The 288,358-nt window shown below is 37.7% G+C and overlaps 4 protein-coding genes across 7 annotated transcripts; 3 read left to right on the plus strand and 1 right to left on the minus strand.

Annotated features, from left to right (window-relative positions):
- Window positions 1-17,920: 17,920 nt before the first annotated feature.
- itfg2 (integrin alpha FG-GAP repeat containing 2) lies at window positions 17,921-107,738 on the minus strand. Its single transcript, XM_028805592.2, has 12 exons — window positions 107,504-107,738; window positions 106,727-106,822; window positions 100,541-100,582; window positions 99,675-99,849; window positions 94,494-94,633; window positions 78,648-78,784; window positions 78,380-78,474; window positions 76,716-76,769; window positions 61,458-61,549; window positions 42,184-42,301; window positions 23,834-24,007; window positions 17,921-18,049 (listed from the first exon to the last, which is right to left on the minus strand). The coding sequence occupies exons 1-12, from the start codon at window positions 107,597-107,599 to the stop codon at window positions 17,979-17,981; spliced, it is 1,290 nt and encodes a 429-aa protein (XP_028661425.1). The 5' UTR covers window positions 107,600-107,738; the 3' UTR covers window positions 17,921-17,978.
- Window positions 107,739-142,218: 34,480 nt separating this feature from the next.
- Window positions 142,219-163,155, plus strand: pex26 (peroxisomal biogenesis factor 26). 2 transcript variants are annotated; one of them, XM_028805613.2, is made up of 7 exons: window positions 142,219-142,457; window positions 144,087-144,262; window positions 144,967-145,213; window positions 145,479-145,628; window positions 153,911-154,224; window positions 156,514-156,660; window positions 163,015-163,155. In XM_028805613.2, the coding sequence occupies exons 3-7, from the start codon at window positions 144,990-144,992 to the stop codon at window positions 163,116-163,118; spliced, it is 939 nt and encodes a 312-aa protein (XP_028661446.1). In that variant the 5' UTR covers window positions 142,219-142,457; window positions 144,087-144,262; window positions 144,967-144,989; the 3' UTR covers window positions 163,119-163,155. The 2 variants fall into 2 exon arrangements, with proteins under 2 accessions (XP_028661446.1, XP_028661455.1); XM_028805622.2 differs by lacking the exon at window positions 144,087-144,262.
- Window positions 163,156-176,339: 13,184 nt separating this feature from the next.
- On the plus strand, window positions 176,340-228,729 carry usp18 (ubiquitin specific peptidase 18). Of its 3 annotated transcripts, none has more exons than XM_028805632.1 (11): window positions 176,340-176,637; window positions 185,075-185,179; window positions 194,288-194,384; window positions 197,695-197,840; window positions 202,454-202,533; window positions 207,008-207,142; window positions 207,639-207,734; window positions 212,296-212,466; window positions 215,728-215,853; window positions 222,582-222,640; window positions 228,195-228,729. In XM_028805632.1, exons 2-11 carry the CDS (start codon window positions 185,098-185,100, stop codon window positions 228,238-228,240), a joined length of 1,038 nt encoding a protein of 345 aa, XP_028661465.1. In that variant the 5' UTR covers window positions 176,340-176,637; window positions 185,075-185,097; the 3' UTR covers window positions 228,241-228,729. The 3 variants fall into 3 exon arrangements, with proteins under 3 accessions (XP_028661465.1, XP_028661473.1, XP_051785549.1); XM_028805640.1 differs by having other exon boundaries at window positions 228,198-228,729; XM_051929589.1 differs by lacking the exons at window positions 222,582-222,640; window positions 228,195-228,729 and adding an exon at window positions 215,405-215,481 and having other exon boundaries at window positions 215,728-215,855.
- A 19,434-nt stretch (window positions 228,730-248,163) lies between these two features.
- Window positions 248,164-277,257, plus strand: LOC114654839 (cystine/glutamate transporter-like). Its single transcript, XM_051923785.1, has 10 exons — window positions 248,164-248,180; window positions 251,998-252,113; window positions 258,375-258,500; window positions 261,531-261,630; window positions 265,622-265,772; window positions 270,575-270,678; window positions 272,714-272,810; window positions 273,160-273,309; window positions 275,628-275,805; window positions 277,116-277,257. The coding sequence occupies exons 1-10, from the start codon at window positions 248,164-248,166 to the stop codon at window positions 277,178-277,180; spliced, it is 1,104 nt and encodes a 367-aa protein (XP_051779745.1). The 3' UTR covers window positions 277,181-277,257.
- The last annotated feature ends 11,101 nt before the right edge of the window (window positions 277,258-288,358 follow it).

Below are 288,358 nucleotides of genomic sequence, written 5' to 3' on the forward strand. Positions count from 1 at the left end.
TACCAAACTCATTTATACATCAGCTACAAGAGATATGAATATTGAAAATAACTCTGAGAAATGGATTTAGTACATGTGAATTGTTGTACAAAAGATAATATGAAATCAAGAAAAATACTTTTACAATTTAGCAAACTGTAACACACAGCACATCGGTGCAAATTCATGTTCAACCCCATCATTTAAAAGTTAGTCAGCGAGCTGTGAACTACAACTTAGCAGCCTTTCACGAGTGCCTCTTCAGAGTTTTTTTTGTCTGTCCATGTTTCCTAAATTGCATATGCATTTGGAGGACTTGTGCTAAGACTGCTGGATCACTTCAGAGGTTTTGGAAACCCAAGAGCGCTGGTTTCTTGTACCATTTCCACTTTTGGCAAGTGTGCATTTTCACCCAATGTTTTTGTCATCTCATATCTAAAAAGTTTGTATATTCAGCTCATTGTCACCTTATTTTTGTAAGAGTGATCGCTCCCTTTGATAGCCCTTGTTTATTATCCATGATTTGTCCTGCCTTGCTCTCTGTTGCCTTGTACTGGACTAATCATGTTGAGAAAATGGTGGATCGATGGATGGATGGCACAATTGTGAATTAGTATAAACATTTTCCTAAACAAAGCATTCAGAAAAGAAGGACACTAGTCATGGAAGGCACCGAGAGGAGTTTGGCAAAGTAGTCTTCCATAAGAGATGGGGAGGTTTGAATCTGCTCAACACAAATGTTGAAATTTGGTTCGTCAGCCAGGTTATTATTAACAACAAATGAAGACTGGACATAAACAAGCAGATAAAACTCAATGTACAGTTGCAGATTACAAACATCAAGTTGTTCTGAAAATCAATTTTAATCAGATTAAACTGTACACACAACAGCAATTATTGCACATCTATGATTCGTAGTAAAAGGACATTGTTGAAAAATGCTTCTCTCAGACTCTGACTATACCCATAGGAAAAATCAAAAAAGAGATCTCCTTAATATCTTTTTGGTTTCTCCTAGACAACAATGAGATCAGAAAGAAATAAAATGGAGGCATGTTCTTTTGTTGCATGCTTCATAGATATTTCTCCTGAGAAAAAGTAATGCAGTAGTCTCACAAGTGTCTCCTTCTGAGTTTCAGTAGAAATCTCAGCAAAGTCATAAGAAGGGGCTCAGATTTTCCAAGTAGTGTGTTGACATTTTATTTTGCAATTTGCAAGTTTTTGCATTGTGTGCTCAGTAATAGAATAGAATAGAAAAGAAAACCTTTATTGTCATTGTACCAGTAGAATGAAATTGTAAATATGACTAAGCAGAAGATGATATGCATTAAAGTACTAAGATTCATTTTTTAAAGATTCATGGTACACTGGGGGAAAGATTTGGAAGTAACACATAGTTACTTACTCATCTTCCTTGTCTAGATGCAGACCTCTAGAGCTCAGTGTTTCAGGAGCTTTGCTGAACAACTAATAGGATTACATATTTTTGTCATACGATTTACGCAGTACAAACTCTGAGAAGAGTCTGGATGCAGCTGGCAGCACTAAACGACTGTCGGATTTCACTACACACTTCCTGGGAGACATTGATGGCATTATTCTCAAATAAGATAACCCACCTATAGCCCTGACCTTAACCATAGTGTAATGATGTTTTATGAGAATGACTTAGAATGTATGCTTTGAAATAAATTGAAAAGCACAGAAAACTGAGTGTGTCATGCAAAAGAACTGATGTGTAATGTAAAGCCCATTAAATGACATTGGATGTGTGCAGTTTCATCGGCTTGCTAACAGAGCACAGCTCTTAAGGTTTGTAGGTAGAATCTATTGTTCTTTTCACTAGGAAAATTCTCATTCCAAAAGAAGACCAGTGACCCTGCCTCTTTTTCCTTTCTGGTCCAGTTAGCATAGAAGTTTGAAGGTATAGGGAATCGTCATCATTTACACGAGCATCAACAGGTAGGAAAGATCTCTTTGCTCTGTCAGATGTATAAAAATCTACTAAATTCTTTTCTTGATTTCAATTGCCACCTTTTGACGTTCTGGCTAATAAACATGACATTCATTTTGGAGCCCCAAACCTTTGCCATCTCCTCCTGGGTTTTTATTATTACAGAATGCCAGTCAAACACACTTGTTAATGTTTTCATTTTTGTTTTTAATCATTGTGAACTTTTATTTTTCATATTATTGGGCTTACAACAGTTTGGCAACATTTTTTGACTCTGATTTCCGTGTTTTGATTTTGATTTGGTGAAAGTGCAGTTTGATTTGTATGTGTGTATTTTGACTTTATTTCATTTTCTGGTCCATCTCTTTCAAAATACCTTTTCCCCATTTGAATCAGTATAGCACTTGCATGTGAAGTGTCATTTTTTATCTTAAATAAATTGATCTCTAAATCATATTTTACAAAGACTAACAAAAAAAGTCATGTTTTTCCATGTATGTTGAGGCTTTTGTAACGAAACCATTCTGCAACTAAATAGTCTGTAAACCAATACAGCTGGGTAAAATGATCATTGTCTTTAAAGCATTACATAGCACGTGGACCTTGGCATGAGTGTGTTGTGCAACTGACAATTATATTTTCCAGAAATGGCATCTGACACTCAGGAGAAGCCATAAAAATGTGGGATACAGGCTGTTTGATAATTCCCAGAATAAATAGAATTATCAACCTCAGTAGAGCATTATGATACCAGCAACATATGTTTGTGACCAGGAAAAATGAAAAAGTAAACAAGATCATACAGATCAATGATAGATGTGACTCAGTAATTTATTGGACAAGTTTCAGTTTACAAGCCGATTCTCACTTTGAGCAAACTCAAAATGACAGCTCAGGAGAATTGTATTTTACCCGCAATTATGGAATTTCCCCAAATTCATGTCAGTTTATTTTCCTCGGTTTTCAAAACAAGGATTCCTGTTGTATATTTTTGTTTAATTAATCTCGACAGAGTTGACATCAGCCAGCACACTGTGAGCTTTACTGTCAGTCACACAGATGACACTTTGGAGTCCAGCTGGCTGTGAGATGGGACTAACAGGAACTCTTCACTAGTTGCTATAGCAACAGGCCAAGAAAGCATGCCTGCTGTAGATTGGGGATAGAAGTGCCTGCCCTTAATTTACTTCCTTAAACAAAAGCTAACATCTTCGGTGAAGGAGAAGATGGAGAAAATGTAAAGAGTTCAAGAACATCTGCTCCAATGTTTCACTTAGACCACAATGCTATGCTCTTTTTCATGCTTAAAGACAACTGGATTCCAGAGGTTTTGCACTTTTTATAGTTCACGGTGACACAAAAGCCTGTTTAAAGCTGTTCAGATGATGAAGGCGTTGATGTTTGTATTAGAATTTCAGTCACAGGAATGAATGGTTAAATGTAATTTGAAAGTGAAAAAGTGCTAAATCCCCAGGGTTTTCTGATTTACAGTATATCTGCTTTCACACTAGCACTCCAAGTAGGTTGTAACTTGCTTTTTACATCACCTACATTCCTACATTACATTTTACAAAGCTAAGCAGAGAAGTAGACTCCTTACTAGCAGAATGCATTTATGATCCATTTCAAATATAATTGAACAATGAATTTTAAAGAGGTCATTAGCAAATTGATATCCACACATTTTAGATGTATTACAAGAACATGATGTTATTTAGCGACCATACAGAAAGTCTTCTGGGGCTGATTTGAAGGAGATACAGGGGAGAAATTTGGAGGTTGAATATGCCTGTCCAATTTCTCTCTAGCCAGGAAGTCAATTGTGGTAGAAATTAAATTATTAATTAAAGAAAGAAACTTATCCTCTACAAGGACAAGCTTGGTTAAACCTCTTTGAGTCAGAAACCAGGCAGGAAAAGGCTTATCCATTGCATCTTTAATTTACTCTTCAGCAAATGCCAAAGAGGAGCATTTTATCACAGCAGTCTGTTACAGAATGATCCAAAAAGTAAGGGCAGAGGTCTGTTTTATAAACAACTGAATTTACAACAGTGCTGATTAATGCATACACATCTCCTGACATTCACTCTGTTTGGTTCGTTGGCTTACACATTCATCCTGGTACATCCTTGTCTTTGTTATTCACTTGGCTTAGACTTAGTTTCCTGATATGTCTAAACAGGTTTCTGATATTATAATTCTTTAAACTATTTCTTAAGATGACTGCTATGTTACTCTAAAGCTGTTATCTCACACAATAGTTCAACAGTATAACAGTAACCTCGCTTTTTTTTTTTTTGGTGTGCTGGGGTGGCAGCATTAAGAAGAAGGACGCCTCACGCCTGGACAAACTGGTGAGGAAAGCAGGCTCTATTGTAGGCATGGAGGTGGACAGTTTGACATCCGTGGCAGAGCGACGGGCACTGAGAAGGCTCCTGTCAATTATGGAGAATCCACTGCATCCACTAAACAGTGTCATTTCCAGACAGAGGAGCAGTTTCAGCGACAGACTGCTGTCACTGTCCTGCTCCACTGACAGACTGAGGAGATCATTCCTCCCCCAAACAATGCGACTCTTCAATTGCACCCGGGGGGGTAAACGTTAACATTATTCAAAGTTATTGTCTGTTTTTACCTGCATTTTTATTTTTTAATTTAATATTGTTTTTTGTATCAGTATGTTGCTGCTGGAGTATGTGAATTTCCCCTTGGGATTAATAAAGTATCTATTTTCCTGACCCCCACCCCACCTTTTCCTGTTCCCAGAATTTAAAAGAACCTGTATCACACCATTAAAAGACAAAGTGTGCATTGCCCATTTTATTAGACATTTAGTGGCACGCAAGGCCTGTTAAGACAGCAGATTTAACAAGAATGTAGAAATCCAGCTGTAGACCCCAATTGTACTGGGGTAAACACTGCAGTGAATGGCTGTACTGCAGCTCTACCAACACTTTGGCCAGCTCTTTACTTCATCTGATAACAAAGGTGTAAATCAGACCTGAACTGACACCTCTGCAGAGAATCCTTCAGACAAAAAGGAGCCCAAATGGACATTCATCTTAGGCTTTTAACTACAAAATAAATTCTAGCTGGATGTGACAGACAAAATTAGGCACCTATAAACAGGCTGTGGATCTATAAGATGCATTTATTTCATGCAATCTCTTTTGGGAGCTAAAAGTCGATGATCTCTTCTTTTTTGGGGGGCTGAAAACTGAGGAGTCACTCTCATTGGGGTTAGAAGAAACCCACTTTCTGTGCACCGAAAAAGCTCACAAACTTTTTTGGTCTGGAAGCTACTCTCCTTAGAGCTAGATGCCCTGAACTAGCTCTAAAATCACCCCTGCCAATCCAAGCTGTGTGCCAGTGACTTAGTCCAGTCGGAGAAGACTGGGGAGCACCCTTAATTTCAAGAAGGGCACTCCAGTGCCTGCTCTCATGTGCCAGAGAGAGTAATGCTTTTCCTTATTACGTTGCAGAGCACACAGCAAAGAGCCTAACAGTGAGCTCAGGAAGTTGATATTACACCACACCACAAACAAAGAACCATGTAACAAAAACCATGAGTGTGCTCCAACATCTCATAAAAGTATTTACCTGTGCCAAGATAAATTAGAACTGTAAAACAGCCAGTAAACAGCCAGCTTCTTCTGTGTTATATGTTTGTCTGTTTCGTCTATCTTGCATCTTGACTTCTATGCTCATATATATGTTGGTATATCTGCAGTTATCATATTTCCATAATCCATGTGTTTATCAATATATTGTATTATTCTGTTTCTTAAAATAAGTGTGCTTCAGTACTTTAATTGAAGTTTAATGACCAGAAGCCACTCCTAGAGAAAGTTAAGGAAAATAATGTGGGAGGGTTATCAAATTATTTAAAGGATGAAAAAAATACTAAAACCAAAATTAGCAGTATTTGCTGTATATTTAGAAATTAAAGCCAGAAAAATGAATCATATGCAAAAAGGAAGCACATACATTTTCATTTTGGAAAGCAATTTCATTTTACTGGCTTTTAAAGCATTAGAGACCATAAGCAGTTGAGATGAAAGCTCAGAGTAAGTAACAGCTACTTTATTATTAGCCTTTTAGCACATGCAGGTGTACAGGACTTCTTATTTAGAAGTGTTAATTGGCATTCTCACTATGAGGTTGGGTGCCTCTATCTTGTGAAGAGCAATGTGTCTAAAAGTAATTCAGGGAGGCCTCTGGGAAATTAACATTTTTTTAAAAGACCTTTGTATTTATAAAGTAAACTGCTAAAATACATAATACTACAGCAGAAATGTCATTCTATGACAATAAGTCCCAAGTGTTACACTGAAGGGAAACCAATTCTCCATCAGCGTATTACACTGGCTTTCTCTTAGTGATTCTTAGTGGTGCCGGCTGACCCAAAGACATAACAGCAAGAATGGTATTATTAAACTCAAGTTAGACCACAATATTTTATACAGGTGCAGGTGGACTCTTGATAGTTGTGTAAAACTTCAAAGAAATGGCCAAAATAAGATTTTGAAGGGTGTAGTGGCATTGCACAGTTGATTTTTGTGTGGTATATGGTGGGGGTGGCATACTAGTAAGGGAAAGTCCAGTCAACACTGAAGCCAGGAAGCATTTCTTTACTCAAAAAGTTGGAGGAATCTAGAACAAAATACTAAGACATGTAGTTCAAATTGACAACTATTAAGAAGTATCTGGATGAGACACTGGGACAGCTTAACAAACAAGCTTGATGGACTGAATGATCTCCTCTGGTTTGTCATTTTTTTATGTTTTTATGTATTTACACTGCTTTTATGCAGCATGAATACAGTACAGTATATGCATGATTTCCTTTTTGTAGATTTTAAGGGGAAAAGAAAAGCACACAATACTTGGAAACAAAATGTACTATTTTGGGTTGGTAGCTTATACTATACAAAATGCTTTAAATAAAAGTTTTGTTTAGCCCCAGAGGTATGCAGACTACATAAACTACATACTGCTATTGGCATCATTGCTGTTGAAACATCTAAGATCTGCTGGGCCTTGTTCATGCCCTTGGCCAAATCTTCAGTTGTTGTTGTAAAGCCATTTTCATTGCAAGTTTTTAGTAATCTGAGACACCTTCAGCTCTAATTTACACAGGTTATTTTCAAACAGACAGCACCCAGATATACAGTCTAATTCCAGTTTCTCACCCTTTGAAACTTTTGTCTTACTTCCACTTTTGTTTTCCCTGTCAATTAATCATATTCTTGTCTGTTGATTTTCTTTTTCATTTAATTGATCAAACTTTAACCTATTAAGCTAGCACCTCATTTCTGCCTTTGCTGACAAAAGTCATCCGTGTCTATTTTCATCAAAAGCATTTCCCAGAGGAGAAGTATTGGGACAGTGACCAAGAAGGAGAAGACCCAGGTGGATGATGCAAGTATACAACAACATGACAAGGTCAATATTGCATAGTAAGATAGCTGTAGTAACTCTTTTAAAATACAGGCATAATGAAAGATACTGAAAAGACTCAATAATCTCATTGCACCATAAAACATTGTCACTTTTGATTATCAAAGGAAGACAAGATAGCGAAGGAAACAACAGTGTTGGTATTTAGGAAACCTAACCTATTTTATGACTATAGGAAAATTTTACAAATAGAGGAGATAACTGTTTGTATGAAGCATTTTCAGTAAGTTATTTGCTGTAATGTTTCATCCAGCTATTTTTAAAACATCGTTATATTATAGTTTACCAAAAAGAAGTAAACTGAGAATGATGGAGAAAGCTGGGAGAAAAAAATGTCAAGAAAACTAGCAAGCAAAATCAGTACTTAGGATCCATTCTGTCTTTTGTCAAAACAACAGTTTATTTCTTGTATAGCCAAAATCACACAAGGAATGTCCGAATGGGCTTTAGCAGGCCCTATTTTTTGACCCCCTAGTCTTGACTTCCCTAAAAAGACAAGAAAAAAGAACTCCCAAAATAAAAAAAAAACACCTTGTAGGGAAAAAAAATGGAAGAAATCTTAGGATAAGGCAATTCAGAGGGAGAAAACCTATCAAATCTATCCAAAAACCACAAATCTCAGTCAAAGCCAGAAAAATGGTTTCTAATATAAATAATGAGCACAACAAATGAACACACAAAAATTTCTTTGGATTTATCCTCAAACTCTCATGAGAAAAAGTTGTCATAGATGTCTTTTTAACTAGTTGCATCAATTACGTCAGATGCTGTGACCTTCAGAAGCAACAGGGAGTGCATTAAGAATGGGATTTACAAAATAGACACACACAAGGAAACGAAGACTGCTTTGGAAAAAGACGCAAAATTTTTGTAATTACCTAAAACCAAGTAAGAAATCATTGTCAGAATTGAATTTTGTCGCTGCAAATGCATAAAAAGGCAAACAATGTGTAGAAAAATGTTTGCAAAATTAACTATGATAATCATAACGTAACCACCACCACTCTGCAATAAAAATGAACTGCAATTAATAATCATACCACATTAACTACTTCACAGCAACTACAGTTTATGACTCAAATATTTGTTGTAGATTCCAGTGTCCCTTTCTGGTTTTCCATCTTAAAATTACACTACAGGTTAAATGTTTTAGAGCACCTCAGTTCTTCCAGTTTTTCTTCAAATTTAATCAGTTGAAATGCAATGAATGATCTAAAATGGTGAAAAGGTAGGTAGTAAACTGTCAAAGGTTTAAATATAAAGTTTAGGTTAGCAAAACCTGAAGAAAAAAAAGGGAATTTTGTAATAATACAAATGGGCCTTCTTCAGGGAGTGACTAAAAGATTGCAAGCCTTGGAAGTTGCAGCAAACAATTTGCATAGATGTCCCAACTTCTGCTGATATACTTCAAAACCCCCTGTCTATCTTAAAGCAGAGTTGAAAGAAGCTGTGTTACTACACCTTCTGAAGTACTACAATTACACTGTAGAAAGGTGTAAATTCCACTGATAATGGCATGAAAATGGCAATTAACACATGAAACAAGACAGAGAATTATTGCCCTTAGAAGTGTAGGCCTTTCATTTTGAGAAATGGCCACTTTAAAAAAATCAAAAATTTGAAAAATGATTGTACACATTCAAATCAGCAAAATTACAGGGGTACCCAAATTTTTGCACAGCCAGTTTTTCACATTTCATTTAATTTCATATAACTAAATAATGCTTCACTAAAAATCTATGTTCGGAAAACACCCCAGTACTCTTATGTTCCTAGGAAATGAAAGACATCCCACTATTATCTTTTTAGTTGAAAGTAAATTATTATTCAGGCTGAGAGGGGTTCCCAATGACTGTATATGACTGTAGTGTATTTATAGGGCTCTTAAAAGTTTCATTATTGCTTTAGAAATTTAGCAGTTCAACTAAAGCACCCTAATATGTTTGAATTAGTAGGCATTGCTATTATTACAAGTGTGCAGCACCAGGAGCCAGTGGTTAGCAGTGTTGTCTCTGAGCTCGAGATTCCTGGGGTCAGATCTAACTATTCTCTTTGTGTCTTTGTATGTTTTGTTTTCTCCCACACTTCAGAGACATATATGTGAGGTTGTTAACATGCCTTTTGAAGGACTCTTGCCATGTTCAAGTGTGGTTCCTCCCATACAACCCTGTTAGAACAGGCTCTGCCCCCCCTCAACCTTGAACCCAATTAAGTAACTTTGGTAATGGATGAATATTACTATCACTAACTTATCTGATGACACTAATCTTTCCTATAAACATAAATATAAGATTGATTGAGCAATCTAAACCACTGATCATTTTTCAAAAGCATTACTTTTAATATTAAAAAGTGTGGCCTGCAGGAGCCAAACCCAATGCAGCAACATACATTTATTATTTCATTGGGAAACTCTCTTCCTTTCATTTCCCACCTACTCAGCATGGTGCAAAAGCACAACAATCACTTTCTTCTCCTTGTCTCTGTCTTTCTCTTTCCTTCCACCTCTACTCCTTCTGCAGCAAGCTTTGTCTACTTCCTCCCAACTCTGGCTCTCAGAGCAGTGGCAGTGGGCTTCTTTTATCCTGCACCTGGGAGTACTTCCGGTGGTCCATTAGTGTGGTCTGGAAGCAGTTCCGGGTAAGTCGGGGAGCCCGACAAAGTAAGGATCCGCAGTTCCTGCAGCACCCCCTGTGGGAGTCTGAGGCACTGCTGCAGCCCAGGTGAGCTGCCATCTAGCGCTCTGGGGGAGATATTGCCCTCTATGAGTTCTCTCCTCCAGTCCTTCCATTACACAGGCATCCTGACTGGATAAGGGCCTTGGCTGTCCGTCACAACAGTCAAGAAAAAGTAAACTTGTTGGACGATGTTAATTTCTGCTTTTTCAGGGAAATCACATATTTAATAAATACAAATTTCAATGTCCTGAAGTATGGACAGTGACCTTATTCATGTCCCAGGGTACATTACATAATTAAATGTAACTATCACACAATTATATGATTATGAAGATTTTCTTAAGAAGTAATTCTTCTATTTTAAACATTTAGATGAAATTAGATCTCAAAATTGTAGGTTTATGCATAATATATTCTATGTCAAGGCCAAACAGTATAAATGAAAATAAATAGGTTCAATTGTTTACTGTATTTAGAAAATGTAAGAAATATGAGAAAAATGCATATAGTTCAGGATTATAACAGCAGTATCAGGTTGGAAATAATAATAAAACAGCAAAATACAATGTATTTAGAATAATTATTTCCAAAATATGAAAATGTATTTCATTTAAAATACACAATTTGGTTTTAATACTCTCTGATCACTTTGGTCCATCCATTTGTTATATTTACAGGAAAGTTAGAAGAAAGTATTTGTGTACTGTATAATGCCCTTTTTTCCAGGCAAGCTCCTATTTTGAATTTGCATAATTTACAGTATCTCTCCTGCTCACAGCAAAGCACTCAAAAGTTCTATAATGAATGCTTGCATTCCCTGTTTTAGATCATTTGTTTCCTGTAGACACCTGAAACTACACACTCGTTTGCCACTACAACTGCAATTTCCATTTCAAATGTGAAAGGAAAAAAACAGGCTTACAATAAAATCACTGAGATTGAACATACTGTAATTACAATTTGCTAATAGACACTTATTGTAAAAACACAAGATCAGCTGATGACCGATTTGACACTTATGTTAGAGAAGCCACAGACAGGGAATGACAAACGTTTGGCACAAAAAATGAAAAAGAAAAAAAAAGAATTAAGTGATAATGGATCTTAATTGCTGACAAAAATGAAAGCCTTCAAACTTATTAAGATTTCTATCAGTCATTGTAACAGGTTCCTTTCTACATTTACTCACATGAGCAACTACATGAATGAATCGGTTCTTTATACATAATACATAAACTGTGGCTTTATTTGTAGGATGCCGAGTGACTAAATGAATCCAGGTTAGCATGAAAACAAAAGGAACTTGGGGAAATATCTTATGCAACATTAATCCACAAGACATTTCTCCAAACATATTATCTGTAAGACTGTTTTGAACTGAATGAGAATATGGATAATATAGGTCTCGTTTTTGCCAAAAGATGTTTCAAAAACATGTGTCTTCTGGATTGAAGATGCTGTTATTTCATAAAACACTGTATGGCTGAATGAAACAACAAGAAGTGGATTATAGTAAAATACTATGTGGCATTATCTGTACTTTCTACTCATGCCAGGCCACACATCTCTTACACCTGTTGAACTTAGCCAGTCGGGGGTATGGCATACTGTGCACTGTGCCAAACAGACCCCAAAATGATCAATCTAAATTATCACATGACCCATCAGACAATTATTAAACTAACCTAAAGGAGTCCAAAGGCCCTGATGTCTACTGTTCTCAGTAGGCTTTGCAGTACAAGCGTTCTTAAAGCATTTGAGAGACACACTTCAAATTTCTGACTCAGTTTACGTGTACACAGATGCTTCTCAGTGTCCCAAATGCTTGTGTTACACAGTTCTGAGGACTAGGCTTCTATCACAATATTGTCCTCTTGTAGGGACATCTGCTTTCAATTGGTTTATTGACATTTAAGAAGCCAAAATAAAATGTCATCACATTCTGGTTAAACTCAGAATTATCTAAATGTACTGTAGTATCCCAGTTAGTAATGTATGCTAATACTTTTAATTACTATAACCTGGATTTTAAAATAATTTTGTTTCTATTAAAATAAGTAAATTGTCTAAATAAAATGTTCCTGAATTCATCGGTCCTAGACAACCATTGTGTTTTACCTAAGTAACTGTTAATCAGTAGACTGCTGTCTTTTTTTATTAATTTTTATCTTCTCTAAAAATCTTATTTTCTTGCTTCATTGAAGAAATACCAAATTGAAGTGTAGCAAACATTTCCATGATTATTAAATGTTATGATGTAAGTCTCTTTTGTCCTTAAAAAATCTGTTAGAAAAATCAACTTGAGCATGAAAAAACATTCAAGGGGGGTCATGGTGAGGATGCCCGGTCACATGCATCAATGTTTTCTGTTAGTAAATTAAAACTCTAAAGAAACCTGATTTAATACATTATATACTGTAATCAAGGAAACAATCAATTTACAAGAATTTCTTAAAAACAAAATCATTGCGGAGAATCTCAAATACTGAAAGCTGCAATGCCAACATACTGATCATCCATTTTCTTTACCAGCTTAAAACAACAAAACTTCTACATTTTTCAAAACGATAATCTAAAATTGAGGTTTTGTTTCTAACTCTATGTACTTATTGAAGTGAATACTTTATTTAAAGGTTGGTGTCGTGTTCTCCACACTCCAGAGACAAATCCAGTATTCCATTTGAAGTGGGAAGCTGGAATTTCCAAGTTCCTAGTCAGAATTTTCAACTGGAATGCTCCCTTTATGTTAGATTTCTAACTCAGAAACTCAGAGCTCCTCTGATAAGTCCGAGTTTCCCCAACTTCATACCATGATGTCAATCCAAAATGACGAAGTACACCACAAAATTTAGTGAAAGCTGTAGAATTATACAGTGATCCCCCGCCTACCCCGGAAGTTACGTTCCAGACCCATTACCGATAGGTGAAAATCCGCAATATAGAAAGACCATATAAATAAACATTTTTTTTTTAGTTTAAGCCTTAAAATACCCCTCCCACATGCTTTAAACACATGTAAACCTATTAAAACACACTTTGTAAACACATATGATATGTGGATGTCGAGCTAAGGATATGAGTAACATCTCTCTATTATTAAAGAAAATCTTGGCAGGGAGACCAGGGAGACAAGGCGTGATCTTCTCAGAAGACAATCTGACATCCCGTGAGGGATATTTTAACGACACGCAAGACAAGGCAGTGAGACAGAAGGACAGCTGCTGTACAGGCTTTTAAATGATCGACTCACAGAGTGACAAGCAGAACAGGCATCTTGGCATAAGCAACACAAAGCCAGTAGCTGATCCGTTCACTTCTGCTTAGCGTGCATTCAGCTCCCCCCTTCACAACGCGAGCGGAAGTGACGTGAAGTGGCAGGAGCATAGTGTGCTTCCGGGGGGGTTGAGCGAAGCGATTGAGACCTGATCATCTCGGAGAGACACTTTGATGACACGCAAAACTAGACATTACAACCTTAGGAAGCAAAACCCGTGAGATGGTGACTTTTGCACATCATGCCCTACTTACAAACAATTTAAAACAAGTTCACTGACATCAAACCTAGCAGTTGTTGGAATGCTTTTGGCAGACAATCTTCAGGTGCTCCCAGCTCTTAAAACAACAACAAGCAGAACATGCAGCTTGCCAGCAGCAGCTGCAGCAAGCCAGCAGATGATCCGAGCACTTCTCCTTAGTGTGAGTTCAGCCCTCACGCCACCCATAACACCCCCCCCCCCCAGAAAGCTAACGGCAGAGACGCGAAGTGGCAAAAGGACAGCTACTGTAAAGGCTTTTAAGTGATTGACGCAAAGCGTGACAAGTAGAACACACAGCTGGCCAGCAGCAACAGGAAGACAGCAGCTGAACCGATCGCATCTCTTTAACATGCGTTTACACCCCCATTCACAATGCGAGCAGCATTATAAGTCCCATGAGAAAGAGATTTAACCACGCCCGGGGCAGGAAATAAAGGATAAATATTGTTTTTACAAAAGTTTTAAAGTAAAAACGAAAATAATGCATATATAACAATTCCCATGAAAATAACAATCTCTTTAAATTGTTTATCTGGTAAACCAAACCCGGGGGTGGGCGGAGCCCCTAGTAATAATAATAATAATAATAAATCCGCAATATAGCGGGGGATCACTGTACTGTTTATTAGAACTTCTGTCTGTTTGCATCTCATTAAATCAGTCATATACAAACAGTACTGTCCAACTTCTATCCGTGGATGTGCTGCTTCAGTGTTTTCAAGTACATTATTCTCATTTAAAGCAGCCAAGAATTAATTATTCTCCTATTTTTGACAAGGAACCATGCACTTAAATGTTTTCTTTTAAAATATCACTGAGCGCCAAAAGAAAAGAAATTTGTAGACCTTAATCAGTGTAATGTCTTTAGTTGTTTACCGATATCTTACACTTTGCTTTCATTTCTTTTTGAGGACAGCAGGGCCTATTGACCTCTAGTGACATCTAAAACTAAGGTCAATTTAGTAAAATGCCTAAAGCAGACCATAATCATGACCGAGGACAGCACTGGAGGACTCATCGACCTGCACAGCATTTGAGTCTAATATTCAGAAGAATGGAAGAATTCCATTCCAGAAAGCTCAGGGTAAGAGAAGATTGTAATAATAATAACAATAAAACATTTCTGTGGAATACTGAACCTGAAATGGTTATCTATGGGGAAATATATAATTATCATATTTTCTGTAAATGATTTTCATTTTAAGTGGGAAAACAAAACGACAATTAACATATCAGTTGGGAAATGAGTGCTACAGGGGAATGTAGCTGAATATTAAATTCCAGTAGATAATTTATTACAATCGGTTTAACTAGGTAAAATTATTTTCGTGACTAATTAAAATATTAAATGGGAAACTGTGCAGCAAATGACAACTTTACAGCAATATTCTTAGTGGGGTTTTTGCTTTTACTTTAAAATAATACACAAGTTCAACAGCTAAGCATATCCTCAATTAAGTAAGACTTGAAATCTAAATATGCAATAGAGGTAACAAGAAAAGCCTTAATGACTTGTAACAAATTATCTCGACATAGCATATCAAATTACCAGAAAAACAAATTCTCTGTGCATGTCAAAAAATGGGCAGATTTCACTTTAAACTGACTCACTTTACCACTGAGAAAATGTAACAGAGTTGATCAATTTAGGTACAAATTGATGAAAATGTGCCAGCAACATCCTTATGTAAAAAATTATTAAAGATTGGCAAATGCTGCCAATATTTAAAATTCAGTATTTTAATATTTAAGTAAAAACGATTAATATTTTAAAATTTCTTTTACAATAACTTCCATTAGCAAATATGGTTAAAGAAAATTTTGCCCAATGGTTTAATAAAGCTTTAACATAATAGACAGGCTTGTGGTGGTATCCTAAACCATTTCCATAATTGTTATTCATCCATAAAACTGCCCTGTTCTTTATAGAAGCCCATCAGCATCTTTGAGTTGCCACTTACTATCATCTTAAAAGTACAAAACCCCTTACTTCTACAATTGCTTGTATACTTATGGAAAAAAGATATGCAACATTCATTGTTGGTCTGCGGTTTCAACCTTCATTACTGAAATAATAATTGACAAATGAAAACAATAGGGAAAGCACAACAAAAGCACCACAAAGACAATAACTACCATAATCATCAACAGAAGTCATGTTTTAATCCTTTAGTAGCTTATTTGATCATCGCTTTAAAATCCAACTGTCTGTGACACCTCTGCTGCAAACATCGAAATGGACATGTGAATGTGCAATTGTACGATATTACTCCATTCCTGCAGAGGGGTATGACAAACTTGCTTGACAATGGCAGACAGTGGGACACATTTCCAGATGTAATCCAAAGTATCCAAAAGGTTAAGGTCAAAAGAGATGGTAGGTTGTAGTACAATATACAGTCACATTGCTTTGTAACTCTGACTAAATTAAGTAGTAGAACACGCAGACCTCCAATCCTCTGAGAAAAGGGAACTGAAATGTAATTCACCATTATAATGATAAAATTAAGTATAAATTTATCAACATCACCATGTTCTAGGGGAGTATATATATTGCCTGCAATGGATAGTAAAGATAAGGAGTGTTTGATACTGAATACTTCTGTGATCTTCAAATAAAAGGGAAAGGAAAAAGTACTCAGAGGCAGTGTAATGTGTGAGTCCAAAACGAAACAAATGTTTTATGTAAAATAAAAAAACAAAAAGAGAACGGAAATCACAAAGATCAAACAGAGCATGAATATGACGAAACATTAAACCAAAAGCCTGAGATACTGAGTATTATAACAGACTTGGGTCTTGTGTAAATGGGGTAGTATAGGGCATTGCCAATAATAGTATTCATTAATGACATAAAAGTCATTTAAAGTTGATTCATCGAAAGTAGGTCTAAGTTTGAATAAAGGTTTACCAACCCAACAAATAAAAGTAAAAAATAATAAATTAAAAGAAATCATTTTTACTCACTGAAATGTGCTGTCTGCTGTTGGTGTGTTTGTATTACACTATAAAAAAGAGCCTCTGCATGAACTATAGAGGAAACTCGGGTTTACTCTGTTGTTCCATTGCATCTTAGGTCTATTACATTTGCGTTTTTTTCTTTTCTTTTAAATTCCGTCAGTATTTTATTAATTCAAAAAATGGTTAATTCTGGTTTTTAATTTGTATTGGCAAGTTAATGGTGACATGCAGGTGGACAACAGTGTTGGCTTTTTCAAAAATGGTCTGTTGTTGGTAGGCAATGAACTGTTTTATGCATTTGGTTTCCTGCTACGCAGTGTTAGCAGCTGTTGTTTTTCTTCATGTCATTGCTTCATTTGTGCTTGTTGTGTTGTAGCACACTGTGGTAAGCGGCTATGCATATACTGTAAGGTCAGACACGCCATTGCCTCTCTGCCAGCTGAGAGAGGTACTTGAAACACAATTTCAGTACTATTGTCCTAAGATCACCCAAGTCATGGGCCATATTGTGTGTGTCACAGCAAAAGCTTGGTCAATTGAGACCAAGATTCAAGCTTCAATGACCAAGAGTGTGTGAACTTTTGTGTGACAGACATACAAGCCTTACAATTTCATATACAGTAATCCCTCGCTATATCGCGTTTCGACTTTCGCGACTTCATTCTATCGCGGATTTTTCGCTGGTTCGTGGGTTTCAGTGGACAATGGGTCTTTTAATTTCTGATACATGCTTACTCAGTTGGTTTGCCCAGTTGATTTCATACAAGGGACGCTATTGCCGGATGGCTGAGAAGCTACCCAATCAGAGCACGTATTACGTATTAAATAAAACTCCTCAAATATATTGTGATTGTTTAAAGGTAACAGAAGGCTTGGAGTTCTAGGGACATTACAGTCCACTGCAGGGAGCACTATCCTGGAGTACCTGGTGCACAAACAATTTCCCCAGCTCTGGAAGTAAATCTAGATGTGGTTTGCAGTAACCATGACATAATGTTTAAAGCTGCCATGACCTCACTATCTGTCTGATAAAGAATAGATGAGTCAGGATGAGGGTCGGACTGGCAGATGAAAATGAGACCAGATAAGGGGGAGAAAGGTGTAAGGTAATAGAAAAAAGTCATTGTTCACACTCAGAGGTGTTTCTTGTGACAAATACTCCATCTGACACTAAATGTTTTTATGAAAATCTCAAAGGATGGAACGTTTTTGTAAAGCACCTGTATAAGTGAAGTATAACAACTTGAATAAAGGCATAAATAATGCAAACTACTAATGTTATAAATGTGCATGTAGTCTTAGTGGATATTGAAAATGACACTGGAAAAATCTTATTTACATAACACACTATAGACAATGAAATACTTATTTTATTATAAAAAGGAAAGATTACGGTTCCTGTTGGTGTATTCACTCTTTATATGCACCTCCATAAAGCAGCTCATGTATCATATTCTTAACTGTAGTACTGTCCCCTGGGTCTGAAAAAAATAATGAAGAAAATTTAAATATGCCAGATGTTCTGTAATAATTAGTATCACTATTAAATATCATGACTAAATTAACATTGCAATTGAGGTACTTTTAACTACATTGGTAAAGCTAGCTTGCCTACAGAAATACAATCCACAGTAGAATAAAGACATCTGTTTTAGAGGCTATATTGTATTTCTTTCCAGCAATGACTGGCTTCAAAAATAAATCATTAACAGTGAATTAGTATTAAGATATCTTTACATATCCAGTCATAAACTGAAGATTACAAATACAACACAACACTTCTATCCATAAATATACTAAGACAAAAATTAAAAGTGTGTTTATCCTCAGTGTATGTAACTTATGTGATATCCTTGTAGCTCCTACAATCAAGAATGCTAGAACTTTAAATGGCAAACTGATAAACTGGGTAAAGGTCACTACTACTTTTGTAAACTCATAATCTGTTCTATTCAGGACTGGAACATGCAATCTCCTTATAGGAGACTATACAATAAACATTAAAAAAAACATTTGGTGGACTCTTTTCATAATCTTAAAAAATTAATTTAAATGAGTAAATATCAGGATGGTAACCTATACAATAAGGCCATGAAATTAGCCAAAAAATAAGGTTCAAATATTCAAATTAAAATAAGTAAATATCTGAATATATTCCAACTTAGGTTGATAATTCTGGGTGCTACATGTACATTTGAACGTGTTTTTTTATACTTTAATATTATAGTGACAGCCACACCAGCCACAACAAGAACCAACCAACCAAGAACCTCCACAAAAACATAAAATCCTAGCATTACACAGGCAACGGTTATTTACACATAACAGCCATCAAAATCCCAAGTAGCTGCACTCTTTAAACAGGACACGTCTACACTGTCATCTTGTTTTCAGCCTAATACTGACCACTAGGTGCACAAGTGTTAAGCCTCTAGGCCTGTTGGGCACAAAAACACTATCCTTTAATCACTGTCACACAATTTTCCAGCAAAATAATAATAATAATAATATAGCAAAGCATGGTGCTCATAAGAATTTAAGCTACTTTTTGTGGCTGCTTTTATAGCTTGCTGTCCTGAAAAGGATCAAAAGAAATGAGGGTCAGTTAGCAAGTCAGGGTCTGACACAACCTGCTGACTTTTTTGTTTCCTTTAGAGATGCAGCAAAATTGTATTAAACGTCATAATATGTTTAATTATACCTCAATGTTTTAGGCATTATGTATCAAACCAGCAGTCACATAAGATGCAGATTAACTTTGGGACGCAGCGTTTTGGCTGATATTGACAAGGCTCTGTAACAGAGTTAGTTTTCTGTTTTAAAGGTGTCTGTCTGTAAGTTTTGACTGACTGACTGGCTATATTCAAATAGCAATGTTTAATATGATAGCCCTACTATACAGTTGTAACTAGGACTGCCACAAATGATTATTCTGTAATCAATCTACTTTATTGATTAATCAATTAATCTAATCACTAATATTGATCAAATAATTCAAGTAGGCATACAAATGTGTGTTGTGTTTAAATATTTAATAATTTTATATAGAGAGTTTGAAAATATCAGGATACAGAAAATACACAAATAAAATAACTACAACAAGAAGACAAATAAGTCAAAAATTTCTTAAAGTAAAAAATATTTTTTATTAATAATTGACCACTTAACATAACTTGATGTCAGGATTGCAAGTTGAAACAAGACCAAATAATTAGATTTTGGTTTCTTTTAGATTTAAGTGATACAATATATCCATTCTAATACTCATTTTACACATATTTTTTAAAAATGTGCCTTAAATTACTGATGCTGTTCATAGACATCATGAATATGGCTGCTAGGCATAAATGGTATAAAGCAGCTTAACAATATTTGCAAAGTACAAATCACACAAACTGAAATCATATTGTAGGAGATAGTCTTCTCTTAAAGAGATACGGGTTTCCTAAGTTAAAACCACTATTCTACACTGTTTCAGCCACGCAACATCGAATGATTATACAGTAAAACTTTCAGTAACAGTTACTTTTTAGACTGCCAATGTTGGTACAGCTTTGCACTTTATTCTTAAAAATGCAATGTCTGCAAATGCAAGCATGTTTTTTTAAACTCCCATTGCTTGTTATTGCCATCATCACATTTAAACATTTATTATTTATAAAATCAATGAAGAGCAGGGATGACAATAAATGCATTAATCCATTTGTTCATTTTAAATTGTTGTTGTTAGTCAGCAATTTTTCATGTTTTCAAAAGCAACCTATTAGATATCTTAATCAGCAGGTTACCTCACACAATAATTGTGCATTAATAATCCATCAAACATTCTGTGCAAAAGGTTCTGTGCAACACACAAATAAGTTCACTCAGAACAGATAATTTGCTAAAAAATTTACTCTTTTTAAATGTTTCAGACATAAGAGATGAAGTTAAGTGGGAAAAAGCCTTTACACTGAAGAACTGAAGTATTAATCTTCTAGGACAGGGGTAGGCAACGTCGGTCCTGGTGAGCCGCAGTGGCTACAGGTTTTCATTCCAACCCAATTGCTTAATTAGAAACCAATCCTTGCCAATCTCAGACCTTATTTAATTTTATGGCTTGTTAGTCTGTGCAATGTAAGGGTCTTATATCGTAGATTTTTTTCCTTTCCAAGGATATCATCCAAATGATATGAAGCCTAAAACAGATCATTTTCAGTCTGTCACATTTTTCTATTAAGTGTTTTATTAAATCAAACAGTGCATGATGAACACACACAGATGTAATTGGAAAAAAGCTAGCTGGAGAACTGATGGCTGCTTTGTCTTTTACATCTTATTGCTAATAAGGAGCAATTAAAACACTGAATGCAGCAGTATAAGATTGAAATAAGCAATTAAGGTTGGAGAACCTTAACAAGCGAGACCACTAAAATGAAGCATCAAAATGTCACTTAAGCAATATGTGCTTCATCAGCAATAATTGAGTTCTCGTTAAGGAACTGGGTTGGAACAAAAACCTGCACATACTGCGGCTCACCAAGGGCCTCATGTATAACGCCGTGCGTAGAACTCACACTATAACATGGCGTAAGCACAAAAGCGGGATTGTGCGTACGCACAGAAAAATCCAGATGCAGGAATCTGTGCGCACGCATACTTTCACATTCTTCCACTACATAAATCCCGATCAGCGTGAAAAGTAACGCACGTGCACGCGCCTTCTGTCCCTCCCCAACTCCTCCCAGAATTACGCCTCTTTCAATATGCAAATCAATATAAATAGCCTTCTGTGAAAAGACAATGGGAAAAGCACAGGGGAAAATATAAGAATTTCAGCGAATACCAAGTGGAGGCAAAGGAAAAACGTACTATTTGTTGGTTTAAACAGTGGTATAATCAACAAAAGAAAGTTGATCGAGTGACAGAGTGTCGGAAAAACTCGAAAGATCAAATTCACAAAGTCGCACAGTGCCCGAAATAAAAAAGAAATCACATATCAAAGTCGCTGTGAAAAGGCGAGTCGTAGCCCACCGTCTGAGTGTCATATGAAAGCGTATTAGGGTACAAACAAAAAACATAGGCACACAGTGGGAAAAAAGCACGAAATGTCAACTTTAATCTCGAAATTTCCACTTTAATCACGTAGTTTATTTTGCCATTAAAGTAGAACATCATAAACTTCATCTTAAAATCGTTTATTTTACTAGTTTACTAGTAGCATGTTAAATGCTTTTTTCTGTGTTTGATCTTCTATGTGCTCTGTGTGTGTGAATCACTACGTGCTTCCGTTCCTTCTCTTTCTCCGACAGGACACAGAATGCATTACATTCGAGATATTACAGCTCTCTGAATAATTAAAATACTGAGATGTATACGTGATATCATTTTCATGATGATAGGAATGAAAGCATGTTATTAAACATGGGAACACGGTGGTGCAGTGATTGTTCATATCTCACGCAAGAGGCTTGCTGCACCATGTGCGACCTTCGATGAAATAATTTATTACAGAAGTACTGTCTCTTTCAAACGTACTAACCTCCAATTCCTGTCCATACTTTTCTTTCTCCAATCGCCACACAATCACCTCTGTAATAGACGTTAAGCCATTTGTAAGCTTAGAACGCTGATTCTTCAAAACTTTTAAGGAACATTGAAATATCTTCGTAGTACATGTTTAATTATTCTACAGTATTCGTCTATCCTTCCAGTGTCGCGTCAGCACCAGCAAGAATGCAGCGCAAGGCAGGATCTATCCTTGAACCAACTATACGCTGCGGCACCGTGTCCTCACATGTTTAATTATTAACAATACAGATTATTTAAATGAAGTTAAAGTTTTATCTGTATACTATAAGCAACATATTTTGCTGCATTTCATCTTAAAAATGATATTGTCATCATACGCGCTTTATAAAGTAGCGCAGGTTGTGCAATATTAGAACTGTAGTGCAAGTTTACAGTGAGGTGATTGAGTGCGTTTATAGTTCTTGGGATGAAACTGTTTCTGAAACGCGAGGTCCGTACAGGAAAGGCTTTGACGCTTTTTGCCGTGGTTGAGGTAGTGTGTACTTGAAACTATATATCGATAATTCTCTTTCCGATCATCTGCTGCTGTGATTCACACTCAGATACAGTGATATAAATACTCCGAGTGGTGCAGTGAGAGTAATATGGAAAAAGATGATCCGAAATGGCAACCCTTAACGGGAGCAGCAAAAAGAAGAACAAGATGCAGTGAGCGTAACAACGCTAAAGCAGTTATGGTATTTGGAATACTATGGCTATTCCCTGGCCCATTATATTGTTACAGGTTAATTACAATCAGATGCATTAAATTTATGAACGATATGCGGTTAATTTCAGTGTATTTGACAAAGCCGCCGCCGTGGATGTGGATCTAAGAAGAGTAACCATACAGGAACAGTAGTACTGCTTTGACGCTGGGTGCCGCCAGTCTGCAAAACCGAGCGGAGAAATTGCGTACGCCAAGGCATGAGTTACCGTGGAAATGTGCGTGGCTTTACGGCAAGTTTAGGTTTTATACATCGCGATTTGAGCGTGGAAAGGTTCGTACGCAACATTTCTGTGCGTACGCACCGTTTATACATGAGGCCCCAGGACCGACGTTGCCTACCCCTGTTCTAGGACAATCCTTTTAGTGAGATGATGGCAGCGGGACGGTCATCAATTTGTCTGCACCAACTTATGAGGGAAAGTGGGATGAGCCCACAGCCATTATACATAAGACATGCATAGCGTTTTTAATTTTAAAACCAGGATTTTGCTGAGCTGCACGGTCTTTAATTTTGGCAATCTAAACTACAGTAGAAATTGTTTCTCAAGTTAACCAGCTTCAGCACATTAAAAATACCACTGATGAACAGTTAAGTATACTCAATTAACAACCATTTTCTCAGATTTTCGGGTGAAATACTACCACACAGATGAAAATTTTGCCTGATATTTGTAGGAACCTTCTTCTGCTGAATGTAATGTAGCTACCACCACAATTAGCTTACTCAAAAAACAGTACAGAGAGTTGCCGAAAAGCAAAAAATAACTAAACATATTGTGTGGAACATGCTATGTAAAAATAATATGTTTTAAATAATCGTAGATTATTTAGGCAGAAATTACTTCCATTCCCTCATTGAAACAGCATATACCTGAACTAAATTACTCAAAACATCAAACTTGGGCTTATAGACACATGCAGGGAAATAACTAAGTGTTGAGTATTACTTGTTATGCCAAAGAAGTATGAAGCTTCATACACATACCCAAGTGAAGCTTGCCAAGAAGTTTTCTAAACTCTTCCTTCTCATCCAGAACCTTCAATAAGTTGGTCGACTCCATTCTTTCAAGTTCAACTCGCCAGTAAACATATATCTTGTGGTTGAAGCTCACATACACTAAGCAGGGACTATTTCGTCCATCCTTGCAAGCATATTGACCTAAAGCAGAAGAAATACATAGTTTACAGCTCTGTGGACAAAACAAGGTTAAACACTTAATCTGAAGGCCAAATAATAAACAATTCCATTTGACCTTTATGAAAGACAAATTTAATTTCAAGTTGTGGTGGATTCAGGATTATTCAAACCTGATAAAAGATTAGGGCAGTGACCATTTTTTATAAAATATTTTGATCTTCTCCATATCTATACCAAATGCAGAACTAGCTAGACTGAATAGTGTGTACACCACTTCTAAAATCAATGTTTCCCATCTACATACTGTGCATTCACTTTTGCAGATATTTTTTGGCCTGGTACACCTCACCCACCCTCTGTTCACTCTCCTTCCATTTGAAAAACAGCCTAACCAAGACCAGATATTCCAAATTTCATCAAAATTACTCTTCTGTAAGGTTTGATATGCATCAACGTAATATCTTGTCCTTAGACATCATATATAATTTGTTGATGACATCTAAAAGCATTACTAGTGTTAAACTGATCGTTACAAATTGTTTGAGAATGATAATTACTGTCGTCTTTATATTGCTTGTTTGTATCAATGTTTTATTTGTATATGTTTCACAAAATCATAAACCTACAATTGATGTTGCTTTGGCAACATCACGTTTAATTTCTTATATACAAGTAATGCCTTGAAGAATAATTAAGACCCTTGAACAATTCTCTAATTTTACTGAATAACAAATCCTACAATAAAGTTTGATTTAAACTTGATTTTCTGTGACATTTTTATTTCAAAAAACTGAAATCTATATATATAATTCACTAAGCCGCCGCCAGAGCAAGCAAGACCCCCATGAAAGCACGCAGGATAAGCAAGACACCCATGAAAGCATGCAGGAAGGGGCGTGGATTCACTAAGCCGCCGTTAAGCTGCTGCCAGAGCAAGCAAGACACCCATGAAAGCACGCAGGAAGGGGCGTGGATTCACTAAGCCGCCGACAAGTAAGACACCCATGGCACATGCAGGAAGGAGCCACGCCCACCAACTCTAAGACCATTGGATACGACGATAACTCGCAGAGCCACGCCCAGCAACTCGGACGCGACGCCTTGGAAAAAACGCCGTCATTTATGTTGGTCTGTGCTAGAGTACACATGGACCTCTGAGCCACGTTGACTTTTCGGTTACGACGCACGACCACGTGCACCATCGCAAACTGTTTTACACGCTACATACAGCACTTCGCATCTGCGACAAACATTCGCGAACACATTATCCCCGCCCATGACCAGGCGGTGTGTATGCTTTGAGAACGAGGGTGGACGCGGCAGGACCATCTAAAAAGAGGCTGTGTATCGATATATATAATTCACTAAGCCGCCGCCAGAGCAAGCAAGACACCCATGAAAGCACGCAGCGCTTTGAAAGCAGTCAACTCACAAAGCCCAGCCCACCAACTCACGCCCACCAACTCGAGCACGCGTCTACCCAGGCATTCACGGTGCCTGCTCATGTGCCCAGATGGAACAACTCACTTTCGTCTCTGCTACAGTACACATGCACCACTGAGCCACGTTGACTTTTCATTATTCTTTTCAGTTTCAGCTGCATTTCCATATATAATCCACCAAGTTGTCCGACCGTGGGATACAAACGACAGAGCACCGCCCAAGAACTCAAACCGCTAGAGAGACACGCCCACCAACTCTAAGAGCACCAACTCTAATACGCCTGCCCGCCTGACTGTTACCAGCATTCACCGCAATGTACTGGAGTGTAAAACCATCACAACTATCAGACGCTGTCTATATCTAAGAAGATATATAGATACTCATTATTCCCTGGCACGCATCCACCCACGCTCTCAAGGCATTCACAGTGCCTGCTCATCTGCTCGAACGCAACAACTCGCCACACACAAATCTTGCTTAATTTGACTCAACACGGGAAACCTCACCCTGCCCGGACACGGAGAGGATTGACAGATTGATAGCTCTTTCTCGATTCTATGCGTGGTGTTGCATGGCCATACTTAGTTGGTGGAGCGATTAGTCTGGTTAATTCCGAAAATGAATAAGACTCCCTCCTGCTTAAAAGTTACGCGATCGCCAAGCGGTAGGCGTCCAACTTCTTAGAGGGACAAGTGGCTTTCAGCCATGTGAGATTGAGCATTAACAGGTATGTGATGTCCGGTACTGCACGCGCGCTACACTGAATGGATCAACGTGTGTCTACCCGGCGCCGACAGGCGTGGGTAAGCCATTGAACCCCATTCGTAATGGGCACCGGGGCTTGCAATTGTTCCCCACGAACGAGGAATACCCAGTGAGTGCAGGTCATACGCTCCCTCTGAATATGTCTCCCTGCCCTGTGTACGCACCGCCCCCCACACACTACCATGGTCGGGTGACTTGGTGGATTATATATAGAAAAGCAGCCGGAACCGCAAAGAACGATGAAAGGACAACGTGGCTCAGAGGTGCACAGACGACAGCGACTCAAGTGAGGAGTTGGGGCCAGAAAGTCTTTCATAGGCTGCAACAAAATGATGAAAGAACGGGCACATTTTTTTCACACAAGCTGGGTCGGTGGGTGTTAGTTAATTAGTTACTCGAAGGATTTCAATATTTAATATGCACAAGCGGTAACACTGCAAAAGCAGCCCAAACCTGAAAAGATGGCTGGCAAAAAGTGGCCGACAAATTAAACACGTGTGCATTGTACTTACTGAAAGCAGCGTTACGGATTTTGCAAATGTTCATTTTTTTTCCCTCTGCTTAAAAAACATTAAAAAAGCGTTGTCATTATGCGGCGTATACTACGCCGCGGGTTGGTATGCAGCGTGTAAAACAGTTTGTTTGTCGCGGATAATTTGCCTTTTACTTTAACACGAAGACAATTTCCTGTTAGATTTGCCTTTGCAATGACAATTAATAAGGCACAGGGCCAAACTTTCAAAAAGATATGCATGTATCTACCAAAACCAGTGTTCAGTCACGGACAGTTGTTCCATCTTTTCATTCACTTACTGGTATGCCTGCAGGAACACGTGCAGCGAGTGAGCGAGCGAGCGACACACACACACACACATACAGGCGCGCACGAGAGAGAGCGAGCGCTGGATGCATAAGAATAATAATACTTCATTACATTGATATACCGGTGTTTTCAGTATTCAAAGCGCTATCCACACAGGGAGGAACCGGGAAGCGAACCCAAAATCTTCCACAGTCTCCTTACTGCAAAGCAGCAACACTACCACTGCGCTACAAGGCAGAGAAGGCAGTTAAAGAATGCACCGGGCTCGATTTTGTTTTCACTTCTGTTTGGACAACTGTGTCTTTCAGGAAGTGTTCACCCATCAATACATAATTATGCGGCGTATGCTATGCCGTGGGTTGGCTAGTTCAAAATAATTGTTTTTCCTTTTTTAAGAAGTACTCATATATTATAAAAAAACTCTAATAAATGGAAAAAATAAATATGCTGATTGATTAACTATTTATGTTTTAGAAGTTTACATGGGTGAAAAGCACTTGCTTAATTAACACACAATGCCCTTTTCAATTGGTATCTCCTATTAAAAATAGAGAATTCGTTAAGGTACAAAATAGGAAAATTAGATGACTGGTCAAGGCATTGAATATTCTTACAAGGCACTTTACATACAAGTATATTTTTTGTGTCTATTACATGACATTTGTCTTGCTTTTATGTTGCATTATTCATACATATATTTGCAATTTAAATGGAAGCACTTAATAAAATTGAAATGAAATGATGTACAATAAGTATAGCTACTAAATATAAATACTCTGTTATTAATGCATTTAGTAGACATTGAAACCCATATATCAGTATTATTTAAACCATTTGAGGATTTTATTTAAAACCATCTCTAATATCACAAGTCTTCACCAATTAAAATTCAAACAAATTTGTTTTGTGAGCTACATTATACAGCAAACACACATTATTGTAGCATGTCAGATGTGAACAGCATGGCACAGTACATGTCGAATGAGTGAATTCAATATATGGTTTTCGCAATAAGTTTATAAATTGAATATTTGAAAAACAGTGTTAGGACTTCCACTAAACAGCACAAAAATGCCACATAATGATAAAAAAATTTAAAACATTTAAATTAACTAACATTTTGGTACTATATGACTGCTGCGGGACCAAATTAAACAATAATTATCAAAAAGTAAAAAACCATATCCAAAACTGCAGCACTTCAATGCACCCAGGACAAGGGTCTGTATTGCTAAGTTGTTGTTTTGAGACGGCCCTGTGCTTAAATAATTTGGGACACACATTTTTGCATATCTCCCCGATCAGACTTAAAATCATTCCTAATGCATTAATGGTAGTACTTGGAATACTACCAGATGGATTTAAAGTGCTCTATAAGAAAATGACTTTAATGTTCTATTCCAGACTCCCAACACATAGACTAATTTTACTCAAGTGGAAGAATTCCAATCCACTTTGTATAACTTAGTGGGGAAGTGATGCACTATCCATCCATCCATTTTCCAACCCGCTGAATCCGAACACAGGGTCACGGAGGTCTGCTGGAGCCAATCCCAGCCAACACAGAGCACAAGGCAGGAAACAATCCTGGGCAGGGTGCCAACCCACCGCAGGACACACACCCACACACCAAGCACACACTAGGGCCAATTTAGAATCGCCAATCCACCTAACCTGCATGTCTTTGGACTGTGGGAGGAAACCGGAGCACCCGGAGGAAACCCACGCAGACACGGGGAGAACATGCAAACTCCACGCAGGGAGGACCCGGGAAGCGAACCCAGGTCCCCAGATCACCCAACTGCGAGGCAGCAGCGCTACCCACTGCGCCACCGTGGTGATGCACTATATTATCTTAAATTAGCCTCTTTAAGAGGATCTGCTCAAAATGTTTTCAGCTGTGTCCACATTATTTAGCCTTGACCACTCTCCTCCACACCGCTTGCCTAAACATTACTCCTACTGTGCACATCCTCTCTCCGTACCACCCCATGACACTCTCAGTGCTGCTAACTCGCCCTTCAATGCAGTTGCAGTTATAATGGCAAGAGAGAAAAGCAAATTATCTATTCAAGAATGTTGAATTCTAGACAGCGATAGAAAACAGCGACAAGAGTTGATAATCAACGTCGAAAAAAAGAAAATGAACAAAAAGCTGCATATAATAAAAATCAAGAACAAAGATAATCATCCAATAAACAAGAAAGAGAAAAATAAATAAAACAATATGCGAAAAGAAATGCAAAATAGCAATGTTTATAGAATATAAGTTAGAGGACAAAGTGATTCATTATATTGTTTTTGACAAGGCGTTACTGTAATTTCATTTTTATTTTACTTTTATAAAGTTTTACTTTTTTACTTTTAACTATATTTTATTTTTCATTGTTTTTTAAAACAGTTGTGAAATGCTGAAGTAACTGATTTTCTGTCTATAATAACTAGGGACCAAACCGTCTTCCTCCCATGCCCAGCATACTCTTCTATATACCACCTCTTTCAACACAATCGCTTACTCTAACGGAGGGGCGCCCCAACGCCCTTCAAGCGGCTAGGCTAAGAGATAGTGGGCACGCAGCAACCGCCCCCAGGGGTTGGCGAGCAAAGCGACTGAGCTATAGTCTGTTATCTTTTTAAGTGTCACGCCTCGCTGGTAAATATACTACTTAGTTATTTTTTGGAAAAAAGTTTTAAAAGGTGTCATACAGTCTTGTGTACTAAACAATTTGATCTGTATATTTGTGTTCAATTTGGTAGAAACTGGATGACACTTTTGTTGTGGCTACTTCTGTTTTTGTCAGTGAGATTCATTATGAACATTTGCTATAAAATTCCTTTTCTTCTTCAGGATAAATAATTGCTTTTGTTTAAAAAAGTTAATTTAAAGTAATACCTTAAAAACCTGAAACAAATTAAATGAATTTTCTCAAAATAATGTCCCTAGCATTACTGAATCTACAATGATGCTTCAAGGAGGATTGAGGTTCTGCTCCTTATATTGTCTCAGATAACTTTAACAGACAAATGTGAATATTTTTTAATAATAAAATAATTAGTATTTTTTTTTTAAAATTTAGAGATACTAATTAACCAAACACACCATAAAAAAAACAGAATACCTAGAGCAAAACAGCACAAGCCTGTTAAGAACATCTATACTCCACACCAGGGACCTGTAAGTCTGCAGTCTTGTTGGCCAAGTCATATGATTAGGAATTCAGGGTATTAGCTTTTTTTGCAGCTACATTTGATTAATTTCTTGATTGATTTACAACATCTGTATCTCTGTTTATATGCGGACATACGTTTATCTAGTAAAATGCTATTTTATAGTCCCGTTATATGGCATTCTTTTATCAATTGTCATTGTTGTTTTATGAGATTGTATTGTTGTTTTTGTGCATAACTCTTGTATTAATTCCGAGCCATTTTTTCAAAGATGTAACACCTGCTGCAAACTGTTTTATTGTCCAAGCTGTCCACTAAATATGTTCAAACAAGCAAAAATATCTGAACTATGAAAGTATATGAATGTTCACTTAAGAAATGCAACATCTTCAAAGGTATTCCGATTGTGTGTGTGTGTATGTTTTGGATAATGTGCATTTTGTCAGCAACTGGGTGACTCACATCTATCTGCAGAGCAGATACACATTTTCACTGCCCTATGTGCAATTTAACAAAAATCAGGAGGCAGAATATGATACAACACTTGAGATCATGTGAAGGAGTTTCAGTTGTACTGGCCTATGTGCATGCAAGATTATGTTATGGATCTTTTACAGTTTATGTGTTCTGTAGTACATTGGCAAGGCTATGTTGATGTGACCATTATTTTCTTCAAGGTGTTAGTATGATGTGCTGCCCATTTCAACAACAGAGGTGTTACAATTCACTGCCCATTTAACTTGATGTGTTGCTACTTTTTATAATTTAAAGACTCCTTGCTGGAAAAATGCAAATAGCAATTCGCAAAGTGTGCCAATTTCAATACATACATCTAATCATGGAAACTGCTTTAAAGCAAACCCAAAACATTTTTGTAGGTACACATGGCACATTTCTGCTCAAAAATATAAGTCCAGTGACACATATATACAGTATTACACGTCACAGAAATCAAATTTTATGCGCACTTTAAGGAGTGTTTCACAGTGGTGCAAGAGCCATGTGGAACATTTTTTTCCTGATGATGTTGTACTGCCCTTTATCTCAGAGATGGATGAAGAGGATGCTGTAGAGGCTAAAGATGATCCACGTGAAGAAGGGAGAAAAGAAAAACTGGGCCCTTTCTTGTTTTTGGAAGACATGCATCTCTTTAACATTTTTATTAACATACATAATTTCTACTTATTCATCCAGATAGCACTTTAAAGAATTAGGACGGTTTTCTTATGTAGAGTTTAGTTTCAATTTTGTGTTGTAATGTGTAATTATAGACATGCAGAAGAATGGAAAAAATAAGACCAGGTTTTTGAGTTCTTGACTATCTTCCAAATGAAGAAAATATGTGACAACTAATTCAGATGGGTTTGAATTGCCTTGAAATTCTGTTCCTCTGCTATATGTTTTTTATGTTAATTTAAGGACAATTTAATTGAACATGCCATGTAGCCGTTGTTAATGTAAGCGGTAACAGGAGCTTATAGCATTCACTGGAACTGATCCTAAAGTCCAAATATATAGGTGTCAAGTTTGTGAGTTGCAAATTTCACAAAATGAAAAAGTATAAAAACACATTAACAAAACACTTTTTTCAATTAAAAAATTAGCAAGATTAAGCTGCAAACATTTCTGGAGTTAGATGCTCTTGAATAAATACAGTCAGCCTCCACTATACAACATATCAAGTAAAAATAATGATAAGTTAACTTGAACTTGAGGGTCTGCAGACAAACACAATTAGGTGCAGCTGAGGGTTTAGTAGTTGTACTTGAGCCATTGAAAATGTGATATCTTGCTTGTAGTGTAAACTGCAATTGCAAATTTTAATGTCTGCAATAAGACAGAGCAGACAATAAAACAGTTTGCAACAAACAGTGCCTCTTTGGAGGAATGGCTCACAATTAATACAAGAATGAAGCACATGCAACAAAAATGAGAACATTATCTCATAACATTATGACAATTAAAAAAAAAGAATGCACATGCAGTGAGATTCAGAAACAGGATTTTACTGGATACATGTATGTGCGCATGTAAAGGCAGATTTTGTAAATTAACAAATAAATAAATAAATTGCAGTTGCATAAAGCCTAATATCCTTAATCCCTAATCGTATGACTTTAACTGTAGACAGATTGTACCGCTATGGAAACCTACTTAACAAACATCTTAGAGTGTGTGTGTATTTAAGCAGTTAATATGTAAAAGTACACTCAAGTTAAATATACTGAAATATTTTCAAGACAATGTACACAATTTAATATCTAAAAATACACAGTCATGTTCTGAGATTATTCCTGGCATGCAATCTCAAAATTTAACCCATCCGTTCATCTGTTTTCTCTACCTGCTCATTTAGAGCAGGGTCATGGTGAAGCTGGTTGTTATTGTTATTGTTCAGCAGAGAGCTGAGGAGACTTCGTGCCAGCAAAGCAGCGGGTCCAGATGGAGTATCGCCACGACTGCTGAAGGTCTGTGCATCGGAGCTGGGGGGTCCTCTACAGCGCATCTTCAACCTGAGCCTGGAACAGGGGAGAGTCCCGAGGCTTTGGAAAACATCTTGTATCACCCCAGTCCCAAAGGTATCACGTCCTAGTGAGCTGAATGACTTTCGGCCTGTTGCTCTGACATCACATGTGATGAAGACCATGGAGAGGCTGCTGCTTCACCACCTTAGGCCACAGGTTCAACACGCCCTTGACCCTCTGCAGTTTGCATATCAGGAGAAGGTGGGAGCGGAAGACGCCATCATCTATATGCTACACCGATCCCTCTCTCACTTGGACAGAGGCAGTGGTGCTGTAAGAATTATGTTTCTAGACTTCTCTAGCGCCTTCAACACCATCCAACCTCTGCTCCTTAGGGACAAGCTGACAGAGATGGGATTAGATTCATACCTGGTGGCATGGATCGTGGACTATCTTAAAGACAGACCTCAGTATGTGCGTCTTGGGAACTGCACGTCTGACATTGTGGTCAGCAACACAGGAGCGCCACAAGGGACTGTACTTTCTCCGGTCTTGTTCAGCCTATATACATCGGACTTCCAATACAACTCGGAGTCCTGCCACGTGCAAAAGTTCGCTGATGACACTGCTATCGTGGGCTGTATCAGGAATGGGCTGGAGGAGGAGTATAGGGACCTAATCAATGACTTTGTTAAATGGTCCGACTCAAACCACCTACACCTGAACACCAGCAAAACCAAGGAGCTGGTGGTGGATTTTAGGAGGCCCAGACCCCTCATAGACCCAGTGATCATCAAAGGTGACTGTGTGCAGATGGTGCAGACCTATAAATATCTGGGAGTGCAGCTGGATGATAAATTAGACTGGACTGCCAATACTGATGCGCTGTGCAAGAAAGGACAAAGCCGGTTATACTTCCTTAGAAGGCTGGCTTCCTTCAACATCTGCAATAAGATGCTGCAGATGTTCTATCAAACAGTTGTGGCGAGCGCCCTCTTCTACGCAGTGGTGTGCTGGGGAGGCAGCATTAAGAGGAAAGACGCCTCATGCCTGGACAAACTGATGAGGAAGGCAGGCTCTATTGTTGGCATGGAGCTGGACAGTTTAACATCTGTGGCAGAGAGAAGGGCGCTCAGCAGGCTCCTATCAATTATGGAGAATCCACTGCATCCACTAAACAGGATCATCTCCAGACAGAAGAGCAGCTTCAGCGACAGACTGCTGTCACTGTCCTGCTCCACAGACAGATTGAGGAGATCGTTCCTCCCCCAAACTATGCGACTCTTTAATTCCACCAGGGGGGGTAAACGTTAACATTCAACATTATACAAAGTTATTGTCTGTTTTTTTCACCTGTATTATTATCATTCTTTAATTTAATATTATTTATTGTATCAGTATGCTGCTGCTGAAGAATGTGAATTTCCCATTGGGATTAATAAAGTATGTATCTATCTATCTATCTATCTATCTATCTATCTATCTATCTATCTATCTATCTATCTATCTATCTATCTATCTATATCAGCAAGAACTGTTTGCAAGACCACTGGAGGTTTAAATACATACACATACACACAAACACACACAGGGAGAAAACATGCAAGGTTCACACAGGGAGCACTCGGGACTCTGACCCTTTGTTATGTAGCAGCAGCAGCGCTACCCACTGTGCTACCATGCCACAGTAAGTCAAAGTTAAAGTGAACTTTATTGTCATCTCAGCCATATACAAGTATACAGATAGACGAAATTGCGAAGCTCAGGGTCCACAGTGTAACAACATGACATCCAAATAATAAATTAAAAATAGAATTAAAATTTAAATTTAAATTTAAAATTTAAAATTAAAACACAAACAAGACAAGACATTGTGCAAAGACAAGACAAAGAAGTAGCAGCAATATTGATGTGTAAGATATGTAATATAATAAATAATAGACATAGATAATACAGAAATTATCAGTGTATGATAATAGTTGTTAAAGACATGTGTAAACAATGACAGGTCAGAATGTTTCACAGCAGAAGGATAACAAGAGTGTCAAAATACTAAAAGGTCAGTATGACATTTTCAGTTCTTCTCTACCTGCACACTCGTCTTTGCAGGACAGTGGCTTGCATGTATAAAAGGTCTGTTTTTAGAGTTGGTTGAGGCTGTGTGGAAGGTCCCAGGGGGCAGCCTGGTGTTAAGGAGTCTAACAGCTTGGGGGTAAAAACTCTCCTGCAGCCTGGCAGATCTGGCTTTGATGCTGCAGTATCTTCTCTTGGATGGCAGAAGTGTGAAAAGTCCATGTGAGGGGTGTAAGGAGTCCTGCACAATACTGCAGGCCTTGCCGACACTGTGTTTGTAAAATATGTCCTGTAGTGAAGGGAGAGGCACCCCAATAATGTTCTCTGCTGTCTTCATTATCTTTTGCAGGCGCTTGCGGTCGGATATGTTGCAGTTGCCATACCAGACAGTGATGCAGCTGGTCAGAACACTCTCAATGGTGCCTCTGTAGAACATGGTGAGGATGGAAGGGGGAAGACTTGCTCGCTTCAGCTGCCTCAGGAAGTGTAGTCTCTGCTGGGCTTTCTTGATTAGTGATGAGGTGTTATGTGTCCACGTAAAATCCTGTTATGTGCACACCAAGGAACTTGGTACTCCTAACAGTCTCCACATCTAAACCGTTGATGCTGAGTGGGATGTGGGCAGGACGTGATTTTCTGAAGTCCACGATTATCTCTTTTGTCTTGTCGACATTGAGAGATAGATTGTTGTCTTCACACCATGCAGACAGCCGTTCCACTTCATCTCTGTATGCTGTTTCATCATCCCTGCTTATCAGTCCCAGCACCGTTGTATCATCCGCAAACTTGATGATGTGGTTGGTGTTGTGCGTGGCTGAGCAGTCGTGAGTCAGCAGGGTGAACAGCAGTGGACTAAGCACGCAGCCCTGCGGTGCTCCAATGCTCAGTGTGATGATGCTGGAAGTGTTGCAGCCCATCCGAACTGACTGGAGCCTCTCTGTCAAGAAGTCCAGGATCCAATTGCAGAGGGTGGTGTTCAGGCCCAACGTGCTCAGTTTTACAACCAACTTTTGAGGAATGATTGTGTTGAAGGTGGAGCTAAAGTCTATGAATAGCATCCTGATATATGTGTCTTTTTTATCCAGATGCGTCAGGGAGAGGTGAAGGGCAGAGCATATGGCATCCTCAGTTGACCTGTTTGAGTGGTATGCAAACTGAAGTGGGTCAAGAGAGGCAGGGAGATTAGTCTTTATGTATGACATGACTAACCTTTCGAAGCACTTCATTATGATTGGCATGAGTGCAACTGGTCGGTAGTCATTCAGGCATGTCACTGATGACTTCTTCGCCACTGGTATGATCGTGGTCGACTTGAAGCATGCTGGGACTGACGACTGGCTCAGAGATGTGTTGCAGATGTCTGTGAGGACACCAGCCAGTTGACTGGCACATTCTTTGAGCACACGACCAAATATGTTGTCAGGTCCTGCAGCCTTGCGTGGATTGACTCTGGATAGAGTCCTCTTCACGTCAGTTATGGAGAGACAGAGTACCTGGTCAGTGGAGGGAGGTGTTGCTTTTCTCGCAGGCTCTTTGTTCTGCTCCTCAAACCGTGCGAAGAAGTTGTTCAGCTCATCCAGAAGGGAGGCATCACCATCGCTGCTGTGTGGGTTGGGCTTGTAGTTTGTAATTGTCTGAACGCCCTGCCACATACAACGTGTGTCTCTGGTGCTGCTGAATTGTTTGTTGATCCTCTGCGCGTATGCCCACTTAGCTCTCCTTATAGCGCGAGACAGGTTGGCTCTGGTCATCCTGAGGACGGCCTTGTCTTCAGATCTGAAGGCTGCATTTCTTATCTTGAGCAGCTTGTGCACTTCTCTTGTCATCCAGGGCTTTTGGTTGACTCTTGTAGTAACATCCTTGGTAACAGTAACATCCGCTATGCATTTGGAGATGTAGCCAGTCACAGAGTCTGTGTACTCCTCCAGATTGATGGAGTCACCATTCATAGCAACCTCTCTGAAAATGTCCCAGTCTGTCAATTCGAAGCAGTCTTGGAGAGCTGAAACAGCACCATCCTGCCACACTCTGATGCTCTTGTGAGCTGGTTTAGTGTGCTTCAGCAGGGTCTTGTATGCAGGGACCATAAAAATGCTGATATGATCTGAACAGCCGAGGTGGGGGTGGGGTAGGTCCTTGTAGGTGTCAGGAGCGCTCGTGTAAACATTGTCCAGACAGCTTCCCCCTCTAGTAGCAAAGTTCACATTCTGGAAGAATTTTGGGAGAAATGACTTCAAGTTGGCATGATTGAAGTCTCTAGCAATAATGAAAAATGCCTCAGGGTGCGTCGTTTGCAGTTTGCTGATGATCTTGTAGAGTTCCGCTAGCGCCTGGTTAGCATTTGCGCTAGGCGGGAGGTAGACTGCAACCACCAGCACGCAACTGTATTCCCTCGGCAGGTAGAAAGGCCGATACCTTACTGATAAAACCTTTATCAGCGGGGAGCAGTGTCGTGCAACTGAGGCAGCGTTTGTACACCACTCTCTGTTCACATAAACACACAGTCCCCCTCCGCGGGTCTTACAGGACAAAGAGGCGTCTCTGTCCGCTCGGAAGATGGTCAGTCCATCTAACTGGATGGCCGAGTCTGCAATGTTTTCCTGGAGCCATGTCTCAGTGAAAATAAAGATGCAACAGTCTCTCATTTCCCACTGCTTGGCCCGGTGCAGCTTTATATAATCCAGCTTGTTGTCCAGCGATCGGACGTTCACAAGCAGAATAGACGGTATCGCAGGTCTGGTTGGGTTAATTTTTAGCCTTGTGCTAACACCTCCGCGTTTACCTTGTTTCTGCTTCCGATCGCTGTGCTTGCGTTTTCGCCAGCTCAGCTTCTCAGGCTGCCGAAGTAAGCAAAGGCTGCGGAGCGTCTCTGTCACCTCACTGGATATTTCGGCGCAGTTTCTTGAGCAGGATTTGCCACTCGTAAATGTATGTCTGCGTACTACTATCACTTAAATCTACTTTTTTTACTTATACTAGTTGACAAAGACAAACAAAGATTAACACTAAACACCGCAGACTTGGGAGTTCTGTAAGCTGCAGCCTGCATCTGGCCGCCATACTGCATACTATACTTTTTGCATTAGACAATGTCGATATGTTTGTAACATGCAATCTAAAAATGTTTAGCAAATGTTGTAATGAAATCTTAAAAAAAAAAACAAATGGCATACATGTGTATGACTCTTGGGTTAAATATGTTGTGATAATTTCCTTGGCAAAATGCCACAGGCTTGCATGCATTCTACAAAGGATCGAGCAACAAAACCATGCAATAAAAAATGAATGCCGTTTATGGGCACTGAACATCAACCTCACTTCCATATTTTTACCTTGGAAGGTGAACCTTCCAAACGTACATTACTTCCACCTCTAGTCACGAGCCTCTGAATAACATCACAGGGTCCTGTGACTGGAGCAGTCACAAAGAGGTTTACCACTGGAGGTCTGCAGCCAGACCCTTTTCTGTTTTCTTGAACAAGGTTTTTATCTTTGATGTGTTAGGTTTCAAAATGACATAAGCTACCCATTTCTTATTATTTGTTTCATTTTAAGGGATATACTGTGGATCACTTAAAAAAACTCCATACTACATCTTATCTGCGATCCTTAAATTCAGATTTCAAGTCTATAGTTGATTAGTTTTAAAGAACTAATTTTGACTCACTTTTATGAAAATAAACTGTTGGCAAGGACAAGAATTTTGCTCATAGAAACTTCACATAAACCAATTGTTCTGATCCTATTAATCATTAGTTGGTTTATCTCGACTAGCTTCTTGTGGAATTTCAAATAATCTTCAAACCTCTTACAATGAACTATTGCACTGTTTGTAGCAAAACTCTAGCATAATTATGTACGCTGCTCACACTAGAGGCAGTTCCAAAACATTGTTATGAAACTTCCGCTTTGTGGTTCCTACTCTCTGGAACTCTCTTCCTGGTAAAATATATCAGGTTTTGTGTGTCTTCAACAGTGCTGATTGGTGAAATTCATCAATGCATTTTTTGCAGAGAATATGTTGTATTTGCTGGTGACATTGTTTCCAGAATGTTGTTAAGGAAATCTGGTGTGCGGCTGGCTTAGACGAACATTTTTTCCCCAGTGGCCCAGGATGCTTTGCAAGGCCAGTGTGACATTACAGGGATGTAGTAGCCATGCAAAAAACTTTCATGTATGCATTCTGTAATACTGGTGCCAATCTGCTTCACACATGCATACATGAGTACTCTAGCTGGATTTCCCATATGCATGCGTTTAAAAAAAAAAAAAAAATCGCAATATTTTCTTTTGAGAGATACATGAGCTGACCATAATGAGAAATTAGGAGTACTGCAGCCAGATATATAACACTGATCTCTGTGGGCTGGTAGCACAGTACAACATGGCTAATTTGCATACATAATCAGCCATGTGCCACCAACCATGAGTCAAAACAAGCCTTGGCGGAGTCCTCCTCCTCCCCCTCTGGAGAATGAGACCCCATAAAATAATAATAATAACGAAAAATATATTATTATTTGCAAGACATTTCTTTCTTTTTGAGGGAAGGCTAAAGTGAGAAACATTTGCACAGATGCATGGGAAACAAAAAAAAAAACATTCCAGCTGTGCCCAGAACCACAAACAATGGAACAAACCAGTCTCTTGCTGCTGCCTCATGGCAGCCAATATGTTTCCCAATAATGAAACTCTGTGAGCACAATGATTTATATTTCAATTACTAATTACTAGTTTGTGGCCATTTGTGGTATTTGTTCTGTCTGTGTCTTTTGTTGTTTGAGGCACAGTGGTGCAGGAGTTAGCATTGCTTCCTCACAGTTCAAGTCACGTGTTTGGCCACAATAACCAGTACACCATAAGTAGAAGACATTGTACTAGCACTCAAGGACACTTAAAAAAACCATTGCACCTTTAAATTCCACTCAAAACTATTTCACTTCCTTCTTCCTCATTGACCTCGATGCATTTTGTGGAGTTTGGCAAAGCTGAAGTTCCCATACATTTCTGTGATTTCACTGAACTCACAAGAAAGTGAACACCATATTTACTTACATTATATACATTATTACTAATCTTCAAGTTCATGCAGAAACTGAAAACCCAATTGTTCTCTCTGTTTTTTAAATTTCTGACCCTCAATTTACAGTTTTGAATGACTCTCCTTTACATTGTGAAAATTTCTCAGTTTACTCCATGCTATAATTCTGTCTATTTTCACATGCTCTTCTTCATAATTTTCTATTAATTCTGTTGTTTGATATTAATAACACTTATTGTTAAATTTCTCGTGCATACTTTTTATATTAACCTGGTGTTGTACTGATACTTTATCATCTTGTTTGGTCTATAAAGCACCTTGTGACAGTTTGTGATTAATGTTTCCACTCATGCTTGAAAAAAACATTGATTGAATGGTTGACTGAATGACTGGAAAGTGGCATTGATTAGTAACGATCTATAAGAAAACACCAGTTGGTTCTGTGAGATCTGCAGATATATCTGTAACAAACATGTGACTATCTATACATGAGTTTAAAAAGCTAGTCAAGGTTAGGAAGCTCACAAAGTAAAAAAAAAATCAATTCCAGGAACAGACTATAAAAAGACTCAAAAGTTAATTGGTGAAATAAATCAGCTCTAGTGGAAACTAACTTCGGTGTAATCAGAGGGACCTTCTTGTTGGCAAGCAGCTGTAGATGCTAACAACAAGGGAAAGGACTACAGCACAAAGCTTCAGATAGCCCTTATGCTTAACATAGAACTTTTGTATTATATCCAGTATATAGTATTATGCAACTGTCTTTTGTTTAATATCGATTTCCCTAGATCATTTTTACTTCAAGTCTTGCTCATTATCTGATGATAGCAGGATGTACTGGTTAAGATAATTCATCACTCTACATAGTGCGAGCACAATACAACAGCAGTACACAACAGTACTGCATAATTTAAATGCTCAAAATGTACACAAACTAAATGATTTTAATTAAAAAAACATGACAACAAGGTGGCTAAGTGGGTGTATTCATACTATTAAACATTTGGATAGTGTATTTATTATAATGGAATTATTTAGTTTCAGGATTCAAAGTCTGAATCAGGGCCTCTGTAATAAATGGCTTCACTAGTTAGTTTAAGTTGCAAAAATCTTCACTCAACCTGTCCTGATATAAAATGATTCTTTGAATAAAATAGGAAACTGAACCACTGAAAGAATGAATGATAGTTAAAAAGATGAACTATTAGCAACAGGGTTGTAGCATTTTAGTTTAAAAAACTAGAAAACCAAGTTTCCAGTGCTGTCATACCACAACATACTGTATGCTATTTTAGCACAAGTACGTTTCTTCATATATTATTTGTATGATGCATGAGTGTTAATGTGGGTGAGTTGGTCATCATCATAAGTGATTTCACACTATTCCACCAGTGTAGATTGTTATCCACTATTTAAAAACACATTTAAATGAAACTGCATTAAAATAAGTTTAAATGACAACTTAATGGCTACTGACACTACACTTTGAAGAGGTAAGTGGTCTGTGAGCTGTAGGTAATTATTAAAAATGTGAACAAATCAACAAGATATACTATAAACAGTCCAGTCTGTGATTTCTGCTTGCACCCACACAAGTTCTCACACTATTATTTTGTGCAGAGGAGCCATGTGACATGGTAAGTCTTTTGAGAAGTCAATCAATGGGTATTAGCCTAAGGGGTATTCCTGGTTTTTCTTCATTTTAAATGAAGTCAAAGCATCTTCTATTAATATAAACCTCTTATTTTCTCAATATGTTAAAAAAAGTTTTAGCACTTAGTATTTAAAATTTACAGTTGCATCAGAACTAACACTGTCTGTGGCAAAATGGCAACAATTTACAACAAATACATTTTATATTTTTTGTCCAAACTAGTGAAGGTAGAATTTCTTTATTGTGTAATATGAATTACTGAAGGGGTAATACTTTAAGTATACTTTATATTTATAGTGATACATTTTAGAAATGTTATATCTTGTTCTGTAGCTTTAAACTGAAGGTGTGAGAAATTGAGCCTGGATTGGTCAGTTGGGAAGGACTAATTTGATCATCACTAATAAAGATCTGCCAGTAGTTCTGCTAATTCTGCTGCAGTGTGATTAAACTCTTCCCACAGAAAATGCTCTTATTTACTTTTCCTAAAAAATAAGGCAACTAAGCTAATTTAAATATGAATTTTCTTTAAATTTTTTTGATAATGTTTCAATTTTTATTTTAAACCATTTACATTGACATAATTTGCTTTACTAGGTTAAGATAAAAAAAGTTCCTATAATTCCCTTTAAGGGAATTATAAAGTGCATTCTTTCCAAAATTCAGTATCATAAACACTCATTTAATATAAGATTTCACGTGTTCAATGAGAAAAAAAGTTCTTCAAAAGAAAATGTTAAACAGGTTGGTTCTATTTTACTATACCTGCACAAAAAGCATTCACATTCTCATCAAACTGGAACCTGACAACCATACGGTTATGGTCAATTATATAAGTCTGTCCATCCCAAGCACAGGCCACCACCTCTTCACATCCATCTCCCTATAACATATGATGGCAAGATAAAAAAGAAGAAACAGTTAAATTTGCCACGATACATTGTACAAAATAAGTACCAAAGAATTCTCAAACCTGCTTAATCTAATTTTGGGTTATGGGGACCAGAGCTTACCTTAACAGCACTGGGTATGAGGTGGGAAAAAACCCTGGACAGCGTGCCAGTTCATATCAGAGCCCATTCATATGCATACCCATACCAACAATTACATCAATTAACCCAAACAAAAGATCATTGCAAATATGGGAAGAAAAAGTTGGATTACACAAAGGAAAGCCCACCTAGACATTGGGAAAATTTGCTCTACAGGGACCATAGCCAATATAAATACAGGGTAACACTATTTATATAAAAAGCATACTCATCTAAACCTTTACTTTCAAAATTATTTTTCATGCCAGTCCTTGAAACAATTTCTGTTTACTGCTAGAGAAAGAGAAATATTATATTTTGTACAATAGATTGGGGTTCTTGTGAAGCAATTCACACAACTTCCCTGCCTTCTGTTGCAGTTGCTCCACAAAGGTTTATTGTGTTAGTATTTAATATTTTATTTATATATGGTTTCACTGTTGCTTTTTTCTTGCATTTTACTCTGGAATAAACCAAGTACATACATCATTTTTCATACCAGCTTCTTCCAGTACTGAGTCACAGGGTGGACATAATGCCCTTCCTGGCAGCCCTGGGCACAGGGCAGAAATCAGCCCTGGACAGGGCCCTAGAGCTAGTCAAACACACATACATCTAAATCATTCACACAAAGGCCAATATAGTGTCCAGTCAACCTAAACAGCACATTTTTGACATGTAAGTTGAAAACTGTCATAATCAACAAAACAAAGTGGAACAGTGATATCTGATCGATAAGCAATGTTCAGGAGTCTGCGTGTGAAACTGCAAGCAGCAGCACCTTTGCATAATACAAGTACATTCAATCGAAGAGTGGTCCCCTGTGAAAGTCTGTATGGCGTAACAACTGATCAAAGGGGAGAGAGAATCCCCATGTAAATCTGTGATCAGTGTGGCACGATACAAGTAGATTTAATCAAAGAGAGGTCCCCCGTGAAACTCTGCATGGTGCGATTCAGTGACATTTGATCTAACGGGTGGGGGAACCATGTGAAATTGAGAGTGGTGCATCGCAATATAAGTACAGTGGATTGAACTGCAATATGCAGTGAAAGTTTGCAGTCAAGGGGTTCAACATGGAGTCCCCATGTGAAATGGACTGTGGGTATGTCACAGAAACTCTACGTAGAAAACAGAAGAGCACTGTGTAGAAAACTAACATAGGGAGAACATGCAACAGACAGCCTTTGGGAATGATGATTAAACACATAACGCTTGAATTGTAAAACTGCATGCCATAATTCTTAAAATATATACTACTAGCCAACCCGCGACGTAACATACGCCGCATAATTATGTATTGATGGGTGAACACTTGCTGAACGACACAGTTGTCCAAATGGGGTGGGTTTGTGGATACCAGTGTGAGTGAATGAAAAGATGGACCTCTGGAGAGAGCAACATACAAATTTCCATGACTGAAAGCGGGATCGTCTGTGACAATGGAGGCCACGCTGGTGAAAGTTACTTCCCAGCCCCCCCCCTCCCTCTCTCAGCAGCAGGCGAACCTCCCCAGCCCCCCCTCTCTCAGCAGCACGCGAGCCTCCCCAGCCCCCCCTCTCTCTCTCAGCAGCACCCGAGCCTCTCCAGCCCCCCCTCTCTCTCTCTCTCAGCAGCACACGAACTTCCCCAGCCCCCTCCTCTCTCTCTCAGCAGCACCCGAGCCTCTCCAGCCCCCCCCTCTCTCTCTCTCTCTCTCTCAGCAGCACCTGAGCCCCCTCCCCCTGTCCCTCTCTCAGCAGCACGGGAGCCTCCCCAGCCCCCCCCCCTCTCAGCAGCACGCGAGCCTCCCCAGCCCCCCCCCCTCTCTCTCTCTCTCTCAGCAGCACCCGAGCCCCCTCCCCCTGTCCCTCTCTCAGCAGCACGGGAGCCTCCCCAGCCCCCCCCCTCTCTCAGCAGCATGCGAGCCTCCCCAGCCCCCCCCTCTCTCTCAGCAGCACCCGAGCCTCCCCAGCCCCCCCTCTCTCTCAGCAGCACCTGAGCCTCCCCAGCCCCCCCCCTCTCTCTCTCAGCAGCAGGCGAGCCCCCTCTCCCTCTCAGCAGCACACGGGTCTCCCCAGCCCCCCTCTCTCAGCAGCACGAGAGCCTCCCCAGCCCCCCCTCTCTCTCTCTCTCTCAGCAGCACCCAAGCCTCCCCAGCCCCCCTCTCCCTCTCTCTCTCTCTCAGCAGCACGCAAGCCTCCTCAGCCCCCCCCCCTCTCTCTCTCTCTCAGCAGCACGCGAGCCTCCCCAGCCCCCCCCTCTCAGCAGCACGTGAGCCTCCCCAGCCCCCCCTCTCCCTCTCTCAGCAGTGAGCCTCCCCAGCCTCCCCCCTCTCTCTCTCTCAGCAGCACGCAAGCCTCCCCAGCCCCCCCCTCTCTCTCTCTCTCTCTCAGCAGCACGCAAGCCTCCCCAGCCCCCCTCTCTCAGCAGCACGTGAGCCCCCTCCCCCTCTCTCAGGAGCACTCGAGCCTCCCCAGCCCCCCCCCTCTCTCTCAGCAGCACGCAAGCCTCCTCAGCCCCCCCCCTCTCTCTCTCAGCAGCACGCAAGCCTCCCCAGCCCCCCCTCTCCCTCTCTCAGCAGCACGCAAGCCTCCCCAGCCCCCCCCTCTCTCTCTCAGCAGCACGCAAGCCTCCCCAGCCCCCCCCCCCTCTCTCTCTCTCAGCAGCACGCAAGCCTCCCCAGCCCCCCTCTCTCAGCAGCACGTGAGCCCTCTCCCCCTCTCCCTCTCTCAGGAGCACTCAAGCCTCCCCAGCCCCCCCCCCTCTCTCTCTCAGCAGCACGTGAGCCCCCTCCCCTTCTGTCTCTCAGAAGCACGTGAGCCCTCTCTCTCTGTAACATTGCAGCAGTTGTATAAACACTTTTTTTTAAAATGAGTTTTAAGCACAGGGGGGAAAAAAAGGAACATTTCAACAAATCCGAACTTTATTTAAAAGCCAAGCAAGATAGTAACATTGCAGGAGTTCAACATTTTTAATCAGGCGACTGACAGTAGTGGAGTCAGGCACAGAGAAGGTCAGCTGCAGAGAGAGCGTCTTGACTGTTGCAGGGCGGTGAAGCAGGTGAGACGCTAATGAAAAAGAGGCACAGGGTTTATTGGTTTTTAAAGACTGCTTCATTGTGTTTTAACCTCAGTTTTAAAGGATTGCGCAGCTCTCTCTGTCGCGCTGCCTGTGTGTGCGTGGCTCTCTGTCGGGCTGCCTGTGTGTGCCTCTGTCTCTCTCTGGTGCTGCCTCTGTGTGAACCAAGGTTCCACTGAGGTTGACTAATGAAAAGTCAACGTGGGTCAGAGCTGTATGTACACTGTGGCACAGACAAACAGCAATGACGGCACGTTTTCGGAGGCGTCGCGTCCGACTTGGTGGGCGTGGCTCTGTGAGTTGTCGTCGTATCCAATGGGCTTAGAGTTGGTGGGCGTGGCTCCTTCCTGCGTGCGCCATGGGTGTCTTACTTGTCGGCAGCTGAGTGAATCCACGCCCCCTTCCGGCGTGCTTTCCATGGTTGTCTTGCCTTAGTGAATTATATATATAGATGAGTAATACATTCAAGTCAAGCGTAGCCTCGAGTCCTTCAGAAAATGCATCATTCTCAATAGAGTCAAAACTCTGATCAGAATCTGACTCAAGGTCTTAATATTCTGTATCACTAACATTGTGTAACCTTCCTAGGACTTCCTCAACTGTATATTTTCTTTTTAAAAGAAGAGGACATTTCCCTAGTACAAAATTCAAGCCTTATTGTGGGTCAACCAAACAATCCCCATGCACTCTATCAGAAGTGTAATGGTGTGTAAAGATGAGCTGTCGAACACACAATACATTTCCTGCCTTTCACACACAGCTTTAAGGTACAAGTAATTTGAATGACCAATCACAGACACCTTTACATCATTGGAATGCTCTGAACTTCGGCTATACAGTGGTAATGGACCTTTTCACTGTATGTAGCTCGATGTACGTGGGATTTTTGATTAAAGCAAGTTCACTCAGCTGTGATGTGCTACTTACCTTGGGATATATGAGTGCAAATCACACATTTTACTGATGGAAGCAGACAACATGGAAAAAAGATTTACTTAAAAGAAGACACACTTAGGTATGTAAACATACACATTGCTTGTGACTGACCTATGGTTTTGTTGCAAAATACACAAACAAATTTGAAATATGGCTGGACATCTCATGCATACTTGGCTACACACTGCAGTATTAACCTCCTTGGTGTTAACCCCAAGCATGCCTCAGGTATGGAATTCTATGTAATTATGGTTAAGCCTGAGTCATACTCGGGGAAATGTGTAATAACTTTACAGTTTAAACCAGAGTATCTGGCACTGGTTTTCAAACTTGGAGGTGCGGCCCCCCTGGGAGTCCACCAGGCTTCATTTGCGGGGCCACAGCACCCCTGGCATGGTTGATGTGTAAAAAAAAAAAATTCCAGTTTTTAAGACTTTAAATTGCCTCCTGTAGTTTTTTTTAAATAAACATAACAGAAAGTGTTCAGCAATTGATGCATGAAGAAAGTCCTGTGTCAGTGCAGTTATAAACTAATGCTACAGGTCTCAACCTGTGCTAGTACGTAATCAGTTGTCAGGACATATGCGTGGAAACACAAAAAAAAGTGGGGGATGAGGAAGTAGGCCTTAAAAAAGACCATTAGCCACATAGTGGCCCAAACCCAAGTCTCCATGTTAGGCCGCATTTTAGTTCTATTGCTCTGTCTGTCTGCACACCTGTCTCACTCATTCGATCTCTTTCTCTTACACCATGCCCACTGCTTGTTAGTTGTGAGGCTTACAATATTTTGGTGCAGATCTGTGGTGCATTTGAGCCTTGACACTCTTTTTGATACTATGAACAGGCAACATCATAACACACTGTACCTAAGAAAACAAAATTGGACTGTCTGAATGATTATAGACCAGTGGATGCACTCCTACAAGTACTAGGGGGTCCACATCAATGATGGTTTAACTGGTCTTGTAAAACAGAGGAACTACATAAGAAAGGGCAGAACAAGCAATTTTTCTTAGAATGCTGTGTTCCTTTAATGTGGGTACTGACATCAACATGTCTTGAAACAGTAAAACATCCCCATACCATCACACTACCATCAGCATGTTTTACAGTAGATGTATTCTTCCTGTTGGGCTGTATTAGCTTTATGCCAGAGACAGTGGGACCCTGTGTAATCCCAAGAGTTCAACTTTTGACTCGTTTGTCTGTAGGTTATTATTCCAAAAGGCTTTGGAATCATCCAGGTGCATTTTTGCAAATGTGGGATGAGCACTGATGTTATCCTTGGATAGCAGAGGTTTCTGCCTTACTACTTTCCCATAAATCCCATTTTTACCTAGTCTCTTTCTTATTAAGAATGAATAAACTAAGCTGAGGCTAGAGAGGCTTGCAGTTCTTTTTGACATTCTTTTGTTATCCTCGGTGACTTCTTGAATGTGTCATTGCTGTGCCCTTAGAGTAACTTTGGCTGGCTAGCCTTTCTTAGGAAGATTTATTACACTTTCAAATGCTTTCCATTTGGACATAATGGTTCTCCCAGAACCTTAGAAATGACTTTGTAACTCTTTCTTAACACTAGAATTCCTACAGCCTACAAAAAAACTAATCCAGTGCCACCTTAAATTCCTTCGCACCTCACCATTAGCGTCTTTTGTTTTGTAATTGTGTCGATCAGGTCAAGCAGCAAGCTATCCCATCCCCTCACCACTGCAGCTCAACACAGGCAAAAAGTTCTCTCAGCTCAAGACTGTTCATCTCAGTGTGAGGTGCCTGAAGTTATATAGGGTAAATAATACAGTATATCGTTATTTGGAACACATGCATTTCATGTGTGTTCCCTGTCTACAATGATCTGGGTAAGTACAGTAGGATGAAAGGAAATGCAAGGCAAGAAATGTTGAAAACATACCTGAAACAGTAACGTTTTTTATGTTATAGTCTAATGACAAAATATCCAAATATCAAATAAAACACTTTTACAAAAGGTACATGTATAACAAAACAAGTGCTCATTTATTACAGAATAAAAACGAAGAAAAAGAAATCGGATTAGGGACAGATGCTGACATGACCGCTTGAGTGGTGTAGCAGTAAAAACTGACAATTCATAATCAAGAGGTTGCCAGTTCTATTCCAGGCACTTCCCAGAATTACCGTTTTCAGTAGTGAGATGCTCTTATTGTTACTATTATACAATAAAAACACACATTTGATTTGAGTCTGTAATAGCTGGTGTAAATTTATGGTACTTGTAAAGGTTAGCGTTTTTTTTTTATTCAGTTTTTTTCTCTCAGTCACGTTCACACTCCCCCCGATCTGACACTACTGTTTTCAAATAAAGACGTGCTATAACAGAGGTGAACTTAGATGAGGATGATGGTTTTACATTGGAGAAAGAAAACAAAAGCCCTTCCCGCAAGAAACGTCCAGTCACACATAACAGCAATGTAGCTGCACCAGGCGTAAAGGTGAACGATGGCACCATTTGGATGCTGCAACAGGATGGGCGTCATCCTGCCAGTCAGTTTGCCCCACACCTGTCCTTCAACGAAACAGCACGGCTTACAGAGCTTGCCAAGGTATCATGCAAAGTTCCGTTTGTGATTATGTTTTGTGATGGTCTTTATATGAAAAACATTTATATGTTACTTATGTAAAAGCCAGATTGAATGTTATTTATCTATTAACCTTGATTTATTTACTTTACTTCCTATAGTGTAAAGTCACAAGTAGACTGTAGAGCGTCCAGTGTTTGATCGACATGAGCAGCAATTTAGAAACTGTATTAGATGTTTACTCTGGTTCCCTTTATGTAATATTACATGTTGTCTAAAGATCTGAAGCCATTCATTGCGACAAAAATACAAAAATACAGAATGTCATATTTTTCTAAATTAAAAATTTTAATATGTGTAAGAAATATAGAAAATACATTGAACTTTGTGTATTACAACAAGAAAATCTACAGTTCTTTTGATAATGCTGATAAATTTCTGAAGGCATGGGACCTTTGCTTTTTGTAATTTTTATAAAATGAGAATAATAATGGCATACTAAAATATCATGATCTATGGCAAGGCAAAAAAGAATTAGCAAACAATAAAAAAATCTAATTACTTTCAGCCAGTCTAGCTTAAAATGATTTTTTGATTAGATTCTTCCATAAAGATGATACAAATGCTTGAAAGGGGAATATTTGGTTGCTAATTGCATCTCTCAGTACTGTAGTATTCACTCCACAAACTTTACAACTTAAAATGTCATAGAGGAAATTTGGGATTCCAAAATAAATAAATGAATGCTTTTCTTGAGAACATAAGAATAAAAAAATAATATATCATTCAAGTAATTTGAGAATCTGAAATTAATAAATTAATGATTTTTTGAAAACATTCAATTAAAAAAACAATGCTACAGACTTACAAAACAGATCTAGTGTGGTTTCCATGTACTATTAAACAAAGTAGCAGCTGCTAGTGCAAATGTGACTTGTAACTAGAGATGTGGCGCTGTCTGGTTAAGTTTCTACTTGCTGCTATAAATACCTTTAATAGACAGTACTATTGCAAAATTTAAAAAATAGCATTACCTGGTAAACAAAATGTGCCACTGCATATAGCACACTAAAAGCTGTAAGTCTTCCAAAGTCAAAAGAACATACATTATAAGGATGCATTTACAGTTTAATAATAAATCAGATTTAATGCTTGATTTAATGCTTTTCACACACAATACAACAGTAATTTAAAAGAATGGAAAAGATTCAGTATGGGCAAACAGTATACCGAAGAGGAATATGACAGCTGATGAAGGAGTTAAAAAGTTCTAAATTATCCATTATCTGTTTCATAACTGCTTATTCCATATCATTCTGAAACTGCGTTTAACAATATCATTATCACATGTCATTCATGCATTGGGTCAGTATGATGAAAAGTCAATTACAAATCAAGCAAACTGCATTTTTGGCAAAACTTTTAAAAAATGGCGATATCTTGCAGAAATAATTTTTTATAACTTTCAAACCCAAACATGCTCTGCCCATTTTAATAACCTTTAAAGCATATTTTATGATCTGAGAAAAATAAAGAAGTAAAAAAAAACTAATTAATTTACACATCTGAAAATGTACACCACTGATAAGTGCAAAAAACTGATTTTTTTTGTATGGGGCTCCAATATTAATCTTTCGGTCTATATTTTTGTCATTAGATCGGATCCTATGATAACTCCATTTTAGATGTTAAGAAGATTTTGCCAAACACTCTAATATGATGGAATCAGCAAAGAAGTCTTAACTGAAAGGTGCTTCATATATATCACTGATTGTCTCGAAAAGTGAAATTTAGCATGCAAAAGCAGAGGCATATATTACATTATAGCTGTTGCAGCTGGAACTGAGATTAGTTAGGGTTAGTTTATAACTCTTGTGGTGGACTATTGGGGCCCTTACCCAGCCAGAATGCCCTGATTATGGAAGTACCGGGGGAGATAATGTTTTCAAGACTGTTTCTACCCCAGACCAACAGAGGGCCTTGGTTTCCAGGGGGGGCCATGGGCCGTGAGCATAGAAGCTCAACCACCACCGCTACCGCTAGGGGGCGCCTGGACTTTTACAGGACCCTATTTGGCAGCATTTCCGCCACACCCGAGAAGTAATTAATTAATGTTGTAAAAACTGAGAACAATACCACAGTGTTAATACAGAGGGAAAAAAACACCAAGATTAAAATTGGATTTGAGCAGCACCTGCAGCCAGAACAGAAACGAAAAAATACAGGAATTAGTCCAACACCCATTTCGATTTAAAAAACAATTTTACAGGTCTTTAGTGAAAAGGAACTACACATTTAGTGTTTTCAGATCAAGAATGACTTGCAGATTATTCTGACACTACAGTTTTCATTAATAAATCAATATTTTAAACCTGTTTTATCCAGGATGGTTTTGTAGAAAGATGCCAGGGAGAAGGGAGAGACTCTTTTCAGCAAAAATCATATTTATGTTTTTCCATACTTTTCTGTAGAGAAAAGCCAAGCAAAATGACACCTTTTATTGGCTAACTAAAAAGATTACAATATGCAAGCTTTCGAGGCAACTCAGGCCCCTTCTTCAAGCAAGATGTAATCATTACATCTTGCCTGAAGAAGGGGCCTGAGTTGCCTCGAAAGCTTGCATATTGTAATCTTTTTAGTTAGCCAATAAAAGGTGTCATTTTGCTTGGCTTTTCTCTACATTCATAATGGCTAACATGGTACAACACCCTAGTACTACACATACTTTTCTGTGATAACTACTGAACAGAGGGTTACAAATACTTATATTATGCAAATATTACATGCAGCAGGTATAAGATATGGCATGGTTTTCACTGTCAAATTCAGCATGCTTCACGAAGGCACACATACATTTCATTCCTCTGAATTGAAATGGATTGAAACAAAGAATGTAGTAGTCACTGGATATTAATCTATCACAAGGAGACTGTAAAAAAAAACAACATTGCTAAAGGCAAAAATGTTTTTAAGTAATATATATCATCAACATAAGTAACATGCTTTGTATTTGTAATTTCAGTGTTCTGAAGTGCAGAGAAATGTAAATACTTAAACTTTTTTCATCATCTATTTGTGTGCTATTTGTTCTAATTATCCCGTTTTTATATATATATAATATATATATATATATTTTTTTCTTTTCTTTTAACTTACTTGCTTAGCTTCATCCCAAAACACTTCTGATGATAGTAATTTGTGCTACCTAACTTTAACTGCGGAGAAGAAAGAGGAAAAACAGAATTTAAATGTTTATGAGTAAAGTATGTTTTAAGTCCAAGCAATACATTAACATAAATGCTTATGAGTGTTTGACCTTAGCCTAGTTTAGAGATGCAAGAATGGGATGGGATTAGGGTGGAGGGAGGGTAAGAAAGCAAGGATCACACCTCTTTAACATTGTCATATTGTAACTATAATATTTTACATTATTGTTTGCAGCAGTTGAAAATGTAGATGTTTGCAAAAAATAAAAGCTCTAAAGAGGTATTTTTTCTTCTTCCGTTTTGGAAGATGAATTTTAAAAATGCAAAGTTCATTTAATATTGATTCTACATTAAAGTTTGTAAGTTGGTAGTTGAAAAAGTTTTAGGGAAAAATAATAAAGACAGTGCTTCCTTCAATAATATCATTGGTTAAATTAGATTAATTGGTTAAATACAGACATCGATTGTCAAACCTCAAAAGACAGTTTGATGTGGTATATCATCCTTCAGCATCTGTGCTTCTATAGATCTTGACATCTCTGGAATCACTCAATAGAATGGAATAGGAGTCTCATTAATGTATAGGGTAACCTTGCAAATAATACCTGTGCTTGTATCAGGTTACTATATCACAGAAGCCGTTTTTTGGGTACACTATATAAATTTCAATTACATCACATTATAGCACAGAAGCCCACAGCGCTGTACAATATTAGCAATGCTTTTACAACTGCTATCAATTTGCTCTTCATCTTCAGAAATAACTGGACATAAAAGGAATTATTATACAAGAAATGGAACAAAACGTACTGTTCTATGTGGACAATATGGTTCTCTTTGTTACTTAGCCAGAGTCATAACTACCAGTTGTATTAGTTTACAGAACCTCAGGATTCAACATTTTTTTTAATAAAAGTGTGCTCTTTCCAGTTAACTCTATCACTTGATATACAGTAGACCCCTGCAAATACGTGGTTCAGGGTTCACGGCCTCAGTCGTTCGTGGATTTTTCCTTAGAACCTAACTAATAATTGTTAGCAGAAACCGCAAATATCCTTCGCAATTTTTTAAGGCTTTTTTCGTGGCAATACTGCACTATAGAGAGAACAGGAAGTAACTATAGAGGAAAACGCGGCTTGGGATGGTGAAAGTAGCCAATAGAATTTGAAACTGTAACTCCCAGCAGTCCCTGCAGTGGCTCTGATTGGTCTTCTGCTGAGGGTGCAGAGGCTGTTGGGGTCAAAGGATGTCAGCGTGGCTTTTAAAAGGGGGACGGTGACCAAAAGAAAAAAAAAGTTTTTGTAATTTGTGTTTCAAGTTCCTGTGTCTCTGCCTGCCTTCTGTTGGGTTACCTGTACTTATTCGTTTTGTCCTGGATCGTTTCGTGGTTGGGGTCTGGATTGTCTGCCGTCTGCCTGTGTACATGAGGACTGTAAGTGGATTCAATGCTATCCTGCGAAGAAAGGAGCGCTCCTGAACCTGTCCACCCGTCTTCACCATTTCAGGAACTAGCAGTAGGACTATCTTTACATTCCCATTCAACATGCGGATCTCGGGACTATCTGTCTTCATCATTACGTTTCATCAGTTGCCGCTTTTCATAGACTTTACTATGTGTGTTTTGTTCGTGCTTTGTTTTATTTAATGTACAGTATAATCGCCGTAATGGGAACAGGGGTGGTATCGTTGTTTTCATTACATGCTTTATTTGCTGTTTAATTACCAATTTGCTTTGTTTTTGTCTCTGCTTGTGAGTGTGTGCGGGTTGGGTCAAGGCTGGGTGCATCCCTGGAATCTCCACCATAAAAATAAATAAATCTCTGTCTTCTCGAAGGTGTGAATCATAGCGCACTGGACCACTACAGCGTTATTCATTTCTCCTTGCTGCTGATTGACTGCTGCCCTGTGAGCATCTCCAGCTGAGTGTTCTCGTGTTTTCCATTTTGTTCTTCTTAATCCTTAAACCGCTGCAACCGGCTATAGTCGTTTCCCAGTGCCATTTGCCAGCACGTAGGAGCCGAGTATATTCGGCGACGTACATTCATTGAACGCCACAACTGGCTATTGTCGATTCCCAGTGCAATTTAACAGCATGCCGGAGCTGATCAGTCAGTGCCGTACATTCGTTGAGCAGCCAGCTCATGACCACTGCCAGCCCCTGCAGCCTCACTGTCTCTGGGATTGAGCTACTGCACTAGACTAGCCTGCCAGCATCAGCGTTTACCTCTGTGTACTTGCGTGCAGCCTGTTCAAGTGCAGTTGGCTCTGTGATTTACTGAATTTCATCAATGGCGTCAGTTGCATCTTGTACATATTGTTCCAGTAGTTTTTTTAAATAGTTTTTACAGTTCATTGGCAGTGTGTAAAATGATCAGTGTTGCAGTAGTTGTGATGCTCTTTGCATGAAAAAAAAATGTGTTCCATTAAAATTTCACTTTTTCTTTGTGAATTGTGATGCTTACTTAAAAAGTGCAGCAAAAAAGTATTTGGCGTCCAGGGATGCATTAACCCCCAAGTATGTGGCAGTTTAAGGGTTAAAGCCCCAAGATGCCGTCGAAATGCCCTGTACTTTCTAAGGCTTCTGGCAATGAAAATGCGCATGCATGAATTACAATACATATAGTGGTAACATCGGTATTTTACATTCTAGCACTGCGGGTGAGATATCAGTACAGTATACGGGTTTACCTTTACATTCTTTTTTTAGGTAATGTATTAAGCTGACCCCCCATGACCCTGTAGTTAGGATATAGCGGGTTGGATAATGGATGGATGGATGGATGTATTAAGCTGAGGTTGAAATGAAATTAAAGTGTTTTGGGAGCATATTTAGGGTTTAAACTATAAAAATAGGCATTTTTTAACCACATCCATAATTTGAGGTTTTTCACAATTCGCGGGTGCTCTAGGAACGTAACCCCTGCGAACTTCAAGGGTGTACTGTATTACAGTATTTGAGACTTCAAAGTCATATTCAAAAGGAAATTCAAAGATCTTTTTAAATTCAATTTTTGCCACATGATAGACAGCACAGAAGATGTTAACAGGTAACAGGCAATCCTTCAGCTTTATTTAGCTGAGAGAATAATTATTGCAAAAATGAATAACCTCCCAAAATTCTTATTTCTTTTATAGTATTCCCAGATATACTAACAAATCCCTTTTCAAAAAAGTTCATCTTAATCAAAAGCTGTTTTAAACGAGAGGAAAAAAGGCCATGTATTAAAACAATGACACTAGAAAGATCAAAAGTAGACAATGGCATAGCATTACGTGACTTCTGGTTACAGTAATGGGTTGTGAATATTTGTACTTTGATACAGCTGAAGTTCAACCCCAAATCAGAAAAGGTTGGGGCAGTATGGAAAATGCAAATAAAAAAGCAGTGATTCTTGAATTCAAATTGACTTTTATTTCACTGCAGACAGTATGAACCCAAGATATTTCATGTTTTGTAGGTCAGCCTCATTTCATTTGTTAATATAATGTACATCCAATGCTGCATTTCAGGCATGCAACACATTCCAAAAAAGTTGGGACAGTAAAGCATTCACCACTTTGTAATGTCGCCATTCCTTTTCTTAACACTTAAAAGCCTTTTTGGCACTAAGGATCAAAGCAATGAAGTATTTCAGGTGTTATTTTGTCCCATTCTTCTAGCAAACACATCTTAAGGTGTTCACCAGTACGGGGCTGTCATTGTTCCATTTTTTGTTTCACAATTATTTTTTTATTTGTGTGGAATAGTCTAGAGTTTTTTTTAGAATTTTGAAAAAATATATAAAAATTATTTAAAGTAAATCTGTCATGCTTCTGTCTTTGTTTATGTTTTACTACCAGTCATTTAATTTATACAAGGAATTGTTTAATAATAGGACTTTTTTCAAATAGTTTTAGATAGGATTTGAAGGGTCAACTGTAATTTAATGTACTTTAACCCTATTTTGAAATGCTACACTGATTGTATGTTTGATTTGACTATATTTCATATTTTGTAATGTAATTTTATGACATTGCCTGTCTGATTACTTGGTTATAACTCTGTTATAGTAAAACATATATTTTTAAACAAAATAAAATAATATTCATACATAAAAAGTACTTATAGAAGGAAGAAGTGTCCAGTTATGCATGGAAACACTGTTACTAAGAAAGTGTAACAGTGTATTGTTTAATGTCAGGCTTAATGTTGAGAAACCCAATTAAACATGTTGATACTAAGTGCAATGTCAAAAAAGAGCAGAGAGTATATAAAGGAATACTTTCTCTGTTTTGATATACTTCAATATGTAAAGGGCTGGAAAACAAAACTACTAACTACAGTGGAACATTGCTATTGAATTTGTGGTGTAAGTGTGTTACATGCCGTACTTATATCAACAAGATCTCACCTGACAACTAAACTGACTCTTCTCTTCCAAGTGGACATGAGTTTATTGTTAGTTCCTTTCATTTGAATCATGTTACGCTATGAAATTAAATTTTTTAAGTTATATAACACATTACTGAGATGGACTAACAATTATGAAATTGCTGTTATATGAGTAAATGCAGCTGTATGACCAGAGAGATCAAAGTCTGAACTTCAGGGAGCATGGATGCAGTTGCCCAAACAATACAAAATGAAAAGTGGTTAAATGTTTTCTAATATTTTGTAAAGACTTTTGTATGGAATGAACAAAACAGTGATAATAACTACACAATATATACTGTATAGCCAAAGGAGCAAGAAAAAGGGTGGGCAGCAAAATAAGAAAACAAGCATAAACAGAGTATGTACAACCTAGGAAGAATACAGCAGCTTTACCATTATTTAGTCCTTTCTTGTGGTCGTATCTATTATAAGTTCACTGCACTTATCTATACTGAGTATAGTGAAATACTTACTTGCACATGCCAACCAACAACAAATTTGAAGTACTGAGAATAGGTTTCTACAGGAAGTAAAATTACTATAAAAATATCCGCCACACCTTATGACTTTTCTACACTCTACTGTGTAATTTTCATTTCTATTGTTCTGTCATAAACATTTACCCGGGATAATGCACAGTATGGAGGCTTCTTGATGTCAGATCCAAACTAACAAAGAACTTACCTTAACTGTAACATGTTGTAACCACCCAAACTGCTTGCAATTTTGGAAGTTATAGATATCGATATTTCATCAATATTATATACTATTGTGTGCATAAATTAAAAGAATGATTTCTATCTTTATTGAATACAAGTTTTCTGCTAACCATTGTTTGATTATTAGTATGTTGCTGTTTTTCTCCAGATTAACATAATCTGATCATTCAGTTCAGAAAGAAGCATGCAGTTTTAAATGCTGCTTATTGAACATTCACTCTCTTGGCACTAAAGCTGTTTTGGTAAATGATATTATATTAAGTACAAAATCTGATCTGTGTCTTGTCACTGAAACCTGGCTTAGTAAATGTGACACTGTCCCCCTAGCTGAGTCGTCCCCAGATGGCTACTCGTTCCTTCATAAGTCTAGAGATTTTGGTCAAGGAGGAGGCCTTGGAATAATTCATTGTAACAAAATGCAAATCACTTCTAAAAATTTAGGCAACTTTACATCCTTTGAGGCATTCATTTTAAATATTAAAACAGATTCCAACACAATTATAGTGCTAGTCTACAGACCACCAGAGCCGTATTCATTGTTCATGACTGAATTTAGCAACCTTCTATCTGATTTGGCTATAAATTATGATCATGTAGTACTGATGGGGGATTTTAATGTACACATTGATGTGGAAACTGACACTTTTAGCAAATGTTTTACTTATTTGTTAAATTCAGTAGGATTTTGTCAGATTGTCAAAGGTCCAACTCATAATCATAACCACACATTAGATTTAATTATAACTTACAAAGTTGAAATTCAAAATTTAAATATCACTCCATTAAATGAAGTTATTTACGATCACTATTTACTTACATTTGATTTAGTCCTGCCCTTGTCAACACACTCTCACATGAAAACAAAGACAGTGCGACATCTAGATTGTAACTCTGCTTCAAAATTTATAGATACTTTGAGTAAGTCAAGTGTAATTGTGGAAAACAATTTAGATCAGCTAACATCATATTATAATGTGACCTTGAGAGATGCTCCGGACACAGTGGCTCCCCTTAAAACAAAAGTGATCAAAGCACATAGAAACTCTCCCTGGTTTAATGAAAACACTCGAGCTCTTAAATTAGAGTGTCGAAAACTGGAGCGCAGATGGAGAACAACAAAGCTACATGTCTTTCAAATTGCATGGGCAGAGAGTGTTAATAAATATAAAAAAGCCCTCTTTAAAGCTCGCTCAGAATACTATTCTACATTAATAGATAACAATAATAAAAATCCTCGGGTACTGTTTAGAACAGTGGCTAAATTAACAAATGGAAATTCAGATCAACAGTGCAAAATGCCAACAGATATTAGCAGTACAGACTTTATGAACTTCTTCAATGAGAAAATTAAAAATATAAGATCCCAGATCTCTGCATCACACTACAAACCAAATACTAACTTAGCAGACCCTGTCTCACATTGCATTCATCACTTTAGCAATTTTAATCCTGTATCTGAGCAGGAAGTCTTAACTTTAATTTCTAAAATGAAGCCCACTACTTAGTGCCAACAAAACTAGTAAAAAGTGTAATGAATGTTCTTGCAGCGCCTATTCTAAACATTATCAGTAGTTCATTATTGCATGGCACAGTACCTGATGCACTAAAAGTGTCAGTCATTAAACCATTACTTAAAAAGTCAGACCTAGACCCACACATACTAAATAATTATAGGCCTATTTCAAATCTACCGTTTCTCTCTAAAATACTAGAAAAAGTAGTCGCCAATCAGCTTCAGTCACACCTTACACATTACAATTTATTTGACAAATTCCAGTCTGGTTTTCGCACTGGTCATAGTACAGAAACGGCACTAACACGGGTTGTAAACGACATTCTGATATCCTCTGATGAAGGAAAGTCCACTGTAATTATGTTGTTGGGCTTAAGTGCAGCATTTGACACCATCGACCATTCTATTTTACTACACAGGCTAGAAAATGATGTTGGGCTTACAGGCACCGTGCTCGCTTGGTTTAGTTCTTATTTATCAAATCGATTCCAATATGTACAGAAATGTGCTGACAGTACTCCATCATTATACACAGAAGTTCAATATGGTGTCCTGCAGGGCTCAGTACTGGGACCTTTACTGTTTTCACTTTACATGCTTCCACTGGGATCTATCATTAGGAAACATAATGTTAACTTTCACTCGTATTCAGATGACACCCAGTTATACCTTTCATTTAAATCAGATGAAGTTTCTCCGATGTTGTCTTTAATTAGTTGTGTTAGCGAATTAAAGGAGTGGTTGAATGAGAACTACTTGTCTTTAAATACAGATAAAACAGAGATGTTAATTGTTGGAGGGAATGACGTTGATCATAACAATATTTTGTCATCATTTAACTCAGTTGGAATCCCAATTAATTTTACTGAATCAGCCCGCAATCTAGGAGTTATCTTTGACTCTAGCATGTCATTTAAAGCACATATTACAAAGTTGTCCAAAACATGCTTCTTCCATCTTAAAAATGTTAGGAAATTAAGGAGCTTTCGAAATAAACAGGATTCTAAGAAATTAATTCATACATTTATCTCTAGTAGGATTGACTACTGCAATGCAGTGTTCACTGGATGTTCAAACTGTTCTTTATACAGCCTCCAGTTAATACAAAATGCGGCTGCAAGAATTATTACAAGAACAAGAAAATACGAACACATAACTCCAGTTCTTAAATCCTTACACTGGCTCCCGGTTAAGTTTAGGGCAGATTTCAAAATCCTTCTTTTAACATATAAAGCATTAAATGGCCGAGGTCCGGCTTACTTGTCTGAACTTATCATGACTTACAAACCAGAGCGCACATTAAGATCTCAAGATGCTGGTCTGCTTATGGTTCCAAGGATTAATAAAATAACAATGGGAGGTCGAGATTTTAGTTACAGGGCCCCTAAACTGTGGAATGGTCTGCCTGCTACTATAAGAGATGCCCCTTCGGTCTCAGCTTTTAAATCCTGGCTGAAGACTCACTACTTCAGTTTAGCATAACCCGACTAGAGCTGCTGATTAACTGTACAGACTGCATCTCTGTTGTTAATCATTAGCACTAAAGCATAAGTAACATGATAGTTAGAATTGGATACTAACCCTCACCTATTCGGTTTTTTTTCTCGGTACTCAAATGTGGCACTGGGTGCCACGGCCCACCTGCCAAGTTGTTTTGCCTGCCTAAGGTAAAGTCATCCCTGATGGAAGATCGCAGGAATCATGAGAAAGAGGGGTCCTTTCATCGGATTGGCTGGCCCAACACTGTTTCAGCCATGGAATGGCCAAATGGGGGAGGCAGCTTGATGGATGAGGTCTCCAAGAGTCTAAAATTATCCAAATCTTATTATGTGATATCATCTACTGTTAAATTCTGCTCCGTACTTCTAAAAATTTTTTATTTTTTATTGAGGATTTGTTCTGTTCTGTGTATTGTATTGTATTGACCCCCTTCTTTTGACACCCACTCCACACCCAACCTACCTGGAAAGGGGTCTCTCTTTGAACTGCCTTTCCCAAGGTTTCTTCCATTTTTACCTACTAGGTTTTTTTGCGAGTTTTTCCTTGCCTTCTTAGAGAGTCAAGGCTGGGGGGCTGTCAAGAGGCAGGGCTTGTTAAACCCCATTGCGGCACTTCCTGTGTGATTTTGGGCTATACAAAAATAAAATGTATTGTATTGTATTGTATTGATTTTATTAATTTATTCAGTCCAGTTCAGGGTTGTTGAAGCAGGAGCTGGTCCAGACAGTAACGTGTGCAAGGTAGAAACTCACAGCACACAGGATCCTAATCCTTTATATATTACACGTAATCACATACACACTAACACTTTTTCCTTTATTTAATCCCTTCAACACAGCATGATAGAGCTCGAAGTTTCAGGTGCTGTCCCACTTGCAGGGTTTGAGTAAAGTATGTGTGCTCTGTCTTATAGTGAACCCACTGCTTGTGTATTCTCTCATCATTGAAAAATACAGAGCAAAGTATAACTCATTACTCATAAAACTAGTTGGAGCAGAGTTGGTTCATTCATTCAGACAGACAGACAGACGGACATACATAAATATGACAGCATAGGCCATTGTCTAAAGCAATCTAATGAATTAAGCATAATAATTAAACTCACTGTGACATCAAGTTTCTGAAGTGCAAAGAGCTGGTGATCCACTTGAAATGACCAGAGCAGTTGGTCAAAGCTGTCCATTAACTTTAGTGTACCTGGAAGAAGAAATTAATTTTAGTAACAATCAGAACTCTATAATAAATTCTGGGCAGGTCTATATTTTTGTTAAAAAGCATATTAAATTTATATATATATATATATATATATATATATATATATATATACATTTACACCAGTAAAGGTGTACTGCAGAATAATGTGCAGTGAATACACTTGACTTGAGCATTCATAGTTTTCCTACTCTTTCTCTGTACATTTAGCATTTGTTTGTTCAGAGGTTGATGCGCTTGCTGCTTCCTGAGCAGCTCTTCTTTTCTCCACCGTAGCAAGAATGATTTAAGGTATGAAGAGGTAGGGGAACTGACAATGAGAACGGCGCATGCACGGCTTGCCGAGAGTTGATTCTACAATAAAACAAAATAAAAATAAAAAGAGGAATAACCTTGGAGGTCAATTATCACCCCGAAAGCAGATAGTAGACGTCACATAGTATATGTGTACCAAATTTCAGGTCAATAGTTCAAACGGTTTGCGAGCTACAGGTGATTTAAAATCCTGGACAGACAAACGAACAGCCACGGTAGTGTATTAAATATAAAGATATTTATATATATATATATATATATACTGTGTATATATATATACTGTGTATATATATATATATATATATATATATATATATATATATATATATATATATATATATATATATATATATATACTGTGTGTATATATATATATATATATATATATATATATATATATATATATATATATATATATATTCTGTGTATATATATATATATATATATATATATATATATATATATATATTCAGTATATATATACTGAAGTAAGTTAATCAATTCATTCATTCATTCGTTCATTCATTCATTCCAAAACCCCCTTAATCCGATTCAGGGTCACCAGGCAGTTCAATCACCACTGAATGCAAGGCCCGTAACATGCATCAGTCCATTGCCAGGCTCACTCTCTCCCTCCCACTCTTCTGTCTCTCATAAACACACACAGCCACAGGATCTGAAGTATAAAAATGCTTCTGATTGTGTAAATAATAATAATTCTGGCGCAGTGGTAGTGCTGCTGCTTTGCAGGAAGGAGACTGTGGAAGATTGTGGGTTCACTTCCCGGTTCCTCCCTGTGTGGATAGCGCTTTGAGTACTGAGAAAAGCGCTATATAAATGTAATGAATTATTATTATTATTAATATTTGCATTGCGCTTTTCAAATGCAAAGTGTGCCCAAAGGAAACACCTTTAGCTTGGGCCATGTCTACTGCCTAGAGAAAACTGCAGAGAGAGACTTTATTTTAATAAAGGACTGAAAATAATAATGTAATGTAACCTACACGATCACATGCAAGGGATTATCATTCACAAAATATACATCGCAAGGCATATAAAAACAACATAGCACATACTAAACTTACTGAGTGCTTTGCAGATAAACTTAAAGCACAAACACTGAGTATGACTGCTAATAAAATCTACATCTCAATCATTACAGACTGTGGAACTGGAGCTTCTGGGATAATGTGCATACTGCAGGCATATTTGCTCTGGTGTAGCTTAGAACAGTCTTGTTGGACTTGTAGGCTTATTCAGGGAATACTAAACACAATAAAATCTAAATTTAATAATACAGACCAGCATAACTGATGGCAGGATAAAATCCAGGTTTAATATGGGTGCATCAAATGGAGAAGGTGCACTTTTATGCATGCATCAAGTGGAGAAGGTGAACTTCTAAGAGGAGAGATAGGAGAACATGTACTTTCATTTAACTATAGTGATGCAGAGGTTATTCAGGCTAAGAGGATATTACTCAGATTGCTCGTCAAAGGACATTTTGTAGACATAACTTATAGGAGTTTGTGTGAGGTCATCCTGACAAAACAGCCTTATTATACAGATTTCAGGAATATTTTGTATTTAAGTGAGAGTACTCTTGTGCTACTGAAATTACTTGCAAAATGTGAATGAAACTTTTCTGAACCAAACAGTATAAAATCAAATCTGCACAATTCACCTAATGTCTCAACATTGGAGGATTTGATCGAGATCACCACAGAAAGCCTTTCAGATGACTCAGCTCAAATAAGAGGAAACTAATATTTTGCTGGTGGGTGTACTGGCTCAGGATCTAAGTAGACACTCAGTTTGTAACTGTATATAATTTTGATGTTAAACAAAAAAAGTACACAATTTTTTAACAAAAGACCAATCGGCATTCAAAAGTCATCCCCAGTGGAGAAGTGCAAGAATCAGTTAATAGAAGTGGTGAAGAAGTCTACAGGCGCAGAACAGAAGACACATTAAATCTTTTTTGATGTTACTATGGATAATAGCAGCTGTACTATCTATTGAAGATGTGTTGAAATCTAACTAATCACTGTAGACCTTGGTGTTAACCTTTGCAGTGCATCATACAATGCATACAGTATGTCTTTGTTATATGCCATTTCGTATGGGATTCACAAAATCACTACAGTACTTATGTTTGTTATGTGCCATATATTGGAATGACAAATGCAATGCATATGCCATCTTTTGGAACAACAGAGACACAGCAACCAGGTGGACACACATACAGACACACAGACACTTATCGTTTTATTAAGGTGGATTTTTTCTGTAATTTGGTGACTAAAAAAGTCATTAGGCTCCTAAATGTTTCTATTTAGGAGTCAGTTGCTCTCAAGTACATTTTTTAGTTTGGAGCCCTGTTATTGCTGAAAGCAACACCAAGGCTTTACAGGTTAACATTAACCTTACAAAAAAGCTGATGTTCATCAACATGGAACATTGAGTAGGAAAATGGGCTTAAATAAATGTTCCTTAAAAGAAGGGAGGCCAGAGATATTTTGAGAGAAAGGGAAAGATAAATACAAGAGTTTTACTTTACTATGGATACAGAGAAAAATCTAAAATTACATACCTTTCATTTTTCAGATTTTATTAAGCTGAGAACTCAAAATGCATTTATCATTATGTATAGTTTAATTATAACTGATTTGAATATGAATTATTTTCCAAATCCATTTATTCCAATACAAGTTTGCTTGGAACAGGACCAATCCCAAAAGCATCATGCACAAAGCAGAAACCAAAACCACTCCTAATAACAGCTCACTAAAGTACAAACTCATGCATACACATTATAGTCTTCAGCCAGCTTAACCTGCAAATCACTGTGTTGTGGGACAAATCTGGACTAGAGAAAACATACATAGTGTAAATATTCCAGCCCGGATCACAGACAGATGCTAAGGACACAAGTACCAAAGCACGCCTGATTTTATTTATACAGTTCCAACAAGCACCAACACACTTTACTTTTCTCCATATCATTTCTTCTTTATCTCTCTCTTTCTTTCTGTCTCTTCCACTCTCCCTCCTGCAAGCTTCATTCTCCTCCTGCTGACTCTGGCTCCCAGAGTAGTGTCTGCTGGCCCCTTATATAGGGGACCCAGAAGTGCTCCAGATGTTTGGTGATGTGCTTCCGGCAGCACATCCGGGTGTGGCAGAAGAGCTGCTCTCCAGGGCTCAGAAGTAATTGTAGCACCCCCTGACAGAGCCTGCGGATCCCAACAGGGCTGTACCAAACTCCAACTTCCATGAAGCCCTGCGGGAGTCCGAGGCACCACTGCAACCCAAGGAGGCTGCCATCTAATATTCCGGGGGAGGTAATGCTCTGGCTACACTTGCTCCCCCAGTGCTCCCATCATGGAGGCATCCCAGCCGGGAAAGGGCCCCAGCTGTCCGCCACAATAGGAATGTTGTGAAGATTGTAGAGCTGCCACAAAGACAGTGTCTGGGTTAGTGTTCAAACGAACAAATCTGAAACAGTATACAAAACAGCAAACAGATAGCCCCCCTACTGCTACGTGCTTATAATTTACAGTTGATGTGAAGGTTGAAATCAAGTGAAAACAAGATAGACCTTTAATAATTTGATTTGATTTACGCTTTTACAAGTTGAAATTTCAATTAAGATGAGCAGATATTTATCAGACCCTGTATTTACTTCTTGCAAGTAAATAAAACCAATATTTGAAAACTAAACCAAATAGAGTTTTGGGCATACAGTACTGCTTAGATTATTTTAAATGTAGGTTATAAATCCAAAAAGAAAGCATGGTTTATGCTTGACAAACAGTCAAATACTTCTAAGCACCACTTATCTTGTATAATTTGAATTCAATACTTGTCTTTTTCACACATTTCTTTTTAAACCTTTTTATTCTTATTATGCATTTTTTATCTTTACTTTTCTTGTATTTTTGTTAAACTCCTTTTCTTTAGCTTAATAATTATCCTTTCAAAGCAGTCTGAAGCAGCCAAAAAGGTCCTCATTTCCGCACTCAGCAACTGCTAATGAAGCTCTTAATTATGACTTTTTGTGTGTTTTTCTTATGCAGGGCTATAACAGAAAAAGATAAAAGAAAAAAGCATACAAGGGGGTCCTTAAAGCTATATAAAAGGTGACTGACCCTCTCAGAAGGAGAAAATTGGGGGGTATGCACAAGTTTAAATAGCCATAGCCTGCTCTTCTACATTGGATCCCTCTTCTAAGAAAAAGGACTAACTAATGACTCCCTACTGATAAGCAGCAAAAGCAAAACTGAGCATTCTACATGAAAAGAATCATAAATATGGTAAAAGGTTTTGAAAAAAGTATTTAGTTGAACTTGAAAGCAGATTTTATGACATTAAGAATATTCTTTAGTAGAAATATACTTCTGGTAGCCAAATATGTATAGTAAATATAAAATCATAAAAGTATACTGAATAATAGACAGTCTTGGCAATAAAGACATTATAATAATACAAAAAAAGGAACCAGACCCTTTAATTTAGTTTACTCATATAATCAAAATAATCAGCAACATAAGTTGATGAAAATAGTACTGTGAATAAAAAAGACCTTTCATGCAAAGCTGAGAGAGTATAATTCTGTTCTTGTGAAACAGTACTGATAGTGGTGTTTTTAGGCAACTTGCTATCTTGTGCCTGTGGAATTTTTGCAATGTGTTTTGTATTATTAAACACTTAACATCGAGGTAACAACTCTTCTGTAATATCTTATATAATATAAGTGGCCTGCCATGGCACTTTAATACACTAATACAAGTTTTCACAGTTCACAATGAAGTTTTTAAATCCAAAAAACTAATGTAAATGGATTGATCTCATGCTTCACTTACACATAACTAAAAAAAATTGCATACCCCAATCAATTAGCCAAATCAGACAAATATTATTATAATGCAAATTCATTCTTTACCTCACAAATGCTTTCATTCATAAGTGGTGGTGTCAGAGAGCATTTCTTCTATTGCTGTGACACAATCCAATGCCGCAAGAGGAGGACCTCCTCAAGAGGCTAGGACAAGCCAGGTTCTTGACCACTGTTGACATGATGAAGGGGTACTGGCAAGTTCCTTTAACAGACTCCTCAAAGATTAAAACTGCATTTAGCAGCCCTAGCAATCACTGCTAGTTTTGTGTCCTTCCATTTGGGTTACATGGGACATCCACGATCTTCCAGCATCTGGTGGATAAAGTGCTCTGTCCTCATAACTCCTATAGTGCTCCTATACCTGGATGACGTAGTCATGGAAGGAACACTTGCGTCAGGTCCAAGTTGTATTACGGAGACTAGCAGAAGCTGGTCTTCGGATTAACCCTAGAAATGTTTCTTTGGGTTAAAAGAAGATAAGAAGATAAATATTTAGACTACCTAGTGAGCTGCGGTATGGTAAGGCCACAGTGTTCCAAAATAGATGCCATATTGAAATGGCCCAGTCCGAAGACCAAGGGGCAAGTCCAAGCCTTTCTCGGCTTAGCGGGGTACTACTGCCGGATGGTACCCCATTTTTCTGAGACAGCAACTCCCTTTTCTTATCTTACAAAGAAGAGAGCCCGAACAATGTGGTATGGAATAATAATGCAGAAGCCACATTTTGTGACCAAAAACAAGCCCTTATCTCGGTACCGATCTTAATGGCTCCTAACTTTTGTTTGCCTTTTATCCTCCAGATGGACACTTTGGACCCAGGTCTTGGTTCCGTACTGAGCCAAAGCGTCAATGAGCTGAAAACTGTTGGAATGGGAAACCAGGTATGCAGCAGTGGAACAGGAGGGCTTGGAATTTAAATGGGCAATTACTCGGCTGAGGTATTACCTCTTGGGCCGCGAGTTCAGGATTCCCTGGCCAGTATTCAAATTCTTGTTTGATTTCCATTTTATATATTTTTATTCTTTTGTTTATGTTAATATTGCTTGTGTTTATTATTTACATTATTCTGCTTTTTGCTTATTCCTGCTTTTTATATTCCCTGCATATAAAAGGCTTTGTTATCTGCCTTGTGCAATGTCAGTTGTTCCCCAACAGACAGGACCACCTGCTCATCACCAACTGAGATGGTTCTCAGCCCAATGAAGCCAATGGTTTCCCACAGTTCCTGGCATTTCATTTAAACATGCTAGGGAGTCGGTGAGTCTTTATTGTGTATTTTGCTTGTGTTTATTGTTATTTTTGGATTTTTAACATGCTCTATTTGTTCAATATCACCACTGGATTCTGGTATTGGGACTTTACTTGCATCAGATTGCCTTATTACTTTAGACAATTCTTTTCGCCTTTTTTGCTCTATAGAGCTTGCTTATGTCATAGAGCATTTTTGTAGAATAAATACTTTTTATTTTATTAAGAACCTGAGTCTGACCTTTTACCTTCATAGGCTTTGACAGTACACCCCCCTCTAATGGGCTTTTCTGAAAACTGCAAGACTCTTTGGTGGTTTTAACTCCTCATTTGTAACATAGTACAATAGTCATTACTTTAGTAAAACATTTTTAACATTTCATTTTCTTGCACATGGTCTATAAAACTCTAATGACAAAAATAGCCTAACATACTGAAACTCCAACCTTCAACACCAATGAGTAAGTAGTACCACTGACAAAGAGACAGATGGCAGCTCACCAAAACACAGTGGACTATTGCATGAGAGCAACAGGTTCCACTTTGTAATCAGGAAGAAAACCCCTTCTGCTAGAATACAATATCACTTCCAAAAAGCACAACTGGGCACTATTGCACAATAATTTAATAAGAGTATCTAGAATTAAAATACAAAACGAACAATTAAGGCTGTTGTATCAAAAACAAATAACAAATATTAAAAATCAAACATCAAGAATTAAAACTTAGGTAAAGCTGCAAATAGTAAGCTAGCATCAGACTGGTCCAGAACAAATATACAAGCAAAACTGTCTAGTAAATTAAAAAATACAAAGGTGTATTACATGTCACCAAGAAAAAGGAAAAGAAAAACACATTGGAGTTAAATACTTGTCAAATTTGGCCTAGCCAAACTGGTAAAAGTACATTTTTTTTCTCTTTTAACCTTTTTAGTTGAGGTTTATCATGAATGACTTCTTCTTAAATGCTATTTGTGTAAGGCTCTGTCTTTGAATGGCTTACTGAAAAATAATAGACACTTTTCTCATCACTGGTTCTACTTGTATGTAGGAACATGTAGGTTCTATGTTTACTCAAGCAAAGTTTAATTTCAAACCTGTTGCAAAGCAAATACAATGTGTTGATTCCATGTCATGTCATGCTGTATAATATTACAATCATGTTTAACGCGCAACTACCTCATCACTTTAACTTAACACAGAGTTGACTACTATGAGATAAGACAACCATCTACAGCACAGCTGGCTTGGAAGCTTGTTTGTCTACTTTGTGGAAAAACTGGATTTTATGCAAATGAAAGCTGACTCACAACGTGAAGAGATAGGAGGAAAGTTCAGCGACGCTCAAAGAAGACACATTTAGCAAGTTGTGGTCTATTGCCAAGTGCTACGGCTGTGAGCATAGTTGGTTTAGCACAACTGACCCAGTAAAAATGGTATTTAATATGTAGTTCCCCATTTAATCTGCAACCTTGCAGCAAACGGTAATGTTGGGACTACAATTCTCATCACCAGTGTGTTGACTTGTCACAAAGTTTAAATAAAAGTATCAACAAACATGGCTTGTCATCTAAGGCAGGAACTAATGCATTTTTTTTTCAGTCACTTTATGGAAACAATTTCATTATTTCTTAGTGTCTGTCTTTTTGTCCTATATTAGATTGTGTTTAGACATGTTGCATTTAGAAAAGACACTTTTCCCCCTGTTTTATCTATTAACTTTTCTGAGAAATGTATTGACAAAACCAGTGTATGCAGTGTTGCCAGACCCTTAAGGATCTTCCTTTCTTTCCTACTAAACCCCCTCAAAATACAAAAAAAAAACTTCAAAAAACTCCCAAATCCAAAAACCTGTTTTTAGTAAGCAATTCCAGAATTCACACAAAACATAAAGTACAGTATTTAAAAGGAAAATCATCTGTTTTGCAAATCACCTATTGTGATTTATTTTTATTTATTGAATTTATTAAAAACATGTAACATTCCATACAATCAAGTCAAACTTAACAAAATTAAATTCAATTCAACAACCACCCACGAGAAAGAGAGGAAGGCCAACAGCCAGAGTAAAACATTTGAGAGTAGTAAAGAGAGAAAGTCTTTCTCCCCAATAAAAATGCTTATTCTAAAATTTTATTGATTAGATTCTACAAGGTTTTAAATAAGTTTTGAACAGATCCTCTAAGTGAGAGTTCAATTTTTTCCGATTTCAAATAGTATATAACATCAGTTACCCACTGACTTAAAAGAAGTGGGATTGTTCCAGGTGAGCAAGATAAGTCTAAGTACTAGTAGTGACATAAAGGCAATTATAGTTTCCGTTTGTCCTTCTCCACTTTAAGCCCATCTGGAAGTATACCAAACACATTAAAAACTGTGTAAGTTCGAGAGGGTGGAAAATGGTTATCATGTAGAGGTGTCACTCTCTAACTTGTGAAATAGTACGGCCCGGACACAGACAGGCAGACCCATTTAAAGCAATCACCCCACGTTTATTCACACTATTATATACAATCCTAAGTGCACCGCCACCAAACCCCCACAGTCTCCCAAAGTCCCGGCTTCTCCAACAGCCGTCTCTCTCAGTCCCGGCTTCTTCCTCAGCCATCACTCTTTTCTCTCTCTTTTTCTCACCAGGTCTCTCCTTGCCGCCTCCTCTCCGACCTCGTCCTTCTCCTCACCCGACTCCAGCTTTGATTGAACGGAGGCGGCCCCTTAAATAGGCAGGCGGCTGATGACCACACCCGGCCACCTGCCACAAACTCTATTGCAGACCAAGCTAGTATGTGTTCATCTATTTGTGTCAATGTCCAGGTTTTTATAACTTACATGTAATTAAATTGAAAATTAGGTAGAGCCATGCTGCCTTCTGAATTAGGTCATTGTAGGATTACCCTTTGGATGCATGGATATTTCGAATTCCAAATAAATTAGGTTATTATTGAATCTAATTTCTTAAAAATAGATTTGTTAATGTACATGGGGATGTTCTGAAACAGAAACAGAAGCTTAGGGACGATATTCAACTTGATAGTGTTAATTCCCAGTGCTAAATTAAGATGGAGGGTAGACCATCAATACATGTCTTATTTAATTTTGTCCATGCAAACACCACAATTTTGTTGAAAAAGAGCCTTATATTTACTTGTGATGTTTACCCCTACATATTTAAACTGATCTGCAATGATAAAAGGGAAGTTGTCTATTGTTGTTTGCTAGAGAATTCACTGGAAAAAGCAGTCCAGACATCTTTTGAAATTCTGCTAGTACAGTTAGGGCTGCAGGCACAGAATTTTATGGGTCTGATATATACAGTACCATATAATTTGAATATAGTGATATTTTCTGTTCAAATCCTTCTCTGAATATCCCCTTTATCTCTGATGCATTTCAAATGCATGGTGACTGCAAATAGCAGTGATGACAAGGGATATCCTTGTCTAGTACCGTATTTTAGTTTGAAGTAATCTGAAATGATGTTGTTAATACAAACTGAAGCTTCTGGACTGGTATACAGTAGTTTGATCCATGAATATATGTTTGGGCCAAACCCAGGTTTATGCAAAGTGAACAGGTAATCCCATTCAACCATGTCAAATGCTTTTTCTGCATCCAAAGATATAAGATCTCCGGAGTATTAGACTTTATGGGTGAAAATATTATATTAAAGAGGCGTTGAAGATTGGAAGTCAAATGTCTACCTTTAATAAATCTGGTTTGGTCTTGTGATATTACTAAAGGGAGCACTTTCTAAATTCTGCTAGGATTGGTCTGTATGATGCACACTGTAATAAGTCCTTTTTTTTTTTTAGGGAAAACAGTAATTAATGCTTGGTGAAAAGTTTGAGATAGAATGTTATGACTTCTAGAAATGTTGCTAAATAAAAGGGGAGCTAACTTAATTGATTTTCTGTTATAAAATTCAGCAGGGTAGCCATCACGACCTGGGGCTTTCCCACTCTGAAGTGAGTTTATAGTGTTTAGTAATTGAGGACTGATCATTTATGTTAGGTAGAATGCCTAGAGGGGGCTGTGCAGTCTCATGGCCTGGAACCCCTGCAGATTTTATTTTTTTTCTCCAGCTGTCTGGAGTTTTTTTGTTTTTGTTCTGTCCTCCCTGGCCATCGGACCTTACTTTTATTCTATGCTAATTAGTGTTCTCTTATTTTAATTCTTACTTGTCTTTTTTCTCTTTCTTCATCATGTAAAGCACTTTGAGCTACATTATTTGTATGAAAATGTGCTATATAAATAAATGTTGTTGTTGTTGATAATGTCAGAAGTTTATCCAATACCTCTGTGCTGAGATCTAGCTGTGGTATCCATAATGTATCAAAAGACACATTAGATTGTGTCTTGTATTTTTTAAACTGAGTAGTATATAAGGATTTATAGTAGTCTTGAAATGTGTGCATTATATTTTAATGGCCAATGATTCTATCTCCGTCTGTGTTGGTGATTACTGATATTGCATTGTGAACTTCCTGCTTGTGGATTTGTTGCGTTAAGTTCTTATTAGCCTTTTTCTTTTTGTTGTTAAAAGGTTGAGTTCTGATTGCAAAGCCTGTCTTTTCCTAAAAAGTGCCTACATAACCTACAAAGTAAGATTTGGATAACCAGACAGTGGCAACGAGATGCATTTGGTGTGTACTTCATTTACTGAGCACTCCATATGTTACAATAAATCTGACATAAATTATTTTTTTTAAATCAGTGCACATGTTTGCATTTTTGAAAAAGCCAACAATGTTGTCAACCTGCATATTATCCTTAAGTTCATGATACAAATCAACAATAAGAATTGAGCATTTTTTGAAGTTAAAAAAACAAAAAAAAAAAAAAAAAACAAAAATGAAATAAAAAGAAAAAAAGAAATACATTAACCTTGATGGAACACAGTGTAGCATGATTGTTTTATATCTGATTTCGACAACCTTTTACATAACATGATAGAAAGACAGCAGGACAGTGGTTTAAGTTAGTAAAAGTAATTAGTAACTTTTATTTATTTGTTGGTAGACATTACTCAAACCCAGAGTATATTGAGGTAGTACTAATTTTAGGCTTTAATGCCAATACACAGTTCAGATTTTAGCAGTTTTTAATTTTTAAATAAATTGACTTTAAATCATCTTTACCCTGTACCACTATTGCTGATGTTCTGCTACTGAATTCTGCTGCAATCCCTTCCACAACAACTGTATATACTTTCTGTGGTCCATGCTGTACATAGATCACCATAGTATTTTTCTTAACCTGTTGCTTTCCATACAATGCTTAAAATGTTAAATTAATTGCATTCAACATCTAAATGCTCAATTTGTAAACATCTTTACCGCTTGTAATAAGTAAAACAAGATTCAGTCATAAAGCCAAATAATAATAAAAAATATCAATAATAATAATAATAATAATAATACTATAATACTGCATTCCCCTTTCATGAACAAACGACTGGTGGCAAACTTGAAAACAAATTCTTGTGTGAACAAAGTAAAAATCCACATCTGAAACTGAGTTTAGTTCAGTTCACTTGCTACCATTAAATGATATATATAGTACACATTGCAAGGTTAGGACTTGCACTTTGCTCTGCTTTCACTTACCATTGTTACCCATTTTGTAAGGTTATTTCGGGTTTATTTTAATTATTTTATTTTTAATTCCCCACTTTCTCTCAGTTAAACTGCAGTTCCCATACAATAGCCCTGTTTCATTTGTGTACTCCTTTTGAACTAAACCCTTCAAAACTTTGTAACCGTACAAGATTACAGATCAAAGTGTTATATTCAATTATGATTTAAGTTACAATTTTTACAGAATGTGCTACAGGGTGAAATTATATATACAGTTAGGTCCATAAATATTTGGACAGAGACAACTTTTTTCTAATTTTGGTTCTGTACATTACCACAATGAATTTTAAATGAAACAACTCAGATGCAGTTGAAGTGCAGACTTTCAGCTTTAATTCAGTGGGGTGAACAAAACGATTGCATAAAAATGTGAGGCAAGTAAAGCATTTTTTTAACACAATCCCTTCATTTCAGGGGCTCAAAAGTAATTGGACAAATTAAATAACGAAATAAAATGTTCATTTCTAATACTTGGTTGAAAACCCTTTGCTGGCAATGACAGTCTGAAGTCTTGAACTCATGGACATCACCAGATGCTGGGTTTCCTCCTTTTTAATGCTCTGCCAGGCATTTACTGCAGCGGCTTTCAGTTGCTGTTTGTTTGTGGGCCTTTCTGTCTGAAGTTTAGTCTTCAACAAGTGAAATGCATGCTCAATTGGGTTAAGATTAGGTGACTGACTTGGCCATTCAAGAATTTTCCACTTCTTTGCTTTAATAAACTCCTGGGTTGCTTTGGCTGAATGTTTTGGGGGGGTCATTGTCCATCTGTATCATGAAACGCCGCCCAATCAATTTGACTGCATTTAGCTGGATTTGAGCAGACAGTATGTCTCTGAACACCTCAGAATTCATTCGGCTACTTCTGTCCTGTGTCACATCATCAATAAACATGAGTGTCCCAGTGCCACTGGCAGCCATGCACGCCCAAGCCATCACACTGCCTCCACCGTTTTACAGATGATGTTTTATGCTTTGGATAATGAGCTGTTCCACGCCTTCTCCATACTTTTTTCTTGCCATCATTCTGGTACAGGTTGATCTTGGTTTCATCTGTCCAAAGAATGTTTTTCCAGAATTGTGCTGGCCTTTTTAGATGTTCTTTAGCAAAGTCCAATCTAGCCTTTCTATTCTTGAGGCTTATGAGTGGCTTGCACCTTGCAGTGCGCCCTCTGTATTTACTTTCATGCAGTCTTCTCTTTGTGGTACACTTAGATATCAATATGCCTAACCCCCAGAGAGTGTTGTTCACTTGGTTGGCTGTTGTGAAGGGGTTTCTCTTCACCATGGAAATGATTCTGCGATCATCCACCACTGTTGTCTTCCGTGGACGTCCAGGTCTTTTTGCGTTGTTCTGTTCACCAGTGCTTGCTTTCTTTCTCAGGATGTACCAAACTGTAGATTTTGCCACTCGTAATATTGTAGCAATTTCTCGGATGGGTTTTTTCTGTTTTCGCAGCTTAAGGATGGCTTCTTTCACCTGCATGGAGAGTTCCTTTGACTACATGTTGTCTGTTCACAGCAAAATCTTCCACATACAAGCACCACACCTCAGATCAACTCCAGGCCTTTTATCTGCTTAATTGATAATGACATAACGATGGACTTGCCCACACCTGCCCATGAAAAAGCCTTTGAGTCAATTGTCCAATTACTTTTGAGCCTCTGAAATAAAGGGATTGTGTTAAAAAATGCTTTAGTTGCCTCACATTTTTATGCAATCGTTTTTTGTTCACTCCAGTGAAATAAAACTGAAAGTCTGCACTTCAGCTGCATCTGAGTTGTTTCATTTAAAATTCATTGTGGTAATGTACAGAACCAAAATTAGAAAAAAGTTGTCTCTGTCCAAATATTTATGGACCTAACTGTTTACCTAAAATTCCCATTATTCAATAAATTACCTGTTTGAATTCAAAAGAATACATTTTCATGTAAAATTGTGTTTTCCAATGACCATCAACAAAAGCCAAGGTTAGTCAGGAATTGATCTACAGCAGGAATGTTTTACTCATGAGAAATTGTATGTAGCATGTTTAAGAGTAAGGTACTCCAGTGAACTAATAATTTTAGCCACTGGTAAAACAAAAACTACAAATATTGTATACAGAAAAGTACTCAGTTACATATTATTTCTGATACATCCAATAAACTGATAGCACTATAACAGAGGTCCATTGTTTTGTACTATTCTGCATTGCCTTTTATTCCTAGTTAAGACTTTTTTGCTCTTTGGCTTATATGTTATGTAGCTGATCTAATCATCAAACTAAATCCAGGCGACCAGCCTTGCCAGCATCTACATAGGTATTGCTACAGAAATCTTAATATGCTACATTTTTTTCCCAAAAACATACCTTTGCCTTTAAATGCAATAAATATATATGGAGAAAGCATGTGCGTGTATATGTTTATAGACTGTTACAAAAACAAAATAAATTTACCGTGGTTCCTTAAATATGGAAGAATTGGGTTTAAATGAGGAATTGAAAAAGGAAAGATTTGGCTACTAATGAAGCAGCACAATGTAGTGCTTATATTTTTTTCAAAAAAACTGGTCTATTACTCAATAGCAGCCACCTGTAAATGTGCAGCGTAGTATATAATTTAAATCAAGTTCTGAACAAAACATATTTATCTACATATGCTATGCTGCACTGTCTTTAGCAGGAAGTGTGGCCTATCAGCATGTGCATTTGGCTGTAAACTGCTTCAATTTATTCAGTTGCATTTGTGTCAGCTGAATTCCTAGATGCCCTCTGGTGGTGAATACAAATCATACAAAAATGTTTTAAAAGCAAAAGCTCTACTGGTGAGAGAGGGAGTTTAAATGTCAAACATACAACCAAATGTTGTTCTTTGAAGCATGGTCTGATCTTATTTTTTGTAACACAATGTAAAATTCTATTTATCATTAGCCATTTCACAGAAGTTGCATCTTCAAAAAGATTTTCATTAGGTGTAATAATTGCCCGATAGACTTTTTGTCGTACAAACATTTTACTGATGAAAAACAAGCGTACAAATAAAACAATACCTTGTAATATATTCCTTTTACTCACCATCAAGTGTACATAGTGCAAATAGGCCACATTTGGTGGATTCTTCTGTAGGTCCTAAAAAAAATATTCATGTGAATAACAATGAAATCAATATGAGTACCACAGTGGGATAGTGTTAATGTTGTTGCTTTACAGCAACAGGGACCACAGTTAAATTCCTTTCTTAGCAGACTTTGCACATTCACATCGTGTGTTAGCATGAGGTTTCTCTCAGTGTTTACAGTTTACTCTTGCTCCCCAAATATTTGTATATGAATTTAACTCATCCAGTATGATTGAGCATGAGTGAGCTCTTACTGGCATATCATTCAGACCTTGCTCCTGTTGTTTACCACATGTTGCTAGAACAGTGTGTTCTGTAAATGGATGTACCTTTAGAGATGCTGTATATTTCTCATCTGAATGTAAAAAATAATAAAAGTATAAAAATGAACTTCTGCTGAAAATGTATTGAGACTTGAAATTAAAATTAGCTGCGTGCATACTGTATCTGTTAATACGTAGTATACAGCGTAGCTACTAATAATATCATGATAGAATCATTTTGTTCTGTTATAATTATATTGTTAAAATGATCTTAAACATAAAGCTCAAAGCATGGTACTTAATCAGACTTAATGATAAATCAGAGAGTGCGCTCGGTTGTGTCTTGTTCAGTGTTCAGTCTAACAAATTTTTAGAGGTACTAAAACATATTAACATTGGAAAACAAATGATTGGACTAGAGAGTATTTCAAATTATGAATATGCACTTTAGAAAGATAGCTGTAAAAATAACATTAACAATGTTATATATTATGTATATATGCTTTATGGAGTCCAAGCCTTTCATTAATGTGCATTTTAATCAATATTCCATTTTTGTCTGCAGTATTACACTGCTTTTTATTTATTTTGGGGTTGATATATTTCATATATAAAATCATAACCATTAATAAAAATATTAACACTGAATATATTACACAAAACAAATTATTTTGTGGAAACCAGAATACTAGATGTACACTAGAAAATTAGGATTACAAATTCATATTATATGACATGCATTTTAAAACCTAAAATTACTTTAAAGAATATATGAATATGCCTTTCACCTTTATGACACACATACAGTACACATACAGAATCATGCAACCATATTTACAAAGTTTTGAATGCATAGTGAACCACTAGTGAACCATCTGTTGTGGTGGTATTATTACCAGTTATAAGGTGAGTAAATTGTATGGACATATCATTCATATTAGGTAAAGAACGGCACCATACTCTTTCTTGACTCTAAAAAATCTAAATCACCTCTTTTGAACCAGGCAAGCAAAATTAGTGCAAATTTTGATAACAAACTGGGTTCACTCTAGGTATTAGTCTGCCACTGTCTGGCAGAGACCTACTGACTCTGAGTTAGTTGGGGCTTTGTAATATGAACAATGAATTTTCCTATATAAAGTAAAGGCAGACTCTGGACAGCTACAAGAGATTTTTTCTTGAAACAGGGAAATTACCCATGTACAACATGATATATCAGACAAAATTAAAGAATAAAAGATATCATATCAAAAACAAAAGTCTTCGTACATGTGATTTGTTTTTCATATCGTCTGCCAGCTATATATGAGTACAACTGATATAAAGTTAAATCAAAATTAGTAAAAAAGTTATCATACCTCTCTTGATGCTTCCAATGAGATGTGTGGAAACATTTTTGTTATGTATACGTCCTGATGTCAAACGCATATTTACATCTCCTGTGGAGCTTTCACTGTGCAAAAAAAAAATAAGATTATTTTTGTAGGTGTTTTTGTAACATGCCACCAATGTTTCTTTAAGCAAAGTTCAACTATTCTAAGTATCCTTATAAAAGAGCTGCATAACTATGGCATAGATACAAAATAATAACTTTTAAAATAGATGGGCTCATCTCTGTCTCTTTACCTGACTGAAGCTCCATTAGTTTGGCTGTCGAAAGTTGAGATCCATGTGCACCTCAGTATTGCATAGCCACAGCCAGGCTGTGATACCATTAGTTGAGGACTTCCATCAGGGCCAGGGTTTACAGATAGGCTATCTACCTACATAAAAATGTAAAACACTTAATCTGATTCATTAAGAACATTTTCAAAAACATCTGTTCATGTAATGGTAGACTACAAAGAAAATATTAAAAATCCACTTCAAAATATACCTCATCCAAGTCAGTAAGTGACAAATTACATTTTAACAACAAAAACTGCTTCTTTCTACCACAAGAATGAAATGACAACCGTTGGGGAAGAAATCATTACATAAAACTACAGTATGATGCATCTTATCACGCAGGTCAAATTTACCTCCATTTTGTGTACTGTCTATCTATGACTCATTTTTATAACAATGGGTTAGTGCAGCACATACATAAGCTCTACATTTGTCTCATTGGTTGGGTTGATATTTTGACTACTGACTAGTTAAACTGTGGCTGTTTCCTATAGGCATGGTACACTTACTATTTTTTACTATAGTAGGCCCTAAAATATAAAAATTAGTAAGTTTGCTGTTCGAAAAAAAAAACTTAATAAACAGTAACTACACAAATAATTTTGTTCTCAAAATTAACTCATATTAATCAGAATTTTATTTGTACTGCATATTAATATTTTCTATAAAGGATAAATAATTCAAAGTACTTTGTAATACAAAACAGTTTTAATACACACTTGCCTAGGCATATTAAATTATTCTGGTTAGCTTACTGTAACAGAAACAACTAAATAAACGGTGACGCACTAATCAGTCAACAGCACTGATTAGGTTTTTTTTTTTTTTTTATTTTGCTCCACATCACAATGCAAATTAGACTGCCACTTTGATTGGTTCCGTCAATAATGCTGTCTGTAAAATGATATGAAGATTTAAAATAAGACATTATTGATTTTCTTACTATTTATTCAGCCAACTGCATAAGAACATCCGTTTATTTACATTGTTCATTCAAGGGATGTTCTTTTTTTATTAACAACATATCCAGATACAGAAAGCAAACATTTGCAAGGGACCATGTCAGGTCAGGTCAGGTCAGGCTTTGGAACATGCACTGGTATAGTGTGTTGCCGCACCCACCACATGACGAAACTGCTCGGGATCCGGGTTGGCAAACTCCCCAGGCAGACACACGGTCCAGTCTCACCCTCCGGAAATGGTGCTCTCTCTGCCGCAGCCAGGTGTTATGTGGGCGTCCCCTATGCCTGGTCCAGCTACTCAGGTCCTCAACAATGAGGATCCTGCGAGCTGGATCATCCTTGGGGAATCGCACCACATGACCGTAGTGCCATAACTGATGCTTCCTCACAATGCAGGTAATGTGCCTCATTCGGGACTCCATGAGCAACCGCTCATTTGACACAAAGTCAAACCAGCAGTACCTAAGGATTCTCTGAAGAGACACAGTACCAAAGGATTCCAGTCTTCATCTCAGGTCACTGGATAGCGTCCATGTCTCGACCATATAGCAAGACAGGAAGCACCAGAACTCTAAACACTTGGACCTTCATCCTTCTGCATAGCTATTGAGAGCACCACACACCCCTTTCCAGTGACCTCATGACCCCCCCATACTCTCCCAATCCATCTACTGACTTCATAGGAACAGTCACCAAAGACTTGAATGTCACTGCCGAGGTAAGTAAACCTCTCAACAAGCTTGACACTCCTTCCACAGACAGACACTCTGCTGATGTCTTGGTTTTTATCCAGGACACTTGCAACTCCAGACACTCAGACTCCCATAAAAAAACATTAAAAAAATTATTTAATATAGTTAGTTATAACATGTGATGCTATTAATTACTTTTACATGACTCTTCTTTCTAATAGAGGTATGAAACCCACACCTGTAATTAAAAAAATACATTTCCTTGAATAAAGAGAAAAAAATCATTACTACTTCATTCTAGGTCAAAATTACAACATAAAGCAGGATTCCATACTATTTATTTTGTCATGAAGCTTTTAGTGCTTCTTATTAGCCTTTGTTAGTTCAGTAATGCTGTAGTATCGGGTACATTAGAATACAAGTGTGTTTTAAATTTATACGTATGTAGTGGTAAACTGCTTCTCAATTAAGAAAATAAGAATACATTGTTAAATCCTTCACGTACTATGAAGTAAATAACATCCACCCCCATTTTCTAGCCTCAACGCAAGCTCAGAAGATATGTGCTATGACTATGAGCCACTGTGCCACCAGATCCACTGTTTCAAAGTATCAATAGCAAATAACTAAAACAAAAACTTATTAAACACTCCCTCCACAGACAGACACACTGCTGATGTCTGTGCCCAAGATGTCATTAAGGGCCTGGATCTTGGTTTTTATCCAGGACACTCGCAAGCCCAGACACTCAGACTCCCAGACATAAAAAAAAAAATATGTAATATAGTTAGTTACAACATGTGATGCTTAAATTAAAACTAAACAAATACTTTGTTGCTTTATATTTCTGCATTGCACACAACACACTCTTCTCTGTTTGGCTCCAACATTTTTACAAGCTTTTTAAAGTGTGTTTTTGTGGCTTTACCAAAGTATGCCAGTTGTGGATTACAAAGGGCACTTTGACTGGCATGGGAAGAAAAGACATGGAAGTCAGGAGACTCATGAGCAAGTCCACAAGAGTTTAAACTCACTTCTGAAAAGGAATGCATGCACACATAACAGGGAACTCGGAGACTAGGTCCTTTATCATCGGAGACTGGGGTAAGATTATAAAAGCATTATGAGAATTCAGTATAGGGTCAGTCAAAGGTGAAAAAAGCATATGCAGTTCAGGTAGTCAGTGAGAGTATTATAGATGTGAGCACGCTTTGCCGACAAGAAGGGCTGGAATTCCTTTGTAGTTGTGACTAAAATTAACGCATTTAGGGATTGTGTTAAAGGTGATTAATCAGCAACTCTAAAAATTACGCATCACAAAATTTAAAAATGCTTTTTGAATATTTCATGGATTTTAGATTTTGATACACATGTACGAGATAGAAAGATCAACATAATAATAATAATAAATTTATGTGTACAGTGTGTGGTGGGCCACCGGGTCCCCTGCCCGGCTGGGATGCCCCTTCTGCTTATGTTCCGGGGGAGCAGCCATGGACTACTCAGTACCTCCCCCGGGATGCTTGGTGGCAGCCTCCCTGGTTGACGATGATATCTCAGTTTTCCCGCAGGGTTTCATGGGAGATGGAGTTCTCCCCAACCCTGTGGGGACCTGGGATGGCTGCCAGGGGGCGTGGCAGAGATCGTTAAGCCCAGCTGGTCTAATCATCGGCCCCACCTGGAAGTGAGATTGGGAACAGGTCAGCAAGCACCAGGAGCACTTCTGGGAGGGCCATAAAAGGAGCCAGCAACCACCAATCAGGGCCGGAATCGGGAGGAAGAGGACGCGGTTGCCTGGAAGGAGTGTTGGTGGTGCCAGAGGAATAGTGTGGTCTGTGACTAAAAGTGTTTTGGGAACTGTGTTGGGACTGTGGGATAGGGGGAAGGCATGCCCCATGGCTGAAGAAAAATAAAAGATTTCTGTTCCTTTGACACATGCCTCTGTGTAAGTCTGTGCCGGTTCGGGCGCTATACAGCCCAATACCACGTGGCTAGAAAAAATATATGAAACCTTTTGCAGTTGCCAGGTTTTCTGTATTACTTATTTATAAAATGAGATCTGATCTTCAGCTAAGTCACACAAACAATTATAATTTTCATGTCTTTATTGAAAAGACCCATCAAACATTCACAGTATGCTGTGGAAAATGTAAGAAAAACCTTGGATTTAATAACTGATCAAGCTTCCTTTGGCAGCAATAATTACTGACAAGCAATTCCAGTAGCTGCAGATCAGACCTGCAACAATGGTCATTGGACCATTCAGTTCTTCTGTATTCTTAGAATGTCTGGTATGAATGGCTTCTTTGAGGTCATTCCACAGCATCTCTGTTTAGTTAAGGTCTGGCCTCTGACTAGGCCACTCCAAAAGGTGGACACTCCTTTTCTAAAGCCATTCTGTGGTAGATATACTTCAGTATTTACAAGTACTGTATTGCCCTGCTACATCACCCAACTTCTACTAAGCTTCAGCTGGTGGATATCCGCAATGATATTATCCTGTTTGATGCCGTGATAAACTTGGAAATTCCTTTGCACCTTGATGATAGCAAGCTGTCCTGACTCCACGGCAGCAAAGCAGTCCCAATCATGATGCTCTATCCACCATATTTCATTATTAGAATGATGTTTTCATGTCGATATGCTGTGCCTTTTTTACACCATATGTACTTGGGTGTACTCTTCCCAAACATTTTAACCTTAATTACATCAGTCCACAAAACACGTTGCCATTAGGGTTATGGAGTGTCAAGGTGGTCTTTGGCAATTTTCAGGAATAGAGCAATATTTTTTGGACAGCAGCAGCTTTCCCCTTGGTGGAAACCATGCCTGTTCAATGTTTTGCATATTGTAGGCACATGAATAGAGATGTTAACCTGTTCCAATGACTCTTTTCAGACTTTTAGCTATTACTCTAGGGTTCAAGGGTTCTTTTTTACCTCCTTGAGCATTCAGCATTTTGACTTTCAAGTCACCTTGGCCGGATGACCACCTCTATAGAGAGTAGCCATAGTTCTAAATCATCTCCATTTATACAAAATGTGTCAAATTAAAGAATATCTAAACTCTTTGAAATTACTTTGTAACACTTTCCAGCTTTATGAAAATCAACAATTCTTGATCATGGATCATCTGAGATTGTTTATTGCAAGGCATACTTCACATTATCAAATGCATCAAATGGTTCTTATGAATAACAAACTCAAAATGTCACTCTTTTTTATAGGTAAAAGTAGTTTTAAACCACACCTCCAATCGTTTCATTGGTTTGACTCCTGGTTTGCCAACTCCTGATTCCACTTAGCTTTTGTTTATGTCATTAGCTTAGGTGATTACAGTACATCCATCCATCCATCCATCCTCTTCCGCTTATCCGAGGTCGGGTCGCAGGGGCAGCAGCTTGAGCAGAGATACCCAGACTTCCCTCTCCCTCGCCACTTCTTCTAGCTCATTCAGGAGAATCCCGAGGCGTTCCCAGGCCAGCCGGGAGACATAGTCCTTCCTGCGTGTCCTGGGTCTTCCCCAGGGCCTCCTCCCAATTAGACGTGCCCGGAACACCTCACCAGGGAGGCGTCCAGGAGGCATCCTGATCAGATGCCCGAGCCACCTCATCTGACTCTTCTCGATGCGGAGGAGCAGCAGCTCTACTCTGAGCCCCTCCCGGATGACTGAGCTTCTCACTCTATCTTTATGGGAGAGCCCAGACACCCTGCGGAGGAAACTCATTTCAGCCGCTTGTATTCGCGATCTCGTTCTTTCGGTCACTACCCATAGCTCATGACCATAGGTGAGGGTAGGAACATAGATCGACTGGTAAATTGAGAGCTTTGCCTTACGGCTCAGCTCCTTTTTCACCACGACAGACTGATGCAGAGCCCGCATCACTGCAGACGCCGCACCGATCCGCCTGTCAATCTCACGCTCCATTCTTCCCTCACTCGTGAGGACCATGGTCTCGGATTTGGAGGTGCTGATTCCCATCCCAGCCGCTTCACACTCAACTGTGAACAGATCCAGAGAGAGCTGAAGATCACGACTTGATGAAGCAAACAGGACAACATCATCTACAAAAAGCAGTGACCCATTACATTACAGCACATACTTTTTTTAATCTACACTGTGAATGTTTGAATGAAGTATTCAATATGTACAAAACAATTCTATAATTCGTACATTATCCGTTAAATCAGACAGTTCTTGGTCATTATTGTGACTTAGATAATGGTCAGACCACACTTTAAGACAAATTTATACATAAATGTAGTTATTCCCAAAGGCAAAACATTCTTTTTCTTGCCACTGTATGTGGTCTATATACAGTATATTCATTGTATATATTGTGGACAACCAGGTGGGGCACACTGCCGCCCAAACCTGACACAGACAAAAGCAGAGGGATTATTAGTACAAGCACACACTTTTATTTTTCTTCTTTCCTCATGGGAAACGCCTTCCCCCATTTCTCACAAGTACAACACAGTCCAGCACAGTCACAACACAATACAAATTTCTCTTCTTCTTTCTCTCTCTATTTCTCCTCCACTTCACCTGGCAAACTTCCTCATTGTCCTCCCGACTCTGGCTCTCCAAGTAGTGTCTGCTAGGTCCTTTTATACGGCACCAGGAATTGCTTCAAGTGCTTGTTGATGCATTTCCGGCAGCACTTCCGGGTGTGGCGAACAGCTGCACTCCAGGGTTCAGCAGTAGCTGCAGCACCCACTGACAGCGCCCACGGAACCCAACAGGGCTGCTCCAAACTTCAGCTCTCCTGGAGCCCTGTGGGAGTCTGAGGCACCGTTGCAACCCCAAGGGACTGCCATCTAGCGCTCTGGGGAGGTAATGCTCTGGATATGCTCCCTTCCCCGGTCCTTCCAGCATGGAGGTGTAGAGTAGGACACTATATATATATTTAAACATCTCCGCAAGGGGGAGCAAAGGTGTGTACACCTGATAAGACCCAGTTAGGGTGAAACATGTGTTGTGTGCTCTTTGGCAGGTACTGTATCACATATCTATGATCTGCTTCTTGCAACTGAGAAGACGTGGCGAATGTTTGCCGACTGGCTGACCGACCATAAGCATTACCAATTAGGTAACCATCCAAATAATGAGATTGTGATTTAGACCTATGAATATAATACTTCAATCTTCACCCTGTCAAAAAAGCAAACCAGCCGCCGTGGCGCAACATCAGAGGCTTCACCTCAGGTGCTGACATCCCAGATTTGATTTGTGCAAGGGGAAACAAAGCTACAAACGCCTGATGAACCCCAATTAGGGTGAAACATACATATATATATATATATATATATACATACACATATCTATATACACACATATATATATATATATATATATATATATATATATATATATATATATATATATATATATATACATATACATACACATACACATATACATTTACACATATATATATATATATAAAAATATCAAGTGAATATTTTAAAACTCCTCCACTAGTAACACTTGCCGTACGTTGACAAATCTAACACAGGGGTATTCAACTCCAGCCCTGGAGGTACGCAGTGGGTGCAGGTTTTCATTCCAACTAGTTTTAGAATTAGAAACCAAGCCTAGCAGATAACAAAACTTGGTATTTTATTATATGACATGTTAGTGCTTTCATTCTTCCAAGACAAATCTTTAACACGTTATACATTTTTCCTTTTTTGAGGACACTATCCACGTTTTTTGTGGTCCAGAACAGATTTCTACCTCTTGGCCTTTCCCTTCCCTCTCATCTATTTCAAAATATTGTATTAACACAGATACTTCATGAAACATATACTCAGGTTTAAATGGAAGCACATCATCTAGAGAGCTGTAGTGGTTCCCTTGTCGTTTGCACCACATTATGGATGGTTAAGAAAACAGGCAACTATTAAAACGTTAGTGCAGCCGTTTTATAACAAAAATGAGCAATTAAGGTTTCTGAATTGTAACAAATGAGATAAAAAACGAAGCCTACCACCCTATTGCTTTGGTGGTAAAACTGCTGTGCTACCCATCTAAGACAGGCTGAAATTTACAGTGCATCCGGAAAGTATTCACAGCGCATCACTTTTTCCGCATTTTGTTATGTTACAGCCTTATTCCAAAATGGATTAAATTCATTTTTTTCCTCAGAATTCTACACACAACACCCCATAATGACAACGTGAAAAAGGTTTACTTGAGATTTTTGCAATTTTATTAAAAATAAAAAAATTGAGAAAGCACATGTACATAAGTATTCACAGCCTTTGCCATGAAGCTCAAAATTGAGCTCAGGTGCATCCTGTTTCCCCTGATCATCCTTGAGATGTTTCTGCAGCTTAATTGGAGTCCACCTGTGGTAAATGCAGTTGATTGGACAAGATTTGGAAAGGCACACACCTGTCTATATAAGGTCCCACAGTTGACAGTTCATGTCAGAGCACAAACAAAGCATGAAGTCAAAGGAATTGTCTGTAGACCTCCAAGACAGGATTGTCTCGAGGCACAAATCTGGGGAAAGTTACAGAAAAATCTCTGCTGCTTTGAAGGTCCCAGTGAGCACAGTGGCCTCCATCATCTGTAAGTGGAAGAAGTTCGAAACCACCAGGACTCTTCCTAGAGCTGGCCGGCCATCTAAACTGAGCGATCGGGGGAGAAGGGCCTTATTCAGGGAGGTGACCAAGAACCCGATGGTCACTCTGTCAAAGCTCCAGAGATCCTCTGTGGAGAGAGGAGAGCCTTCCAGAAGGACAACCATCTCTGCAGCAATCCACCAATCAGGCCTGTATGGTAGAGTGGCCAGATGGAAGACACTCCTTAGTAAAAGGCACATGGCAGCCTGCCTGGAGTTTGCCAAAAGGCACCTGAAGGACTCTCAGACCATGAGAAAGAAAATTCTCTGGTCTGATGAGACAAAGATTGAACTCTTTGGTGTGAATGCCAGACGTCACGTTTGGAGGAAACCAGGCACCTCTCATCACCAGGCCAATACCATCTCTACAGTGAAGTTCAAAAAGAGTTGAGGCTGTAATTCCTGCCAAAGGTGCATCGACAAAGTATTGAGCAAAGGCTGTGAATACTTATGTACATGTGATTTCTCAGTTTTTTTACTTTTAATAAATTTGCAAAAACCTCAAGTAAACTTTTTTCACATTGTCATTATGGGGTGTTGTGTGTAGAATTCTCAGGAAAAAAATGAATTTAATCCATTTTGGAATAAGGCTGTAACATAACAAAATGTGAAAAAAGTGATGCGCTGTGAATACTTTCCAGATGCACTGTATATACATATTATATATCTATATATATAATTCACTAAGCTGCCGACAAGTAGCCACCCATGGAAAGCACGAACCGAGAAGTAGCCACCCATGGAAAGCATGCAAGACAGCCACGCCCACCAACCCTAAGACCATTTGGATACGACGACAACTCGCAGAGCCACGCACACCAACTCGGATGCAGCAACTCACAACACTGGGCGTCATTCACGTTCGTCTCTGCTAGACTCCACATGCACCTCTGAGCCACGTTGACTTTTCATTAGTCAACCTCAGTGGAACCTCGGTTCACACAGAGGCAGCGTGAGAGAGAGCCGCGCACACACGCAGGCAGCGCCAGAGAGAGACAGAGACATACACACAGGCCGTGCGAGAGAGAGAGCCGCGCACACACACAGGCAGCGCCAGAGAGAGACAGAGGCACACAGTTAGCCCGAGAGAGAGAGCCGCGCACACACAGGCAGCGCGAGAGAGAGCCGCGCACACACACAGGCAGCGCCAGAGAGAGACAGAGGCACACACACAGGCAGCGCCAGAGAGAGAGCCGCGCACACACACAGGCAGCGCCAGAGAGAGACAGAGGCACACAGGCAGCCTGAGAGAGAGAGCCACGCACACACAGGCAGCGCCAGAGAGAGACAGAGGCACACACACAGGCAGCGCCAGACAGAGACAGAGACACACACACAGGCAGTGTGAGACAGAGCCGGGCACACACACAGGCAGCGCCAGAGAGAGACAGAGGCACATACACAGGCAGCGCCAGAGAGAGAGCCGTGCGCACACACACAGGCAGCGCCAGAGAGAGACAGACACACACACACACACACACACACACACAGGCAGCCTGAGAGAGAGAGCCGTGCACACACACAGGCAGCGCCAGAGAGAGACAGAGGCAAACACACAGGCAGTGCGAGACAGAGAGCCGCGCACACACACAGGAAGTGCGAGAGAGAGAGCCGCGCACACACACAGGCAGCGCGAAAGAGACAGCCGTGCAAAAACACAGGCAGCGCCAGAGAGAGACAGAGGCACACACACAGGCAGCGCGAGAGAGAGACAGACGTACACACACAGGCAGCACGAGAGAGAGGGGTCTGGATTCATAAGGTAGGAAGGCAGTTAAAGAATGCACTGGGCTTGATTTTGTTTTCAATTCTGTTTACAGCGATTGATTCGTAGTGTGTATTGTTGCAATGTTACTTTTCTTGGTGGTTTATTTAATGACGGGCTTTTTCAAATGTTCATTTTTTTCCCTGTGCTTAAAACTCATTAAAAAAAAGTGTTTTTAGCCAGCGGTTGGTAGCGCTATAGCGCAAACTATTGCAGTGTTAGTTTTCTCTGTTGTTCAAGGTTTTCTCAGTGTTATTCAATGTTTTTACATTTAGTTTACTATTACGCTGTGCATTCTATAGTTTAATTAACTATATTTGTGCTTAAAAACTTAAAATATATATTTACATACTGTTCGTACAGTCTGGAACTGATTAATTGTATTTACATACAATCCTATGGGAGAAATTGCTTCGGTTCATGACCAAATCGGTTTACGACCAGAGTTTTGGAACGAATTATGGTTGTGAACCAAGGTTCCACTGTATTCTTTTCGGTTATGACGCACGACCGTGTCCACCATCGCAAACTGTTTTACACGCCATGGTCTTAGAGTTGGTGGGCGGGTCTCCGTGAGTTTGTCTTGCGAGCGGGCACATGATCAGGCGGTGTGTATGCTTCGAGAACGAGGGTGGATGCGGCAGGACTATCTAAGAAGAGGCATGTTTGTCACAGATGTGAATCGCTGTATGCGGCGTGTAAAACAGTTTGTTTGTCGCGGATGTGAATCGCTGTATGCAGCGTGTAAAACAGTTTCCGAGGGGTATCCCATGGTCTTAGAGTTGGTGGGCGGGTCTCTGTCAGTTGCTCTTGCGACCGGGCACATGACCAGGCAGTGTGTATGCTTCGAGAGCGAGGGTGGACGTGCCAGCACCATCTAAGAAGAATCATATTTGTCGCGGATGTGAATCGCTGTATGCAGCGTGTAAAACAATTTGTTTGTCGCGGATGTGAATCTCTGTATGCAGCGTGTAAAACGCTGTATTGTATGTTGCCCTCTCCAGAGTTACATCTTTTCATTCATCTACAGTCGTATCCTCAAAACCAACCCCATTTGGACAACTGTGTCTTTCAGGAAGTGTTCACCCATCAATACATAATTATGCGGCGTAGCATACGCCGCGGGTTGGCTAATATATATATATTATATAGTATATACACACACATTGTCTCACACATGAGCATGGGAGGCAGCTAAAGGGCTCAAATGAAGATAATTATATGCCAAACCAGTGGAAGGCAGAGTGCACAGTTCTTTTCTCTTTTTCATCGGCACACCGATCACTGGAAATTTGGCCAGGTTTCAATGATGTGACTTCCGGTTCCAGGGCCCAATGACTTTACTTCCGGTTCTGACATCAAAGACATCACTTCCAGTTCCTGCCCCAATGACATCACTTCCCATGCCTGACTTTAAAACTACCATGTTTGCCTGTCTGTTTGTTGACATACATGTGTGTGACATACATATACAAATATATACACACATACATATATAGTAATTCGGGATTTTGCAAAAGACATTGTTGAAGATTACTCAGCTGCCGCACTCTCGATTAGCAATATTTAATTTGCTGTGTCAAGTCAGTCTGTGCATTACCCTCCCTTATGGGTGTATGTTGCTTTAAATGACAGGTGTTGCCTTTTGGTACCTGAGGATTAATGACAGCAGAAAATAAAAGAAGTTACTCCTTCTCTCTTTTTCATTGAACCAGTTCTGTAAACCTTTGCAAACTGACTTTAATGGGAACTAGGGGTTAAGAGTTACCAGGTGAGGTCTAAATGTGTTAACATTAACAGGATAAAGAGGCACAAAGGGTCATAAGAATAATGCAGAACAGATAATGTCTGTCTTTTTGGGTGTTACACAGGCTTATTCAAACTGGGTACAGATCAGGGTTTTAGTTGCATGGAGTAGTGCACCAGCTAAGAAGAACAAATGAAACACTGCAAAAAGGAGACATTTATCATTTTCATAATGTTGAAAAAATGAGGATGCTTCACATGTCACAGTGGGTCAGTCAGTCATGCAAAGGTATCACTGGACCACGTACACAAAAAGATTTATGTCGCCTGTCAGACACCCTAAGAAGCTGCTGCCACACTGGAACAACAAGCCTCTTGTTTAAGGTCATCTTTGTTAATAAACAAAAGAAATTGTTTTATTTTGTCTTTACCCATAATATTGATTGGTCTATGCTAGCAATAATTTAATTGTCACTTTCACAGCTGATGAAAGGACATAACTCGAAATAGCACAGATGATGCTGACATCCAACAACCATCCTCTTTGCTAATTTCTTTTAGACATGTCTACTATTAATGTTGTAAAAAGTGTACAGCTAGGCTCTAAGTCAATAACAGAATGAAAGAGAAACTCTTTCAGAGGTTATACTTGATGCCATACTGAACAGTTATTTCTGTTAGGCACTACCAAGGTACTTTCAGTACCTCTATTGGTCTTCTCCCCTTGTTTAGTCAACATTCTAACCATCTGAGCAAACACACTACTAGATAATGATAACTGCATAGCTCAATACCATCTTTTACCAAATTATCCAAAAATAATGCTCTGGTCAGGTGAAAGAATTGTAAAGTCAATCAACTTTGGCTCAAAGTACTCTGATGAAATGTTGCTACCAAGAGCAAGCACATGGAGATTGCTACAGAAAATTAACTTAATAGATCAAGTAAGCCATTCCTATCAATTACACCCCTTCAAATATTTCTCTAGATTATTCTCCATTGGTAGTGCAGAGCCAGTAAGTGGTAGACCTTCAATAACTCAAATCACTATCCCAGTGCCTAAAAAAGCTAATTAATATGAACTATTGTTCGAATATATGCAAACCAAAAGTCAAATCACACTTCTTTGATATTCCATCAATCCAAACCAGAAATCTAGTGCAACCAACCGGATCTTGAGAGTATCCCTGGATCTAGTCAGGACCTCCCCAATGAGGCAGCTTCAGAGCAGGAGATAAGACTATTGATCAATAAGCCTATTGTGTGCAAAAAGAGGTGACTAAGAATCTGATGAGTACTCCATCACTGTAACACTTCACTGATCTGAACTTTTACTTTCCTAAGTAAAAGATACATGGAAGCCCACTTAAGTTTATACAATTGTACCTAAAGGATATTGAGACTGTAAGAAACAAGATGCTTTAGTCTGACAAAACCAAGATTAGCATCATGCCTGGAGAAAAAAAGGCACCGCAATGTCATCTCAACAGTGAAGCATGGTGGTGGCAGCATCATGCAGTGGGATGGTTTTTTAGTAACATGAACAGGTGTGATGGTGTGGGTTAGCTCCTTTGCTCCCACTACCATTTTGGGAGTCTCTTGAACCTGACACTGTCAGTACCGTAACTGAGATGAGCTTGGCAGATGAGGACAAAACACACATAAAGCAAGGGGATGGTGAAAATTGCTCAATTACTTTTATTAAAACAAACAACAGTGTTGTAAAAGTGCAGTGCTCAAAATGTTCCATAAATAAATAAACCATAAAAGAAGTGAAAGTGGAGGTTAGAAAAACACCAATAAACTTTCAATTAAAATCAGAGGTTAAAACTCAGACAGGAAACTTCTTTAAAAACACATAGACTTGGTGCCCTTTTAAAACCGACTCCTCCTTTTCTTATCCCTTCCCGGATCCTGCAGACCAAGGAGAAGTCTACCAGCAGATGCAGACAACCTTTTGCCCTGGCTCGTGTCCCTGTCACCACTTCCTCTGCGTCTCCAGGCAAACCCTGAGCCCTGTTCTGCTCGTACCGCTACTCCGTTTGTCGGCTCCTCCTGGCACAAGCTCCCTGCACTCCCACCTCTGCCAGTCCGTCAGCTCTTCCCAGCGAGAGCACATTCCTGAGCATAAAAGGTCGTTCCTGCTACTAGGTCACTCAGCAGGAGTGACTGTTCAGTCCCCTACTGAGTGTTGGCCACACATGCTCCATCCTGGGGCTCCATACCCATCCATCAGCTTCCTTTCCTCGCATTTGCTTCCTCTCACACTCCTGCCTCTCTTCTTCTCACTTTAATCTCCATTTTTTTTCCTTTAGTTTGTTCCTTTCTCTTGCACCCGTGCTTCCCTTTTTAAACGCAGGGACATGGCACAGCTGCAGCAATCAGCAGCTCCCAGTGTCAATTATGGTTACGAGCGATCCTGTACCTGTGTACTAAGTGCAGGACCATCCACTCCCGGGAACCACTCTCGCCATGCTACCACGCCCCATCCTGAAGACGCGAGTCTAGCAATTGTTTATTTAAAATGACAATCAGCCACAGACCTCACTTTACCACAACAGGAAGACTAGACAGAGGTGATGGAAAGCAGAACAAAGTAGAGATATCCTCAATTAAAAACTGCTCAAGGGCACTCTGGATGTCAGACTCAGCCAAAGCTTACAACAGGATAACGATCCTAAGCACAAGGGAAAGACAACACAGGAATGGCTTACAGACAGCTCTGGGAATGTCCTTGAGTTGTCTAGCCAGAACAGACTTGAACCCAATCAAACTTTTCTAGAATGATATGAAAATAGCTGTCCACTGATGGTTTCCATCCAGCCTAACAGATCTTGAGAAGATTTGCAAATCCAAGTGTACGAAGCTTATTGTGTCATATCGAAAAAAGACTGCTGGCTGGAATTGCTGCCAAAGACAACTCAACAATGTACTGAGTAAAGATTCTGAATAATTGTGTCAATGTGATATTTCAGTTCTTCATTTTAATAAATTGGCAAAAATTGCTAAAATCCTATTTTCACTTTGTCAATGATGATCAATATAATGGAATGCAAATTTCAAGCGTTATAGCAAAGGTTCTGAATATTTGAGGCAATGTGATATTTCAGTTTTTTATTTTTAATACAGTTTCAAAAAAATCTAAAATCCTTATTTCACTTTGTAATTCAGGTGTACTGTTGCTTGATGTGGGAGAAAAATTAATTGGAATGATTTTGGCACAACACTGAAATCGCAAAATGTGAAAAAAGTACTTTCTGAATCCACTGTACATTTACTTCAGTACTTAAAAGGGCAGTTTTACTTGCCACTAAGTCATTACTTTAGGTAACTCTCTTTTACTTGGCAACATTTCAAATCTGTTATCTAAGCAGAGATTACACTATTCTGTGACTTTTAACTAAAAGATCTTATTGTAAGTTTACAAAATTTAGTTATTATTACATTTGACTATATTATCTACATCCTATCTCAGTAAACTTCAGGATGCTCAGTCTAGTACACTAATGTTGGCAGTCTGGCTTTGCCCTCATGTAACTTTTGTTCCATGGGTAATATATGCTTCACTCATATTGCACAGATATTTCAAAAAGACCTTCATAAAGGTGTTAGAACACTTTTGTTGATATTCATTCCTTTTCCTTATTTTATGTGCAATAATGTTATTTTAGACTTTATAGGTATTTATTTTCATTTGATCTTGTATTCATCTCTATGTAGTACTGCTTTATTAGACTATAAATAAACTTATTATTAAAAACATTTATTCATTTTCTCATCTCTAGAGTCATGGGTATTAGCATTAATAAGTGAAAAAAATATATATTGTTCAACTTAATGTAAGTTTACTGCCACTTGTTTCACTTATTTCCAAATTCTTCACTATAATAATATGCTGTAACGAGCAAGAAACATTCATATTTTTCTCACTAAAACAGGGAAGACATTCTGGCAACATTTAATAAGTAAAAAGAAGTCAATATTACCAAGGTAAAGAAACTAACATACCTGTCCCTCAAGAAGCCACTTCTTTAGTAGAACTAGTTGACCAGAACCAAGTTCAGTACTATCTAGGGATTCCTCCCAGCGGAAAGCCCGTACAACCCGGTCAGTGTAACCAACTACTAGTTCATTCCTCCCATCACCATCTGTGAAATACAAAAAGGTAGCATTGTAGTTTAGTCTAGGAGATGTGTGTGCAGAATAAAGTGGTAGATTTTCAGTTTTGACATTGTTTATTATAATTAGTCTGGGTTATTGTGCATGAGAAAGTCTTTAATTGCTAGATAGTTTTGTGTTTGGATTTAATGATTATCCATCCATCCATTATCCAACCTTACTAAATCAGAAAATATAGCATTTAACAATAAACAATGGCTACATTTATGTTTATGCAATTTTTGCATAAAATGTAACCTAACTAAATGAATATATATTCATAAAAGTTATTGGATTTAAATTGCTTAATTGTTCAGGTCTATAAAAGTTTACTTAAAATTTTGTAAGTGGTCAGATACACAAATAATGATGTGGAGACAAAGGCTTTACTGCACTACATGTGAAGCGGTGCATAATATCAAAAGTTTGCTAGCAGGAGAAGTGCCACCAGATTTGTACATTTTAGAAGAGGCTCCACAAAAAACCTATAGGAGAGAAAGAAAGCTACACTGGGAGAGCAGAGGCTACAGAGGGGCCAACAAGCACTGCATAAGTGCAGTGTGCCCAGGAGGGCATTAGGGAGAAGCACCTGCCTAAGTGTATGAGAAAGACAGACAAGGGCTGAAGCATGCAATGCTTTCCCAAAATGTTAAAAGGCAGGTATCCAAAAAAGTGGACATATTTGTTATGGGGGTGGTGTTCAACAGCCATTTAGGCAGGTCCTTAGTATCTAAGGGTTGTTGTCTGTTTATTTTTGTGTGTATAAAACTGAACAGGCTCTTAAAAAAGGTCTAGTGAAGATTTATGAGAAGTTGGAGAACAAAGCTTGACCAACAGACCCAAATGACCACATCAAAACTGGTAAATGTAAAGGAATTGCTTGTTTTTTTGATATCCTATTCAGAAAAAATTTTTTGTCACATTAGCTGTGTATGGCTTTACCTATCTGGTCAATGCCACATGCTCAATGTGTATCTTTAAATTTAATTTATTATTCTACTGTTACTAAGTAACAGTTGAGATCAATTCAGACCATTTTGAACTCTTCTTTATTAACACAATTATTTATTAATGTTTTCTATAAAAGCATACTTGTATGCATTGCTGATATTGTTGTGACCATATTTATTTCTGCAAGGCTTTATCGCTAAATCCTTTTAAGCAGCATTTGATTAAATACAGATGGAATGATACTTTATCATGATCTTTAAATATAATTTGTTTAAATTCAAGGTTCAGTTAAAACTACACAGGCTTTGAAGTACAGTTATTGAATTTGTATTGAATCATTTTATGTATCTGGTTAATGTTATCTGATGTTCGCTAAAGAGTAGATTCTTATCCTGGCAGCAACAGGGACAAGGCACATTATTAATAAATGTGAGATTAAAATTAACTGAAGCAGAAAAATATGAAATGGATGAATAAAATGAAACATAATGCAATTGAAAGAAGTTCATATAGGCATTAATTACTAATTGTCTTCTTCAAAACAATATTTTTAGATTTAAAGCTTTATTACACGTCATGTTATATTTTTCCAGATTTGCTTCAATTCACAGTATTAATGGAAGATGTTTAAAGAAATATACTGGAGTTTTTACTGCACATAAAACACAATGTAGAAATTGTTTGCCATACTGCATATATGAGAATCATTTTAATCTATAAATACTACATAGCTTGCTAAAATGATCTTCTCATTTAAAAAAAAATAATTTAAATAGACATTTCACCTGTAAAATTGAGGAAACCTGGAACACTGTTAACTAAATGATTCTTCACCACCCTCACATGTCTATTCACTGCAACTGCAAGTTATTTGGAATGTGCTATGTAGTGTAAACTACTACAGAAATGTATTTTTTTTCATTTCAGTGCAACATATAGATTTCCTAGTTTTTTTGAGGAGGGCAATATCTAAGAAAGGCTTAAAATAAAATATATTCTCTTAATGTTTTAATCTTTCTCCTAATTTTTTTTTGTGGTAGATCAATCTGTATTGTTTTGCTTTAAGATAATGAGGAATGATAAGTTTTGAGCCTTAATAAAAGAAACACCAATAAGTTTTATTTTTGAATCTAATCTCCAATAAAACTACATTTTTTATAACATTCACAGCATAACAATGTCAATGTCCCATACAAACAAAATGCTTGTGCTGCCATTTTTGTAGATGACTTGCCATCTTCATCATTGAAAAGCCATGTCCTAGGGAGGTTGCCCCCTATATTGTGGAAACCAAAATGAGCTTTATGTTGAACGGTTATGGGGCTTTTAAGGTGCTACAACTTCAGTATCATAAAAAAACTGTGTACATGAACTTGCTGGCACAGGTTTAGACCACAACCAAATTTAATGACTCATTTCTTGATTGTGGTATATGAAGAGGACTAGTCCTGGTACACTTTGTCTAGATGAGAATGAATCCCCAAAGATGTATTCTTCTATAAGGTAATAAAATCAGTGACAACATGACACTTGATTTTATGGTTTTGGACATCCTTGTTGACTTAAGCAGGGAACTACAAATGCTAGAAACTTGTAAAGCACGTTATTTTAGAAGAAAATGGCTAATTTTTGGCCACTTACAAAATCTTTGCTGTAAATCTTAAGCTCACAACATCCTGATCACCCTACATATTTATGATTATGCCTTTTACCATGCCAAAATGTTCACTCTTTCCTCTCTTGAACCAGTTGCAAATGTCTGATTAATGCTGTATGCAAATGCACATGGTAGTGAAATACTGTCATCTTTTTGATAGGGGACTTTAACCATAGCATCATGAAATCTGACCTACCTAAATACCATTAACTGATTAGCTGCCCAGCATGGGAGGCAAGAACCCTTGATCACTTTTACACTACTATAAATAAGTGTTTTGCCATTTCTCCACAGCAACCCTTCACAACTCGGACCTCTCCATGATTGTACTTATTTCAATCAAAAAGTGGAAACTGGAGAAGCATAAACAATTCAAGACCACCTGCTTTTAGTAGACGCATGAAGTTACTGGACAGTTGAGGGACTGCTTTGACTGTATAGACTGGTAGGCAATAGAAAGTGGATGTAGCAGTAAGGATGAATCATAGTTTGATGCTCCCTGCAAAGTTTCACCAACTTGAAAGAGAAAAACTCCCAGGTCTTTCCCTCCACCACCTTGTTGAATCAAGTAATTACTGATTATAGGGAAGTGTCTTTGACATTGTGGCAATGAAACCCCTGAAAGTTTCGTTCTGGCCCATCTCGGGTCTATAAATGATTTGTTCTTTAAACCCCTATAGTTGGCTTGCAGACCAAACAGCTTATTTGAAGATGTGGTTAATTGGTGCCCAATTACATTTTTAAATATCTCAATTCTCCCAATGCTTTTGTTATGATCTTGTTTGTGGATTTCAGTTTAATCTTCACTTTAGTCCCAAAATTGCTCAACAGCCAGCTAATTAGACTAGTTGTGCCCCCTAATGTTTGTGAGTGGATCACTAGCTTTCTGCTGGTAGCCTGCTAGGCCATAGGCTACTGATCGTAGTTCTAAGTTGGACTGGGTGAGCCTCTTCTGGTGTGGTCAGTGAAGCCCCTCACCAGCATTGTGGCTATATTTTAGATGTCTCAACCTCATTTTGTCATGTCAGTGACACCAATTAACAACAGTAACCTTCCACCTGCCTTTGTAACATCAGGTTACAGCAAATGGTTCATTCTGACAAGGATATCACTGATTAGTCAGCTTCCATCAATAATACTTTGTTCATTGCCAGGATGAAGAATAGAGCGAGGAAGATTGATGTCAATTCTACTCACCAGTATAACCATTTATTACTTTCTTGTATATGTAGTAAAAAGAAAATATAGTAGTCACGAAAAAATTTGACCTTGACATTTTGATGAATTTCCAAGTTTCATGCACTCCTGAACACGTTTTGCCGATTTTTGCAATTATAACTTTGTGTGTGTGTGTGAGTGCATGTGTGTGTACAGAAACTTGAGAACATTTTGAAGCTAGATAAATTAAACCTGCCATTTGGGTGTTAAATCAAAATGTTACTTTTCTATCATTTTTTGGGCAACATACGTCAACTGGAAGTGATATTTTACCTGAAGACATTTCAAAATTTGTTAAATAAACTGGTACATAGTTTAAATAAGCAATTTATTGAAATTTTGTATAATAGTTTTTAATGTGAAATTGCATTATAAGAAGAGAAAAATAATTGAAATTTTATATCGTCGTTAGTTAGGGTAAGAAACACATAGATATAGAATTTCACTTTAATCGGATAACCGGAAATGATATCTTAACAGGTATCAGCATTATTACATATGCATTACTACCATTATATATATATATAGACATAGATAATTAAAATTTTGAATGATCATTACTTATCATTAGATATAAAAATTTGACCTTGATCAGGTGACTGGAAGTGGTATATTATTGACCACAAAAAACAATCAGATTTGAAATTTCAGTTTGATCGGGTTACCGGAAGTAGTTCTTTGCTATATGAACTGCATTATAAACAAAGATAAGTGATTGAAATTTTGTAAGAATTACATAGATATGAATTTTCATTATAATAGGACAACCGGAGTAGAAAACAATCCTGATTTTATATGCTTTACAAAAGACTGGCAAACTGACACTCATCAATGCCTTTAACAAAATAACTAACTATAGTTTGTATACGAAAGTATACTGTATACCCCATTTTTTGATACCCATTGTATGTGCAACCTACCTGGAAGGGGGTCTCTCTCTGAATTGCCTTTCCCAAGATTTCTTTCATTTGTTTTCCCTACATGCATTTTTTGGAGTTTTTTCTTGTCTTCTTAAGGAGTCATGGCTGGGGGGCTCTCAAAAAACTAGGCCTGTTAAGGCCCATTGAGGCATTGCTCATGTGATTTTGGACTATACAAGAAATAAACTATTGTTGTTGCTGTTGTACTGTTACAAATATAATGAATACAAAAAGCCTTTGTTAAAGCTCCTTGGCCATTCTATGCATGTTAAGGAAATAACTTACCTATGTCACTTATGAGAATAACCTTTGTGTTGGCAGGAATATGTTGAGTGAATGATGGCTTCAAATCATCTCCCAATACTGTTTCTTGATGACCAGACGCATCAGTCTTTATCTGAGACAAATTCATATCAAACAGATGGAACCAGCCCTCTGCTCCAACAGCTACAACAAAATTCTAAAAACAATGACTAAGAGTTAGAAGTGAAATCACAAACAAATGACAAGTAAGATATGTTTAACCTGTATTTAAATTATACATACTATGTATGAAAAATTAATTTAAAAACAATTAAAAAGAGTACCATACACAACACCCCCGTGACCTTGTAGTTAGGATATAGCGGGTTGGATAATGGATGGATGGACCATACACAACCATCTGGCAGACGATAATATAGTGATAGTGACTGAACAACCATGCTACAAAGTCATTATAACAAATAAATTACAACTATGAGACAAAAGGGGTCAGAACAAGGGCAAGGTGTCTAGCACTTCTGCCTCACAGCTCCAGATGGCTGGGTTCAAATCTCAGCTCAATTCCAGTCTGTGCTCTTTTTCAACAGTGTCTCTGTGTTGACTTGCCCCAAAAGCAGTCCAGTTTTCCACCCAACATTCCAAAGACAAGTTCAACAGTGTCTCTGTGTTGACTCGCCCCAAAAGCAGTCCAGTTTTCCACCCAACATTCCAAAAGCTCTCCACAAAATGTGATTATTTTACCATTAAACCCCATAAACAACTATATGAGAAAATCTTACATTCACATTTAGTATAAGTGGAACACCACTCTTCCAAAAATTACACTTCCAGAATATTTTAAAATATTAAATAATTTAAAGCATTAAATAATATTAATTTTGCTTTACCTTTCCTTTATTACAAACATCACCTACTCCAACACAGGTAACCTATAAAAAATAAATAAAAAATACCTTTCATTAATAAACTATTTTAACTTTACTTCATTTAATGTAAATGTTTAGTGGCATGTAAAATGAATGATATTTAGCAAAAAAGTTAATAAATATTTTGTATGTTTTAATTTGTACTGTTAAAGAGTCAGGAAGCTGGACAAACCATTTTTCTACCCCCAGAGTTTCACTGATAAGAAAACCACCGTCTGGGCCAGTTTTAAGGCTTAATTATTTCCTTCCTTGCTTGTTTCACACCACAGAAAATACTACACTTGGGCTTGACCTTGCATGACCTGTTTCAATAGTGAATATTACACCCACACTGTAAATCAGATGAACTGGGAAGGGGGCTGTGCATAAACTGTTTCATTGGTGAATGGCCTCAGGAAAGGTCCAGGGGTGTATGTGTCATGAACTGCAGAGAGCCATTAAAGAGTGAGACCTACAAAGGTATGTTCTCTCTCTTGCCATCTTGCCATGAATAGAAGACAACTCTGTCTCAGCAGCAAAACTGAGACAGGCAGGCTGTCTGGACTTGCATAGATGATGAGCTGACCCAGAAGGATCAAATGTAACTAAAAAATATTGCAGTAACCTGAAATTTTACATCCAGCCACACATCTAGCATCATTATCTCATACTGTTTGGTAACCAACATTCTGTTTCTTTATAATGTATGTATAATGTATATTATCTGTAATATATAGCTAATTAAAAGTGTAACTATCTCTCATTTGTTCTACTGGTCTATATTGTTGCCTCTGGTCATAGATATAAAAAGTAGTGTAACGTGTGAAAACTAAAAGTATGTGATTTAAGACATTTTGTTAAGGTCTATATAATAAACAGTATAAAAGGGAAAATACGGTTACATAGGACACTATATGACAAAACAAAGTGGAATAAAATTATATCAATAAACATTGAACTACTACATATAAACTTTAATTTAAGATGTTGGACATATAAATATTATACCAATTTGTAACATTTGAGATGGATGGAAAACATTTTGACATTTGAAAGCATGATCTAATGTACTAGAAGAGTTATAAATGTTCAAGCAAAAAACCAGATTACATATTTTCTAACATGTGTCATCTGTGCCAGTGCCTATTCCAGCTACACTGGGTGGCTCAAGGTGGGAATCAACCATGGATGGTTTATCAGTACTTCTACAATGTTTCATGCACATACAGCACAGATTACGTATAGTAGGATCAGCAGAAGATTAATGGGAAATTAAATTAACTTTAACCATATTCATTAATTTATTTTACTCTGCATTCAAGAGAACAGTTTCACCCCAGTTTACCTTTACATACAACATGCCAGTGTAAATGAGGGAGGCCTCTCCTTAACTCTCAAACTGAAAATGGTGACTACAGTATTTAAGAAAAATAAAGAGTATTGTTATTAGAAAAACACAGTTAATAGCTGTAGTAGTACTGTCACATGTACAGAGTACAGTGAAATTCTTACTTGAATGTCTAAGCAAAATACAATACATCTCCACTTTCTTGCACTATGATAAAGAAGAATATCAAAAAATATATATTTGTAGGAGAACACAAATTAACTTACCACTGTAGGTTGGTAAAATTAGTAAATCAAAAAGTATACATAAATATAACATTTCTATATGAGTCTAACAACTGTGATTTAGAATATCTGCTGTTCCTTTAATAGTTCTCTAGCATGTTTTAATTTTATAAAGCATCCTTTTCTCTTACAGATACCTTCATTTTGGCCTATCCTGCTCACTGCCAGTGAGCCACTGCCTGATTTCTTCCAACTCAAAGCCCAATGTGCACTAATGGGGAAAATAACTAATTTATGATCTAACAGTTTTGTTTTTTTTCAAGTTACCCCAAGTCACTTCTAGTCTTAAACAATTTCCTTTTTGAAGATCTACGCTACAACAGCCAACATCCAGCACTATAAAACATGCCCTTATTAATACATAGTAGTGCAGTTATACTCTAAATTGAGTGGTCTAACAGAAGATGCAATGTCTCCAATGTATTCCACAGGATAGCCTATTCAAGCTATCTTCAAGTTCCTCCATAGGGCAATCCCAAGTACTTCTAAACCAACCAAGAAACATAACGCTCATTGTGTATCCTGTGTCTTTTATCAGTAGACATCCTCATTATGTGCTTATCAGCCTTTTCCTCTTGAAACAAGAAAAGCAGCGGTTTCTGTACTGTTGACCAGCAAACCCTGTTTATGGATAGAGAGCCAATCAGCCATGTGCCAAGACTGAATTTCAGCCTCCAGTCTCTGAAAGCCATAACAGCTGATTTTTTTTATGTAATTATCATTTGTGAACGTGAATGTTACCAGTTTAAAGGTGTCGTAGCTATCAATGTTTACTGTTCTGATGTCATATGAGAACAAGGTAATTTTGTGTATGTTATGGTAGCTGATATTTTTATACACTGCTCTGGCTTGTGAACATACTCAACTTTGTATACTGTATACAAAGTGTTGATTTACAGTGTTAATATTTTCTGAAACATAACTATAATTGTAATAGACTAAAACATGTATTCAGCTACTTAAGATTATACTTCAACCACAAACACCACCACACTGAAAGAACATTTCAGAAACAGATATTTACCCAAAAGGTCTTTTTGATCACCACTAAAATGAATTACTTCAATAGGTACAAGAAATATCTTAACACACAACCATTTTTGTCAGGAATAATAATACACAGAAATAAAGAAAATTACTAGATGGAAAAACAAAAGGCAACACAAGGAGGATGATGTCCCATTATCACTAGTAACCATATCACCCACAAGCTTGATAAGTAAAAGCCAGACACTCCATTATCCTCAGTGCTGACAGCTCAAGAAAATCAGATTGTGGAAAGAAGATTTCCAAGAGTCTATAGGAAAAGAAATGAGGGATTTCTATCTAGAGGCTTGTGCCAATTTGGCACGGTGGTACCCAGAGAGAACCACCTCTGCTGGACTGAACTGAGAAAGTGTTGACCTGTACAGTGGTTAAGAACATTAATGGTACTTACAAAGCTGTTTAGCATATAAAATGCAGGAATTTTATTGAAACTCTTAAACTTATATCTTAGTCCTAAGTGCTTAAAATGATATAGCAACACATATCAGCGTCAAAGACTGGGAGTTCAAGCTAAAATATTCCTATATAGTTCATGTTTCATTAGTTTAGCACTACCGGTATGTTCCTTAATCCTCATTAATTTAGACCAACACTTGGATCTCCTTAAGAATTTATTTTGGTTTATGGCAGTGGGACAACAGTCTTTCTTTAAAATGTAGATTAATTCATTAAAATTCAGTGTAACCTTAAAAAAACAGTTTAGTGGAGAAATGCAAGTTGAAAATAGATCATCCACAGAAATTTAAAAATCTATTTATTGCTTGATATTTCTTTGTTTATGCCTTTTAGCCAGTATATTTATAAATATTATATAAAAATCTATCTAAAATGGTGAGCTCTTAGATGGAAGTGTACTTAATCACGATAATGCAAATAAATTCAACTGAATATTTTAAAACTCCTCCACTAGTAACACTTGCCGTACGTTGACAAATCTAACACAGGAGTATTCAACTGCAGCCCTGGAGGTACGCAGTGGGTGCAGGTTTTCATTCCAACTAGTTTTGGAATTAGAAACCAAGCCTAGCAGATAACAAAACTTGGTATTTTATTATATGACATGTTAGTGCTTTCATTCTTCCAAGACAAATCTTTAACACATTATACATTTTTCCTTTTTTGAGAACACTATCCACGTTTTTTTGTGGTCCAGAACAGATTTCTACCTCTTGGCCTTTTCCTTCCCTCTCATCTATTTCAAAATATTGTATTAACACAGATACTTCATGAAACATATACTCAGGTTTAAATGGAAGCACATCATCTAGAGAGCTATAGTGGTTCCTTTGTCATTTGCACCACATTATGGATGGATAAGAAAACAGGCAACTATTAAAACGTTAGTGCAGCCGTTTTATAACAAAAATGAGCAATTAAGGTTTCTGAATTGTAACAAATGAGATAAAAAACTAAGCCTACCACCCTATTGCTTTGGTGGTAAAACTGCTGTGCTACCCATCTAAGACAGGCTGAAATTTACAGTGCATCCAGAAAGTATTCACAGTGCATCACTTTTTCCACATTTTGTTATGTTACAGCCTTACTCCAAAATGGATTAAATTCATTTTTTTCCTCAGAATTCTACACACAACACCCCATAATGACAACGTGAAAAAAGTTTACTTGAGGTTTTTGCAAATTTATTAAAAATAAAAAAAAACTGAGAAAGCACATGTACATAAGTATTCACAGCCTTTGCCATGAAGCTCAAATTTGAACTCAGGTGCATCCTGTTTCCCCTGATCATCCTTGAGATGTTTCTGCAGCTTAATTGGAGTCCACCTGTGGTAAATTCAGTTGACTGGACAGGATTTGGCAAGGCACACACCTGTCTATATAAGGTCCCACAGTTGACAGTTCATGTCAGAGCACAAACCAAGCATGAAGTCAAAGGAATTGTCTGTAGACCTTCGAGACAGGATTGTCTCTAGGCACAAATCTGGGGAAGGTTACAGAAAAATTTCTGCTGCTTTGAAGGTCCCAATGAGCACAGTGGCCTCCATCATCCATAAGTGGAAGAAGTCTGAAACCACCAGGACTCTTCCTAGAGCTGGCCGGCCATCTAAACTGAGCGATCGGGGGAGAAGGGCCTTAGTCAGGGAGGTGACCAAGAACCCGATGGTCACTCTGTCAGAGCTCCAGAGGTCCTCTGTGGAGAGAGGAGAACCTTCCAGAAGGACAACCATCTCTGCATCAATCCACCAATCAAGACTGTATGGTAGAGTGGCCAGACGGAAGCCACTCCTTAGTAAAAGGCACATGGCAGCCTGCCTGGAGTTTGCCAAAAGGCACCTGAAGGACTCTCAGACCATGAGAAAGAAAATTCTCTGGTCTGATGAGACAAAGATCGAACTCTTTGGTGTGAATGCCAGGCGTCACGTTTGGAGGAAACAAGGCACCGCTCATCACCAAGCCAATACCATCCCTACAGTGAAGCATGGTGGTGGCAGCATCATGCTGTGGGGATGTTTTTCAGTGGCAGGGACTGGGAGACTAGTCAGGATAAAGGGAAAGATGACTGCAGCAATGTACAGAGACATCCTGGATGAAAACCTTATCCAGAGCGCTCCTGACCTCAGACTGGGGCGAAGGTTCATCTTTCAGGACAATGACCCTAAGCACAGAGTCAAGATATCAAAGGAGTGGCTTCAGGACAACTCTGTGAATGTCCTTGAGTGGCCCAGCCAGAGCCCAGACTTTAATCCGATTGAACATCTCTGGAGAGATCTTAAAATGGCTGTGCACCGACGCTTCCCATCCAACCTGCTGGAGCTTGAGAGGTGCTGCAAAGAGGAATGGGCGACACTGGCCAAGGATAGGTGTGCCAAGCTTGTGGCATCATATTCAAAAAGACTTGAGGCTGTAATTGCTGCCATAGGTGCATCGACAAAGTATTGGGCAAAGGCTGTGAATATTTATGTATATGTGATTTCTCAGTTTTTTTATTTTTAATAAATTTGTAAAAACCTCAAGTAAACTTTTTTCACGTTGTCATTATGGGGTGTTGTGTGTAGAATTCTGAGGAAAAAAAATGAATTTAATCCATTTTGGAATAAGGCTGTAACATAACAAAATGTGGAAAAAGTGATGCGCTGTGAATACTCTCCGGATGCACTGTATTTAATCAGGGATTTGTAAAGCAGTATTAATGTTTGTGATGTGAAATCTATTGGAATGACAAATGCATTTTATTAGTAAAAATGTGTGATACATCATGTGTCATACACCATCTTTTGGAATGACATAGCCAGAGCAACCGGACCAGACAGACACACATACACTTATCCTTTTATAAAGGTGGATAAATTAATTGTAATTAAAAATTTGTGTTAAAAAAACCTGCAGCTACTGCAGACATTCAGGATCGGAGTTAAGTACCACTGATCTAGCATCTGGAGTATGAAATAATAAAAGCAAAATTCTAACCAAGTATTACCTACTATCTACACCAATAAAAGCATGACACTAGCCTTGCCTTTTTTTTCTTACCATTCCAACACAGAATCTTGTGAGCCAGGGTTTGGGGTCATCATTCTTGTACACATACAACTTTCCACTTGTATCCCCAACTACGAGTTCATTTAGCTGAAACAAAAAGATGGGAATACTGTAACTGGGATGTATTAGCAAAGGTAGCACAGTTACAGTTGACTAAAATTCAACAAAATACCGGTCTTTCTGATTTTATAGTAGTCATTTCTAGACCCTTTAATGTGACAGAGCTTCACGTAGCATTACCATTTCTTCCATTTCAGTATGTTCAGCATCAAAAAGGGTATATACCTACATAAATAAGTCAAGGTTATTATACGTACAGATCAGAGTGGTGCACATTATAACCTAACTTGTTTATTTTGTTCAGTATCCAGTGATGCCAGCTTTTTTTCTGGCGTGGACACGGCCGATGATTCATCAAAGGGCAAACCCATGCACAGACCCACTTTCACTCATAGCAAGCAGGTTCAGGTGCGACAAATTCTTCTTAAACGTGTGTACTGCTACTGGAACTGGCATTACGCACATTAAAAAAGAAAAAAAAACTTGACTTTATGGATGATTCACGCATACACTTCCCAATTCGACAACAACTGTAAAGTGAAAAGGTGCTTCAGTAAAAACGCGTAACGAACTAATGAGATTGAACAATTTGCTTTGTAATAATTGAAACTACATTTTTTAAACTGAGCATCATATATGGCGGCATGCAACGAGAAAAGAAAAAGACGCAAAAAGTGTGAAACGCTTTTAAATAAAACGTAAGCGTACTTTGTCGTTGTCAGCATCGCCAAGGCAGATGGCATGAGGGAATAAGGTGCCGGAGAAATCCAGACTAACCCTCTGCACGAAGCTGAGGGAGCGCATCAGCAACTAAAATCTCGACGTAAAACACAAGAGCTGAAGGAACATGCCGCTAATCAACCAAACAGAAGCCGTACAAAGCACTGATAGCTTAAGTTGACAGCTCGAAACAGTTTCTGAAATGGTGCAAGAAACAGCTCCGCCCCCAGCACGTGTCAAAACACGAGGGAGTATGGCTGCCGATAGGGGTCAATCTATACTTTCTCGGCGACTGGCGGTAAGTGCGAGTTTGTTTTCAAGTTACGGTGTGCGTTATTTTATATTCATTCAAGTGTTTTTCTAAATATGTAAAGCATATTTGAGGTAATAAATTACACCAATTTCAAAAAGCCATAATAACTTGATTATTATTTTTTATCGCATTTTACTAAAGTTAGAAGATGCGAACAGCTGTTTATAGTTTTTCATTGGAAGTGAGCCGTTTTCTGATAATAAACTCCCTGCAACATATATTTTAGCCGAAGATCTGTTTAATTGCATCTGTATTTTAGAGAAATTGGAAATACTTTATAATGGATTATTACAATTCATACATATCGCATTTTACGCAATGCTCACGATGTGGTAGGAAGTAACTGATGCACCTAGGTAGCCCCAACTTGAAAGTGCTACTGAATATTTTTTTTCCTTAAGTAAAAATGAAGTAAAATGAAACAGAACAACTAGTATAACATAAACTAGTGCGGTAAAACAAGGCACAGCCCTGGACATGTGGCACCAACTAAAAAGCAAAGCAAAAATAATCCGTGGGATATCTGTAAAATGATTTAGAAATGTTGATCCAGGCATCTTATATGCCATTCTTACAAAATACTTACTTTAGACTAGACTCGGTTTTACGTTTAACAGTGATGGGGATGTCGTTCTGTCCCGGGCGGAATGACTTATAGAAGGCATGATGTATTACAGATAGATAGATACTTTATTAATCCCAAGGGGAAATTCACATACTCCAGCAGCAGCATACTGATACAAAAATATTAAAGAGTAATAAAAAGGCAGGTAAAAGCAGACAATAACTTTGAATAATGTTAACGTCGCATAGTTTGGGGGAGGAAAGTTCTCCTCAGTCTGTCAGTGGAGCAGGACAGTGACAGCAGTCTCTCGATGAAGCTGCTCTTCTGTCTGAAGATGACACTGTTTAGTGGATGCATTGGATTCTCCATAATTGATAGGAGCCTTTTGAGCGCCCGTCGCTCTGCCACGGATGTCAAACTGTCCAGCTCCGTGCCTACAATAGAGCCTGCTTTCCTCACCAGTTGGTCCAGGCGTGAGGCGTCCTTCTTCTTAATGCTGCTACCCCAGCACACCACGGCGTAGAAGTAGTTGTTACAGGACTATTTGGTTTTAAAGCCATTTGGGAAAAAGCAATCAATCAGACTATACTCATTGTTGAGTAATAATGGTCCTGATTTGTACTTAACCTAATATTCTCAAACCTGCTTTCAATTGTTGTGGATTTGGACCAGAGCCTACCTTTGCAGCATAGGAAGCAACCAGTGTTGCCAACTGTTTTCAATGGAAATGGGTTAACACCTGCTCAGTCTGTATGAAAAGGGACTAACTAAAATATTTTACTGAAATTTCAATGCATAGTAGTACATACAAATATAATTACATCAAATTAAGCAAAATAGAATAAACTGAATTGTACTCTACAAAGCAACAGAAGGAAAAATCAAATCCTAATTTAAAAGTTATATTATTGCATATAACAAATTATGTATTCTAAACAAGATAAGGAAAAAAACAGCACACATATAACATATAAATGGAGCTTACATGTAATCATACAAGATGAACTGTAAAATCCAGTATGTAGATTATAGACAACTTATTCAAAAATATATAAAAAAATAAGTGTATACATTTGTTTATTGACAAATACTAAAAAAAAATAAATAGGTTTCAGTGCATATTAAGTGAAATATAGAAGAATCGATTTTTTTGGTTATGAGTAGTGTGGATTAAGTAGAAGAGTTCTGTGGTTTTGATTTTTCAAAGTATTTTTAAGTGAACAATGAATTTTTATGTCAAACATTTTAGAAAAGTAGTCTGTCTTGCAGTAAAGACAGTATTCCCCAGAATCATTACTGATCCAGAGCTTCAGTCTTCCTTTGAAATCTGATGTTTTACTCCCATTCTTTTCTATATTTTTGCAAATATAACATTGAATAGGACTTCTTAAACCAATCAAGAATGATTCTTTAAAAGTGACAGTTAAGTGTAGCATGTAAGAATTGCCCATTTGCATTTAACAAATTTTCACATCGACTTCATGCAAAATAATTGTGGGTTCGCTTCCCGGGTCCTCCCTGTGTGAAGAGCGCTTTGAGTAGTGAGAAAAGCGCTATATAAATGCAAAGTATTATTAAATAATTATTAATTAGATTTGGCAGAAATGGGAAAGAATTTAATTTTTCACTTTTTAACCTGAAAAATGTAGCTTATTAGTTAAATCTTTAAAGTTTAATCTTTTAAGTTTAAAGACACTGTCCTAGCTGCATCCTGTAGAATGGGGAGGAGCTAGATGTTTATGGAGAAGCAGGACATTAGAGGTGTTTGTAGCTGTATATTTGGGGAGGAGCTGAATGTTGGTGCCACATCATCATAAACCATTTTCAATGGTCATTCCTTAGCAGGTTTTCCTGTAGTGAGTGTTTAACACATTGTTTTTTAAAGCAAAGACCCGTACACCTTTTGTAATTTATAATGCTGTTAAATGATAAGTTATAATGTTATGATAAACCAAATAATATTAGTCCCGTAAACTGTCATTCACACACACACATGCAACTTCACAGATTCAAATATTCACTCTAGAAAGCTTCAAATCATCATCAAATTACTGTCTAAATAAGCAAATGCCATAGGCATTCTGTTTCCGATTTATGTCATGTTGCTTCTCAGTCTGTTTGAAGTATATAGTTAACCACAAAAATGCAACATAAATTTTGTAAATTTTAACATACTGTACTACAAAAACTATGGAGCCAAATAGATGTCAGGCTGGAGAGAAAAAAAAAACAGATTACTGTATTAAGTCATCTGCATGAATTATTAATTTGTTTTTATTTTTCTGTCCCGACTTCTACTAGGCTCTACAAAAATCATTCAAATGTTTGTGTAATTGTGTTTATCTTACTTTTAAAGTAATAAAATTACCATGAATTTAAATCGGTCGAATGTAGTCTGATTCTGTCAGTTTTGTTTGATATTTTTTGTCACCTCCCAGCTCTTTCCAAATGTTCTTCAATAACAGGTTCACCTGTCACCCAATTTATACTGCTTTATCTCATTAGAATTATTTCTGCTCTGAGACATGAACATCACTGTTTGAGTAAAAGGGTGATCATAATATGTTAGCAAAGGTATAAATCACATAATTTTAAAATAATCATAACTACAATTGTATCACTCGTCTCTTATAAAATCTTAGGATGATTTACATGTGTACAAATTCTGTTTAGGGTGAAGCATATGAGATGCATGTGAAGACTGGCAAAAACGAAGTGATTTTTAAATTAATTTAAACAGCAACCAAAAAATCATTAGGTTTATAAGGTCTTTCTAAGCAAAATGTCCTGTGATATAAGCTGTAGTGTGCTGTACACTTAGTTGTTTGTGACTGCTTCCCAGACTTTAACCCTGTTAACTTGATTCACAAATTATTTGGATACATGCTACCCAGACAGATCACACAAATAAGATTTCTCATGTTAAGCAATAGTAGCCTGATGTTTCTATAGTGAAATTACACTACAGCAGCTTTGTAAGTTGACATAATTACAGTAGTGGTTTGAAAAAATTCTGTTAACTCCATGATTATCTTTCTCATTATAACAGCTTTTTGGTTGATGCTTTAGCTGTTGGTTGATGCTTTATCTGTTATCTCCTGTAGCAGCAAGAGAGTAAAATTGTAATTGTGTAGGTTAGTTATAATATGGTATATATGCAAAAAAAAAAAAAAAAAAAAAAAGCATAAACTTTGTAAAATACAGTAAATGAACATCCACCCAACACAAACATCCAGCTCTTCCCTGTGCCTCAGGCCTGCAGTGAGTGGTACTTAGATTTAAAACAAAGAAAAGGCATAGGAATAGTGTGTAGGAATAATTGTGTGTAGTAAAAGGACATTGGCAACTCTGTTTCGCGCAAGTGAAGCTCATTTGTGATTCAGAACAAACAGGCAGTTTTCTACTGCACTCTGTTGAACTACATGGCATTCAGTTGTTACATGAGTTGTTGTCAGTGACTTGAGAAAAGAAAAGTTGCTTATGTCAAATGAGAATGACTTTTTTTTAATAAACTCGCCAAAGGGGTCTGAAAAGTCACTAGATGTTGCAACAAAGTCGCCAAGTTGTCAACCCTGGATAGGGTGTTTGTCCTTCACAGGAGTTACTCCCGCACATATCCAAAGGTAAAATTTACATTTGCCTGCAATTATGAGAGGAAAACTGGAGAACTCTAGGAAAATGTACACAGAAATTAATTGGGATAGCAAACAAACTCCACAAGGATATCCACCTGGTATAGAAAACACTGCTTGCCATGTGCTTAGAAAAGATCTGTCATTTTGATGCTATGTGACATGAGTCATGTTATTTGTGCATACCAATGGGTAAGTAGATACTGTAGACATAAAATTGCTCCCCAAGTTAAAACTAAAGCAGCCACCCGCTTTTTCTATTTCAGTGTTTCAAATAGCCACAAGACACATCACATTCCAATTTAGAGACATCAATGAGCAACACATTGCATGTCCTTGAAATGAAGAAAGTCAAGTACATTAGAAAACCATATAGACACAAGGACAATGTGGTAAAGTGATCTAAACAATCAGCAGATATATGACAGATGACCACATACTGGTAGGAAGCACTGAGGGTAGAGGAGACACAGGAAGTTGATATGTTGAGTTGGAGATTTGCTCATTTTCATAGATATGTGGGCAGGCTAACGTATAAGTTAGATAAGCAACTGATAAGACATATTGGTAGGTGCACATTGGCTTGAAGCCTATACTTGTTGTTCCTTTGCTATGATATTTATACAAAGGACTTTCCAAACCACATTGTTTTTATTTTCGTTGCTGGTGTACAGTTCAGTTTTCAGTGTAGCTAAATAAAATAAGCAGGAATGTACACTTAATGGATGAATGGAATTTTCTCCCCTCCTGATGTCTTCGAGTGTATTATGCTGCACATTTAAAATTAGGGATGGTGATGTGTTCCTCTGCATAATTTTGTAAAGAATATCTCAGCAATTCAATTGAACCCATATCATAAAATAAGTTGGAACACAAATTTTCATTGCAGTGAACACTACTATCATCCAAGGGTACTATCATTATCTTCTGCTACAGTGTTGTAATTGTCTTTTTCTGAATTACTATTCTGATGTGAAATATATTACACTGTTAGTTTAGATAGACACAAAGCCTCTTTTTTATTATCAGGCAATCAGTAGTGCTACTAAAGTAAATAGTAAATATGTGTTGTGCCACAAAAAAGTAATCAGCTAAACGAAAGATGTACATCTTTCTAGAAATATTTCGTATACCAGACAGAAAAAAAATAAGGTACAATTTACCAAGCTTTGGCTAAAAGTAGATCTTTACATCAAAATTGTTCATACAACTTTAGAAAACCAAATTGAATAGGCACAAAATTTGTGTTGGCATGAAAGAAATGGTTTAATGAAAACAATGTTCTTATGAGGGAAAAGGGAAGCAGAGAAAAAAAAACACATTCTGGAGTAAAAAAAAATTAATAGAAGTTGGAAACTTCATGCATTATTCATGAAGGTAAGTGCTACCAATGTCCCATAGACCTGCTTACTGCATATCTAATTCATCTGTGACAAAGCAACATTGTGATACTTTGGACCAACTGGGTCAATTGTGACGAAATTCCAGAACATCCAGAGGGAGTCTGTAACTGTGTACATAGTTTTAAACTAGTAAGCACCATACTTTATGGAGATCATCTCTTAACTCTGATCTCAGTTTCAGAGAAGACCAAAGTTGGAAATAATAAGCACAAAAGGTAAGAGTCTTTATTACTAAATTGTTACAAAAAGAGAGCAACTACTAGCCATTACATTTAAATGTTTGACTTCTAATAGAACAGAAAATTATAGTTGTGAAATGAGAAAAAATGTGTCCCTCTGTCCTTCTAAGCATTTTTGTTTTATTAAACTGGTACATTTCTTTAGCAAACTGTGCTGTTTACTTTTGAGAACTGTAATTTTCTTTTTAAATACATCTCTCTTCTTGTTCCAGTCGAAGCTTTTTTTTTTATAGTCTCTATTACACCACATTGATACAATCACTCCAATTCTGGGAAGACATTGAGCTAGTACAATATAATTGCACATGTTTGAAGAGTACTATCTACTCAAACTATATCCAGCTGATGACACAATCTATATAATCTATTAATCTATTCTGTATAATCTATTAATTGGATACAGTGAACATACGTTTTAAATGTGGTACAGGCTTTCAAAGAACAGTGTCAGAAGGTCATGCACATCAAGTTTTGATAACTTTTTTTTTGGTCACTGGATCTTTTTCCTCTGTGGTGTTGATATTATAAAGGTATACAAAAGCATTGTTTGTTGTACTGGTGGTCACAGAGTTCCTGCAGCCAATGTGTCCCTTTATACAACCTGAACCTACTGTGCCAGCAGGAGCAGCTGGATATTTGCCCAGCTTTTTACAGTAAAGCCAGAATTCCAGGAGTTGCTGATGCTATAGACTGAACAAATACCCATTCAATTTCATAGGCAAAGCACAGATCAACTTTACATCAGCAGACATGGGTATACTTCTACTAATTGTCAAATAGTGTGCGACTATAAAATGAAATTGCTCAGGTAGCAAAATGGTTTTGACAGTATACATGTGGCTAGAGATTTTTAAAGCTGCCATGTAAAGTCAAATTTTGAGCATTTTACAGTCATTAAAAGTAAGAAGCCATATAGAATGTGTGTTTGAAATTTTAAAACAATGCTTTCTTGTCAATTATTTGCCTTTAGTATTAGTCCCTCAAAAACCAGAATCATCACTAGGGTGATACACTTCTTCCATCACCAAAGCATTCTGGAGAGCAGGTTTACGTTTAAACTAATTACATCACAGAACTCCTGTTAGTAAGCTCCTTTTAGCTCATTGCAATTGACCTGCTATGTTTAGCAAGAACTGGTTTGAATTCACAACACATTTTAAAGTATTTCAGAGGGTAGTCTACCTGGTCTTCCATACATCAAGTAGAATGGGGATTCCTTTAAAGAACCAGGTTTTTTATTTCGAAGTTCAAACAGTGTGGATGGCAAGTAAACATCCCAAAGACTTTGTTTTTCTTGAACAAGACTGAAAAGAGTACTGCAAATAAAAATAAAAAAAACAAAGTTAGAACTTGGTTTCTTATGAGTGTACATTCCAACTAAACAGAACAAAATACTGTACATATTTTAAATTTAGCCAAAAGCTAATTTTATATTAACAAAAATCTTCAAACTTGTATATGTTATTTATTGAGCACATACAGTATATTAAAAAAGACAAGACTTTTGTTTTGTTTTAACTAATGTACATGACTGTTCTAAAATACTGCAACTCAACCTACACAGTTCAAGCACACTAAACTAAGGGTAAACTTTCCCCTCTACTCACCTTAGTTTCACCATAGTAATTTAAACATTGAAGGATAGACACCTGCTAACAAAACATTACTCTCTGCTCTACAAATTTAACTTAAGAACTGTATCATATTTCATGTTAGAAAAATAAAACTTTATAAACTTGGGCATAAATATAATACCAAGTTTTAGTATTTTTGTTATTTAATAGTGAATGTTAAGCTCTGCATTGGGTTGGCACCCTGCCCGGGATTGGTTCCTGCCTTGTGCCCTGTGTTGGCTGGGATTGGCTCCAGCTGACCCCCGTGACCCTGTGTTTGGATTCAGCGGGTTGGATAATGGATGGATGGATGGATGTTAAGCTAATATTTATCCTGACATTTGCAGCCATGTGAATTTTATTTCTTTAAGACCTGTGGCATAGTTATTAAAATATGAGCTAGGTATATTTTCCCCTAAAAGCAGTTACTATGATGAGATCATAATCTGCTTATTAAATTGCATTTGCATCCACTGAATTTTGTTAATTTTAGTTTCTACCTGTTTATTATTAATTAGCTGTCTACAATATACATAAAAAATTAATAAAGCAATACCTCAAGCAAATTAATTAACTAATAAGAATGCTTCTTGTGGCTTCTCTTGGCTCAAGAAAAGATTCTTTCTAACTGACTTTAATCTCCTGAAAATGTATACCATTCTGTACTGCCACCAGCCTTAAAGTCGTACATTACAATGCTCCGAGTTCTGATTGCCACATTTTTCCTACAGTTGAAACTTCTTTGTATCACTGACATACAAAACTCTCATACTTCATTACATTTTTGTTGTTATAGATGATACATTTTTTTTAACAATTATAGTAAGCTGTACCCATTTTTTATTTCATTGTAATTCATAATTTATTTGAATTAGTTTTTCTTCCATCGTAAATGTTTCTAAATTCATTAATTAAACTGTGTACAACTAATGAAAACAGTACACATTTCTGAATTTCAAGACATGTACTCTGTTAAATTTTTGATTTAGCAAACCAAACGAAGAAACAAGAAAATGTTAAATAGACACATATGCCCATGACAAAGCCTGAAGACCACTTGTTATACAAAACGTAATATAAAGTGCCCTCCATAATGTTTGGGACAAAGACACATTTTGTTGATCTGCTCCTTAGTTTAAAATTAAAAATCAAACAATTCAGACATGACTAAAGTCACATTGCAGACTTTAATTTAAGGGTATTTGCATACATTTCCGTCACACTGTAGAAATGACAACACTTTTTCTACATGGTCCTCCCATTTCAGGGCACCACAATGTTTGTGACATATCAATGGCTGGTGTATTAAAAGCAGTCACATTTAGCACTTTGTTGCATATCCCGTGGATGCAAGGACTACATGAAGTCTGTGATTCACAGACAATACTAGGTGCCGAGTATCTTCTCTGGTGATGTTCTGCCAAGCTTCTAATGCAGACAACTTTAGATCCTGCTTATTTCGAGGGCTAGTTTTCTCTTCAACATATGGAAGGCATCCTCAGTTGGATTTAAATCGGGTGACTGGCTTGGCAATTCAAGAATTTTTCATTTTCGCTTTGAGAAATTCCTGTATTGCCATTGCATTATGTTTGGGATCATTATCTTGTTGTAGTATGAAGCAACATCCAATCAGAGGCATTTACTGGAACTTGAGCAGATGTTTCTCTAAACCTCAGAATTCATTGTGCAACTGTCATCAGCATTTACATTATTAATGAAGATTAGTGTGTTAGTAATGGTAGCAGCCATCCATGCCCAAGCCATAACACCTTCCCCCAGCACCACACCCCATTCCCCATCATGATGGTGGTGGTATTGTTTGGATATTTGGCAGTTCTTTTTGGTCTCCACACTTTGTTCTTGCCATTCTGATACAGGTTAATCTTTGTCTTGTATGTCCACAAGACCTTTTTCCATAATTCTGCATGCAATTTTAAGCACTTGTTTGCAAACGCTAATCAGGATGACCTGTTTTTGTGGCAAACTAATGGTTTGCAACTTACAGTGTGGCCTCTGTTTTTCTGTTCATGAAGACTTCTGAGGATTGTTGTCTCTGACACATACAAGTCTGCGTCTTGAAAACTGTTTCTGATCTGTTGGACAGATATTTGGGACTTTTTCTTTACCATAGTGAGTATTCTTCTTTCATCTACAGTAGAGGTCCTTCTTGGCATAACAGTCCCTTTGTGATTACTGACCTCCCAAGTGCATTCTTTCTTCTTAATGATACTCCTGACAGTTGATTTAGGCAATCCTGAAGTTTTACCAATGTCTCAAATAGTTTACTCTTGTTTTACAGCCTCATAATAGCTTCTTTGACTTTCATTGGCACAGCTCCTGTCCTCATGTTAAACAATAGCAACTACAGACTCCAAAAGTTAGAAGCAAGCCTAGGCATCTTATGCCTGCTCTAATGAAACAATGAAAACACACCTGAGTAATCACTGTGACACCAGCTGTCCCAAACATTATGGTGCCGTGAAATGGTGGGACCATGTATAAAACGTTTTCTCCTTTTTATATGCTATGACCGAAATGTATGCAAATACCCTTAAATTAAAATATGTAATGTGAACTTTAAATCACATCTGAAATGTTTGATTTATAATTTTAAACTGAAGAAAAAGGTAAATCAAGGAAAAAAGTGTCTTTGTCCCAAATATTATGGAAGGCACTGTACATACTATAGTAACTAAACCAGTACTTTTGATAGTTATAAAAAAATAATTTTATAATCATAAATAGATATTGTATGTCAGTCATTGTCCAACCCACTATATCCTAACACAGGGTCACGGGGGTCTGTTGGAGCCAATCCCAGCTAGCACAGGGTGCATGGCAGGAACAAACCCCGGGTAGGGCACCAGCCCACCGCAGGGTACACACACACACACACACACACACAAGGGACCATTTAGGATCGCCAATACACCTAACATGTCTGTGGACTGTGGGAGGAAACCCACGCAGACACAGGGAGAACATGCAGACTCCACGCAGGAAGTGAAGCCAGGTCTCCTTACTGTGAGTCAGCAGCGCTACCACTGTGCCACCGTGCTGCCCGATATTGTATGTAAAAATCTATAAATCATTTGCATACACTATATTTCCTAAATCACATTGTGAAATAGTTTCTAATCAGACAATTAGACAAACTGGTAGCTAAAAAATGGTTTAAAATGTCAAAGGGGGCTTTTGTGGGGGATTTTTAAACTCTAGACAATAAAGTTGATTTTTTTTTTTTAACTTGGTCATCCACCACACTCCCCCGAAAGAACTTTACTTTCAGCCAACACAGTTAAATTGGCATAAGCAAACCACCGCATTCATGGCTGTATAAATAAGTGTTGAGCTATAGCTAGCTATAGCTATCACCTAAATGATAGATAGACTAAACTGCCATTTTTACTATTAACATTAAAAGCAGTAATTCTTAAGTCAATAAGTGTCACTTTAAATATATCAGGAAATACAATGTTATAATTTAAAACATAATTCAATATTTACATTCAAATTTACAATATTTTAATTGCACATTACCTCTTTATATCCAGGTATGTTGTTCTGTCAAGTTCATTAGTTAATGGGTGATACATTAGTGGTAAATTTGGTCTCATACTTAGTTGATTAGACATTTTGGAATTGACCTAAAAAATAAATATGACAATTTTCCAAATCTCACTGAGGAAATTAAATGTAGGAAACATCTGACCTTTTCGACAAAATATTAAAAAAATCTCCATATTATATATATATGTCTAGATTCCACAACTTTATTATTTTCATTTATTTCAAGTTGTCTATGAAGCAGTAGGCTGTTAATGTTAAATACATACCTCATTAATAAACTGGACTTTTTGTTGACAAAGAATTCTGATTGGACAGCCATATTGGAAGATGATGTTGCACAACCTTTCTGACACCTCACTTGGCGAGTTAGATTTCATGGGGAAAGCCTCTACCCATTTAGTAAAATAGTCCACTAAAATTAATAAGTAGCAGTGTCCACTTCTTGTCTCCAATAATGGCCCCAGGGTATCAATCCAAAGCCAGTCCCAAGCTCCTGTAATCTCAACACCCAAAAAAGGAGATCTACATATTCACGTTTTCTTTGAAATACAAGTCTTGACAGTATACATGAAATGTACTGAGTTTTTTTAATGTAATACATTTAGTGCAATACTGGAAGTCTAGCAATCAGTTCTTTATAGTGGGGGTGTGAGACTTCCCAACAGTCAAACAACGTGCCGAGGAGATAAAACTTCCCTTGTTTAAAGTAACTAACCATATAATACAAGAAAATAGAAGTTTCATAATTAAATGTGTATCCAACATAAGTTTCTCAACAGTAATAGTATTCAGCCTTTCTGGATTACTAACAACATTATTTTTGTGGTAAATACTGCCAGACATTAGATAAAAACTACAGGTTTAAACATTTTCAGTAAAACATTATGCTTGCTACTACTACCAATTAATACAAAATGTTTGTGTCATGAGACAGTTTCTAAAAATTCTTTGACAACAACATGCTAGAATTATTTGTAGCTTAGTCTTTTAAGCATCCCATAAACCAATTTTGTTAAACTGTGTTAAGAGCAGGTTTCCCCCTAAGGTCATGAAAATAAATGTAATTTCCATATTATATTTTAAACTTTTACATATTCAATTTTGTATATGCAAACTTGTTTTAAATAAAATGTAAGCCATAAAAAATATGTAAAATGTTTTCTACAATCCAAAATTCTAATGTTTGGGAAGTCCACATGCACTCTTCACAAACTGATGATACAAAATGATAAACCAAATTAGACGGGTAACACACACACACACACACAAAAAAAACCAACTTTAAACTGCAATACTTCACAAACACATTTACACATTCGAATTTTCTAAGCTTACCTTAATTGATTTGAGGTCTTCCTGTAATACTATATTTTCACTTAAATGTTTTTCTGCTTCATGCTGTACATACAAAATAGGAAAGAAAATAAATCCATATTACATATTTTATAGCTCCAATACAAACATTTATTAATCAGGTTAGAAACCCAAGTACATCAGAAAAACTCATTTGTTTTCACTTAAAACCTTTTTTCTGAAATCAATTTTTGGATTCAAAGCACATTTTATACATGAAAGAAATGTGTTATGTGACTATTCATTCAGTAATGGTTTTCAATTCTGTATTTGATACACTCCAAATGGGAAAATCAGCAAGTGTTAGTCTAAGTAAAAAGTAGCGAGGCCACTGGTTACCTCATATTTGTAGGACAATGATTTTCCAATAAACTGGTTACAACTATCTTTTAATATGTCCATCCATCCATTTTCCAACCCGCTGAATCCGAACACAGGGTCACGGGGGTCTGCTGGAGCCAACCCCAGCCAACTCAGGGCACAAGGCAGGAACCAATCCCGGGCAGGGTGCCAACCCACCAGTTCGATTTTACATGCATCAATTTGCTGCTCTGAAGACAGCAAGCAAATCCAGCAAAATTAATCAGTACAACTGCATATGAAACCTGGAAAAGTTGTGGGGTGTGAGAACCAACAATGGCAGTTAGGATTTTAATTTTGTGAGAAAAATAAATTTGGTTTAAAGAGGTTTTGTATTTTTACTGATTATTTAAATTATTATTCTGATTTTCTATTCTATTTTCTGATTATTGAGGAGTAAAAATAAAAACTGTTGGAAACAGAGTTAAACGAAAGGTCCATAATATGAAAAGTTAATATGGACAACAATGGTTAGGAAAGAAGGTGATTTGGAAACTTTCAAAATTAGATATGGTTTCAGTTAAGGGACACGGCTTTAACCATTATGAGTGTTCTTGATGTATCCTTTCAAATTTACAAAGATTCTTCTGCAGTCATTATCTACATTGTTTACAGTTTTTCTTTATTTGGTAATTAACAATGACTTGCAAACAATAATGGAGACAGCAGCTACTGTATTTACCTGGATGCCACACCCTTTTCTTCTATATGTTTTCTCATCATTATCGCTTTAGTGTTGCACTGAAGGTTTGGACAGTGCTTTGAGACTGACACACTGTGGTGGTTACATCCATTTTAAACATAAAGAAATAAATTGTGTCTTCCAGTTATTAAAAGATGACATTCTTCAGCCTTACTTGGAAAGCCTATTTTGGAGTAACGTAATTTAGATGCTTTCTGATAGATGAAGCTCGGTTCCAGGAGAAACAATGCCGATTTTTTTCCCCCAGTGTGAAGCAGTAAACCAAATCCTTTTCCTTGCACTTTGAATGGTTATGGGAGTTTGCAGATTTGGTCTACATGTGGTTTGTGAACTTGACCATATACCCCTGATGACCCTCTCCTACATGGGTATAGGGTTTGGGTCAATGCTTTATAGTAATCAATTTCTAGATATGCAGAGCAAGTTTCAAGTTTGAATATTTGGAGTCCAGTCAAGTCCACTCAGTGTTTATGTGGACTCTGCCAAGGATGCATCTGTTCTTCTATGGTGTTCATAATTTTTTACAGGTTATAAGAAATAGTGGAAAGGATTTTGCACATCTTTGAGTGATTTTGTTCTCTTGGTCTCTTAAGAATGTGATCTTTGGCATGCAGGTTGCAGTCAAGATGAGAATTAAATTCACTGAATGTACACCTACAGAAATATCTTTTACTTTTGTTGATAACCTTTATCTATTTTATTACTAATTTAATCATTACAAAAATCAGATAAGCAGTTACAAACGTCTTATTTTTATTCTTTCACATGTAAAATAAAATTATTTTAAATAAGTATATAACAAGGTTTTCTACAATTACAACCTTAATAATACAAAAGAAAGTTTCTGAATAGTAAAAAAAGGCACACAAACATACAGTACACTAGAAATATTTTTGTGTTGTTTGGTTATAAAAAAATTCTTGGTTTTTTTTTTTTACCTCCCTTACTTTTTCTTCTTCTGCTTGACCTAGTGTGGGCCTGGCAGCATCAGGTGCAAAGAAGTTTCTCTTTTGCATCCACAATGACTTGTCTATTAGCAGCTGTAGTGCCTCAGTCTGTTTATTCTGTTTAATATTCCATGTGACTTGCATTTCATTTTGCTCCTTGCAAGATAGTTGCTTGATGAGCTTCAATCTTCCATTAGTGTTTTTTCTGAGGTACTTCTCACGTTCCTGCCTGAGATACTCAGCATGTTTTTCAGGACCATCTTTAATTCTCTTTCTGTAAAGTTTTATAACATGGGCTTGGCAGTTTTGCTCTTCTTGTTCTACACTCTCTAATTCCTGCAAAATAGTACATAACATAGCATAAGGTGTGTATCAATCTTGAAAAGGGATCAATATTCATGTAAAGAAGATGAAGGTACAATTCTGATAACCCTTGAAGTTTTCCAATAGGTAAATGGATTTTATATAATACTTTTAAAGTGAATACTGTCCAAAAGCACCTTACATTCATAACAGTACAAAACAACTTTTAAAAAACTTTAATAGAACTTGAAAGCTACATGTATAATCCTGACCCTGCACTAGTTTTTACATTAGTTGTACCTTTAAGTTGCATACTGTAGATTTATTATGGATCAAAGGCTTAGCCAACGTCTGACAAATGTCACATGTGGAAACCTGCCAAAACAAAAATTTAGAATAACACTTAAGGAAAGCAACATGATTTGTTTCACAATTCAAAGTGCTAAAACAGTGTAGACTTGTTTCATATAGAGCCTAATTGTTTAAAAGAAAATTACTGTCAAACACTTCAGTCTAGTAATAAGTACATCATAATAAATTATGTATATATTTGTGATACTTGGTGGCACTGTAGCACTGCAGTTATTGATACTGCCCCACAGCTTCTGGAACCCTAGTACAAATACCAGTGTGGCTACTGTCTAATTAGAGTTTGTAACTTTTCTCCCATTACAGCAGAAGGTACAGTAAATGGCAGTTTCACAAAACAGTTGTAGAGAGAAGTTATAACCACTTGAAAATTATGCAGGGTCAGAATAAGTTATTCTTAAACTACATACAGTAGTAGGTAATACAGTACTCGTATTTCATTACAACAGACTTCATATGAGCACGCTATAAGGGTACGGGAGGTGAAAGAATCAAAGACGGGAAATAATCAGTATTTTGTTAATTAAGTATTACATGTTTAGGATATTACATGTCTAGTGCTACTTCCATCAGTGACACAAAATTGCTGCTTTCAAAATTCACAGCTATGGCTGTTCTACTTAACATTGATGGTCTTGCTTTAGAACATTTATTGGTCACTTATTAGTGTGTTACAACAATAAAGCATGTATTAAAAAATTTGAAATAGTGGTGAGTGACTAACAGGTACACATTAAGGTACCCCATATCGTAATGCTCTGTATAAATCTTAAGACCAAATTAAAATTTGTACAGCACTAATTGACTAATAGATGTATTTATGTATCATCATTCTAAAGTGTTACCATACTAATGTGTGTATTAAAAATAGTTCATTTTAATTTCATATATGAATACTGAGAAAAAGATGTTCATTATTTTATGCACCACATTACTGCCCCCCAAGGGGTAAAAAATTTATAGGTACTTGAAAAATAAATACACACTATGTTTAAAGGCAGTTATATCACAATATTAAGAAGGCACACAGGGCAGAAATGGCTTTTACAGGGCTGTGAATCTAGCAGTTTAGATAATATAATGCTTTGATTTAACGTATATTGCATTTATCTATATCATATACTGCCATAATTAAGCTTGTGCCACAATACCGGATAGCAACCACTCTGGTTACAAACTACTCTCCTATTTATAAGATCACTAAATTATATAGCTCCTCTGTACCTTTGACAACTTAGTTGGAAGAATTAAGGCTTTGATGATCTTCAAGTGGTTACAAACTTTTCTCCTATTTATAAGATCACTAAATTGTATAGTTCCTCTGTACGTTTGACAACTTAGTTGGAAGAATTAAGGCTTTGATGATCTTCAACTAGTGCACTGAAGTCAGGTGTAATTCCTGATGTTGCTATGTACAATACAGCAGGCAAATGGTCTTCACTGAGAGAAGATCTGTACCTGGATTTGTTGAATTTCATTCCTAAGAACGTCTGTTCACACATGTATGTTGATCCATAAATCCTTAGCATTCTCTGAGCTATTCACACATTTTTGGTGTGCTTAGTCTCAAAGTGACATTTCAAGTTGTGGTCTTTAAAATGCAGTGATGTACTCTTTACATATCAAACAAATTGCTTGACCACTAACCTCTGTAAAAAAATACTTAGGAATCCAGGATTTGTTGAAAGATCTGTTTTCCGAATTAACTTTTCATATTTTACCACTCATTTTTGTTGCGTCTTTGCACAAAATTAAGACCGGATGAAGATTCACAACAGGTGTCGACTTCCTATATTCAATATAACATTAACAATCTCTGTATGACCCCTTTTTCTGATGCAATCTCCTGCAGTTTCCCATACATATCAATTTTATTCTGATTCTGCACAGGCATATCAAGCAAGTATTGTGGTCCGCACCTTCCATGGGACAGACAGAATCAGACCACAAGCCACATTTGGCACACGGGCCATACAATGCCCAGGTCTATATTAGTGCAAAGTTTTTTGTTTTTCTTTTAATGTTAATTTATTTTTATTACATCCTAATAATTGAAACTGAAAACTTTCACTTTTGGAGTACTCACACTATGGTCAGTATTGCAAGAAAAAGTCTACTGAAAAAGCTGATACAAAATAATTTATCATACTATACTCATCAACAACTGGAACTTTTGAAAACCTTCCATTTAACAATGACAGCAATAAAGTTAATTTCTCCTGCGGCAGTAAAAATATGTTCAGAATGGCAAAAAAAAAAAAGACACTTCTTTAGACCAAAATATATTTTAAAAAATACATCAAAAAATGGCTACCATTTTTTGAATTCAATTTAAGAATCTTAACTGTCCTATGTAAACATCTGATAATGGGTGCTCCTGAAGTACATTTCTATGTAAAATACTTTCTTTCAAAATACATCAAGCATTATATTTATATTTTATACAGATAAGGAGAAAAAAAACATCCTAAAATTAAATTGCATGATTTTATTTAAAGGTAAACCAGACAAAATTTCACAATACTTTTTAATAATTACCAGTAAGAACATGCTGAAAAATATACTAGTCTATTTCAAACATCCATATGTGTGTGTTTCTACAATATTAGTTGATAATATGCTATGCAAATATTTTCAGCCTGTACACAGTATACCACATTTCAAGAGTGTCATAACAAAATAAATTTAATCTATTAGCCATTATAAATAAACAACAACAAAAAAACAAAACAAATATAAACATACCCATTTTTCCACGTCAACTGATAGTCCAAGCCAATAAAACCTAGAAGACAGGCATTTTCTGGTTTTCAATAAACCATTGTGCATGCCTTTAGGTGTAATATGAAACTCCTTGAAGAGATCCCAAGCAGTCTCCTTTGTGCGGACTGCTAGTCTTTGTTTTCCACCAGCTATGTAATACAGTTCTGCATCTGAATGTAAAATACAACACTGAATTCTCTTCTTTTGGTTCTTTCTAAAAATCATTGATTTTATTTATGATAAGAAACTGATACACTTTTTTGAGGCAATTAAAACATTGTCTTAATTCAGTTAGTATTTTCCTGATCAAGGAAAATTGGATTAATAAAAACATAAAACCAAAAATTCTAATTACTATCAAACACCACAATTGTTGAAATATACATTTTTCATAAAGTTACCAGTCACATTATTAAATAATATTAAAACAATTATAGGAGAGAACCAACAACAAACTACTGAATACAAAGGCCAATTATATTTCTTGTTTTCTTAATTCCATGGAATGATTTTTTCCTTGTTTTAAAAGAAACACAGTTTTAAATAGGCTGTCATTTTAATTAGAAACACTTGCCAGCTCTTATTAAACTTATTGGTTTTCCTCAAATGCATTTACTTTTACAAGATGAAATGGTTTGACCTTTTTTATTAGCAACTCCAAAAATTGGATACACTATTATCTCTGATAGATGTGTAAGAGAAGCCAAACACAAGCTGAACATCTTCACACACTATAATCAGATATGCACAGAATGCAGTATAATAAAGCAAAAACTTAATTAATGTCTGAAGCTTCCTCATAAACATTTAAAAGGTATCAAAATAGCATGAAGCCTAGCAGTTGTGGGCTGGAACTGAAGACCCCTTACAAATGGCAACACAGTTCACATTTTCACCCTAGAAAAATGTTTAAGAAAAATAGAAAAAAATGCCATTTTCCAGTGAACCACTCCAAATCTAATAAATATGCAGAAAACAGTTGATACAACAGAAAATGTTCTGTCCTATTGAATTGTATGACGAAAACAAAATTAAGATGTTATATAATCCAAATTATCATGCTTTCCTACTAATTACCTATAATTGCAAATTTAGAAGCATATCTTCTCAGTGTTTGCTTTTCTCCTTTGTTGAAAGATGGTGGGTACATCTCCTCGTTAAGATAATTGTAGATTTCTTCATATCTGTTTTCCATGTCCTATATAAGAAATATAAATATAGTCTACTATAAATACTGTACACCACCTACTGCAAAAAATAAAAAGTAAAGCATCATTAACTTTAATGTGTGGTTAAAATACATTACTGTATTTAGAATCACATGAAATTTCCTTAAATATACCAGCAATTTGCTACAAGGAGGTCTACCAAAAGTATACTGAATCATGTAATCTTTTTAAAGTAAAAATAATTTAATATTAAAATTGTTGTTGGGACTAAACTATTATATTATTCCAGGTAATGTATCAGATGTGTCAAAAAGGGTATATTTTCCGATTGTACTTTGGTTATATTTTTAAGCAAAAAGAGAAAATGTTCACAGACCGCTAACGCACAAGCAATCTTATGTATATGTAGATTCACAATTTTTTTCTGAAGCAAATGTCATCCACTATTATAGATTAATGAAAGGCTGAGACTTATTTCTATGACTCATCCTTGGACTGCCTTGAAGCTACAACAAAAAATATCAAGACTACATAAAAAAGTTACATAAAAAAATCTCATAGTCTTTCACTTGGTTTTCTCATTATACCTTAACAGACAGAAGCTTTGTAAATCTATGAGGTATTTTCTTTTTTGGTCAAAAAGTAACTTCAAAGTCCAGGGGCTATCTATTAATATTACTTCATTTTGGTCCATGCAACTACTACAATATTTATACTTACACATCTTGTCAAACATTTTAGAACACCTCAGTTTTTTCAGTTTGTATGTAGTAGGGTGTTTTCTCATTGCATCCATAATGGCTAACATGGTACGTCAAGCAAAATCACACCTTTTATTGGCTACCTGAATAGTTTACAATATGCATATTGTAATCTGTTCAGGTAGCCAATAAAAGGTGTCATTTTGTTTGACTTCTCATTTCACCTTTTAAGAAAATGCTTGCAATTTAATGTCTTAATGTTTCAGAAAATCAAGGCATAGAACAAATACCGGTAAACAGTGGCAAATAAAAACTCAAGAAATCATTAAGTAAAAAATTTTATTGAAAATATTTGATTCATCAAAGCCACCTTTTGCCGATATAACAACAAAACTGTGGTAACCCTTTTGATTCAGAATGACAGTCACTCTGTGCAAGTCACCTCTAGCAAAAGAATCCCAGACCATCACACTTCCTCCTCCATGTTTGACACTTGGTGTCACACACAAAGGAACCATCCTTTAAAAAGGTGTATGCCATACAAACACCCCACATGATGAACTAAAACATTTCACATTTTAATTCATTGGTCCACAAGACAGTCTGCAATAGTCCACAGCCAGTATTTCAAAGCCATATTTTTGCCTTTAAGGCATGGCTTTCTGCCACGCACCCTGTCAAACCTGCAGCACAAAGTCTCCTCTTCGCAGTAGAAACTGAGACATGCTTTTTTCGACCACTGTTAAGCTGTGCTTGAAGCTGTTGTTTTGTGATCACACAAGCTGGTGACCTTCAGAAACTTGTCTTCTGATTGTGTTGTGGTTATCACATACTTCAGAGGGTGTAGTAACACAATCTGTTCCAACTCTGCTTTAAGACAGACAGAGGGTTTTTAAGCAGTCAACAGAAGTTGGGACACCTGTGCAAATTGTTTGCTTCCACTTGCAAGGCTTTAATTCCTGCAGAATATCTATAGGTTGTAACCTATTAGTTGTTCCCAGAATTTCTCTGATTTGTAATATTCAGAAATTTCCTTTTTTTTTTTTTTAATTTTTGCTAACCTAAATTTTAAAGTGTAAACCTCTGGTGGCTTACTGCTTACCTTTTCACCATTTAGGTCATTCATTGCATTTCAGCTGATTAAATTTGAAGGAAAATTGGAAAAACTGAGGTGTTCTAAAACTTTTGACTGTTAGTGTAGGTACCTTATTTAAATGGTTAGCTACCAAGAATTGTTTCATTTTACTAATCAGAGTACCAATACTTCCAAAGCTAGCATCCATGCCGCTACCTGGAATTGTGCGATAAAAAAGTCTGTGAATACTAACATTTTCTGTATTAAAATAGGAGATGCTTTAACTAAATGCATACACAAAATTGTACATTTATCATATCATTGACACCAATATACTGTTTAAAGATTGAAGCTCAAGAATGGTTTTCTTTACTTTAAAACAGTGGTTTGTTGAAGCAAACCCAACAGAAACAGATTTCAGAAGACCTCAGAAAATTTGCTAAAACTAGCAAAGCTCAAAGAGGCTACAAATGCATTTCTGAAGACTTAGTCCTTTTATCAGTTCCAAGTCAGATATATAATGCACCAATGGCAGTCATTCAGTATGAGTCCTACTCTTCTACAAAGATCACTTACTAAGACTGTGTCATGCAATGCTAAATAAGGTAACAAAAAAAAAATTACAGTAACCCAATAAAGGCTTTACAGGCATTTTGCACTTGTAAGTCTATGATAAACACTGATGATGATGATGATCACTAGAGGTTGCTACAGTATGATGAAAACTATTACTTTGTAAAAGAAATAATTGCCCCCAGTGTCAAGTTTACTAATATCTCCTGAATGTTCCACAGCACTATTGAGTCAATATACTCTAAGCAACGAGACAGGAATATCACTTTTTTGGTAAAAAGTACACAGTTCAATATGTATAAAAACAAAACATTAAATACCAACAGTAAAATGTCATCACAGCTGTGGAGAAATGAGGAAGAAGAATACAGTATAGGGCTACTTTATGCCTCATGACATGGATGTCTTGCAATTAATAAGGGGTTAATGAGTTCATGTTTATCATCACCCACATTTTGCTAGTCTGTGATATGAAGCTCAAAAAGACTTGGGTCATGCAGCATGACAATGAGCCCAAACACAAATCAATGCATACTGACTTAAACCAAAGAAAGTCCAGATTTTACAATGATAAGGATGCAGTCCTGGCCTTGATCAAACTGAAGTGGTGTGGTGTCATCTGTGGCAAGTCACCTTTGCAACACATTCCAGAAATAATAAATCAAAACACAATTGTACTGAGCCAAAATACCCTTAAGATATTATGTAGTGTTGATAAGCAGCAATATAAAAGGTTTTGTAGAGGTCTATACTTCTATAGAATATTTCAACAGTTTGTAAATCAAAGTTGTCACACCCTTTTATAGCTCTTGACTTTCATCCATCCATCCATCCATCCTCTTCCGCTTATCCGAGGTCAGGTCGCGGGGGCAGCAGCTTGAGCAGAGATGCCCAGACTTCCCTCTCCCTGGCCACTTCTTCTAGCTCTTCCGGGAGAATCCGAGGCGTTCCCAGGCCAGCCGGGAGACATAGTCCCTCCAGCGTGTCCTGGGTCTTCCTCGGGGCCTCCTCCCGGTTGGACGTGCCCGGAACACCTCACCAGGGAGGCGTCCAGGAGGCATCCTGATCAGATGCCCGAGCCACCTCATCTGACTCCTCTTGATGCAGAGGAGCAAAGGCTCTACTCTGAGCCCCTCCCGGATGACTGAGCTTCTCACCCTATCTTTAAGGGAGAGCCCAGACACCCTGTGGAGGAAACTCATTTCAGCCGCTTGTATTCGCAATCTCGTTCTTTCAGTCACTACCCATATCTCATGACCATAGGTGAGGGTAGGAACATAGATTGACTGGTAAATTGAGAGCTTTGCCTTACGGCTCAGCTCCTTTTTCACCACGACAGACCGATGCAGAGCCCACATCACTGCGGACGCCGCACCGATCCGCCTGTCGATCTCACGCTCCATTCTTCCCTCACTCGTGAACAAGACCCCGAGATACTTGAACTCCTCCACTTGAGGCAGGATCTCGCTCCCAACCCTGAGAGGGCAATCCACCCTTTTCCGGCTGAGGACCATGGTCTCAGATTTGGAGGTGCTGATTCCCATCCCAACCGCTTCACACTCAGCTGCGAACTGATCCAGAGAGAGCTGAAGATCACGGCCTGATGAAGCAAACAGGACAACATCATCTGCAAAAAGCAGTGACCCAATCCTGAGTCCACCAAACTGGACACCCTGGCTGCGCCTAGAAATTCTGTCCATAAAAGTTATGAACAGAATCGGTGACAAAGGGCAGCCCTGGCGGAGTCCAACTCTCACTGGAAACGGGTTCGTCTTACTGCCGGCAATGCGGACCAAGCTCTGACACCGGTTGTACAGGGACAGAACAGCCCTTATCAGGGGGTCCGGTACCCCATACTCTCGGAGCACCCCCCACAGGATTCCCCGAGGGACACGGTCGAACACCTTTTCCAAGTCCACAAAACACATGTAGACTGGTTGGGCAAACTCCCATGCACCCTCCAGGACTCTGCTAAGGGTGTAGAGCTGGTCCACTGTTCTGCGACCAGGACGAAAACCACACTGTTCCTTCTGAATCCGAGATTCGACTATCCGACGGACCCTCCTCTCCAGAACCCCCGAATAGACTTTTCCAGGGAGGCTGAGGAGTGTGATCCCTCTGTAGTTGGAACACACCCTCCGGTCCCCCTTCTTAAAGAGGGGGACCACCACCCCGGTCTGCCAATCCAGAGGCACTGTCCCTGATGTCCATGCGATGTTGTAGAGATGTGTCAACCACGACAGCCCTACAACATCCAGAGCCTTGAGGAACTCCGGGTGTATCTCATCCACCCCCTGGGCCCTGTCACCAAGGAGTTTTTTGACCACCTCGGTGACCTCAGTCCCAGAGATGGGGGAGCCCACCTCCGAGTCCCCAGGCTCTGCTTCCTCATTGGAAGGCATGTTATTGGGATTGAGGAGGTCTTCGAAGTACTCCCCCCACCAACCCACAACGTCCCGAGTCGAGGTCAGCAGCGCACCATCCCTACCATATACAGTGTTGACACTGCACTGCTTCCCCCTCCTGAGACGCCGGATGGTGGACCAGCATCTCCTCGAAGCCGTCCGAAAGTCGTTCTCCATGGCCTGCCCAAACTCCTCCCGTGCCCGAGTTTTTGCCTCAGCAACCACCGAAGCTGCATTCCGCTTGGCCTGCCGGTACCTATTAGCTGCCTCCAGAGTCCCACAGGACAAAAGGGACCGGTAGGACTCCTTCTTCAGCTTGACAGCATCCCTCACCGCCGGTGTCCACCAACGGGTTCAGGGATTGCCGCCACGACAGGCACCGACCACTTTACGGCCAGAGCTCCGGTCAGCCGCCTCAACAATAGAGGAACGGAACATGGCCCATTTGGACTCAATGTCCCCCACCTCCCTCGGGACATGGTCGAAGTTCTGCCGGAGGTGGGAGTTGAAGCTACTTCTGACAGGGGGCTCTGCCAGACGTTCCCAGCAGACCCTCACAACACGTTTGGGCCTACCAGGCCTGACCGGCATCCTCCCCCACCATCGAAGCCAACTCACCACCAGGTGGTGATCAGTTGATAGCTCTGCCCCTCTCTTCACCCGAGTGTCCAAGACATGTGGCCGCAAGTCCGACGACACAACCACAAAGTCGATCATCGAACTGAGACCTAGGGTGTCCTGGTGCCAAGTGCACATATGAACACCCTTATGCTTGAACATGGTGTTTGTTATGGACAATACGTGACAAGCACAGAAGTCTAATAACAAAACACCACTCGGGTTCAGATCGGAGGGGCCATTCCTCCCAATCACGCCCTTCCAGGTATCACCGTCATTGCCCACGTGAGCATTGAAGTCTCCCAGCAGTACGAGGGAGTCCCCAGAAGGTATGCCCTCTAGCACCCCCTCCAGGGACTCCAAAAAGGGTGGGTACTCCGAACTGCTGTTCGGTGCATACGCACAAACAACAGTTAGGACCCGTCCCCCCCACCCGAAGGCGGAGGGAGGCTACCCTCTCGTCTACCGGGGTAAACCCCAATATACAGGCTCCAAGTCGGGGGGCAATAAGTATGCCCACACCCACTCGGCGCCTCTCACCGGGGGCAACTCCAGAGTGGTACAGAGTCCAGCCCCTCTCAAGGAGATTGGTTCCAGAGTCCAAGCTGTGCGTCGAGGTGAGCCCGACTATATCTAGCTGGAACCTCTCAACCTCGCGCACAAGCTCAGGCTCCTTCCCCTTCAGAGAGGTGACATTCCACGTCCCAAGAGCCAGCTTCTGTAGCCGAGGATTGGACCGCCAAGGTCCCCGCCTTCGGTCACCACCCAACTCACACTGCACTCAGCTCTTGACTTTGAATATTTAAATAGTTTCAACATTAAGATTTAACAATGAACAATTTTGTGTGTGCTTTATATTAATATTTTTCAATAGCTACAACTAAGATGAATAACAGGATCACAATTCAGGAGCTACTTAGGCAGGAATCCAAAACAATCCAAACACCTCACAAAAATTTGCTCAGTAGTAATAGTGGTATCAGTAGTATTGTCAATTATCATGAAATACTTACTTTTATGTTTGACTAACATGCAACACATCAATTTTCTGGGTTTTACGCAAATCCAAAACCACTGCATTGAAAAAAACAAAAAATTTAAACAAACACAAACACCCCTCCTCGAACCGCCACCTTATTTTGGTGGAGGGGTTTGCGTGTCCCAATGATCCTAGGAGCTCTGTTGTCCGGGGCTTTATGCCCCTGGTAGGGCCACCCAAGGCAAACTGGTCCTAGGTGAAGGACAAGACAAAGAGCGGTTCAGCAAACCTCCAATGAAGAACAAAAAATTTGGACAGTGTTTTCCCTCGCCTGGACGCGAGTCACCGGGGCCCTCCTCTGGAGCCAGGCCTGGAGGTGGGGCTCGGCCGGGCACAGCCCAAAGAGGCAACGTGGGTCCCCCTTCCCATGGGCTCATCACCTATGGGAGGGGCCAAGGAGGTCGGGTGCAGTGTGAGTTGGGTGGTGGCCGAAGGCGGTGACTTTGGCGGTCCAATCCTCGGCAACAAAAGCTGGCTCTTGGGACGTAGAATGTCACCTCTCTGAAGGGGAAGCAGCCTGAGCTAGTGCGCAAGGTCAACAGGTTCCGGCTAGATATAGTCGGGCTCACCTCAACGCACAGCTTGGACTCTGGAACCAATCCCCTTGAGAGGGGCTGGACTCTCTACCACTCTGGACTTGCCCCCCTATAGTCGGGCTCACCTCAACGCACAGCTTGGACTCTGGAACCAATCTCCTTGAGAGGGGCTGGACTCTCTACCAGTGGCGGGCCGTCAGGGCCTGCAAGGCCTTCTCTGCTGGCCTAAAAAATATTTGAATCACAAACTGATGTTAATTATATTTTGTCCATGAATACTTATTAAATAATTCCAAATAGTCTGTCCGCTTCCTTTCATAGCTTTTCCGATGGTTGTGCTGCTTCCAGACATGTATTTTTGTATTAAAGCATTTAACCAATCACATTTCAGCCATCATTTATTGCCAGGCAGGGTCAAAGTCAAAGAAGTCTGCCAGGAGGCCTTCACAATCCGTTCTGCAGGCCCTCTAACACAAAATAAATGTTGATTAAACTGTTGCTTCAACCAATCAGATTTTGAGTTGGTTTCACTAGGGCCCTCTAGCAGGCGTATGGCAATGTCACCGTATTCAGACCCGTTGATTGGATAGGATGGTGCGGATGGTGCAATAGAAAAATCTGAATGAGAGCATCATGGGGCAGCTGTACACATTGGTATGTTTGGCGGTGACCATTTCCGTGTCCACTGCTTCTGTCGAGCGGACATTTTCAGCCCTAAAGCAAATTAAAACTTACGCCAGAAATACGACAGGGCAGGTTCGACTTTCAGCATTAGCTTCGATGGCGATAGAAAGGGACTTCGTGATGGAACTGAAGCGCACGGATAATCTGTAAGACAGAGTAATTGAACTGTTTGAGGAAAGAGAGGAGGATGGATTTTGTTTACAAATAATCCAAATTTTTGGTGAGTAAAATGTTGCGATTTTCCTAAATAATATTGCAAGTTTATGAGTTATTATTGATGTTTTTTTATGTGTGTAGCGGGCTATAGCTGCAGTAAAAAGGAACTTGTTCACCCCTGGTTTGTCTATTCAATAAAGGCATTTATTGTGGCAACAGGAGTTATCTATCTGCGATGCAACGGCTCTTTATACTGTATTTCTGCATGTTAAGATGGTTTTTATAACCATAAATTAGTTTTTGAGGGGCGGGTTGATTCAGCCGGAGCACTACTGAAGGCCAGGTGTGAAATGCACGGTCCGCCACTGCTCTCTACCACTCTGGAGTTTCCCCCCTATAGTCGGGCTCACCTCAACGCACAGCTTGGACTCTGGAACCAATCTTCATGAGAGGGTCTGGACTCTCTACCACTCTGGAGTTGCCCCCCGACTTGAAGCCTGTTCATTGGGGTTTATCCCGGTGGACGAGAGGGTAGCCTCCCTCTGCCTTCAGGTGGGGGACTGGTCCTAACCGTTGTTTTGTGCGTATGCGCCGAACAGCAATTTGGAGTACCCACCCTTTTTGGAGTCCCTGGAGGGGGTGCTAGAGGGCATACCTTCTGGGGACTTCCTCGTTCTGCTGGGAGACTTCAATGCTCACGTGGGCAATGACAGTGAGACCTGGAAGGGCGTGATTGGGAGGAATGGCCCCCCCGATCTGAACCCGAGCGGTGTTTTGTTATTGGACTTCTGTGCTTGTCACGGATTGTCCATAACGAACACCATGTTCAAGCATAGGGGTGTTCATATGTGCACTTGGCACCAGGACACCCTAGGCCTCAGTTCAATTATCAATTTTGTGGTTGTGTCGTCGGACTTGCGGCCACTTGTCTTGGACACTCGGGTGAAGAAAAGGGCGGAGCTGTCAACTGATCACTGGTGGTGAGCAGCCTTCGATGGTGGGGGAGGATGCCGGTCAGGCCTGGTAGGCCCAAACGTGTTGTGAGGGTCTGCTGGGAACGTCTGGCAGAGTCCCCTGTCAGCAGTAGCTTCAACTCCCACCTCCGGCAGAACTTCGACCACGTCCTGAGGGAGGTGGGGGACATTGAGTCTGAATGGGCCATGTTCCGTGCCTCTATTGTTGAGGCGGCTGACCGGAGCTGTGGCCGTAAGGTGGTCGGTGCCTGTCGTGGTGGCAATCCCCGATCCCGTTGGTGGACACCGGCGGTGAGGGATGCCACCAAGCTGAAGAAGGAGTCCTACATGTTATCCATAACTGAATATTAAATAACATTTTCTTGCAACTATACAGCATAAAAAGTTAGGGTTGCCCTCTGCACAAACAGTTGGGAATTCCAAAATATTAAAATCCCTTGTGACACTCTTACTGTAAGTGCACCACGTAAGCGATGACAATAAGGGTTCTTTGATCGCAAAGCATCGCTTTCTCAGACTAAATACAGGGGACCACCCTTATCTTACTAACACATACATGCACACATACAGTACTGTGCAAAAGTGTTAGGCAGGTGTGAAAAAAATGCTGTAAACAAAGAATGCTTTCAGAAATATAAATAATGATTGTTTATTGTTATCAATTTACAAAATGCAAAGTGAGCGAACAAAAGAAAAATCTAAATCAAATCAATATTTGGTGTTACTACCTTTTACCTTCAAACCAGCATCAATTCTTATAGGTACACTTGCACAAAGTCAGGGATTTTGTAGGATTATAGTCAGGTGTATGATCAACCAGTTATACCAAACAGGTGCTAATGATCATGAATGTCACATGTAGGTTGAAACACAGTCATTAATTGAAACAGAAACAGCTGTGTAGGAGGCTTAAAACTGGGTGAGGAACAGCCAAACTATGCTACAACTAGGTTGTGGAAGATAGATTCATGTCATGGCAAGATTGAGCACAGCAACAAGACACAAGGTAGTTATACTGCATTAGCAAGGTCTCTCCCAGACAAAGATTTCAAAGCAGACTGGGGTTTCAAGATATGCTGTTCAAGCTCTTTTGAAGAAGCACAAAGAAACGGGCAACGTTGAGGATCGTAGACGCAGTGGTCAGCCAAGGAAACTTGGTGCAGCAGATGAAAGACACATCAAGCTTATTACCCTTCGAAATCGGAAGATGTCCAGCAGTGCCATCAGCTCGGAACTGGAAGAAACCAGTGGGACCCAGGTACACCCATCTACTGTCCGGAGAAGTCTGGCCAGAAGTGGTCTTCATGGAAGAGTTGCAGCCAAAAAGCCATACCTCCAACGTGGAAACAAGACCAAGCGACTCAAGTATGCACGAAAACATAGGAACTGGGGTGCAGAAAAATGGCAGCAGGTGCTCTGGACTGATGAGTCAAAATTTGAAATATTTGGCTGTAGCAGTTTGTTCGTCGAAGGGCTGGAGAGCGGTACAATAATGAGTGTCTGCAGGCAACAGTGAAGTATGGTGGAGGTTCCTTGAACGTTTGGGGCTGCATTTCTGCAAATGGAGTTGGAGATTTGGTCAGGATTAATGGTGTTCTCAATGCTGAGAAATACAGGCAGATACTTATCCATCATGCAATACCATCAGGGAGGTGTATGATTGGCCCCAAATTTATTCTGCAGCAGGACAACGACCCCAAACATACAGCCAAAGTCATTAAGAACTATCTTCAGCATAAAGAAGAACAAGAAGTCCTGGAAGTGATGGTATGGCCCCCACAGAGCCCTGATCTCAGCATCATCGAGTGTGTCTGGGATTACATGAAGAGACAGAAGGATGTGAGGAAGCCTACATCCACAGGAGATCTGTGGTTAGTTCTCCAAGATGTTTGGAACAACCTACCAGCCGAGTTCCTTCAAAAACTGTGTGCAAGTGTACCTAGAAGAATTGATGCTGTTTTGAAGGCAAAGGGTGGTCACACCAAATATTGATTTGATTTAGATTTCTCTTTTGTTCATTCACTGCATTTTGTTGATTGATGAAAATAAATGATTAACACTTCTATTTTTGAAAGCATTCTTTGTTTACAGCATTTTTTCACACCTGCCTAAAACTTTTGCACTATACTGTATATATTCCTGTCTGGCAACCCTTCATGTTCTAGGCTAAATACTTGGGTTCCCCCATACTAAGTGCCACAACTAATTTGCAGAGTCTCTATTTTAAGGTCTAAAAGCCATACTCAAAGTTACCAGCAAAAACAAGAAAAGTAAGTGATTATCTGGCACACAGAAGTTACTGATAAAATAACATACATCTACTTACAGTGCTATGTAAAAGTATGGGCACCCCTCTGAGGGTGCATGATAATTTGCTCTGTCTTCGTAAGAGAAGATCATAGCAATATGCCATCTTTTACTAGAGAAATGTAGATAAGGGGATGTTTATCAGACCAAAATTCTCAGTGTAGCATTATTGAGTTGTATGAAATAAAAAGTAAAAAAATGGGATGTGCAAATGTTTGGGCACCCTTTTAATTGCATTAATTTGAAGACCTTTAGTTATTTAATGCTGACAGTGTGCAGCACAAAATTGCTTTGATTAGCTTATTAGATCTTAACTCTTTGTGGGCTGAATATTTTTTCCAAAAAACGAAGTTTTCTGAAAAGCACACAATGCACTAGTTTCACACATAAATCAACATAAAACATCTGTTGCTACATGTTATGGCTGCTGTTGGCGCCTTTTCAGCATCTTTGGCAGCAGTGGCGGCTTGATGGCCAGCAGGAATGCATGGTGCGCCGGCTACCTCTCTGTCTTCACACATTAGGTGGGCGATGGTGGCAGTCACAGTGTGGTGCAATATGGTTTGTACCTCTTGTCATCACAAGTGGTGGTCCTCCTAGGCGAACGCTGCTGTAAGTGTACATCTACAAGAACGTGTTCAACACCACGATAAGCTGGGGACCAATAGGCTGATGTGCGTACCTCACTTTCATTTTTGATATATATTTCCAGATCACTTGCATCAAACTCAGACTCCGAAAAGTCAGAGTGCGATTCAGCGATAATACATAAAACGTCCATGGAGTATTTTGCTTTGCACATATGCTTTAGTCTCACCAGATGTTTGCGCTTCACTTCTCATGCACGCGCAGGGAATCGAGGTCAAATCAACAAAGCTACATAACGTTTCTGCAAGCAAAGAGAGTCGAACTAAAAAGTAAGGGCGAGTTTTGTCACAAATCTACAGCTGATTACCATCCTCTACCCCTGAATTTCAACAAAAGTCAACATCAGCCCTAAAAGAGTTAAACTACAAAGTCAGATGCAAACAATCATGAAAAACATTATTTAACATAGTTAATTGGTAATTGTGCTTTTCCTTGGTTCTCTCTTAGACAGTGGCAACACCGGAACCTCTAAAGAACTCTCTACTGACCTAAAAACTAAGATAATTCGTCATTATGAATTAGGAGAAGGGTACAAGAAATTATCACAAAGGTTTGGACTGTCTGTCTCCACAGTCAGTAATGTAGTTAGGAACAGTCCTTGTGAAGGAAAGATCTGTAGGCCAAAAAAAATCTCTGAAAGGCACAGCCAAAGGCTGGTTAGAATGGTCACAGACAAACCACAGACCACCTCCAGAGAGCTACAATAACATCTGGCTGCTGATGGTGTCATTGTACATCGTTCCCCAGTCCAGCACACTTTGTACTGGGAACAGCTTGGTGGAAGGGTGATGCACAAAAAGCCTTTTCTGAATACTCACCACAAGAAGAGTTGCATGAGGTATGCAAAAGTGCATTTGAACAAGCCAAAAACATTTTGGAAAAAAATACTGTAGACAGAAGAGTCTAAGGTAGAGTTATTTGGTCACAACCAGAGGTGCTATGCATGGCGCAAAAAACACAACAGCATTCCTGAAGAAGAACTTGCTGCCTACCGTAGCTAGCACAGGTACTGGAAACCTTGTTAAAGTTGATGGCCGCATGAATTCCTCCCAGTATCAGCAGATTCTTGACAAGAATGTTCAAGAGTCAGTCACAAAGTTGAAGTTACGCTGGGGTTGGATGTTTCAGCACAACAATGATCCAAAGCACCATTCAAAATCTACCAAGGAATTCATGCAAAGGCGCAAGTACTACTGTATGTTCTAGAATGGCCATCCCAGTCCCCAGACCTGAACATTATTGAAAATGCATGGATTGATTTGAAGCAGGCTGTCCACACTCGGAAGCCATCAAACCTGACTGAACTGGAGGTATTTTGTATGGAAGAAAGGTTCAAAATACCACCAGCCAGAATTCAGTGACTTGTCAGTGGCTATAGGAGGTGTCTATAGGCTGTTATTTCAGCAAAAGGAGGCTGTACTAAATATTCATGGGATTATTCCTTTGGAGCGCCCAAATTTATTCACCTGCCTATTTTACTTTAAGTGCACATTAAATTGGTTCTGTTGGTCCAATAAAAATATTTCACTACTGAATTGTTGCTGTTTCCATAAGGTATAAAATATGTTAAAATTAAGCTGCTGCCTCAAAAGCTTAGCAAGTTATAAATTGATAGTGATTTTTACCAGGGGTAAAAATGCTTTTACATAGCAGTGTATATTATTTTAGTAGAACAGTTAGATGCCACAACAGCTTAATTGCTCCTTGACACAGATAATATAATTGTAATTGGTTGGTATGCTGACAGCGGTCATGTGGTAATATTAAATGCTTTCCTTTTGCATTTATTATGTGGATAAATGGATAATAAAAATTATATAATTCCACATTCTTCCATGCAGCAGTAAACCATTGTAATAAAAAGGCATTCTTACAGTATGCAAGAGTTCTGCTTATTGATATTAGACTGGCATTCAATACCATCATTAGCAAAGCTCATCTTTCCTGGACTGAACTCCACAATTTGTAACTGATTTAGGACTTCCCAACTGGTAAATGTCATACTGCTGGTTTTGATAATGCACATCTAACAGTCTTACCTTTAACACTAGATCTGTGTGCTTATCCCTTTGCAGTTTATTTTGTTCACACATTCAAATTCTTTCACTCAAACTTGCTGATGACCCAACAGTGATGTATGATTACTAACAAAGACAATGCAGCCTACATGGATGAGGTCAAACTTCTCAGTGATAATAGTAACCTTCTCCTTTAACGTCAGCAAAACAAAGAAGGCAACGGTGGACTTCAGGAGACCTGGGGTTTATGATGGGGTTGTGGTTCAGTTATGCATTGAGTAACATTAATGGATAAGAAGTTTTAAGTTAAGCCCAACACTACTTTTGAACGCAGAATAAAGTCGTTTTATCTCTGTGGATATTCACTAACTTCTGCAGATGCACAGTGGAATCCATTCCATTGTGAGAAAATCCATATGCCCCAACAACGCACTACAGACCTCCAGCCATCCAGCAAAAAATATAGCATTCAATGCAGTACCTCCAGACTTTCAAATGTTTTTTACCCCAGGCCATTTGATTATTTACTTGCCTATGGCCAAGGCTATGTTAAGCTGCTACACATGTAATTGAGTATTACTCCTTTTATTATTTATTCTGTTTGACGCATGTTTAATGTTTCTATCTGATAATAATATTTTTATTTATTTTTAATTAGGGTCTTTTTATTTTCTTATTTATTGGTAGTGTATTTTTGTCAACTGCTCTGAATTTGTATGCAAGGAGGAATTTCATTATTCTATGTTCACATGCCAATAAAATTAATTTTACTTGTTGTATTTATTCAAATGAAGCGGTCTTCGCTCTACTTACCCACTTGTGTCAAGTGTTGTTATTATATGTACTGGATTGTCACTGAATGTTATTGAATTAGCGGGCTGGGGAAAAATCATTCTACTGTAAAATAGAATAATATAACTGAAAAAATTACAAATTATGTCACTCAAGTAAAGCAAATGTTGATTATCATAATAAACAAAACACTGAAAATACATCTATAAACATTTAGATGACATTACAAAAAATGAGTAGGTGGAACCACTAAAACACCTAAAAAAGGCTAGGCAGAAGGAAAATGAAACATACATAAAGAACTGACGTAAACTGAAAAAACTAACCTTTTACTCTAAGTCAGAATCCACGAGATGCGATCATTTTCTGCAGTATAGACTAGACATACATTTATACCGGACGCCCGAAATCCTTTATACGACTTTGCCGTAAAAAAATTCCATTAACTTAATTTCAGATAAAAAAAAATCGTATGTTTTAACAATAAAAACGCCAATCTTTTTCTTTTAAATTTTGCATTATGCGCAAGCGCATGTTGTCCACGCTCAAAGCATTCGGGGAGGACAATTTCACCATCAGTATGTCGTTCCGTAGGTTAAAACGAGGCCCGTAGATACCCAGTATAAAATGCTGTGACACTGTTGCATCTTCTATTAAATTTATTATAATATAATGGCACCCTCGCTAATTTAAATCCTTGGAGTCAGTTTCAGTATTCCTGATTGATTTAAAAATGCTTTAAAACTGAAGTAAACAAGAATATAAATTAGGAAAGCACAGATAAAGTGAAATGGGTCTGTTTATTGAATAAAGTTGCATTTTTAACTAAAGTTGACGTCACAACCGACACTGTCGCTCGCAAAGTGTTCTGGGATTTGTAGTTTTGCAGGCTATGTAAATATCATCAAACTGCCCTTCGTCCCAATAATCATGTCCCGTAATTGGTTGGTATGATGACAGCGGTCAGGTGATAATATTAAACGCTTTCCTTTTGCGTTTATTATGTGGATAAAGTGCAGCTTTGAGAAATCGGCATAGCATTCCCGCACGATATCTACCAGACCACAGAAATAATGGAGTAGGTGACGCACTTGAAAACAACTGCGAAAAACTGGTGGGCATATGCTTTGTTTGTTTTAGCACAGTGTGTAGAAGTCTCATGTAGAAATTAGTCTTTAGAGCAACGTGCTTATGGTATTACAACGTTACCGTAGTCAACACCTCAAAGTAAAGTGTGCGAATGTTTTGTTGATTGCGCAATAGTCTGAAAAATAAATTCACACACGTTTATTTAAAAAGTTGATATGCATACTACGTCTATATGTTTCCATGAGTGGAACCGGGTAGTTCTCTAATTCATGTTATTTTTAAGTTAAAAAGTGTCTGTCTGATATAAATAGGAAGACTAAGTGTATTTGACGAGGCTGAAGTTGGCTACTCACTCGCTTCCGTGTGAATTTTCAGTGCAGTTTTGTCCGTCCCAACGTGCATATCTGGGTAAAATGAGCTGGCAAAGGTGGCACAATGTAATATCAAATGAATGAGATTTACTTCAGTATTTGAAGGGCACTGCAGAGGGTTAAAATGCAGTGGACCACCCCAGTATTCACAATTTCAAAAAAAGACGGATACCTACGTTAATTTTCGGTTGAGGTTTGCACGGCCCAAGGCAGGTAAATGAGTGAAAAGTACTGGCAAAGTTGGCACACCATGATATCCAATGAGTGAAATTTCTTGTGATATTTAAAGTGCAGTGTAAAGAGTTAAATGCTGTTGAGCCAGCCTCATCTTCACAGTTATAAGAAAAGAGGGATACCTTTGTTTAATTGGAGCTGGCTTTTGCTTTGCCAATGTGGGTTTATGGGTTAAATGGACTGGCAAAGTTGGCATACTTTAATATCTGATGCATGGGATTTACAGTGATGTTTGATGGGCACTGTAAAGGATTAAATGACGTTGGGCCACCATAATTTTCCCAGTTTTGACAAAAGACAGGTGCTTTTTTGTTAAATTGCATTTGGGATTTTCCAAGCCCAATCCAGGTATATGGTTCAAATGGACTGACGAAATTGGCGTCTTCCCTTAGCTAATGAATGACATTTACTGTTAACTTAAGTAGGCACTGTAAAGGGTTAAATGCCATTGGGCCACCTTAATTTTCATAATTTTGACAAAAGACGGATGCGTTTGTTAAATGGCAGCAGAGTTTTGCCCAGGCCAGGCATTGAGCCAGATAAAATTGAACTACACATTCACCAAGTCATCTTTCTTTTCTTGAAACTGTAAAAATTGGGGTGGCCTATTGGCATTTAACCCTTTATAGTGCTATTTAAACATCACATTAAATCTCATTCATTACCTACTTTGGGGCCTGGCAAAACACAGCTGTCGTTTATCAAAGGGCATCAGTCTTTCTGTTAACATTAAATGAGTAAATGCTTTGCACAAGTTACATGAATAAGTAGCTAGCTGGAAGCGAATAAGTATCCATTTGAGTAAGGATCTACGAATAAGTAGCCAGTCAAATCAGGACCAGCAAATAAGTGGCGAACTTCAGCCTCATGGTGATTTAGCAAAACACCATCAGGAGTAGATAAGATTGTGTCTCTGTAAATGCTACGTTCTTCTTTAGTGCTCAAAAAATCTACTTTTTAAATGCATTGTTGAATATAATTTATAGAATTTATGTGAATTTCCCATTGGGATTAATAAAGTATCTCTATCTATCTATCTATCTATCTAGAACTTGCTACCAAACCTATCTTATTCCTGTGGACAGAAGGCTGGAACTTTTCTGGAAGGAATGCTATACATTTACAGAGGATTCATTCAGTGTTGCCAATCTTCCTTGCCTGTTTATTTGTGGGAAGAAGGAGGAAACTGGAGTACCCTGAGGAAAGAGACACAGGCTGTGACTGGGTCAGGATTTGAACTATGAGGCAATATAGCTAATCACTGCACCCCCTGTTTATGTTCACTAATTATTAGTGGCTTTCTCATAGTTAAAACCATTAGAATGAATGTCCAGAAATTGAATTAATAAATAAATGTTGAAGTAGTCAATTTACTGCTGATTAATTCTAATTATTATCCCATAAAGATTCTGCCTTTTTTGTTACTGCTTTATCAATTGTTTACATTTCCCACAAAGCCGTTTGGCTTTTTAAAAACTTTTCTAGCTGCTCAGACGAAGCTGTACTTTCTACTGAATGCTTGAAAGCATAAAGCAAGGCTCTAGGTTCAGTGCAGTTATTTTTAAAAGCAGTTCACTGTCCCATCATAGGTAAATCTCCAAAACCAGTTTAACCACTGTGAAAGAGAAGTGTATTGGAGGTCATAAAAAATCATTCATACAATGGAAATCATAGCTATTCCTGACAATAACTGAAAAAATATAACTACTGTATGTGTCTATCTCTGTAACATGCTACAGTTATGTACTGATTGTGTGAAGCTTTCCTTTATGAAAAAATATAACTACTGTATGTGTCTATCTCTGTAACATGCTACAGTTATGTACTGATTGTGTGAAGCTTTCCTTTATTACAAAATAGGATAGTGGCTAGTAACCAAATTTTTAAATCTAACAAGTCATTGCAATTTATATTTCTGTTTCTTGGCAGATTTACATTACCTGATTTTAAAGATGAGGAGTAATTCTTCCACATCACTTTGCCAGCGGAGAAGCCTTGGCTCTGTTCACCCTGGGAGCAGCCCAGCTATATTTCAGAGTTCAGGTCAAGCTTTGCCTTACCTAGATTCTGCTGTTGAGCTGTTGATGGTGCAGCGTGATTTCTGTTTAGCTTTAGAGACCTGTGAGAAGGGATTAGAAAGTATTAACAGCCTTTCTGAATTGGATGACTCAACCAGGTATGTGAAAATATTTATATGTGTATATATAATGTATGTGACAGATGAGGTCACCACTGAGCCCCAATCCCTGGAAACAACTGACACAGATACAGTTACGGGTTAAAAATAGTTTTTTTATTATAAAAATACCTCACAAAGGTCTATCCAAGTTGATTTTCTTTTCTAGTCTGATTACAGTGTATCCCTTATCTATTTATTCATCTATTGAAAGTGTGTCTTTTCTATATTTGTTAATAAAAAGCCTTTTTCCCCATATATGCAGCAGTTACAGATGCGGAGAAATGAAGATTGCTTTTTGCATCATTGGTGTCCAAGCCTTGGCAGAACTTAATGAATGGAAATCTGTTCTTAACTGGTTATTGCAGTATTACGGAACTCCAGAGAAACTTCCTGCTAAAATTATGCAAATGTGGTAAGTAGCAAATATATTGGTTCTGTACTTTTGTTAAGTCATTAATTCATTCCTCTTTCTGTTTTAAGTAAACAGTCTGTTAAGGTCTTGTTTAGCTTCTGTAAAGTCTGAATTATCCCTTGGGGACAAAATCTATCTATCTAGCTCAGTTGATCAAGAGGATATGTTTACTGAAATACTTTGTAGCAAGCTAATCCCATTGACCTAACAGCAAGCCTAAGCAGGACTTCATGACATTTTTGTTTACATTATGTAACAACTGTACTTTGGTACTTAATTTTAAGAAATTACACCCTGTCTCATTTAAATACAATATAACCTTATATAAAATGCATTCATCAAAATGTGTGGCCAGGAATTAATTTCAGGATGTAATAAGAAAGTACATGAATCATAATTATATCCATGATCATCTAGTTTAAATTGTCATAATCATCCCAGCTATGCCAATAATCTACCATATTAAGTATCAGATAAATACCTGTTTCTAATGAAAAGTGCATTATAAAACATTGCTTGTTACTCTTGTGGATACTAAAGGGCACTGCAGCTCCTCAAACTCGGTGTACAAGTGCAGTTACACAGTCAAAAGGCTTCAATAATAGTGGTTTATTAAATCCAACACCTTATACAGGTTTCAATCCTCTATTAATGGACTTCTCTCTACAATAAATCCTCCGTCTCTCCTCCAGGCAAGCTTTTTCCACCTCCTCCTGATTCCCGGGTAGCTCCTTTTATCTCAGGACCCAGGAGTATTTCTAGTGTCAGATGCCTACAGCCTTGCAGCACTTCTGGGTCAGGCAGAACCTCCTTTGAGGTGTGCACTTTTCTTATAGCTCTCTGGTGGCACCCACACTGGCTGCCACCTATTGTACTAGGGGAATAAACAGCACCCAGAGACATTCCTTTCCAGTCTTTCTATTTTATCCCAGCCAGGAAAGGTACTGAAAACTCATTTTATTCAAATTCAAAATATGCCTGCCCGCTCACCTGGGGCTTCCCATCTGGGTAAGGAACCTTCCCCTCTCCCGGTCGGGATGCCCGTCCATCCCATTTAGCACTAACATTCTGTACTGTTTGCCTTGTGAAGTACAAATCCCAGTATGTGAGACAAATTTCATCACTTCTTGCATTATTTCATGGCTTTACAGTCACCTAAGATCTTAGCTAAATAATCCAGTTTTACAGCAGTCATCATCACTTCATGTAACTCCCCCTTTATGCAACATTGTTTGCTTGAGAGCTCTGTACAAGTGTCAGTAATGAGACAGTTCTTTCACATTTCTTTGTCTCATCTATGCCTGCTACTTACATCAAGGATGGAAGGGATAAATAGTAGAGAAATGTTTTCATTAATCTGGGATTTTCTGCCTTATTTTGCATATTCACATTTAAAGATACATTCCAAAATGATGTTTATAACATGTAGATTTTCATGACAATGCCACAAAATAAATGTCTAATTTGGAACCTTAATTTAAGTAGGTTTTAGTATCTTTTTTTGATGGCACATTATATATAAATTTTCTATATAATGGGATTATTATCCCAGCATCATTAGACTCTTAGCAGGAATCAGCCCTGAACAAAATTCCAACCCATGTGCTGTAGGACTCTCTCTCACACACACACCCACACTCATATTGGGCCAATTTTGGAATTGACAATTAATCTAATACTTACTTACTTACTTACTTATCCTACCACATGAGTTCCAGTTTCTTCTCTAACGGAAAAGTAACATTGTGTGTTCCAAGAGCCAGGTTCCATTGGAAAGTCTAGCATACCTGGGTCTAAAATACCATTTCCTGTCACCTAGCTGGCATGGCACCTGGCCGTCATTCATACATAGTGGCTGGCAGATTCACAAAGTTCTTTTGAGCTAAGCTTGTAGCATGCCAAAAAGTTTAGCATGTTACTAGGAGCTTGCCATCAAACAAACATCTCAGGCGTAGCTCAAGGAGTGGAGCTAAGTCCCTAATAAATTTAATTAGAATGTGTAACAGTAGGGGGCGCTATCGCTCCCTTGAACCCTCAGGTACCATGCCAAACACCAGATAAAAGTCCAATAATTATTATTTTTATTGTAATAATAACATGCACCAAGCACCCTCCACTCCACACTACTCATATAATAAACAATACTTCTCAACAATACTCAATCCTCCACTCCCAGACGCGTTGCCACCCTTCCTCCCAGCTCAGCTCACTCGTCTGGGGTTTCTCAGTCTTTTATAGTCCATGACCCAGAAGTGCTCCCGAACCCCAGTCCACGTGACTTCTTAGCACTTCCGGGTCGGATAAAAACTCTCCTCTGTCGCTGTGACTAAGACGTACTTCCGAGTTATAGGGCATACGCAAGTCCTTGAGCCTCCCTGCAGTGTCCTCTGGTGGGCCCCACGGTATCCAGCAGGGTTGGGAGTTAAAAACTCCATTGTCCAGGATTCTCTGCTGGTCTTCGGGGCACTTCCATGCTACAGGGAGGGCTCCATCTGGCGGCCTGGGGGTATTGGCCGGGATACATGGCCAGCCATTTCCCACAAATGTTAATGGGGTCAAATTATGGTGTTCTTTGTTTTCTTCTCCTCTGAAAATGTTGTTAGTTGACTTCACTATAGCACTGGACAATCATCAAAACACAGTTCTTATTCTGAATAACTTCACGCTTCCAAATATTTGTTTTGGTGCTTATTGGAAATATCTGTTTCATCAAGCAAACAATTCCTGTATTAGACATACCACTGTAGTATAGTACTAGACAAGCAATATGTCGCAATTCCTAAATTAGTCAATGCAAACAGCAACAGCCTGGTTTCTTAATGAGAAGTCCAGTATTACTGCTAAAGCATTTATTGCTCAAGCAACATTTGTGTTGTGCTAGAATGAAGACACTAACAAGCCATAAAATTAAATAAGATTTGTTATTGGCAAGGATTGTTTTTTATTTAAGCATTTGGGATTGAATAAAAACCTACAGCCACTACACCCCTCAGGACTGTCTTTGCTGACCCCAAATGTAGTATTTTTACTACATAGAATTTTTGACAAGGAAAATTTGTGAACATAAACAAATAGTATTTGGAAGAGATATAAGCAGCTACGTTATAACAGGTTTGTTAATGGCTATGTGTGGCATAAAAGACCTAAGCATTGTCTGGCAAAGGGTCCATTCAAATACATGTAATTATGAAAGGCTGGCATGGTAGTGCCTCTCGTCCATTGTCTCTGTGGAGTTGCACATTCTCCCAGTATCACCTTGGATTTTATTCCCTCATCCTGTTTGATTAATTGGATATTCTAAATTGGTTCAAGTGCGTGTAGTTGTATGCTTGAGTGGATCCTATGGTGGAATAGTTCCCTGTCCAAAGGTATTTCTTATCCTAATATGGATAATCTGTGGCTCCCATAATCACTATGAGTTGAATTAAGTTAATTTGTATGAATGTATGCTTGTAATAATTAGGGGTATGCAATATTGACATCTCTATATATTCTGGGATTTTGCTTAACGATAAGTAGGTGATATTTTGCATCCTTCAAAAATGTGTTTGTAAAGGTCTTGTATTATACTACCTCTGGCTTGCTTTTTTAGTAGAATATTAACTGTTACTTATTATTGATATTAATGGAAACAACATATTTAAAGGAATACTCCAAAAAGTTTTAAATTAGGCCATCTCCTCAAGGAAGTGCACACAAACAATAATAGAAAAATAGGTTTCCTGCTATTTACTGTAAATACTATCAGCATAAAGCTTCAATTGTACATACTAATCAGCATATGACCGCTATTAAGCCATGTCGTCTTAGAAATGTGGTAATTCCATTTAAAGTCCTGTTCTTCTTTTTCTTTTTCCTCTGGCTTTTTCCTTAATTCAGGGTTGCGTCAGTGAAGCTGTAAAAGTATTTCTTTTTTCCATTGCATTCTATTTCTGGCCATCTCCTTATTACACCTATTCTCCTGTATATCCTTCATTACTGTCATGAATCTTACTACAGTAATCCCTCCTCCATCGCGGGGGTTGCGTTCCAGAGCCACCCGCGAAGTAGGAAAATCCGCGAAGTAGAAACCATACGTTTATATGGTTATTTTTAGAATGTCATGCTTGGGTCACAGATTTGCGCAGAAACACAGGAGGTTGTAGAGAGACAGGAACGTTATTCAAACACTGCAAACAAACATTTGTCTCTTTTTCAAAAGTTTAAACTGTGCTCCATGACAAGACAGAGATGACAGTTCTGTCTCACAATTAAAAGAATGCAAACATATCTTCCTTTTCAAAGGAGTGCAAAGCAAGCAGTCAAAAAAAAAATCAATACGGCTTTTAAGTATGCGAAGCACCGCCGGTACAAAGCTGTTGAAGGCGGCAGCTCACACCCCCTCTGTCAGGAGCAGGGAGAGAGAGAGAGAGAGAGAGAGATAGCGAGAGACAGATAAAAAAAATCAATACGTGCCCTTTGAGCTTTTAAGTATGCGAAGCTCCGTGCAGCCTGTCCTTCAGGAAGCAGCTGCACACAGCCCCCCTGCTCACACCCCCCTACGTCAGCGCAAGAGAGAGAGAGAGAGAGAGAGAAAGTTAGCTGGATAGCTTTTCAGCCATCTGCCAATAGCGTCCCTTGTATGAAATCAACTGGGCAAACCAACTGAGGAAGCATGTACCAGAAATTAAAAGACCCATTGTCCGCAGAAACCCGCGAAGCAGCGAAAAATCCGCGATATATATTTAAATGTGCTTACATATAAAATCCGCGATGGAGTGAAGCCGCGAAAGGCGAAGCGCGATATAGCGAGGGATCACTGTATTTGAGCGTTTGGTACATGTTTCTTATATTGTCTGCTATTAATACTCATTATGGTCATTATTTATTTGATTTTATTGTTATGGCACAGACATCACTATATTGCTAATTTGTAAGATTGTGTATTCACGATGCTATTTTATGTTTTCCAATGACTGGCAGTATAGTTACTATCATGTGAGTAATGTTAATATGTGATGTCATCAGTTAGGGTCTATTTAGGAAGATCTCACTGCTGCCTTAAGAGTATCAATTTGTTGTTTTTGTGTATGTGTTCTTTTGAAACTTAGGGACTGTTCTTGTTGGTTTGGCCATTGAGGTCTGCGCTGATCTCTTTACCAATATTTAGTTTTTGGTTTAGTCCAGGGGTGGGCAGATTCAGTCCTGGAGGGCTGCAGTGGCTGCAGGTTTTTGCTCCAACCCAATTGCTTAATAAGAAGCCCTTATTGCTCAAGTAACACTTCAGCTTCATTTTAGTTGTCTCACTCGTTAAGATTTTGAACCCTTATTGCTTATTTTAGTCTTAAACTGCTGTATTCTTGGTTTTTAATTGCTCCTAATTAGCAATACCATGCAAATGACAAAAGAGACCAGCATTTCTCCATTTAGCTTGTTTTCATTTACACCTGTGTTTATTTCTCATGCACTGTTTGGTTTAATTAAATACTTGGAAGGAAAGTGAAGAGAAAAAACTGAAGCACTGAGAATTACTCATCTGTTTTAGACTTAAAATCATTTGGATGATATCCTTAGAAAGGAAAATAAATCTAGGATATGAGAATGACCTGACATGGCAGAGTTAAAGCACTAGCAAGCCATGCAATTAAATAATTGACAAGGATTGGTTTTTAATTAAGCAACTGGGTTGGAACAAAAACCTGCAACCACTGAGGCCCTCCAGGACTGAATCTGCCCACCCCTGGTTTAGTCTACTCATTATTTATTATATTTTAGCTACTGAATCTAAGTTTAATTTTTGACTGCAAATTTGCCTTCTCCCGTAAAAACCAAAAGAAACAAATTCTTCTCTTTCCTGACCCAAATCCTCCTGTAAAAACCAAAAGAAACAAACTCTTTTCTTTTTTGACCTAACACTTTATTAACAATTATTTGTTCAGACTACAAACTAGTTTTTGTTCTCCTGCTTTTTCTTTCCAGGCCACCCCATCTATGATAATTCTCCTTAATACACTGCTAATCTCTTATCTCCATATATGTACAGACTGCTGGAGCCTCCACTCAGTTATCTTCCATGGTTTCCCTTACATCTTTAAACACTTTCTAAAATACAAACTTTCTCATCAATCCATTTTATTTACCCTGCACATCAATATTGAACTTCCATTCTTATAGTCTCTCTTCTAGTGGTTTCCCAGATTTCTGCGCCACTGCTTCACTACCATTGCGTATATATTTTTCCTTTTATCTTTGCATTCTTCTGCAATTTCTCCATTTTTTTCCATCCTGCTTAGATCTCTGTCCCTTTAAATGATAGGTCCTAAGTACCAAAATCCGTTGCAGTCACAAATATTCCGATCTCCACAGCACTTATTTTAAGGAGTAGGTGGGTTTGCTTTTTTTTTTTTTCCCCCCCAAGTGGCATAACCCTGGTCATTTTAAACTCCCCTGGTAGTTAAACTCTTATGTGTAGTACACATGTATTGTAACACTTTTTTTTGTTCAATTAGTATTATATGACCAGCCCTTATTGGAAGCAGTACAGTCTTAAGTAGACTCCACTGTAGACAAGCCAACATTGCACAAAGAAGATGGTACAATAACAACATGTTTTATTACTGTATAACAGTCAGGTGCAAAAGTTTGTTTCTTGGTGCAAATAGAATTGTTTGCATCTTAACATCAGCAATACAAAGGAACTGGTTATTGACTTTCGTAGTACTAAAGAGCTTCTATGTCCGGTCACTATTCAAGAAATGGGTGTAGAGGTGGTCCAATCCTACAAGTACTTGGGGTCCACATTAATAACAGGTTGTACTAGTCTTGGAACACAAAGGAATTATATAACAAAGGGCAGGGCAGACTGTTTTTCTTTTAGAGACTGTGTTCCTTTAATGTGGGAAGTGACATCCTTCACATCTTCTAAAACTCTGTGATGACCAGTGTGAATTTCTTTGCTGTGTTGTGCTAAGCTGGTAACATCACTTCAAGAGAGGCCCTCTGAATCAACAGACTAATTAAAAGGATAAGCTCAGTTATAGGATACACTCTTGACCCCCTGAAGGTAGTAGCGAAGTAGATAATTAAAACAAAACTGAGTGCCATTATGAACAGTTCTGCCCATTCTCTCTCTAACACACTAACACTGAGTACTTTCAGCCAATGAGTTATTCAGCAAAAGTGTGTCAAGAAATGCTGTTGGAGCTCCATCATACCGACAGCAATATGTCTGCATAATGACTCACTGTGACTGTGACGGCCAAGTCAGAAGTTTTCTTTCTTTTTAATTTTCTTGCATTATAGTAATTTTGGTGTGTGTTCAGGCCAAAGTATGTATGTATGTATTTATTCTATCAATCCATTCCTTTGCCTGCCTGCCTGCCTGCCTGACCTACCTAACCACCTACCATGCATGTCATCTGGTGTTCTCCTTCCTGAGTATGTTGTTACATGGTAAAAATAAATTACTTTCTGTCTGATATCACAGTCAACCTGACTGACAAAAATCAGGTAATAACAGTAATTACTCACTGTCTAATGGTTGGGGTGTAATTACTGGTGTCTGTTGAAGGCTGTTTTAGGAAATTTGGGGATACTGTATTTGGCTGTACAGCTTTTTTCCTGGTGGCAGATATCACAAAAGTTACATGAAATGATAAATGATTTTGTCAAACAATATACCTGCCCCATGACTGGTGGAAGAAGTGACATTTATTGTTTATTTATTCTAAAACATACAAGCAACTATTTCTTGACTTGTATTCAGGTGAGTATATCAATGACTGTATTCTCACTGGACTGGTCTGTGAGTGGAGAGTGGGACGCCTATTAAAATGAGTCTTTAAAAACTTGAGAAAGATGAAGAGATGTGAAAAGTCTTTAATGAGGTCCTTTGAGGGCTTTCATGTACTGTACACGGTATATGTTTTTGGTTTAACATTTATATTATTTGATATCTTTTGATATCTATAATATTTTTTAACAGTCAATTTATTTTATTTGAAAAAACCTTCCTGTATGTGGCATTATAGATGGTGGCATAATGACAGTAGTATCTTTTATTTTGATTTATGGCCCCACTTTCACAAAATGATTTTTATTTTCATCTGCAGTATGCATTTAAATAGCCCCATGAAATAAAAACCTTTGTGAGTTTTACTGAAAATGAAAACAATTTTGAAAAAACAACAAATGCAAAAGGATGAGTAGATAAATGAAGGTGGATTATTACAATATTTAGAGCATCAAATAAGGCAAATTCATAGAAGTCAATATTTTGTGTTTTCATTTTTGTTTCCTACAAGCATCCTCTTATTCACCAAAGTTGATGAGCCAGGTATAATTTTTGAATCGGGCAAAGAATGGCTGAGGAGCCCATCTAATCATTGTTGCCTTGGATTTAATACTGTAGCAGAGCTGTTCCTCCTTCATGTCCTAATTCCAATGGGCAAGCTTAAAGATGCAGAAACTTTGGCTGGAAATGGTGTAACCTTCAATGATGAACAGTGCCAGGTTGTCATGGAGATCATTAAGCAGAAGAGAGAAGAAAAAAATGGAATTCCTGACCCTGATCCAGCAAGTCAGATTCAAGCCAGCAGTACCTTGACATCAAAACAAAGTAATCTATAGTACCTCTTTGTTATTCTTGTTTCTCTAATTTGGCATAATTTTATTTAACTATAATTAGTAACTTGTTATTATTGTTAAATAATTTCTGTCAGCCTTTGAAGAATGAGAAGACCTTAAGATAGCTATGCACACAGTTTAAGGTTTGATATGATTTAATGCAAAGGTCTGTCATTTGTGCTTGAGAATTGAGAGGGTTATGTTTTGTTTCACATTGAGATTGTATATCCTCTGTATGTGTCAATGAGCCTATAGCAGCCATAATGATTAATGAGGTATACTTAAACATGTAGATATGGTAGTAGAGGGCTAACTGGGTTACACCAAGATTTGGAAGCTATCCTTTCCTTTTCCAAAGAGGCTATTCAAATAATACAAGCAACAGAGTAACAATTTCCGGTAACGTTTGGGAGATTCCATGATAAGAGAGTGATAGCCTTGACAAATTATTAGATTTTTCATATGTCAAGCAGAGATAGTCACTACTACAAAAAGCTAATTACTGTAGTAAATTCATACAGATCAACCCAAATATAAAAGATGAAGGGTTTGGATGACCAACATCTATGTAATTTGCTTGCTTTCTTTGCAGCCCATTTTTAAAATGACATTAGGACCAATAACTAGATGAGAATGAAGCTGAGGGAGGATTTTTTTTTTTTTTTTCAGGGTTAAGTTACTCAGTGTTAAGTAATTCAAGCTATGACTGAAGACTTCGTCTTTCCAGAGATGAAATGACCAACCAAAATAAAAAAAGTCATAAAAATTCTTTGAACAATGGTGCAGGTAAAGTAAAAGTAGTGGCCTAAACCATTGAATAACAAATGAAAGCAGGCAACAATTACATTTCAGTGTGATTCCCAACACTGGGGACAAGGTAGGAACCCCCTGTTAGGGTTTATCATGGGGCTCACTCACACGTACATCCATACTTGGGCACGTTTAGAATTGCCAGTTAACCTAACAGGGGGGTGGGATTCAAATTAAGGCAGCTGGAACCATAAGACAGCAGCCAGCATGCAATCCCATAAACTGAGTGACAATACAAAGAAATTAAGGAAAGAAATGGTGAAGATGAAAAATCATAAAAAATTAAAGGCATACTATAGAAAATCTAGATTTCAGTGGGGTAATATCAAATGCCTCCATCTGAAGCTAGAAGGCTGCTGCAGTAAACAAAAACAACATTTTAAGTTGCAAAAGATGATAGATGATGAAGTCCAACCACTGAAAGGCTCCCAAATCCTAGCAATAAAATTAAAATGAATACCTTAACCAACGTGTTCAAAGCAGATATTAATGAATAAAACAATGTAATGTTGCATTAGTCGAATCTTAACTCTGACTTAAAGATGGTCACTCTCTTTGTGCAACCAAAAAAGCTTAACTATAGACTTATTATACCTCTCATGGAGAATTGGTAAGACTGGGCAATCTTCTTTGAATCATATTTGTTAATGTATAGCGTTCCACATGACATGTTTTTTAAAAAGATATTAGTAATGTAAATTACTTAAATCATTGTGAAATAAACACATTGATACACTGTGTGATTTAAGTTAAAGTGAACAAGTAACCACAAATATAGTAGAGCAATTAAATGTTACTAGGGCATGAACATGTCTGAGAAACTTTCCATAGATGGATGCTTTAAATTAAAAAAATTCAGCTTTAACCTCCCTTAAAATGGGGAGATGGCTAAATAGTTTTAGGAAAGAGTTAATAAAATAAGAGAGTAATGACAAGAAAAAGAGGCTAAGGTGATGGATTGGAGGGATGGAAAAAGCAGGAGTTAAGACAGACTAGTAATGGGATCGGAGTTTGGCCTAACACTAGGGCTAAAAAAATAAATACAAATGTATAGAGGTCCAGTAAAAAAAGACAAAAGGCACTAGAGATGATGAAATGCAGCTTAGGGCAAGTAATATTTAAAGTGTGGTAGATGGCGAAGTCGATTTTAGAGCTAAAAAAACGGATACAGGGTGTTCAGATTCCACAATGAGGAGTGATATGAATCGGGAAAAGGAAAACGGACAAAGGAGTAAAGGGTTGAATATAGATTTTAATAATTGGGAACTGTACTTATTTTTGACCTTTTAAATTTTTAATGAAACCATAAATTTATGTACATGAAAGATTGTGTAAGAATAAAATCTCGAAATAATGTCACATTCATTTTGTAGAAATCAGGGACCTTATTTTTATGCTTTATTTATGTTTAATATTTACTGTTTAATGTTTAAATGTTTAATTTTTATTCTTTTTCTGTTTTGAACTGCAGGGTTTTCATCTAAATGTTTGCTGCCACTTGTCAGATTGTTGCAAAGAGGTTTTCTGTTGATAAGGAGAGGAGTTTGCTCCATTCCTTTGCAGAAGGTGGTCCTCGCTGTCATGATTCTTTTCCTGCTTCTGATGCGAATAGACCCTGGTGAGTTTTGCTGCTTGCTTGTGGATTTGTGAATTTGCATATGTCTATATGTAGAAGATTATATGCCTTTCATCCTATTTTTGATTTTTGAACTGCCCATAATAAAATCTTGCCTGTGATGTAACAGACAGCAATCACAGAAGTAGTACAACTTTGAGTAACTGAGTTAGTAAAAAGTACTTAATTGGCTCCCAACATAAGTCAAATGACAACAGTAGATCAGTAGAGTAATAACTTTCTTTAGGTAGAAACTTGAATTAAAATGAGTTACACATACCTTATTCTGACCTTAATTGTAATGTGCCTTTAAATTAATACAGACAAACAGAAGGCATACAGCAACCCAAATTCATTGAAAAAGTTAAATTGAGAATGCAAAAAAAAAAACTGAAAAAGGTGAAGGTGTAATAAATCAAATAAATATATCACAGATCAATTTTTTTTGTTTTGTGTAGGAAATAAATGTTGCCCACAAAATAGTCACAGTCTTGAATAATACAGTTTTTTCAAAGAATCCTTAATAGAGTGATTGTTAACTCTCTTAATTATTTAGACATTGTCACTCAAAATAAATGTAAGGATAGTAACTGGAGCTTGGTCATCAACACTTCCTTTACTGTCCCAATGATATACCTTTTACCTGAAAGACTTCCATTTGTGTTTCATGCCCAGAAAGTCTTTCATCTGAGCTATAGCGTTTAATAAGGGTAACCTGAACAATAGGCACACATACAAAAAAACTTTTTTTAAGTATGTATTGAATACACTATTTGCTTATCAGACGTTCAATGATCCCTGTCTATATAAGTAATCATTTTAAATTAAATAATTCATGGCACATCACCTGCAGCTATGATAGCAACCAGAGTTATTGTTTACCTAAAGATTAATCTCTCAAAGCTGACTAGAAGAACTTTTGCTCATACTTTCATTTTTCCTTACACTAATGCTTCTGCTGCTCCAGGCTTATTGTCTGTTTTACATGAAGAGCTTGCCAGTTCTGGGCTTCCACTTAGCTGTTCCAAAAATTACATTTCCTTTTATATTTTAATTTTTGGTAGATTTTCTGGAATTTGTAGTTAAATTGGGTATGACTCTGAATTCATACTTCCATTAATAATGACAACCTGATCAAGGCCACTGACAGGCATGCAGCAGGGCATAGCAGTAGGAAGGTTTAGAGTTTTTACCAAACATTGTGTTTTTGGTGAAAAGATCAATTTTACACAACTCTGTCCAAACAACAGTTTTCCAGATATTTTTAATATCTTTCCAGATAGGCTTTTGTAAACTAAATATGGGAGGAAATGTTATTTTTTTAGTGTTTTGTTTTCTTCTGCTTCTTCTTTGTTGAAATCCATTCTTACTCCGCCTGCCTGTGGTTAAGATTTGAACATGGACATGACATGAAGAGACAGCCTAAGATACTTGGAAGGGATTGAGAAAGTTGTCCTGGGGCCCATTTCAACATTCTTTATTTGTCTTCTTGTTACTCTCTGTTGAGCAATATGCACATCTAGGTAGTGGCACTTTTGTCTTAAATTGTCTCCATTTGTAGACTGTCTGGCTTATAGTAGATGTATATATTAAAATATGTATTGTTAGAAATGTGTAGCCTTCCTCAGAATGGTGGGCATTTACAGCACTTTTCTTGAGGTCATCTGAGGTTTCATTAAATAGTGGACTGATGTATTATAATAACCTGTGTGAACAGGTCAGAGTTACACTGACCAGATATTTTAGTTTTATATGATTTCAGTTGACTTATTGATTAATGAACTCATTTTCAAGTTTTGCACAGGTGCTAAAAATAAATTCCAACCCATCTGAATATATAGAAGCTGTACCCAATCCAAAAAGAAACGTCCATGTCTTTCTGGGTGCTTAAAATTACAGCCTAAATATTAATTGCTTACTTTTCCTACCATTGTTCTTGTTACATCTTGTCTGTTACAGGGTAAAGATTGTTGCTTACAATCTTGTTACATTTTGATTCATTAATTTGCTAGTATAACTCATTGGGTACTCCACAAAATATAATGTGTGTTTCAGTATACAGTGATCCCTCGCTATATCGCGCTTCGCCTTTCGCGGCTTCACTCTATCGCGGATTTTATATGTAAGCATATTTAAATATATATCGCGGATTTTTTGCTGGTTCGCGGATTTCTGCGGACAATGGGTCTTTTAATTTCTGGTACATGCTTCCTCAGTTGGTTTGCCTAGTTGATTTCATACAAGGGACGCTATTGGCAGATGGCTGAGAAGCTACCCAGCTTACTTCTCTCTTGCGCTGACTTTTTCTGATCCTGACGTAGGGGGATTGAGCAGGGGGGCTGTTCACACACCTAGACAATACGGACGCTCGTCTAAAAATGCTGAAAGATTATCTTCACGTTGGCTACCTTCTGTGCAGCTGCTTCGTGAAGTGACATGCTGCACGGTGCTTCGCATACTTAAAAGCTCGAAGGGCATGTATTGATTTTTTTATCTGTCTCTTTCTCTGCTTCTGACGGAGGGGGTGTGAGCTGCCGCCTTCAACAGCTTTGTGCCGCGGTGCTTCGCATACTTAAAAGCAAACAGCCCTATTGATTTGTTTGCTCCTTTGAAGAGGAAGATATGTTTGCATTCTTTTAATTGTGAGACTGAACTGTCATCTGTCTTGTCATGGAGCACAGTTTAAACTTTTGAAAAAGAGACAAATGTTTGTTTGCAGTGTTTGAATAACGTTCCTGTCTCTCTACAACCTCCTGTGTTTCTGCGCAAATCTGTGACCCAAGCATGACAATATAAAAATAACCATATAAACATATGGTTTCTACTTCGCGGATTTTCTTATTTCGCGGGTGGCTCTGGAACGCAACCCCCGCGATGGAGGAGGGATTACTGTATTTGAACCTTTTCAAAGACAGCGGAAAACATGCATGGCACATAGTCTGCAGAGAAACTTGGAAACATTGCATGATTTAGAAATGTCACTGTTATATTTTTAATATTTAGTCCATTATTTTTTGGTGAAAAAAAGTAAGTAGATGTGCATGTGAAACAGCCACAACTAAATGTGCATTATAGAACAGTATTTTGCATTTTTATGGGTCACTTTTAAATTACTTAATTTATATTTGCACTGTTTGCCTAAATTATTTGTAGCTTGTAGTTTCTTTTTCATTATAAACAAAATTGTATTAATTTTATGTTACAATTTGTGGTTAATATTAGTATTTGAAAAGATGGCTTGGGACTTAGTATCTCTAACATGCTTTATAAAAAGGCCATGTTTAGTTTGTCATGCAAAAATAGACATCTGGCATGCTTAATTTCTTATCATCTCTAAATACAATGATGACATAATAGGGAATGTTTTGAAAAATCTGGATCACTATTTTTATAGATGTTGATTAAGAATTAAGATGATGAATTGTGTTTTATGCATTTTTATATAAAAATGTATAAAAAATAATTTGCCTACTTGAGCTATTTTTTAATTATTTTGACAATAGTGTCAAAAAGAATGATGGTATTATGCTTTTCTTTTTATCTTACCCCATTGAACTACTGTGAGGCCTGTAAGAGTCTCTCAGGTGATTATTTTTTTTCCACAGCCTTGTCTCTTGTCTCTGTGAGGCATAACAACTTAAAATACTGATGGAACACATGAACACATATATATCCTCTATTTTTCTCATGTTTAGTTATTATTATAGCAAATTTTATACTATAAATATATAAGAACTATGTGTACTTAAAAACATTAAAAAGTTCACTAAAATCTCTGTTTATAAAAAGCTTTATCTAGTAATATGGAGGCAGGAAAAGAACACACTGATTCACTCAGACCTTTTATATTTTGCTTCTGGTAATCATAAAAAACATACAAAAGACTCTTTTTAATTGGCTCAAAAGTGGTGCAGAGGTTTGACACACCAATGGATGATGAGTTAGACATGTAGACAGATGGAAGGTATTACATGCAAAAGAGTAGGGCTTAATTAATTAGAGAATCAAGTAATCTGTTTCAGTAATCTATGATAATTTGCTAATAAGTTTTGCTCTTTAGTATATGCAGGATAGTCTGGTTGGCAAATCTAAGTTGTCCCATACATGACTTAAAAATAATAATTTTATAGTATAATTTATATGCAGATTCAGATTTCTTTTATTGTCATTGCACTTAATAATAATAATAATACATTTTATTTATATAGCGCCTTTCCCATGCTCAAGGCACTTACAGAATATAATAAAGAACGGCAGAATATACAGTATATAGTATTGTACAAACCAGATAAATAAATAAAGAAGATTAAGACAGTAAATTCTGAAAAAAACAGACAACATAATTGATGGTCTAGCACACACATACAGGTTACATTGGCATCTTGACAGAGAAGTAAACTGAGAGAAGGGTAATAAAGTCAGGTAGAGCTAAAAGCCTTCCTGAACACATGAGTTTTGAGTTGTTTTTTAAAAGAATTCATGGAGTCAGCTGACCTGATTAATTTTGGTAGGTCATTCCAGAGTCTGGGCGCTATACAGCTGAAGGCCCTGTCACCCATAGAGTGTAGATTAGTGAGGGGCACAACAAGATTACCAGAATCAGAGGACCTTAGTGGGCGGGCAGGCACATAGTGATGGAGGAGGTCACTGATGTAGTTTGGTGCGAGGTTATTTAAAGCTTTGTAGGTTATTAGTAGGATTTTATATTCGATTCTGTAGGACACAGGGAGCCAGTGAAGACGGAGCAGGATGGGTGTGATGTGCTCGCTGCTGCTGGTTCGAGTAAGGACTCTTGCAGCTGAGTTTTGAATAAGCTGGAGCTGTGATATAAGATTAGAAGGGGCACCTGCCAGTAGGGAATTACAATAATCGATGCGGGATGTGATAAAAGCATGGACAAGTTTCTCAGCATTAGAGAAGGAGAGGAAGGAGCGAACACGGGATATGTTACGGAGGTGAAAGTAAGAAAGTTTCTTAATGTGATTTATGTGGGTGGAATAAGTGAGGGAGGAATCAAAAATGACACCAAGATTTTTTACAGTAGAGGCAGGTCTGATGAGATCACTGCCAAGATGGACTGGGAAGGAGCTCATTTTATTAAGTTGCATTTTAGTCCCAATTTGCAGGAGTTCAGTTTTATTGCAATTTAATTTTAAAGAGACACTTAGTACAATGAAATTACTGCAATCCTAAAGGTGCATTCACACATAACGGACATAATTAAATTATAATACAGTACAATGTAATACACATTGAACTTATGTGTAATGCACATATGAATTGAGTACAATAATAGAAATAGAATGCAAACATGTACTTGTAGTGCATGAGTGACTGTTAAATTGGTCATTGTCAATCATTATAAGTGTTTAGTAGTATTCAGTTCTTGTGTGTGTGTGTGTATGTATGTATGTATGTGCGTGTGTGTGTATGTGTATATATAATATATAATATAATTTTCTGGGATAGAAAATGTTCTTAAATCTGTTTGTATGTGATTGGATGGACCTGAACCCACCTACCAGAGGGCAGCAACTCCCAAACATGTAATGTCCAGGATGAGAAGGGTCTTTCATGGTGTTTTCAGCTCTCACTGCCTCAACAGAGCAGCCGAGTTCCTCCAAAGGGGGCAGTGTGCAGCCAATAATTTTCTGGGCAGAGTTTATGATCCTTTGAAGGGCTGTCCTGTCTGCCAGTGTTGGCATACCAGGTAGAAATGCAGTATGACTGCATGCTCTCAATGGAGCAGCAGAAAAAAAGACACCACTATCTTCTCCTTTGGGTTGTTATTTTGAAGATCCTCAGGAAGTAGAGTTTCTGCTGTGCATTGTTCTTGACTGTCATTGTGGTGTTTATGGAGCAGGAGAGATCTTGTGCAATGTGTATACCCAGAAACTTGAAGGCAGCAACTCTTTCCACACAATTCCATTGATGTATATTGGGTTTTGCCATAATACTAGATTTCCTTAAACGTATAAAATTGTATCCTATTGTACAACTGTATAAACTATGTTTGTTAACATTAAATATGCTGACAGTGACATTTAAAAGTTATTAGTCACATCATTTTTGGGAAAGAAGGAATCCAGAGTTCTATGCTTGACTTGTAATAAGTGCTAATAATGGCACAAGAGACTGGTGAAATGCCTCATTTTTGTCTGACATGCAATTCATATTCCCTCTCTCGATATGCAATAATGAACTTTAGCTTGGACATGACCCCCCCATTTGCCTAATGGTTTAAATAATGCTGATTAGCACATGCAAACAAGAATTTCAATGTATTTTGTTCATGTGACATTAATGACCCCATACACCTACAATGTCAAGTAATAGAATTTTTTTTTTTATCTGCAGCTCTCCCCTCTGCCTTGCCTTGGATCTCCAGCCTCTTGCAGATGTTGAGACACATGTGGGACACGATGTTTGCACCATACTACAGAGCCAAAGTCAGCCATTAACTTTGGCTTCAACATTTTTGAGAATATATATAACCATTTTTTTTTTTTTATGAATTTATCGTTGGTCAAACTTGTGACTAGCCTTTAAATATCATATATAAATATTATATATTATTACTAATATAAATTATACAATATTATAATTAATATATTATAATTAATTATATATTATATTATTAATTGTATACTTCTCAACAGCTTCTTTTTCTATTTATTCTGAGTGTGTGGAGGAAAAGGTGAAAATGTATTAAATCATGAAAATATGTAAATGTACGTAAGATCAAGTGCTCCTTTCTTTTATCATTGATACTGCAGTGTTAGTTCAATTATTTTATGACAACGGCAGGGCAAAAATGGCTTATCCAGTTCCTTTTAGTTAAAATTCTAAAGTAGAGTGCAAGAAAAATAAAAAAAAAAAAAGAATATTTAAAGAGGCATTAAAAATACATTTTTGGAAATGTTAATTAGTGCTGTACTAGTATCTGCAGTTCATTTAAGCTATATCATCGTTCTAGGAAAACCAAAGAGAACCATGGTCTTCAATATAATAAACATAAATCAGCATGGTTGAAACCTCCGAAGGTGGCTCTTTAATGTAATATTCAAACATCAATGCTTTCAAAACTTCAAGAGGGACCCCACCCTCTCTTGATGAAGCAATTGTATAAAACAGTCATACCAGCAAAACTTTGTTTCCACTTCAAGTTCTGGATATATAATTCGAACTGATATCTTTCAATAACATACTTTGAATATTTAAAAAAAAATTCCATCTGTTAAAAACAAGCTTCCAGTACAATAAAAACTTGACAGATATTTAAAAAAAATGAAACTGTGTTTTGTTATGTACAGTAAAGGTATTTCTGAATGAACACAGTGAATAAATGCTGCTGAAATGCAAGAAATCTTAGTGGGAAAGGACTAAGTTTTATATGCTGCTAAAAATAATGTATAGTTCCATTCCATTCTGTTTTTACTTCTAAATGTAATCGTCAGACTGTCAAGCTGCTTTTCAGTGATATTCTCGTAGCAAGTATGCAGGCTTTCCACAGTCAGAAATGTAATAATCAATATAGGTACTTCGCTACTGAAACAATTAAAACTAATCGATGAAAGAAAGAAAACTTTATTTGACCCCAGGGGGTAATTTGAATTTTTACAGAAGCTCTTTAAATAAATGATACATAAATAGGTAGATAGATAAAAACACACAAACTAGAATGACCTGTAAAGCAAGATAATTAAAAGGAAAGAAAAGTTCTGACTTGGCTGTCCTAGTCACGGTGAAGCATTATACAGGTGTACTGCTTTTGGTAAAAAGGAGTCCCAGTTGCATTTTTGGACATACTTTAGCTAAATAATTCGTTGGCTGAAATTCCTCAGTGTTAGTTTGTCAGAGAGAGGATGTGCAGCATTGTCCATAATGGCACTCTGGTTTGTTTAAATCCTCTCCTTTCCTACTACCTTAAGGGGGACCCAGAGTGCATCCTGTATCTGAGCTTGGTCTTTTAATTAGCCTCTTGGGTATCCATGCATCCAGAAAGAAAACAAAATCCAACAAACTTCTAGTTTGTAAACTAAAGCCTCATTTTTTTATTTGTATTAGATTTTTTTAACAAAGCTGCCACAACCAGATGAATAATTCCAACAATAAGTGTGTTGTGCAGAAGGTGTTTTTATAAAACAAAAGCAAAAGATTGTTCAAAAAAGCCTGGCCTTTGTCAGAGACATACTCCGTAATGTGAAGGATGCAGTGTGCTGGAGAACGGTACATTTTTTACTAAGAAATTGATAATATTGTGATTATCATTACCATAAAAGCCACTATAATACATGTAGTGGAAGATCCTCTTTGGAGCAGCTTCAACAGCCTAAAGAACATCTTTATACTCACAAAGCCATGAGCAGTTAAACAGAACTTATATAACAAGGTTCCTCACCAAGCATAAACAATGAAATAAAATACAAAACAAGTAAAGGAGGTCACGTTTCATAGTTTCATAATCCTGGCAAAACATATACCAACTCATAGGCCACTAGTAAAAACAAATAATAATAAAAGCTTTAAAATGTATAACATTGAAATTGTTTTCTTTATTCCTGTCGAGTTTGTTTATCTTTCTTTTATCTTTTTTCTCTAATATTTTTAAGAATTTTGAGCATCCCTGTGTTAAATCCAGAGTTTCTTAAAAACGATTGCCACTTCATGTATTGAAACATTGCCTAACATTTCTTAATTCACTATACATTTTCACCAGCATTCGCTTGAGCCATATTGTTAAAGTATTATTAAAGCTGAGTTGCACTGTATTATTTACTCACCCGTAACGGCAATGCAGTGAATACACTTGACTTGAGCATTCATATTTCTCTGTACGTTTAGCATTCGTTTGCTCAGAGGTTGACACGCTTGCTGCTTCCTGGGCAGCTCTTCTTTTCTCCACCCTAGCAGCCCACTTCTTCTCTTCTTTTGTTGGCATCTTTTCACATTAAAACTGATTAAGTCAGTGTTTGTGTTGCAATTGCTTAGTAGGTTTTCTTTTAATTTTTCACTTAAGCTGGCACTTAAGTCTTCGTTTAGCATTCGTTTGCTCAGAGGTTGACACGCTTGCTGCTTCCTGGGCAGCTCTTCTTTTCTCCACCCTAGCAGCCCACTTCTTCTCTTCTTTTGTTGGCATCTTTTCGCATTAAAACTGATTAAGTCAGTGTTTGTGTTGCAATTGCTTAGTAGGTTTTCTTTTAATTTTTCACTTAAGCTGGCACTTAAGTCTTCAATCTGCCTCGGGAATGATTTAAGATATGAAGAGGTAGGGAATGAGAACAGTGCCCATACTCGTGCCACATGGCCGCCCTGCTGGCCGTTGCTGAGAGTTGATTCTACAATAAAATAAAAAAGAGGAATAATCGTGGAGGCCAATCATCACCTGAAAGCTGATAGTAGAGTATATGTGTACCAAATTTCAGGTCAATAGGTCGAACGGTTTGCAAGCTACAGGTGATTTAAAATCCTGGACAGACAAATGGACAGCCTTGGTAGTGTATTATATAAGAAGATCTTTAGGTTAAACTTATGCTCTTCACATTTTAATTGTTTTTCTGTGTATGATCAGGCTTCAACAGAATACTTTTACCCAAGTCTTACCCTGGGCAAAACACTGGCTTTTTGGGCATTATCTAATCATCTACAAAACTATTCTGCAGACTTACCATACCAGGAAGCTCATACCTTGTAAGTCTGTTATTTAGTTAAGATTTTCAGTTAATGGAATCCTCAATGGGCCCATTCAGCTTTCCAGTTCCCACTCTTTGGGCCCTTACTGCTTGTGTCTGCTTGTGAAGCTCCATTTCACACTCGGATACACACAGAAGACTGGTATGCTTTCTCTTAATTTGAACTGCCATCTTTTAATTTGACATTTCATTGATCCCTCTATTTTACACTATAATATTACTGACTCTCCTTTGTTGCATAATACTTTAGACTTGAACTACTTTTTATTAATTTATCAGTCTCTCTAATGTCATGTTAATTCTTCTTTTGTTATGGTGGCTTTGTTTGCTTTGCAAAGTACCTTCTTCTGTTGGTTCTTGATATTAAAATGTCATTGTCTGTTATATTTCTGGCCTCCTCCTGGTGTCTTTTGGTATTACATTTTTGTTTTTGCATGTATTAGCAGTTTTTATTTTTATTGTGCTAATTGATTTGTATATTACTGTATTATAGTCATATTTTTACTGTGTATTGTCCTGGGATTAGTTGATTTCATGTAAGTTCTTCGTCCTTTTGGTTTGTATGATTGAAATACCGGCAGGAAATCAGGTGAATAAAAACTCATTGCCTACACCACCTGAAATCACTTCGTCTTTGTGCAAAGAGTATGTCGCATAAGAAATCTGAGAGAAACTTGTATGAAATAGTACTCTCTAATACATCATATGCTTGTTTGTGGCAATTGGTGTAAACTGATTAGCAGTAGAAATATTCCAGTAGTGTTTTAGTCCTTCTGTATTACGCATCTCATTGATAAGGGCACATTTTTAGCATTGGGACATCTCTCATCCTGCGTAAAGGCAGTAAGTAAGGTTCACACTTCTGAAAACTGCATTGTTCATCCATCTATTTTTTTAATCCCTTTATACAGTTCAGGGTCATGGGAGCTTGTCATAGCAGCACTGGGTATAATGTGAGAGCCCAATCCAAGAGAGGATGCTATTCTGTCTCAGACACATTCATGCCATTTTTTTTTGACAGAGGTGAATTTAAAGGAATAACTTGTAAAGTCTGTTTACTGAGGTAGTTGCAAACGGTCCATGTTCACACACCATATACTGTATGTTGCACACTTCTCATAATTTCATAGCCATGCCTAACAGTTCATACATCAAAACACACTACAATTGGTGTTGTAATTTAACTTGGCAGGTGCATCTTTGATATGTGTGAGGAAAATCCAGACAGACACTGAGAGAAAATGCAACTCCGTAACAGTGGCTAAACTGGGATTGAAATGTAGGAGGCAATATTGTAATGTCTGTACCATTGTTTCACCCAAAATGGCACTGTACTGAATATATTACATTTCATGAAATACAGTTTCCATATTCTTGGAAATAAATAAGTAGGTTTGGAATGTGCATGTAGCAAGCGTAATTTCGTAGCTTACATCTGCGCTTTGCGATCTCCTTTTTCTATGCCTGTTCTGTACATGCTTCTGGTCAGATCCTACTTATACCTTCTCCCATAAATGTTAACAGCATCAGTTACAGCTTCAGTGGTTTTGAACTTGTACTTCTAGCTAGTTCTGTGTGTGAATAAAACATCCAACTTCAAACCAGCATAAGACAGGACCTGGTCAAAGTACAGCTGACTCATTTTTACTGGTAAACAATTTCTTAGCATGGATAAAGAAGTTTGAGATGGGGTGCACATAAACTGCTGGCATAACCATCTTGGTTTGTTTCCATACCAATTCAGTGTGTGCCTGTGACCCAAGGCTTACAGTAGAATGCAAAGTACTCCTTTATTTCAATTAAAGTAGAATTTCTTTAGGTTATTGTACTATTTGGACTTCACAGTCCAGTTACATTTCAACACTAAAAGCAATTCAAACTGTTTACTTGAACACCTGCGTAGGAAATAAATTGCAGTTTTCACGGTTGTAAACTCAGTTGAATGTGCAGTGTTATCGGCCTAACAAACATGTTGCTTCTTGAAAACTTTGGGTGTTTCTTATAGATTTTTGGGTGCTGATTACGAATATCACATCAAAATGTACCCATCACGTACCGTTTCAGAGAAATTTTCAGTTTTGTCATGATTTTTTCTTATATTTGTATCCAAACATTTTCGCTCCCATAAGTGACTTAACAACGGTTTGTGCAGCCTGGGCATGTCCAGGCATGGAATCATGCCAGGTTGGAAGCTGTTCTGTGGAAGTTGACATCCTGGGCAGGTCTGAACGAGCTTGACGCTGTCTCAGCATAGCCTACTATAAAGGTGGCTTGCATACACCGATCCTGCTCATTTGGTTAATATAGATAGTCAGTGTGTATGTATAGTATCAGTATAGTATCTGTAGCAATATAACAGTAAGTAAGCTTGATGCTATAGACGTTTTGGTGTCGGGCGATATGTCTCATCAATGTCGTAACAGCCGCGATACATTCTGCTATATCTGTGGCGAATATACACTTGTGCCTCAGAGATGTTGGATGACTGCTCTTGTGAAGAAAGCTTATCTGTATTTCGGCTGCAAAATTGGTGATCAAGACAAGGAATGGGCGCCTCACATTTGCTGTGCAACATGTGGTGTCAGTCTGAGAGCCTGGCTCAGAGGCACTCGAAAGACGATGCCGTTTCCAGTTCCAATGATATGGCAAGGATAGAAAGACCATGTGACTGACTGATGAATAATGTGTCTGGTTTCTCTGCCAAAAACAAGAAGTCAATTGAATATCCTAATCTCCCTTCAGCAATGAGACCCGTGCCACATGACGACAGTCTTCCAATTCCGAAACCACCAGAGGATTGGACCTTAGATGAACCAGATGAAGAAACTGCAATGCAGGGTACTGACAGTGTCATTGACCTGGATTTTGAACCGTGCTCATCAGGCAATCCACATCTGATAACACAGTCCGAATTGAACGATTTGGTTAGAGATTTGGGTCTGTCAAAAGCCAAGCTGCTGGGTTCAAGACTGCAGGAATGGTGTTTGCTGTCACCATGTTACGAAAATGTCTGTGTTTCGAGGCCGACATCATGATATAACCAACTTTTTTGCACAAGTCGACAGTCTCTGCTTCTGTTGTGACATTGAAGGATTGTTCTCTGCCTTGGGTTGTGACCACAACCCGGAAGAGTGGCGTCTCTTCATTGATTTGTTAATGTTAAGCCTGAAAGCTGTTCTGCTACACAATCGCAACGTTTATCCTTCAGTACCTGTTGGCTATGCAGCACACATGAAAGAAACGAATGAAAATATGGAACTGTTTCTGAAGCACGTCCAGTATAGCAGGTACTGTACAACTGGAATATCTGTGGAGATCTTAAAGTCGTTGCTCTGTTACTAGGACTGCAGCTGGGCTATACAAAGTACTGTTGTTTCATCTGTGAATGGGACAGCCATGCCAATGAGTCACACTATTCTCAACAGAACTGGCCACTCCGTAAAAAGTTAGTTCCAGGACAGAAAAATGTGGCACATGAATCGCTTGTTGACCCGGCAAAGATATTTTTGCCTCTTCTTCACATAAAACTGGGGCTCATGAAGAATTTCGTGAAAGCACTGAACAAGGAAGGCAAAGGTTTTCGTTATTCAAGACAAATGTTCCCAAGAATAACTGACACCAAGATCAAAGAGGACATTTTTGTTGGCCCCCAGATCAGACATGTTATGAGTGACAGGCGGTTTGAAGATCAGATAGTTGGGCCAGAAAAAAATTGCCTGGAAATAATAATAATAATACATTTTATTTATATAGCGCCTTTCCCATGCTCAAGGCACTTCACAGAGTTTAAGAAAGAACGGCAGGGTATACAGTATATAGCATTGTACTAAACCAGATAAATAAAGAAGAGTAAAATAGTACATTCAGAGAAAAAAGCCTAACAGACAACATAATTGATGGTCTAGCACACACATACAGGTTACGTGAGCATCTTGACATAGTGGTAAACTGAGAGGAGGGTAATAAAGTTAAGTAGAGCTAAATGCAGAGATGAGTTTTGAGTTTTTTAAAATAATTCATGGAGGCAGCTGATCTAATTAATTTTGGTAGGTCATTCCAGAGACTGAGCACTATACAGCTGAATGCCCAGTCACCCATGGAGTGTAGATTAGTGTGGGGTATAACAAGATTGCCAGAATCAGAGGACCTTAGTGGGCGGACAGGCACATAGTGATGGAGAAGGTCACTGATGTAGTTTGGCGCAAGGTTATTTAAGGCTTTGTAGGTTATTAGTAGGATTTTATATTCAATTCTGTAAGACACAGGGAGCCAGGGAAGGCGAAGCAGGATGGGTGTGATGTGCTCACTGTTGTGGTTCGAGTAAGGACTCTTGCAGCCGAGTTTTGAATAAGCTGGAGCTGTGATACAAGATTAGAAGGGGCACTGGCCAGTAAGGAATTACAATAATCGATGCGGGATGTGATAAAAGCATGGACAAGTTTCTCAGCATTAGAATAGAAGAGGAAGGAGTGAACACGTGATATGGAGCTCATTTTATTAAGTTGCACTTTAGTCCCAATTTGCAGGTGTTCAGTTCAGTTGCAATTAGTTCTGCTCCATCCAGGTTTTAATTTCACTGAGGCAGGTTGTGAGCTGAGAAAGCTCTGATGAAGTTCCACTTTTAACATTGAAATAGAGTTGAGTGTCTTCTGCATAAAAATGATAACCCAGTCCAAAGCTAAGAATAATATGGCCAAGTGGAAGCATATAAATACAGAAAAGCAGAGGACTGAGGACAGAGCCCTGAAGAACTCCTTGTATGACTGGCGTTGTGCTGAACCTGCTGTTGCCAAGACTAACAAACTCTTGCCTATCTGTCAGATAGGACTTGAACCACTGGAGTGCAGTGCCAGAGATACCCAACATGTTCTCCATTCTGGACAGTAGAATGTCATGTCTGACAGTGTCAAATGCTGCACTGAGGTCTAATAGAATTAATATGCTGGTTTGTCCAGAATCTGCTGCCATAAGCAAATCATTGGTTACCCGTAGCAGAGCAGTTTCACAGCTGTGCTGCGCCCTGAAACCGGACTGAAAGGGTTCCATCAAATTATTAGAAGTTAAGTAGTTGGTGAGTTGGGAAGCTACAACACGCTCAAGAACTTTTGACAGAAAAGTTAAGTGAGAAATAGGACGAAAATTGTTAAAATTGTCAGCATCAAGACCAGACTTTTTTAACATTGGGGTTACAAAAGCAATTTTAAAAGTGAGCGGCACAAAGCCAGTGATGTCAAGGGATTTATTGTTGTAATAGTCTGGATTAGGCATGAAGGCAGGATTTAAGAAGTGTGGTGGGGATGGGGTCCAGTACACAAGTAGTTGGCCTCATCTTACAAAGCAGGTTATTAACAAAAGCAGATGTGACTGGTGAGAACTTAGAGAAGGAGCTGGATGGAGTGGGAAAACAGGGAGAGATATAAACAGATGATGTATTTATGTTAGTTGAATTATTTAGATATTTAATTTTGTTACAGAAAAAGTGGAGGAATTTCTCACACGCTTCAGTAGAAGAGGCAGTTGGGCCAGATGCGGGTTTGAGTAGTTTATTAAGAGAGAATAAAACCCTTGGGTTATAATGGACACTTTCTATTATTCTGCCTGAAGAAGGGGCCTGAGTTGCCTCGAAAGCTTGCATATTGTAATCTTTTTAGTTAGTCAATTAAAGGTGTCATTTTGCTTGGCTTTTCTCTATTATTCTGCCATAATGGGTGTTCTTGGCAGCAGTTAGTGCTTCTCTGTAAGCTCTTTGGTGGTCAGAGAAAGCCTGGATGTGCACGGTGAGGCCAGTCTTACGTGACATTCTCTCAAGGCGTTGGCCAGCTGCTTTCATAGATTGCAATTCTGAATTATACCAAGGAGCTGAACGCTTAACATAACATAAACGCTTATGTTTTTAAGGAGCTGTTTTATCTAATGCTGAATGAAGGGCTGTGTTATAGTGGTTATAATATTGACGTTGTTGACAATTTTCTGGGCAATTACAGAGCCCCAAACTACATTCAGCTGGTAGACAAACTTCTCAAAGCATACAAGACAATGAAGTGCAACATATCACTCAAGATTCATTTCCTCCATTCACACTTGGACTTCTTCCCAACAAATCTCGGTGCTGTCAGTGACGAACATGATGAAAGGTTTCACCAGGACTTTGCTACGATGGAAAAACGATACCAGGTCAACTGGATTCCGTCAATGCTTGCTGATTACCGTTGGACACTGCAATGTGATGCACCAGACATTGAATACAAAAGAAAATCAGGAGCAAAACACTTTTAATTCTGTTGAATTTAATAGCTTATGCGAAACATAAACGTGACTAAATACGTTATTGTCAGTAAACATATAAATGTCTATTTCTCAGAGTTCCTACGTGATGCAGTAAAACCAAAACTATATTTGTGCATACCCAGTAGGTACCTGTAACAATCTGCAACAACTTTTCAGGAAGCAAGACTTTTCAAAAAAATTGTTGTGCAGTGTAATGGTGGTTACAGAATCTTAATCAGGTACCCAGAAAGCAGAGAAGAAAAGCTTCCTTGCTACTGGTCTCTACTCCACAAACCCCAAGGCTGAAGTTGTGGCCATCCAGACTGGTGCAGGTCATGTCATTACCTCCAGTAATGTCATACTCTTGGCATATCTGTCTTGCAGACCATGAAATCTGCTTGAGACCCCTGTCCACCACTGACACTTCTCTATACAGAGCTCACACAGTTACCCTGCAGTGTCTTCCTTCCCACTGCAATTTACAAAGCAATGAAGCCACTGACACACTAGCAAAGGAATGATCTACAAAAGAGCAGGAAATCAAATATATCACCTTCAAAAAAACCAAGACCATCATTAAGGCAAAACAACACAGCAAAAGGTTACACCAGCACCCACGTTACAACACAAATGACTCGTGGCCACCTGGTGACAAGGTTGGAGCAGGTGACCATCTTCAGGCTGCAGACCTCATGAACTGGTGTTTGTACTTTAAGTTTCACATTGCTCAGTCAGACCAGTGCCCATGCCAGTCAGCCAGCCCAATAACAGTACATCTGCTATAACACCGTATAATGCCCCAAGGCACCAGATCTGGACAATGGAGATGGCGGTAGCACTGAAGGTGTATGGCAGCCCACAGAACCAGAGAGTCCAGCATGTCCATTTGAGTGAACACCGAGAAGAAGACCCATCGGGCCAGGGCATCACTACTTGCATACAGTGGCCAGTGCTAGGTTATTTTGCACCCTAGGCCAAGCTTATTAGTGCGGCAACTGCTTGGTAGCTAACCCGTGCGATTGGGTCTCCCCCCCCCCCCCTTATGATCAGCGCCCCAATTCGCCTTAATGGTGGCACCAGCCCTGCTTGTATATACTATATTGTAGCATGAGCTGCTCAGATCTGTTCCTGGAACACAACAGTGGCTGCAGCTTTTTCATCCAAACCAATTGCTTAACTAGAAGCTGAATCTTGAAAATCACAGAGCTGCTGTAATTTTTATGGCTTGTTAGTGTTTTCACTCTGTTTTGTCAGATAATTCCTGTATGTTTTAGACATTTTTTCTGTTTAAGGCTGTCATCTAAATTATTTGTGACTCAGAGCAGATTAGTAATTCTCAGTCCTTCACTTTTTTCTCTTCAGTTTCTTTCCAAATATTTCATTGAAGCAGATACTTCATGATAAACACAAATCAGTATAAATGGGACCAAGTAATATGGTGAACTTCTGATTTCTTTGACATTTCCATCTTATTGATATTGGCAGCTGTTTAAGAAAATAAGCTGTTCAAACAGAGGATTTAGCTGTTTAAGACTAAAAAGCAACTAAGAGTTGAGAAACACAACAAGAGAGTGAATAAAAATGAAGTTCAAAAATGTTACTTATGCAAAAGTGACCTAAGCAGAAATAATGGACTTGAACAACTGCGGCCCTCCAATGCTATAGCACATACTGTATATAGCAGGTTCAGGGTCTAAGTATGATAAAGTAGGTTTTTGAATCTATCCTGTCAAGTGCAAAGCTGAAATCTACCCTGAATGCAAGCCAGTCCCAACAACACAGCACACACACACACACACACACATACAGCTTCAGACTGTACCAATTTTGAGTTAATAACATACACATCAAGCATGCCCATAGTATTGAAATCTATAGGGTTGGTACTGGTAAACTTTGCATCTGCCCCAAGACTAGCATATGGTATAAAATTCAGAGCAAGAATCAACTAGGACTTTTCTGATGCTTTAATGAAATATCTTAAATATCTTAAATATCAAAACATCCATCTATCCATTATCCAACCCGCAGAATCCGAACACAGGGTCACGGGGGTCTGCTGGAGCCAATCCCAGCCAACACAGGGCACAAGGCAGGAACCAATCCCGGGCAGGGTGCCAACCCACCGCAGGACACACACAAACACCAAGCACCTATAAGGACAATTTAAAATCGCCAATCCACCTAACCTGCATGTCTTTGGACTGTGGGAGGAAACCGGAGCGGCCGGGGAGAACATGCAAACTCCACGCAGGGAGGACCCGGGAAGCAAACCCAAGTCCCCAGGTCTCCCAACTGCGAGGCAGCAGCGCTACCCACTGCGATAACCCTAACCCTAATTGCTAAAATTGGTAATTGTCAAAATCTGTCTGTATTCCTTCCAAGCAATATTGCAAGTCTCACTAGACTTTCCGAGCTTCTCTACTTGTATTTAGGCTGTTGTTGATCATCTGCATTTACTTCTCCACAGTACTACTCGTATTCTCTGCCCCTTTAATGTTCCCAGGAATCTGCAGTACCCAATCAGAAGCCAGTTTACCGCTTTTGTTGTACAGCACATGCTGTCTTTATAGCCATAGACATATATAGATAGACTCCGCATTCACTGTGTTGCCCAGTCGACACGATACGTCGGCGCGTCTGTCCTATTGCGAGTGGCAAAAGTGCCATTTAAACTAATACAGGTAGACGTGGAAACCGGGTTTTCTGATGAAAAAACAATAACGTTTAAAACAGTATCGTCTACATGCAACAGATTTTGGCGAATCGTTTACATGCAATTATGTATATCCATTTTTACACTAATAATGGCAATTATTAAATAATAATAATTATTATTATTAAATAATTCCTCCCATATAAGTAACATTTCTCGGACTGCCTTCTTCCATCTCCGAAACATTTCTAGACGTCCTGTTCTTACGCAACACAGTACTGAAGTATTGGTTAATGCCCTAGTCACCTCACGTATTGCTGTAATGCTATTCTATCTGGCATCCCACAAAAACTTATCCATCGCTTACAACTTCTTCAAAATTCTGCTGCCAGGATAATAACATGTTCTAAATCCACTGAACATATTGCACCTATTCTCTCTCAACTTCACTGGCTCCCTGTTAACTACAGAATATAATACAAAATACTGCTCTTAACATTTAAAGCTCTCCACAACCTCACTGATCTCCAACAGACTTACACTCCCTCTCGCTCATCCAGATCAAACTCTGTTCTATGGCAGCTCGAGCGTCTCTCATAGTGCTCCTCAACTCGGGAATTCTCTTCCCTCTCATATACGTCAGCTCGATTGAATAACACATTTTAAAACTGCTCTCAAAACTTATCTTTTCAAACTGGCATACCAATTATGAATTTTGCACTGTTACTGCCAGTTATCTTTGTTTGTTTGCTAATTATTGCTTTTTGATTTATCATTCTCTTGTTTAAAATTTTACTAATGTTGTTTAATTTTATTGTAAGGTGACCTTGAGTGCTAAGATTATAAAACGGGATTTTCTAATGGCCAAATATAACCAAAGCAATTGTTCAGCCTTACCTATGAAATGTAATCAGCCCGGGATATGGTTTGGAGCGGTTTGTACAATCCAAAGCAGCACATTATTCATTACTTCACTCCACAGCAGTGCCACTCGCAATATGGCAGCGACAGTGACGTACGATGCTGCTGGTCATGAGGCGTCTAGTAATTCTATGTCTACGCTTATAGCTACTGTACACTTACTGTACGCGTTTATGTGCATTCACAGGTCTCTAATTTCCATGAGAAGTTGAGAGACAAGACACACCTTTCAACAGAACGTCGCTATCACGGAAAACTTCCAAGTCTTTTTGCCCGTCAGCTTTAAGTTTCAGATGCAGAATCGAAACCGAAAGTATTCCATTAGATCGTCCCAAAGCCAGACGCTTGGTCGCCGGAGGAAGACGGCGAAGAGGTGAGGGGTCCCTGGCTGATCAGGTGCCGCTGTGCCAAGGTGTAGCCTCACGGAATGCTGACTGGTAGAAGGTAAGTAAGGTGATAGTTTTTTTTCTTTATTTTTTGTGAGATATAGATTAATCTAATGATACTGCTACATTTGGTGTGGGCTGCGAAATGTATTTTCTGATCTCGTATATCTTCTTCCATAAAGTAAATTGACGACGCCGTTTGTCTTTTAATATATCTACGCCAATTAGCTTGGAGTGAAGCTTAAACGCCCTTAATAAGGACCGAACTGCCTAACTCAATAGTTTTATTCTTGTCCCAGTGTGTTAAACTGGTATTTAGTGCCGTGCGGTGTGTTAACGTTAAGTGGTGATCAGAAAGAGATGGTTAATTAAGAAAAAAAAAATCAGGATAACGAGAACAATCTAAATTTAAAAAATCTGAAAATATGGCAAATCCATATTTTATGTAATAGTTCAGACCTACCTTTCCCCCACATTAATAGGACATTATACACGCTCAGATTGTACTTTTTAAAATATGTATTGTACCTATTTATTTGTTGTGTGTACTGTGCTTTTATATGTCAATTTTTACTCTACTTTTTATGAGTATATTACTGTTTTATGAATCTTTGGTGATCAAATTAAAACTGGCCCCCGTTATAGTGTTTGTATAATGTATATTATGTGTTCATGTATGTGTATGTATGGAGTTGCAAATCCCTGTAGATGCGTTGTAGCTGCAGATTTGTGACCATGGTCTGTGTGCCTGTATTTAGTGAAAATAGAATTGGGACTTTTCACTAATATACTAACAGATTTGATAAATGGATGGATATGGTACAGCTGGTCCGAGTACGGATGTGCCCAGGCTCTGCCACAATCCTAACTTTTAGCTCTTTTTCTCTTTGTGCTGTTCCCTCGCTTACTGGTCCTCATTGGCTCCTTTATTCTTTTGTTGCAGCTATTAATTTTTAATGTAGTATTGGGATAGATAGATAGATAGATAGAACTCTCCAGAGGAAAATTAGAACTTTTACAGATCTCTTTAAATACTGTAAATAAATAAATAAAAAGGTAGACAGATACAGTAAATAAATATGCACACTTTAGAGATTGGGAGCATGTACTGACTACAGTGTGTTGCCACACCCACCACACCACGAACCATTTAGATTGCTTACTGTTTTAGCTTTGTAAGCATCTTTTCTTTCACTCAGCTTTATCTTTAGCACATGCTGTACGTCCCTCAGAGCCTCTTTGTCACCAGATATGAATGCTCTCCTTTCTCATTCCGGAGTCCTTTTAGCTCCTTAGTAGTCCAAGCACTTTGTTTAAAAAACAAAGCATTGTCTTAGTGAGTGCTACTGTATCAACACAGAAGTTAATATAGTCTGTGACTGCAGTGACGGTGTCCCTCAATATTGTCCCCATGTGATTCACACAGCATTTCCCAGTCTGTCATTTGGAAGCAGTCATTCAGAGCCATTTCAACCTCCAGGCTCCCCTTCCTCACTATTCTGGTGGTAACAAGTTGCCATCTAATAACTGGCTTGTAGTTGGGAATAAGATGAATACAATACAATACAATACAATACAGTTTATTTTTGTATAGCCCAAAATCACACAGGAAGTGCCGCAATGGGCTTTAACAGGCCCTGCCTCTTGACAGCCCCCCAGCCTTGACTCTCTAAGAAGACAAGGAAAAACTCCCAAAAAAAACCTTGTAGGAAAAAATGGAAGAAACCTTGGGAATGGCAGTTCAAAGAGAGACCCCTTTTTCCAGGTAGGTTGGGCGTGCAGTGGGTGTCAAAAGAAGGGGGTCAATACAATACAATACACAGAACAGAACAAGTCCTCAATACAGTATAAATTAAAAAAAATTTTAGAAGTAAAAAAAAAAAAATGTTAGAAGTATGGAGCAGAATTTAACAGTAGATGATATCACATAATAAGATTTGGATATTTTTAGAGTCCTGGAGACCTCATCCATCAAGCTGCCTCCCCCATTTGGCCATTCCACGGCTGAAACAGTGCTGGGCCAGCCAATCCAATGAAAGGACCCCTCTTTCCCACGACTCCTGCGATCCTCCATTAGGGATGACTTTACCTTAGGCAGGCAAAACAACTTGGCAGGTGGGCCGTTGCACCAAGTGCCACATTTGAGTACCGAGAAGAGAAACAGAATAGGTGAGGGTTAGTATCCAAGTATAACTATCATGTTACTTATGTTTTAGTGCTAATGACTAACAACAGAGATGCAGTCCGTACAGTTAATCAGCAGCTCTAGTCAGGATATGCTAAACTGAAGTAGTGAGTCTTCAGCCGGGATTTAAAAACTGAGACCGAAGGGGCATCTCTTATAGTAGCAGGCAGACCATTCCACAGTTTAGAGGCCCTGTAACTAAAAGCTCAACCTCCCATTGTTATTTTATTAATCCTTGGAACCATAAGCAGACCGGCATCTTGAGATCTTACACAGTGTGAGATGAATCCGATCGATCAGATTGGGTAGTCAGATTTTCCTAAAGGAGTCAGTAGATTATACTTAAAAGCATCTTTACCATTTGAATACAGCACATCCAGCTTGTTATTTTCTCGAGTGGAACTGGCCACAAGCTGATAGAAATTTGTCATTATTCCTTCCAAAGTCACACTGTTCAAGTCACCATAGTTTATAATAGGAGGGTCATAGGAGTGAGTCATCATTAAAGTGTTGGTGAAAGAATGAATCATTTCTGTTGCTATGTCCCCATTTATGGAGGGAAGAATATAAACATTAATAAGGATAATGTAATCGATTCCAAAGCATTTTAATGTCTGAATTACAAACTGTAGTTTTAACCATAATATTCTCCCTTTTATACCATTCTTCATTCATACAGATGAGCAGTCCCCCACCTGTCTTTTTTCCGCAGCACGCTGGGTCTCTGTTTGGTTGAATAAGATGAAATCCATCCAGCATTACAACAGTGTCAGGTATATCAGGTCTAAGCCAGCCCTCTGTAAAGCACAAAATGCCACTGTACTTGTATACTCTGTGGCCCGTGATAAGTGCAGACAATTCATCCATCTTATTTGACAGCAATTGAACATTTCCCATTACAATAGATAGACTAGCTCTAAAAGCTTTTTGCGTTGCTTTTACTCTCACGTCAGCACGTTGCTCTCTACATCTGTGGACAAACAGATCCTGTGGTAATGTGAAACTGAGCCGCCTAGGTACTCGCGATCACAGGGCAAATAGCTGATTATGGGAGTATTTAATCCACTCCTCTTTTATTTTCCCAGTGTCTCTTACACTTCCAGGTGTTGCAGACATAAGGCGGCCTTTGGGTCCTCTTTGTGACTCTCTCTTGCAACCCATTTGAAGTTCAGTCATGACAAGCCAGCGCCTGGGTTTGCATGGATTGCATTTCGTCAGTAAATATAAAATCCCTTTATCCGATTTCTAGTGGCTACTATTAGTGATAAGCCAGGAGCCAGATCAATTGTAATTTTAAATAAAACTAATAATTCATGAGTTCACAAACAAAAAGATTGGGTTGGGTTATGGGGTGGTAGGATGGGGAGTCAGCATCCAGCATGGGGTTTTATTTAATTGTAATTTCCATCAGAATGGCTTATGATCCTCTTTGAAGTGTTTGTTTTGTATTTCAATTTCATTTTTATCACAAAAACAGCATACTTACAGAAAAATAAAAGCAACAATTATCACTTGTACTAATAAAACACAACTGTCAATCCATCCATCGCTCTTATGAGACCACTTTTCCCGGCAGTATAGTGTATCTTTTGGATGTGGAGTACCATGGAGAAAATCAAAATTCTCCCAAACTGTGACTAGGCTAGGAAATTCAGATCTTCAGAGGCCTCTCTGCCATGCCTTCTGAAAGGACACATTACCACCCTTAAGTATATTATGGTCATCTGTATAACATGTTGTTTTCATATTTCTGCTTCCTTTGTGTCATCCCACGTGTCAGTATAGAATAACCTTCCTACTATACCAGACCAATAAAGCAACTAAAAAAAAATTGGCTGAAAAGTTAAAGAATTTGCATAAATTAAATCAAGGAAGATTTTCACTCATCAGAGTGGATGACAGGACATCTTTTTGTACATTTACTTTAATTATGTTTAATAAATATATATAAGCACTTTTAAATTAGGTCAGTGTGACTGCACCGAATGTTTGCATTAGACCCCTTGTCCAAGGCTGGTTTCCTTTCTCACGCTATATACTGCTGAGTCTGCTGAGACTTTCCATGACTCCACTGATAGTAGCCATTCTTCTGGGTATGCTAGTGGTATTGGGTTCTCACTGCCAGGGGTGTCACACCCTATAATTATGGGTAATATAGTGGATGATATGTTTCCCTTGGAAAAAAATCGCATTTGTATTAATTAATAAGATTAGCTGACCACATATTAGCAAGGAGTGAGCCACCATAGTGCCATAGGCTTATCCTTATGAGTAGGTGCTTTCCATGGTAAACTAAAATGTTTGGTTGGTAGGATGGCCCTGTGCACGAAAGAAGGTGCCATGCTACGTATTGGAATGAGTAGATGACCTGGTGTTTGCTTGGTCCATTACTAGAGCACTGAATCTCACGACTGCTGTGACACCTATAGCAGCTAGGAGGACTTGGCTGAACAAAGTTTTCAGAGGTATACTTAACCACAGAAGTTATCTCTGCTACTCTTCTGCTACTCAGAAGTACTTTGTGACCCAGGATTAAAATCCCCTCTCAACCCATTGAGAACTGAGCTTGGAGTCAGGAGGTTTGAGTGGCAAGTAAAGGTGTCTAAAATCTTAAAATTAGCACAGCTTATTCAATGTGATGGGGCACAGCAAGAATCATAATCAAGAGAGTGCTTTAATGAAAAACCTGAAATTTCTAATCAAACACATCCTTTAATTCTTTTGCAGCCCTTTGTTCTTAACATCATATCCAAACTGATATATGCTTTCCAGCAGCTGTGCTCTAGGAAGACATCTTTTGCAAACACCAAGATGCTAGCATTGACTTACATCATTGAAGGCACAATTCAAAGCCTGTAAAACTGTAATCTTATATATATATAAAAGCCAAATTCCACTGACTCACTCATCACAAAATCTCCCGAACCATGAGGACTTGGGACTTGAAATTTGGAATGTAGGTTACCCTTGGCCCATAGGTGCTCGCTAAGAAACGGTTTTAAAAATTTTGTGGTCCAAGTGTGAAATTTCTTATAGTTTTTTAGGACCCGTTTGTATGTCTGCTAAATTTGCTATTTTATTTATTTATTTATTTTTTTTTTTGTAATAGTAGTGTGACAAGTTAGTGACTGAGGCAAAAGTCAAAAATCATTTTTAACACAGTATTAGGTTATACTTTCTATTCAAGAGGACTTGGTAACATTATATTATAACATTACTGAATGTATGAATGAAAGAATGAATGAATGAGTGAATCCGTCTTTTATCCAGCTTGCTAGAACCCAATCTAAGATGCAAGGGATGAACTGCCTTTGCAACTGGTGGGTCTGTGTGTTACATGTTTAATTAGTGTTACTATACATTTCTGATCTTCAAAAATACAAGTATTAGTATTGTCATTTTGGAGCTTAACTCCTCCTAAACTATAGCTGTTGAAAACATTTCCATGTGTATAGAGGTTAGAGATTGGAGACTGAGACTGAAGAGCTGACACCATCCTTGCAAGCTGAAGTGCAAGGAGTGCTGAGTGTGTTTGGTTTCCTGCTGTGTGAGAGTTAATTAAAATACAACTTTTGCCCCTAAAATTTTGTTTATTGGTTGCCTCTAAGGTGCCGTGCAGGAGTTTTTCAAGCTTTTTTTTCTTTGGAAGGTTTTTTTTTTTTTTTTCACAGAAACAAATGTTGCTGAGTGTTTAGGAAAGTACTTGTATTCAAACCTGTAGAGTTTTCAAAGCACTGCAGAAAGCAGGGAAAGCAGTTACAGACACTGTCAAGCCCAAGAGTAAATAAAATGCGTTATTGTAATAAATACTTAAGAGTAGCTGTGATTCTTTAGTGGGAAGAAGTTAAGGTATATAAAGAATAATAGGTAATACATTAAAAATATGCTTGTCTTAATACTATTTTAGTATCAGAAATAAAGCTAGTGAGTTGGAGTTGTATTTAGCTGAGCATAATTATATTATAACAGTAATAGAAAACAGGCTAAATAACAAAGTCGGGGATGAGTATAACAAAGATTTTTACAGATTTTTAGGAAAGATAGACAAAAAAAAAGGGGGGGGGGGGATTGCCATTTGTATTTAACAGAATTTAAATTCAAGTCTTCTTCAGTTGGATGATGAGCCACATCTTAGTGAGTATGTCTGGAATCACCTAGAAAGCAGTAGAAAAAGAGGTCTTATGTTAGGAGTTTATTTTAGGAGACCCCCAATGCAGACAGTAATTTCAATGCAAATCTTTTTAGTAACATTAAAAAGGCATGTTTTTGGGGTGGATATTACAGTCATGGGTGACATTAACTGCAGGAATATTAACGGTGCTAAAATTGTAAATAGCAGAGCACAAGAGCGGGAGTTTTTAGACACAATCAGTGACTGTTTTTAGTGCAGTATGTTAAAGCACCAACATGGAGGGAAGCCTGTCTAGATTTAGTATTTTGTAATAATCATGAAAGAATTGACAATGTAGAGATGATTGAATCACTAGAGTCAAATGACAGAAAATAATATGATTTTCAATGCTTTGTGAAAGTGCAGATGCAAAGGCTAAAACTGTTAAGTTTAACTTTGGTAGGGAAAATTTTGAGCAGATGTGACAAACTCTAAACAAAGATAAACTGGGATAAACTTTTATGTGTAGAGACAGCCAAGGAGTAGTGAAACAGATTTAAAAGCATTTCACTTACAATGCAGGATTGGTATATCCCCAAATTTGGAATTAGTCAGAAATTAATGAAAAACTCTGCAGTGAGTTAAAAAAGGAGATAAAAAGATGCTGTAAATGAAAAAAACACCTGTACAAAGGTGTATGAGACTAATAACTCCATTGTGAATCGTACGGTGTTTAAGAACATGAAGGCAAATATTATAAAAGATATTAGGGAAGCTAAAAGGCAGTTATAGAGGAATATAGCAGATAAGGTGAAAGATGACCCAGAGAGATTCTTTCAGTATAATAGTAACAAAAGAACAGTCAAGGAGGAGGGGAAGTATATGAGAAATAATAAGGGGAAATTATAATACACAGGCAGTGAAATGCCAAATGCTCTAAACTTGCATTTTTCTGAAATGTTATGCTCTAAAGTTGCATTTTTCTGAAGTTGTGAGGAAATGTTAAACCTCCCAGCAGTAACAGGGACTACTAAGGAGGTACTGAGTTATTAGGAAATTATAGAGGGAATAGTGCTGCTCAGATTAAATAGGCTCAAATCAAACAAATCACCAGAACCAGATAATATTTATCCCAGAGTTTGTAAAAAGGTTAGAAAGTACATATAGAAACTCTTGACATATATTTTCAAGTAGTCACTGCACACTGGGGAAATCCCTAAAGACAAAAAAAGTAAAATAGAAAATATGATATCATTATATAAAAATGGTGATCAGGCAGATCCAAGTTACATTGGGCCATTAAATTTATAGTGCATCACAGGTAAATTAACAGAAGGAATTATTAAGGATAGGATTGAGCAACGCATGACAAGAGCAGGAGTTTTACTGAACAGTAAACATTCGAGGGAGGTTTTGTTTTACTAATATGCTGGAATTCTTTGAGAAAGCATGAAAAGTATATGAGTATATATACAGTAAGTACATCAAAATGGTGCATATAATATTTTTTATCTTAATTTTCAGAAGGCATGTGATAAAGTCCCCCGTGAAAGGTTAGGCATCAACCTAAAAGAATTAAGGGTTCATGGAAAATGGATGGATGGATGGGTGTAGTATGCAGATAGGTACAGAATTAGCTATAACACAGCAAAGAGAGGGTAATGGTTCAAGGAACCTTATCAGAATTGATAGTGGTGTTCCTCAAAGGTCAGTGCAAGGGATACTGCTATTTTTAATATATATAAAAGATTTAGATAGGAATATAAAAAGGAAAATTAGGAACAAGCTGTTTAAGATGGAAGATGATACCAAGATAGGTGGCTTGGCAGCATTACATGTAGAAAGTAAAAATCCCAGGTTTAAATAAACAGTGGGAGGTCTAAAAATCAAATGTACACCTTATGAGAAAGATTTAGAAATCATAGTGGACTCTACACTATCAACTACCAGACAGTGTTCAGAAGCCATTAAGAAGGCATGATGTGTAGAGTACACGTCCAAGGAGGTTATGCTCAAGCTTTATAATGCACTGGTGAGGCCTCATCTTGAGTACTGTGTGCAGTTTTGGTTTCAAGGTTGCAAATGAACATAGTAGCGTTGGAAAAAGTCCAGAGAAGAGCAAATTGATATGAATTGCATGGTGTTAAGAAAGTGTTAAATTAGGATGACTTTTAGTGGAATTTCTTTTTTTCATTCTAGATGAAATTGCCTTCAACACAAGGATGTTGAAGTTTCTTTATCGATGGATATTTTCTTCTTCGTCAACGCATCTGACCATGGATTATCATACAATGTCAATTTCAGGTTTGTTATATATTGTCAAACTATGTACAGTACATCTATAATCCACTGTTTGTTTTATTTTCATTTTTGTCAAGCATACATCTTCACATGAGTATAGGCATTAAAAGATTAACAATTCTGTGTGAAACATGATTGTAAAATGTTATTTTACTGGTGTTAACAAGAATTCAGGATAGAAAATTTCTTTAGAATCTTTCTGTTAAGGTCTTAGCTTTGTTTCCTCTTCCATGACTGTAGAATTGGTCCTAAAATACGCTTTCCTAATAATGTTACCTGTCTAACAGTAGTTTCATCCAAATACTGTAACAAAATAGCTTAATAGTTAGCACAACTGGTTCATAGAAACTATGTCCTGGGTTTAAGCCCCATGTTGTCTGTGTAGAGCATGCACATTCTCCTGATGTTTGAAGGTTAGGTTATTTGACAATTCCAGATTGACCCTGTATGTGTATGTGTGTGTGAGGTTGCAATGAACTGCAGCCCTGTCCAGTGCTGTTTCCAGCTTTGGCATGCTATGAATTAAGCTGGTTTGAGCATATTATGTTTTATTCTGTTACTGTAAATCAAGGCAGTCTCTGATTTCGATCCAAGGCTCCTCAGCACTACAGAGACCAATAGTCTTAGCGTTATGAGAAAAAGTCCAAATAGAAATCAAAGACCCAGCCAAAAAAGGAGCACACTTGAAAAAACTAGACTGTAAAAGAGGGATTGGTTTTAATTTGAAAATAAACTAATTTATATAAAAAGCACAGTTTTGTTTTTAGTGAAGGTCTAGTGTCTACAGAAGAAGAATTTTCTACCTTTTTCCTTTCATTTTATGTAAAGTATTATAACGTGGTTGAAATTGTGACCCCGAGTGATCAATGGATTTAACCATTTTAAGCGTGATGTCTGTGTGTGTGAGTGTTCCTGATTGTCAGTGGCATGCAAAACTTTTAATTGGATCAACTGATAGTGATCAAATTTAGTGATCAAATCGTGAAACGCTACAACTTCCATGATTTTAAGCAAAAAAGTTGGTATTTTGTGGAGCAGTTTAAGCAGTTTTTGAATAATTTTTCCTTGTCAAAAATGACATGATTTTTGTTAAGGGAACATCCTTTTTTGATAATATATTTTTTTTAATTTTATTTATTAATTTTATTGTAATCATTCCAATAAAATTAATAAATAAAATTAAAAAAAAAAAAAATCATTCCAGCCCAAACGTGTTGTGAGGGTCTGCTGGGAACGTCTGGCAGAGCCCCCTGTCAGAAGTAGCTTCAACTCCCACCTCCGGCAGAACTTCGATCATGTCCCAAGGGAGGTGGGGGACATTGAGTCCGAATGGGCCATGTTCCGTGCCTCTATTGTTGCTGTCCTGAGCTGTGGCCTTAAGGGGGCCGGTGCCTGTCGTGGTGGCAATCCCCGAACCCATTGGTGGACACCGGCGGTGAGGGATGCTGTCAAGCTGAAGAAGGAGTCCTACCGGTCCCTTTTGTCCTGTGGGACTCTGGAGGCAGCTAATAGGTACCGACAGGCCAAGCGGAATGCGGCTTCAGTGGTTGCTGAGGCAAAAACTCGGGCATGGGAGGAGTTTGGGGAGGCCATGGAGAACGACTTTCGGACGGCTTCTAGGAGATTCTGGTCCACCATCCAGTGTCTCAGGAGGGGGAAGCAGTGCAGTGTCAACACTGTATATGGTGGGGATGGTGCGCTGCTGACCTTGACTCGGGACGTTGTGGGTCGGTGGGGGGAGTACTTCGAAGACCTCCTCAATCCCACTAACATGCCTTCCAATGAGGAAGCAGAGCCTGGGGACTCAGAGGTGGGCTCCCCCATCTCTGGGACTGAGGTCATAGAGGTGGTCAAAAAACTCCTTGGTGGCAGGGCCCCGGGGGTGGATGAGATATGCCCGGAGATCCTCAAGGCTTTGGATGTTGTAGGGCTGTCTTGGTTGACACGTCTCTGCAACATCGCATGGACATCAGGGACAGTGCCTCTGGATTGGCAGACCGGGGTGGTGGTCCCCCTCTTTAAGAAAGGGGACCGGAGGGTGTGTTCCAACTACAGAGGGATCACACTCCTCAGCCTCCCTGGAAAAGTCTATTTGGGGGTTCTGGAGAGGAGGGTCCGTCGGATAGTTGAACCTCGGATTCAGAAGGAACAGTGTGGTTTTCGTCCTGGTCGCGGAACAGTGGACCAGCTCTGCACCCTTAGCAGAATCCTGGAGGGTGCATGGGAGTTCGCCCAACCAGTCTACATGTGTTTTGTGGACTTGGAAAAAGCGTTCGACCGTGTCCCTCGGGGAATCCTGTGGGGGGAGTATGGGGTACTGGACCCCCTGATAAGGGCTGTTCGGTCCTTGTACAACCGGTGTCAGAGCTTGGTCCGCATTGCCGGCAGTAAGTCGAACCCGTTTCCGGTGAGAGTTGGACTCCGCCAGGGCTGCCCTTTGTCACCAATTCTGTTCATAACTTTTATGGACATAATTTCTAGGTGCAGCCAGGGTGTTGAGGGGGTCCGGTTTGGTGGACTCAGGATTGGGTCACTGCTTTTTGCAGATGATGTTGTCCTGTTTGCTTCATCAGGCCGTGATCTTCAGCTCTCTCTGGATCGGTTCGCAGCTGAGTGTGAAGCGGCTGGGATGGGAATCAGCACCTCCAAATCCGAGACCATGGTCCTCAGCCGGAAAAGGGTGGAGTGACCTCTCAGGGTTGGGAGCAAGATCCTGCCTCAAGTGGAGGAGTTCAAGTATCTCTGGGTCTTGTTCACGAGTGAGGGAAGAATGGAGCGTGAGATCGACAGGCGGATCGGTGCGGTGTCCGCAGTGATGCGGGCTCTGCATCGGTCTGTCGTGGTGAAAAAGGAGCTGAGTCATAAGGCAAAGCTCTCAATTTACCAGTCGATCTATGTTCCTACCCTCACCTATGGTCATGAGCTATGGGTAGTGACCGAAAGAACGAGATCGCGAGTACAAGCGGCTGAAATGAGTTTCCTCCGCAGGGTGTCTGGGCTCTCCCTTAAAGATAGGGTGAGAAGCTCAGTCATCCGGGAGGGGCTCAGAGTAGAGCCGCTACTCCTTTGCATCGAGAGGAGTCAGATGAGGTGGCTTGGGCGTCTAATCAGAATGCCTCCTGGACGCATACCTGGTGAGGTGTTCTGGGCACGTCCAACCGGGAGGAGGCCCCGGGGAAGACCCAGGACACGCTGGAGGGACTATGTCTCCCGGCTGGCCTGGGAACGCCTCGGGATTCTCCCGGAAGAGCTAGAAGAAGTGGCCGGGGAGAGGGAAGTCTGGGTATCTCTGCTCAAGCTGCTGCCCCCGCAACCCGACCTCGGATAAGCGGAAGAGGATGGATGGATAGATGGATGGTAATCATTCCATACAAATAGATCAATTTATACCAAAAAGAATTGAAGACTAAATCAAACCCCACCCTTGAGAAGGAGAACATGGCCAAAGGAGAATTGCTTAGGGCTTTTTAATAGGGCAAAAATAAACAAAACAAAGGAAAAAATATATACAGGTAAATAAAAAATGGAGAAGGGAAAGAAATGCTGAAATAATTATTTCTTCTTATTCTAAATATTATTGATTAGATCCTGCCAGGTTTTGAAAAAATTCTGTACAGATCCTCTAACTAAGAATTAGATTTTTTCCAATTTCAAATAATATAAAACATCAGTTTCCCACTGACTTATCAGAGGAGAGTTAGGATTCTTCCAATTTAACAAAATAAGTCTGCGTGCCATAAGTGTAGTTAATGCAATCACCGTTTGCTTGTCCTTGTCCACTTCAAGTCCGTCTGGAAGAACACCAAACACAGCTGTTAATGGGTTAGGAGGGATTGAGACACCAAGGCTGTCTGAAAGGCACTTAAAAATTTTTGTCCAAAATGATGTTAATTTGGTGCAGACCCAAAACATGTGACCCAGTGAGGCAGGAGCTTGGTTGCAGCGTTCGCAGGTTGGATCTTGCCCTGGAAACATTTTGGACAGTTTCAAGCGAGACAGATGAGCTCGATATATAATTTTGAGTTGAATAATTCTATGCTTTGTGCATATGGAGCTCGAGTGAATTCTCTGCAGTGCTACCTTCCACTCCTTTTCTGATATATTGATTAAGAGATCTTTTTCCCAATGTCCTCTTGGATCTTTGAAAGGAAGGGATTCTAATAAGATTTTACATAATGCGGAAATGGTGTCTAATTCATCGAAATTGAGCAGTATTTTTTCCAGCATGGTGGAGGGTACGAGATGAGGAAAATCGGGCAGTTTCTGTTTAACAATGTTTTTAATTTGAAGATAGTGAAAGAAATGTGTAGCTGGAAGGTTGAATTTGGAACGTAATTGTTCAAAGGATGCAAAGATATTGTCTATGTAAAGATCTCTGAGCAATTTAATCCCAAATCTTTTCCAGGTATTAAAAACTGGATATGTTTGCGAGGGTTGAAAGAGGTGGTTCTCTTGCAGAGGTGCCACAGATAAAAGATTTTCCATCTTAAAATGCTTTCTTAATTGGTTCCATATTCTGAGTGAGTAAAGCACAATTGGTATATTAGTATATTTGCGATAACTTGCATTTATTGGAGCGCAGAGCAGGGAGTATAAAGAAGTACTACAGGATTTTAATTCTATTGTGGGCCAAGCCTGTGTATGTTCATTTTTTTGTGTCCAGGTTTTATGGCTTGTATGTTTGCTGCCCAGTAATAAAACTGGAAATTAGGTAAAGCCATGCCACCTTCTGCCTGAGCTCTTTGTGGGGTCGCTCTTTGGATACGTGAGTGTTTTGAGTTCCAAATAAATGAGGTTATAGTTGAATCTAATTGCTTAAAAAAAGATTTATTGATATATATTGGAATGTTTTGAAATAAAAAAAAGAAGTTTAGGAAGGATATTCATCTTAACAACGTTAATTCTTCCGGCTAGAGTGACATGAAGGGCTGACCATCTATGCAAGTCTTGCTTAATTTTTTCCATACAGATGGCAAAATTTTGTTGATAAAGAGCTTTATGTTTACTTGTGATATTTACCCCAAGGTATTTAAACTGATCTGCTATGGTAAAAGGTAGGGTGTCCAATCTAATATTATATGCTTGTGAATTTACTGGAAAGAGTATACTTTTATTCAGATTAATTCTAAGACCAGATATCTTTTGAAATTCTGTGAGTGCTGTTAAAACTGCAGGCACACTGTTTTCTGGGTCTGATATATATAAAACCATATCATCTGCATATAGAGAAATTTTCTGTCCCAGTCCTTCTCTGATAATCCCCTTTATCTGATAAGAATTTCGACAGTGAACAGCCAGTGGTTCAATGGCGATTGCAAACAGCAGTGGTGACAAGGGGCATCCTTGTCTGGTGCCACGTTCTAGCTTAAAGTAGTCTGAACAAATGTTGTTAATACAAACTGAAGCTTCTGAATTGGTATACAGTAGTTTGATCCATGTGCAAATATTCCGGCCAAACCCAAATTTCTCCAATGCAGTGAAAAGGTAGTTCAATTCAATCATATCAAACGCTTTTTCTACGTCTAATGATAGTAATATCTCTAATATCTCTGGGGTGTTTGACTTTGCTGGTGAGTATATTACATTAAACAGGCGTCGAAGATTGGAAGATAAGTGTCGGCCTTTGATAAATCCAGTTTGATCCTGTGATATTACCGAGGACAGCACTTTCTCCATCCTTCTAGCTATAATTTTTGAGAGTATCTTAACATCATTATTCAGGATTGAAATTGGTCTGTATGATGCACATTGTAACAAGTCCTTATTTTGTTCAGGAAAGACGGTGATTAATGCTTGATGAAAAGTTTGAGGTAGAATTTGATTGTCTCTAGCTTCTGTAAATGTTGCCAATAAGAGGGGAGCTAGCTGAGTGGAGAATTTCTTATAAAATTCTACGGGGTAACCATCAGGGCCTGCTGATTTCCCGCTTTGAAGTGACTTTATAGCATCTAGTAATTCTGATAGGGTCAGAGGTTTATCCAGTTCCTCAGCACTTAAAGCATCTATTTGTGGTGTCTGTAATGTATCCAGAAATGCATTAGATTGTGTGTTGTCTTCTTTGAACTCAGTAGAATGTAAGGATTTATAATAATCTCTAAATGTGTGCATTATATTTTTATGGTCAATGATTTCTTCTCCATTCGTGTTGGTGATTACTGGGATTGCATTGCGAACTTCTTGTTTGTGAATTTGTTGAGCTAAAAGCTTATTAGCTTTTTCTCTGTGTTCATGATGTGTAATGATGTCTTGACTTATAAATAAGTTGTTCAGTTTCTTTAGTTGTCAAGATGTTGAGTTCTGTATGCAGAACCTGCCTTTTCCTATAAAGAGCTTCACTTGGACGCCTGGCTTGTCCTTCAACCATTCTAGTAATTTCGCTTCTTAGCTGTAATGCTTTCTTGGTTTCTAATTTATTTCTGTGGGAAAGATATGAAATAATCTGTCCTCTTAAGAAGGCCTTTAGAGTTTCCCAGAGTGTTCCTGCAGAAACCTCTGAGGGTATGTTTGTCTCTAGGATACAAATTCTGTGCAGTTCTCGTCTGCCAACAGAAGAGGATTAAGATGCCATCTGCGAGGTGAGTGTGAGGGGCTTAATGATTTTAGCTCCAAGACTAGAGGGGCATGGTCGGACATAACAATTCTGTCGTATTTGCACGATTTAATTGTAGGCAAGAAATTATTATCTATAACAAAATAATCAATTCTTGAGTAGCTATAATGCACTGGTGAGTAGAACGAATATGTTCTTGAGTTTGGGTTAAGAAACCTCCAGGGGTCTGATAAGTTGTGGTCAGTTACAAACTGTGTAATTGTCTTTGCAGTGTTAGATGTTGTCCCCCCTGTCACAGGAGTCCTATCTAAGAGTGGATTTAAAACACAATTAAAGTCCCCAGCCATTATAATTTTATGAGTGTTCACATTGGGAATGGATGCAAATAGACTTTGCATAAATTCCTTATCATTGACATTGGGTGCATAAACATTTATCAAAATCATTTTACTGTTAAATAAGTTGCCCATGACCATCACATATCTCCCTTCAGGGTCCGATACTACATCTGATGCTACAAATGGGACTGTTCTGTGTATGAGAATTCCCACACCTCTAGTTTTCTTTGTAAAGCTAGAATGGAACATTTGCCCAGTCCAGTCTTTTTGTAGTCTCCTGTAAAAATACTATTTTAGCATTTAAGCCTGTTAGGTGAGAGCATACTTTCTTTGTCTTTAATTCGTGATTCAGGCCTTTAACATTCCAGCTCACAAAGTTAACTGTCCCATCATAGAGACATTGATTCTGAGTTTTTAATGTCATTTTATAGTCTTAACTGGTAGTGAGGCAGTTTTAATCTTAGTTTCAAATTTCCCCACGAGTTATTGCTATGTAGCCTATTTTTACGATGATATTTATAGTTTTGATAATATTATAGAAATAATTTTTCCTTACTCCTTTAGACAGAGAGAGAGAGTGAAAGTCACACTATGCATGTTGATACAGCAAATGTGTCACAAAGCCTACCTTGCAAGAGAACCCTTTTCTTCTCTGTGTGATGACAGGAGGTTATTTCATCAGTTCAATTTATGCAAAAGGAAATGTCTGTCATAATAATTAAGAGCTGCTTAAAAATGCAGATTACTTAAGCAATACAATTTAATAACCATGTGATCTCACGTGTGTTTTAAGAAGTTCTGATTAATTGGATAATCAGCACTGATTTGTTTCAAGGTGAAATCTGTAGAATAAACCATAATAAAAGGATCTGGTCTCAGTCAATCAAGAAAAAATAAAATCGTTGAGTCATTATGACTGTCTTAGGCTACAATAATGCTATTCAATGGTGTAGAAATGTGTATTATACTTATACTAAGCTAAATCAATATATTTTTTGAATGCATAGCTGTAAGCATGATGGGATAATACCTATGTGATTATCTCGGTAATCACATTTATGTAGAAGTACCAGCTTTCAGAAGAATTTGTGTCTCTCATTTACTCCACTGCTTTTGTCAGTTGCTGGCAGATACAAGTATTAGAAACAAAATCAGCATAGTATGTGCTGCAATATTACATTTTTGTACATATTAAATAATATTGCATTTGTGCATAAAGAGAGTGGACAAAACTAATTCTGGAAAACAAAGTGAATTACTTATTCTCCTGTTGCAGTGACTTTCTTTGCAATCATCTAAACTTCTGCTTGCATTTGTTTTGTCTTCACAACCTCCTCTTTCATAATTATTGTGAACTGAGCTTTAGAACTCCTTTTGCTGAGTTTTGCACTTTTTATGTACAGGTAATTTATTTTGGATAATGCAAAAATATTTCTTTACTTGTGGTGGCAACATCATCAGAACACTATCTTACTGTTCACACTTTCTTCACAAATCCTGTCATTTTGTGTGTTTTCTTCATGCCTGTGGTCATGTTGTTCACAGTTGTTACACATGTTGGGCTTTGTTTTTAGAGGTTGCTGATATGCTGTTTCTGGTATCCACTTATTGGATCAAAGACTGCTTTTTCATTTTTTTTTCTTGTTGTTGCAGGAGTTATGGAAAGGCTAGTAGACTAAGTACTGAGTATGTTTTTACTCTGCTTCGTTTTCTTCCCCTTTAAAGAGCTATCATTTCCCAGTCTTTCTTTCAAAGCTTACAGTTCCTGTTGTCCCATTACATTACAGTAGGTGTCCACGGTCCTCCATTACAATCCAAATTCAGTGTGCTGTGTATCACATGGACCTTTCATTTTATGTCTTATATTTCTTTTTTTATAGTAGATGTTTGATGTTTTCAGAATGATTCCGCTGCAAATGGAGTTAAAGTTAGGAAAATGTGATGTTAAAATTTAGAAATAATACACTTTCTAGTTTTGCCTTGTCTTGTCTTTATTTATGTATTATCCAGATGATTAGTTTATAACACAAATGCTATTCTATCTGTGGTGTTAAATTCTATTGTTGATCACTACATTTTTAGAAGTAATAACACTTTGATACATGTTTGCATGCAAGACCATTAAAATGGTTCTGCATAGAATACTGCTGTGTTTAACATTGACTCTCTTATGGACCAATAAATACAAATACTAATTGGAGTTATTCTAATACTGATTTTCAGGAATAATTGGTTTGCCAAACTATGGACTTTCCTGTTGTGTGAACTCACTGCTGCAGTCATTTTTTGCTACTCCTGAGTTGACGTCATTACTAAACAAGTATGTCTCTTGTATGGTTTTCATTTTTTTCTTCTTGGAAATGATGATGTGAAAGTGATAAGACATGTGATCTAAGAAAAAAAAAAAAGTAATGCTCCTATAATGCAATTTCACATCTGCATTATCAAAAGTGACCAACTCATCTCACAGCCAGTTTTTGAAAGGAATGAAGAAGCAATGTCACTGGAGAATGTCCAGATAAACACAGATAGACCAAGTAAACTCAATGAAAAGTACAAAATCCCTCAAGTAAAACTGAGGCCTAAGTGCTGTCACTTTATCTTGAACATGTTCTTTTTTATACACTTACTAAATTAATTGATTGACTAGATATCATTAGGTTAGGAAAATTGCTAAACTATCACATACTAAAGGATATTTTAAAGAATGTCTTAATAAGAATAGAATAGAACAAAATGTCTTTTCCTGCAATTTTGAAAGGATCAAGGACAAAGAGTCTGACTGAACCCATTCAAGGCTACAATAGTAGAGGCAGCTGCAAGGAGCTGTACTGAAATGGTTGTAGATGCCTGTCATGGTAACTGGCAACAGAAGGCCGCCATCCTTGTTCATTCTCTAGTTTCTCTCACAATTTGAAGCCCTTAAAGTACTTAGTGTCTTAAAATATACAGACTTATATATTTACAGTGGATATTGAAAGAGCTCCACAATTACCTGAAGGGTACCTCTTCTTGTGTGATTTTGGGCTATACAAAAATAAATTGTATTGTATTGTATTATAGCACAGCCTTCATTGTGATCATTCAGGGTGTCCTGGCATTCTCTTGGACTCCTTGCTACAGGCATTTCTTTGAATAAGTTATAATGGCTCTGAAAAGCATTTCACACATACTGTACACACAAACATATAGATAGGTTGATTGATTGATCAATCACAAAAGGAATATTTTAGGGTTAACTTTAATGAAAAAAAAATCAAAAGTGATATCAAAAGTCATTTCATGTCCTAGTAGATCTAAATATTTTATGTTTTTTTCAGATATCTTCATTGCTTTGACTGCTAATATGGGGCCTCATGTATAACACCGTGCGTAGAACTCACACTATAACATGGCGTAAGCACAAAAGCGTGAATGTGCGTACGCATAGAAAAATCCAGATGCATAAATCTGTGCGTACGCAAACTTCCACGTTCTTCCACTACATAAATCCCGGTCAGCGTGAAAAGTAACGCACGTGCACGCACATGCTGTCTCGCCCCAACTCCTCCCAGAATTACGCCTCTTTGAATATGCAAATCAATATAAATAGCCCTTAAGCTCAGCCTCATGTGAAAAGACAATGGGAAAATCACGGGGGAAAAATAGAAGAATTTCAGGGAATGTCAAGTGGAGGCAAGGAAAAACGTATTATTTGTTGGTTTAAACAGTGATATAATCAACAAAAGGAAGTTGATCGAGTGACAGAGTGTCAGAAAAACTCATTGCACAGTCCCCAAAATAAAAAAGAAGTTGTCAGATATCAAAGTCGCCATGAAAAGGCGAGTCGTAGCCCACTGTCTGAGTGTCATATGAAAGCTTATTAGGGTACAGACAAAAAAAAATAGGCACACAGTGGGAAAAAAGCACGAAATGTCAATTTTAATCTCAAAATTTCCACTTTAATCATGTAGTTTATTTTGTCATTAAAGTAGAACATAATCCAACCATCCATTTTCCAACCCGCTGAATCCGAACACAGGGTCACGGGGGTCTGCTGGAGCCAATCCCAGCCAACACAGGGCAAATCCCATGTTAAATGCTTTGTTTTGTATTTGATCTTCTATGTGCTCTATGTGTGTGAATCACTACGTGCTTCCGGGCTTTCTCTTCCTCCGACAGGACACAGAATCCATTACATTCATAATATTACAGCTCTCTGAATAATTAAAATACTGAGATGTATACGTGATATAAATTTTCATGATGATAGGAGTTAAATCATGTTATTAAACATGGGAACATGGTGGTGCAGTGTTTGTTCATGTCTCACGCAAGATGCTTGCTGCGCCATGCGCAACCTTCGATGAAATACTTTATTGTAGCAGTACAGTACTGTCTCTTTCAAACATACTAACCCCCAATTCCTGTCCTTACTTTTCTTTCTCCAAATACCCAATTACCATACAATCAGCTCTGTAATAGACGTTAAGCCATCTGTAAGCTTAGAACACCGATTCTTCAAAACATTTAAGTAACATTGAAATATCTTCGTAGTACGTGTTTAATTATTCTATCCATATATCCTTCCAGTGTTGCAACAGCACCAGCAAGAATACAGCGCGAGGCAGGAACAATCCGTGAACGGAGCGCTAGCTCCTAGCTAGCTCTGCGGCACCGTGACCTGGCATGTTTAATTATTAACAATATAGATTATTTAAATGAAGTTAAAGTTTTATCTGTATAATATAATAAACATAATTTGCTGCATTTCATCTTAAAAATGATATCGTCATCATATGTAAATACGCGCTTTATAAAGTGGCTCAGGTTGTGCAATATTATTACTGTAGTGCAAGTTTACAATGAGGTAATTGTACTTATAAGTACAAACAGTTCTACAAGGAGCACCTGATGGACTGATTGAATACGTTTATAGTTCTTGGGATGAAACTGTTTCTGAACCGCAAGGTCTGTACATTGATTCCCCACTCAGATACAGTGATATAAATACTCTGAGTGGTGCAGTGAGAGTAATATTTAAAAAGATGATCCGCTGTGGCATCCCCTAACGGGAGCAGCTGAAAGAAGAAGAAGAATAAGAAGGTGCAGTAAGAGTAACAACGCTAATGCAGCTATTGTATTTAGAATAGTTTGACCATTCCGTGGACCACTATATTGTTACTGGTTAATTACAATCAGATGCATTAAACTAATAAACAATATGCGGTTAATTTCAGTGTATTTATAAAGCCGCGTCAGGGATGTGGATCTGAAAAAGAAAGGGTAACCAAACAGGAGCAGTAGCACTGCTTTGATGCTGGGTGCCGCCAGTCTGCAAAACCGAGCAGAGAACTTGCGTACACCAGGGTATGAGGTACCATGGAAATGTGCCTGGCTTTACGCCAAGTTTAGGCTTTATACATCGCGATTTGAGCGTGGAAGTGTTCGTACACAACATTTCTGTGCGTATGCACCGTTTATACATGAGCCGCCAGGCATTTAGTACAAATGAAGATAAAACTTGATCAAATAGTAGTACTTATCTTTTAAAGATTTTAGTAATTAAGCAGATATACTATGTCAAGAATGATAACAGAAACAGTTCAAAAATGTAATAATAACAAGTTTTTTTTAATTTTCATTTGTAGATGCGTAGAATTTGGAAAGAAAATACCTGAAGATAGGAATGTACCTCTAAATCTACTAAAGTTAACTGAAGACGTTCAGAACTGCAGATCAGTTCACAGTGCTCATCGCAAATTATTACAGTGTTTGGATAAAAACCGTATTACACGTAAGTTGTATGCTTTATATTTATATACCAATGCATGTAGTTTATAAATGTTTTAAATCTGATAAGGAAAAACATTGCTGCAAGGATATTTGGAAAATATTATAGTAGCTTTCATTTAGAACAACTTAATGAAATTCTTTTTTGCATATCTGACAAACGTGACATGTCGCCACTCCTCGATACCATGATCATCAAGTCTTACTGGTCAAGCATGGAGATGTGTTAGAATAACTGATACTCTAAATTGACCCAGTGTGAGTGAGTGTGTGTGTATTTCTGTACATGAGTGTTCCCCCATGATGAGCTGAAACCTTGACTTATGTTCAGTCCTACCATGTGCATGTCACTGCTGGGATTGGCTCCAGTCCCTAATCCTAAAAGTGAATTACACAAGTTTAAAATTGGTTGAAGAGATGTGAAAGTTGTCCGTGGGGATGCTAAAGATGCCCAGATTCTCACAAAGAAAGATGTAGTACATCAGAATCTGAACCTGAAATACTAAGCAATATGAAAAAAATGAGAGAATTGAAAAAAAGTGATGAATATTACATAATAAATTAACATTTATATACATCATATATATATTTGAGTAAATAAAATGTAAATGTAAAATGTAAATAAATGGAGATTGTTGATATGAACCAGTTAAGATACTAATGAGCAGCATTAAGACAGACTGTTGAACATGAAGACAGAATTTTCGCCAAGAAACCCCATGATAGGTCAGAAGAGCATGTCATTGCCAGCTCATTGGGGTGGGAAGTTGAAAGGCGTTGAAAAGCTGTCATATGGCAAGAGCATACAAATATTACTGATGGAAATATGGTCGGCTGCTTAGTGAATTGTTGGTGGGCGGGGCTCTGTGAGTTGGCGGGCGTGGCTTTGTCTTGCGTGCATCTTGACTCTGTCTTGCGTGTGTCTTGCTTGCCATGGACTTAGTGAATTATATATATAGATATGTTAAAAGGAGGATTTTGAAATCTGCCCTAAACTTAACCAGGAGGCAGTGTAAGGATTTAAGAACTGGAGTTACATGTTTGGATTAACTGGAGGCTGTATAAAGAACAATTTGAATATCCGGTGAACACCGCATTGTAGTAGTCAAGCCTACTAGAAATAAATGCATGAATTAACTTCTCAGAATCCTGTTTATTTAGAAAGCACCTTAATTTCCCAACATTTTATAATGTTAGTCCCAACATGGAAGAAACATGATTTGGACAACTTTGTAATGTGCACTTTAAATGACATGCTAGAGTCAAAGATAACTCCTAGATTGTAGGCTGATTCAGTAAAATTAATGGTGATTGCAACTGAGTTAAATGATAACAAAATATTGCTGTGATCAGCGTCATTCCCTCCAACAATTAACATCTCTGCTTTATCGGTGTTTAAAGACAAGTAGTTCTCATCCATTTATGCATGTACAGTGGTACCTCTGGTCACGACCGTAATTCGTTCCAAAACTCTGGACGCGACCCAATTTGGTCACGACCCAAATGTAATTTCCCCATAAGATTGTATGTAAATACAATTAATCCGTTCCAGACCGTACAAACTGTATGTAAATATATATATATTTTTAAGCACAAAAATAGTTAATTATACCATAGAATGCACACTGTAATAGTAAACTAAATGTAAAACCATTTAATAACACTGAGAAAACCTTGAACAACAGAGAAAACTAACATTTTAAGAGTTTGCGCTAGACCCTTACGAACTGCTCGCTGTAAACACTTTTTTATGAGTTTTAAGCACAGGGAAAAAAAATGAAATGCCACTTGTCTTGTGAAACTTTTCAAACCATCCTCTACTGGCTTTAAGTTCCTCACCTTCGCCACTCGAAGAAGGATTTTTTTTCAACAAATTGACATGAATCTTCCTGGCTTTCTCGCATATGATCGGCTCGCTTATGCTATCCCCTGCAAGTTGCTTCTCATTCAACCACACTAGCAACAGTTTTTCCACCTTTTCCAGCACTTGAGGCCTCTGCTTGGTTAACATTATAACTCCTTTTGCAACATCAGCTACTTTGTTAGGCTCTGTATACGCAAACAAAAGAAAATGGGAAACGGAGAATTAGGAATCATTGGCGCATACAAACGCGTATAGGGAAACTGGCCGTCAGTGTTTTTGTTCGCCACCAGAGCGTGTGGTCGTGAACAGATGCAAAATTTTGGCAAACTTTTAGATCGGAACCCAATTTGTACTTGTTCGGAAACGTTCGTGACCAGAGGTTCTACTGTATAATGAATAGATGTGTTTTTTTTTTCTTTTTGCCATTTTTCTTTGATTGGATTTGATTGCCATTTTTCCCACACAAGGGAAATAAATATAGACAAAAAGGTCTAAGTGGGATAAATGTCCATTCAGCTTTTTGACTACAATGACCTGTTTGCTCCTTGGATGGACGATGTACATTCAAAACTTTTCAGAAAGTTACAGTACATAGGAAATCAAGCTGTAAATTCAATTTGGATTCTGACAAAATGAGAATTTTAATAGAGCTTTTAATGGTGTTAAAGTGAAAAAGAAAGCAACAATGGTGGGATTCCAGTAATAGAGGAATTATAAATTATTGATTTTATGCCTTTCTTTAGAGTTCAGTAGTCTTTTTATGTAAAAGTCATAGTATAATAGTTACTGTATATGTTTCACTATATTTAATTCTGAGTTATTTAGGGTTTAAAGAATGTAAATCTGTTACTAGTGTTTTGTTTGAGTTGAAATTAAAAGGTTCATTTTTATTACCATCTTGATTTTCATTACTTAGGGGATGTATCTTACAGATCATGTAACTGTAGATCATGTGACTGTATCAGCTGCACTTTGGATATTACAGGACATGATATATAAATCTGCGGTGGGCTGGCGCCCTGCCCAGGGTTTGTTTCTTGCCTTGTGCCCTGTGTTGGCTGGCATTGGCTCCAGCAGACCCCCGTGACCCTGTAGTTAGGATATTGCGGGTTGGATAATGGATGGATGATATATAAACACTGAGACATTCACATTCAAAACCTCTTGTTCTCTTCAGTGCTAAGAGCAGCCTAGCCCCAATCTTGAAAGGTAGGCCTTCACATACCCAAAAATAGGATAAAGGCTTTAAAATATCAAAAGTCTTAATATGTCCAGAAAGGCTGTAGACTGCAACTAAAATGGCTGCAAATGTGATAAAAAAAAGTATAATTTATGATAATAATTTAAAGTTTAGTCACCATTAGCAACTAATGCATAACCTTCTTTTTCTGGGTTATGCAATTTTTATCTGCCACTATATATATGTACATATACATCTTTAACCACTGTACTTACATCCCAATCCACAGCTAGCAGCACGCACAAATGTCAGCATGCAGGTCACACACACTTCATCGCTGTACCTGAGTTTACTTATCCCCGTATAAACAGCCGCTGCTTCATCAGTTAATCCATCGGTAGGTGGCTATTTGAACAGTCTTTGTATCCACAGGGAGAGAAAAGGCTTAGTAAAAAGTGATTTATCATGTGAGGAGTAACAGTTCTTTATACTGTAAATAGCAGCAATGAGATAGATACAGTTACTAATGTTTCTAATCTTACGCAGTACATGTTAAATGATCATACTTCCCTGACTTTAGTTCTAAAGCATACACAGCACATGAAGGTGACATAGTCAGTGATGAGGAAGGCAGACATATTGGATTCTAATGATCCCTTCATTATTTAAACCTGTTCATAACTGACAAAATGTTAGATATAATTGTGATTGAAACCAATAGACATGCAAACTGACAACAGCACCACACACTGAAAACCAATTGCAAGGTGAATGTGTATACTGATGTCAGTTGTGAGGAGCTGCTAGTTTCGTAAGCCTTAAATTAAAATGCGCTTAACAACAAAATCTCTATGTGAAACAACTTTTCCTCAAATTTTTTTTCTACGTTGTTGAGGTGTGGATTTTTTTTTACAAAAGCTGGATATATCTGATTTTATTAAAAAATAAACAGTTCCAGAAAACCTTTTTTTCCCCCATGGTAAAGGGGTTAAAGTCCTTTAATCACAAAAAGCAGAATATAGCAGTGATGGGTGAAAAACAAGGAAGTTAAGGGATTATAATTAAAGAAACTTTTCACATGGTAGCTGATCTGTTAATAAAGTCGAAACATAAAATTGCACACTTTTTTTAAAGAGTTTGATGCATTTCCTTGTGGTTCTCTGATCATGGTAATTGATCCTGAAAATTCACATGGCGAGGTTAATGTGGTTACTGACAAGACTGCGTTTGAATGACTATCTGCATTCTTTGAGCAATTCATTCATCAAAAAGCCTGAACCATACTTTTGAAGTTTGTGACTTCAGAAATATCCTTGGCATAGGTACAGTATGATAAATGAAAAATAAGTAATAAACAACATGACATCAAATAAATAAAACGCATAGTGAACAAACTTAAAAAAACAAAATTAGTAGCACATTACATACAATTATATTTAAAAGAAAACAAGATAAAAGTTGAATAAATAAGAATTGAAGTTGAGCTAGGGCAGCAATCCTAGCTAAAACACGACAATTACATTTTCCAAACGCCATCAGTAGATGAAATCTGTTTCTGTTATTTTCTTTCTAGATTCTGTGCAGCATGATGCTGGTGAAATCTTCCTTTCTTTTTTGCACCTTATACACAAACAGACTGAGAGCCCAGAGCTGGTGAGTACACTTATACTAGTTCTCTACTATTTCTTATATGTAGTTAACATACATTTTGTCTAATAAGATTTATTCATTTGGTACAAAAGCAACTAGAGCACAATACAGACACTATAGTATTTTCAAATGGTCAGGTCATCTTCAAAATGCCAAGACACAAAATATATCAGTTACATTTTCTTTCAGAAAAAACATAATATCAGAAAATATACTGGAATTTTAAACTTGTCAATGTAGAATTGATTAATGCTATGCTAAAGCTGTGTGTTAAAAAATCCTAACCTATTAATATCCACTAATGCATTCACCAAACTCAGCTGTTCCATTGCAGGGTTGTGAGAAGTTGCAGCTTATCTTGGCAGCATATTAGAAAACACAAGAACCAAATGACATTCACAGACATTTAAACTCTCATCTCTAGGACAGTGAGGCAAAAGAATTAACCTCTGTCCATCTTTTCCTCTATAAAAGAAAAAAATGGGAGTGGTCTCCCTTAGACTTTCTCGTATACTCAGATATGGGGATGGATATTTGAGGAGTAAACCGCAAGAAAATGATTATATTTTTATATTATATACATTAAAGAACCATCAACAACAAAACAAATCAAATTAATAATATATTGAACAATTATTATAAAAGTAAAGTTGAATTAATCAGGCTCTGCAGATGCATGAATAAAGGGTAAAGTACCACTTCCGGTTAACGGAGACAGCCCAAAAGTTGATACAAATCTGTGTTTTGTATCTAATACTTGTATGCAAAATTTGTTGACCTAAGTGAAAGCGTACTGAAGTTATTGTTTTTACATACACACACACACACAAATAGACACACAGACATAATTCCAAAAATTGTATTTTCGGACTCAGGGAGGTCTAAAATGTCAAGATTCGTCAAAATCTCGAAATGTAACTTTTGGAGGATTTAAATACTTTCCCTTTACTTCATATATGAGAAAGTCAGGGAGGTCTAAAACATTGAGATTCATCAAAATCTTGACATCGAATCTTTGGATGGCTACAATACTATACTTTGTATACAAGAAAGAAAAAATAAAAGAATTCTTCTGGGACTACACAAACAGATCCTGAGATTCCAGTCAACCAGGCAGTGTAGCACACTAATGTTAGTTTGTTTCCCTAACATTGTTGCTCTGCATAGAATATAATTTGTTGAAGCTCATTAAAATAAAACATCAATACAGACATGTAGCATAAGGGTAATAGTATTCATTATTCCCAACCTCCAAGCAGTCAATTTAAGATAAAAAGCAAAACAGTAAAAAACTTATAATAATAATACATTTTATTTATATAGGTCCTTTCCCATGCTCAAGGTATCTATACATATTCTTCAGATTAGTGCAGGACACTTGTAAGGTCATGATGTTAGGTTCCCGCGATTAACTGTTAAGATTTTGTAAATAAACTTTTTTTTTTATTATTATTATTTACCTTTATTTTGTGAAATTACTTCTTTGCCATTTTCTGCTTTTGTTTTTCATGTTGTCACCCAACAAGACAGACACAGGTTCAAATGCCTAGTAAACTCTATTTAATTTTGGGACGAAATGAAAATAAAAAAATTTTGCAAACAGAATAACAATCTTCACCACGTTCTCTTGCACTTTCAAAAAGGAGCCATAAGAGAGGAGTCCCGCTTTTCTTTTTAGCACATCCCATAATAAACACCTGTTTCCAGGTTCACAATCCTGAAGTGAGGCGCTCGGAGCCCTTTGCAGGGAGTGGTCAGGGTTCCTCTGGCGCTTGGGGGAAAAGGAATAGGTAGTTAGCGACAGCGCCCCCTCTCAGCACAGAGTGGCATTACTTACCTCAACACAGTCTTGTAGATGCCCATTAAGTACATGTGTGTGACAATATCTGCTTGTTTTTTCATGGATGCCACCATGTGTATCTATGCTGCTATGTGTATGTGTATGTATGTGTATGTAATGTGTATCTGTATGATGCTATGTGGTTTCTGGACCAATAACAGCAAATTTATATTAGATGGTTGCACAGTTAAAGTAATATTTATTCCTTGAAGCCACATAAAGGCAAGACATCATAAAAAATTGTTTTTCTTTTTAGAAAATATCTAGTTTTCACTCCAGATTTTTTTAAGTACACATTTAGTATAATTCAGTTACTACTTAAATATCTTTTTTGCTTAACTGAAAATATAAAATGTCTTTGTCAATGGCAAGATTACAGCACTAAATAATTAATTTGAGCAGACACAAGCCGGGATATGATAGCTCTAGACTGAATGTAATATAAGTAAACAAGCAAAAGTCAAAGCCTCGATGACAAGGAGGATCTGCAGCCTCAGTATAAGGGAAAGGCAAAAAAGGAAAGTTGAGTCAAAACATAAATGATGGAACCTAAAGCTACCTACTTTGATAGAAAGCTAACTAATACTAGAAATGATTTTTTGAGAGATTATCCACTGAGGGATACCAGAAGGAACCATGATGAAATACCCACAGCAAAGGCAATCATGTGTACCAATGCATAATGAAGCAACACTTCACATGGAAAGACAAGTACTTCACACAGCAAAACCTCAGGAGCAGCAAATAAAAAATTCAGATTGATAACCAAAAAGAAGCAAGGTATCAGAACAGTCTGGAAATACCACCTACTAAGTTAGTTCAACCCTGTATGATCGCCCCATTGACACTGATAGTTATACAATGCTGTTATCATAATGATCTTATTTGGTTGTCATTGTCATATTTCGTGTTAAAGTATGTATCATATAAAGAATGTCTGGAGTAAATAGATTTTACCCATCGTCTTATTATTAATGTTTGAACATGATGGTGGACCAGGGTAGGCATTCACTGTCTTTCATTAATTCAGCAGTAATAGGCTAATTGATGTGAATTGCACCACAGACTACTGTGAAGCTGCTGTTTACATGCCACCATGTCAAGCCCATTGTATCAGCCCTCAACCATTAATTAACAGTCATAGACTCCCCTAAACCGTCTTCATTAGCCCAAATGTCACATTACTTTGAGCAAATGGACATTGACTCACCTTCCAATTAAATCATTACCATTCTCTCTTGATTGATGCACCCGTTACACTTTTATACGCTTTTTCTCAACCTTCATTGTCAAATAAAATACCACCTGTTAATGGTGTGCTTTTCTGCCTCCTTTTTGGACACTGCCATTTTTATTACCCAGAATCTGGACTCCTAATCTACAATCATATGTACCTATCATTGCGCGTCAGAGCCAAACCTCTTCAAATCAGGGGGTCTCAGACTCATCTCCTGAAGGGCCACAGCAGCTACGGGTGTTTGTTGCAGTCACTTACTAAATTATCAGCCTGTTGCTAAGGTGTCATATTTTGTTGCCTTTATTTTAACTGACTTACTTGTTTATATTCTAAAACCTAAATTGATTTTTTTCCTTTAGCTAACAGCCAGTTTACAATAAGAGCTGAGCTGCTTCCGCCTCTCCACAAGGGCAAAGGTATTCAAAATAGATTCAGGTTTTAACTGCCACCAGCTTTATAATTAGATGCTTTAACAATACGCGTCACATTATTTAATTATACCGCTTGGCAATGCAAAGTTTTTCACATTAAATGGTGACTCATGAGGGGTACGGATAAAATGAAAATCATAAATCCACCCTTATGTGACCCCAGCTCTAAATTATGATACAGTGAACAAGTGTTTGTAAGATAAAGTGATCTTTATATATTCATTTTATCTGGGAAAAAACATTATGACAGAACACAACTCAATAAACTAAATAACACAGCAAGTTCAGCAATATGCTTCAAATATAAGCCATAAAATTTAGCATTCAACCAAAACAGAGAAACCCATAAAATGATTCTTTGTACAGCAAAAAGGTGCAAGTAAAATAAAAAGCTTTTTGGATTACATTAATGAGTTCTAGCCAAGTTCTGAAAAAATTCTGAATAGATCTTTGCAAAGAAAATTTGAGTTTTTTTTTCCATTTTGGGATAATATAAAACACTGTGTTATAGGGGGTGGATTGTGATTCTTCCAGTTCTTACCAGCAATTTTTCGTAGCACACTTTGGTTCCCATCTGGCATTACTGTTAAAACATTGCATTGATTTCAAATCCAAGGTTATCAGAGAGATAAACAGATATTTGTTCTCAGAATGGCTTAAGTGTAGGATATTCCCAAAACATGTAAACAAACAACGCAGATGCTTGATGACAAAGCTGATAGGTTGGATCTCACAACATCAGGCCTAAAATTGGATCTAGCATTGGAAGGGACACCAATGTATCACAGGACACACTTACACACATTTAGCCCTGTTAATATATTTTGAATTAGCAGTCATCCTAACAGTCTTTAAAGTGTGGAAGAAAACCAGTCACCAGAAATACCAGGCATGGTGAGAGCACTGTAAATCAAGAGAAAAGACACAGTGCTGTAGTTGCTAATATTAAATCTTTGCTTCTTTTCTTAGGCTGAGGAAATTCTTCAGCTGTACAAAATCACTGTATTGGATTATCTGCAGTGTAACGTCTGCCAGAATATTAGCCAGAGCAACAGCTTCTTGTTAACTTTACTGCTGGACATCCAGGGCCCCTCAGCTACCTTGGTAAGTCACTTGAATGCTCTCTCTGAAAATTAAACAATAAGAAAAAAATGTGTTTCCGCCAACTTCGGTGGATTTCACCTTTCATGTAAGATTTTTTTAAATGGAATGTGCAGTGTCCAAGGATATCTGTGCTTTGATTTTGAATAGAAACATAAAATCATCCACACCATTGTGCACCAGCTCAAAAAAATATTCTGTAACACAAATTAGAGAAAGTCAGTGTGGTGTGTCCGTGTGCTTTCCTTTCCAAAACGGTGTGAGGAGTGACTGAAATTTGAGGGTGTCTGAAACTCTGCTGATAACTTAGCATTGGAACTTAAGCAGGAGAACTGTTTAATTTATAAATTAAGACATGACCCTTTTTGATGATCCCAAAGTGGACTAGCTGCAAAGTGATTCATGTCATTTATGGACTTTCCTGTCTCTTACGCCTGGTTTATCTCACCTCAGAGGATGCCTCCTTGTTATATATACTAATATATGTGCATTATTTCAGGAGAAGTCTATCAAATTGTTTTTTGATCCACAAGAAATATCTGGAAGGAGTCCACCTTTCTGTGATTTTTGCAAAGAAAAAAGACCAGGCAAAAAGGTATAATTTGCAGGAATTTGATTTATTTTACATGGATATTAATAGATCATTAGATTTCATAGAAACTGTATTTTGATTTCAAACATTTATATTTAGTTACTTTAGTACTTATGCACATTTTGTTTTTCAGTTCTTTATTATTCTCAACACTCTAAATCACATATAGAGTAGAAGAGAACATCAGGTGGTAACAGGGAACCATTCTCTATTGTAGGATACACTCACACAGTCCCTCTCACTCACACTCTGAGTTAGCATAAGTGTATCACCCTAGTGGAGACAGCACAACAACCTGTGCTGCTAGGATAAGTTCTGGACCCCACAATCCTGAACTGGAATATGTGAGATTAATAATGAAGATTTGATAGATTACATATTACAACAGGCTGATTGAAAGCTGCCAGCTAGCCTAACTTACAGAGCATGGAGGAAATTAGGATGTTAAAAGAAACTGAAGACTATATAAACAAATAGAGGCCAGGCCAGATATTGGGCCCCAGGAAGCTAAACAGACAACTTCTGCACTGCTGCCTTATCAATATGTAATCTATCAAATCTTCATTATTAAACTCACATATTCCAGTTCAGGATTGTTGGGTCCAGAACTTATCCTAGCAGCACAGGTTGTTGTGCTGTCTCCACTAGGGTGATACATTTACGAACACACTCATGCTAACTCAGTTTTGAGTCACCAACCAACCTAGCCATAATAAAATGAAAGCAATAATAACACATTACAGCTATAACAGACACACAGCAGACATACAGACTCCATAAATAAACAATGACTGGGTTGATATTTCAACACATGACTCCAGATTTGTAAGGTAGCAGTGCAAACCACAGTAATGCAGTGAGACCAAAACATCATGAACTTGGCCATCAAGCATAAACTTTGAAAATATAAATAAATTATAGTAAAGAATATAAAATTTAGGGCATAATTTCAGATCATAGATATTTCATATAAAGATTAAACTAACATTAAAGCTTGAGCAATGACTGATCATTGTTCAACGCACAGTTTAAGGCTGTGGATATCTATTAAAGTAAAGCTTATTTAGAAGATTATTAATATTTGGAATGAAGTAGTACCGAACTGGTTGCTTTTATCCTCAGAAACTTGAACCTATAACCTGATGTCAACTACTGGATTTACGAATATAGCATGTTATTTCTGTCTGACAGGATACACACCACAATGTTACAATTGCTTATTAGAAAGATTGAGAAAATGCACTGATTACAGGGCGTTGCCACTCCCACCACACGGCAAACCACCCGGAATGAGATCCGAGTACAGTCACGCAACGGGTGACACCTCAGCCCCACACTGAAAGTTTGGTCAAATTTGACTTTTGGGGCCTTGTTAATTTACTGCTCTAGTTTACAATTTAATTTACTCTATTTCAGTTGCTAGTATTAAGATTTTCAAACCAAGTCAGCAGAACCTAAGAAGTTAGGGCGTTCAATACAAAATGTATAAAAAAAAATAGACATAATGTAAGAAATCACATTAAAAAGACTCATCTTCCTTATACACTAGAACTGCAGTTGTCCATTTCTTTGCATTTTGGTTAAAAGTCCATTTTGAATTTATGATTGTCCCAAGATATTTATAAACTAACAACAATCTCTGCTACTTGGTCTTTGCACAGGTCTGCCAGTTTAAACTCGTACAAATTGTATTAATTATGAATAATTTTATTTGCATTCATGAACATAACTATAATTAAAGTGTATGTTTTCATCATGTCACATTTAAGTACAAAATTAAAAAGAAATAAAATTTTAAAAAATTAAATGAGGTATTGATGTATTCAATCTGCGGTGGGTTGGCACCCTGCCCGGGATTGGTTCCTGCCTTGTGCGCTGTGTTGGCTGGGACTGGCTCCAGCAGACCCCCGTGACCCTGTGTTCGGATTCAGCGGGTTGGACAATGGATGGATGGATGGATGTATTCAATATTGTTCTAAATCAATTGAACATGAAAATATTTAGTCAGTCTAATATTTTTAAACATACAGTGCATCCAGAAAGTATTCACAGCGCATCACTTTTTCCACATTTTGTTATGTTACAGCCTTATTCCAAAATGGATTAAATTCATTTTTTTCTTCAGAATTCTACACACAACACCCCATAATGACAACATGAAAAAAGTTTACTTGAGGTTTTTGCAAATTTATTAAAAATAAAAAAATTGAGAAAGCACATGTACATAAGTATTCACAGCCTTTGCCGTGAAGCTCGAAATTGAGCTCAGGTGCATCCTGTTTCCCCTGATCATCCTTGAGATGTTTGTGCAGCTTAATTGGAGTCCACCTGTAGTAAATTCAGTTGATTGGACATGATCTGGAAAGGCACACACCTGTCTATATAAGGTCCCACAGTTGACAGTTCATGTCAGAGCACAAACCAAGCATGAAGTCAAAGGAATTGTCTGTAGATCTCCGAGACAGGATTGTCTCGAGGCACATATCTGGGGGAGGGTACAGAAAAATTTCTGCTGCTTTGAAGGTCCCAATGAGCACAGTGGCCTCCATCATCTGTAAGTGGAAGAAGTTCGAAACCACCAGGACTCTTCCTAGAGCTGGCCGGCCATCTAAACTGAGCAATCGGGGGAGAAGGGCCTTAAGTCAGGGAGGTGACCAAGAACCCGATGGTCACTCTGTCAGAGCTCCAGAGGTCCTCTGTGGAGAGAGGTAAAACTTCCAGAAGGACAACCATCTCTGCAGCAATCCACCAATCAGGCCTGTATGGTACAGTGGCCAGACGGAAGCCACTCCTTAGTAAAAGGCACATGGCAGCCCACCTGGAGTTTGCCAAAAGGCACCTGAAGGACTCTCAGACCATGAGAAAGAAAATTCTTAGGTCTGATGAGACAAAGATTGAACTTTTTGGTGTGAATGCCAGGCGTCACGTTTGGAGGAAACCTGGCACCATCCCTACAGTGAAGCATGGTGGTGGCAGTATCATGCTGCTTTTCAGCGGCAGGAACTGGGAGACTAGTCAGGATAAAGGGAAAGATGACTGCAGCAATGTACAGAGACATCCTGGATGAAAACCTGCTCCAGAGTGCTCTTGACCTCAGACTGGGCCGACAGTTCATCTTTCAGCAGGACAATGACCCTAAGCACACAGCCAAGATATCAAAGGAGTGGCTTCAGGACAACTCTGTGAATGTCCTTGAGTGGCCCAGCCGAAGCCCAGACTTGAATCTGATTGAACATCTCTGGAGAGATCTTAAAATGGCTGTGCACCGACGCTTCCCATCCAACCTGATGGAGCTTGAGAGGTGCTGCAAAGAGGAATGGGCGAAACTGGCCAAGGATAGGTGTGCCAAGCTTGTGGCATCATATTCAACAAGACTTGAGGCTGTAATTGCTGCCAAAGGTGCATCGACAAAGAATTGAGCAAAGGCTGTGAATACTTATGTACATGTGATTTCTCAGTTTTTTTATTTTTAATAAATTGTAAAAACCTCAAGTAACCTTTTTTCACATTGTCATTATGGGGTGTTGTGTGCAGAATTCTGAGGAAAAAAATGAATTTAATCCATTTTGGAATAAGGCTGTAACATAACAAAAGGTGGAAAAAGTGATGCACTGTGAATACTTTCTGGATGCACTGTATATGTAACGAAAACCATAATATGTATTCATTGACTTACATATAACTTTTCTAGTTTCTGTCATGTCTTAGTTTTTTTGATCCAGACTTCATTTGGCAGCCCGTTGTTTGTGCACTTTTTCTGGTGCATCCCTATGAATCATGGTTCACCATCATACAGCCATCCCAGCAGTCCTGACAGAATCTTTCATCATGCTATTCACTCACTTCTGCAAGATTTGCAGGGAAAAATTCCAAATGTGAATCCAAAAAATGAACTTTGAAATTAATGTTGCAACCTGATTCCTTAATCTTAACTACAAAATTTTTCTTCAATTTCTTTAATATAATTTGGATCCTTGTTGTTATGTAAAAAAATGTAGAAATTACTTATTTGCATGATACCCAAGCCTTTTGTTTCACGTTATTCTTTGAACTATCACATTCTGCAAATCAGAAATCAGTTTTCTAATATAAGATCCTCTTCCAGTTTAACCTCAGACAAACCTGGAAACTTCAGGCACAAACATATCAGACAGGCTCCATCTTTTGACAGACTGCTTCAAGCTTAATATGAAGCAGTGGTAGCAGCACTTTACCTGGATCCAACAAGCTACCTCTGATAATGTCAATCTAACAATCATTTACTTTCAGTCTTCAACTTCCCTACCAATTTAAAGACTGGAATAAAAATTTTTAACAGGCCACTCTAAATGGAGATTGGGCTGGATCGTATTAAAGAGTTAAAGCTGATGAGAAGTCTACAAACAGGAGCCACACATGAGTCTTCACACAGTCTAAGTGGTTATACAATGGATGAAGCAAAGTAATAATGGCACCCTCTTTCCCTCTATTAGCCTGGAAGGCAAATTGAAATGGATATGCTGCCTGTTTTATTTATTACATTTCTAAAAATGTTCATTTTCTTAATTTTTTTTATCTTGTACAGGGCTTAAAATTGTTATCGTTGCCAAAGATTCTGTGCCTTCAAATTAAAAGGGCCTACTTTGAAAGACACCGTGGACTTCCCATCAAACTGAACTCTGAACTGGAATTTTCAGAAATGTTAGATTTGCAGCAAATCCTTCATGTGGATCATCTGGCAGAAAGCTTTCAAAAGGTGAACAAACATTCCAAACTCACAAACATTTTTTTAGTTAATATCTTCTATACAGTGAAAAGTCAAGCAAAATGACACCTTTTATTGGCTAACTAAAAAGATTACAATATGCAAGCTTTCGAGGCAATTCAGGACCCTTCTTCAGGCAAGATGTTATCAATCAGTGTATTTATAATATTTCTAATGCAAACAGAAACATGTTAGTGGTGATTTAATAACTTTGTTGGTTCTTGCTTAATATTTTTTCAGCCTTACTCCTTATTCGCTCAAGATACGCTCATTTAGAAAATGTTCTTCTTAATGATGCCACATGTATTTCAATTTTTTATCCTTTTTTTGAGAAACCATGTCTTAAATCAGCCTGATCCTGAGCCCTACATATAAGATGAGCTATACTAGTGGATGAATTACATAGCAACCATCAAGGCATGTAAATAAGACCAAAAATAACTTAACTGGAATGCACAAAACTAAGAAGGACTATATTTTAAAAATTGTGACTACTCACTTAATCATCAATAAAGTAAAATACATCCAAAGTTCAATTATGGATTCTATCTTAATTTTATTAAAACCTTATTTGCTGTGTACAGCATTAGCATGACTGGATGAACCTAAGAGATGTACAACCAGAGGCACATCAAGGAAAGAGAGCTATTAGGTTTGGAAAAATAAAGCTCTTGTAACTCATCCACAGAATTGGGAACCAGATTTTGAGATATGGATTTGGGTTGGGCCAGGGATTTAGGGACAGCCCTGCACTCGTGTCCTAATTTGGAATCCTGAGGTGGTTCATCGTGTTATGGGCATGGTAATGTGCTGCATCAGTGAATGTAAAGTTTTAAAACATCAGTCCATCCATCTATCCCTACATTCATCACATCATGCTATTGGTCAGCCAGAGCCCGTCTTCTTAATGGGATTCCTCAATTTGTGTACAGAACAACTGTTGTTGTAGAAGCAAAGCCCTTTAAGTTAATGTTAATGGTAAATTTACCTTAGTTTGCTTACATTTTAAACTTGAATATAATATAATATAATATAGCTTAACACAGACAATAGAAGATTCAGGTTAACCTCCTATAAGTTATAGAAAATGGAATGTTCATAATTTTAACCCTGTGTAGCCCTTAGATTGAAGGTAGACAGCTAGAAAGAAACATGAATTGTCAGACAGATAGGCATTACGGGTATATAGTTTTCTGACTGTTACATAGAATCCTTAATACTAGGGTGTTGTACCGTGTTAGCCATTATGAATGTAGAGAAAAGCCAAGCAAAATGACACCTTTTATTGGCTAACTAGAAAGATTACAATATGCAAGCTTTCGAGGCAACTCAGGCCCCTTCTTCAGGCAAGATGTAATCTTTTACATGTTTACATCTTGCCTGAAGAAGGGGCCTGAGTTGCCTCGAAAGCTTGCATATTGTAATCTTTCTAGTTAGCCAATAAAAGGTGTCATTTTGCTTGGCTTTTCTCTACATAGAATCCTTAAGATATTTTAACTTCAAGCAGGATACCATAAGTTTCTAATTTTTTCAGCTTTTGTGTGTATTATCTACATTTGTCTTTATTTTTTATATGAACTGTTTGCTTTGAACTTCACTAAAATCTTTAAATACAAAGACACTTGGACTGTGGAGTCTTTTTTGTATGGCAAGTCATACTAAGGCTGCAATACTCGTCTTATAGCTGCATTTAAACTATTTTGATATATTTGGAGACCTTTGACAAATGGAGCTACAGTCGTAGTTTTTTTTTTATTTTCTGAACTTTTCTATGCAGAAAAGAGTTAAGACACTGAGAGTGCTGAATATCTTCAGGAGGGTAGATAAAAAGTGAGGAGTAGGCAGGGATTAAGAGGTTAAGTGAGCAGGACTTGTGGTCATTGCATTGCAGGTCTTGTCCTGTCAAGCTACAGGCTGTGAATTGTAACTGCGATTAGGAGTGTATTAAATCTGAGACCACCAGGATGCAGTGTTTGTGAAGTCTCTGAATGTACTTTCAAAGGGCTCAGGTTTGGAATACAACAATCTGTTATATATAAATATAATTTGCATTTATATAGCACTTTTCTCACTACTCAAAGCGCTTAGCATTTGCAGGTTAAGGACCTTGCTCAAGGGCCCAACAGAGCAGAGTCCCCTTTGGCATTTACGGGATTCGAACTGGCAATCTTCTGATTGCCAGTGCAGATCCCTAGCCTCAGAGCCACCACTCCACCTTGTGATGGACACCTAGGCATCAACCTGCCCAAACCTCTACACATCACAAAAGCAAAGTACTTTATCAAAATAAATGAAGGTTTAATTTTAAATACCTCCAAAAAAGTATTTACACAAAGCACAAAACACTTGTCTTTCACTCTCTCCACAATATACTCTCTCTCACCACCTCACTGCCTTCCTCCAGTCGAGTGTTGCCCCTCTACCACCCAGCTCCAACTCGCCTGAATAAGGGAGTGCGGTCCCTTTTATTACAGACCTGGGAGTACTTCCGGTGCCAGGGCAATTGCCCGATGGAAGTACTTCCAGGTCACATGGAAGTCCATTATTAGAGTAGAGAGCTTGTTTCCCTGGAACGCCCTCTTGCGGCACCCCCGTGACCCCAGCAGGGCTGCCCTGCCAGACTACATTTCCCGGCATGCCCTGCTGGGTGTGGATATCTGGGACTGCTGCCATCTAGCGTGCTGAGGGAATAACAGTTCCATAGTGATCTCTCTACTTTTATAGGGGCTGTCCATCCATCTCTTCCTTCCGGGTCTGCTTCCTTTCCTGGCCGGGAGGTCCGTCCAGCCCATGTGGCATTTGTACTGTTATTTACTGAATTACTGACAGAATTGGTCGATTATCATTAGAGATTATGAAATTAGAAATATTGTCTTTTGCAATTAATTCTGTTTTGTCATTTGCTTTTTTATTCATTTAATGGTTTCAGAATCTTGGTGGCTCAATGGACAATAGCTCAGCAAGTTTCTGTGTCAGCGGATTTGCATTTCAGCATCTTTGATAATGGTATCCATCTCTCCTTCTCTTTCCCTTTGTCTTTTACTTTTCAATTTTCCTAGCATGATTTCATTCTCTAGAGAGCCTTCTTTTGTCATAATATGGGCATAACTTTTAGTTTTTTTTATAAAAAAAAATTGTACAAATTTATGTGCAGCTTGACAAGAAATGATTCCAGTATATTTTCCAAATCTACAATGTGTGCCTTAAAATATTAAAACATCTATTTGATCTGTAATATTTGTTTTTCTTTAGGAGAACTGCAAGTATGGCTTATATGCTGTAATAGTGCACTCTGGATCTCCCATATGTGGGCACTACATTGCTTATATAAAACTGGATAATGCCTGGTATTGTGCTAACGACTCTTCTGTATATAAGGTAGACAGTTTTCTCAGTTTAAAAGTGATATTCTAACACAACTGTACTTTTACCTCCTTTTCTGAGATTTTGTTGTTGTGTATTTTAACCAAAATGTTTTAACCAACCCCCATGTCGTTCTCTAGAACAGGACTGATTCGTCTTTTTGAAGGGCTTTGACTACTTAACATCCAAAAGTGATTTTCTTTAATTTTTAAATTACTGATAATGTTGTCTTCAGCACTCAGGTTTTATTTGTGTGTGTGTGTGTGTGTGTGTGTATGTGGCTGTGTGTGTACAAGCTGTGACCAGCAGGGACTGTAGCAACTCCATAAACCCAGTCATATCTACATAACACAGTCCTGGGTTCAAACACAAGACCCTCTTTTTTCAATACCTTCACCTTTCTCCAAATTCTGTTCTGCAGTAGTGCAACACAACAGTAAATCTCTTTCTTCCTTCCGTACCTCTCTTGAAGCCTCATCCACACTCTTCCCAACTCTGACTGCAGGAAACTTTACTTCTTTTACGTCAGACCCAGGAGCAGTTTCAGTGCCACAGCATTGTACAATGGAACTCCTTTAAATAGGATAAAATAGACCCTCACAGCTCCCTCTGGTGGTACCCAAACAACCCCAACAGGGCTGAACCATGGGACTGCAGCCTGCCCTGTACATATACAGTACCTTTGTGTGTCCCACCAGTGAGATGCTTACACAGTGTGTATGGGGAGAGAATCTTACTTTGGGAGGCAGACACCCCCAGTCCCTCCAACTTGGCCGGGACTAACATGACATTCACAATGCTTACCTACCTAACTTTGTGGATTTGTCTCCTGATGGATCTGTCCTTGAATATTCTTTTCTTTTAATCTGTATGAAACACGCATACTGAAAATTGGGCAACATAGCAGCAGGGCAAAAAAAAAAACTACCCCTCACTCCCAAACTCAAAATGCATTACATTGTGCATGTGTTTATTGTCGCTTTACTGCCCATTACTGTCAAACTTTCTAGCTTGCATTCACTGATGCTTTAAAGCATTTCAGCGTTTGTGATATTTCCCAACATGTCATTCGATTCCTGCAGTATTTTTACATTTCAGTTACTGGCTGGAAGATCGAATAAAGTTTTCTGAACTAAAGTTCTGAACACAATTAAAAAAATTTCAGGTATATTTTAGGGTTCCATCCCTGCCGACTTTATGATGACAGGGGTACATTCTAGCTGAAGAGGCTGCCACAGTTTAAATGTCATAAATCTATTGTCTGTATTGAGTTGGGTTGTATAAGGTTAAACAGTTTGGTATAACCACCATTTTGATCTTTGCTTATTTTTTTATGCTTTCCTATGACCAGTCAACCAAGTATGAAGCATTGGTTGGTCGGTGTTGGTGTCATTTGAGCTCAAATATTCCATCTGATAGTAATCTACATTATTACATACTTTATAAATACTGTGCATACTGTATATGATATGTTTACTTCAAACTTTTCATTAATAGTTTAACTAATTACATACCTCAGCACTCTTATTGGTTTTCTTGGAAACAGTGCCCTCCACTATTATTGGCACCCTTTGTAAAAATTAGCAAGAACGGTTAGAAAAAAAATCACTCTTGCTGAAGAACCGCCATCTGGAACTGAAAAAAATGAGAAACATCTGACTTTTAATTGAAACAAGTTCATTCAAAGAAAAACAAATCCCTCATCAACAAATTAATATTTTTAACAAAAACACATGTGCTACAATTGTTGGCACCCTTGGGAATGAATGTGAAACAATGTAAATGAAGCATGTTTCCCATTAAAATTTGACACTGTTAAGTTGATTGGAGTGTATAGGAACTTTCCAGCTGAAATCATTGACTTCCTGATTAACTGGGATACAAATGCGAGGAGACAAAGAACCAAATTTCCTTAGCCAACCATCATCATGACAAAGAATAAAGAACACTCAATCCAAATGAGGGAGAAATGTGTTACCCTTCATAACTCAGGGAATGGTTATAAAAAAAATAGCTACTTGCCTGATAATGGCATTATTACAGGCAATAATAAAAAGTGGTCATCACTGGTGGAAGAAAAAGTAACATCATGGGGTTATCAAGTCTCCAGAACCACTATCAGACAGCATCTCCATGCCAACAGATTATTTGGAAGGTATGCCAAAAGGAAGCCTTTTCTGTCAGTTATCCATAAACATAAGCAACTAGAGTTTGTAAAACTTTACTACAACTTTGACTGGAAATGTGTTCTATGGTCTGATGAAGCAAAAATTGAACTTTTTGGCAATAAACACACAAAGTGGGTTTGGTGTAAAAAGAAAGTAGGCTATAATGAAAAGAACCTTGTCCTAACAATATGGTTGAGGTTCTGTGATGTTATGGGGCAGTTTTTCCTCCAGAGGCCCTGGAAAAATTGTTAGGGTACATGGCATCATGGATTCCATGAAATATCAGGAGATTTTAAATCAAAAACTGGGTCGTCATTGAATCTTCCAGCAGGATAATGATCTGAAACACACATCCAAATCAACCCTGCAATGGTTAATACTATATCCCGACAGTGTTACACAGAAGATAAGCCACAGTCTAGATGACCAGGGCCACTTGGCCAGAACACCTTTTGGGATATGAAACAAAAGAACAGATTATATGAAAGAAAACCTGCACAGAAGCAGGGAGAGCAAAGCAGACCCCACTTAAACTATAACTAGGTACAAGATTTAAACTCAGGACAGTGGATTCATAAAGCACTGCACTTGTTACTACAGTACAGTGCTGTTGTTCTTAATGTCTGCATCACTTAAATCATATGTGCTTGGTTAAAAAAAGCCAGGAAAAGCAAAAAGTTATTTGTTTTGTTGTAGAGAAGCAACAGAAACATAGTGAATAGTTGGCATCTAGAAAGTCCCACAAAGCATTCCATGACCTACACCAACTTGCCTCACCCCACGCGGTCACACCCCAGACATTACAGGCAGACTGAAATACTTTGACCCAAAATGAGGAATTGGGTTTTAAAGTTCACAAATGTCATAAATTTCCCAAACTAAATGAGAATGCCCCGATAGAGAGCCCTATTGTAAAAATCTCTGGCTAGTGGAGACACATTCCAACATAAATCTATATAAATTGAGAATTCATTGAAAACATAAATCAAAAGAGCAAAAATATCAAAAAGACAAAACCATGAGTGAAATGATATGCCTAAAAAGATAGTCTAGGACAAACAAATCTGAGACAAAATCCAATAAGCAAAATCCAGTAACAGAAACAAAAGCCAAAACCGGCAAAAATAAAGAAAAACAATACTCACAAAATCTCTAACAACCTCAATGAACTGCTGCTGAGACCATCACCTCACTATAAAGGCTGGAGGTGGTCTTAGCAGTAGTGATTTCAGGGTAGCCCCACCTTTTGGTGTTCCACTGACAAAACACAAGGGATGAAGGAACATTTAAAGATATAATACTGTAAAAGCAACCTCAGGACAAGGATAGAGTTTTGGGGCACCGTGTGGCCAACCTGGTATAATACTCAATAGTTACACTTTAAGAAAATGTGTTTTTATGATGCTAAAACGAGTTGTCCCTACTTCTGTCTAAGGTTGAGTTCTCCGGATAGCAGCTCTTCTATATTTAAGGCTCTCTGGGGGTAAGAGGTGGGTCCAGGTGGACAATCTCCGAAGGTGACGTCAGAGGGGATGATGTCAATCATTCTTTCTGCAGAAGGAGAAGAAGAGAGGTCATTAGTACACAGTTCCACCTTCTGTCTTGGAGGAGAATTACCGTCTCCCAAGTCTTCAAGCTGTTCCCCATGCACATGTGTGTGACGATATGTAAATAATGAGCAATGAATAAACATAACAGTGAAATCAGAAAATATACAAAACATGAAGAATACTTCAAAAATAATTAAAAGGAAAATAAACACACAGCAGAGACTAAACCCAAGCTGCAACACAGCAAGAAGCTCTAATGATATTAATGACATTATTACTCTCTCAATGTAATGCTAACTTTAAAACGTGAAACACTTACATAAGGCTGATGGACATACATACTCTAAATAGTTAGTGATTTACACTCATAGAGGGGGCATTCTGAAAGACATACAGTGCGACTAGGCTAACTGTCTAAAGGTAATGCACTACTGACATTGGCGTAACTATAGGTAGTGCGGACAGGGCAGTTGCACCAGTGTCCACGGGGCTTGGAACCCACTGTGACTGCATGGTTGTTCTTTCGCAAGGCTTTATTTATTATTAACATACTTGCCTACTTGACATCGGAATGAAAAGGTTAATGATGTGATCATTCCCACAATTACATACAGTAACACTTAATAAGGACCAATGACTTTTAATGCAGCTTATATGCATGAGGTATCTCATTGATGGTGGTCATTTTTTATTTGGAATCGATTTAATTTCACATTTAATTTTTTGACTAGGGACCATCAAGTTCTACTTATGCCACTGAGTACTGATGACTTAATTCTTCTGCTTCACCAGCATCTAATTAGATCCAAGCAATCAATATGCCAATTAAGATCCTGTGACCACCTATTGCAGGCTTCCATACAGGATGTAGTCCACACTTTCAAACTTGGCATGCTGTTTACAGAGAGAAATCTGTTATTCAACTGTAATGCATTAAAAATAGAAATATTTGATAGCAACTCTAAACTGTTTGGTGCACATTTACATATTTTTTGTTAGTAAAGTAAGTGTTGTTTATTGTACAGTTAACAGTGGTATTATTTATAATTTCATCTGGTCTTTTTGTGTTGAATGCTCAAATTTAAACTTTTTAACATTGAGCAAGAGCAGTCTGAAAACATAATGATATAACATTCTCAAATTTAGTTGATTCAATTGATTGATATTAGGAGTGGCAAAGCTTGTCCTAGCAGCAGTAGGCACAAGGTACGATCCAATCGTGGACAGACTGTCAGTCCATCACAGGTCCCACTCATACACACACATTTGAGAATGATATTATGCCCCTAATTCATCTTGATATGGTGGGAATGTGCAGACTTCATGTAGAAAATGACTAGATATGAAAATCAAACCCTAGATGACAAGTCCGTGAGGTAGAAGTGTTCACAACTATTACACCTTAACATGAACATTATTTTATACATTATATTCTTAAATATTGAAAGTTAAATATTAGGTTTTTTTGACAAAGTAATTAGGCATGTATATATCTAAAATGCTAAGGTCAGTCCATCTGTCACTCAACTACTGGAGTTAGAACCTTGATGTTGGTCTTTAATTGAAAGCTTATGACCTAATATGTTCTGTAAATGCAAAAACATTTTAGGTATTGGCAACCTGTTGGCCATGACCTGTGGTCAAGTGTTTACAGCAAAGTGAAAAAGAAACCAAGTGATACCCACCTTAATAGAAGAAAGAAAAAGAACAGCAGCAAAATCTTCTGAGTGTCAAGCACATCACAGAAAGCAGTTAAATTATGAAGAATTAAAAAGAATAATACAAGATGCTGAAGCACATAGTCAAGTAAGCAGTAATCCTGAATATAGCCTGATATTTTCTGAAAATTCAAAACGTTTTAGGTCAATGCAACCAAGTGAAAACTTTATTGTAATAAAACCATGGCCCCATGTTCAGAATTCATTAGTGTTATTATTGTTTTTATTTATCATTGAACTTTATTAAACATACATAAAAGGAACAAAGTGACCTGTGGTTGTGTGATTACGGTGAAGTGACTGCAAAACCAAGTGATAACCACCACAATGGAAGAAAGCTTCTTCTCTGAGTGCTGAGCAAATGGCAGATGGTGATGAAGTAACGAAGAGCAAGAAACAATAATAACACAAGGCACTGTGCCATATGCAATAAGTAATCTTGAATACAGAGTAACTGAGCAGCAAACAAAAACGATGGCTCATAGGCATGTAAGACAAAGTCTGGGATATATAATACAAGAATGTCCATAGACAGAAATCTACGGTGACAATCAAAGGACTATGAAATTAATCTTGGTCTTAATTGAAAGCTTATGACCTGATATGTTCTGGAAATTTAAAAATTGTTTGGTAATAATTTGCCATAGGACTGTAGGTCTGGGTGTTTCACAAGTAACATATAACTCTAGAACTGCAAGTGCTCAGACTAAAAGTAGTTCTTATAGAAGTTCCAAGCTGATGCTCTCAGTTCACATTGTTCAGTACCACCACTCATTGTAACTTACTTTGAAAGCAAACAATATTTCAGATACTTAAATTGTTCCAGTTTATTCTTGCACAAATGTCAATAGATTCTGAAAAATAGACTGTTCTGTACAGGTAGAACCACTCATGTCACCACAGACAATGATACAAATGGCTATGGATGCTGATTTATCACTCTGCATGGACGTTCAGACCACTGTTGTCTCCTGTTTTGAATGTCCACTCACTCATATGCCATCTACTTTGGATCTTCAGAATGTGACAGTTTAAAAAATTTCCCTCCAGCCAACAAGCCAAGAATTAGAGTTTAATGTATTTCCAGTAAGCCAGAAAATTAAGTGATGGACATAGTTATACATTTGTGCACCACATTTTTTTAGTAACTTGGTAAATAATTAGAAATAAGCACCATTGTTCTGTTAAGAGTTAAATATTAAATATTTTTATGTCTTTGCAGCTGGGAAACATGTTGCATATGCAGTATTGATAGTGTCAAAGAAGAACTGCCAAAAAAATTGAGTTTACATTTTTTTCTCATATAGGTTCCCTGGAATGAAGTGGCAAAGACTTCTGGCTGTTCACCTAAATCATGTTATGCATTGTAAGTCAGAAAAATATCTTCTATAAGTTATAACCTTTGATAATGTGATAAACCAGTGCTGCATTTATCAAGTGTCTCAGAATTGCTCCTAGGAATTGCACTTTAAGTCTGACTAGGGAAAGAATTTGTCCTACCTCAGTAAGAGTAAAGCCTGATATTCTGAATGATTGTTTAACAATGAATGGTCCACAGCCATACTTTCAGAAGAATCACCTTTTAGTTAATATAGACACATTAAGAGCCTCGTAAAGTAACAGTTACTGAATGGCCAATTCTATATGTCATTTTCACTCTTCCTGTTCTCCCAATTTTCTTCAAGTGTTGAACAACATGCCATGTCCCTCTCCATGATCCTCCTTATCTATTGTGAAGGTCAGTTTATCCAAAGCCCAAGAGTATCTGCCTGCCTTCTCGAACCTTTCTAGGCTTGTAAAATGTAACACAAATGTTCCAGATGTTCATGGAATGCAGAGCTCAGTGTACCTCTCTGACATTTCGCTATCAATCACCCAGTATTATGCTGGCTACTACAATACAGTTTGCACCCATAACAACCAGTGTGTTGATACTGTGATATCGATTGCAATTCACAAATGCGAGCTCATCCATACTTGGGACAATGATCTATATGTGTGTGCCAATTTGCATGAATGCAGCCTGCTTTAATATTAACTCATGTGGAGTTGTGGGTAAATGTATAAATCTGTGTATTACCTCACTGTTGTAAGGGCATTCATACAATTTGGTTCAAAATTTGAGGAATGGTTGGTTGTGACATGCCCAAATCATCGCTATTGCAAAGCTGCATTTTCCTTTAGCCAAAAAATGATGGAGATGCGGAGATATAGCAATGATGTAATGTGATACGAATATTATTCTTTCTCTGTAAAATCGACATGTTTTTATGAATTCATTGTTATCCAGTGTTTCTAAAACATTCCACCTTTCTCAGGATGTGCGTGCCGATTTAAGAGTAGGACCAAATTTGCATCATTTTGAGGTTTTTCAGCACTTAGGACTGTTTCCCGACTCTGAGACACTGGGTAAATATTGGCACAGGCTTTGGAATGAACTCATTAATATTAAAGCTATTGTTCAGATGCCTACCACAATATAGTCAAAGTAAGTGGCATATATGATCAGATCTCATTTTACACATACACTGATAAGCCACAACATTCAAACCACTGACAGATGAAGTGAATAACATTGATTATCTAATTACAGTGGTATCTGTCAAGAGGTGGGATGAATATATTGAGAAGCAAGTGAACGGTCAAATTGTGATGGCTAGATGATGTGGTTAGAGAACCTCCAAAACAGCAGGTCTTGTGGGGTGTACCCAATATGCAGTGATTAGTACATTCCAAATATGATTCAAGGAAGAACCACCAGTGAAAGAGCGATAGGGTCATGGGTGCCCAACACTCATTGTTGTGCATGGGAAGCAAAGGCTAGCCTGGCTGGTCCTTCCACAAAAAAGCTACTATAGCACAAATTGCTGAAAAACATAATGCTGGCCAAGAGAAGAAGGTGTCAGAACACACAATGCATTGTGACTTGCTGTGTATGGGGCTGCTTACCCACAGACTGGGTAGAGTGCCCATTCTGACCCTTGTCCATTGCCAAAAGTGCCTATAATGGGCAATTAAGTGTCACAATGGGACCATGGAGCAATGGAAGGAGATGGCCCAGTTTGATGAATCATGTTATCTTTTTGATCACGTGGATGACCAGGTGTATGTGTGTCATTTTTCTGGGGAAGAGATAGCAGCATGATGCAATATGGAAAGAAGGCATGCCAAAGGAGGTAATGTAATGCTCTGAGCAGTGATCTGAAGAGAAACCTCAGGTCCTGGCATTCATGTGGATGTTACACGTATCACCTGTCTAAAGATTGTTGCAGACAATGTAGACCACTTCATGGCAATGGTATTCCCTGGTGGCAGTGGCCTCTTTCAGCAGGACAATGTGCTCTACCAAACTGCAAAAAATGTTCAGGAATGGTTTGAGGAACATGGCAAAGAGTTCAAGGCATTGGCTTGGTCCTCCATACTCTCCAGATCTCAGTCCAGTCGAGCAACTGTAGAATGTGCTGATAAAAGCAACTCCAGTTCATGGAGGCCCCAACTCTCAACTTTGAGGACTTAAAGGATCTGCTGCATACTGTATATCTTGATGATACAGTGGAACCTCGGTTCACGACCATAATTCGTTCCAAAACTCTGGTCGTAAACTGATTTGGTCATGAACCGAAGCAATTTCTCCCATAGGATTGTATGTAAATACAATTAATCCGTTCCAGACCGTATGAACTGTATGTAAATATATTTTGTTTAAAGATTTTTAAGCACACAGTTAATTACACCATAGAATGCACATCATAATAGTAAACTAAATATAAAAACATTGAATAACACTGAGAAAACCTTGAACAACTGAGAAAACTAACATTGCAAGAGTTCATACTAATAGCCTTACGACCCGATCGCTGTAAACACTTTTTTTTAATGAGTTTTAAGCACAGGGGGAAAAAAAGGGACATTTGAACAAATCCGAACTTTATTTAAAAGCCAACCATAAGCAACTAAGAAATTAACATTGCAGGAGTTCACGCTAATAGCCTTACGACCCGATCGCTGTAAACACTTTTTTTTTTTTAAATGAGTTTTAAGCACAGGGAAAAAAAGGAACATTTAAAAATCTGTAATTTAATAAATCACCAAGAAAAGTAACATTGCAACAAATCACGCTACGAACCACTCACTGTAAACACTTTTTTTTAATGTTTTAAGCACAGGGAAAAAAATGAACATTTGAAAAAAGAGAAAAGTAACATTGCAACAATTCACGCTACGAACCGAAAAATGAACATTTGAAAAATCCGTAATACAAAAACTAACCATAAACCACCAAGAAAACTAACCTTGCATGAGTCGAGTTCTGGCATGAAGTGAGGAGGAACTGGGTGGAGAACAATCCGGTCTTGTCGCAGTTGAAGACTTGGTGCGGGACTCCACTAATTTTGTGAAATTTTTCACTAATTCTTTTGCAGCTTCAGCGTCGGAACTAGCAGCCTCTCCATGCCTTACCACACTATGAATGCCACTTCTCTTGCGAAACTTTTCAAACCATCTTCTACTGGCTTTAAATTCCTCACTTTCGCCACTCGTAGAAGGATAGTTTTGTAGCAAATCACCATGAATCTTCCTGGCTTTCTCGCTTATGCTATCTCCTGCAAGTTGCTTCTCGTTCAGCCACACTAGAAACAGTTTTTCCACCTCTTCCAGCACTTGAGGCCTCTGCCTGATTAACGCTGTGACTCCTTTTGCAACATCAGCTGCTTTAATAGATTCTTTCTGCTTTAGAATAGTCGAAATCGTAGATGTTGACTTCTTGTACTCGGCGGCAAGATCAGTAACACGAACGCCACGCTCATACTTTTCAATAATTTCTTTCTTTACTTCAATTTCAATTTTCTGCAAAACTTTCTTCTCACCACTCTTCACTTGCTTAGAAGCCATGGTTAACTGCAAAAGCACATGAAATACTGTAGAGCACAAAGAGTTCACAGATAAAGCACGCACGTCTGACTGAGAACAATGAACAGGGAGAGGCTGAACACGTCCTTAAATACAGTAATCGGCACATACGAACTGGAAGGGAAATGAAAAAGAGCACAAAGAGTTCACAGCGAAAGCACACACGCACATGCAAGCACGCACGTCTGACCAAGAACAATGCAACACGTGCAGAAACCATCAGCGCGCACAAACCGAAAGGGAAACTGGCTTGTTCGTATACCGAGTCTGTGGTCATGAACCGAGGAAAAAGTTTGGCGAACGTTTTGGTCGTAAACCAATTTGTACGTGTACCGAGACATTTGTGAACCGATGTTCCACTGTATATACCACAGGACACCTTCAGAGGTCTTGTGGGGTCCATGCCTTGATGGGTCAGAGCTGTTTGATGGCACGAGGTAGACCTACAGAATATTAGGTTGGTGGTTTAAATGTTGTGGTTGATCAGTGTAAGTTCCATTCCTGCAGATTTTGTATTCAGTCCCTTGCACTGAAAAATTTCCATTAATGGGAAATCACCAATATTCATATTTCTGTATCACTTATATCACCATTCTTTAAAATCACAAAACAGAAAATTCAAACTAATGTTTGAACCTCAGGTACAATGGATTCAGAAAGTAACCATTAGACCATTTCACATTCTGCACACTTTTATTGTGTTTAAGATTTCATGTTAAATGGATTCATTTGCCATGTATGCCCATCAATCTGCTCTCAATAACCCATAATAATACAGTGGAAACATGTTTTCAGAAAGGTTTGCAAATTTTTTAAAAATAAAAAACTGAAGTCTGTCTTTATTGTGGCACTTCAACTTGTGATTAGGCACATCATGTTTGTTTTAATTATCCTTGAAATGTGTCTAGAAGTTAATTGGAGTCCATCTGCAATAAAATGAATTGCTTGGTCATCATTTAGAAAGTCACATACCTGTGTGTGTAAGGTCCCACAATTGACAATATGTTTTAGGACAAAAATACAACCATGAAGTCCAAGGAACTCTCTGTAGATCTCCACGATAAACTTGTGTGAGGCATAAATCAGAGTAGGGCTATAAAACTATTTTGAAAGTTTTGAGTGTTCCCAGGAGCACAGAAGCCTCAATAATTGTGAAATGGAAGACATTTTGAATCACCAGGACTCTTCTTAAAGCTGCCTGTCCAGCCAAATTGGGTAACTAGGAAAGAAGAGTGTTGGTCAGTAAGATGAACAAGAACCCAGTGGTCACTCTAACAGAGCTTCAAACATTCTTTGCTGAGATGGGTGAACTTGTCAGAAGGATGACCATCTTAAAAGCACTCTGCGGTAAAAGGCATATGAAAGTCCGCTTGGAATGCCAAATGGTATTTAAAGGACTTTGAGGGCACAAGATAAAAGATTCTTTGGTTTGAGGAGACAAAAATTTTACTCCAAATACTATGGCTGTTGAGGACCACAAACAACTCATCACCTGCCTAATGCTATTATTATGATGAAGCAAAGTGATGACAGGATCATTCTATGGGGATGCTTGTCAATGGTACATGCAACCTCACACTGGGGCCACGGATCAACTTTTAGCATGACCCTAAACATACAGCCAACACTATGTTAGTGACTTGGGGCTAAGTCACTGACTGTCCTTGAGTGGCTCAGTTAAAGCCCAGATGTACACCCCATAGAACATCTATGGAGAGACCTGGACATGGTAGTTTATAGATGCTCTCCTCCAAATTTAATAGAGCTTTCGAGTATCTGCCAAGAAGAATTGGATAAAAATATCCCAAATCCAGGTATGGAAAAGTAGACTCAAAGCTGTGATTGCTTCCAAAGAGGCTTCTGCAAGTACTAAATTAGGGTCTGAATATTTATATGAATGGTTTTGTCAATGAATATGCCACTTGAAGCTTTTATTTTACTCTGTGTTTCATGTTCCCATGTTTAACTGAGTTATGCACAGTTGTGACAGTATTGCTTGCTTTCTGTTTTAGCAGAGAAACTGCCTATATGCTACTGTACAGAAGAAGTGACACCTGAGTCTACGTTAAAGAGTGCCTGCCTCCTAGAAGAAAAAGTGAATTTGTGTTCCATTGTATTTAAGTTATAAACTTTAAATAAGTTGAAACATTTACCATTGTACTGGGGATTACAGAATCCTAACCACCTTTTTTCAATTTTTATAATGTCCCACACCAGGAAAGACATTATAGTTACTACAGGATCCCTTACATGGCTTCTTCTTCCAGCTCTCATAGGAAGATCACTACTTAATTATAATTTGAGATCTATGTATCAAAGTAATTGTTAATTTAAAGCAAATTTAATGTTTAATGAAATGTGGTGATTGTAATTTTGGAATATTGTTGTTTTACTGCTTGCTTTTAAATGCAGTTTGTCTGTGTTTAATATTCTTTAATATAATTGGACATATTAAGAAATGTGACAAGTAAAATGTGTAGAAAAATGGAATACAATTTTTTAATTTAATTGTATTTTTGATATATTAAAATGGTAAATGAAGATGTACTCAATGTTATTTCTCTATTTTTTTAATATTTCTGTTTTTTTTGGCTTTGACTTTGACTATTGTTTTTGTGATCTTTTGTTATACTTCTTCATAAATAGGCTCACGTGTCTGCTGTTTAGTAGCAGTTTTGTGAAGCCAAAGGAGCAATAAAACTATGGAGATGTTAAGCAAGGAAGTTATCGGGCAGTGGGAGGAAGATCCCCAGTAACTGGCTCAGTGAATCTACCTTCTGGGACTGTGGTCCTTGTGTTTAGGACTTAGAGGGTGCTACAACAAGGATGGAGTTTGAGGGGTGGTTTGGGGTCATAAGAAAATAAGAAATTGGACAAATAAGAAAAGATCATTCAGTCCTTCAAGCTTGTTTATTTATTTAATAGCTACACTTTCCCATCTCATCCAGATACGTCTTAAAGGTAACAGAGCAAATATTTAAAGTAAATCTTATTTTTTACCTGCTTGCCATGACTTCTGTCCTGCTGGATCATCTAGGTTGGCACCCCAGACTTGGTTTACTGCCAGACATGTTTTACACAACTGTGCACCATGTTGCCCTCCAGCCCCTACATCTAATTCTGATTTAGTAAAGTTAAAGTATTCCTTACTCATTGGCCATGTTGCTGGTTACAGCATTACATACAGTATCCTGTCCAGAAAACTATGGAAAATAATGTCACTTTGGCTTCAGCCCCCTACTCGTTCACTACTCGTTAGAATTTTTTTACACTCTCTACTATTTAGCTGAAATAATAATAATAAAAAAAAAATACATATGTAAGAAGAGCAGCATTTGGTTTTCCAGGAGGAGTGGGAAGAAGAGATTTCCTTCATACCTAGCAGAGGTAGTAAATCTATCACTACAACGTGACCGTTCTATTCTTCAGTGCAAGAGTTCTAATTCTATCCATCCATCATGTCAGTTTAGCAGGCAACTTTCCTATTAGTTGGACTCTTAAAAAATGCAAATTTAAGAGGCTGAAGCAACAAAGAAACATGTTGGAATAAGTGAAGAAAACTGCAACTGTCTTGTATCAAATTTTTGTATGAATTTATAAAATGAATGAAACTGTAGTATACAGAGGTTGCAAGATGGTAAAGGAGTGCTTAGTTGTGGTGTGCTACTTTTTCTCCAACAAAAGGGACTGGTAACAAAAATGAAAAAACACTGCAAGTGTCAGATTTCAGTGTAGGCAGAATGGTATTAAATGTACCTAGACACATAGCAGCAGAGAGTATAAAATGGACAAGCTTTTAACTGCTGTATTTATTAGCATTGTAATGATCAAATGTCTGTATATGAATAATTGTCCTAAAATATTCGTATAAATAAATGCCATCAGTAATTACTTTGAAACTGCAGGTACACATGTCGTAAATGTAGGAAGGATGGTCCTTGCATGTGTATGAACTGTTAACATTTGAATGTGATGATTGTATATACTGTAGCGCTAAACTGACCTCTCTGTACTATTGTTGCGTCTGCATGTCCTGGAGTACAAAACAAACAGCACCATGTGGGGACTGGCAAGATCGGGGAAAAAAACATGCAGTGTTATGCGAATGAATATGAATAATATGAATAATTTTGCATCCGTGCCATAAAGTTTTCCGAAATGTACTATACAGGTCATAAAATGAATAATTCCAAATATCATATATAACTGTCTCTGTTTTTTTTTTTTTTTTTTTTTTTTTTGACATCATAGACCATAAGGCGCATACTAATTCAGCGTGAGCAGGAACACTCAATAAAACTGAATTTAAAAAAAAAATCAAGTGACTGTGAGATACGAAGCAGGCAGATTCACCAGCGTTTGTGTGTCAGCTTTTATCCCTCCAGATCAGAGAATGTCAGTTCCATTGCCTCAAAAACACCACTCACATCTATAGTTACTCCCAGTTTCAAATAAAAACTAACAGCATCAGATCCCTGAGGCGGTAGTATGTATCGTGTCGTGACTGAGAGAATAAAAGTGAAAAAACATGGTATCTTTTACAAGTCCTATAAATGTACACCATCTGTTACAGACGCAAACCAAATGTATGTGTGTACTGTATAATATTAACAATAACAGCAGCTCACTACTGAAAACGGCAAATACAGGAGGCAGTCGGGATCAAACCAGGGACTCTTGATTATAAGTCAGCAAATCTTACCGCTACGCCATGGAAGCAGTTGTATTGTCCTTGTACCTTTTGTGAAAGTGTTTATTTGATCTTTGACCTTCAGGCTTCACACATTATATAGTTTATGCCACAATTTTGTCATTTACTACTAAAATATGAAAAAACATTTCTGTTTTAACAATGTGTTTACACAGATTATTGTAGAAACGGAACACACATGAAATGCATGTGTTACAAATAACAATCTATTATTTCTACTCTAAAACTCCAGCACTTCACTCCCAGATAATCATATCAAGGCATGAGCTGGGAAAACTTTGTGCACGTTCTGCAGCTGTGGGGAATGGAATAGCAGGCTGCTTGTGTTAATCGGCACATTTACAGGACAAAGGACGCTGAGGGAGAGGTGCGAACGGATTTAAGGTGGGCCGGATCTATGAGTTTTTCATAGGCTCTGGTAATTCTAGTGATATGGCTTTTTTAACAGTTGGTCTGTTAATCCTTTCCCAGTTCAGCTATAAGTTTAAATTGGTCTGGTCTGAGTAAGTTTAAGCCCTCATGGTTTCATTGTCATCCTGTAATAGACAAGGCAGGCTTAGAAAATGGATGGTCGAATTGATCATGCTGTGTGAAAGACTTTGAAACGGTTGTATATCTGTTTGAAGATACCAATTCAAATTTGTTAATTTCACATTATTTCCTCTAGGGGGTGATAGTTCCCTGGTTGGAATAAGTTATTTTTAATTGCGGTGTTTTAAGTAACCTGAACCTGAATAGATATATTATAATAAGACGCTATCCCTCCCATAGTGATACGGCGGTAAGAAATCACATAAGAGAAAATAACTTAGCTTTCTTTAATGACGATTTACATGGCATAACAGACAAAAGGAAGCCAAATGCAAGCCCATGTGAGACTCTGCCATTTTCGGCGCTGCGCTGAAAGGATTTTCAAGATTGGATGACGTAATCTTCCATCCATCTATCAGCTTCGAAGTGTTTGGCTGCTGTCCAATTCTTTTATACTGTTTTCTCCACGTGCAGGCCCTTACTTAGGTAAATCATGCCATTCCAAACAAGGCAAGAAGAGGATTCAATTTCATTTCTAACATACAGAAATAGTACAATGCACATTTTCGTAGTTGTCCCTTTCTAATGCTTTCCTAGCAATTCTAAATGATGAGTCCCTTTGTGCTAAATTTGGCCTGTACAAGTGGGTGGATTTTAAAAATATTTTTTGTACAGAGCACAGTGACATTAAACTTATTATTCCAATTACACACATTTTCTGGGTCATTGTTAATTTGTTAATGTAATCATTTAGTTGCCATTCGTATCACTGAAAGAAACTGAAACATTTTCAGTGTTAGTGAGTGTCAGGCTTTGCAGAGGCACCCAGTTTTACAGCTTTATTAATTTCCTTGCCCTAGGCTTTTTTCTCATTTACTTTACAGAAAAGCCAAGCAAAATGACATGTAGATTAGGGGAGTTTTTGTTTAGCAATTGACATTGTATTACTCAAAAAAGAGAGGCAGAGAGGGGTGGGGTGGGTGAGAAATGGCCCAAAAGCACTGTTAACACAGACAGTAGCTTCATTTCAGAAATGGCAGGTACAGAAACTGTTTACTTGAGGAAAAAAGTCAACCTTCTGGGATCAGTGTGCCTTATTATAGGCACAGTCGTAGGAAGTGGGATTTTCATTGCTCCCAAAGGTGTCCTGAAAAACTCTGGCAATATGGGCATGTCTCTTATCATCTGGTTGGCCACAGGAATTATCTCTACGTTTGGTATGTAAAATAACACTCTTCTCCAGAAAGCCTAGGTTAAGGTTCAGTCAGTCATAAAATACAGCACATGTGTATTATTTTTAAAAACTATTTTGCAAGTATTAGAAATGAGTTATACAATTTTCTTTTTATTCAACTAAGGAAAATGCAACTTGGATCTAAGAAACCAATGAAGATGTTTGTCCTAGCAAGTGCCGCAGTTTTCCATATTAGTTTCATAGGCATATTGGCAACAATGTACATAGCTAGTCACGTGAATTGTTGATGAATGGACACATGCTGCTATTATGAAGGGTGACCGCACACTCAGACTAGCATCCATGCTTTGCATCAGCTGAACTAAAAACAATATTTTTATGAGAGTAGAATGGGAAAGAATTACAAATAAATTTCGTACTTTTTGCTTTTGCTTTTTGTTGATGTATTTTGGCTTTTTTTTTTTTAGTTCTCTTTAGCACTTTGACCTCGGACCAATTGGTGACTATTGTTACTGGTTTTCCATAAGGAAATAATATTATGGTTGATATTAAAAATTAAATAAGTGTGGACTGTCAGGAATGGGCTAATCCTTTTGATGCATTTTTTTTTCAATCCTCTCATGTCTGAGTGTATTGAATTGTAGCTTTTGCCATGTTGTAGTCACAGGATGGAAGGTGTTACAAATATAAATGGAAAAGTCTTAGATAAAGGCTTAGTATCAACATTTGCTATCCAGCCTTTAAACTGCCACTTCTGAAAACAGCAGTAGTTTTTGTAAGTTTGTTTATAGAGTTTACTGTGTGCAAATGAACTGTTTGTTCTGCTTTAGCCACACTAACTAGACAAAGAGACTCCTAGGCTATAAGTATATAAATTAGTAGTACTAGGGTGTTGTACCGAGATAGCCATTATGAATGTAGAGAAAAGCCAAGTAAAATGACACCTTTTATTGGCTAACTAAAAAGATTACAATATGCAAGCTTTCGAGGGCAACTCAGGCCCCTTCTTCAGATTATATCTTGCCTGAAGAAGGGGCCTGAGTTGCCTCGAAAGCATGCATATTGTAATCTTTTTTAGTTAGTCAATAAAAGGTGTCATTTTGCTTGGCTTTTCAGTATATAAATTAGAAAGACAGCTAGCAAGTAGTAAATAATCATATAGACTGTGTAAAGTTTCTAAGAAAAGTCAGAAACTTAAAGTACACCATGCATCAAATGATCCAAGTAATGCCTTAGATGAGGGTAAAGGAATTCCTCTGTTCTTTTATAGTAATATATAAGTATTCTTTATTTTATGCCTGGCTTCTAGGAGCGCTCTGCTATGCTGAGTTAGGCACAAGCATTAAGAAGTCTGGTGGGCATTACATTTATCTTTTGGAAACCTTGGGACCCATGCCAGCATTTCTTCGTCTCTGGTCACAATATATTATGATTTGGTGAGTTTTTGTTACATGAGCATGTAGATAATATATTCTGTATTGTCTAGTCTTAACAATTAAGGTTTCTCAAGTTCTAAATTCTAGAAAGACTGATGGATTGACATCTCCTTCAACATAAATATCACATCTGTGGGGTAAAGGTGTTGGTATTCGATGTTGTTATGGTGAGTAAATGGTCAATACCTACCACCTGGTTTATTTCTGGGATACAAAATGGAAAAAAGAATAATCCATATTATCAGGAAAAAATAGAAAAAGATGGAATTTTTCATGTTGTGTTTTTTTTTATTGTGCATTAGAAAACCAACCAGAATGGGTGTCTGCTGGCAAGAGATTGCTAAAATAAAAAGTTTAATTTGGTATAGTCACACCTTGATTTATTTCTGTTTTAAAGTTCTTGTGAGGACTCCTCAAACATAAAGGACATATACTGATATATCCTACAAAACAGCAGTTCATGTTTCTTTCTACCTGTCTAAACTAAAATCTGAGGGCATTATATTGTCTAAATACAAAAATAAAGCAGAGCATTAAGGTCATTCCATTAACTTGTTAGCTTATGGGGGTAAAACAGAATCTTCCATTATCTATGTGAAACTTACATTCTGTTCAAATTAAGTGTAAGTTTTCCACTAACATTAACGTAAATCTTTGACTCTGTTGAGTATTTAATTGGCTAAAAGTACTCAATGGTAGTGTGTCAGAACGGGGTTGTGCAGCATTTTTCATAATAGCACTTGGTTTTGTGTTCTTTCTGTTCTTCACTATTACCTCCAGCAGGTTGAGAGTTTTTTCTATAACTGGATGCACCCATTTAATTAGCTTGTTGATTCTGTGCAGCTCTCTGGAATTGATGTTACTGGCCCAGCACACCACAGCATGGAAAATCATTCTTGTCATCAGAGAGCTATAGAAAATGTGAGGGATCTCACTTCCCATATTCAAGGAACACAGTCACCTAAGAAAAAAAGAGTGATCTTCCCTTTCTTTTATAGTCTCTGTGTGTTCCAAGACTAGTCCAACCTGTCATCGATGTGAACAACAAATACTTGTAGCAGCACACCACCATCACATTCATTCCCTGACCAGGGACTGGACATAGGGCTTTTTGGTGTAGCAGAAGCTAATCCTTGTTTTCGCTGATGTTGAGCTGCAGACAATTCTTTCTGCACCAAGAAACAAAGTTCTCCACTTGATATCTATACTCTGTCTTATTCCCCTTGTCAATGCACCCCATTAGTGCAAAATCATCTGAGAATTTCTGCAAGTGACATGACCTGGTGTTATATTTACAGAGTGAGCTGTACAGGGTGAAGAGAAAAGAAGACAGAAATGTTCTTATTATCATAATTACTTGTGGTATTAGAGTGTTTCTTACATCCACGTCAGAAACATAGTCCTTAAGCCATCCACCTGCATATCTCTACGCTTACCCCTTAACAGGGATAGCTAGATGGTACTGAAGACACTAAAGAAATCATGAACCATAATCCTCACAGTCCTGCCAGCTTTGTCCAAATGAGAATATACATTTTGTTGAAGACAGATAATTGAATCTTATACTCCAATCTTGTCCAATAAGCAAATTGCAGTGAGTCCAACACATCTTTAATAAGAGTAATCAAGGACCATCCTTTCTAAGAGCTTCATGGTGTACGATGTAAGGTCACTGGTCTGTAATCATAGCTTTTTTTGGGACTGGAACAATACAAAATGACTTTTAACAGCAGCAGCACATTTTCAAGTCTTGATATGTTGATCAGGTCACAGAGAATACCCCATAGTTGGTCAGCAAAGGCCTTGAGAGCTTGAGGATTGACTCCATCTGGTCCTCTGGCTTCTAACTCAGTCTGTTCCTGTGGCTTTTTCTGTGTGTAACCTCCTCAGTTGTCTCCTCACGTGGTCATCAGATATAAACAGTAGACTCATCACTGGCAATTCCAAATGAAGTGGTAGGAGCTGTTGATCTAGTATGGTTGGTGTGAGAGGACTGTTCATTGGAAGGCTGTGGAAGGAGGGACATTATATGAAAATGAGTTTAGGGAATTAGCCATATCCACATTCCTTTCTAGCACTTGAGCTCTGGATTACTTGAGTCCAGAAATTATGCACAGTGCATTCTAAACATGTTATTCTGAGTAAGTTTATGTTTTATTTCAGCTCTGTAAATTTCCTTCCTTTCATTTAGCATTATGTACAGTATTCTCTGTATATCTTTTAGAGCCTCCTTGTAACTAGATTTTCATGCTGTCTTCTTCAGGATACTTTTAAGCTCCCTACCAAGCAAAATCTGTTAATTCTTTAAGTCTGTGTTTCATTAAACTGTACTGCAAGCACAACATCAAGTATGAACTGATATTTCTACACTGTATATCTAGGAATTGTTCTCACTGGTCAGTTAGTCAATAATAATAATGGTCTATATGCAATGTTAGAGGGTCTTAATGATTAGATATAATGGAATGAGTGGATGTTGTTATGTTGCAGCAGCACACAAATGGCAAAAAAATGAAGGTCTTCAAAAAAGACCCATAAAAAACTGACCTGCCCCTGGAAAATGGGAGGCTTAAGGCCTGACTAGACCTCAAAATTGAGATAAGGGTTTAAATTTAAAAAAAAGGCATAGCCAATAGTCTCAAACCACACAAAGTATGTTCCGCTAGGGGCAGAAACCGTAAATAATCCACAGGGGGTAGAGACAAGTTCACAGAGATCAAATCAAATTCATAAAAACATTGCCAAGTAATCAGAATCATTAAACAGAGTAAAAAAAATAAACAAAAAAATAGAAAAACTCAAAAATTATAGCAATTCATAATAAGACCAAACCACCTTCACAGAGTGCAATGTACAATGTACCACATAGGAACTACATGTCCCATCAACCTTTAAAGGGCTGGGTACCGTCCTTCAATGAAGATTGACAGGTGGCCCCGCCTCTTGGTGAATCACCCACAAAACACAGGGAACATAAAGATATTTAAAGAAACAGTATATAAATATTGTTAAACATACCAAAAACAATAATACATTAAACATATTAACTAAATAACAAACAGAACAATAGTAACATAAATAATCATCTATATATATAATTCACTAAGCCTCCGCCAGCACAAGCAAGACACCCATGGAAGCACGCAGGACGGAGCCACGCCCACCAACTCTAAGACCATTGGATACGACGACAACTCGCAGAGCCACGCCCACCAACTCGGACGCGACGACTCAGAAAACACGCCGTCATTTATGTTCATCTGTGCTAGAGTCCACATGCACCTCTGAACCACGTTGACTGTTCATAGAGGCATGTTTCTCGCGGATGTGAATCGCTGTGTGCAGCGTGTAAAACAGTTTGCGAGGGGTATCCCATGGGATCCTTAAAACAATCCTTTAAAACTGAGGTTAAAACACAATGAAGGAAGCAGTCTTTAAAAACCAATAAGCCCTGTGCCTCTTTTTCATTAGTGTCTCACCTGCTTCACCGATGCAGGCCCTGCAACAGTCGAGACGCTCTCTCAGCAGCTGACCTTCTCTGTGCCTGACTCCACTACTGTCAGTCACCTGATTAAAAATGGCCTTTTGAAGGGGAGCTATGGACCCACTATACCACAGGAACACATTGCCTTCGATCCTGTTCTCGCTCACTCTAACATACCGGCTTTCTCTCTCTTCTCACTCGTATACCCACACTCGGTATACGAACAAGCCAGTTTCCCTTTCGGTTTGTGCGTGCCGATGATTTCCGCACGTGTTGCATTGTTCTCCGTGCGTGCATGCTTTCGCTGTGAAGTGTTTGTGCTCTATTTCATTTCCCTTCCGGTTCGTACGTGCCGATTACTGTATTTAAGCACATGTTCAGCCTCTCCCTGTTCATTGTTCTCAGTCAGATGTGCGTGCTTAACCTGTTGTTACCTTTCCTGCCTGCCTCCGGACCGTGGTCGGGGTGACGCAGGGGAGCTTCTCCTTTGTCGTGTTCAGTGGTGTGAAGCTCCAGGGCCAGAGCCACGTGCTCTGGGGTAAAACCCTGTCCCTGAGTTCCCTTATCCTAATTTTCAGCAAGGAGCTACACAGAAGGCTTGAAGGCTCCAAAGTTAACTTTATTAAAAATACTTATTAGGTGCTTGTTTTCAAGTTAACAGAGACCAACACCAAGAGAGAGACCCGCTACAAGCCAACACAACACACACAACAAAAACTTCCTCCTTTTTCATCTATATTCAAAACTCCACCCCTCAAACACTGACAACTCCACCCACATTCAGTATGATCGGGATGTCAGGCTGTTATTTTAAGCACTGATCCCAACACTGTGAACTTTTTGTGCTCTACAGTATTTCGTGTGCTTTTGCAGTTAACCATGGCTTCTAAGCATGTGAAGAGTGGTGAGAATTATTGAGACTTAATTATGAGAAGTGTTGCAATGTTACTTTTCTCTTTTTTCAAATGTTCATTTTTTCCCTGTGCTTAAAACTCATTTAAAAAGAGTGTTTACAGCGATGGGGTTGTAATGCTATTAGTGTGAACTCCTGCAATGTTACTGTCTTGGTTGGCTTTTAAATAAAGTTCGGATTTGTTCAAATGTTCTTTTTTTTCCCCCCTGTGCTTAAAACTCATTTAAAAAGTGTGTTTACAGCAATCGGATTGTAAGGCTATAGCGCGAACTGCTGCAATGTTATGGGGGTGCTCACGTGCTGCTGAGAGAGAGAGAGAGCCTGCGTGTGCATCTGAGAGGAGAGGGGGGAGGGGGGCTCGCGTGCTGCTGAGAGAGAGAGAGAGAGAGAGAGAGAGAGAGCCTGTGCGTGCAGCTGAGCAGGGAGCCTGGGTGTTTGTCAGTGTTATTCAATGTTTTTACATTAGTTTACTATTACACTGTGCATTCTATGGTGTAATTAACTATATTTGTGCTTAAAAATCTTTAAAAAAATATATTTACATACAGTTCGTACGGTCTGGAACGGATTAATTGGATTTACATACAATCCTATGGGGGAAATTGCTTCGGTTCACGACCAAATCGGTTTACGACCAGAGGTTTGGAACGAATTATGGTCGTGAACTGAGGTTCCACTGTATGCATGTATCTGCCAAAACCAGTTTTCAGTCACGGACAGTTGTATGTTGCTCTCTCCAGAGTTCCATCTTTTCATTCACTTACTGTTGTATCCTCAAACCCACCCCTTTTAGACAACTGTGTCTTTCCGGAAGTGTTCAGCCATCAATAAATAATTATGTGGCGTATGCCTGCAGGAACACGTGCAGCGAGCGAGCGAGAGAGAGAGCGAGCGACACACATACAGGCGCAAAAATCTTCCACAGTCTCCTTACTGCAAAGCAGCAACACTACCACTGCGCTACAAGGCAGAGAAGGCAGTTAAAGAATGCACTGGGCTTGATTTTGTTTTTACTTCTGTTTACAGTGATCAGATCGTAGCGTGCATTGTTGCAATGTTACTTTTCTTGGTGGCTTATTACATTACGGATGTTTCACATGTTCATTTTTTTCCGAGCGCTTAAAAGACATTAAAAAAGTGTTTCTCAACTGTGACTCCGGAACAACTCAGTACGCAAGCTATATTAAGCGTCAACAATGAAGACTCGCTACACCTTAATGAACAAGTACTGACACTTATCCCTACCGACGAAGTAACTTTCACCAGCGTGGCCTCCATCGTCACAGACGATCCCGCTTTCAGTCACAGACAATTGTATGTTGCTCTCTCCAGTGGTCCATCTTTTCATTCACTCACAGTGGTATCCTCAAACCCACCCCATTTGGACAACTGTGTCGTTCAGGAAGTGTTCACCCATCAATACATAATTATGCGGCGTAGTGGGTTAGCTAGTAATAAATATTTGAAATTGATAAAAGAATGATAAAGATAAGTAACATAAGCCAGGTAAGGAACCCTGGTCATAACATTACAGATGTAAAGATGCATGTGCCAATAGGAAGACAATATTTCATTTTGTTGGAAAATTCAAATCAGCTTCTAGAAACAACTGCTCATTTGGCAGTCAACTCCACCAATAATTCTCATTTTCAGGAATAAAACAGACTCACCCTAACAAGTATCAACACTGTAGTCAAGTCATACAATGATTATTCACATAATAGGTACCTCACACAGAGTAACATCAGTTGCTGAGAAGTTGCAGATATATTCTACTATATTCTATATTCTAGATATTCTATATCTACTCAAATTTCATTAACTAATAATAATAATCAATGGTTTAGTAAATGTGATTTTTCTCTGCATCTTCCTATCAGTTGACAATTGCTAGTATCTTCTAGCCAAGTCAAGGGTAAATAATATTACACACATTGTTTTAATGATGTTAGCAATTTTTCAAGTTTGTGAAAGGAGGAGTACATTTCTGTGCATTACAATGTTAAATATACATCCACAGAAAACCTCCAAGAATTCTTCTTCATCAATAAGACCATAGAGGTTGCCCCAAAATCAGTCACAGCTTTTGATAAAAGCTAGATAGAATTCAATTAAACAATTTTATGTACTGGATATTGCCCTTCAGCAGGCTATTAAATTGGTCTCTCAGTGCGCATCTGCTGTCATCCCTATTAAATCCCAGTGTTGCAGCTTAGAGGACAATTTTCAGAGGCTTATTGCAAAGGTACCGTATTTTTCGCACCATAAGACACACTTTTTTTTCCCCAAAAGAAGGTTGGAAATGTCTGTGCATCTTATGGAGCGAATATTGCGTCACAGACCATGATGTGTATTACCTGACAAAAGTCGACATCCAGGGGTAGAGGGCGACAAAATTCACTGTTACGTTACAGGCATTCCCTCTATGCTTGGCGGAATGTTAGACTCATTGACTCGGAATCTAATCCTTGCATGTGCATGAGTTGCGAAATGTAAACAAATATAAGCAAAGGCAAGATGGCATCGACATCTCATGAGGAAGCGAAGCGAGTGCAGAAAACAAAATACTCAGCAGACGATGTTTTGCGCATTATCACTGAGTCGGACTCTGATTTTTCAGAATCTGATTTTGTTGAGAGTGATCAGGAGATCGAACAAGAGAGTGAGGAACTGGCATCAGCTGATCAGGACACCAGCTGAGCATATTCGTGCAGCCAATGCACCTATGGCAAGGTTTGTGTGGGAGGAATACCTAGACATTGATCTGTGGGAGCCAAACTGGCTACAGGACTTCACAAGACTGTATGGCTTGCTGTTGGACTCGACAGATTACCAGCCGCTGGACTACTTCAGGCTGTTCTTTCCTGAAGCTGCCTTTCAGCTACTGTCAGACGAGACAAACAGGTATGCAGAGCAATTTTTTGAATCGAGAGCTGTGCTTGCACCGCATTCTCGTTTTTCAAACTGGAAACCCACAACAAAACACGAGATGAAGGGCTTTGTGGCATTACAAATATAGATGGGACTAGACTGGCGATATAACTTCAGGGAGCATTGGTCCAAACGTGCTTTGTCCCCTGGTGGCTTTGGACAGGTTATGCCGCTATGATGATAGGTACGTGCTCCTGCAAAGTGATTGTGAGCAACTGAGCTTAATAAATTCTGACACTAGCGATGAGGACTACTTGGGGTTTCCTTGTTTTCCTCCTCTAAACCTAGGTGCGTCTAATGGTCAGGTGCGTCTTATGGTGCAAAAAAATACAGTAATTGATTTTTTTTATTGACACCGTCTTTTAAAAGCTTTAATCTAAATGCAACTGCTGTTTTTCATTGTTCCCACAGAACGTCTCTCATACCAAAAACAAAAAAAAAGCACTTACGTCTATGTATCTTGGTGCAAAGATATGGGTCTTCCCTTTGAATCTTTATCTAATGCACCTACAGTCATATTCTTTTGCTTCTGCTAAATCCTGTATTGCTGGTATAGCATTTATCTGCATCTTCCAAATCTCTAAACATTATTTTTTTTCCTTCCCTGCTCCAGTAGTTGTATATAAACATGTGTTTTGTCTTGGTAGAGTAATATATATTGCTCTACTTTCCCCTATTGTATTATTAATATTTAGCCTTAGAATGCCTAATCTTACAGACTTACCACTGTTTATAAGGTACTATTGTATATAACTTATCCCCACCTTCCCTTCTATATCTATAACCTCAGGCAATTAGATGTAGTAAAAAGACAAGCAGAAGTTAAGTTACAGTTTAAACAATGTATTATTGATAATATTCAGAAATAATAACAAAATGCAAAGTATATTTGAATATTGTCAACCATACAACCTGATTAAATGATGTTATGTAGTTCAGGCGGCACACAATCTTCTAGTTACTTAAATGTCTCTAGTTAAGGCATCATTGGTGCTCAGCTTTCAGCCACATGTCTGTTCAAAATGGCTGCTGAGCTGTGCTCTTCATGACAGGATAGCAAGAGAGATGCTTCTTCATCATATGTTGGTTGGTAAGAGAGATGCTTCTTCATCATATGTTGGTTGGTAAGAGAGATGCTTCTTTCAGATGTTGGTTAGTAAGAGAGATGCTTCTTCATCATATTTTGGTTGGAAAGAGAGAGATACTGAGGTTAAACACATACATTTATAGATGTTCTGTCCAACCCCGAGAGCCAATGGGACATCATGGTACTTAAAGGCCTCTGAGACAAGCCAATTCCAAACAGCCATACCTCAGACCAATGGGGGAATAGAACATCTTAACACCTGCCCCCAAACCATATGTTAAAGTACACCTTAGCCCATTTGCGGGGGTAGAAATGACTTTAGCAAAGAAACACTTGCCAAACTGGTTTAAAACACACATCCCCCAAATCCTGTCGTAAAAATTCAAACAGACCCATTCCTAAGGGGGGGGGGGGGGGGGGGGGGGGGGGGGGGGGGGGGGGGGGGGGGGGGGGGGGGGGGGGGTAAACACTAAATTACATTGCTTTGTCTAAATTACAAATAAAGATATACAGTACAAAATATTCATCAAGTTATATGTAAAATCTCACATCACAACACTCCACCCCGATGAATGTTTTGTACAATGTCTTTATAAACGGTCTTAATTGTTTAAAGAGTCTGATGCATAACTTGTGCTTTGGTTTGCAGTATTTGCTCTCCCAGTGTTAAAAGTTGTCCGTGACCATTTGTCCATTACATATCTTCTTTATTTCAAAGACAATCTGAAGAACTTGGATGCGCTTCTGATGACTTGTATCTGCTCCGTCTGGCTTCAACTGTTTGTTTAGCTTTCTGCAGTCTTCATATGTCATCAGATGTGGTGGTTCAAAATGAGACAACTCCACACCTTCCACTAAACTAACCATACTGCAATTTAAGTCTATTGTGAATTTCTAAAACTGACCTTTGTTCTTTACTGGTTTTGTGTCTAACTACTAATTAGACCCCTGTCCCAAACTATTCATTTAAGCATATTCAGCTGTACAATATCAAACTTTGAAAGGTTACATGCCACAGGTGCCAGTACTACCACTTCTGCCCAAGAGAGAGCACATGTGCCACTGCATAAACTGTTCACAAACCAACCTTTGTGGCCGCTCTTCACACATTTGGGGTTGATTTAGTTGCCTCTTGTGCTTTCCTACCTATGGTGCAACTCTTGACTGCCATCAGCATTTACCAGTATAGGCTGGCATCACCACCATGAGAAATCACAGCTATGCAACTCATCATTCCCCCTGTAGGCCAGCCCTAGAGTTGTTTGCTCACCATATGCGTACTCGTTGTGCTAAACACCTCGGTTCAGAATTGGCCCACTGGTCCTCTGCTTGCACCACAGCTGACAACCTCAGCAGGGCTTCCGTATTTTCCCAATTAGACTATACCTAAACATCGGAGCCCATATGACTTGCAAATGTACCGGCTGCACCTGCTTTCCTGAAAAGTTCACCAATTTTCTTAGTATACATTTTCCTTAATAATAGTATTAATTATATTAATTATCCCACTTAATTAATTAATACCCAGAATGTATACTGTATGAACCCAAAATTAATCCCCTTATTTTGACATTCCTAACTTGTTTGTTCAGTTTCCACCCCTTGGAATATAAATTTGCTGCAGTAATGAACAAACCTTTCCTTTTAAACTATAGCTATTCTGACTAGACCTATTATTATGTGACTTGTGGACTTGTTACTCACTTAAACTCCAGTAAGTGTCTTTTTCTTGCTGTCTCTTCAGTTCTTCTTCATGTCTTTGTCTTTGTCTTTAGTCTTTGCTTGCTTTCTTTTCCTCTTTTTTTTTCATTCTGCTATGTAGGCAGGTCTGCAAAATGGAAGGTGACAAAGCAGTTTCTGTCCATCTCATCTTTTTGGTTGTTTAAACCTGGTGCCAAAACCCAAACTTTGCTTCCAGGCATTCATTGGAACAGCTTGGCCACACTGCCACTCTGCTCCAATGTGCTAATGGTAACCCAATCTCCTGCATGGATTTTACTCTGCTAATTGCCTTCACTATTTGTTACCTGCACCAACCCAAAGTCCGTAAAACCTTATAATAGAAGTAGCACTATTGCAAAAGGCCAGAAAATTGAAACAGAAATAACTATTTTCCCTTTCCTGTCTTCCTGCGCGACCCTTCTATTTTTTTTTTTTCATTTCCCTGTGTGTCCTTTTTATTTTTTATTGTATGGTAACTGCTACCTGAAAGTGTGGACTAAAACCTCTTCAAAATCCAATTTCCAGCATCTCTCCTAAAACTGACTTCTGTTCTTTACCCAAGACCAGCTCACTTTTCTCCATTTTATTGCATGGAGATTCATAGGCTGTCTTTTTTACACAACTGGTCAGTCAGGTTTCGAATTACTGAACCTAAGTGTGTGTGCTTTTTAATTACTGCTGGCCCCAGCACAGCTGTTAGGACCCTCACACCCTTGTGCATTCCTGACTTGCTGCCTGAGCTTGTAAACCTTCCTGCTGCACCATCCCCCATCCTTTGTTCTTTGGTTTGTCCTGTTTCATTCAAACCGACTCCTAAACTGGTGCACTTTCATTCCAACTCAGCCATTCTTGCACTAGTACATTCAGACCTTTCACACACAAGCACTCGAATTTCTTTTATTTCCACTGTTCCTTGTTTAAATTTCACACTTTTTTTACTCAGTATCCTTATGCCATTATCCATTTCATGCCCTCTAGTCAACAACTGCCATTCACACTCATCAGCTTCTCTGCCTTCTATCTGATTTCTTTGTCCTAAATCAAATTTCAGTGCAGCACTGGTTTCCTTTCTTAACAGGGGTGAAATATCTATCGGTGTAGCATGTTCTTTAACTACTGGACAGACCTCAGAATCACCTCAAGATTGTGGTGCACTGGAGAATAATGAAAGTAAACATCCTTGCTGTTTTCCCTTCCTTTCATCTCTCTCCTTTTCCTCACACTCACATTCCCACTCTTTATCTGAGCACTCATCTGTCTCATGTAAGTCACCCACCCATGTTTTAGGGTTCCAGTAAGATCCCATTACTATTGCCCTAACTTTTACCATGGGTGGTTTTCTCTCCTTGTTCCTCCTGCTTTCTGTGCTTTCCACTTCAGCAGTGGGTGTTCTACATGCTAGCACTTCACAATTTTCACACCAACTGTTACATCTTTCAAAACTCTCACACAACATTCCACAACTTTCACTTTCATTCACATTGCGATTTTCTTTTTCACACTGATCTTCCTTATTACCAATAATCCTGTCTTCTTTACACCTGATCTCTGTTTTCCTGCTTTTAATCCTTCCATCCCCCTTCCATTTTGTGGCATGCTCAGCTCAGCTTCTGCTTTCTCTACCTGCACTACAGGTTTGCATTTCTTAGCTTTAGCCTGCTTGCTTCTGTCACTCCACTGGAAGATGGCTGACTTTAATATAAATTTAGGCATTTCTGAGTCTACAATTATAATCTAATACAATTTACCACCTTCGTTATGGGTTGGCCTACTTTTGCCCCTGTAAGCAAACATACACGTACATACACAAAGATCCTAAACGTATAAGTGCCGTATGAATGACGCATGCAATGTTCCACCACTCTCTACCACTTTAATTAGGGACTCACTACCACCAGCACTAACAAACATGCGGGTGTCCTTGTGACACACATGAAGTCTCTACACTTTGTTGGTTATATTCCATTTAGCAACCAAACAATGTTTACTTCCACCGCATTTGTACACTGGATGCCCTAAAATTCACATACATACACACACATATATATCAACAGTATTTGCAAACAAGGTGCAAAACATGGTTACCCCAAAATCCTGCCCGACTACGCCAATTGTTTTGTCTTGGTAGAGTAATATATATTGCTCTACTTTCCCCTATTGTATTATTAACATGTAGCCTTAGTCAGAATGCCTAATCTCACAGACTTACCACTGTTTATAAGGTACTATTGTATATAACTTATCCCCACCTTCCCTTCTATATCTATAACCTCAGGCAATTAGATGTAGTAAAAAGACAAGCAGAAGTTAAGTTACAGTTTAAACAATGTATTAGTATTATTGATAATATTCATAAATAATAACAAAATGCAAAGTATATTTGAATATTGGCAACCATACAACCTGATTAAATGATGATATGTAGTTCAGGCGGCACACAATCTTCTAGTTACTTAAATGTCTCTAGTTAAGGCATCATTGGTGCTCAGCTTTCAGCCACATGTCTGTTCAAAATGGCTGCTGAGCTGTGCTCTTCATTACAGGGTAGCAAGAGAGATGCTTCTTCATCATATGTTGGTTGGTAAGAGAGATGCTTCTTCATCATATGTTGGTTAGTAAGAGAGATGCTTCTTTCAGATGTTGGTTAGTAAGAGAGATGCTTCTTCATCATATGTTGGTTGGTAAGAGAGAGATACTGAGGTTAAACACATACATTTATAGATGTTCTGTCCAACCCCGAGAGCCAATGGGACATCATGGTACTTAAAGGCCTCTGAGACAAGCCAATTCCAAACAACCATACCTCAGACCAATGGGGGAATAGAACATCTTAACACCTGCCCCCAAACCATATGTTAAAATACACCTTAGCCCATTTGCGGGGGTAGAAATGACTTTAGCAAAGAAACACTTGCCAAACTGGTTTAAAACACACATCCCCCAAATCCTGTCGTAAAAATTCAAACAGACCCATTCCTAAGGGGGGGCGGGGGGGCTAAACACTAAATTACATTGCTTTGTCTAAATTACAAATAAAGATATACAGTACAAAATATTCATCAAGTTATATGTAAAATCTCACATCACAACAACATGAAACACCCACAAATTGTCATATATCTAAAGAGCAGACACTCCTCTGTTTATTAGCAAAAAGGCAAAGTAAATGTCAAGTGCTGACTAGGATAGTTGATCTGCTACATCAACTGGGCCACCTAGTGAAACAGGCACTGGAACACATTAAAGTAAGCCAGAAGAAAAAAAAAACTGTGTATATTTATTTTTCCAGACTCATTTCAGTTGCAGGTGTTGTAATATGAGCAGCTCTGCAAACCAAGAATGACCAAGGAGGTTAAAACTTACAAAGCAATGCATCTTTTCAACCTCAAAGGCAGAGCCAGTCAATCCATTAGGCGAAACGGGATCAGCATCACCTGAGAGGCAGCATTTATTAAAGTAAAGGGGTGCATTCTCTGGACACCAAAGGGGATTATAGAAGCATGATAATAATGTCTATGGCATGTACACAAATAGGCACTGCTTGTATTTCTGAAGGCACGTGCAACCCAGTCACCAAGGGGGACCCCAACCTATCCAGTCATTGACCTATGATGATGCTGAGTGCCTGCCATTATGAAAGTAAAAGTGTGTACACTCTGTACACCAAGGGGCTGTGCTCCTTAAAGTCCATTAAATATATACAAAGGGGTGTCATTTGTGGTACCGAAGGGGCACCCACTCCTGACACCAATAGGACACAACCCCACCAAGTTCATTGAAGTCCAATAATACTGACTACAAGCTATGGACAACAAAGGGTCATGTCTGTCCACCCCATTTAGTCCTCCAATATAATATTGTAAATTTAAAGAAAAGCAAAAAATCCCTGCTGCCTCTCTGGAACATCTTGGTCTTAGTCTTCATGGACTCATGGGAAAGACTTTTTGACTTGAAGGCAGGACTCTTACTCAATGAATGATGAGGAAAGGTGGGTCTTTAAGTCAAAAAGTCTCTCCCATTAGTCTTTAGGTTTCGTCTTTATGTGCACGCTGATAATTCCAGAAATAACTAACAATATTTAGCAAAAAATCATTTGATTTGCATGCTTTGAGCAAGTGACTGGATAACAGACATATAGATTATGCAACACAAGTAATGTGAGATTTTTTTTCTCTTTTTTTCCTTGAACATTTTTTGCATTGTTTGCCATTTAGAGAACTGGTCACTATTGACTTCTGTTATGTCATAAACTTCTGTTTCTCTATTTTGAATGAAAACATGAGATAAAATTTTTTTCTCCGTGGTCACTACAGAGTTCAGTACATACGGTAAGTAAAATATTAAAAAAATATATTATTTTTGTGTGTATTCCTTTAAAGCACTTCTAGAAAATTCTATGAGGTAGTTCTTTCCAAATGAGTTGACAGTCATCAACCATACTTCCCAAAAACATCTTCAGTTCCTTGTTTAGTCTTTTTCCTTGTGTAAGTTACCCTGATGTTAAACTTAAGTGTTTGCAAATCTTTATGCAGAAGTATTTCCAGAACTAAAAGATAAATTGTGGACCATGATCCAAGATTATACTTTTAAGAAAGCCATGCAACTTCTGTAGGTAGTTTCTTAAGTGGAATAAAATGTGTGGCTTTAGAAAACCTGTCTAAGAATTAACTTTCTCTCACTCTCAGTCCACTCAGATGAAATTGGTCTCTGCTATATATGTTTTTTCACACAAGGCTGCCTTCAAGTCTTGGCCCACTCAGTCAGCTCATCTTAATTGGGACATAATTTTTAAGAGAATCTCTTTTGTCAGGGTTTCTACATCAACTACATGTCTCGGTAGTTTGTTTCAGATTCCCAAACCTTTTGCATAAAGAAGTACTTTCTGGCTTCAGTCCTAAATGCACTCCTCCAAATGTAAAATTCTCAGTTAAGCTGAAAGATTTCTACTGGATCTATTTTATCAGTGTCTTTAAGAATTTTCAAAGACCTGGATTAGGTCCCCAAGCATCCTCCTCTGCTTGAGGCTAAACAGGTTTAATTCTCTGAGTCTGCCAGAGTACAACATGTCCTGGGATGCATGTATTTGGTGCTCTCTGTACAGTTTCAACTGCTGCTATGTCTTTCTTGTAACAAGGTGACCAGAATTGCACATACAGTAGTACTCCAGATGTGGTCTGAGCATAATATCCCTTGATTTATATTCAACAGATTTAATGGCATAACCTAACATTTTATTTTCCTTTTTAATCACTTATGCACATTACTTAGATAATAAAAATGTTGTGTCAACATAAACCCCTCAATTCTTTTCAGAGGGTGCTTTGTGTTGGACAGTGGTTTCCATCTTGTATTTGTAATTAACATTTTTTTTTTGCCCAATGTATAACTTTACACCTTTCTACATTAAGCTGCATTTTCCAGTTTCCTTGACTCGGTTGTGCTATTTGGGGCTGTGCGGTTGGGTGGGAGATGGTGAGAACGGATGGACACTGTGGGATGGGTGTTTTTTATACTGTAGACATTTTTATTGTTATGTTTAATTTATTGTTACTTGCATTTTCATATTCACTTAATAAAACTTTTATTAAGAAAATTAAAATCCATCTTCAATTACTGAAATTGTTGTATAACCATCTATGGAAGGAGGGTCTGTGATAAAATCCATAGAGAGTTCATTCCTTGGTTTAACTGGAGAGGAATCTGTTGCAGTAACCCCCACATTCATATAGAGACTCTGTAAATTCCTTCTCATCTCAAAGGTTCACTATTGGATTGAGAACTGGGAACTGTAGGACACTGCAGTAACCTGAAGTCGAGCTCATGATCATGTGGAACCAGCTTGTGGCTGTATAGGGATGCATATGGCTAGCAAAACAAAGTTTAGGTACCTGTGGTGCTCAAATTACAGGAACACATTCCTCTCCCCATTATTCTTCAACAACCAGCCTGTACCTTGAACACAAGACTAGACAGGTCAATGGATTCACATATTTCATGGCAAGTTCTAACCAATCCTTTTGCATGTTACAGTAGAAGCTGAGATTTGTTAGATGCAATGATATGCTTCAGGCTTTCAATTGTCCAGACTCTAATGTAATAAAATTCCAACAGGGCAGCTGTTTCCAAGATGATGAAACCACCACATCTGGAATCAACAATCATACAACACTCAGACTTGCCTAGATCATTTGTCTTCTACATTTTAATATTTGGTCGAACAACAAATAAACATCCTGACCTTCTCTGTGGCTTATATACATGGAGCTGCTGCCACATTATTGGCTATTTTGAAGAGGAGGTTATTTGTATTAATGAGCAAATGATCTCTAAAAGCAGTCCAGGGAATGAATGTAAATATTTAAATGAATGTTCATTTTGGTTATTGGTTTTGTAAAGTCAGAAAAGGTATTAATTTAAAGTATTAGAGAAATGTAATAATTAAAAGTTTTTGTAAAGGAATATGCAAAAAGCAACAGTAGTTTATTTTTACCAAATATTTTCTTATCTTACATTGCAAATAGAACTGCCAGGTTATGCTTCTGACCCTGAACTAGATTAAGCAGGATTGATAAGAGATTATTAAATATTTTTGGTTATGCAAGACATTACATGGGTAATAGTTCTAAAAAAAATATGCTTCTTAACCTATGTGTTGGTAACGAAGATTTCATGCAATGCCTTGGTTTAGATATTTTGCACACTTATTTTTCTTTTATTTGTACTGAAGGGCAATGTAAAGGAGTGTCCTGATCATGTAGAGAATGGCACCTTAAACCTATATAGTTCATGTTTCTGGCATGTAAACATGTCTGTGTATGCTGCTTAAGACTAAAAAGTGAGTTATTTTCCCACAGCTAGTAATGCATGTATTTCATAATTGTGACATAAATTTGTCTTTGAAATTGTTGCTCACATTTGTGTTCACTTTGATTACCACAAATTATCTATAATTATTTTCATCATGTCTAAGACTTTGTTGCAGATCGTCTTTGGTTTTGATCCATTTTGTATACATGATATCAGTCAGCAGTTATCACCCTTAAATCACTGCACTGTATATTTTTTCCACAGGTACACTGTGTGCAGCAATTTGATGAACTCTTTATGTCAACCACACACTATATTTCTGATAATAAAACTTTTACTCCAAGGTGCTTTTATAAATTCTGTAACAGGCTGGGATTTAGCTGCTGTAAATAAATGCCTTGCAGCCTGTGAGGCTAAAGAGAAATACACCCACTTTGTGTAACAATGTAGCAGTTTTGTTTCTTAGCTGGCAGGTACAGTATGTACTTTCAGCAGTTTGTATACATTTGGTCTCAGATATAATAAAAAGAAGAATAATTAAGAAAAGGGGTGGCACGGTGGCGCAGTGGGTAGCGCTGCTGCCTCGCAGTTGGGAGACCTGGGGACCTGGGTTCGATTCCCGGGTCCTCCCTGCGTGGAGTTTGCATGTTCTCCCCGTGTCTGCGTGGGTTTCCTCCGGGCGCTCCGGTTTCCTCCCACAGTCCAAAGACATGCAGGTTAGGTGGATTGGCGACTCTAAATTGGCCCTAGTGTGTGCTTGGTGGGTGGGTGTGTTTGTGTGTGTCCTGCGGTGGGTTGGCACCCTGCCCTGGATTGGTTCCTGCCTTGTGCCCTGTGTTGGCTGGGATTGGCTCCAGCAGACCCCCGTGACCCTGTGTTTGGATTCAGCGGGTTGGAAAATGGATGGATGGATGGATAATTAAGAAAAGATTTAGAAGAAAAGCTGTATTACCTCCCTCCCTAACATTTAATTATTTGTTGTTTTGTGAACAATCTAGGCCTGCTGCATCATCTGTGGTGGCTTTGGCATTTGGCCGATACATTGTTGAACCTTTCTTCAGCCCCTGTCCAGCACCAGAAGTACTTGTTAAAATGGTCAGCATAATTGGAATCTGTAAGTAGTCATTTCATTTTAATATTATCTTTTCTTCTTTCCTGCTTTAATCAAAATATCAGTCATACACACACTGAAAAGTCAAAGAGTTGGTGCTCAGTCCAGACACCCCAGTCCTGAACAGAAAAGAAACTAAAGAAAATGATTAAAGTAGTCCTTGTGGTCATAGTTGTTCCAGAGTGCAGTTTATCTTGAAAAAGTAATGTAATACTTCAGAGTCAGTCCTCTGTTCTTGTCCACGGTAGGTCCCAGATGACATTTCACTGGCACATCATATAGTTTAGAAATAACCTCTCTTTGTTTGTGCTCAACCAATCATGCTGGTAACTTAACACCTTATTGACCTTCCTAATAGTTTCTGTACAATATCTAGACAATGACAAGTCTCCACCAACTCTTAAGTCTTTCTCATAACGTGTAGTAATCTGCTCCAACATTTTTATTTCTTATATGAAATACTTTACATTTATTTACAATAAATTCCATCTGAACATATCTGACTAAATCTGAAATTTGTACAGATCATTCCATAAAGATTCTTTGGACTCTAGGGGGTCTGACATTTCAGTGCTGTTTCATTAGCAAATGTAATCATCTCGTTAGTTAAATTTTTATGTACATTGAATAATTTATATAAATTCAAAAGTGATTTGGCCCCATCATTGCTTCCAAACAGACATCATTTTGAACATTTCATAATTTAGAAACATATCCTCTCACAATAATATTTGCATTCTGTGCCATTATTCAAACTAATTTACACACTGTGCCATGAACTCAAACTTGGTTTTTTTTTTACTCCTATCCTCATGTGGTATCTTATCAAAACATTTTGTAAAATCAAAGTAATTAATATATGTGTCCCTTTAGCCAAATTATTGGTATGTCCAAACTATTAAATGAGAAGTACACAGGATTTACAATGATTTTAGACTGATACAAAATAGAGCTTTCAAGGGACAACACTTAGGAATAGTCAGAAAACAGGCTAAAATACTAAAATTTAAAACAACAACCATAAATTAAAGTCAAAATGGCAAATAATAGATCCTGACACTAAACTAATATCGTTCCCTCTCATTAAGTTATTTGTGTGTTGTGGGGGTAAGATCTAAAGCTATGACACCGGGCAACGCACGCTGCCATCATGGTTTTGCCAGGGCTCTGTCACTTTTCATTTCCTTTTTTTGTTTTATTTTATTGTCTTTGGAGTATTCTTTGGTAATTTATATTTTTGGATATATTTTTGTTTTCTTCCTTTTTGTATTTTAATATTTCATAATTACTATTATCTTGTTTATTTGGTATTTTTATTATTGTCTTATATTGGTTTGATTATTGAATGTCTTTGTTGATTGTATGAAAACTAAATGAGGGTAGACCCCCTAACACAGCAGCTGCGTGAACTACCTTCAGACTTTGTAAAGCTGTTCTGAAACACAATGGAAAAAATGGCGGACCAAATAGGCAGAAAAAGAAAAGACTGGGAGAAAGATGTTTAACAAGAAAATAAAAGTTGATACAAGAAATTAAGAATAATCTAGCATCAAATCCAAAATATAACCTGAAACCCACAGTCAAAGAACAGACCTTCAATTTCTAACGAGCTAAAACTTCACATGTGCAATTAGTTCTATTGTTTGTTCCCACAATCTCGGACAACCTGAAAGTTTTCAATATTGGCCTTTGTACAGTTTAACTCATGATATATCATGTCACACACCTCCTGTCGTTTCACATGGTAACGTGTTAGTAATTGCTAACAAAATTAAGAACAAAACATCAATGCCTTTGGAATCCAAAATTTCACCACTGGATGATTTTCCCAGACAACTATATCCATAAAAATAAATACAAAAATTGGATTCAAGGTCTTAACAAACCCCAGGTATAGTGAGAAGAATCATACTTGAAAGGTTTGCCAGATCACAACTGGAAAGATCAAAAAGTGTACAGGCAAACAAAACAAAAGTGCAAAATTTAGAAATCAGTCAAAATTGTAACAAAGCCTAGAACTTGGCCTACCTGACAAATAAACTAGTTACATTAATATTTTTTAGAGTTTATCCAAATGAGAGATAATGTTATCATAGAACCTCTGTGCAATGAGAGAGGTTCATGGCATTGTATTTTTTTTTTTAATTATAATAATTCAGGACGTAGGCTCCATGTGGGCGCAGGTGCACTGCTCTGTGGTTGATTGAGGTCCTTGTCTGATTGCCCATTCACATGTAGACATAAGCTAGTCAATCAAGTGCTACGTTTGTACCTTGGAGTCAGTGACTGCAGCACCTGTGTCCACACTGTTTTAGTTTTACTTCAATGCTGATGCATTAGTTAACTTTTGCTTGTGTTCTTTTGCTTTTTTTGGACTTCTGTGTTTCTGTGAATGCCTATTTTTTAATTTTATTTCTTTTGTTTTTTTTTTTGATATTTGACTTGTAGACTTGTTTTTGTTAGTTTTTTGGGTTGTCTCCTGTAGGCAGACTTTTTTGACTTGTCCATCTTTTGTTTTGTTTTTTGAAATTTTTACTAATAAAATCTTTACTTATAAAGGACACTTTTTAAAATTTTGACTAGGGGTTTGTGAGCTTGGCCTTGTTTTTGTGTTTGAGCAGGGCATAAGCCTGTTCTTGAGATTCAAGCTTACGTTAATATTTCTAGGTGTCCTTGAAGCCTTGAGGCATAGTTTTTGAGATTAAGCCTTTTGAGAGCGTTTGCATATAATATGAGAAACACATACTGTAGTAGCCATTTCTGTCTGTCTATGCTATTGAAAGAACTCAACCTTCATGGACCAATTTAATTGAAATAATGGCACAATTAATCTTCAAAGAAATTTGTCAAGGCAGTTTTGCTCAGAGACCTCAAACAGATTGCATTGTACAAAGTCTTGAAATTTTAAAATCTTTGATTGTAGAGAAAAGCCAAACAAAATGACACCTTTTATTGGCTAACTAAAAAGATTACAATATGCAAGCTTTTGAGGCAACTCAGGCCCCTTCATTTTGTAATCTTTTTAGTTAGCCAATTAAAGGTGTCATTTTGCTTGGCTTTTCTCTACATTCATAATGGCTAACACGGTACCACACCCTAGTACTACAAAATCTCTGATTGAATGAAAGGCATTGGCGAATCTGTGAACACATCAGTCTTAAAGCAGAAAAAATATTCTGTGTGACTTCAGCTTCAAATTAACTTATTGTTTTAGTTTCATCGTGAGAGAGGTTACATCAACTTGGATATTTTGTGTATTTTTCTCTTTTACTCATCTGCCAGCCACTCAGCTCTCTAATACAACATAAGAGAAAAGGCACCTGCAAAAGCAGCTCATTCAGCAGCACCCTATTCCTGCTGCGTTAGCTAATTTAACCGTAAAAGTACACACACACACACACACACACACAACAAAAGTCACTTCTTTTGAAATGAATGGAGGGGGAAAGCAATTATTTAAGAATATTGTATATAAAACTGGATTGACTGGACTAATATAACTTGCAGATTTTTATAAAAAAAACACAATATCAACCAGCAGCTAAGCAGTGTTGAAACTAATTAACTACACGGGAAAGGTACGGTGCCCCTAAAGTAACATAAACAATAAGATGGCATTCGAAAGGGAACTGTAGCTGATTTGCTGCTGGGCATGCTGCAAGGGTCATATTGTGATATACAATTTCTATGGTGCACAGAAATGCTGATTATGTTACAAATACCAAGAACAGGGCAAGATTATGATCTGCATCATGCTGAAAGAGGTACTTAGTTGCGAAACGTTCAAGAGAGTATGCGTTATGGTTTATCTGTACCTAAAGAGCTTATTTTGCGTCAGTTTTATTTTCAGACTAGAATTAAAATCTTTGAGATAATTTGATACTTTTGGCATTCCCATTATACAACAAATCAGCTCCTTTCCTAATTATTTGTTATGATAATTTAAATGAATTTCTGGGCTTTAACTAATATTAACATCAAGATGGGGAGCTTATTTTAGTTTTTTCCCTCCTTTTATATGATAATATTGACACTGACCTTGTGCTAGTTAGTATTGGTCATTTTGTATTGATAGATTTTTTTTATTTTGGTAATTATTGAGTACTGCTCTACTGAATATACTTTAAGAATGTGATACTGTATTTAAGAAAATTGAACAACATTTAGTCATTGACCCTCCACTACCAATCAGTGCAATTTTTTACATAACTTAAATTGATATCTGCTGTGTATTAAAGCTACTGAGTCACCACAAGTCTATTTGGACTATGTTTTAAACTAGGGGGGCTCTGCCCCCTGCTCGCTTTGCTCACCCAACCCCTGAGCGGGCGCTATTCACTAGCCACTTCGCGGCTCTGTCGCTCTCGTATGTGGAAGCAGATGTACAATTTGTTATTTGTTATTTTCATGGGAATTCTTACATATGCATAATAGAACTAACTATTTACATTACAGCGAGTAATTAACCATATTAAAAAACAGTAAAAAACATAATAAATTGAAAGAAAATTATGTTTCATGTTGTGTTAGAGGTATTTGTTGTGTTATACGTTTTTGTTCTGTTTGGCTTTGAAATTAACATGCAAATACTTTTTAAACTTACGCTTTTACTGTAGAACTTCAGTAAAAACAATATTGGGAATTAACTTTTCTTCAATATCGCATTGAATTTTGATTCCGTGTTTGGACTTACATCGTGACAACGCAACGTATAACTGCCCGTGAGTGAATATCGTTTCTTTCTCTCTAATAAATGAACTGACTTTTTCAAATGTTTGTCTCTGTTATTTGTTAATTGTCATAGCAAAAGCTATTGTAACGGGACACTGTAAACGTTTTAATACAAATGGCATATCAAGATCTCCTTTGGTGTCTAATGTTATCCACGGAATATGTACTACATTACCTTTCTTGTCGCCTGTTAAAATTTTACATGTTAGAATTATTCAACCAATTTTCAATACAACTAATCTTGTTCAATTGCATAGCCCATCACTCATACATAAATTACGCAATAATATTACGATACATTTTTCTTTCAACAGTAATTTGACCGGTGGAACACCGGATGGTGTTAACGGTTGTAGATATTCTACAGGATATTGTAAGTTGATGTTTTCATCTTCCACACCATCACCACCAACTTTTTCAGCATAGTCTATTGATACGCATTTAACCAATTTGTCATGTAACCAATCGACAATTTTCACATTAATTCATTTGATTTCATCGTTTCTCGGTGCTAGGATTACCCGTGTACTCATTTCTTCTGTTGATAACCCTTTGGGATAAAATCTTCAATAAGATTTGGACATAATAAGTCTTCTTTTCTTGGGAACTTAAAGTAAGGAAAACGTAAAAATTTATAAGAGCTGAGAACACAGGACCTGTGTCTGACAAAAGCATTCACATGAATGAAACGTGAGAGGGCCGTGGCCGTGAACCGGAAATGGTTGAGAGGACGGCGGGACCCCCGCTACCAACTTGAAAAAATCTCTTGGCAATAGTCTTGTCTCAATATTTTCTTTTATAATAGAGAGACTATATAACAGGAGCTAATATAACCAAAATGACATTTTAACATAGTCTAGTAGTACATGTAATTGCAATTTATTATAACTGTTATTCTGAATATGACTCATTTTTACAAAAATATTTAATAAAGAAATATGTGTGACAGACTCTTGAGTGAAGTAATTAAAAAATGTGAAAACCTTCAAATTTCATATCATTTAACTTAGACGCTGAATACTGTTCAGTGTTTTTCAATGTGTATATTTTCTAATTTGTTTATTTTTGTGGTGCCCAGCAATCTCAGAAGTTTATAATGGATGACATCATATGACACATCTCGTTTAAGTCACGTGTCACAGCCACATAACTGGCAATAGATGTGGTAATCAACAATTCTTTATTGCCATTGAAAATATTAGAGAAAATGACAGTAAACATAAGGCACATTTTTATTTAAAATGGTGATGCACTGATGTAACCCAAGCACAAAAAATAATCCACAAAATAACAATATCCCAATAGTAAAACCATAGTAAAAATATTCTCACATGTATTCAAGACAGTGATTAGTTTGCTTCTGTACTACTTTGATGATGAGAGAAAAGTGTTTTAATGAGAAAAAAACAGAAGATAAGACATAGACAAATTCGTGACAATTCATTAACACCCTGCTGGATACAGTTTCTTTCCCCTATCATTTTATTTCTTACATTTATTTAACCACTTTTGTCTTTCTTCATCTTTGCCTAGCGGTTGTTATGGCTGTGAACTGCTGGAGTGTCAACTGGGCAACACGATTAAATATACTCCTTACCACCATCAAGATGGCCGCCTTGGTTTTAATTATTGTGCCAGGAATGATCAAGCTTGCTTCAGGTAAAATATATGTATTGCTTACTGTTTTTAGCTCTCGTGATCTACAGTTTTTGTTCAGCTAGCATGTACTGCTTCTTAAGCAGACACTAGAAGCTTGAAGTGAGTGATGCATTGTACCAAGAAGTGGAGAATGGGAATATCTAGGTGCAACAAATACATTTTTGGGACCAGTGGTAAGCAGATACTCAGGACATCTAGGCAGTCAATCTTGGTCATATACATTTTGTGCATTTTTTTGTGCTCAGGGTATCTGCAAGTTAGAGAGAAAATTGAATTAAAAGATATAACCAAGAAAAAATAACATTTTAGTAAACAAAACTGAAGACATGTAAACAAGATTTATACTTAAAAAAACAGATCAAATTAGTCAGATACCAGAAAAGCTACAAATAAGCAGGACCAATTTGTGTGACATAAATCGTATATTTAAGGGCAGAAAAGCAACTTGTAACCAGTAAGCTAAGAACTAAATATCAGAATAATGCTGAACTTTTTTTTAAATCCAAGCTTGGACAATGCTTACCTTTAAATTGTCTTGGTAATGATATCACACGTCACACACTCCCAGTTGTCCAACTTAGTAGAGGAATAGCAAACACCAATAAAAATGGTGGAGATCACAAGGAAAATAAGAAGGTGTTCTGAAGGAAGGTAATTTGTTTATAACACAGCCAAAAACACCTAAAAACAAAACATAATTTTCCACTAGATTTCTTGGCATCAGAAACCCCAAAAACAATACTGAAATAATTTTTAACGAGTCCAAAGAACAGTTGACAGCCCATCAAATGTGCTGGGTTTCTGTCTGTGAAATTTATTAAAACAGGAGCATAAACATTATCTGTGCAAACCCAAGAACAGACATCAGGACTGTTGCCCTTACGAGTGCACCAATTACCCAGTTCACGCACCATGATGTTGTCACTCCAATACTCCAACACTCCATGTTGTTGATGTCACTCCAATATGTCCAGGGTCACATATTCCTCACTGCCTTCAAGTTCAAATCAAACAGGAATAAATTAAGGCTTGTAAGATTTAATCGTGAGATGTGAGATGTTGGAGAAATTCTGCAATGAGCAGCAAGGGCCAGGTGGCAGGAAACTTTGTAAATGACTTAAGCACCAGTTTAACTTGGCATCAAAGTTTAACAATCATACTTAAACAATTAACCATAATAGGTTTTTACTGCCCATATCAGCGCTCTTTGAATACAACATGCTTTTAATTAAATCAGCCTTTAACAATGAAAAAAGCAGAATTTTGTTTTGTCTGTGTGTCCAACTATAGAAGCTAATTCCCACCACTCAGAAAAAAAAGAAAATATTGCGTTAGTCTGCAAAAGAATTGCATTATTGTTGAAGAGCAACCAGCGCTGCCAGTAACATTGGTGCTGTGATAACATTTGGCTCCCTGTGACCCTGAACTGTGTGGATTAAATGTTCCCCTCAGTACATTCAGGAATATATGTATACTTATAATGTTTGTTCTGTTCTTGTCAGTTGATTGCACACTATGCACATCCTTAATCTATCTCTAACTAACAGTCACAGGACTTCTGGAGCACAAGCATGCACAATGATACCTAACACACCAGGCAATAACTTTTGTGAAATAATGCAATAATTATTGTGAAATAATTCAACATTTTTGCAAAATAACAATTTTTTTTGAGTGGCAGGAATAAGCTTGTGTTTCCTACACTGCTACAGTTGCAGGATTATTATTATTATTACAAGCTTCAAGCAAAGACTTTATTTCGATCTTGCTGCTATTACAGATTGCCTAAATGTTCTCTATAAACTGAAAAAAACTCTAATGAGGCCTATAATTTCATTTAAAAATATTTAAAACCCCCTCTGTCTCACATACAGTATGGTAGAGCAGGCGTCTCAAACAAGTTTCAGTTTTTAATACTTCATTCTAATGTAAAAATTACCTGAATCTCTGCTGCTGAATCTTTCAATACTAAAAATCAGTGTCTGAACTCAAGCAACATATATTGTCAATTTTAGGCTTTTGAATATGGAAAAACAGAATTTTTAGTTATTTTGTTCTAGTCTTTAATTTTTTTCCCCCCATCAATGTTTATCAAATCTCAGTAAACACGGAGGCTAAGGCTAAAAGCTATGTTTCACTGTGCTGCTGATTAGTAGATTGTTATGCAGGATACTTAGAGTTCTGGCTCAGTCGCCCATATGGACTCTGCTGTAAGAGCCCAAAATGTTTTCCAACTTGCCTCTCCAATTAAGTTGCCAGTGTTGTCAGACAAAAAACTATTAAATTATTCCAAGAGTCTCTTAATTATTGCATCTTGGAGACTGTTATCGTGAAGTGTGCCTGTCGCATTCATCTGTGCACATTTCAAATTCGCTCGAGTGTTCCAGTTAAGCCTTCTCCTTCTGTACTTCCCTGGGTTTACTAATAGATGACTTCACTTGATTCATGCAAAGCGTTGGTATCTGTGACAGGAAAGGTATAATTGGCAGTGTTTTCTTCGAGCTTGCAAGATCATTTGTAACGTGACTGTTTACGGGTAAAACCTGAATTACCATCTCATGTTTCCGTCTTTCACTCCAAATTGAACACTCTCAAAATATGTATTGCTTTCTAGTGTCAGAAATTCAATGATGGCATTGTACCTGATTTTTGTGCTTCACATTATATGTATTGACTTGGTTTTGAAGCAACATTTGTACACTATAAATCACAAAAAGTATGAACTTGCAATTGACATATATAAGTAAACAGGAGCTAATCTTTGGACACTTAAAATATCAACACTGTAAAATGACTCTTTCAGTTAAGTCTCAGAACTTTTTTATTAGTCACCACTTTCAAAATTTCTGAAAGACTTTCCTACTTTAGAGAAATGTGTACTTTAACTAATCATGTAGTAACTGTGGTTCAGCCTCCATTTACAAAGGATGAAATATATGGACAGTATGCTGCAATATGATTTCACTGATCTCTCCGCCTTCCAGTCTACTGCTAGAATGTTTGATCATATTTATATTTTTACCTTTGCAGGGCACACTGAAAATTTCCACAAAGCTTTTGACACCAGTTCCTTGACAGTGGGCAAGTTACCGTTGGCTTTTTATGCAGGATTATATGCCTATGCAGGATGGTAGGTGTCTTTTCTCTAGCCCTGTATTTATTTCTTTTTCTTGCATAATCCCTGCTGGTAAATTCTTTCTTGAATATGTACAGTAGGCTTGGCACAAATAGCTTTAAGATACCTTGTGAAAAATCAGCCAATATACATCATCTTGTATAAAGTTATGTGCAGGATTTAATAGATAGATAGATAGATAGATAGATAGATAGATAGATAGATAGATAGATAGATAGATAGATAGATAGATAGATAGATAGATAGATAGAACTTGTTTTGATTCCAAAGGGACATTTAGTTATTATTTTAGCAAGATTAAATCACTCTGTTGGTATCACTGGTTCAACCTTGGCTTGGTTTACCTCATATTTATTTGGTAAGAGTTTCTCCATCTCTTTGGGAGAGTATAGTTCTGCTTCTGCTTCTTTGACTTGTGGGGTGTCCCAAGAATCTCATCTTGGATCTGTTTTGTTTTCACTGTACTGGTATATGCTTCTTCTAACTCATATTTCCAATTATTTTAATGATATCTCGTACCATTTTTATGCCAACAATATTCAGCTTTATTGTTCTTTTAAGCTGAAACAACTACACCGGTTGTCTCCTTCGGTCAGCTATCTGAAGGTGGTCAATAATTGTCTACTTGCCAATTAGTTAAATACTTAGAAAACTAAACTTTTAATCTTTACCTCTCCTGATCTGCACCTGGCACCTACTCAAAACCATTCTACTATCTCCATCTCTTCTCATGCATTCCTACATAATTTAAGTGTCAAATATGATCAATCTCTGAGTTTTGATGCACATGTCAAGTGTCTCAGTCACTATTGTTTTTTATTTCATTTATAAAACTTACCCAAGTTGAGTTCTGTTGTTACCAGGGTGAAGATGGAAATGCTTATCCATGCTTTCATCCCATCATGTCTGGATTATTGCAATTTCCTCTTTACCTGTCTAAAGTAAAGATAGTTTGTCTTGTCTTCAGACTGTCCAAAATGCAGCTGTCATGCTTTTAACATGTTCACACAACTGGACACACATCTCCCCAATTTTACATTCTCTCTATATTGGATCCCAGTGGAATTTAGGATCCAATTCAAAATTCTGGTACTTACAGAGCTCTGCATGATCAAACTCCCCAATATATCATGAACCTTCTTCAACACTACACCTCAGGCCGTGCTCTGAGATCTGCCGAGTTAAATCTCTTTTTGGTTCCTTGTACCTGATTAAGGACACGTGGGGATCATGCATTTCAAGCCATTGCTCCAAGATTATAGAAAAGTCTTCCACTGATGTTGAGATCAGCAGAATCTACTGAAATGTTTAAGTGTCAACTCAAGACACATTTGTTAAAACAGACATTTGGCTTGTGTGATGATTTATGGGTGTTTTTCATATTGTCCTTGTTTTGTATTTTGCTTTGATTTTTAATTTTAATCTGTTTTATCGTTCAGTGCTTTGTGACTTTTGTCTGATAGGTGCTTTATAAATAAATATTACTTACTTTTCCTTTACTTACTTTCCTTAATGGTATAGCATACTAAAAGGAATTGTGGTTGACCTGCACTACTCTATCTTTCCTGACAGGCACCTTAGATCTGAAGGCAGTCTTGTTTATTTCAACAGGTATGTCCTGAATTATGTCACAGAAGAAATCATCGATTCCAAAAGGTATTGAGGTTTTGTCTCTTTTAAGCAAAGCTGGTCTTAGGTAGAGGTTGCAATGAGGATATGAATAATAGTACATAACAAATCATGTTCTGTCAGTGAATACTGTCTTGCTAGTTTTGATCCTTCCCTGTTTCAAGTTTACTTTGATCTTTATTTCCTGGTCCATTCACTTTTTTCCTATCAGTTCTGTCTCTGTGATTACCAAGACAGTACAAGTACAAGGTGGTTTCCTTCATGGCATTCATTACTGCCAGTATGGACAGATGTACTGGAGTGTGAAATTACATTGAAGCATGAACTAGTTATAATTAAGACAAGCATTTAATTTACTCAAGCGCTCAAGCAAGTATAGTATTTAAATTTTCAATGTTATTAAGTTGTTCAGTCTGCTTTTTTCTGTTTGTTGTTCTCTACTCTGTCATGGTCCTGCCCTTCATTTTGTTTTGTATTTTTTATTTGCATTTTTCCCTTTCCTTTAATTGCTTTCCTTTAGTTGTCTCTTAATTTTAAGTTTGTGAATCACATTTTTGCCACGTTATTTTTCCTCTGTATTCAGTCAATTATATCGCTAATTCTTTTTGATCATGGAGGTTCAAATTCATTCATTAACCAACAGTCCCAGTTCAGAGGAGTCTAATTACAGTAACAGGGGACTTTAAAAAGCATTTCAAAGTGGCTTCAAAGCAACACTAGCTTGTTTGCTGTGCTGATGCTCTCCCTTTCCTTGACTCTTACTGTTGTGGCTTAGGTTTTGGTGATGTTCTGACCACTTTGATTTTTGTCGCATTTTAACCTTTTTCTTTTATATTCTCTGCTATTGATTGTGAATTTTAAATTAGGTCCACATTAAGGAATTTATTTCATTTTTTGTTTGGCTGTTTTTAAGATAGGCCAACAGAGTAAAACTTTAAGCTAGTAAAAATAAGTAAATAGATAAATTAAAAGATGAATAAAGATAAATGGAGTAAAAGAGGGGAGAGAACCTGCTTCCTCAATTTAAATGCTTATTCTAAAATGTTATTGATTAGATCCTCCCAGGTTTTGTAAAAAAATTTGTACAGATCCTCTAAGTGCAAATTTGTTTTTTTTCAGTTTCAAATTGTATATACTGTAACATCAGTTGAGCAAGATAAGTCTACGTGCTAATAGTGAAGTAAAGGCAATTACAGTTTGTTTGTCCTTCTCTACTTTAAGCCCATCTGGAAGTACCCCAAACACAGCTGTTAATGGGTTAGGAGGGATTGTGACTCCAAGGCTGTCTGAAAGGCATTGAAGATTTTGGTCCAGAATGATGTTAATTTGGTGTAGACCCAAAAAAATATGGCCCAATGAGGCTGGAACTTGATTGCAACGTTCGCAGATTGGATCTTGCTCTGGAAACATTTTGGATAATTTTAAAAGAGAGAGATGTGCTCTCAATTTTAAGATGAATAATTGTATGTTTTGCGCATATGGAGATCAAGTGAATTCTGTGCATTGCTACCTTCCTTTCCTTTTCTGAGATGGTTAATTACTTTTTAATCAAATATTTAAGGGAATACTCCACCCAATTCTATGTTTTTGTGCAGAATGAGAGAAAGTCGTTTATGAAATAATGGGGTCTAACGGTCACCATTACTGGACAAAAGCAAATCATATGAAAAACATCCATGAAATAAGAAAAAAAGAATTTGATATTACTCTGTCACATAATTCATATGTCCTTTTATCCATTCAAAACATGCAAAAGGTATCCATTTTCTGCTGAACTATAATTAACAATTTTTTTTTTATATAAAAAGCACCATGATTTGTAAATGAATTTGTGCAATGAATTCCTGACAATTCTGTACTTCTGAAATGAAGACAGGACTATCGACCAATTAATGAAGGGAGAGATGGGTCTTCAATACATATGCTTGTTTGTGGGTGTGTGCATGTTCCATCCTTAGACACAAGAGTGATTTTTGTAAATAAGATTCATTTAAAAATATTTTTATAAAAACTTAAAATGTACATTTAGAACGCTGTGCTCAAACAAGTGGATGACGTTCTATGTGGATTAAGCAATAACGGTAACTTGAGATTTTTTTATGGATGGTTTGATTTTGTTTGCTGTTTACCTGCATTGATCACATACCGTGATCATTGAATTATAAACTTACCCCCTTTCTGAATGAAAATGTGATAGTTTAATATTTTTTGGTCTTCACTATAAAGCACATTTGGTAAGTAACATTTAAACAAAATATCATTTTTCTGTATATGATCTGGGTTTTAGACCATTTTTTCCCTCCTTGTCCTGGTGAATCATTACACACCAACTGCAACCAGCATTTACTGTGACTAGGTTTTTTTTTTTTTTTTTTTTTTTTAGAAACATCCCATTGTCAATCATATTATCTATGGTAACAGTGACAATTGCTTATCTTCTGACGAACATTTCTTATTACACGGTGATGACATCTCAAGATGTTCTGGAATCCAATGCTGTGGCTGTGGTTTGTGAATTCACTTGTAATCAACATGAAAAGATAAATATTACAATGACTTTAAAATTACTTTCTGGTGGCACAATGATTAGCACTGCTACATCACAACCTCAGGAGACCGGATGTGAACCCCAGCATGACCACTGCCTGGCTCTAACAAGAAGGTTCCTCCCTGTTTTTGTGTGGTTTTGCCATCTGGTCCTCTCACATTTCAGATTAAGTGGTCATTCTAAACCAGCCTGGTAGAACTGAGTGTGGGTGTGCTCATAAGTGTGCTATGTGGAGGAGAAACAACCTGGCCAGTGCCAGCTGCTGTTTTCCATACAGTGTTGCCAGAATGAACTCTAGCGTCCCCAGCCTAGAAATTAAATGAGACAGGGCCAGTTAATAGATGGATGGATACACTTATAGAATAACTTTACTACATGACTACAGTAAACCTCTGTAATGGTTAAACATTTGAATGAAGGAAAATGAAAATAAAGTCTAGATATTTAATTATTACTAGCTGTTACCCAATAATTTGCTGTTTAGAACAAGTAGTAATCATTAGATTATGTTGCATTGCACCACTAATGGTGCTAAAAATGCTAATGGTCCTGCTGCCATGCCATTACTTTGTGGGCAAGAATCGAATGGATGCGAGAATGTCAAAAATGGATGAACTATGGTCATATGTGGATCATGAGGTAATTTCATGCAAACAGTTTCTCAACTTCTTCTAACAAAACACTTAACAAATTTATAAAAAAAATGGATTTTTGCAGAAAGTTTCAAAATGCTTTTTTCAGACTGATATCGGAAATCTGTTATTCTACAGCCAGGATTTGTTCCCTGGCTTAATGTTTGTTTCCCTTTTTTTGTGCCATTTTTGTTTACCTTAAATTATTTGTTTTTTGTAATTACATATAGTTTGTTAATATTGTTTTGACTATTGATTATGCATTTGTGCTATTTTTTTTTTGTGTTCCTTTTGTTTTGTGTTGAACCCCAAGAGACAGGCCAATTTTGACGTCACCGCTGAAGGACCACTCTCAGCCTTTATCTTCTGCAGCTGAGAGCTGGTCCTACAGTGGTTCATAGTCACTTGGACTGTGAGTATTGATTTTTCTGGCTTCTTTAATTATTGCTTTTTGTTCTTGGATTTTTTCTCTTGTTTTATGGATTTGGACTTGTTCTCCTTGGATTGTCTTTTGGGAAAATTCTTTTGGCTTATTTTGCCATTTTTATTCTTTTTTTTGTTTATAAAAATAACTTCTTATTTTATAAAGATTCTTTGTGGACTTGATTGTCAAGTCAACGGTTTTTAATGGTTTTCCTTTCACTTAAGATGCATTTTGATACATTAAAAGTTATTTGATCTTTAAAAACCTGTTCTTTGTCGGGCTTCTGGACTGGCCTGAAGCTTGCTGGTGGAGTTGGCAGGTCAGGCTGCCTTGGATGAAGTTTTTCCATGCAGGCTAAGTAGAGCCCTGGCCTGTTTTATGGGTGTTTTTCTAAGTCTCACAGCATTTTTCTATTTTAAGCGCTGCTCCAACACAACAATAACTTTTCAGCAGTATATTTCCAATACTTAGATCCCAGTTGATTTCAATAATAGTCTGAATACTTCCCATTGATTTTTTGTCAGTGATAATTGCATTAGCCATATCACAAGGCCATACTTTTCTTATTATACATTCTGACATCCCATCTGCCTATAGTTTAGAAGTTAACCACACATGTTCTCAAAACCTCTTACTTTGAGTTTTAATGGTCAAGGTACAATTGCAAAATTCAAAAAGCCTCAGCTGATTGATGTTTATCTGCTTTAGATGCCTTCACACCATTTTCAGACATCATCATGTTGGATGTTAATGTTCAGATGTTATCTGGTGACCAACAAATGGGTGATACTAAAATAATATACCAACATCTTTACTATTCATACAGCATGATACAGTCATTAAAGATGTTTTAATTGCTAACACTTTGTAGACCTTTTCAGAACATTATTGTTGATCAGAATCTTTAACTAATCAAACCAACCCAGCCTAACCAGATGTTTGCCCAAAAGGGAGTTGATGTATCATTTAGATCATTTTCATGAGCTCATGGATGCTTTACAAGGTAATTGGCTTAAAATTTCCTTTGTAGATGTGTTGTTTCACAACTATTAAAATACAAATGTTTATTGATCATGTGGATCTTTAAAATAAACTTTATTAGAGACAGAATCCATGAAAAGCTTCAAACCAATAGGGTGACAAGTTACTGATTTGATAATTTAAAGACAAAGTGTAAAATGTTTTACTATGGGAAACAAATCCTCCTACAGTGAAACAATATTGAATGCTCCTTAAAAAATTAAGGTGTGGTGACAGTTCAGAATGTGCAGAAAACATTAATCCAATTGTAGAAAACATTTTAAAACATTAAATAATATTTCAATTAATGTTTCCAAATGGTTATAAGCAGATTTTTTAAAATATTTTATAGTATAAAAAATATTCCAATAATTTCATTTTTTATTCCAGAGCTGTACTTTGCCTGTTTTCCAATGTGTAGGTCATTCTCTATATTATGGTCATATGCAGGAATGATAATTTTGTGATAAAATTTGGAGTACCAACCGAGTCATCCCATTTAATTCAACAAAAAGTTAAAAAAAAAACAAATGTTTCCTGGCGTTAGACATCTTGCCCTCGAACTTACAAATAAACAAAAAAAGATTCAGCTTTAGCCATAGGATCAGGGTCTGTTTGCTCAGGAGCTCTCCATCCAGTTGGTCGCTCTTGCCAAAAAAAACACCTCCTTCAAGGAAACCGGGGTTCTTATGGTCGGGGAACTGGTGGGGTGAGACTAAGTGCCCTCACTGGGTGGTTTCTTGGTGCTGCATGGAGAGAAGGAGAAGGCATTCTTAGCGACAGCACCTCCTTTCCTCCTGGCGGATTATTACATACCTTGATAGAGCCCATTAGGAGATCCTATGACACACAACAATGATAATATATAAAATGCAAAGTTGACTGACTCTCTCACTCACTCATTAAAAGAAACTACTATTTCCTATTTAATTAAAAGCTGATATTTGGCAGGATGGTACATCTAGGGCAGCAGGTATCCATTAAGAAAGGACATTTTCATATTTCAAAAATTAGGAGTAAAAACAACCCATACAAAAGAAAAATGAAACATCCCATAATCCTAAAAATGCTTTGACTAATTTGCTTCTCCATTGCTCCAACATATCCACTACACACATATGTTGATTCCCTTTACAGTAAATAATGTTCTGACAATTAGGTGAACTAATTGGCAAGCAGCATTTGTTTAACCGATAAAATAACTAAATGATCTGCTGACAATCTCTGGAGAACAGAACACATGATTTCACATGATGAAAAGATTGCTTCCTGGCTACAGTGCCATTGTGCCTGAAGTTCCCTGGGTCCAAGTTAAAGAAAAGCGTTGCACCATCCCCAGGTGAGTTGGAGTCAGGAGACGAGGAGTACAACGATCACTTGGGAAGAGTTGAGGAGAGAGAAAGATTGCACTGAGAATTGTGAAGATCATGAGAAAGAAACCTGTACAGGTATTTCTGTGGTAATAAAACAAGTCTTTTGAATCTGAGAATAAGTATTGTCAGTTGTATTTGGGGTTTGGGGCTCTAAAATGTCCTCTAGCAGCCACAATAGAGACAGAGGTTGAGGTCAAAAGTGGTCTGATGAATTTGTCAGAAGCTCACCTTTGTTTATGACTAAGTTTCCATTCTTCACAATTCATTTGCACTGGTAATTCATTGTAAACCAGAAACAATTCACACTTCAGTGCTTCTACAAGAGAGTCTTTGCAACTTTTATTTAATTTTCAGGCTTCATATTAATTTTTATCCAATCATTCATCAAGGAGATAATATGAGAAGTAAGTTTTACAATAGAGTAAAAAAACAAAACGTCAGAAAATGGTGCAAATTTGATCAGAAGGTATTGCATTAATTTGTGCTGTTTACAAACAGCCCAATACACAATAGCATCTCTTTGTGCCAAAGGATGTCTTCATGTTAGGGAGGTTGCCTTGTGCCTATTACATTTCCTAGTTTTCCTTATTCATCAAAATAACAATTTATGGATTATTATAAGTTTGTGTAATTAAGTTCAACTCTTTTAAACAATGCAGAAGGTAATTTTTTTTGCTTAGATTTATGACAGATGTATACATTTCAGAGTTTGACAGGCTATCCTGCTTGAAGAAATTAGTTCAAACAATGAAAAAAAGAGAAGACAGAGGCAGGCAGTCATAAATAAGGGTGACTGGCAATTTTTGAAGGATGGCAGGATGAGGTGATTGAAACTGAGAGGTATGAGGTTAACAAGTGAGTACAATAAACTGAATGATCTGCTCTGTCTCACCATTGACATTGAGATCTAGTGGCTAATAATGCTGCTGTAGTAAAATATGCATCATTTTTTAAAATTAAAATCATCCATCCACCCATTATCTGCATATTCCTTGTCCAGCTCAAGGTCACAGTGGGGTCTTCGCTTATCCTGGCAACACTGGATCCAAGACAGAAATCAACCCTTATTATATCAGGCTTTCAAAGGTCACAAACTTGCTGAATTTATGACACTTAACCCAAAAATGTATCTCACTGAGATGTCTGAGGAAAAATAGAGTGCCAGCAGAAGAACCCACTCTAACATTAACAGAACATGTAAACTTCAACAGGCTGGTTTTGAACCTAGGACTCTAGAGATATGGAACACTTGCACCATAGTATTTAACAAATTTCCATTGTTTTAGTTTTTTCTTTTTGTAATCTTTTTCAGACCTTTGCTGACAGAGCACTCCAAGGGTTCTCCTCTGTCATTCCAATCCTTGTTGCTGTGTCCTGTTTTGGATCTCTGACGGGAGGCTGCTTTACTACTCCCCGGTAAAAATATTAGTTTTCTAACCATTTTTACTAGGTGGGGAGGAGTGTAACCTAAGGATGCCAGTTTGATGTTTAAATCTATGGTAGCTTTTATGGAATGGCACTACTAAGTATGCAGCAGGTATCCCCTATAGTCTAGTGGATCCTATTTTTATCTAGATAGTTCAGATTCAGATTCAGGTATAGAAAATAGTCATATTGACTTTAAAGCCTTTGTTTCATTTAATCCCCTGCAGTCAATGTGCATGTGGAATGTGCACTTTCTGTCCCATGTCTGTGTGAAGTTATCTCCTAGTATTCTGGTTTTCATCCTCAAGTCATGCATGTTAAGTTAATTACAGATTATAAATTAGGTTCATGTTAGTTTGTTCATGAGTGAGACTTATGATGGAAAGTTGCTCTATCAGGTATTGGATTCCCAACTTTTAACTTATGTGGTCAAGACTGCCACCTTCCCATGACTATAAAATGAAGTAAAATGGTTTCAGAATTGTTTAACTTTTGAAAAGTATCTGGGCATATACTGGTGCAACAGCAATTAACCATTAGGCAACCAAACAAGCTTGATTAACTCAATTGTGAATTTGAGTCATCAATATGGGAAATATGTATATGGGGCCTGTAAAAGACCCATAAACCCAGTCAAGACCTTACCTGACCTGCCCAGAAGAGACTCATGTAAACTCAGCCAGCCCCCAAATACTACCTGCTGAACCACAGCAGGCCACAAAAATTGGGAGCTATCTTTAAAAGAGACTGGAAAAAGACAGAGGTTGGGAGCATGCGCTGCTAGTGCGTTGCCACACCCACCACATGACGAATCACCTGGATTGTGACCCGAGTGCAGTGGGTGAGTCTTAAAAAGTTCCAAATATATAGGAAGATCTCACAGTTTTTCAAAATGTCTCACAACTGAGAGAAAAACTGTCAAACTCTGACTTATATTGAGGCAAGGTTTCACAATAACCTTTATAAATAAAGATGTATTAACAAGAATAGATAATAAAGCGTCCTGCGGTGGGTTGGCACCCTGCCCGAGATTGGTTCCTGCCTTGTGCCCTGTGTTGGCTGGGATTGGCTCCAGCAGACCCCTGTGACCCTGTGTTCAGATTCAGCGGGTTGGAAAATGGATGGATGGATGGATAATAAAGCAAAAATGGTTAGCAGTGTAAAAAAGGCAGAATAATTTGCCTAAAAAGGCAATCCACATCAACCAAGTGCTAATACATTATCCAGTAACAGAAATTATAAAACAAAAGCACAATCCAAATACCAGAAAGAAAAAAATAAATGCATTACTCACACAAACTCCAAAACAACTTTAATGTTCTGCTAATGATTCTTTCTTTCCTGACTTAATATAAAGCCAGGAGGAGAACCCAACAGCAACTCCACCTCCTGTGTATCCAATCACAAAGTACACGGAATGATCACACATTTATAGTTATAGGCTCTTCTTCTTCTTTTGGCTGCTCCCATAGGGGTTTTTCCATATCTTCCTGTCTTCTGCATCTTGCTCTGTCATTTATAGTTATAGGATACAATTACTAAATCATAGATAAACCTAAGAAAAATTATATAAAACTTTGAAAAAATAATAATTAAGAAATAACATAAAACAATAATAAAACATTAAATGCACAAGAATTCAGAGTGGTACATAAAAGACATGTCTTAAATCATATGAACAGCAGTTAATATATGAGTACACAATGCTAAAGTGATGAGTGATGTTGCCAGTTTCTCATCTCTTTTTGTGTTAAGTACTTCATACAATTCCAGAGTTTGGAGGCTTTTAGAGTTCATGGCTTTATACTGGTTTATTTTATAAAATAGGCCAAATCAAACATATATATTTAGATATTTAGAGTATTTTATTTTATTGTATTCATGTTATCCCTACTGTTTATGTTTCTGATTTTTTTGGCCACTCAATAATTATAGTTTTGTTTAAAATATTATTCAAAATTCATGATGCCTTTTTCTTGTAAACCTTTTTCATACATTCATTTCTACTTTTCACTTATTTATGTAGGATGCTGTTTTCTGGTGCCAGAGAAGGACAGTGGCCTGTTCTCTTTTCTATGATTCACATTCGAAATCAAACTCCTCTGCCTGTGATGCTTCTAATGGTAACCAATAACTTAATTATAAAGTTGGTGGCCATTTCCACTGACCAAAGGCTTCATCTGCTCACTTATTACAGAAAATGCAATATACAGTATAATCAACCTGCTCTTTGCTACAACAGATACCTCTATTTCATTATTGCAGTATCTCACTGAAAGTAGCCTTGCTTCACTGAGTTAAGATTTTTCTTTGTGGCTACAAAACTAATTTTAACTCTAAGTCAAAAATTAATTTTTCCTGAAGATCTCATCAAAAATTGCAATTACATTCTATTTTCTTATTCGTGCACTGTATTATGTCATACACTATGTGCTGTATCTAGGATTAATGGTCTCACTCATGTCCTCACAGTACCCCACGGTGGTCTTCATGATCTTGGCCGGTGAACTCTTTGGACTGCTAAATTTTTACAGCTTTTCCCGATGGCTGTTTATGGGCCTGAATACTATAGGCCTCATCGTCCATCGATATCGGAATCCAGATCTCCCACGGCCTTTTAAGGTTCTTTTTATTATTTTGTTGTCTTCTTATTATTTCATTTTACATGATTTTATTATTTTTTCTATTACTTACTGTATGCAGTTTTGTTTATTCGGCCTATAAAATGCTTTACAAGCAGAATATGAATACTTTAAATGTTAAATACTCTTTTTCCCAAAAGTAAGGTTAAGGCCAAGTGCATTTCTTTGATTATAGTAAGAAATTTTATTTTCACCATTTTCACACTGGTAGATTTTAATCTATTAATATGCAGACATGGCACATGTGGTAGAAATTGACATCTTAATTAAAGAAAGAAATATCCTCTATCGGGACAAATTTGATAAAATTACCTTTGTCCGTAAGCAGGCAGGAGAAAAACTGTCCATTGCGTCCTTTATTCATTCTTACAGCAAATGCTGAAGAGGGAGCACTCATCACAGCAGTCTGTTACAGCATGGTCAGAATGATCAAAAAGTGCAGGTAGAGGGTTATACAGTATTTATAGACTATATATTATAGATTTATTGAATTTACATAGCAGTGTTGAGTTAATACTTACGTCTCATACTCTAATTGGTTAAAAGACATGAGGTGCTTTAGCAAAGAGCACAATCAGCCTAAAATAAAAGTCTTAATATCTTTTGAATTCAGCTCTTATTCTGTTATGAAAACTACACACATGCCAAACTAGCAAATTTTACTAGATGCATGAAAGAAAATCACATCATCAGTTTCTTAACCATCCCCTTGAAACAATCTGCTGGTTTACTTGACCATTTCAGCAGTCGCTTGATTTGACATTTTAAAAAGAAATGTTTATATATTTCAATGTGTACTGCAAACCAAAACACTTCGCTACTTTTACCTCTGAATTTTCTGTCATATGCAATAATGTGGCAAATACTCTGACTGAGCTGTTATAGCAATAAAATTATTTAAAGAGGTGAGGAGTGTTTTATTGTTCATGCTTAAAATATTAAGTGTTTTTATCCTTAAGCAAAACTATTTAAATAAGTAAAACAATTTTAACACATTTTTATTATTTTACATTTTCTATTATTATTATATAGCAAAATTAATATTACAAATCCTCAAGATGAAGTCACCTTGGGAAACCTGCCATCATCATGAGGTCAAAATGGATTCCTTAAAAAAGTTTTATTTTAACAAGAAAAAAACTAATTTTTTTGACGACTAGACAAAAACTCACAAAATGAAACCTGTAGAAGTGTTCAGTGTAAAAAGTGATTATCTTAGCAAGTATTTATGTCTTATTTTAAGGGAATATCTCTCATATTATCCCACATGAAATTAAATATCATATCTAGCATTTTGTTTTCTAAAATTATTTTGCTTAATCCAAGATAACTGGTCTTGAGTTATCTGATTTAGATGTTAAGTCCAACTTCAAGAAAAAATTTGACTTAGAAAAGCACCACTATGACAGACAAGCCTGTTATCAGCTCTATTGAGAAGCATGCTGGGGTATATTTACTCGTTTCCAAAATATATAAATATCTATCTATGAACTTTTTGAACTTGCTTTATTGAATAGTTTGGCTGTGAGCTTCAGCCTGTCCCCTCAACACTGCAGCAAGGCAGGAACTAACCCATTAGACAGTGTAAGTGTGTCAGCTAATTATTAAATAATTTATGGTGTATGTATCTGCAACCAGACGTGTCTTCCTTCTGTTTAAAAATCTTCCTCCTTGACTTTGACTGGATATAAACTATATAAATACTCTTAAATACTCTTAAGTCAATTTAGGGTGTTGGAGGGCCGGATTTTGACAAGGCATCACCAGGCAGAAGGCGAGAACCATCAGTAAACAAGGTCCTCCAAGAGCAGGCTCATGCACGCTCACCCAATATTTCATTAGATGGAGAAAAAAAAAAACCAAGAAACAGCTGCACAGTTTAACCATATTCTTTTTAAATAACTTTTGTTGTTCACATTTATTTTCTTTCCATTCATTTTCTAGTCATTTTAGGAGTTCAGTGTGGCAAAGAACTCTGAATGAAGCATCGGTCCATTACTCAAACACACACACACACACAAACACTGACTTATACAGGACCAACTCGGGGTTATGAGTTGACTTACCATACACGAGAGCAAAACTGGAGCTCCCAGAGTAAATCCAAAACTAGCACACAGTGCTGCAGTCACATTTATTTTCATAGATAAATTAAGGTTTTCTTAAAGTGGTTCATTTTTGTTATACAAACTAGCTGCTAAAGGAGACTGATTCATTGATAGTTCAGCTGAAAAGTAAATGAACTGTAGTATTTTTTCAAGACAATACTAATCTCTCTCTCTCTCTCTCCTTACACAGGTACATCTATTCGTCCCTGCTGTTTTCACAGGTGTATGTTTTTTCATTGTGGGGATGTCACTCTACTCTGATCCACGCAACACAGGCATCGGTTTTTCCCTCACACTGACTGGTGTCCCGATTTATTTTCTTCTTGTTCATAAGCAGAGACTGCCTTTACGCTTCATCAGAGCTTATCGTAAGTAGCCAACGGGTCATATTCTAAGACAGAAAACTCTGGTGATGACTTCTGTATTTTGTAATTTCATTCACCTCCTGATACATCCATAAAAATCACAGTCTTTACCAAAATTATGCATCAGTCCTGCCTGAGGTTGCAACAGCTTAAAAACATGCTGTATAGTAGACAGTGGTACAGAATTATTGTCATGCTACTTTGAGTATAATGGTTGAATTCATTTGCCTTCTTATTGGGAGTGTTCTGTCTCCCTCTGGTCTAATTGAACTAGCTGAGAAATAACTTGGTTCCCAGCCTCCACCAGTAGAACACAGCAAACATGCACGCAGCTAAGGAGGCATTAATAAATTTTAATCTTTATGCATTATTCAAAATGCTAATGTCATAAACAAAAGCAAAATAAGGCATTTCAGTACACACCATACAACCTGGTAGTATTAAATGTTAAGTTTTTCAGAGTGGTTCATTTCTTGCATTGCTATCAGCAGTAAATCAAAGCATTCTTAAGTCGACTCTTCTCCTCCTTATTCCTTCTCTCTAATCCGCGCTTTCACTGAAATTATTAAGCTAATGTAGTTGTGATGTACTTATTTTGTTTCTACAACAAGTTTGTCTTTTAAAAACAATGTTTCCTGTGTCTGAAAAGTCCTCTCAGAACTCATATGCTACGCGCAGTTGGCTAAAGTGCAAAATGCTTGTGTAATTTAGAAACGGGTTAAAAGGAGTGGTCTTTTGCCACCATAAATTGCACTTTGTATTTCCTTTGCTATCACAGCCAAAAAATCCCACAGTTGCATTCCTAAAATTGTAGACTTACAATGCCAAAGAACGTTTTACACTTTCTAGTTAACTAATTATCAGAATGTTCAGAATTTTCACAAAATTCTTAATCAAATACAAAAGCATTTTGCAGTAGCCAAATACATAATAAGCTGTTTTAAAAGAAAAAGAATGAAGTACACATTATAGACATTACAAGAAAAAGTTTGCATAGTCCAGAAACGTTCTTCTCCTTCCTCCTAGAGTAAGTATATTATAAATAATGTAATAAGAAATGCTTAATGTATTGTCCATAACTCTTTTATTTGAAGAAAAGTGTGCTCAGAAATGCGCATATTACAACTATTAGACTAGTTTGTGAATATCGACAGGTAAAAGCCTTTGTTTTTACAGTTTTCACTTTAAGCAGTTCCTAATCAGACAGGACAATAAAGACATTTCAAGACAGCATACAGAAAAGCAGTACACTCTGGAGGAATGGCCTTTCACTTCTGTTGATGATAATACTTGTTGATTTTATTATTTTACAGACACCCTCACTAAGAAGCTTCAGATTCTCTTGGAAGTGGTGCCACAGGAGGTGCAGACTTACTAAATCTTGGGCTGATCAAAGCTTTACCTTCAGAAACTAATTTTGGCTCTACATAATACTTTATGTATGCCAAATATACAACATGATTTTATTTTAGTTGTAAAACAATGTGTTATGGGTTAAAGACCATCGATCACTGTAAAGAAATAAAACAAAAATTTATTTGATTAAGCTGTTTTTCTTATTGATGTTTGCCTCTGTTGTTTAAGGATAAGCACAATGCTCTACTTTTTTATTTAAAGGAAAACATTCACTGAAACCTTTACCTTCAAATTATTTCCAGTTACATCTGGCAAAGATCACCATCACCATATAACAGGCCACATATTCAAAGTAAATTTTTTTTACTTTATTGTTTTTATTAAAAGCAAGTAACATTCCATATAGTCAAGTCAAGCTTAACAAAACTAAATTCAAAAGAGAAGGAGAGGAAGGCCAACAGCCAGAGTAAAACTTTGAAAGTAGAAAAGAGAGAAGAGAATCCTTTTTTCTGATATAACTGCATATTCTAAAATGTTATTGATTAGATCCTGTCAAGTTTTTAAAAAGTTTTGAATAGATCCTCTAAGTGAGAATTTGATTTTTTCCAATTTTTTAATTTAATACATCAGTTACACACTGACTTAAAAGAGGTGAGTTAGGATTCTTCCAGTTGAGCATGATAAGTCTACGTATGTGCTAGTAGTGAGATAAAGACACAAATTACAGTTTGTTTGTCTTTCTCCACTTTAAGCCCATCAGGGAGTACACCAAACACAGCTGTTAATGGATTAGGAGTGATTATGATACCAAGGCTGTCTGATAGCCATTTAAAGTTTTGAATGATGTTAATTTGGTACACAACCAAAACATATGGCCCAATGAGGCTGGAACTCAATTGCACCATTTGCATGTTGGATCTTACCCTGGAAACATTTTGGACAATTTTAAATGAGATAGATATGCTTGATGAAAGATTTTAAGTTGAATAATTGAATACTTTGTGTATATGGAGCTAAAGTGAATTCTATGCATGGCTGCCTTCCACTCCTTTTCTGAAATGTTGAGTAAGAGATCTTTTTTCCACTGTACTCTGGGATCTTTAAAAGGATGGGACTTTAAAATATTTTTATAAATTGTATAGATGTTATCTGATTGTTCAAGGCTGACCAGTATTTCTTCTGGAATAGAACAAGGTGGGAGGTGAGGACAATTGGGCAGATTTCATTTAGCTAAGTTTCTAATTTGAAAGTAATGGAAAAGTGATGGGAAGTTAGATTTGAAGTGTAATTGTTTGTGGCATGCAAAGTCATGATCTACATACAGATCTCTAAATGATTTAATCCTGTACGTTTTCCAAACATTAAAAACTGTGTGAGTTTGAGAGGTGTTGATTGTGTAGAGGTGCAACAGATAATAATAACAGATAAACGGATAATAATAGTGTCGCACTTGCAAGATTTGATTGTAGGCAAAAAATAAAGGAGAAATAATCAATAAGTAAAGAAATAATCAATTCTTGAGTAACAGTGATGTACAGTGATCCCTCGCTATATCGCACTTCGCCTTTCGCGGCTTCACTCTATCGCGGATTTTATATGTAAGCATATTTAAATATATATCGCGAATTTTTTGCTGGTTCGTGGATTTCTGCGGACAATGGGTCTTTTAATTTCTGGTACATGCTTCCTCAGTTGGTTTGCCCAGTTGATTTCATACAAGGGACGCTATTGGCAGATGGCTGAGAAGCTACCCAACTTACTTTTCTTTCTCTCTCTCTTGCGCTATCTGTGATCCTGACGTAGGGGGTGTGAGCAGGGGGGCTGTTCGCACACCTAGATGATACGGACGCTCGTCTAAAAATGCTGAACGATTATCTTCACGTTGCTACCTTCTGTGTGCAGTTTTTAAGTATGCTGCACGGTGCTTCGCATACTTAAAAGCTCAAAGGGCACGTATTGATTTTTGACTTTGTTTTTCTCTCTCTCTCTCTCTCTGCTCCTGACGGAGGGGGTGTGAGCTGCCGCCTTCAACAGCTTTGTACCGGCGGTGCTTCGCATACTTAAGCCAAACAGCCCTATTGATTTGTTTGCTTTCCTTTCTGTTTCCTTTGAAGAGGAAGATATGTTTGCATTCTTTTAATTGTGAGACAGAACTGTCATCTCTGTCTTGTCATGGAGCACAGTTTAAACTTTTGAAAAAGAGACAAATGTTTGTTTGCAGTGTTTGAATAACTTTCCTGTCTCTCTACATCCTCCTGTGTTTCTGCGCAAATCTGTGACCCAAGCATGACAATATAAAAATAACCATATAAACATATGGTTTCTACTTCGCGGATTTTCTTATTTCGCGGGTGGCTCTGGAACGCAACCCCCGCGATGGAGGAGAGATTACTGTACTGGTTAGAACAGGGGTCCTCAATCACGGTCCTGGAGGGCCGCAGTGGCTACAGGTTTTTGTTCCAACCCGGTGGCTTAATTAGAAAGCAATTCTTGCCAATAATTTAATTTCATGGCTTGTTGGTGCTTTAACTCTGCCATGTCAGGCCATTCTCATTTCCTCGATTTTCTTCCCCTTTTTAAGGATATCATCCAAATGATTTGAAGGCTAAAATGGAGGAGTAATTCTCTGTCCTTCACTTTTTTCTCTTCACTTTCCGTCCAAATATTTAATTAAACCCAATAGTGCATGATAAATACACACAGGTGTAAATGGAGAAATGCTGGTCTCTTTTGTCATTTGCATGTTATTGCTAATTAGGAGCAATTAAAAACCAAGAATACAGCAGTTTAAGACTAAAATAAGCAATAAGGGTTCAAAATCTTAACGAGTGAGACAACTAAAGTGAAGCAGAAGTGTTACTTGAGCAATAAGGGCTTCTTATTAAGCAACTGGGTTAGAGCAAAAACCTGCAGCCACTGCGGCCCTCCAGGACCGTGATTGAGGACCCTTGGGTTAAAAGAAGAAATATGCTCTTAAGTTTGGATTTAGAAATCTCTAGGGGTCTGATATGTTATCACCAACACATAAAGCCCTTCGGGATCAGATACTACATCTGACACTACAAATGAAATTGTTCTGTGTATTAAGATTCCCACACCTGTAGTTTTCTTTGTATAGCTGGAGTGGAATATTTGGCCAGCCCAATCTCTTTGCAAGCAGAACTGATCCTTGCTTATTTAGCAAGTCTCCTGTAAAAATACTATCTTGGCGTTTAGACCTGTTAGGTGAGAGAATACTTTCTTTCTCTTTAACACTAGAATTACCAGAGCCTACGAAAAAACTCGTAAATCCGTCCCACCTTAAATCGCGTCTTAAATCCGTTTGCACCTCTCCGCCAGAGTCCTTTGTCATCTAAATGTGCTGATAAAGCTACTAGCAGCCAGCTATTCCATCCCCCCACCGACTTAGAATGAACTTCTCTCCTAGCTCAAGCCTTGCCTTGATTTGATTACCTGGGATTGAAGTGGAGTTTTACAGTGGAAATAATTCTAGCGTTATTTGGAATACACGCATTTCATGTGTGTTCCATTTCTATAGTTGGCTGTGCAAACACATTTTTAAAACAGAAACGTTTTTCATATTCTAATAGTAAATGACAAAATGTAGGCATAAACTATATAACGTATGAAGCCTGAAGTCCATATATCAAAGAAACACTTTCACAAAAGGTACAAATAAAAGAACACGTGTGCCTTCATTCAAAAAAAAAAAAAAAAAAAAAGCCGCGTTAGCATGCCACATTGACACTCTTATTACAACCGCTGCAGTGGTGTAATGGTATCAGCGCCTGACTGGGAATCAGAGGGTGGCGAGTTCGATTCCGCACAGCTCCACTTCGAGAAATTAACTGCTCTTATTCTTACAATTTTAGAATAAATTTGATTTCAGTCTGTAACAGGCGGTGTAACTTATGATACTGGTAAAGGTTAGCTTTTTTTTTTTTTTTTTTTTTTAATTCACTTTTCATTCTCGCAGTCACATTCAGAATCAATCCATACAACCCCATCTGACACAGCTGGTTTCACATAAATAAAAGTGCACCTTTATTCAAGACTATAACCGAAGAATAAAGAAAGCAAGTTACAGTTGGTGGTTGATACGACAGCTTGCGTGGTGCAATGTTAAGAACTGCTGATTTCCGATCCGTGCTATATAAAATCATCACATTCAAATATTAACAGTTCCCACACACCCAAGGTCCGCCATTCCTACATTTACAACATGTGTACTTGTTGCAGTGTACACACCTCTCTGTGCTATGGTTCCTATTACAGTGAATGAGCACCTGGCACTGTATTTTCTTCCCTGGGGGAAGCTGAGGTCTTAGAACGGAAGTTTGTTGACGCTGTATCATCTTTTCTTTTTCCATCGCCTTTTCCTGTAAGAAGCGACGACGAAGTTCCTCTGCAAGGTGAGCCATGAACACTCTTCTTTCCTCAGCGGACCCCGTGCATGCCTTATACAGTACGTGTGCGTTCATCGCTGCTAGGTCAAGGATGTTGTACCACACAGCAACCGGCCACCTGCGTGTTCCTGTGCGCACTGAACAAGCACGCGCCTTCTGGTCCATGATGTCAATGCCACGCTGCCTTTGTCCAGAAATGGCTCCATAAGCTTTATGACCACAGACTCGGAAAGTCTTTCTCCCGTGGGACGACTGGGATCTTTTCCTAAATAAGGAGTGGCATTGCACATGTACTTTGTCTCCAAATCTGCCGCAATCCAAAAAGGCAGAACCGTAACAACAGACAACTTCTTCACGTCACTTTCGCTGGCTAATAGACTGCTGCACCGCAATACAACTCTGCTTGGCACCATGAATAAAGTGCGACGGGAACTTCCACCTGCAGCTAAAGTCAGTTCAGTACACGAACAATTCTCCACGCTGGTGTTTAGATCTCCCAGTGCCATGCTGACAGTGTATGTGCCCAAAAAGATGAAGTCTGTCTGCATTCTCAGCACAATGCACCATGATGTGGAGATTGGGCAAGATAAAAAAAAAAAAAAAAAAACAAACACGGTCACAGACTACAACCACATGAAGGTATGCTAATGAAAAAAATATCAGTGTGACGAAGTATTCTGGTGCTCTTCTGGTGATAAAATGATTTCTTCAAAATGTCACATATATTTGTCTTTCTTTTTTCCCCAGCGTGGCGTTGACATCATGGACCAGAAGGCGCGTGCTTGTTCAGTGCGCACAGGAACACGCAGGTGGCTGGTTGCTGTGTTGTACAACATCCTTGACCTAGCAGCAATGAACGCACACGTACTGTATAAGGCATGCACGGGGTCCGCTGAGGAAAGAAGAGTGTTCATGGCTCACCTTGCAGAGGAACTTCGTCGTCGCTTCTTACAGGAAAAGGCGATGGAAAAAGAAAAGATGATACAGTGTCAACAAACTTCCATTCTAAGACCTCAGCTTCCCCCAGGGAAGAAAGTACAGTGCCAGGTGCTCATTCACTGTAATAGGAACCATAGCACAGAGAGGTGTGTACACTGCAACAAGTACACATGTTGTAAATGTAGCAATGGCGGACCTTGGGTGTGTGGGAACTGTTAATATTTGAATGTGATGATTTTATATAGCACGGATCGGAAATCAGCAGTTCTTAACATTGCACCACGCAAGCTGTCGTATCAACCACCAACTGTAACTTGCTTTCTTTATTCTTCGGTTATAGTCTTGAATAAAAGTGCACTTTTATTTATGTGAAACCAGCTGTGTCAGATGGGGTTGTATGGATTGATTCTGAATGTGACTGCGAGAATGAAAAGTGAATTAAAAAAAAAAAAAAAAAAAAAGCTAACCTTTACCAGTATCATAAGTTACACCGCCTGTTACAGACTGAAATCAAATTTATATTGTTATTCTAATATTGTAAGAATAAGAGCAGTTAATTTCTCGAAGTGGAGCCGTGCGGAATCGAACTCACCACCCTCTGATTCCCAGTCAGGCGCTGATACCATTACGCCACTGCGGCGGTTATAATAAGAGTGTCAATGTGGCATGCTAACGCGGCTTTTTTTTTTTTTTTTTTTGAATGAAGGCACATGTGTTCTTTTATTTGTACCTTTTGTGAAAGTGTTTCTTTGATATATGGACTTCAGGCTTCATACGTTATATAGTTTATGCCTACATTTTGTCATTTACTATTAGAATATGAAAAACGTTTCTGTTTTAAAAATGTGTTTGCACAGCCAACTATAGAAATGGAACACACATGAAATGCGTGTATTCCAAATAACGCTAGAATTATTTCCACTGTAAAACTCCACTTCAATCCCAGGTAATCAAATCAAGGCAAGGCTTGAGCTAGGAGAGAAGTTCATTCTAAGTCGGTGGGGGGATGGAATAGCTGGCTGCTAGTAGCTTTATCAGCACATTTAGATGACAAAGGACTCTGGCGGAGAGGTGCAAACGGATTTAAGACGCGATTTAAGGTGGGACGGATTTACGAGTTTTTTCGTAGGCTCTGGTAATTCTAGTGTTAATTCATGGTTGAGACCTTTGACACTTCAACTCACAAAGTTCACTGTTTGGACATTGAACATATGTTGACATTTTGTAGTCTTAAATTAAGGTAGTACATTATTATGTAATTAAGGTTTAACCTTAATTTCCAGTTTCCACTAGGGAATCCATTCCCGGACGGGTTTATCCATTCCCGGGAATTCGGGAATCCCGCATTTCATTCCCAGGAATCCCGGGCTCCCGGGCATCTCACATGTGAACGGTTTTAGAACAACCAACACTTATTTTTAATAAAACTACTGCAATATGTTGACACAAATAAAAGACTAACCTTATCTACAAGCAGTTCATGCTGTCATAGAAGTACATGTATCTTTAGTTGTGGTAATAAGAGCATAGAATGCACAACGTCCTCACAGGTGGTGCAGTGGTAGTGCTGCTGCTTTGCAGTAAGGAGAGTGTGGAAGATTGCGGGTTCGCTTCCCGGTTCCTCCCTGTGTGGATAGCGCTTTGAGTACTGAGAAAAGCGCTATATAAATGTCATGAATTATTATTAAAGTGTCCAGCGTGCGGTCGTCCATGCACGCTCTGCCTCCACTGAAGTAGGCAGCACAATCATCAGATACTGATACACTTGTTCTAAACAACGCCCGCGCTTGCTGTTGCGCTGAAACACCGCCATTTCAGCTTTTACTGATGCATCCAGTTTCTTGTCATCATTCTGTGATGGCATTTCTTGGCACAGATAATGCGGATGCAACAGACTGACGCATTGCAATTTCAAGTTGCTGTTCAAAGCTTTTGCCCAATGAAGTGCAAGCTGCAGCAATGGCGCCACCTTAATTATTTTCAACTATAACTCTGTTATTTCTTGATCGATTTTTACACTTTTACACGCTATATATGCGAGCTTGGCCGTTCCCGTTTTCCCGGGAATTACAGCAGTTTCATTCCCGGGAATGCGGGAATGAAAAATGTCCGGGGAATGGATGGATGTTAGGGAATGGATTCCCTAATTTCCACATATTCAAAATTTTTTTTTATTTACTAAGTCCTTTAGAGTATCAAACATGGCCAAAAAAAAGTTCAGTCTATTTTCTATTTATAGTTCATTGGATTGGTTTCAACCCTTAAAATATGAAAATTTAGCATTACTGCCTTATATAAGACACTAGGACATAAATTAATCAACAAAGTGACTGCCAATCCTTGACTTTTCAATCATCTTGAAGGTCTTGTAGTCTCCCTCGCAACACTTTATTAAATCTGTGTATCGGTTCTGGCTGGTGTCACCATCCTGAGACACCAGACTTATTAAGCTTTCCCCATGCACTGTTCTCCATATACTTTTCCAATCTCATGTATTGAAATATCAGACACATATGGAAAATCAGACACAAGTACAGTACATACAGCATATTGCTAAGCCCTAAAACTTCATGCATGGATTTAGTCAGGACTAAAAGGAACAAGGCAGACATTACATTTATTGTGCTACATTTTCATCTTTCATATTTGCCCTCTTAATACACTAATCTGTTACAGGATCCTTGACATAAATTATATAGACTAATGCAATGCAATGTATCCAACAAATTAATAAATATGAATCCATTGATTTATACTAGGTACATTATGATAGCTTTATTGAATATTTTACTGAGATATTTTGTTATCATTAGGTGGAGAACAGTAAATCAGTGGTTAGCCAATGATATATTTCCCAGCCAACAGCTAACGTAACAGAAACACAGCCTGTTATTTCCCTTTTGGTTGCAGAATAACCTAGCACACATTTTTAAATAAATTAGACCACTTAAAAAGCATGCCATATTCTTTTATTGAAAATCAACCCAATTTAATTATATTGGCAAACAAAAGAACAAATAAGTTTACCTAACTGTTCAATAATGTGATAGGTCTCCAATTATCTAATAACAGTATGTCCTTTCCATCACAACCTCCATTGTATATAGCCGATACAAATGCTACAAGATGATATATGAATACTTTATAGAATTCACTAATTAATCAATCATTTCTGCTATATTTAACTTTCTTAACTTTATCCTTTATTTCTTACTTGGTTAATTCTTTATTAAACATGTCTGTAAAGTCCTTACTGATATAAAAATCACCATGATTAACTAAGAAATCATTTATATCAGAATCTTCGATCTTAACACAGGTATATAACTTTTGATAAAAATTTGTTACAAAGGATATCATTTACTTGTGATTCTCATTATTAATTTTCAGTATCCTATTTGACAAAGTTTTTCCAGATTGTTAAAATGTGGTATTTTTCAATTCAACTTATATACTTAAAGACTTAACAAATACTCCTTTTGCTTTGTTTTCAAATATAGCATCTAAATCTATTTGTAAATTGACTATATTTTCAACCTCATGAGGTAATAAAAACTGCTTCATCACTAAAATCTGCAACCACTTTAACAATACTTTCCTCTTTCACCACATACTTGTTCCCAATTATTCTCAATTATCTGAAGATCTTCATGTATAAAACTCTTATTGACTAATAAAGTTTTGTTTGACTTGCAATAATTTATATTGCTTTTAATATTTGGGTATAGAGAGTAACTTTTACACACAATTAGCTAGAGCATACATTTTGAACCACTTTTGAAACTGTTTCAGTACATTGTGGACAATCTATGCTATTATTTTGGTACAATTAAAATCCTTCTTTTAAAATTATTTTTGCAGGGACAAACATTCCTGATACTTGTCTGATTTTAACTTCCATTTCCTCAGACAATTTTTTATTTCCAGATTTGTAATTAGAGTCATAAATATTCCCCAGTTTAAACTGCCTATGGTACATTTCTAATAATTAATATTAACTAATAGGCAAACCCTTGTGACTTTTGTGTTACACTGGAAAACCAGATCTTGTCTCCCAACTGAGATAAAGTGTATACTGAGCATAGAAATGAAACAGTAATAATCATAACTTCACGCTCCACATTGCAAACATTTCAGATATACTATTTGTTCAAATCACAACTGCATGAATTTATTTTCTGGCCACAAATGCTTAGTGTCTTTCAAAGAATGCCTCCTTTCCATCCTTTCTAGCTCTATCTATATGATATGCCGTATGTTATATCTAAATGCCATGTCCTGTGTCCAGAGGTCCTCACAAGTCACAATCTACTGATCTTAAGAAAATCAGCCAATACGATGGGTGACATCAATAGCTCCATCTTCCAACTTTGGATAAACTGAATGGCAGATTCTGAGAACTCTCTTCTTGACGTCTTCACTCTATTGCTCTGTTAAACTGTTCAAGCTTACCTATTTTCATTTTCTTTACATTTTTTTACAATTCTAACACATCATTTTGTATTTTTTAATCCTTCATACAAAAAGTTGATTGCTTTATTGTGACTTCCATGTTAAGGGATGAGATAACCGAACAAGTAAATATAAATTAACTTTATCTTCGTTAACTTGATTGGGGAGAAATGAGCACACATGAACACTCTTCTCCCATTGCACCAAAAAAAGGAAGAAAAAAAATCTATTGGTACCTCAGTAATTACTTAACAGGGAACATACCCATTTTTGGGGGAAAGTCAGGGCCATGGTGAGAAATATGAGGGGACAAAAGTATTACATGGGGTGAATTTTTCATGTGAATTACTTTTCTATGGAAACATTTTTCTGTATTTCTCAGAACCTTTTTACTCCAAATACTCAATGAATGCTTCATCCAGCAATACCTAACATACTACATGTTGAATCATCCACCTTTCATTTGTTCAGCCACTCATCTCGAAGCTTGTGTAATTCGTTTAGGATAGTAGTGGTTTGTGATTGACATGCTTGTCCTGCCCCAGCCTGTACACTTCATGTTCATTTTCCTAACTTTAGTAGCTCCATTCAGGCTTCTGCTAAGCAAATAAACACATCTAGGGCTGGTATTAGTTTGTGTCTTTCTGTCAAGTTGCCGGTTTGACTTTGTATGATAAAAATTGACTTTTTTCAGTACATTACCATTCTTAATGACAACTACCAAGGCATCAAGCTACAGGCAGAGACTCTGCAATAAATGGATTACAGAACCAGGGCTTATAGGTACTGTTTTAATTATTGAAAATGACTCACTAACAATTCAGTTATCAAATTTTTTAGCAATTTATAATAACTTTCATTAACAAATCATTAACAAATATTATTTAAAATTTAACAGATCATGAGCTCATGCACATTCAAATAATGATAAAAGTCATTAAATGATAATTAATATTAGGTAATGCATTTTGAAATATTTACAAATTATTTAACAACTGGCTTGTATAGCATTTTTTACAGTTTAATAGCACATTATTCATGTTGAGACATCGTTCATTAATGTCTACCTGATTAGTGACAAATATTTTTAAATATTAGTTACATGTTTTATTTAACATGTACAGTAAAAGATTGTGGTCCATGAGTTGTTCATGAGTCTGTAAAAGTGGTGATTTCATGTTTCAGCCAGCTTGTAATATTGAGAGAATTTTAGCAGGCTTTCACACTTCACATGTTGTCATATCATTTATTCATTAATTGTAGATTTTTTGTAGTACCCAATCTAAAGTTGAAACTATTTATATATTGTACAGACTTGCACATGTTTATACATAATTTCTTCAGTACGTGTGCAGTTTTTTTCAGTACCTAATTTAAAGTTGAAACTACAGTATTTATGTATT

Source organism: Erpetoichthys calabaricus, chromosome 1, assembly GCF_900747795.2.
Source record: "Erpetoichthys calabaricus chromosome 1, fErpCal1.3, whole genome shotgun sequence".
Lineage (NCBI taxonomy): Eukaryota > Metazoa > Chordata > Cladistia > Polypteriformes > Polypteridae > Erpetoichthys > Erpetoichthys calabaricus.

Coding starts and splice junctions, on each gene's coding strand:
- itfg2 (XM_028805592.2), bottom strand. CDS start 107,599: ATGCGCTCCCTCAGCTTCGTGCAGAGGGTTAGTCTGGATTTCTCCGGC. Junction 61,550..76,715: donor TGCACTATGTACACTTGATG/GTGAGTAAAAGG, acceptor TTCTTCTTCCAG/GTACACTAAAGTTAATGGAC. Junction 18,050..23,833: donor TCTTGGCAAGCTTCACTTGG/GTATGTGTATGA, acceptor TATTTTTTTCAG/ACCCAGGGGACAGTACTACA.
- pex26 (XM_028805613.2), top strand. CDS start 144,990: ATGAGGAGTAATTCTTCCACATCACTTTGCCAGCGGAGAAGCCTTGGC. Junction 145,214..145,478: donor GAATTGGATGACTCAACCAG/GTATGTGAAAAT, acceptor CCATATATGCAG/CAGTTACAGATGCGGAGAAA. Junction 156,661..163,014: donor TCTGATGCGAATAGACCCTG/GTGAGTTTTGCT, acceptor TTTTATCTGCAG/CTCTCCCCTCTGCCTTGCCT.
- usp18 (XM_028805632.1), top strand. CDS start 185,098: ATGTTGAAGTTTCTTTATCGATGGATATTTTCTTCTTCGTCAACGCAT. Junction 185,180..194,287: donor TCATACAATGTCAATTTCAG/GTTTGTTATATA, acceptor ACTGATTTTCAG/GAATAATTGGTTTGCCAAAC. Junction 207,143..207,638: donor AGGGCCCCTCAGCTACCTTG/GTAAGTCACTTG, acceptor GCATTATTTCAG/GAGAAGTCTATCAAATTGTT.
- LOC114654839 (XM_051923785.1), top strand. Junction 265,773..270,574: donor AATCCAATGCTGTGGCTGTG/GTTTGTGAATTC, acceptor AATCTTTTTCAG/ACCTTTGCTGACAGAGCACT. Junction 270,679..272,713: donor GGCTGCTTTACTACTCCCCG/GTAAAAATATTA, acceptor TTATTTATGTAG/GATGCTGTTTTCTGGTGCCA.